Raw genomic sequence first — 219,290 nt, 5'->3', positions numbered from 1 at the left:
GGGAGGGGGTTTCCTTCAACCTGCCTAAGCCTCAGTTCCCTGTTTCTGTAAAATATCCTGGCTGGTACACTGTGTGAACTGGATGAAAAACCTTCCAGTAGCACCTGGGACATAGTACTTGCTCAATAAGTATTTGTTGAAAGGACATTATTGTAGTAACAGGCTCTCTACATGACTCCCAAGCCTTCCTGAGGACAGTTAGTCATCTTAGTCACCTCATCTTCCACCCGAACATTGAACATACACAATAAATCCTTGTGCAGGCTGACTAATGTCTATGGGGGAAAATCTGGTATGCCTGGAAAGTGCCCAGATGTGAATTTTATAATGCAGCCCTGTGCATGGGTGTAGTTAGCGGGTGGTATCTTACTCAAACACAGCCCGCAAACAGCAGCACTTAATGATCCCACCACAGTCTCATTTGGCTTGGCCAGCCCAGGTAGGTTTGCCTATAAGGCCAAAAGTGTGCAAGATGCAGTTTTATTTTTAATTGCCAAAACTTTGAAGTAACCAAATTGTCCTTCAGTAGGTGAATGAACAAACTGTGCAGCCAGACAATGAAATATTATTCAGCACTAAGAGGAAATGAGCTATCAAGCCATGAGTAGACATGAAGGAAGAAAATGTATATTACTTAGTAAAGGAAGCTGAACTGGAAAGGCTACATAGTGCATGACTCCAATTATAGTGATATTCTGGAAAAGACAAAACTATAGATACAGTAAAAAGATCAGTGGCCACCAGGGTATAGCTGGGAGAGAGAAATGTATAGGCAGAAGACAGGATTTTTCAGGCAGGGAGTCTATCCTGTATGACACTCCAATGGTGAATACACGTCATTACACTTTTCTCCAATCCACACAATGTACAATACCAAGAATGAACCCTAATGTAAATGGTGGCTTGCATTGTATCAGTGTAGGTTCATCTACTGTAACAAATGTACCACTTGATGGCTGTCAGTAGTGAGGGAGATTATGCAAGTATGGAGACAGGTTGTACATGGGAACTTTCTACACATTCTGTTCAATTTTTCTGTGAACCTAAAATTGAGCTAAGAAAAGAGGGGGGAAAAGTTGGTTGGATGAATGAGTGGTGGATTTATGTGATGGGAATGCTTTGAGGGCAGTGCATCTAGGGAGTTAAGGAAAGTGGAAGACTCTGTGATGGGCCTGTCTCCTCCAGTCTGCAAAGGATCAACTCAGAAAAAATAAGAAATGATTACAGCCACATATTTTTCTAATCATTCAAAATGAAAATAGTTCCTTTTGACTCTGATAAATAAAAAGCCTATGTTTACAACCAAGGTGATCTATTTTATTGAAAAGAAAAATGTCATTGGTACTAACTCTACTTTGTAAGTTTAGTTATCTGATCGTGGGCTTCCCAGGTGGTGCAGTGGTAAAGAATCTGCCTATGCAGGAGACACAGGTTTAATCCCTGGGTCAGAAAGATCCTCTGAGGAGGAAGTGGCAACCCACTCCAATATTCTTGCCTGGGAAAACCCATGGACAGAGGAGCCTGGTGGGCTACAGTCTATAGGGTTGCAAAGAGTCAGACACAATGAAGTGAGTGACTGAACATGCACGCACATCTGATCATGTTTAGAAAGTAACAACATGAAGCCAGGTATCTAATTCTTCATTCTGAAGTCAGGGGATTGACTCTTGAAGCTCAGTAGATCACTGTCAGCTCAGCTGGCCTGTCCTTGTGCTAGCTGTCCTTGCATTTTCACCCAACCTGGGGAGGCCAAATCCCAGGTACTAGGCAGTCATGTGGTTAAAGTGGTATTTTATGAAGATTACTATGTCAGCTGTGACAAGAATAGATTCCACCAGGGAAGAAGGAGAGCCAGAGAAACCTATTGCCTGATATTACCACAACAGATGGGAGGTGTCAACTGAAAAGAAAACATGCATAACCTAAAAGTTAAGAATTTTTTTTTTTTTATTTTGGTTGTGCTGGATCTTCACTGCAGTGTGTGGGCTTAGTTGCCCCAAGGTATATGGGATCTTAGTTTCCCAGCTAGGGACTGAACCTGCGTCCCCGGCATTGGAAGGCAGATTCTTTTTATTTTTTTTTAATTTACTTATTTTAATTGGAGGCTAATCACTTTACAATATTGTGGTGTTTTTTGCCATACATCGACATGAATCAGTCACGGGTGTACATGTGTCCCCCCATTCTGAACTCCCCCACCCCACCCCTCTGGGTTGCCCCAGAGCACCAGCTTTGAGTGCCCTGCTTCATGCATCAAATTGCATTGATTATCTGTTTTACATATGGTAATATACAAATTTAAATGCTATTCTCTCAAATCATCCCACCCTCGGGAAGGCAGATTCTTAAGCACTGGACCACCAGGGAAGTCCCCAAAGTTAAAAGTATGTTTTACTTGGCAGATAAAACTGAGGACTTAAGCCCAGGAGGCTGCCTCTCAGATCACTCTGAGAGACTGCTCCAAGAGGCAAGGGAAGAACTAGGTTATATAGGAGTTTTTGCAATGAAGACCAGGTAGTCAGAACATTGAAAGGTTACTGTTAATTAAAGAAAACCAGACATCTCAAGTTAATAAGTTTAGCACTTTTCTGTGTATGTAAGATACAAATGACTGGGCTCATGGAAATCGTTTGTTTGATAAGTGCCTCAGCTATCTGAAGCCAGTATCTTGTGCTTTCTCATCCTGAATCTCCTCAGGGGTAACTTGTAATGTGATGGCTTGACGCAACACCCTTTGTTTGCTGATACGGCAGACAAAAATTTTTCACTGTGAAAGTTGCTCAGTCATGTCCGGCTGTTTGTGACCCCATGGACTGTACAATCCATGGAATTCTCCAGGCCAGAATACTGGGGCGGGTAGCCACAGAGGTGATAAGGCCCCAAACTCTGGTGAGAGCCATGGGGTTATAGAAAGGAGTGTGAGGTGGCAGGAGTGCATGAAAAGTCAAGGCAATCAAGGAGGAGCAGAAGTTGGGCACTGGCGTGTTGCCACAGGGCCTTGTCTCTTGGGAGATACACTGGGTAAGGCCTAAAATGAAGGCCTGAAATTGTGTGCTACCTTGACAACTGGTTTTGGGCTTCCCTGGTGGCTCAGCTGGTGAAGAATCTGCCTGCAAGGCAGGAGACCTGGTTTAAATCCCTGCGTTGGGAAGACACCCTGGAGAACAGTTGCCCACTCCAGTATTCTGGCCTTGAGAATTCCATGGACTATTCCATGGGATCACAAAGAGTCGGACATGACTGTAATCTTGCTCATTACATTATAGGTAATATTGTCAACTGGTAAAATCCGAAGAGCCTCAAATTGTCTAACAGCAAGTCCCTATCCCCACTTGGCTCCCACAGATGAGATCCTCTAGCCAAACAGCCCTCCTCATCAAAGGGACCAGGCACTGTTCCTGCTTATCTCTAGAGGTGGATTCCAGTTTCCCAACCAGCCCACAGAATCTTTCAAACAAGCCAATCTTATCTTTCCATGGGAAGCAGGGATCACTCCCACCCTCCTTTTTTTTTAAAAAATTATTTTTAATTGGAAGATAATTGCTTTACAATGTTGTGTTGGTTTCTGCCACACAACATTGCTAATCAGCTCTAAGTATACCAATACCGCCTCCCTCTTGAGCTTCCCTCACAGTGCCCCCCCATTCCACCCCTCTACGTCATCACAGAGCACCAGGCTGAGCTCCTTGCACTCCCACCCTCTTGATACTAAAAACCTGCCTCCCACAGCCCCTGGTTGTTCACTCTGTTCCCAAGTGCAACCCTCCTGTGACTTCACACACAGGAGTGTCTTCCTTCCCTGGGCTGTGAGCATTTTGAGCATACGTGGCTGTGAGTACATGTGAATGTACATGACCAGTGCTGGGGTGTCCTTTGTTTAGCCATTCCCTAGCCCCAGGGCAGGAATCTCTCCCTCACCAGTGAGGTGAATCACCTCTTGGAGACTCAAAGAGGATGCAGCGCAGTGACGGTGAGGCAGAGTTCAGTTCCACACGTAGAGACCGAAAATTTCAAAGCCGGATAAACCTGTCTTACCCTCCAAATACGGAAACAGATTTAGAGGCCAGGGTTCTCGACTGTCTGTGCCTTTTCCACATCTCAGTAAGGATCTGACAGGCAAGGGAAGGGGAGCCATATAAAGGTAAACATCATTGAATAACTGCATGAAAAAGTATAGAGGTTCTGAAGGGTGTTCTCTTCCTCCAGAGTGGATTTACTTTTGCTTCTGGAAAACAGTTAGAATAGGGCTATTTGCCTTAATCTAGACTGGGATTGCCCTGATCTGAGCTGGAATTCAATCTTGCTGTTGACAGAGCCGTTTCTGGTTCTTTGTTACATCTTGGTGCAGCCCTTCTGGGATCACAATTGTTAGCCTGAGGCCCCTTCTCCTTGGAGAACCCCCAGTTCCAGTTTTCATTTTCTCAACCATGTGAGACTTTGCTCAGCTTCTCTGTCTCTTAGTCATCCCTTTCCTTTTTCCTCAGAGCCCTAGAAGCATTTGTTTGGGGTTCCCACCGCACCTCCCGCCCCCTGCCCCCAGCTTTACTGAGATACAATCGATTAGCAGTCACTTTCTGATTGTATCCTCAGCCTCTCAGCTCCACTTCTCCTGTGAATCAGCAACTTCCTGGAGAGGAGAAATAGCCCCAACCTTCGTCTCACCCAGATGCCTTTCCTTTCTCTCTAGGACCCTGACCCTAATTTCTGCTGCTGTGTATCTCTCTCTCCCTCTTTTAAAATAGACTTCATTTTTAATTTTTATTTTTTGGCTGTGCCTCAGGACATGTGGAGTCTTAGTTCCCCAATCAGGGATCTAACCCTGGTCCCCTGCATTGGAAGTGAAATAGGAGGAAAGAGGGCAGAGCACAACCTTTGATAGAATGACCTAGCCCTAGGACACAACATAAACTGATTAGAATCAAATGGGTCCAAAATGGCAGACAAGTCAACTTCAACTAGACCTTGATCTTCAGTATCTGCTCACTATAATACATCAGGAAGCTGAATGACACACCCAGAGGCACTGTGACAGTTCCAAGGCTAACCATCAAAGACCAAAAAGTGAGCGGTGGCCCATTCCTGGAAATCCCTGCCCTCTTCCTCAAAATGGTTGGAATAATCCTCCCACTCATTAGCCTATGAAATTACACAGCCCATAAAAAAAGCTAACCACACCACATTTTGAGGCCATACTCACCCTCTGCAACAACCCACACGCTCTCTGTGGATAAATCTGAATAAATCTCTCTGAATAAATCTACTTCTTACCTATCACGTAGTCTCTCACTGAATTCTTTCTGTGATGAAACATCAAGAACCTGAGTTTTATTAGGTCCTAAAACCAGGTCTTTGATCTTAGTTGGAAGACCATAGGTTTTGGCTGGGTTCGAGTCTCAGCACATGAGTTCATATCCCAATCTGAGGAAAATGGTCTCAGACACATGGTGCCTTAACCACTGGACCACCAGGGCAGTCCCACTATGGTAATTCTCTGATGACTTCAAACAGATCGCTTTCTAAAAATCCAGCTCTTCTAGTTGTGTTCAGTGGAAAGCTGTGTGTTAGTTGCTCAGTCGTGCCTGACTGTTTGCGACCCCGTGGACTGTAACCTGCCAGTCTTCTCTCTCCATGGGATTCTCCAGCCAAGAATACTGGAGTGGGTTGCCATTCCCTTCTCTAGGAGATTTCCCCGACCCAGGGATCAAACCCAGGTCTCCTGCATTGCAGGCAGATTCTTTGCCATCTGAACCACCAGGGAATCCACTCAATGAAAAGTTGGTCCATCATAAATTGACTGTTATAGCTAGAGTGAAAATCCAGTGAACAAAGCATTCGCTGAACGTCTAGTATTTGCTTAGCATTGTGGAGCTTCAGTGCATAAAAGAGAAATAACAGACTTGTTTTCTGCCCTTCATTCATGTGGAGAGGCACATATGTAGTGACTGTGTGGTACAATAAGCGTACACTATTAGGAGAGAAGGGAGGCACTAGAGTGAGCTGTAGTAATTCAAGGAACTCCCCTTGGTTCCTCAACTCCTACACCAGAACAGCACCAAAGTCTCTCTGTTGATCAGTAAACGAGTGTGCAAAAACCTGCTTTTAGAAAGAGACTGAGTCTGGATTGGGGAGCATGTGGCCAGAGCGTGCCTGGTCTCAACTTTGCTTTGGCCAATCCATTGCCTCATAGTATGTGGTGCCCTGCAGGCAAGTTCCATGCAGAGAGATGCTTCAGCATTATGTAGCTGCTTTTCTTTTCTCTTTGAGTGTTTATCATTTTTCTTTCCTACCTTTGAATCAAAACTAAATTGAAATCCTTCTATTGAAATGGGCAGGAGAATTTGCCTACAAATGACCTGTCATTGTCATTCTGCATCATCTCACTGAATATTCACCCTTGAGGCAGGAATTATTTTCCCATCTGCCAAGTTTAAAAGATAAACATTGAGGTTCAAAAAGGTTAAGTCACAGCATTGGTAAGAGGTAAATGTTTACCTTCTCCACCACACCCAGGTTATGCCCTTTGCTAAAAGTCTGCTCAAACAAAAGGTGCTTTTCTTTTCCTCTTTTCTTAGTCTCTCAATTCCCCTTAGTAATCACCTTTCTAGAAAGTCTAATGCCCAGATATATTGGGAGATGATTTTCAATAACCTTTCCTGGTCTCTGTGTGAACTCAGTTAGCTTACAAGTTTCCCTGAGGCAAAAGTACCTTTTATTTTGGTTTATGTCAGAGAATCAGAAGAACACAAATGTTGTAAAAGGTTTAGTTGAGAACAAACTGCTGGCTTTTCCATTGGAGGGGGGCGGGGGGAGGGAAACAGAACCACCTACACCACCAATCAAGTTTGCAGCTTTATTCCCTTAGGCCTGAGAGACAGTTAAGGGGTATATTCTGTCCTGTAACAAGGAGGTATAGAAACATCATGGGCAGGTTGGGAAAATGAACCAAAACTTCAAGCAGGATTCTCTAGATGGTTACATGAACTCTTCCATTGACTATCCATTTCATTCAACTCCTTTCACCCCCTCACCTCCATGTGGGGTTTTTGGCTCATCCCACTGACCTCTTCACTCACAGATAAGCCTGTTGCTGATCTCCAGGCTGAGAGGGACAAAGGGTTCACTGCGGGAAGGCTCAGCACATCTGCTATTTGAGAAAGACACCTTGATAAGCTGCTTCCTTGGTTTTCTGTAAAGCAGCAGGTAGTGACCAGCCACAGTAACTTCTGAGGAGGGTCAGAGGAAAATGTAAGATGTGGTTACAGCTTGGGAGAAGGGGTGGAGTGTGGGGAGGGAAGAGGAGAGATAAGAACAAGGACTTGCAGAGCGGGGAGAGTTTTGTTCTCCCATAGGAAGAGTGGGCAGGCCCTTTGAAACCTAGCCACTATTTTCACTCTTCAGTAATGACTGTCTCCTTTGAAATGATACCAAGTGAATCCACTGTCGTGTGGGCAAAAGGCTGAATGAAACCTAGAGTTTCTGCCCACTGTCTAGTCAAGTCTGCTGCTGAGGAAGCCAGACAGAGCCCAGTTAAGCCACACACAGCTCAGAAAAAGTAATCCCCAGTTAATTCAACCCTGTTAAGGCTTGAATTGTGTCCCCACAAAATTTGAAGTCCTAACCACTCCCAATACCTTACAAAGTAAACTTATTTAGTGACAGGTTTTTACAGAGGTAATCAAGTTTAAAGGAGCTCATTAAAGTGGGCTCTAATCCGATATGACTGATGTCCTTATGAAAAGGGGGAATTTGGAGACAGACACACAAGGAGGATGCCATGTGAGGATGAAGGCAGAGATTGGGGTGATGCTTCTACAAGCCGAGGAACACCAAAGATTGCCAGTGAAAGGCCAGAAACTGGGAAAAGGCATGAGACAGACTCTTCTTCACAGCCATTACAAGGAACTGACCTTGCTGACACCTCGATCTCCAGCTTCTAGCCTCCAGATTTGTGGAACAATAAATTTCTGTTGTTTAAGCCACCGAATGTGTGGTATTTTGTTACAGCAACTCCAGCAAACTATCCCATCTGGTGTCCTTCTCAAATACATTTTCCTAGATGATTGCAATCATTAGCTATTAATAAAGAAGCTGAGAAACTGAAGAAATGTGAAAGGATAAAAAGATCAAATTATGGACAATGTAGTCAATTTTTTGTAAAAAAACATCCCAGGAATGATTTGAGTCAGGAAAATAAAGACAGAATGACTGACACTTCATCTAATTTTATTCATCAGTGTGGCGGGGGGTGGAGGGGGAGGGAAAGAATTGGTTTGATAAAAGGATGTTTGAAAGTTTTGAAGATACTACAACGATAAGAGGCTATTGCAAAATTACAAGAGGAAAGTGTAAAGAAATATGGCAGAAGTTGATAAATAGGCAGTTTGCAAGTGAAGTGGGATGAACCATAATATCAGTGAAAGAATAAGATCTTTGGGTCTGTGTATTTTTATCTGTTGTATAATACACATGTGGATTTATATCTTATCTCCTTATTCTAGAAATGAGGTGTTTTTAAAAATGTAATCAAGAACACAAAGTGAAGGTTTGAATAAGAGCATTAGTGAGAGATAGACCCAGAGAGAAGGCAAGAGCCGGAAAAAGTTGCTTAATTTGTCCATAGATCTTCTCCTACAATTATGCCATCACGCAGAAGTAAACCCTCCTGGCAATGTCCTTGTTTCCAAATGGTATTGTGGAATAGATCTGTGTGTAGTCAGAGCTCCTAGAATTAAGAGACTTCCTGCTGCCTTTGTGTGTATTCTAGTGGTTGTTCCTTGTGCATCTGTCAGAAAAACAGTGGATGCTTCTATTAGAGTTAACGTCTTCCAAAGTGAGACACGTGGGAACTCTTAACTGCATTGTAATGGGTGCAGCATGTGACCTCCTCCTAGAATATCCTACATAAGAGCCACTGGATACATAGATTAATATCCAGTAGTGGAGAGTTTTCTATTATACTGGTATTTGGGGAAGAGACTAACACCAAGAATACTGAAGTGGTTTGCCATTCCCTTCTCCAGTGGACCAAAATGATAGGATACTGAAAGAGGAACTCCCCAGGTCAGTAGGTGCCCAATATGCTACTGGAGATCAGGGGAGAAATAACTCTGGAAAGAATGAAGGGATGGAGCCAAAGCAAAGACAATACCCAGCTGTGGATGTGACTGGTGATAGAAGCAAGGTCCGATGCTATAAAGAGCAATATTGCATAGGAACCTGGAATGTCAGGTCCATGAATCAAGGCAAATTGGAAGTGGTCAAACAAGAGATGGCAAGAGTGAACGTCAACATTCTAGGAATCAGTGAACTAAAATGGACTGGAATGGGTGAATTTAACTCAGATGACCATTATATCTACTACTGCAGGCAAGAATCCCTCAGAAGAAATGGAGTAGCCATCATGGTCAACAAAGAATCCGAAATGCAGTACTTGGATGCAATCTCAAAAATGACAGAATGATCTCTGTTCGTTTCCAAGGCAAACCATTCAATATCACAGTAATCCAAGTCTATGCCCCAACTAGTAACGCTGAAGAAGCTGAAGTTGAATGGTTCTATGAAGACCTACAAGACCTTTTAGAACTAACACCCAAAAAAGATGTCCTTTTCATTATAGGGGACTGGAATGCAAAAGTAGGAAGTCAAGAAACACCTGGAGTAACAGGCAAATTTGGCCTTGGAGTACAGCATGAAGCAGGGCAAAGGCTAGTAGAATTTTGCCAAGAGAATGCACTGGTCATAGCAAACACCCTCTTCCAACAAAACAAGAGAAGACTCTACACATGGACATCACCAGATGGTCAACACCAAAATCAGATTGATTATACTCTTTGCAGCCAAAGATGGAGAAGCTCTATACAGTCAAAAAAACAAGACAGGAGCTGACTGTGGCTCAGATCATGAACTCCTTGTTGCCAAATTCAGACTGAAATTGAAGAAAGTAGGGAAAACCACTAGACCATTCAGGTATGACCTAAATCAAATCCCTTATGATTATACAGTGGAAGTGAGAAATAGATTTATGGGCCTAGATCTGATAGATAGAGTGCCTGATGAACTATGGAATGAGGCTCGTGACATTGTACAGGAGACAGGGATCAAGACCATCCCCATGGAAAAGAAATGCAAAAAAGCAAAATGGCTGTCTGGGGAGGCCTTACAAATAGCTGTGAAAAGAAGAGAAGCGAAAAGCAAAGGAGAAAAGAAAAGATATAAGCATCTGAATGCAGAGTTCCAAAGAATAGCAAGAAGAGATAAAGCCTTCTTCAGTGATCAATGCAAAGAAATAGAAGAAAACAACAGAATGGGAAAGACTAGAGATCTCTTCAAGAAAATTAAAGATACCAAGGGAACATTTTATGCAAAAATGGGCTCAATAAAGGACATAAATACTATGGACCTAACAGAAGCAGAAGATATTAAGAAGAGGTGGCAAGAATACACAAAAAAACTGTACATAAAAGATCTTCATGACCCGGATAATCATGATGGTGTGATCACTCACCTAGAGCCAGACATCCTGGAATGTGAAGTCAAGTGGGCCTTAGAAAGCATCACTACGAACAAAGCTAGTGGAGGTGATGGAATTGCTATTGAGCTGTTTCAAATCCTGAAAGATGATGCTGTGAAAGTGCTGCACTCAATATGCCAGCAAATTTGGAAAACTGAGCAGTGGCCACAGAACTGGAAAAGGTCAGTTTTCATTCCAATCCCAAAGAAAGGCAATGCCAAAGAATGCTCAAACCAACACACAATTGCGCTCATCTCACATGCTAGTAAAGTAATGCTAAAAATTCTCCAAGCCAGGCTTCAGCAATACATGAACCGTGAACTCTCTGATGTTCAAGCTGGTTTTAGAAAAGGCAGAGGAACGAGAGATCAAATTGCCAACATCCACTGGATCATGGGAAAAACAAGAGAGTTCCAGAAAAACATCTATTTCTGTTTTATTGACTATGCCAAAGCCTTTGACTGTGTGGATCACAATAAACTGTGGAAAATTCTGAAAGAGATGGGAATACCAGACCACCTGACCTGCCTCTTGAGAAATCTGTATGCAGGTCAGGAGCAACAGTTAGAACTGGACATGGAACAACAGACTGGTGCCAAATAGGGAAAGGAATACGTCAAGGCTGTATATTGTCACCCTGCTTATTTAACTTATATGCAGAGTACATCATGAGAAACGCTGGACTGGAAGAAACATAAGCTGGAATCAAGACTGCTGGGAGAAATATCAATAACCTCAGATATGCAGATGACACCACCTTTATGGCAGAAAGTGAAGAGGAACTAAAAAGCCTCTTGATGAAAGTGAAAGTGGAGAGTGAAAAAGTTGGCCTAAAGCTCAACATTCAGAAAACGAAGATCATGGCATCCAGTCCCATCACTTCATGGGAAATAGAGGGGGAAACAGTGTCAGACTTTATTATTTTGGGCTCCCAAATCACTGCAGATGGTGACTGCAGCCATGAAATTAAAAGACGCTTACTCCTTGGAAGAAAAGTTATGACCAACCTAGACAGCATATTGAAAAGCAGAGACATTACTTTCCCCACTAAGGTCTGTCTAGTCAAGGCTATGGTTTTTCCTGTGGTCATGTATGGATGTGAGAGGTGGACTTTGAAGAAGGCTGAGTGCCGAAGAATGGATGCTTTTGAACTGTGGTGTTGGAGAAGACTCTTGAGAGTCCCTTGGACTGCAAGGAGATCCAACCAGTCCATTCTGAAGGAGATCAGCCCTGGGATTTCTTTGGAGGGAATGATGCTAAAGCTGAAACTCCAGTACTCTGGCCACCGCATGAGAAGAGTTGACTCATTGGAAAAGACTGATGCTGGGAGGAATTGGGGGCAGGAGGAGAAGGGGACGACAGAGGATGAGATGGCTGGATGGCACCACTGCCTCGATGGACGTGAGTCTGAGTGAACTCCGGGAGTTGGTGATGGACAGGGAGGCCTGGTGTGCTGCGATTCATGAGGTCGCAAAGAGTCGGACACGACTGAGCGACTGAACTGAACTGAACTGAACTGACTAGACAGACATGCAAAAATAAAACATTTTTTCTCTTATACCCAAAGATTGGAGTGTAGCTCACGTCAAAAGACAGAATATCCATGGTTATGTGCAGCCACTGGCTGTTTGTTTGTTTTCTAGTTGGCTTATTTCATTTGGTCTTTTTAATAACCAATTTCTACTTAGACACTGGAAATTTTAAAAAATGCTTTGATTTTATTCTGTTGATAGTATGATAGAAAACATTATATCAAACAGATTTTGGAAAGAATCCAGAGTTTCAAGAGGGGCTGAGAAGAGAAGGAAGCTTTCTAGGATATTGCCCACAAGGGGAAATGATTTCCTTCCTTCATTCATTAAATACGTATTGAATATTGACGGACTGAATGCATAAGGGAGGGAACAAGGGCACCTGGATCAGTAAAGGAGACCTCTGGGTTAATGTTTTCCAGGAAAAAATGTTTTCTTATAGAATTGCCCATGCCGTCTCCACATAAAAGATGACACTTTCTTTTTCATGTGAGTAAATTTACCAATAAATATTTTCATTTATATGAATCTTTATCACAGCATGTTCAAGTGAAGGCTTGCAATTTTACAATGGAGGACAAATGTGTTTCTAGGCCAGCGGGTGCAGAGGACGTGAGATGGTCAGAAAAAGAAAGAAAATGGGTGTTATTTTAATCTGATTCTTGGATTCAGTCAGCTGTTGGACCACAAATTATGGTTTGGGGTATTGATTTCAGTTTAAATTGATTATTTTTCCCCCTAAATAAAATACATCTTTGCTTCCTAAGTCTTCTGTTTAATGTGGCAACCCTCAAAGACAGTGAAGGGGAAACAGATGAATCTAATGTATTTAATTGATCAGGGACCTCTGATCTCCTTGCTACCTGGCCTGGGATGTGTCCTTCAAGAACCATTTTTATTTAGTTATGTATAATTAAGTACAGTTCCTTTCTAGTCCTAAAATAAAATGGCACACCATACCTACATGTATCCTTTTTTTTTTTTAACTTTTTGATTTTTGTCTTGGGAATAGCCGATTAACAATGTTCTGATAGTTTCAGGTGAACAGTGAAGGGACTCAGCCGTACATATACATGTATCCATTATTCGCTAAACTCCCTTCCCATCCAGGCTGCCTTATAATATTGAGCAGAATTCCCTGTGCTATACAGTAGGGAAGGACCATTTTTAGATAAGCAATGACTAAGGTAGGCTCCAGTGGTTAAAACAGTACTTTCTCACACTTCACATGTGTTTGAATCATCTGGAACCAGGAAAAATGTATGCTCAGTTCAGCAGGGCTTCAGTGAGGACCTGAGAACCTGCGTTTCTAACAAGCTCCCCAGTCTTGTCGATGTCCACCAAATATAGTAATACTTTGAATTGCAAGGCTTAGGGGACCTCTGGCTGGTCATAATAAAAGGGAAGAGTTTGAGTAATTTCTAAAACCTTTTCTCTACTAAGAAGCTTTCTCAAACTGATCAAAGCAAGTCTGTCCACTTATTTCCCAAATAAAATCTACAGTATTGGGGACAAAGGTTATATCTGAAATCACTCGTGTGTGTTTCCAAGTATCAAGAGATCTGGTGCTTTTTATCAACATAAAACTAATCTTTAAGATCAGGTGACTCCAACACAATTATATGTACATAAAAGCTATATAAATAGTTAATTGGATCTATTTTTGTGTTTAAAAATATTTATGATTACATAGTTTTCTTCTATTCATGTCTGTCTTGACTCTCAGATTGAAAACTTTGGGGGCAGACTGTGCCTCTCTTAGAACCATAGAGAACGCCAAACATAGGATCCAGCAAGACACCTGGGATCAGCTAGTTCAGAGTTGTCCAAGGATTGCACGGCTGCCACTGGCAAACAAGGGGGATGATTTTTTGTGGAATATGAGCAACATTTTACCATTTTTAAAATAGTTGTATATATATTTTAATATGTTTTAGGGAAAGCTATAACTAGCATGTCTTGCCCAGGATTTCATGGATATTATTACTAGAAGAAAGCAAATCCCAGTTTAATTTCTGGGTCAGGAAGATCCCCTGGAGAAGGGAACGGCTACCCACTCCAGTATTCTGGCCTGGAGAATTCCATGGACTGTATGGTCCGTGAAATTCAGTCCATGACTGAACCACTCTCACTACATCTGCTTAAATCTTATTTTTTCACCTATTTATTATTTTTTGCCGCGCAGGATCTTTGTTGCTGTGCGCAGGCTTTCTCTCGCTGTGTTGAGCAGAGGCTACTCCCCGTTGCAGTGCTCAGGCTTCTTGTTACAGTGGCTTTCCTTGCTGTGGAATGCAGGCTCTAGGGTGTCAGGCTTCAGTAGTCGCAGCTCTCGGGCCCTAGAGCCCAGGCTCAGTGGTGGTGACTCCTGGGCTCTCGAGCCCAGGCTCAATATTTGTGATGCATGGGTCAGTTGCCACGCGGCATGTGGGATCTTCTAGGACCAGGGCTCAAACCTGCGCCACTTGTATTGGCAGGCAGACTCTTTGCCACTGAGCCACCAGGGAAGTCCTAGGTTTACTTAAATCTTACAAGTGAGGTACTGTAAAGACAAATATACTATGAATATCATTTCTGTAGCATATTGTTAGTTGTCTAGTCACTAAGTCATGTCTGACTCTTTGGAACCCCACGGACTGTAGCCTGCCAGGCTCCTCTGTCTCTGGGATTTCCCAAGCAAGAATATTGGAGTGGGTTGTCATTTTCTTCTCCAAGGGATCTTCCCAACCTAGGGATCGAACCCTCATCTCCTGCATTGACAGGCAGATTCTTTACCGTTGAGCCACCCAGGAAGCCCTCGCTGTAGCATATGCATATAACAAAAATTGTGAGAGTTGTTTGCACATGATTGAGTTTGGGGAAATAGTATTAACTCATCACAATTGATGAAACGAGCTCAGACATATCACCATATTTCAAAGGATTTAAGATGCTTTGGCTCATAGGCCATGTCCTAATGTCAAGGGGCTAAAATGTAAGAAAATTTAATGAATAAATGGAATATGAAAGTGGCTTACTCAAACATCTATGATTGAGAGTGTTTTAAAGGTCATTTTCTTCTCTGAGAGCATTTCTGCCTAAATAATCACTAAGTGATGACCCGAAGGAATAACATTCTCATGGTGGAATGCCAGGTCTTACCTATGGCAGATGGATCTGTGAAATGGATTCGGGCAAGAGCCACTGTGTGGTCCCCTGAAGTAACCCTTATAGAAGATGACCTGCTTCCCCCATCAGTGTTTCTCAGCCAAAGACCAACAGAAGAAACAAATCTGTAGACGAACAAGTTGGATGCATTACTCGTTTCAATGAGGGAAAATGAACATCTCAGCAAGAGATGAGAGAAAGATGATGTGATTTGGGTTTGTGTCAAGTGATTCTGAAGGACTTCCCTGTAACTCAAATGGTGAAGAATCTGCCTGCAATGCAGGAGACCCAGATTTGATCCCTGATCTGGGAAGATCCTCTGGAGAAGGGATTGGCAATGAACTCCAGTATTCTTGCCTGGAGAATCCCATGGACAGAGGATCCTGGCAAGCTACAGTCTCTGGGATCACAAAGAGTTGGACACAACTGAGCAACTAACTACTACTACTATGTGATTCTGAGGAGGGTCAAGAAAGCAGGCCTTGCTCTGGATTGGGTTCTGTCCGAAATCAAAGGTGATTCTATGATTTGACGTTCAGAAAACGAAGATCATGGCATTCAGTCCCATCGCTTCATGGGAAATAGATGGGGAAACAGTGGAAACAGTGTCAGACTTTATTTTTTTGGGCTCCAAAATCACTGCAGATGGTGATTGCAGCCATGAAATTAAAAGACGCTTACTCCTTGGAAGAAAAGCTATGACCAACCTAGATAGCATATTGAAAAGCAGAGACATTACTTTGCCAGCAAAGGTCCATCTAGTCAAGGCTATGGTTTTTCCAGTGGTCACGTATAGATGTGAAAGTTAGACTAGGAAGAAGGCTGAGCGCCCAAGAATTGATGCTTTTGAACTGTAGTGTTGGAGAAGACTCTTGAGTGTCCCTTGGACTGCAAGGAGATCCAACCAGTCCATTCTGAAGGAGATCAGCCCTGGGATTTCTTTGGAGGGAATGATGCTAAAGCTGAAACTCCAGTACTTTGGCCACCTCACGCGAAGAGTTGACTCAGGAAAAGACTCTGATGCTGGGAGGAATTGGGGGCAGGAGGAGAAGGGGACAACCGAGGATGAAATGGCTGGATGGCATCACTGACTCGATGGATGTGAGTCTGTGTGAACTCCGGGAGATGGTGATGGACAGGGAGGCCTGGCGCGCTTCGATTCATGGGGTTGCAAAGAGTCGGACATGACTGAGCGACTGAACTGAACTGAACTGAATACCTCTTATCTAGAAGATGAGGAAGGGAAGAAAACCCAATGCTGGGGTTGATAAGGAAGTAGCCCTCACTCCTATTAGCCAGGGCAGGAGGATATTTGGTCATTTTTATGGTTTGTAAACATTCTTATTAGTGCCTGTTCAGACATAAGAACAGAGTGGTCTGGTCTTTGTTTTGATCCATCGTGGTCATAGAATGACCTTGCCCTATGTTCCTGTTCTTTATAAAACTGTTTATGCTCAACAGGAGAACAAGGCTTAGCTGAGAGTGCCAGACCAACTCCTGGCTGCTGTGCTGTCTTTCTTACATCTTCCTCTGTAGCTCCTTCCTGGACCACCTTGCTCCATTTTCAGGCAAATGCCAGATACAAATTGTCAGCAAGAGTTTTGTATTATGTTAATGAATTTAAGACCCAGTCTTGACTCTGTGGTGGCAGATGCCTTGGTTTAATTCTGAAAGATGTTGCCCCACTACTTTGTGTCTTCAGGAGAATGTGATCTTCAGCCATCCCTGACAATCAATACTGCACTTCAGCAAAGGCAGGCATCTGTGTACTCATCGGTAAACCTTTCCCCAGACACCTACCACCTTCAACACACACACATTTTTGTTGTTGCTGTATGACAAAGAGGAATTGCCCTACAGAGAATTCTCTGTGATTTCTCTGCTTGGTCAATAGTATTTACTGATGGTGGCAGAAAAAGAAAAGCATCTTGGGAAACAGAACTCTCTCAAGATCTGTGATACTAATGGATACCACCTCCCCAAGCCTAGAGGCACTATTAACTATAGGTACACCCTGCTTATTTAACTTATATGCAGAGTACATCATGAGAAACGCTAGGCTGGAGGAAGCACAAGCTGGAAACAAGATTGCCGGGAGGAAGTATCAATAACCCTAGATATGCAGATGACACCACCCTTATGGCAGAAAGTGAAGAGGAACTGAAAAGCCTCTTGATGAAAGTGAAAGTGGAGAGTGAAAAAGTTGGCCTAAAGCTCAACATTCAGAAAACGAAGATCATGGCATCTGGTCCTATCACTTCATGGGAAGTAGATGGGGAAACAGTGGAAACAGTGGCAGAATTTATTTTGGGGGGCTCCAAAATCACTGCAGATGGTGACTGCAGCCATGAAATTAAAAGACGCTTACTCCTTGGAAGAAAAGTTATGACCAACCTAGACAGCATATTGAAAAGCAGAGACATTACTTTGCCCACTAAGGTCCGTCTAGTCAAGGCTATGGTTTTTCCAGTGGTCACGTATGGATGTGAGAGTTGGACTTTGAAGAAGGCTGAGTGCCGAAGAATGGATGCTTTTGAACTGTGGTATTGGAGAAGACTCTTGAGAGTCACTTGGACTGCAAGGAGATCCAACCAATCCATTCTGAAGGAGATTTCTTTGGAAGGAATGATGCTAAAGCTGAAGCTCCAGTACTTTGGCCACCTCACGCGAAGACCTGACTCACTGGAAAAGACTGATGCTGGGAGGAATTGGGGGCAGGAGGAGAAGGGGATGACAGAGGATGAGATGGCTGGATGGCATCACTGACTTGATGGACGTGAGTCTGACTGAACTCTGGGAGTTGGTGATGGACAGGGAGGCCTGGTGTGCTGTGATTCATGGGGTCGCAAAGAGTTGGACAAGACTGAGCAACTGAACTGAAGTGAAGTAAAAGGAAATAAGGTAGATTAGTGAGTGTCAGGATCCTGAAGTGGGAGCAGGGGGAGGATAGGGGACTCCTTTTGGGAATGATGAGAAAGTTTTGAAATTAGATGGTGCTGGAGGGTGAATATACTAAAAACTATTGAACTTTACACTCAGAGTAAATTTTGTGGTATGTGAATTATATCTCAGTTTTTAAAATTTTTTGAAGGAAGTGAAAAGCAAGAGAGGGCAGAGGCTTCTCTTACTGGTTATTGTTAGATTTGCTTTTTATTTTATTTTTAAATATTCATTTGACTGTGTGTTGCCGCACTCAGGATCTTCAGTCTTCAGTGAGGTGTTTGAACTCCTAGTTGGGGCATGTGGGATACAGTACCCCAACCAAGACTCGAACCCATGTCCCCTGGATTGCAAGGCTGCTTCTTAACCACTGGACCAGCAGGGAAGTCCCATATGTTATGGAGTTTTATAGGTCATCAGAAATGTGGTGTTTGGTACTTACTTAGTAACAGATTTACTATTTGTAATCAAACCTTTCTCCCCTGGATGAAAGTAACAAGTAGAACTGGTAACTGTGGTTGACCCAGTATTCACCACACTAACAGGGTTGTAAACTTTCTCTTTGGAAAAGTTTCAACTGAACTAGGGCTATACTGCCCTCTCAACAGTAATTTCTAAAAAGATTTCTCTAAAGGCTGAAATCCAGTTAAGAGTGAGAAGGGAAAAAGCATTAGAAAGCATGTCTCTGCTTTCTGTGCAGGTTTGTGGAGTGAACATGAGGGCTCATAGTGTTCATTCATGCATTAGTGTGGCCGGGGTTCTGTCAGGCCCTGGGGGATGCAGAAACAGAGGGGTCACATAATCTTCCTTCAAGGAAATTCAGATGCAGTTGTACCACTGAATATGCCTTTTATGTTGCCTCTGCATGGCTGAGCTTTTTTTCCTTTTTTTTAATGTCTACTTATACTGATTCCACAGCAGTGGAAATTAAGACTCTGGAATTTAGAAACAGAAAAGATAAAGGGTATTCTTATTCCTTAGTTAAGTAAATACTCCTCTCAGTGAGGAACCCCATCTTTCCTAGGGACCTCTTTGAATCCAGAGGCCACTAGGGTAGTATTTATGTCCGTACAAAGGGAATGGGTAGCTGGCAGGGCTGCCCTATCCCAACCTGTTCTTCCATTGTCCTACATTATATTGGGTAGTTTTCTCATGTAGACAAGAGAACAAAAATAGTTACAGGCTTCCAGGTATTCTACCATGTGCACTCTTTTTTAAAAGAAAATCATAAAACTTCTGTATGATAGTGATTTAAGTAGCTGTTGGTTGAGAAAATGCATTAACAATAGATATGCAGTAGAAATTCAATAAAATTTTGAAATGACTTTATATTTTAATAAGCACAGCAGCATCTGTACACATCTGAAACATATAATACTATCAACTCAGTTCATATAAAATTCTTAATTTCTTAACTGTCCAGTTTCCAAAGATTTAAAAGTGAGAATGTGGCAAATTTTTTATACTCTGTGAGTGGGGTAGAAAATTGATACCACATTTTTGGAAAGTAATTGGGCAATATCTATCAAAAATTTAAATGTGCATTCTCCTTGACTCAGCAATTCCACATCTATAAAATTACCCTACACATGTTTACAAAATGAAGAATGATACTTATTGCAATGTTCCTCGAAAGAGGGTGAAATCTGGAAACAGCAAAAATATTTTAATGAGGAACTGGCTAACCAATCATGTAATAAAATACTTCATAGTCATTGAAAAGAATAACTTCTGTGGCATATTATTAAGTAAAAATTCAAGTTACAAAATAGCATGTATGGGATAATCTCATTGATTTATATATATATATATATATATACACACACATACACACATGTGTACACATATACATACAGTCTCTAACAGGAATAAGCAACATTTTTTAGCCTTACACTGGAATTTCTCAAATTCAAGTAATGTATGGATCCTCTAAAGGAAAACAGTTCTTTGGATATTCTCTATTAAGTTAAAATTTTTAATCCTATATTTTCCTTAGGTAGATACAAGTATTAGAGATCAGTGTACTCTTTGTACACTTAGCAAAAACTAGGGGATCCCAGAGAGTTAGAGCATTAGTAAAAATATAAATCTATATTGTAATGTGTTTATCGTCTAATTAAAAATATGTACATAAATCCAAAGATAACTTATAAATTCTGTGCTAAAAATTTATATAATAGATGATCATGCTTTGCTGAAATGAGAGCTCTGATGAAACTGCGATTAGAGAGAGGTGCAGTCTCAACTGCAAGCCTGTGCCAAGTCGCTTTGCACCTGACTATGGTGACACTCTTCTGTCTGCCGTCACGGCTGTGCTGAGTGTTTGTTGCTGTGCACAGGCTTCTCTAGTTGCTGCACGCGGACTCTCACTGCAGTGGCCTCTCTTGTGGCTGAGCACAGTTTTAGGCACGCGGGCTTCAGTGGTTGTGGCCTGCAGGCCCAAGAATGCAGGCTTAGTAGTTGTGGCAAGGACTTAGTTGCCCTGAGGCATGTGGAATCTTCCCCAAGCAGGAATCTAACCTCTGTCCCCTGCATTGGTAGGCAGGTTTTTAACTCCTGGACCACCAGGAAAGTCCAGTAATACTCTTTATGTTGCTATTATGCTATGAAATATGAAAAACTTCATGTGTGTGTGTTTGAAATTCAAGATTGTCAGACCACATTTAACTAAATCTATGGATCGATTTTTAATACTATGACATGATAACTCTAACTGGTTTTATGCCCTTAAAAGTAAATTAGCCTCTAATTAAATAAATTAATTTTTAAAAAATTTTAAAAGTAAGGTTACTATTGCAATGTTTTTAAAGCATCAAGTGTTATGGGGAACAGGAAAATATCTGAACCTGCTCTATTTTTTGCAGATATTGAAAAGAAAAACAGTTTCAACACAGCGTTCATAGTCAAAGCTTAGAAAGAAAATGTTAATGAGTCATTCATATCATTTACAAAATCACCATAATTCAAGTTTTCTTATCATTGTTTCTATTTTGTCTGCAAATGAAATGTTCAAACAACCACCAGTACAATGTCCTGTGGCTTTCAGATAGCCCCAATTCACCATCCACATATTAAGTCTGCTTCTGGCCTTTTCTCATTATTCCTCATTAATTCAAGTAGTATATTACTTATTTTAATTGTTAATTTTCAGGATGTCAACTTGAATTCTCAATTTATTAAATGCCTTTTTAAACTTGTCTTTATATACAAAAATGCCACTCTAGTGCAAATTAAAAAATAATTCAACTTAAGGTTGACAGATATCATTTTGACGTTGGGACCTGACAACCTTATGGCAGTTAGACCTGCTTTCCAACTTACGAACTGTTAAAAACCAGAAAAAGTCAGTCATGTTTATGGCACGAGAAGTAGGATTTTTAGTGAGTTTTACTTTTCCTTGTCCTTTCATGTGTAATTGGAATGTTTTTCAATGATCATGATTATTGACACAATCTTAAATGTAAACAGTAAAACTGGTTTCATTGTGGGGAAAAAAGAAAATATGCTGTCACTTTGTCACTTGACTCCTGAAGTTATAAACACAATTGAAAACCAAAGTGATAAAACTGAAGTGAAGTGAAAGTCGCTCAGTCATGTCTGACGCTTTGCAACCCCATGGACTGAATACTGGAGTGGGTAGCCTTTCCCTTCTCCATGGGATCTTCCCAATCCAGGGATCAAACCCAGGTCTCCCGCACAGCAGGCAGATTCTTTACCAGCTGAGCCACAAGGGAAGCCCAAGAACACTGGAGTGGGTAGCCTATCCCTTCTCCAGGGCATCTTCCTGACCCAGGAATTGAACCAGGGTCTCCTGCTTTGCAGGCGGATTCTTTACCAACTGAGCTACCAGGGAAGCCCTGATAAAACGGAGGTCTAGCTTTAAATTGAAGAGAAGGCAATGGCACTTCACTCCAGTACTCTTGCCTGGAAAATCCCATGGGTGGAAGAGCCTGGAAGGCTGCAGTCCATGGGGTCGCTGAGTTGGACACGACTGAGCGACTTCACTTTCACCTTTCACTTTCATGCATTGGAGAAGGAAATGGCAACCCACTCCAGTGTTCTTGCCTGGAGAATCCCAGGGACGGCGGAGCCTGGTGCGCTGCCATCTCTGGGGTCACACAGAGTCGGACATGACTGAAGTGACTTAGCAGCAGCAGCAGCAGCTTTAAATTGAATGCAGTCATCTTTTAGAACCTGGATGACGGTATTTTTCATATTAAAGTATCAAGAAAGCTATGCAAATGAACAGATACAATTACAAATTGTTGTGGTTGTTGTTTAGTAGCTAAGTCTCGTCTAATTCTTTTGTGACCGCATGGACTGTAGCCCGACAGGCTCCTCTGTCCGTGGGATTCTCCAGGCAAGAGCACTGGAGAGTTGCCATTTCCTTCTCCAAGGGATCTTCCCAACTCAGGGATCGAACTCATGTCTTCTGCACTGGCAGGCAGATTATTCACCACTGAGGCACCAAGGAAGACCTACAGTTACAAATAATTTCGTATAAAGAACCCACAGGCTTCAGACAACAGGTCTGTAACCTCTAGGGGTCCTTAAACCTGGCTGAAGAAACACTTTATATCCTTCTGTGTTGTTCGAAATTTTTATAATGAGTGAGATAAAAGTAAAAGTGGTGCCATCTTTTAGTTACTTTCCTTCTCACCAGCCCACCCTACGCTCCCCATCTCATTTTTCGGGTTTTCCCCTCCCACTGTGTGTCTACTGGACATGTTCTTTCTCACTGGCAGCCAGTGATGGAGAGTGATCACAACAGAAAAGAAGAGCAGACCAGGAATTTGGTGCCAATTCAGAAGCCCAGTACAGCAGAGTGCAGGCTGTGATTGAGGGGTTTTAAAAGTTTAAAGCCTAAAGCCACAGGTAGTGGCTCCACATTAGTAAAGCAAATTCTCAGAGTGCCCCTGACTGGCTGTCAAGGTCTGGATTTGCATAGGGGCATCTCAGAGTCCCCCGGAAGGACTCTGCTGCACGCTGGGCGGCCACCTCAGATGACAGGTCTAACGCTTCTGCTGTGTGGGTAGAGTCTGGACTTTGGAGCCTAGCCAAGTTTGGTGGGCTTGGTGACCCAACCAGGACTGGTCAGCCTCTTGAAGATGATTTCAACCACCCGCTTCACAAGGAGACTCAGAAGGTTCAAGGAAACCTTAAAAACTCACTGGTGTAATTCTTTATTAAATGGAGGAAAAGGAGTCTTATTGAGATTTCCTGCTTGCCCAGTGGATCATCTGGAGTCAGAATCCAATTCTCTTGACAGCCCAGAACTCTTTAAAATTATAACACGTTGCAAATTCATCCTCGCTGAGAAAAACCGCCTTTCCCCTTTCTGAAAACCACCAACAGCAGCATGCAGAGTCTGCATTCAGTGGGACAGGTTGGTGGCACCCACTAAGGCCAGAGTTCTGCTCCAAAAGTTGTCTTTTAAGAACTTCTCTGCCCCCCTCCCCACTTGCTCCCTCTCTCAGAGACTGAGTCCCCTAGAGGAACTGTGCTAAGACTGAGATTTGTGTGTCCCCAAGAGTTAAGAAAGTGCTCTCAGAGGGAATGGGGCAGGTGGGTGGAGTGGGGAGAGAAGTCAAGCAAGTGTGTGATTCGGGCAAGCCAGGAGGAGGGGAATGTAGCCTGATCCCACAGAGCACCTCTGAAGTGGAGGGTACCATTTCATCCTCTTGACCTGAGGTAAGGAGGTTAGTGTTTCATACCCTTGCCTCCTGGCCAAGGGCCTGCCTGCAGGAGCTGAAATTCCGGGGCACTGCTAAGTCCCCCAAGGCAGGCAAAGCTGCTCCAGCAACCCAGGGGCAGGCCTCTGCAGAAAGCTGCAGATGCGGGCATTTGGGAAGCACAGATGCCAGAGGAGGGTCACCCAGAGCAAGATGGGACCCGGGTGATGTGGGGAGCAGCAGCAGCCTCCACAACACTCCCCCAATATCATACTCCAGTTCTATCAGATTGCTGTCCTATTTCTTTGACAAACCAGATTGAACAGATTACAGACTTAAAAAACATATATCAAGAAAGTATCTTCTAGATCATGGGTTGGTAACCTTTACCTGTAATGATAGTAAATATTTTAGGCTTATTGGGCCACAAGGTGTCTGTTGCAACTGCTACTCAACACTTGGAAAAGCAGCCACAGACAGCATATCAGCAAATGCACGTGGCTTCATTCCAGTAATACTTGATGAACAATAGGAAATGTGGAAATTTGAATTTCATATGCTTTTCACATGTCATGATATATGCTTCTTTTAAAGCCATTCTTGGGCTTCCCAGGTGGCTCTAGTGGTAAAGAACCCGCCTGCCAGTGCAGGAGATGTAAGAGACATAGGTTCGATTCATGGGTCGGGAAGATCCCTTGGAGGAGGGCATGGCAGTGCATTCCAGTGTTCTTGCCTGGAGAATCCCACGGACAGAGGAGCCTGGTGGGCTGCCGTCTATGGGGTCGCACAGAGTCAGAAACGACTGAAGTGACTTAGCAGCAGCAGCAGCAGCAGTGTATACGTGTCAACCCCAGTCTCCCAATTCATCCCACTCCCCTCTGTCCCTGCTTGGTGTCCATACATTTGTGTTCTTTACATCTGTGTGCTCTATTTCAGCTTTACACATAGGATTATCTGTACGATTTTTCTAGATTCCACATTTATGGGTTCAGTTCAGTTCAGTTGCTCAGTCGTGTCCGACTCTTTGTGACCCCATGAATCGCAGCACACCAGGCCTCCCTGTCCATCACCAATTCCCGGAGTTCACTCAGACTCACGTCCTTCGAATATACAGTATTTGTTTTACTTTTTCTGTGAACCTATAAACTCTGATTTTTTTTTTCAATCCTAGTTGGTTTTATTTTTAAACACTGTCACAATCCACTGACTTGTTTTTCTAACCCATCAATGGGTCACACCACCTCCAGTTTGCAAAACTCTGTTCTAGATCAATCGAAGTCTGTGCTCTGGGGGGTGGTGACAGCGCTGTCACAGTAGCTGTTTTGCATTCATCAGCCCTGACATTACTTGGAATTTGTCAGTAAATAACATAAAGACCTAAAAAAAAAAAGATGCTATCACAAACCTGTCAAGGACAGCATGACAGGTTTACCTGCCTCAACCTGCCTGGTACCAGGTGTTTCAGGAAATTTCAGATGGCTCCCGGTCTTTCTTGATGTAGGAAGCATGAATTTTATTTGAACTGAGCAGAATTCAGAGCAAAAAAGAGAATTTAAAGCAACTGCAAGCCTCAACCTGAAACCTCAAGTTTGGCAGTTTCAAAGGAGACACTGGACCTTTTGCATTATAGCCATGCTCACCACCAGCTGAAGTATTTGAAAAGTGTGACAGTTTCAAATAGTAACCTCCAGGAATAAATCAGCTAAATATTGAAGAGAAACCAGACCACGGTTAGCTTTTTAAAAAACCAGAAAACAAAGCAACAACAATAACAAAAACCAACGAACCTATTCACTATGATTGGAGGCAAACAGTGAAGTGTCTGGTGCTTTCATCTGATGGAGGCTTGCTTCATAGTCTTCACCCTAGTTCAGTGGGCATAACTGGCTTCTGGAAAATGGGACCCAGGAGAAATTTGCCTTTGTTGTTAACAACTGTCTGCTTCCCTCTTGTCACTTTCCTCTGGATTTCCTGTCTTGCCTTTTTAAAAATGGGATGGAGAATGGGGAATATATTTGAAATCCTACTAAATGATTTCAGGGTGAGTCCTATTTTAACGTTCTCCTCTTCGCCCCCTATATTCCCCCTAATATATGTGGATCACTGGGATCCTTCTGCCTCTTTCTCTCCCCAACTTCAGTTCAGTTTAGAAAACACCTATTGTGCACACTGCCTGAGGCAGCTCTCAGGGACACAGTGGTTAATGAGACAGGAACCTGCTCTTAAGAAACCTAGAATAGCATTAGGCCCCTCAGTTCAGTGAGGTGAGATGAGCTGAGTTCTTTGTTAGCTGGGAAGTTACTGATGATCAGAGTGATGCTAAGTAATTAATCATTGCTCACAGGCACAGAGATCCTGTGTAGCAGGATTATGGTCCAAAACCAGAAGCCTCTTACTTCCAAAGTCCCAGCTGTTTTATGTTTCATGCAGAAAAAGATAAAGACTCTTAGTAACTGTGTGAGAGAGGGAGAAAGAAAACATTAACTGATGAATACATGTAAAGAAATACTTCAAAAAAAGGATCCCAGGATATTCTTCAGTTCAGTTCAGTCGCTCAGTCATGTCTGACTCTTTGTGACCCCATGAATCACAGGACGCCAGGCCTCCCTGTCCATCGCCAACTCCCGGAGTTCACTCAGACTCACGTCCATCGAGTTGGTGATGCCATCCAGCCATCTCATCCTCTGTCATCCCCTTCTCCTCCTGCCCCCAATTCCTCCCAGCATCAGTCTTTTCCAATAAGTCAACTCTTCGCATGAGGTGGCCAAAGTACTGGAGTTTCAGCTTCAGCATCAGTCCTTCCAATGAACACCCAGGGCTGATCTCCTTTAGGATGGACTGGTTGGATATCCTAGATTCTAACAAATTTTATTTTCTTATCTAAAATGGTCTCTTTAAAATATGCCATAATGTATCCATATTATGTTTTGAGTTTTAAGATAGTTATTTTTATAAATAGTAATTCACTTTTCTGATTATAGAAGATTTAAACATGCTTATTTTTAAAACTTTAAACAATAATGATAGCTAGAAAGTAAGACTTCCCCCAAACCTCATCTTCCATTCTTCAGTGTTTGCTCCTCTGGTCTTTATACTGCAAATTAACATGCATTCATACATATATTCATATATATATATATGTTTATATATAACGTGGAAGTGAACTCTCTCAGTCGTGTCCGACTCTTTGTGACCTAGTGAACTGTAGCCCACCAGGCTCCTCTGTCCCCAGGGATTCTCTAGGCAAGAATGCTGGAGTGGGTTGCCATTTCCTTCTCCAGGGGATCTTCCCGACCCAGGGACTGAACCTGGGTCTCCCACATTGCAGACAGACTCTTTACCCTCTGAGCCATCAGGGAAGCCCTATATATAAGGTATATAAGTGTATACATAATGTAACATTTTTAAAAGTTATAGTTGATATATATATATATATATATATATATATATATATATATATATATATAAAGACACACACACACACCTATATGTACATACCATATAGATATATATATGATAATTGTTTAAAAAATTATATTTGGGGCACTCTTTCCATGTAAGCCCACCTTATTTTTTTAGCAGTAGCTTAACATTCCATGCATTGTATGCTTATACAATTAAATGGTTTTCAGTTTTTAACTCTTAATAACAGTCCTACAGCTAACAGCTTTAAACATTACTTGTATGTACAAATGTAAGCATAGAGTACATTCTTGGGATTGAGGTTATTTACTCATAAGAGATAAACACAATATGCCAGATTATTCTCCATTCAACAGGATACAAGGATTTCTCTACAACCATGAAATGTTGTGTGTGTTATAGATTGTAAATTTTCACAATCTAGTGATGGGGAAAATGAATCCTAATTGTTGTTTTGATTTGAATATTTAAGATTGCTAGTGAGTTTGATCATCTGTTTCCATGCTTATTAGGCACTTGCTGTTTTTCCATGTTTGGGGCGGATGTAATTCACATAACATAAATTCACCATTTTCAAGTACATATGTCAGTGGTGTTTATTATATTCACAAGCTTGTGCAACCACCACTTCTGTCTAGTTCCAAGACAGTCTGGATATTTCCTATAAATGAAATTGCATACAGTAGTATATGGACTTCTGCGGAGTTAGCATAATGTTTTCAAGGTTTATCCATGTTGTAGCAGGTATCAGTACTTTATTTTTTATGGCTGAATAATATTCCATAGTATGGATATATCACATTTGGGGTTTTTTTTAAAAGATTTATCTATTTTAATTGAAGGGCAATTGCTTTACAGTATTGTATTGATTTCTGGCATACTTCAACAAGACTCAGTCATAGGTATGCATTCCCCGCCCCACCACACCCCTCCAGCTTGTCTCAGAGCACCAATTTGAGCTCCCTGAGTCAAGCAGCAAATTCCCACTGTCTATCTCACGTATGGTAATGTATGTGTTTCCATGCTACTTTCTGTTTGTCTCACTCTCTCCTTCCCCACAACCATGTCCACAAGTCTGTTCTCAATGTCTGTGTCTCCACTGCTGCTCTAGTAATAGGTTCATCAGCACCATCTTTCTAGATTCCATATATATGCGTTAATACGTGACACTTGTTTGTCTCTTTCTCACTTACGTCACTCTGTATCAACATTTTGTTTATATACTCATAAATTGAAAACCATCGGGTTATTCCCACTTTTTGCCTATTATGAATAATGTTGCTATATACATTTGTGTACACGTGTTTGTAAGAACATATATTTTTAATTTTCTTGAGCATATACCTATGATAGAATCGCTGGGTCATATAGCAAGTCCATGTTTAAATTTTTGAGGCACTGTCAAATTGTTTTCCGTGTGACTATACCACTTGTGTTCCAATCAGCAGTGCATGAGGGTTCCAGTTCTATACATCTTTACCAATATTTGTTATTGTCCTATAATTCCCCAAATTATAGCCGTCCTAGTACATGGAAAGAGGTATCTCATCATGGTTTTGATTTGCATTTCCCTGGTGACTACTGAGGTTGACCAATTTCTGATGTGCTTATTGGCCATTTGAATATCTTCTTTAAAGAAATATCATTCAAATACTTTGCTCACTTGAAAATTGGTTTATTTATTTATTTGTTCATTTAAAAATTGTTTAATTGTTGACTTGTAAGTATTCTTCACATACTGTCAGCACTACCAATTCCTCATTACATGACTTGCAAATATTTTTTCCCCATTCTGTGACTTACCTCTTCGCTTTCTTGATAGTGTCCTTTGATATATAAAAATTTTTTATATTTTTTAAAAGTCCTATTTTTTTTCTTTGGTTGCTCTCCTTTTGCCTTCATATCTAAGAAAATTTTGCCAAATCCAAGGTCACAAAGATTTACCTTTGTGTTTTTTTCTATGAGTTTTCTAGTTTTAGCTCTTAAACTGGGAACTTTGATCTATTTTGAGTTAGCATTTGTATATGTTATGAAGTAGGTGTCCAAATTTATTCTTTTGAATGTCAATATCCAGTTGTCCCAGCAACCACTTGCCTTTTTTAACCCTATAAGCTTTCTAGTCTTACCTTTTCCCATTTTTTCCTTATTGGGTTGCTCAGGGGCATTTTTATAAATTTGTAATGGTCATCAGTATAAGAAAATCAGTCACTTTCCATATGGATTATAAATATTTTTCTCAACTTACGATTCATCTGTTAACTTTACTTCTGGTAGGTTTTGTTTGTTGGTTATTTTTATATTCCTTTGTTGGATTTTTAGCTATGCAGGTGTTTTAAATTTTTAGTCATCAAATTTACCAGTGTCTGTGTTTATGGCTTCTGGTTTCCCTGTCAAGATTTCGTCTGTAGAATATCTTCTGAAGTGGTAACAAAGCTCTGAAGTGTTAGAGATCAACATCACGAGAAATCTGCAAGTGGCAAGTGAAGCTGTGAGGATAAGTGAGTTCTCTGGAAGAAACTACACAGAGACAACAGAGAGGTGGGCCGAGTGCTGTGCATCCAGCCGTGTCCAGACCAGGGGTGAAGGGAGAAGACAAGAAAGAAATCCAGAAGAAATAGGCGAGTGAGGAGGGTGAGAAAGTAGAAAATGTAGACCACTAACCAACAGAAGCAAGCAGGGAGTTATTGAGAGGCAGCTTCAGCAGGAGTCCCAGGAGAGCAGTGGGATATCAGATGGCCAGTTCATGCCCAGACGTATATAGAGGAAAAAGGAGACAGCTCATCTAGGACGTGTGGCAGTGAGAAGACAGATCATTACAGAGTGCTAAACGGTCTAACAAAGGTTTATGTTCTTTACAGGATAAGAAAAATGAGGTAATTTTGCCATGGTTTAAGGTTAAGAACAGGAGAGTTTAACTGATTAAAAATAAGGATTTAGAAAGCTTAGTTAATTCCCATGATGCTGGGGATTTAGATCCTAAGAAATGTTGAAAGGTCCATGAGTAGAAGCTAGAAGTCGGGGTGGGGGGAGGCGGGGTGGGGAGCCAAGCATTTAAGTGAGTTAATATAGGTAAAGTGCTTCTACAGTACATGTGTAAGTTTGGGTCTCTGGGAAGCAGACACAAAGATGGAACTGGAGTGCAAAAGATTATTGGGTGTAATGCCATTAAGAGATAAAAGGAAAAGGAGGCAAGATTGGGCAGGGAAAGCCTTGAGACCAATTTGCAGATCTGATAGCAACTCTGCCACCCCACAGGGGAACTCTGGGGTAACGCTGCTCATTAGAGGAGTCCTGGGTTAGGCAGCATCATCTTTTAGGATTTGAAACACCTCAACTGAATTTCCATCACCTTCACTAGCTCTGTTCGTAGTGATGCTTCCTAAGAACCACTGACTTTGTGTTCCAGGATGTCTGGCTCTAGGTGAGTGATCACACCATCATGGTTATTTGGGTCATGAAGATCTTTTTTGTATAGTTGTTCTGTGTATTCTTGCCACCTCTTCTTAATATCTTCTGATTCTGTTAGGTCCCTACCATTTCTGTCCTTTATTGTGTTCATCTTGGCAGGAAATGTTACCATGGTAGCTCTAATTTTCTTGAAGAGATCTCTAGACTTTCCCATTCTAATGTTTTCCTCTATTTCTTTGCATTGATCACTGAGGAAGTCTTTCTTATCTCTCCTTGCTATTCTTTGAAACTCTGCATTCAGATGCTTATATCTTTCCTTTTCTCCTTTGCCTTTTGCTTCTCTTCTTTTCTCAGTTATTTGTAAGGCCTTCTCAGACAACCATTGTGCCTTTTTGCATTTCTTTTTCTTGGGGATGGTCTTGATCACTGCCTCCTGTACAATGTCATGAACCTCCATCCATAGTTCTTCAGTCACTCTGTCTATCAGATCTAATCCCTTGAATCTATTTCTCACTTCCACTGTATAATTGTAGGGGATTTGATTTAGATCATGCCTGAATGGTCTAGTGGTTTTCCCTACTTTCTTCAATTTAAGTCTGAATTTGGCAATAAGGAGTTCATGATCTGAGCCACAGTCAGCTCCCAGTATTGTTTGTACTGACTGTATAGAACTTCTCCATCTCCCATTGCAAAGAATATAATCAATCTGATTTAGGTGTTGGCTATCTAGTGATGTCCATGTGTAGAGTCTTCTCTTGTGTTGTTGGGAGAGGGTGTTTGCTATGTTTGCCAGTGCGTTCCCTTGGCAAAACTCTGTTAGCCTTTGACCTTTTTCGTTTTGTACCCCAAGGCCAAATTTGCCTGTTACTCCAGGCAGCTCTTTACTTTCTACTTTTGCATACCAGTCCCCTATAATGAAAAGGACATCTTTTTTGGGTGTTAGTTCTAAAAGGTCTTGTAGGTCTTCATAGAACCATTCAACTTCAGCTTCTTCAGCATTGCTGGTTGGGGCATAGACTAGGATTACTGTGATATTGAATGGTTTGCCTTGGAAACGAGCAGAGATCATTCTGTCGTTTTTGAGAGCGTGCCCAAGTATCGCATTTCGGACTCTTTTGTTGACTATGATGGCTACTCCATGTCTTCTAAGGGATTCCTGCCCGCAGTAGTAGATATAATGATCATCTGAGTTAAATTCACCCATTCCAGTCCATTTTAGTTCACTGATTGCTTTAATGTTGACGTTCACTCTTGCCGTCTCCTGTTTGGCCACTTCCAATTTGCCTTGATTCATGGACCTAACATTCCAGGTTCCTATGCAATATTGCTCTTTACAGCATCAGATTATACTTCCATCACCCATCACATCCACAACTGGATGTTGTTTTTGCTTTGGCTGTGTCTCTTCATTCTTTCTGGAGTTATTTCTCCATTCTTCTCCAAAAGCATATTAGGCACCTACCAATCTGGGGAGTTCATCTTTCAGTGTCATACTATTATGCCTTTTTGTACCTTTCATGGGGATCTCAAGGCAAGAATACTGAAGTGGTTTGCCATTCCCTTCTCCAGTGGACCATGTTTTGTCAGAACTGTCTACCATGACCCTTCTGTCTTGGGTGGCCTTACATGGCATGGCTCATAGTTTCATTGAGCTAGACAAGGCTGTGGTCCTTGTGATCATTTTGGTTAGTTTACTGTGACTGTAGTTTTCATTCTGTCTGCTTTCTGATGGATAAGGATAAGAGGCTACCGGAAGCTTCCTGATGGGAGAGACTGACTGGGGGGGGAACTGGGTCTTGTTCTGATGGGCAGGGCCATGTTCATTGAATCTTTAATCCAATTTTCTGTTGATGGGAAGGGCTGTGTTCCCTCCTTGTTGCTTGACCTGAGGCCAGACTATGGTAGAGGTTATGAAGATAATGGTGACTTCCTTCAAAAAGATCAGTTTTCATTCCAGTCCCAAAGAAAGGCAATGCCAAAGAATGCTCACAGTACCGCACAACTACACTCATCTCACATACTAGCAAAGTAATGCTCAAAATTCTCCAAGCCAGGCTTCAACCAGTATGTGAACTGTGAAATTCCAGATGTTCAAGCTGGAGTTAGAAAAGGCAGAGGAACCAGAGATCAAATTGACAGCATCTGCTGGATCATCAAAAAAGCAAGGGAGTGCCAGAAAAATATCTACTGCTGCTTTATTGACTATGCCAAAGCTTTTGACTGTGTGGATCACAACAAACTGTGGAAAATTCTTAGAGATGGGAACACCTGACCACCTGACCTGCCTCCTGAGAAATCTGTATGCAGGTCAAGAAACAACAATTAGTACTGGACATGGAACAACAGACTGGTTCCAAATCGGGAAAGGAGTACATCTAGATTGTATATTGTCAGCCTGCTTATTTAATTTATACGCAGAGCACATCATGCGAAATGCCGGGCTGGATGAAGCACAAGCTGGAATCAAGATTACCAGGAGAACTATCAATAACCTCAGATATGCAGATGACATCACCCTTATGGCAGAAAGAGAAGAAGAACTAAAGAGCCTCTTGATGAAAATGAAAGAGAAGAGTGAAAAAATTGGCTTATAACTCAACATTCAGAACACTAAGATCATGGCATCTGGTCCCATCACTTCTTGGCAAATAGATGGGGAAACAGTAGAAACAGTGACAGACTTTATTTGGGGAGGCTATAAAATCACTGCAGATGGTGACTACAGCCATAAAATTAAAAGACACTTTTTGGAAGAAAAGCCATGACCATCCTAGACAGCATATTAAAAAGCAGAGTCATTACTTTACCAGCAAAGGTCCGTCTAGTCCAAGCTATGGTTTTTCCATAGTAGCTATAGTTTTTCCATAGTAGCTATAGCTTTTCCATACATGACTATGTGAGAGTTGGACTATAAAGAAAGCTGAGCACCAAAGAATTGATGCTTTTGAACTATGTGTGGAGAAGACTCTTGAGAGTCCCTTGGACTGCAAGAAGATCCAACCATTCAATCCTAAAGGAAATCAGTCCTGAATGTTCATTGGAAGGACTGATGCTAAAGCTGAAACTCCAGTACTTTGGCCGCCTGATGGGAAGAACTGACTCATTGGAAAAGACCCTGATGCTGGGAAAGATTGAAGGTGGGAAGAGAAGGGGACAACAGAGGATGAGATCGTTGGATGGCATCACCAACACAATGGACTGAGTTTGAGTAGGTTCCAGGAGTTGGTGATGGACAGGGAGGCCTGGTTTGCTGCAGTCCGTGGGGTCCCAAAGAGTAGGACAACTGATCCACTGAACTGAACCTGGCTAGGCAGCAAGGAGCCTGGCCCCAAACAATAGTCAGGGGATGATAAGTGTCAAGGATGTAGGGAGGGGTGTGGAGGGTTGATGGGCTTGCAAATTTAAATAGAGACCAAGAGGTGAGTTGATGAGAGTGGAGTATTAGAAAAGATCGGGAAGGGGAGATGAGGGGGTGTAGATTAATAGTTGATGAGATCTGAGAGGATGGGGGAGGGCAGGGAACATCATATAGAGTCCTTGTAAGACTTTGGCTTTTGTATAAGTGAAATGGGTTTCCTAGGTGGTGCTAGTGGTAAAGAACCCACCTGCCAATGCAGGAGACCTATGAGACGAGGTTTGATCCCTGGGTTGGGATGATCCCCTGTAGGAGGGCATGGCAACCCACCCTAACGCTCTTGCCTGGAGAATCCCATGGACAGAGGAGCCTGGTGGGCACAGTCCATAGGGTTGCAAAGAGTCAGGCACGACTGAAGTGACTTAGCGCGCTTGCATAAATGGAATGAGAAAAAGACTGCAGGGTATTGAGCAGCAGAGTGACATGACCTACCTAACATCTTACAAAGATGGTGGGTACTCCTTTAAGAACAGGGTGCGTTTAAGAATAGGGCATGGAAGCAGGGGGCCGATGGGCCAGGGTGGGGGCAGTGAAGATGGTTGAGACAGTCAGATAGATTCTGGGTGACTAGAGCCAATAAGATTTTCTGATGGATTAGACATGGAATGTGAGCAAAAAAGAGGAATTAGGGATCAAGCTTTGTGTATTCATTCTCCACTGCTCTGTAACACATAACCCCCAAACTTATAGAACTGTGAGGTAACAAACGAGCAGTGTTTTAAACTGCCACATTTCTTGTGGCAGCCATGGAAAATGAATACTTTCCCAAGAAGCTTACCTTTGAATATTTATTGCACTAAAATCTGTCACTCCGTTCTGTCCACCATTAGACCTAATTTTACTTCTTGGAGCTGTGTAGACAGCACATCCTTTCTTAGAATACAGCCCATTTCACCCTTCCTTCCCTTCTTTGGTCCAGATTCCCTGAGCTTTCTCCACCCTAGTTACTTTTCTCTAACGTATGGTTTTGTTTAGTTTCCTGGATTTGCATTCTAGATAAATGTGAATTTACTATAACAGCAATATGTTTGAAAAGCCTTTGCCAATTTGGAGTATCTTACTCTTCTATTATAAAGGAGATGTTCTGTCTGTGTTACTGAAGATAAACATTATTTTTCTGGATCATTAACCATTTTATTGTCCATAATAGAAAAACATCATTTAGAATGACCTGGAATCAAGGACAATGAAATAGAAAATAGTCAGAAAGCTTTCAAAAGTAGGAATCTGCATGAATATTATAGATTATGATATTTAATTAGGATTAAAATCCAATGCTCAGGATTTCTCCAGGTGACATAAACTCAGTGAAGAACAGCAGCATCTGGGGTTAAGATGTTGTATTTCATCTTAAATACATCTTGCAAGCCAGGCCTCTGCTTGCAATAAGTATCCTTCCTTGGTTCTTACAACAGGAGGCAATACCAGGAGCTTTGTGAAGACATCAGGGAAGGCAAATGGGGCTCCTTATTGTCATTATCCTCAGGTGAGAGCTCCTGAAATCTCCTAGCAGCATGATTCATGGCCAGCCAGAAAAAAAAACAATGGATAAAATGAGAGGGGGGATAAAAAAAAACCTTAAGATTGAACAAATAGAGGAAACCTAGGAAGGGGAACATCTGAAAGATCATTAAAATGATTAACTATCTCATAAAAAGGTGACTTTAAAGACAGAATGCCATGGGAGAAGTGGGGCCACTGGGAACACTTTGGAAAGTGACCAAGTAACTAGGTTTGATAACTGAAGAGAGTGGGTGATTGTCTTGTTTTCTTTGTATTGGATTTGAAGTCACCAGTTTTATGCATATATGGACATTTTCCCTCAATCAAAAGTTTAGCTTCTTTGGAAGAATGGCTGTCTTGTGATTTCTTTGAATAAGATAAATAACAAGTACTTGGAAAATAATTAATTGAACTGAAGTTGCCTGTTGACTGGCTAAATAACAGATGAGACATTGTTGTTCTAATTAGAATACAAATCTCTTGGGAGAAAGCTAGATTGAGTCAGAAGAAAGCATATGTTTCTGATTCCTCCATCCTTCCTCCTTAGATAATCCACTGCTTGGTGGTGTTTTTTAAAATGTGGTCTCTACATTAGAATTGTCTGGTGATGTTCATTAGTTGAGAATGCTACATCCTACTGCTCAGGTTAGACCCACTGAGTCAGAATCTGGAAGGTACTTGTGTTTTTCTAAAATTTAAGTGTAATTTCACATAGAATTAAATATATATATTTCAAGTATATCATTCAATGGGATTTCAAAAATATGTATACCCTATGTAACCACCATGCCATCCAGGACTTCTATCATTCCAGAAAGTTTCCTTAGGCCCCTTACAGTCAATTAACTCCACTCTCGAGAAGCAGCCACTATTCTCATTTCTATCACACCACATATACCATTTTGAGTCAGACTTCTTTTGTTCAACATGTTTTGATATTCCTCCATGTTGTTACATGTATTGGTAGTTCCTTTTTACTGCTAAGTAATATTCCGTTTCAAGAATAATCTGCAATTTGTGTATACATTCACCTGTTGATAGACATTTGAGTTGTGTATTCCTTTTCTAGGCAGTGTGATTACCGTTGTTCAGTCTCTAAGTCATATCCAGCTCTTTTGGGACTCCATGGGTTGTAACTTGCCACGCTCCTCCTACCACGGGATTTCCCAGACAAGAATGCTGGAGTGGGTTGTCATTTCCTTCTCCAAGGGATCTTCCTGACCCAGAGGGCAAATCCACATCTCTTGCTCTGGCAGGCGGCTTATTTACCACAGAGCCACCAGGGAAGCCCTAGGCAATGTAACAAATTACCACAAGTGTAGCAGTTTAAAAAACACACAACTATTATCTCACAATTTCCATGCATCAGGAGTCTAGACATGGCTTAGCTGGATCCTGTGCTCAGAGTCTCACAGAACTGGATCCACAGTGTTAGCCAGTCTGCATTCCTGTCTAGAGCTCAGGGACCTCTTCCAAGTTCAGAAATCAGATCCTTGCAGTTGTGGAACTCAGAATCTTGGCTTCTTACTGGCCATCGGTTGGAGGCTGCCCTCTGCAGTTCCCTGCCACGTGGCCCTTCCATAGACAGTTTACAGTAGGGCTATATGCTCCACTAAGGCCAGCAGCAGAGCTCCCCTTTCAGTGTACTTAAACAGACTCTTTTAAAATACAATTGTAGGAATGACACTCTAGCATCTTTGCTCTATAGGACAGAACAAGTCACAGATTTCACCCAGGCTCTAGGAGAGGGAAGGATACAAGGCTGTTGATTATCCAGAGTCATGTTAGAGCGTATCTACCAGAATTGTTTCTATTTTTTAGTTATTATGAATACTAGTACACAAGTCTTTTTTAAAAAAAATTTTTTTTACTGAAATATAGTTGCTTTATAATGTTGTGTTACTTTCTGCTATACAGCAAAGTGGATCAGTTATATATATCCATATATCCACTCTTTTTAGATTCTTTTCCCATGTAGGTCATTATAGAGTTTTGAATAGAGTTCCCTGTGTTTATAGTGGGTCCATGTTGATTATCTATTTTATATATAGAGGTGTGTATACGTCAATCTCAGTCTTCCAATTTATCCCCTTTTTTTCCCCTGTAACCATAATCTTTTTTTCTATATGTAACTCTGTTTTGTAAACTAGTTCATTTTTACCAGTTTTTAGATTCTACATATAAGTGATATCATACATTATTTGTTCTTCTCTGTCTGACTTACTTCACTCAGTATGACACTCTCTAGTAAATTCATATCACTGCAAATGGCCTGATTTCATTCTTTTTTAATGGCTGAGTGATACTCCATTGTACCTATGTATCACATCTCCTCTTCCATTCCTCTGTTGATGGATATTTGAATTGCTTCCATGTCCTGGCTATTGTAAATAATGCCGCAATGAACACTGGGGTGTGTGTATTTTTTGAATTATAGTTTTCTCTGAGTATGTGGCCAGGAGTGGGATTGCTGGATCATATGGTAGATCTATTTTTAGTTTTTTTAAGGAAACTCCATATTGTTCCCCATAATGGGTGTACCAATTTACAATCCGACCAACAACGTAGAAGGTTCCCTTTGCGCCACACCCTCTCCAGCATTAATTGTTTGTAGACTTTTTGATGATGGGCATACTGACCAGTGTGAGGTGGTACCTCACTTGATTTGCGTTTCTCTAATAATCAGTGATGTTGAGCATCTTTTCATCTATATGAAAAGATATATGCCCTTTTGGCCATCTCTATGTCTTCTTTGGACAAATATCTGTTCGATCTTCCACTCATTGTTTGATTGAGTTGTTTGGTTTTTCTTATTGAGCTACATGAGCTGTTTGTATTGATATATTTTGGAGAGTAATTCCTTGTGGGTTGCTTTGTCACAAATATTTTCTCTCATTCTGTGGGTTGTCTTTTCATTTTGTTTATGGGTTATTGCTTTTTTTTTTTTTTGCAAAAGCTTTTAAGTTTAATTAGATCCCATTTGTTTATTTTTGTTTTTATTTTCATTACTCTAGGCAATGGGTCAAAAAGATCTTGCTGCAGTTTATGTCAGAGAGTGTTCTGCCTGTTTTCCTCAAAAAGTTTTATAATATCTGACCTTATATTTAGGTCTTTAATCCATTTTAAGTTCATTTTTGTGTGTGGTGTTAGGGAATGCTCTAATTTCATTCTTTTACATATAGCTGTCCACTTTCCCAGTACCACTTACTGACGAGACTGTGTTTTCTCCAACTAGTACACAAGTCTTTATGTGAACATATGCTTTCACTTCTCTTGAGTAAATTCCTAGGAGTGGAATTGCTTGATCACAGAGTAGGTATGTATTTAACCTTATAGGAAATTGGCAAACAGCTTTTCAAAAAGACTGTGCAGTTTTACACTCCCATCAGCAATGTTACAAGAGTTCCAGCTGCTCCCGTGCTATACCTGTATTTGCTGTTGTCTCTCTGTCATTTTAGCCACTTTCTACTGGATGTGAAATTTGCACTTTTAATGAGCTCTGTGGGCGATTCTTACACATACTCATCCCTGGCTTTAGAGACATGAGTCATGGAGAATGGTTTTAAGACTAGTCAGTTACAGGTTCCTCAGAAGTCAGTCCCCAAACCTAAATGATCAACTGAATCAGAGGCAACATTTGTTAAATACAGATTCCAGGCCCTACTTCAGACTTCCGGAATCAGCATCTCCAGGACTATATTTTAGGAAACTACATTTTCCAAGAACTGTCTAGAAGGTCCTTTGCCCTGCGATGGCTGGGAACCAATCCCCTCACATTTCCAGACCCAATGTTGTCTCTGGTATGCTCCTCACAGAGGCTTCCCTGGTGGTTCAGATGGTAAAGAATCTGCCTGCAATGTGGGAGACCTGGGTTCGATTCCTGGGTCGAGAAGATCCCCTGGAGAAGGGAATGGCAACCCACTCCAGTATCCTTGCCTGGAGAATCCCCATGGACAGAGGAGCCTGGTGGGCTACAGTCAGTGGGATCACAAAGGGTAGGAATGAGCGACTAACACTTACAGAGGAAATGTCTGTGAAGTGGATCTAGGGCTTTGAGAGGGCACCTGGCTACTCCCTTCATGAGTAAAAATCTGTTAGCACGCTGACGAGCTTGTTTGCTTCCTGTGTGTCTTCTTACCTTAATGTCATGGCTTCACAAGAGAAAACAAGTTGGGAAGTTGTAGCTCTGATGTTTGGCTTTACTAAGGAGACATTTCTTATTTGAGTAACTTTTTCTCCAAGTGTAACTCAGGATTCTCAAATAGTAACATTTTCAGGAAGCTTTTAGTTTCTTTAAGAAATAATACTTTGAAAGATACTTTCTGTGCTGGTGAGAACTGGACGTGAGCCAGGGAGGAAGATAGAGCATTCAGCAAGCAGTTGCAATCCAGGTGCAAAGAGCTGAGAGAAGGAAAGGGGAGGGGCCTCGAGGGGTACTCAGCAGGAGCACCCACCTGAAGAAGGGGTGACAAAGACCCCTCCAGGCTTCTTCTTTAATCATCATTTTCCCTATTACTTTAAAAAATGTATTTCTAATCAGAGGATAACTGCTATACAATATTGTGTTAGTTTCTGTCATACAAGAACATGAGTTAGCCCTAAGTATATACATGTCCCCGCCTTCTTGACCCTGCCTCCAACCACTGCCCCACGCCCACACCATCCCACCCATGTAGAGCGTCACAGAAGGCCAGGTTGAGCTTCCTGTGTGATACAGCAACTTCCTGCGAGTTATCTGCTCTGCATGCGGTAACGTGTATGTTGCAGTGCTCTCTCAGCTCATCCCGTCTTCTCTCTCGCACTGTGTTCACAAGTCTGTTCTCTGTCTCCACTGCTGCCTGAAAATAGGTTTACTGGCACCATTTTTCTAGATTCTGCTCACGTATGCGCGCTCAGTCCCTTCAGTCGTGTCAAACTCTTTGCACCCCATGAACTATAGCCCAGCGGGCTCCTCTGTCCATGGGATTCTCCAGGCAAGCATACTGGAGTGGGTTGCATGCCCTCCTCCAGGGGATCTTCCTGACCCAGGGATCAAACTGTTGTCTCCTGCACTGCAGGAAGATTCCTTACCCACTGAGCCATGGGGAAGCTCCTAGATTCCATGTGTGTGTGTTAACATGCAGTGTTTGTTTTTCTCTTTCTGACTTACTTCACTCTGTATAACAGGTTCTAGGCTCATTCACTTTACTCAAACTGACTTAAATTTGTTCCTATCTATGGCTGAGTAATATTCCGTTGTATATGCGTACCACAGCTTTATCCATTCATCTGTCAATGGGTATCGAGGTTGCTCCCACATCCTGGTTATTGTAAATAGTGCTGCACTGAGCATTAGGGTACATGTTTCCTTTTTGTTTTTGGTGGTTGTTGTTTTTGTATTATGGTTTTCTCAGAGTACATGCCCAGGAGTGGGACTGCTGGATCATATGGTAGTTTTTCTCCTAGTTTTTTAAAGGAATCTCCATACCATCTCCATCATGGCTATATCAATTTACATTCCCATCATAACCATCATTTGTTTTAGAAAACCATGATCATGTGAATAGATGCAACTGAAGTCTTCTCTGATCAGCAGTCTTTTCCCCTCAGGACAGACCCAGGGTGGTAGTCTGTCAAGGGTGAGAGCATGGAGGAGGGCTGCCAGACACCCCCATGCTCTTGGACTTGAGAGTGACAGGGAGGGGCAGCAGACAGGGCATGTGACCAGCCACACACACCAGTGTGGGATGAACAGTTGATAGACCGTAGCCCCAGAACGAGGGGACCTCTCACTGTGCTGCTGATTGGTGTCTTTGGGGTTCACAAACCTCTGCTTCAACCACAGGGGAAAATAAATAAAATGGTGTCTCAACAACCAGAATATAGAGGGTGTCTGAAAAAGTCTGGGCACATAGAATAAACTTATTTTTAAACAGCGTACTACTGCATTTTTGAATAATATTCTCCTTGCTATTTCTTTCTTTAACCCCCAGATACCTTTTCAGGTAAATTTTTTTCTAAATTTCAGTATACCATAGAACATTCACAAAAGTCTGAGTACTTCTTGTGCTTTTCCAGATGAACAATTGGACTCATTGCTTTAAAGTTAGAATTCCTTCACCTGAAAATGTCTAGAGATGGAAGAATATACTAAGCCTAGCACTGGATAATATAGCCAACATACTGTTTAAAAATAACCTGTGCCATGTCGCCCAGCTTTTCAAGCACACGGGACTCTGGGCCACTTAGATCTCTCAGCAAGTGAGGACCTGGGTTCAAGAAGGTCACACAACTTGCCCAGGGTCCCCCAGTGGCTCAGGGGCAGAGCCTGGATTTAAAGCTCACCTGTCTGAGGCCCAAGCCCACTTCTCTCTCCTTCAGCGCATCACCTCTGAGCTCTGACCCCCCGCGAAGTCTTGTTTTGAGGCCATGTGCTTTCCTAATACCTTGAGTTCAGCCTTATTCTATGACATTATCAGCCCAGCTCTTAACACTGCTGAGGGCTTCAGGAAGGAACCATTCTGACACACCAGTGAAAGTGATGGACACTTCCCCCAAACAGTTGAAACTTTTCTCATGAAGGCCATCCATGGACTCCCTTGGGGATCATGGTCCCAGGTAAAGAACCACTTATTTTGTCTGTAAAGTTCTCTGTTTTTCTACCTCCACCTAACTTCAGGGCTGATATGTATGTGGTGGATTTCTGGAAATGTTTTCTCTTATGTGAAAATGTTTTAGAAACTGTTGAAAGAAATAGGAGGAGTCAGTGAAGCAGAGAATAAAGGGGAAAAATCTCTTCCAATAACAATGATATTTGTAAGAAACGCCGCAGGAAGAAGGAGCCACCCCTATGGACCGTTGAACAGGGCCTTTTATTGGGCGGTCGCTCTCGGGCAGAACTCCCCGGGGCGGGTAAGCAAGGGAAGTGAGGGGGGAGGTCTGCGAAGCAAAGGGAGTCAGCGGGGGAATCTGCGGAGTCTGCGGGGGTGGGGGGAAAAGGAGTCTGCACAGTGTGAGGGCCGGGGCTCCCATATAAGGAAGAAAACGCGGGCTCAGCGGTGATTGGTGGCCAAGGGTTCCGTGTCAGCTCCTGATTGGTCGGCTTGGTTGCCAGCCCATCTCCGGGGTGTGTCTGCAGCGCCCTCTGCTGGGACATGTCCCGACAAGCCCGGGCATGCCCAGGCATGCCTGACCTTGCCCTGACCTTCATCCTGACCTCGCCCCGACCTTTCAATATTATGGATATTACAAGGCTGAAGGCATGATGATTCCCTTCCCTTTCAATAGAGTCCAGGGGATGATAAAGGCACACTCAAAAGGCAGCAGCTGTTGGTGGTCTGCAGCCAGTGTGCCCATGGATGTGTGCCCATTTACAAATCCAACCCTAACTGTCCCTTGGGGTGGAGGTGCAGGGAGGTCAGGGACGTGGGCATTTGAGTCTCTTCCACGGGGTACCCAGGAAGTTTACCTGCTTCATTTCCTATCTCCTGTACAAAGAGACACTGACTCTTCTTTAAGGTGCTGGTCTTTTTTTTTTTTTTTTTTTTTGCTAAGAGTCAGAAGGATCTATATCTCTGATTTTCCAGAAAAAGGGTGCAATATTAAATCAACCTTCAAAGTCCCTTGAATACAGAATGTTCATTCCCTCCAAGCTCAGAAAACATGTTGAGAATGAATGAATCAATACCCTTCAAATTTTCTTCCTGACTGCTCCTTGTCCCCATATCCCTCCCACCATCACCCCAGAATCCTCTGCTGTGCCACACACACCCTAGCCTGATGGCTTTATTGTCCCTCTGACAAGCATTTCTCACCAAAACAAGTGAAGTCCTCAGCTTGCACACAGACATCTTCCATCCTTGCGAGAGGTGCTCATTCACTAATGAATGCCTCCCTGGGGCTTCAGGGACAGGAAGGCAAATGCAGGACTAGGAACCAAAAAATGCAATTACTGATCTCTTGGGCACAAGCATCTTAATGAAGTGAGAATGAGCCAGTGACCAACCCAACTCTTGGAAAGTCTTTTCCAAGCTGCACTGTTTACATCTTCAGTAAATATATTCTGTGTGCCCTCATAGCAGGTCAGCTTGACAGCTGCCCCCATGAAGAGATTTCATTAGACAGAGTATCTTCATGCATGCCTGCATTCAGTATTTTGGAGTACTCACTATGTGCTGGCTACTGTGCACAGTCTGGTGGATGCCTTGAGCTCAGGGTCTAATGGAGACACTCATGAGCATCTGTATTAGAGGGAAACACTGGGGACTTAGAAGCAGGTAGGAGGAGCATTGCCCCCAGGCAAGGTGGCTGTGGCTTGCCACTAGCTGAAGCTTTGTAGCAATTAGCCTGGAAGTGTATGGGGAGAAGTGGAAGAACTTGGGGAGGGTGGTTCTGAGCAGAACAGACTGTGTGAAGAGCCAGTGGAAGTGGTGGGCTGGAGCCTGTTCACACCTACTGGAAGAGCCTCTCCTCCCAACCCTACATTTAGTGACTTGATGCCAGGAGCCTGAACTCAGCTGTGGAGCACAGGCTCTAGGGCATGCAGGCTTCAGTAATTCCAGTTGCCGGGCTCCGGAGCACGGGCTCAGTAGTTGTGGCGCACAGGCCTAGTTGCTCTGCGGCAGTGGGATCTTTCCAGATCAGGGATTAAACTCGTGTCTCTTTACCACTGAGTCACCAGGGAACCTAGGACTGCCACATTTTGAACCACACGATTCCATTCATAGTTTACAACTGGGTGTATCTAAAAGCAATCAGTTCTCAGGGTTGCCAGCCATATAGGAAGAGATGAGCTGAGCCATTAAATCCTCTCTTAGAGTCTGGAATGAGGAAACACTTGGTGAGTGAGGCAGGGAGAAGCTAGCTCAGGGGCTGAGTGCGTGTCTTGAGAGAAACTGGGAGATACGGTTAGACTCACATATGGCCAATGAGGCTCAGGGGAACAGAAGCAAGAAGATGAGGAAGCAAAAACTATGAGAAAGCAGAAATAGTGAAATGCAGGCAGAGGTGGGCAGAGGAACTGAGGAGGCACAAATGGCAGGCCACCTGTGTGAAGCTGGACAAATTCCTCCTCCACTCTCACCCAAGGTTACTCCAATTCCTGATCTGCCCATGGCAGGGCATTTGGCTTCGAGGGGATGGTTCTCATTTTTCAAATTGATGGCAATAATGGCAGAAGTAGAAACACAGCTCCCAACACTTATTTTTAAAGGTAACCTGAGTGTGTCTCTGTCACTGAAACTATTTATAGTTTTTACTTTGAGTGATGTCATTGTAGCACGATTATAGCTCACACACACACACAGCTTTTTTTGCCTGCTTCCTAGATGTGAGAGAAGTGAGGTGGTCGGAATTTCCACTCACACCCCCCAAATAAAGGCCATGACCCTTGAGTGCCCCGGCACATCCTTGCTTACTTTTCTACAAGGGGACAGACTTCTTCTGTGGGTCTGCAACAGTTTTAGGGGATTTGGAGTTCATTGATCTCAAATAACAAGAGCGCTTTGCAGGAACACCCCTACTTCCTGAAGTTGATTTTATTCTGATGAACTCTTATCAGTGAGCAGTTGTGCCCTAAAAATAGTTTCTGAAAAGGCTTAAGCATTGGCTATCTCCTAAAGAGAGAGAAACAGAATGTATAAATGGAAAATGCATCTGATGTCCGGCCGCATCCCCAGTTGCTTTGACTCATATGAAAAAGAAATGTTTTGCAACAATTGAGATATTTAGCTCTGAAAATTAGCCAGTAAAGAGCTACTTGGATAATGTTGAATATTTTTTTTTTTTACAAATCCCCCTTTGAAATAAATGAGACAGAGGTTCCTTTCACTGCCATGGGAGTTTTCAGCAAAAGGAGAAAGGAGGACTTGATAAGCTCTAAACAGCCTCAGAGGCCATTCATAGACTTCCTAGCATGCTCTGTCATTTCCCAGCGCTGAAGGCCCTCAATGTGGCTTCTCTCTATTGGCATTGTCCCCCTCCTGCAGTCGCCTGCCAGCTGAGCTCCATGAAGCTTATAGCCTGTGACGTGTAGGAAGAAGCTGCCATCAGACATGGTCATAGACTCTGCAGAGAGAGAAATGAGTTGGGAACTGTGGGCTGTAGGAGATGAAGCATATAGGGCTGTTTTTGTACCCTCCTGAATCACACATCCGGTCTCCTGAGCCCAGAGCTCCTACAGCAATCTGAAAAAACCCCTGCTGTGGAGCATGGAGGGAAACCATCCCTCTCTGGCAGAGAGTTCTCTGATTTTGCCTCCAAGCTGCCTCCAGAAACAATATCTATGTTGCCTACTTCTTCACTGAAGTGCCCTCCTCCCTGCTGCATTGATGGTGGGAGTCCACTGACTTGGCTGCAAGATTTCCGTCATTTGGAGGATTCCAAGCAGATTCCAACACCTGACCAGGGCATCATGTGCAAGCTCACTATTTCCTCTGCTGGAAAAGCCTCCTCCCCTTCAGCTTCTTGTTTTCTCAGATTTATGATGACACATTCATATCAAACTGTGTTTGAAAGGGTAATAGGTACAGCCTCTAGAACACCCTACTGCCTTCTCCAGCATTCCTTGAAAGTCTCTTTCATTTACTGTATCTGTCAGTGTCCTTCTTTGTTATAGACACTGGTTTGTGTTAGTTTTCATTCGACAATAGTTACCACTGGGGAGAGGGATGAGGGGAGGGGCAATAGAGGGGTAGAGGAGTCAGAGGGACAAACTATCAGGTATAAAATAACCTACAAGGATATATTGTACAACATGGGAGAAGGTAGCCAGTATTTTATAAAACTATAGTAGAGTATAACCACAGTTTTGAAACATTATATTGTACAAATGGAGCCAAAGCAAAAACAATACCCAGTTGTGGATGTGACTGGTGATAGAAGCAAGGTCCAATGCTATAAAGAGCAATATTGCATAGTAACATGGAATGTTAGGTCCATGAACCAAGGCAAATTGGAAGTGGTCAAACAGGAGATGGCAAGAGTGAATGTCGACATTCTAGGAATCAGCGAACTAAAATGGACTGGAATGGGTGAATTTAACTCAGATGACCATTATATCTAATACTGTGGGCAGGAATCCCTTAGAAGAAATGGAGTAGCCATCACAGTAAACAAAAGAGTCCAAAATGCAGTACTTGGATGCAATCTCAGAAATGAAAGAATGATCTCTGTCCATTTCCAAGGCAAACTATTCAATATCATGGTGATCCACACCTATGCCCCAACCAGTAACACTGAAGCTGAAGTTGAATTGTTCTATGAAGACCTACAAGACCTTTTAGAGCTAACACCCAAGAAAGATGTCCTTTTCATTATAGGGGACCGGAATGCAAAAGTAGGAAGTCAAGAAACACCTGGAGTAACAGGCAAATTTGGCCTTGGAGTACAGCATGAAGCAGGGCAAAGGCTAGTAGAATTTTGCCAAGAGAACGCACTGGTCATAGCAAACACTCCCTTCCAACAACACAAGAGAAGACTCTACACATGGACATCACCAGACGGTCAACACCGAAATCAGATTGATTATACTCTTTGCAGCCAAAGATGGAGAAGCTCTATACAATCAGCGAAAACAAGACCAGGAGCTGACTGTGGCTCAGATCATGAACTCCTTGTTGCCAAATTCAGACTGAAATTGAAGAAAGGAGGGAAAACCACTAGACCATTCAGGTATGACCTAAATTAAATCCCTTATGATTATACAGTGGAAGTGAGAAATAGATTTAAGGGACTAGATGTGATAGAAAGAGTGCCTGATGAACTATGGAATGAGGTTCGTGACATTGTACAGGAGACAGGGATCAAGACCATCCCCATGGAAAAGAAATGCAAAAAAGCAAAATGGCTGTCTGGGGAGGACTTACAAATAGCTGTGAAAAGAAGAGAGGTGAAAAACAAGGGAGAAGACGGAAGATATAAGCATCTGAATGCAGAGTTCCAAAGAATAGCAAGAAGAGATAAGAAAGCCTTCCTCAGTGATCAATGCAAAGAAATAGAAGAAAACAACAGAATGGGAAAGACTAGAGATCTCTTCAAGAAAATTAGAGATACCAAGGGAATATTTCATGCAAAGATGGGCTCGATAAAGGACAGAAATGGTATGGACATAACAGAAGCAGAAGATATTAAGAAGAGGTGGCAAGAATACACAGAAGAACTGTACAAAAAAGATCTTCATGACCCAGATAATCACGATGGTATAATCACTCACCTAGAACCAGACATCCTGGAATGTGAAGTCAACTGTGCCTTAGAAAGCATCACTATGATCAAAGCTAGTGAAGGTGATGGAATTCCAGTTGAGCTATTTCAAATCCTGAAAGACGATGCTATGAAAGTGCTGCACTCAGTATGCCAGCAAATTTGGAAAACTCAGCAGTGAGCAGAAAACTCACAGGACTGGAAAAGGTCAGTTTTCATTCCAATCCCAAAGAAAGGCAATGCCAAAGAATGCTCTCACTACCACACAATTGCACTAATCTCACACGCTAGTAAAGTAATGCTCAGAATTCTCCAAGCCAGGCTTCAGCAATACGTGAACCATGAACTTCCAGATGTCCAAGGTGGTTTTAGAAAAGGCAGAGGAACCAGAGATCAAATTGCCAACATCCACTGGATCATGGAAAAAGCAAGACAGTTCCAGAAAAAACATCTATTTCTGCTTTATTGACTGTGCCAAAGCCTTTGACTGTGTGGATCACAATAAACTGTAGAAAATTCTGAAAGAGATGGGACTACCTGACCACCTGACCTGCCTCTTGAGAAACCTGTATGCAAGTCAGGAAGCAACAGTTAGAACTGGACATGGAACAACAGACTGGTTCCAAATAGGAAAAGGAGTATGTCAAGGCTGTATATTGTCACCCTGCTTATTTAACTTCTATGCAGAGTACATCATGAGAAACGCTGGGCTGGAAGAAGCACGAGCTGGAATCAAGATTGGCAGGAGAAATATCAATAACTTCAGATATGCAGATGACACCACCCTTATGGCAGAAAGTGAAGAGGAACTAAAAAGCCTCTTGATGAAAGTGAAAGAGTGAAAAAGTTGGCTCTAAGCTCAACATTCAGAAACTAAGCTCATGGCAAATAGATGGGGAAACTGGAAACAGTGTCAGACTTCATTTTTTGGGGCTCCAAAATCACTGCAGATGGTGACTACAGCCATGAAATTAAAAGACGCTTACTCCTTGGAAGGAAAGTTATGACCAACCTGCTGCTGCTGCTGCTAAGTCGCTTCAGTCGTGTCCGACTCTGTGTGACCCCATAGACGGCAGCCCACCAGGCTCCCCTGTCCCTGGGATTCTCCAGGCAAGAACACTGGAGTGGGTTGCCATTTCCTTCTCCAATGCGTGAAAGTGAAGTCGCTCAGTTGTGTCCAACTCATAGCGACCCCATGGACTGCAGCCTATCAGGCTCCTCCATCCATGGGATTTTCCAGGCAAGAGTACTGGAGTGGGTTGCCATTGCCTTCTCCAATGACCAACCTAGACAGCATATTAAAAAGCAGAGATATTACTTTGCCAACAAAGGTCCATCTAGTCAAGGCTATGGTTTTTCCAGTGAGTTTTGGACTATAAAGAAAGCTGAGTGCCAAAGAATTGATGCTTTTGAACTGTGGTGTTGGAGAAGACTCTCGAGAGTCCTTTGCACTGCAGGATCAGTTTTGGGTGTTCATTGGAAGGACTGATGCTAAAGCTGAAACTCTAATACTTTGGCCACCTCATATGAAGAGTTGACTCATTGGAAAAGACTCTGATGCTGGGAAGGATTAGGGGCAAGAGGAGAAGGGGACAACAGAGGATGAGATGGCTGGATGGCATCACTGACTCGATGCACATGAATTTGGGTAAACTCCGGGAGTTGGTGATGGACAGGGAGGCCTGGCGTGCTGTGATTCATGGGGTCACAAAGAGTCGGACACAACTGAGCAACTGAACTGAACTGAACTGAACTTACATAATATTGTACAGCAATTATACTTAAGAAAACAGCTCTTCCATTTATTTGCCAGCTGTGAGTGAATTTCTCAGATATCGTTTCTTGTATGCATTGAAGATAAGTCTGGAGAAAATAATCTGAGATGATCCTAATGACATTGTACGCTAGAAGGATACCCTGTAAGTCCCTTTAAGAACTTCAAAGTGACGTCTGTCTTTGATTGATTCAATTATAATAGCTGAATAAACCCACATAGGTCCAGGGGGAAGTCCGCAGACCCACTGACATCTCCCCTCCCATTGCATACCAGCTTCTCCTCACCATAATATGGTCTCCTCTCAATCTGAGCCTGGAGCCCTTTGACTTTAGGGCCAGGATGGGCTTTATAAGGAGGTGTTGACTACAAAATGTAATCTAGAACACTGAAAAGACAGCCGCACTCGCAATATATTGCCCTCCCGTATTAGGTAGGGGGTCTTTGGGCTATAAGTGATAGAAAAATGTAAGTAATAAAAAGTGTAAATTGGGTTTAAACCATTTTTATTGGTGAGAGCCATTTTCAGTGGCTCAGTCGTGTTGTCACAAAAATAGACACGCTTCACTCCTCCACTCAGATCTCCTCGGAGAGCTGGCTTTCCTGCCTCCTGCCTGTCGTCTTACAGTCACATGGCATCTCATCTCCATACACAAGTGAATGGGCAGAAGAAGACTCAAGAGCTTTCTTCTGAAAGAGTCTGCTTTATTTATTTGTTTTTGAAGTATTGTTGATTTAAAATTTGTATTAGTTTGTGGTGTACAGCAGAGTACCAGTGTGTGTGTTCTTTTTCACCTTCTTTCAATCATGGTTCATTATAGAATATTGACTATAGTTCCCTGTGCTATACAGTAAGACCTTGCTTATATATTTCATATATGCTCATTTGTATCTGCTAATCCCCAAATCCTAGTTACCCCTCCCCAAAGCCTTCCGCTTGGGTAGCCATAAGATTGTTTCCTATGTCTGAATCTGTTTCTGTTTTGTAAATACTAATAAGCTCTTCTGTATCGTATTTTAGATTCCACATACAAGTGAAGTCGCCTGATATTTACCTTTCTCTTCCTGACTCCGCTCGGTATGATGATCTGCAGGGCCGTCTGTGTTGCTGTGAGTGGCGTTATTTCATTCTTTTATTATGCCTGAGTGGTATTCCATTGTATGTGTACACCACATGATCTTTATCCATTCATCTATCAACGAACATTTAGATTGCTTCCATGTCTTGACCATTATAAATAGTGCTGCTATGAATATTGGGGTGCATGTATCTTTTCAGATCAGAGCTTTTTCCAGATACATGCCCAGGAGTATGGATCATATAGTAACTCTATTTTTAGATTTTTTCAGGAAGCTCCAAACTGTTTTCCAAAGTGGCTGCACCAGTGTTACATTTCCAACAACAGTATAGAAGGGTTCCGTTTTCTCTACACCCTATCCAGCATTTGTTATTTGTAGACTTTTTAATGATGCCCATTCTGATCTATATGGGGTGATAGATACCTCATTGTAGTTTTGATTTGCATTTCTTTAATAATTAGTTAAGTTGAACGTCTTTTCATGTGCCTGTTGGCCATCTGTACGTCTTCTCTGGAGAAATGTCTATAAAGGTGTTCTGCCCATTTTTTTGATTGAGTTGTCTGGGGTTTTTTGTTTGTTTGTTTGTTATTGAGTTGTCTGAGCTATTTGTATATTTTAGAGATTAAGCCTTTGTCGGTCACATTGTCTGCAAATATTTTCATCTTGTCAATAGTTTCCTTTGCTGTGCAAAAGCTTATAAGTTTGGTTTGGCCCCATTTGTTTATTATTGCTTATATTTCTATTGCCTTGGGAGACTGACTATGGAAACATTAATACAATTTATGTCAAAGGATGTTGTGCCTATGTCTCTTCTAGGAGTTTTATGGTGTCATGTCTTACATTTGAGTCTTTAAGCTGTTTTGAATTTATTTTTTGTGCATGATATTAGGGAGTGTTCTCACGTCGTTGGTTTATCTGCTGGCTGTCCAGCTTTCCTAATACCTCTGGCTGAAGAGACTGTCTCTCCTCCTTTGCATATTGTTGCCTCCTTTGTTGAAGATTAATTGACTATGGATTTATGGGTTTATTTCAGGGCTCTCTATTCTGTTCCAGTGATTCATTTGTCTGTTTTTATGCCAATACCATGCTGCTTTGATTACTGTTACTTTGTAGTATCATCTGAAGTCTGGAAGGATTGTACCTCCAGGTTTCCTCCTTTTCCTCAGAATTGCTTTGGCAATTCCAGGTCTTTTATGGCTCCATATAAATTTTAGGATTATTTGTTCTAGCTCTGTGAAAAATTTCATGAGTAATTTGCTAGAGATCACACTAATTCCGTAGATTGCTCTGGGTGGTATGGAACAAGGATCTGCATCTTTCATCTGAGAAGGGAAGCCAGAACTCAGTTATAAGAGTGGTACTAGACCAATCACCGGTGAGGGAAAATCACACTGCCCTCACTGACTAGAGCAATTGTTATCCATCTCTGGGGCTATAAATTAGCATCAGAGCCCACCTTCCCTGAAATCAAGGAATCTAGTTCTGTGATGAGAGAAGAAAGGGAAGGCGGGAAGATGGTTGTTGGGAAGGCAGAAACAATGTCTGCTCTAAGCACTAAGCTTGCTGATGCCTGGAATCCCAAAATTTCTTCATTGGTGCTTTAAACCAACAGAGGCTCTGACCCCAGTGAAAGAAAATTCATCACATTTTCAAGACAATTATATTCAGCAAATATTTAGTTCATCCTATTCTTTAGAACAATACTGAATAGGAGAAAAAAAATATTAACAGCAGTAGTAGTGTGTTTGTAAATCTTTAGCAACCAGGTGGGAAGGAACCCTGATTCACAGTTTGCTGGTTTCCATTGTGTGAATACTGCTGCCATGGTTGGCTTCAGGCTACCAATGGTTTAGCTGCTGGCTCGTCAAGTTCTAGAAAATATAACAATGAGCTCTTATGAGCTCATATGAATCAACTATAGCCCACCACTGAATGAATGTACTTGGCACTATTGTGCCAGGCAGTTGTGCTTTACACATTTATCTGTGCTGTGTCTCCTTTACTCTAGCACTTGTAAAGCAGATATCATTGTTACATTTCACAGAAGGGAAGCCTGGGCTCAAAGCAGTTGAGTCTTTTCCCAATTCTTCTAAAGCTAGGTACTAACAGGATGCCTATGGGAGCTTTAAGCTGAGAAAGCTCCGAATACTGGCAATTTTAGCCAGGCACCAAACAAACCTTTATTACTAGAATTGTGTGCACTGTCAACTCTTAATGTCCTTGGAGTAATAAAGACTAAGGCATACTGAAAGTCATTGGATGCCTTTATTCTTGTTTTGAAGAAGAGAAAAAAGAGAAATGTAATGATCTCATCAGAAACATCCAAAACAGAATACCTTCTGTTCTCGTTGTGAATGCTCTACATCTGAGAGAAAGATTAGGTCCTTCTTGTTTTTTGTGACATCAAAAAGAAATGTTTCTAAAACTACTCACATTGGCATTCATTCTTACTTTTAGCTTTACATGGAGGAGCAGGCCTGTGGTCGAATGTATGTCTTACAACATGTGTATTTCTTTATTATAGAAATACTCCCCAGCACTCTGTGAGTTGTGACGCTCACTTTTCCCCTTTGCCCGCCTCATTTGGTTAGAGCAGTGGTGACATGGTGTGTGGAAATGACACATGACGGTGTTGTACTTCTGAAAATGGACGGTACCCTTGTTTTTGTGATAGCTCAGTTGGTAAAGAATCCGCTTGCAATGCAGGAGACCCCTGTTTTATTCCTGGGTCAGGAAGATCCCCTGGAGAAGGGATAGGCTACCCACTCGAATATTCTTGGGCTTCCCTGGTGGCTCAGACAGTAAAAAATCCACCTGCAATATGGGAGACCTGGGTTCAACCCCTGGGTTGGGAGGACCCCCTGGAGAAGGGAATGGCTACCCACTCCAGTATTCTGGCCTGGAGAATTCCAAGGGGGTCGCAAAGAGTTGGACACAACTGAACGACTTTCATTTTCAGTTTCTTGTTTTTGTCGCCACGGGCTGCCTTAGCTCAGGCTGAGTTTTCTCCTGTCAATGATCCTCTCCTCACAAGAAGAAAAACATTCTGGCTCCCTTTCCCCTTCTCCTGGTTCATATTTCATAATCTTGCCCTCCTGTCTATTGACACAGCAGGTTAGGAAAAATTCTCTTGGTTGCACTTCAGCAGTCAGGGGCTCCAGCAGAGTCCGTGTCATCCACTCTCTGTGCAGAGATGGGAAGGAGCTGCTGATCTACTTCTGGGAGATTCCATGGCTGAGTCTACCTGGTGCCCCACCTCCACAGTCTCGGGGTGAGGTTGCTGGCCAGCAACCTCTCTCACTGTTTCTGGTTCACTGGCCTGGTGCTAGAGTGAGGTTTTGGTGCAAGTCTCCATCACAGGAGTGGCATGAACTCTCCCCAGGAGAACTCCTGCACTGTTCAGAGCCAGGGAAGATGCTAAGAAGATGGAAAGATTTTTTCCCCCTGATGCCAGACTGCACTGATGGGACAGATGTAGCCTCCTCTCTTTCCCACCTTATCCAGATCTACCTGGATTGCTCCCTCTCAGAGATCTCCTCCCTGAGGGCCAGCCGGGCAAATACAGCAACCCAAGTTGTTCAACATTACACAGAGGGCCTTAAGAGCTGGGTTCCCCTGCTTACTACTCCTTGACTGTGAACAAAGTGCATTTACTCCACTCAGAGCTCATCTCTATGGCTGCCACATGCTTTAAAGAAACCACTGCAGTATTTATATAATTTCGGAAAGCAATTATACTCCAATTTAAAAAAAGGAAAAAAATGTGAGAAAAATAAAACCTGCTTCCCCCAAATAAATAATTATCTTACAAAGTTGCCCTTTCTAATGTCATCACGCATTTACTAATTAGCTACTAAATACTACCAGGAAATCATCCTGGAAAGAGACAGAAGATGAAGTGAAATTAGCCAGAAATAAGAACTCAAGTCCGACTGGTAGGAAGCAACCAAACTTGTGCTAAAAGGCAAATTCCACTTACAGGTGAAGGTGTCTCTTCCCTGAATTCGTGTTGCCTTTCCCTGCAAAAGTGAACCCATATTTTTGGAGTTTGTACTCTGAGAAATAGGAATTAGAAGAATCCAGCGAGAGACAGTGACCACTGCTGATAGTTTTTGAAGCATGTTGTGGACAAAGTAAAGCAGGTTTTAGAATCAGTGCTGCTATAATGTGTTTGTGTCCAAACATATTGTAACAAAAATTGTTTACCCTGGCTGTAACCAAGTCTCTCTCGTCACACATTCTGTTTACTCATGGTTTTTGAGCCATCTTCCAGTTTCAGGTTGACATCATTTTAGCAGTGTACTGTCTGGTCATTATATGCTGGAAGGTAATGCCACACCATTGCTGAGGGCTCTTAGAAAGTTTCATAGCAGATAGATGGACAAGCTTTGCTCAAAGAGTGGTCTGTAGACTCCTGGAAGTCCACAAGGGCTTTTCAGGGGATTAGAAAGGTCAAAACTATTTTCATTGTAATACTAAGATGTTATTTGCCTTTGCTGCCGTGTTGACATTTGTACTGATAGTGTGAAAGCAATGGTGGTCAAACTGCTGATGCTTTTGCACAAATCAAGATACCAGGCAGTAGTCATTGTGTTCTCAACCACCACAACGTCACAGTGAAAAAAGAAAAAGACAAGCCAGTTTCCATTAAGAATTTCCTTGGTGAAGCAGTAAAAAATATCAATTTCATTTAATCTTGAGTCTTTTTAACATTCTGTCTGACATAATGGGACTTCCCATGTGACGCTAATGGCAAAGAACCCACCTGCCAGTGCAGGAGACAGAAGAGCCACGGGTTCGATCCCTGGGTCGGGAAGCTCCCTGGAGAAGGACATGGCAACCCAGTCCAGTATTCTTGCCTAGAGAATCCCCATGGACAGAGGAGCCTGGTGGGCTACAGTCCATAGGGTCCCAAAGAGACATGACTGAAGTGACTTAGTACGACATAATGGAAAGAATAAAGCACCTCTGTACACAATATAGCTCAAAGAAAAGCAGCTATGTGTTTCAACTTTGAGCTCAACTACACTTTTTTTCCCCATGTTTATTTTGTAGACATTTTCTTGAAAATGAATAAAGTGGGCCTATCACTATTAAGAAGACTAACTGAGGATATTTGTTGCCAATGATAAAATTCAAGCTTTAAAAATTTACTAAGATTACCAGTTTTGGAAAACTCATATCCACCACCATGAAGTTGACAACTTCCCAATACTTCAAGTTTTTTCTAACATTGCTAGTGATGATATTAACGAGTGTTATTTTTTTATATTGGATGATAAAATGCACATACTTGGAAGGACCAGTATCAGTGAACCAATATTTTCTAAGTGACCAAATATGGTGATATTACAAAATCATGCATGGGTCAATCCAAATCAGGCAGGACAGAGGAATGGATTTTAATGTTCAGTTCAGTTCAGTCGCTCAGTTGTGTCTGACCCTTTGTGACCCCATGAATCGCAGCACACCAGACCTCCCTGTCCATCACCGACTCCCGGAGTTCACTCAGACTCATGTCCATCGAGTCAGTGATGCCATCCAGCCATCTCATCCTCTGTCATCCCCTTCTCCTCCTGCCCCCAATCCCTCCCACCATCAGAGTCTTTTCCAATGAGTCAACTCTTCGCATGAGGTGGCCAAAGTACTGGAATTTCAGCTTTAGCATCATTCCCTCCAAAGAAATCCCAGGGCTGATCTCCTTCAGAATGGACTGGTTGGATCTCCTTGCAGTCCAAGGGACTCTCAAGAGTCTTCTCCAACACCACAGTTCAAAAGCATCAATTCTTCGGCGCTCAGCCTTCTTCACAGTCCAACTCTCACATCCATACATGACCACAGGAAAAAACATAGCCTTGACTAGACAGACCTTAGTCGGCAAAGTAATGTCTCTGCTTTTGAATATGCTATCTTGGTTGGTCATAACTTTTCTTCCAAGGAGTAAGCGTCTTTTAATTTCATGGCTGCAATCACCATCTGCAGTGATTTTGGAGCCCCCCAAAATAAAGTCTGACACTGTTCCCACTGTTTCCCCATCTATTTCCCATGAAGTGATGGGACCGGATGCCATGATCTTCGTTTTCTGAATGTTGAGCTTAAGCCAACTTTTTCACTCTCCTCTTTCACTTTCATCAAGAGGCTTTTTAGTTCTTCACTTTCTGCCATAAGGGTGGTGTCATCTGCATATCTGAGGTTATTGATACTTCTCCTGGCAATCTTGATTCCAGCTTGTGTTTCTTCCAGTCCAGCGTTTCTCATGATGTACTCTGCATAGAAGTTAAATAAGCAGGGTGACAGTATACAGCCTTGACGTACTCCTTTTCCTATTTGGAACCAGTCTGTTGTTCCATGTCCAGTTCTAACTGTTGCTTCCTGGCCTGCATACAGATTTCTCAAGAGGCAGGTCAGGTGGTCTGGATTTTAATGTAACAAAGTACAGAAATGTCACTGATATAGTTTCTTAGTTCACACTGAACTAATCTTTAAGAAACTGCCAGTTGTGAAGTTTGGGTATAGTATCAAAGAATATCCATGATTATATGAAAAGGCTGTTAAACTACTTTTCCTTTTCCAGCCACATATGTGAGTGACACTGGATTTTTTCCAAAAAAAATTATCAAAAAATATAATTTTTAAGTGATCTAATACATAGATGCTTTTAAGTTTTTAGTATGGTGAGTATTGATAGACATAATCTTTATTACAGACGCTCCTTGAGGCTCTTCAGTACTTTTTAAGAATAAGTACAAAATGTTTGAGGCCACTGGACTAAACTAGGCACATTGGAAATCTAATTAGAAAGCAATAAAGCTAATCTTGAACAGATGCGCTAGGATGTATGTGACCATCGAGCTGTTCCCTGTAGACTGTATGCTGGTGAGAACCACTGTGGCTCGACAACCATTAGGATTTTTCTGCAGTATCCACAGGACATACACACACAGTCTTACTGTTCTATAATCACAAGGCACTTTGGAACTCAAGTTAGGTTACCTAGTTGTGACAAACTCGCTCATTGCAAATTCGATCTCAAAAAGCTTTTATCTACCTCTAAATATAAAATCTAACTTCAAAGGATGAATGTTTGCTTTCTTAGCAGTAAGCAAACAGCAAAAAGCATTTACCACAGACTCAACAATTTAGGTATGGGATGGAATTTTGAAAGGTTCTGCAGTGAGGAGAATGCCAGAAAGAAGTCTATTGATTTGTCCCTTTATTCAAAAAAGTATTGACCACTATGGGTCAGTTGCTGAGCTGAATGTGGGGGACATGGTGCCGAGCAGAACAGTCCCTGTCGCTTGCAGAGCAAGAGAAGACATTAGACAAGGAAGCACATGAAGAATGTTTGTTGGCATAAATGTAGGAGTGGAAAAGCACGGGATGCATGAGAGAACACAAGCAGGGGAGATTATCTTTAAACAGGTGAGCAGGGGGGCCTCTCTGAGGAGGAAACACTGAGGCTGAGGAAGGTGCTTACTGTGTACAGAATGAGGGAGGGTGCTCCAGACAGGAAGGAAGGCAAGGTCTTGGGTCATCCCTTTTTGGAGGGTTAAAACCTTCTGAAGTGTGTGGGTGAAAACATAACCTTAGATGTCTGATTGCCTGGATTCCATGCCAATGGAATAATAATCAAGCCTTACCACCAGCAGGATGTCTGACCGTAGACAAGTTACTCAACCTTACTATATTACAGTATTTTCATCCATACAATGGGAAAGGCAGATTTCTCTTGCTTAAAGATATTTTCTGTGGCTGACAAGAGAGAATTCATGCAAAGTTCTAGGCTTATAGGAAAAAAATCAATAAATATTAGTGAAATAATATTGTGTTTAGTCACCCAGTTGTGTCCTACTCTTTGCACATCCATGGACTGTAGCCCTCCAGGCTCCTCTGTCCAAGAGATTCTCCAGGCAAGAATACTGGATTGGTTTGCCATGCCCTCCTCCAGGGGATCTTCCCAACCCAAGGATTAAACCCTGGTCTCCTGTATTACAGGCAGATTCCTTACCATCTGAGCCACCAGGGAAGCCCAAGAATACTGGAGTGGGTAGCCTATCCTTTCTCCAGGGGAACTTCCCGACCCAGGAATCAAACCAAGGACTCCTGCACTGCAGGTGGATTCTTTGCCAGCTGAGCTACCTGGGAAGCCCTAGTAATATATTGGCTTGCAGGAATTGAGTAATTGTCCAGGCTGGAGTATCATGAGGATACATTGCTGGGAAAACCAGCTAACAAAACCTGGAATTCGGGGACTTCGCTAGTGGTCCGGTGATTACGACTGCACTCCCAGTGCAGGGGGCCTGGGTCCAACCCCTAGTCGGAGAAGCAGATCCTGCATGCCGCAATTAAAGGCCTGCATGCTGCAACTGCAAGCCTCCGTGCTACAGCTGAGAGCCTGCATGTTGAAACTGAGGCCTGGAACAGCCAGATAAATATTTTTTAAAAACTTGAAATTCAAATGCATGCTAGGGCTAGAGTTTGCAGAAGGGGTTTATCAAAGGCACAAACAGGTGGAGGCTGAGGCTGTGAACAGGAAAGAGTGCCAAGTAATGAGCAGGACAGATGGGAGCATGGGCAACAAGCCCAGGTCAGGACTCAAGGGATGGGACAGGCAGAAGCCCAGGCTTGGTCTCAGCAGCTAGAATCAACCCCAGTAGGCTTCATTATCCCAAGACGGGGCTTGTCCAGTTAGGGCGGCCACCAACTTGTCCCTGTTTGCACCTATTAGTGTGCTGAGCTCAGTTGTACTTTCTCTATATTGCCCTTGGTGCTCTCTCTTCCTGGAAAGTGTGGGTGGCAGTAGGAGAGAGTTGACCCAGGCATCATGTGGAGGCTGGGATCTCTGAGTTCCCTTGCTCTTCAGATTCTCCTTCTGGCTCTAAGGCCCTTGTCCAGATGGCCATTTGTTCTTTGCTTCTGTAGCCTAAAGAAGGCTGGAATGACCTGGGCTCTCTATCTGAGCAGCTTCATATTTAAATAAAAACATTGGGGAGTACTTGAAATCTTTCTGTAAGTCTCAGAAAATTCCAAGGGGAGAGATGTAATGTTGCATGACACACAAGCAAGCATCCTAACATTCCTTTTTAACTACATATTGCCCCAAGGTCTGGATGGAGAAGGGAATGGCACCCTACTCCAATGTTCTTGCCTGGAAAATTCATAGACAGAGAAGCCTGGTGGGCTACAGTCCATGAGGTTGCAAAGAGCTGGACACGACTTAGCGACGAAGCACACCCCAAGGTCCCTCTCACCCCAACAGCTGCTTTTCTCTCTTTCTCTGTCTTTGCCTCCCTCTAAACTTTCTCAAAGGGCCATGATGACTATTCTAACATCTGCTGCTCTTACTTCCTTAATGGGGAAAGTGAAGAAGGCTCTACTGTGTGATCATATCACACCCCTAAAGGAGAGAAGCAAAAGCAGGTTAAGTTGTGAGTCTCTGTCACGCAGCCATGTCATGTTCAAGAGTGAAGCAGGGGACTTGGACGCTGGTGTGAGCATAGTTCTTAGTCTGAGTCACTACGATGACTATGGAAATGATCAAGCCTCTGAGATAGCCATGAAGAATTTCTCCATGTTGTGTCTAGTCCCAGAGTTTATTTTGCGACGCCATGAACTGTAGCCTGCCAGGCTCCTCTGTCCATGGGATTTCCCAGCAAGAATACTGGAGTGCGTGTCATTTCCTTCTCCAGGAGCTCTTCCCAATCCAGAGATTGAACCCAGGTCTCCAGGATTGTAGGTGGATTCTTTACTGTCTGAGCCATGAAGGAAGCCCAGAGTATATACACACTTGAAAATATACCCTATTTTCCAGTTAAAGAAAGTGATATTGCAAAATCAACTGTGGTTCAGTCACAAGTTGTGTCTGACTGCAAACCCATGGACTGCGGTATGCCATGCCATTTTACAAAATGTTGATATGAAGTCTGAAAGAACATTATCATCCACCCTCTGGCAATGGTGTGTAATGAAACGCTGAACTGAATATTTTCTGCTGCCCCTCCATGTCCTCTTTGTACCCTTCTGCTTCCTGTCCTGGGCCCCGGAGGCACAACTTTCTGAACTGAGTCAGCTGGTGACCTTGCTGCTTCGTTGCTACCACTGAGGAGAAACAGCAGCTGAGAGGGAGATGAGGGCAGGAAGGAGAGCATAGCTGGGCCTTGCCTCACTTTCTGGGCTCCTCAGTGCCTGGTCACCACGGGCTGGCACCCTCTTTAGGGCCGCAGCTCGTGGCAGGTGGCCCTCTCTCTATGGAGCTCCCTCTCTCAGCTCCCGTTACTTCTCTCCTTTGCCCCTTCAGGCCTAGAGGTGACAAGAGTGCCTCACTCTTAGACCCTAGATGTAGTACCACCCTTGTGGCTTCTCGACACATCCTGTAAACAATCCCTTTGTTGTGTCCCTCTTTTTCCTGCCAAGACCCTGACTCTCATACCCCTCTAATAAATGAACATCACACAAATCAAATTGAAAACTTCTGAGTAAGAAAAGATGAGAACATTTAAGAGCACTTGGGACTTCCCTGCTCGTCCAGTGGTTAAGACTCTGCACTTCGACTTCAGAGAGTGAGGATTTGATCCCTGGTCTGGGAACTGAGATCCCACATGCTGTGCAGTGCAGCTAAAAAAAAAAATTTTTTTTTAACTTAGGAGCCCTTATTTGGAAAAGACATTGATGGCAGATGGATTAGAGAAAATAGTTTGGTTTCTATTTTGCTTACATCTTCATAAAGGAAAATGATCTGTTATTCATTTAGTAAAGGACATTTTTAAATGTTTACTTGTTTTGAAGTTAGCCATAGATACATAATGTGTCAGAAACTGGGAGTGGAAGATTCCATGCCCTTCTCACTTCTTCCTGTCCTGAGTTCCCTTAAGGGCTACAGACCTGCTGCTTTTCATGTGGTAGAGTTCTGCCATCTAAACATGGCATTGTAAAGTTTTCCCTGTCGTCCATTACATGGGCCTCGGTTCTTTATGAATAAACCCTAGCCTTCATGGCACACTTCTTGTAGATGACTCTACATTTGTATGTACCCATCCCTTCATATCCCATCATCAGAGACTTTCCTGCAACATTAATTTCTTAGCTGCCCTCCACTATCTTTCAAGTATATGGAAAAAATATTTTACAAGTTCCATCGCCCTTGAATTACATTGCTTCTTAGATGTTTCTAGCCAGTGGTTCATGCTTCCTCTGAATTTTTTTGAATATTGCTATCGAAGGCAGAGATTACATCTTTGATCTTCGCATTACTATCCTCCCTTTTACACAGCATTTGTTTAGGGGGGGAACTTAATATGAACTAGATACTATGCTAAGGCATGCAATAGTGAGAAAAAAGAGACCCAGTTTCTACTTCCATGGATATTATAGACTAAGAGAAAAATAATAAGCAAATGGGCATGCTAATAAATATATAGTTACCATCCTCAAAATGTATTCTGAAGTAACCGTGTACAGTGTTTTAAGAACATGTAATAGGGCATTTGCTCCATGCTGAGGGGTCAAGGAAGGCTTCTAAGAGGTGGTGACACATTAGCTAAAATACAAAGGGTGAGCAGGAATCAATTACATCAGTGACTTTCAAGCAGAGGTGATTCTGCCTCCCAGCGACATTTGGCAATATCTTCAGACATTTTTTGTTGTCTCAGTTGGGGTGGGGATGTTGCTGGCACTGAATGAGAGAGGCAAGGAATGCTGCTTAACATCCTAAGATGCACTGGAAAGCCCCACAATGAGGAGTTATCTGGCCCAAAATATCCGTTGCACGAATGTTGAGAAACCTGAACTCAACAAATTATTCCAGCCAGAGGGAAGAACGTGTCAAGACCTAGCTCACACCCAGCCTGGCACAGAGAAGGCATGCAATGTTGAACTCAATTTCCAGTTTAATTTGATTGGTGCATCACCTTTATTTTTCTTTTCTGTCATTACTCTGATGGGTAAAATTCTGTTTTACAAGGCTTGGGTGGAAATGAATATGACAAAACCATTTCTCTCCAAAGTGTAACTGAAAGCTTGATTCAGGCAAGAGAGTGAAATAGAGGTAATGAATGTGAGAATTTTTCTTTTACTCTAGGCTGCTTGAAAACAGAAAATGGCCTCTCTGTCATGACTGACGAGATGATTCCTTCAAAGTGGACCTTTGTGGTTTGGGGTCCCCATATGATGATCTCGGTTGAGCTGAAATGAAAATTAAGGTTATCAGAGACTAAACAGAATAGGGTATAGGAAAAAGGGTGAAAGGGATCTAAGACTTGTAGAGTACTTTCTAAAGTCAAGGCTTGTAGGCATATTATTCATTCACTTAGCAACTATTTATCAGAGCTCAACTGTCGTAGATACTCAAGCTTGGAAAAATAAAAATCTCAGGAACTAGTGCAGCAACATGTACACAGAGTGATAATGAAATATGAATAGTGCCCCAATATTGTTAATTTTGCCTTACGTCTGAGAGGAAGCCTGAATCCATGATGCCTGGCGTGGGGGTGGGAAGGCACTTCCATCAGGGTGTCTTTATCGAGGAGGCACTGACGGTTATGAGACTTTAAGGAGGACTATGACGATACAGGGTGGAAACTCTAAGGGACAGCACGTAAAAAGCCAACTGTGAGAAAGCAAGTCAGGCTTGGAGTGCAGTAGGTGTGGGGTGTGGCTGAAAGGGCATGTCACTAGGGGGTGGGTAGAGAGGGGTGAGGAGAATTGGCAGAGGGGAAGTCGTGGAGGGCTGTGTACTGTGCTGGGCAAGCAAGAAAAAGGCACAAACGGATGTGCAGGTTCAGAATGACCGCTCTGGCATTATTGTGGAGACCAGACAGGAAAAAAGCAAGACTGGGCAAGAGACTGGAGTTAGGAGACCAGTAGGAGTCCAGGCAAAAATATCTGATCACAGAGAAATGGTGCTGTATACGGGCGCGATTAACGGGTGGTCAGCAGGAAAGAGGATTCACTTTACCTTTATTTTGAATGGTTTTAATTTGCAAATACTCCATTGTTAATGATAATCGAAAAGTTAAGTATAATATAAAAACCAGCAGGAATTTCAAAACAATGACAATTTAACTTCCATTACAGATTCTCTGAGACATCGTCACCTATGAGTATACATGGCCTTAATTACATTGTTGTCATGAAGCAGGAACCACCTTCAGTGTGAGGTGAGCCACCTGTTCTGGACCTCAGACCAGGACTGAGTCTGGTTCTTCAGGAATCAGTGAAACTGGGAGGAATGGCCTAATGTGGGCTTGAGAAGGGGAGTTGTGAGAATGAGAGATTTGAAATGATGGCCCCAGTGTCCAGGCCAGAGAACAAAACTGTCAGTCTATAGAAGAGGAAAACAGGGAAACCTGGAAGATTGTGCTTAAAATATTGAAACTGTAGAAAGTTAATTAACACAGTGAGTTACAGGTATGTAATCTATTCCAGTCCAATAATATTTATGACTGGTGCACCAGATTATTTCACATCGTGTAGAAGAGGTAACTGGGCTTTCCTTGGGTAACAATGGGAAGTCTCAGTGAAGGACCTCTGAGTGTGATACAAATGACTTGTGCAAACCCCTTAGCCAGATATTCAAGGCCTTCCATCATTGGGCCCCGACTTACCAATAAAAATTCCTTATGCTTGTATAGGTTTTTGTGGTTTATATAACATTTACACACAGAATGATATTTTATATTCCCAATAACTCTTGTGGGTTGGCAGGTAGATATTTTGCCATCTGTAACAATAAAAGCTGAGAATGAGAGAACCTGAGTACTTTGAACAAATAGTCATTACTAGGCAGGACCAGTACTGGAAGCTTTGTGGACTGTTTCTTAGATCTTTCCATTCACCATACTTCATCCTTCAGGTTCCTGATCCTGGAATTCGTCCTCTCCTTTCCTTCTTCCTGTCTTTGCTCACACATTTCTTTCTGCCAAGAATGGACTTCTTGCCCCATTTCTACATGTTTTTCAAGGATCAGATAGTATTTTCCCCTAAAGCTTTCTCTGACATATTCTCAAGCCCATCAGCCAGAAGTAATCTCTGCATAGCTTCTCTCCCTGCTGCATTTTTGTGTGGGCTTAAGATACTGTCACCTTCTATGTTGCACCATAATTAAGAGTGTATATGTCTTGTCTCCTCTCCTAGGCAATAGGCACCAAAGGTGTGTACTTTCTCATCTTTGAATCATTATAGCACTTAATAGAAAGTGTTACTAACTTGGTAGAAAGAAGACATAGCAGGCATTACTGACCCTTTGAATGAATGAGTGAAATGGATGTGAGTCCCAAGGACTTGGTCTTTGGAAAAGAAATTGTTTCTAACACTTTCCTCACCCCCCACCCTCATCCCCTCTTATTCCATGACTGCAAGCAGAAACACACTCTAGAATATTTCAAAGATTACCAGGCAGTGTTCCTTCTGTTTAATTTTAATGGAAATAAAATTTCTTACACAAATCAATCAGGGAAGAGCATCAAACTTGAGTCAAGATACATGGGAAACCATATCATGTTTGGGAGTCTTGGACCTTTAACTTAAATCACTTCTGATTGAGAACAAGGATCCTAGGACCATGGTGGGGAATGTCTTTTACTAAGTATCCCAGGGTTCCTTTTCACTGCTTCCTAGTCTCACCCTTCTCAGCATGCAAGAGGAAGGCCACTGAGTGGGTTTAGCTCATAGTTTGGAAAAGAAAGATTCCCACTGACAATGGCTTCCTGGATCTGATACCTGGAAAATGTATATAATGCAGTGGAGCATGGAAAATGGGATTATGTCCACAAGATACAGGAAATATATCTCAAATTCACAGCTAGGTTTTCTTGTCTATGATTCTTCTGCACCCCGCCCCACCTTCACTGGGCAGCTTGCTGCATCTCAGTTCCCCAACCAGGGAGCGAGCCCAGGCCCATGGCAGTGAAAGCATAGAATCCTAACTGGACCACCAGGGAATTCCCATCTTGTCTGTGATTCTTAATGGATGGTCCTGAAATTCATTCTGTGCTCTTTCCATTGGTTATATATACCACATAATTTTTAATGTTCAAACAAAAACAATATAGACCCCAACTCTCCAACTCTTGATCCTGTCTATTAATGGCTATTTGGTCAAAGTTCTGTTCCTCTCATTCTCAGTTTTTGTTATTGCAGATGGCAAAATACCTACCTGCCATTCCTACAAGGTTACTGTGAATATAAAATACAGTAAAGTATATGAAAACACTATATAAACTACAAAATGCCATACAATCAAGTTACTTATTTTTAATCAAATAACCTGATTAAAAAATGGACAAAGAACTTGAATAGACATTTCTCCAAAGAAGATACACAAATGGCTAAGAAGCATATCAAAGATGCTCAATATCACTAATCATTAAGAAAATGTAAATCAAAACCACAATGAGGTATCATCTCACACCAATCAGGATGGCAACCTCTAAGGAAAAAAAAAAAAACAAAAGAAAAAGTGTTAGCAAGGATAGAGAGAAATTGAAACCCTTGTGCACTGTTGGTAGGAATGTAAAATGGTGCAGCCCCTATGGAAAACAGAGATTCCTCAGAAAATTTAAAAATAGAATTATCATATGATTTAGCAATTCCACTTCTGAGTATGTACTCAAAAGAATCGAAAGTAGGGTCTCAAAGAGATATTTGTATGCCCTTGTTCACAGCAGAATTGTTCACAATACCCAAGTGTTTATTGATGGGTGAATGGATAAACATAATGTGGTATAAATATACATATATATAAATGGAATATTAGTCAGCCTTACATTTAAAAAAGGAGATTCTGACACATGCTACAACGTAGATGAACCTTGAGTGCATTATGCCAGGTGAAATAAGTCAGTGCTAAAGAGACAAATACTGTATGCCTCCACTAATGTGAGGTACCTAGAGTAGTCAAATTCATAGAAACAAAGGGCAGAATGTTGGCTGCCAGAGGCTGAGGGGAGGGGAAATGGGAGTTGTTATTTAATGGGAGTTGTTTCAGTTTTGTAAGATGAAAAGTTCTGGAGACTGGTTGCACAACAATATGAGTATACTTAGCAATACTGAACTGTACAGTTTCATTTAATTGTAAACTGTACAACTAAAGTAAGTTTAATTTTTAAAAATTAAAACTCAAAACAAAAATGTGGAACTGTATGAAATCCAAGGAAATTTCAGGGTTTTGTTAATTTTCTTTTTTTCTTTTTTCTTTTTTAATTGGAGGATAATTCCTTTACAATACCATTAATTTTCTTGACTGACTTCTCTGGGAAGATGGCAAAAGTTGGATGCTATTATTTCTTATTAATTTTGTTAACTGAGTAAAAGGAGGCATTGCTTGCTTTATAGATCCTATATAGTTCTCTACTCAATAGCACTCAATTCATGACCAACACTAGGAATAGGACAGAAAAGGAAAGGTATGTTTCTGTCCTGGGGCTGGTGGGGGTATGTGGGAGGAATCATTGTAAACTTTATGAATTGCAATAAAATGCAAGGTGAGAAGTGCAAAGAATATGGGTCAATAATATGGACTTTTAAAGATGGTTATAGAATTAAATGTAGGAAAATTCTGAAAGAAATGGGAATACCAGACCACCTGACCTGCCTCTTGAGAAACCTTTATGCAGGTCAGGAAGCAACAGTTAGAACTGGACATGGAACAACAGACTGGTTCCAAATAGGAAAAGGAGTCTGTCAAGGCTGTATATTGTCACCCTGCTTATTTAACTTCTATGCAGAATACATCATGAGAAACGCTGGGCTGGAAGAAGCACAAGCTGGAATCAAGATTGCTGTGAGAAATATCAACAACCTCAGATATACAGATGATACCACCCTTATGGCAGAAAGTGAAGAGGAACTAAAAAGCCTCTTGATGAAAGTGAAAGAGGAGAGTGAAAAAGTTGGCTTAAAGCTCAACATTCAGAAAACTAAGATCATGGCATTCAGTCCCATCACGTCATGACAGATAGATGGGGAAACAGTGAGAACAGTGTCAGACTTTATTTTGGGGGGCTCCAAAATCAGTGCAGATGGTGATTGCAGCCATGAAATTAAAAGACGCTTATTCCTTGGAAGGAAAGTTATGACCAACCTAGATGGCATATTGAAAAGCAGAGATATTACTTTGCCAACAAAGGTCCGTCTAGTCAAGGCTATGGTTTTTCCAGTAGTCATATATGGATGTGAGAGCTGGACTGTGAAGAAGGCTGAGCGCCGAAGAATTGATGCTTTTGAACTGTGGTGTTGGAGAAGAGTCTTGAGAGTCCCTTGGACTGCAAGGAGATCCAACCAGTCCATCCTAAAGGAGATCAGTCCTGGGTGTTCATTGGACGGACTGAAGCTGAAGCTGAAACTTCAGTACTTTGGCCACCTCATGCGAAGAGTTGACTCATTGGAAAAGACCCTGATCCTGGGAGGGATTGGGGGCAGGAGGAGAAGGGGATGACAGAGGATGAGATGGCTGGATGGCATCACTGACTCGATGGACATGAGTTTGAGTGGACTCCAGGAGTTGGTGATGGACAGGGAGGCCTGGTGTGCTGTGATTCATGGGGTAGCAAAGAGTTCGACACGACTGAGCAACTGAACTGAACTAAAGTAAAGGCCATGTATTTCTTCCTTGCCACGCCATGCTCAGCTCTCAGATTAGGCACACAAGACAGTCAATGGTCAGGTACTAAATGACTGAAAAGTGCCTCCTTCAGTGCCTGGTACATGACACAGTGCCTGGCACATGACCTTGCTCCGTAAGTATTAGTTCTGCCCTTTCCCTTCTACCTTCCCTGCAGTTCCCCCCACTTCTTCCCTCCTTTTGTGGAACATCACCATAAAGGCTGATACTCTGTCTGCAAGGAGAAAGATTTCTGTCCTAAGAACTCATGTGCCTTAATTCTATATCCTATTCTCACCTTGTTTATAAGTGTTCAGAAAAAAATTTTTAATGCTTTTTCCCAAGTGTTACTCAGGGGGCTCCTCAATATGGGTTGTGATAATAAAGCCAATGTTTTAGTCCACTCAAACTGTTTAATTTTTAAAAAGCTTTCTTGTAGTTTCTTTAAATGATAGCTATAAATATATCCTTAATGATCAGAAGTCTAAGAAACCAGTAGTATAACTTAAAACGTTAATCTCTTTTTAAGTTTAAATGTTTACCTTTAATTATGAGCTAACAATGGTGACTCAGTGGATAAAGAAGCTGCCTGCAATGCAGGAGCATGCCAGAGATACGGGTTTGATTCCTGGGTTGGGAAGATCCTCTGGAGGAGGGCATGGCAACCCATTCCAGTAGTCTTGCCTGGAGGATCTCATGGACAGAGGAGCTTGGAGGTCTACAGTCCATAGGTTGCAAAGAGTTGGACTGAAGCGACTGAGCATAGCACATAAGCTACCAAATACAGTAGGAAATGTGGCAGCTATTTAATTCTGACTCTAGACAAGATACTGCTAGTTTTAATTTTTTTAAGGACCAAAAGAAAATCACTTATTCTGGATGCTAAAAGCTCTGTTATAATCTGTACCTACCCTTATTTACCTTGAAGCATTATAGAAGAGGAATATGACTATTTTTTATTCTATATAATTCTAGAACTAAAATGAGCCCTGCAGATAACCTCCTCGCTTTACAGTAAGGACAATACGTCTGGAGACATTGCATGACTTCTCCAAATTCACAGGGTAGTTAATGCCAGGGTCAGATGAGGATACATACCTCCTGATTCCTAAATGAGAGTTTTTCAAACTATATTACTTCACTGTATTTAATGAAACAGTCCAGGGAAGAAGCAAACAAAACCAGACAAACAGTAAATGGGTGGAGAATCAGTATAGCAAGCAAAGGAAAAGGACAACCACAAACACTGGATCCTCATTATTTACAAAGACCTTTAGTTGGAAAATTAAGACAATAGTTGTTCCAATCCTGGGTTTGCTGTAAGCATTTTAAATGCAGCATCTTTAAGTGACTGGAAACAACCTTGGACAATTGCAGGCTCAGTCCGAGATCTCTGCCTGTCTTCTCTTCACTCCTTGTGACCTCCCTCTAGAAACCATGACTGTGGAAAATTAGGTGGCATGGTCTTTGTGCTACAATTAAAGGGGCACAGGGAATATGGTAAGACCTCACATTGTTTTGGAACATGGTTTGGGGCTTATGAAATTGACAGGATTTTCTTTCTTCTCTTTTCCTTACGACCCTCTATGCAATCTCCCCATTCCTGCCCATGAAAGTGTTAGTCACCCAGCCGTGTCTGACTCTTTGCCATCCCATGGACTATAACCTGCCAGGCTCCTCTGTCCATGGAATTCTCCAGGCAAGAATACTTACTTGCCTGGTTTGGGTTGCCATTTCCTTCTCCAGGGGATCTTCCCAACCCAGGGGTTGAATCCGGGTCTCCTGTGTTGCACGCAGACTCTCTACCATTTGCGCCATCTAGATAAGAAAATGAAAACATTACAGGAGGGAGCTAGAGCCAAGGGAAAAAAAGATGAAAGAATGGGAGAGGAGACAGGGGGAGAGCAAGAGGAAGATGAAAATTAGAGAAAAGAAAAGAGAACCAATGGGATGAAGCTGTATAAAATACTCTGATGCAGAATCACCTGGTGTATTTCTTAACTGTAATTTCTGGGCCACATTCCAGATCAGCCAAATTGGGATCTATGGGAGTAACATCATTTAAAAGTAAATGAAAAGCTTTTTGATAAGATAATTATTCTTCTTTTTGTTAATTTGATTTCAAATTTGCAAATCCATTTGCTTCTTTAAAGCTGGCAAAAAGTATTCCACTTATTTGCTTAGAAAGCTTTTCTTTTTTTTATTCTACACAATTGCTGATAACCTTACTTTACACAAAGAAGTTGGTGTATTTTCACATACATCAAAGCAGCTCAGAGACACAGAATCTTCCATCAAAAGGATGTGCTCTAAAGAGAGTAGCAGGGTAGTGTCAGAGACATCCTCTTCCGCCAGCGGCAGTGGAGGTGTGGGTGCAGGAAAACCCACACTCCACCTAAAGCAGTGTGCTCCTTGTCTTTTCCTTCAGGGCCGTTTGTTGCAATGTTTTCTAAATCATAAGTCTTCTGTTCATCATGAGGCTTTTGTTTATTTGTACTTGGCTAAAGTCAGAATACTGCCTGCCATGTTCGCAGTCCCATTGGAAAGTTCCATCACAGGGTAAAATCTGTTTCCACTGTGTCAGTGATCAAATTGCTGTATGGTAGAACCTGCTGTGCTAAACGACCCTGGACAGGGTGTCTGCACCTGAGTGCACTTGTGGAGCTGGGTATTTTATGACATGTCCCCATCAAGCTGTTCCTGCAGGCATGGGGGTTGCAGTTCAGAAGCATGCAAGTTGCCTGGTCTATTAGTCATGGCCATGTTAGGAATCCACAGTGAAAGGACCTGCTGTGTCATGATCATGTTGTCTAATCATATTGAACGGTGCCTACTGGGTAAGTGATCATGTTGTGTATCCGTGTCTAGCTGGGCCTGCTGTGATAGTGATCACGTTGTGTGTAATTGCGCAGCCACCCTGGGAATTTATTGCTATAGATCAGGCAATGGGGCAGAGGAGAAGTCAATATTTGTGCCTGCTGTGGGCTGTTAGCTGTACTGTTGAGAGCAAGCATCAACTTCCCGGGTGGGAAACAAACCTTCCATTTGCAGATGGAAACAAAGTTGACATTCTCAATCCTAAATATTTTGGGGGCTATTCCCCCTCTTACTGTTTCATATAATGGTACATTATTTCTAATTAGGATAAGGAGACTGTAAAAGTGATGAATTCTGTACAGTCTGCAGGCTATATTAAAATTAACAAACAAAATCCAGCATGAATATTCTCCATCTTATTCAAACAGAATGCCTTCAGAGCTATTAATAAATTTGTAAAAATAATGAAGAAGAAATATCTTGTCAGAGAACGCAGTGCTGAGAAGGATGTTTATTGTTCTTTTTGGCTAAACTCTTGTCTGAAGAATTTTCTCATCTCTCAGAAGTCAGGAAAGGTTAGTATGTTCCAAAGGAAAGGTGTCTTATGTTCCAATATTAAGTTACACCAATGGATCATCAAGAGAAAAAAGGTCAGTAAGTGATGGCACTGGCTTCACAAGCACAGTTAGTAAACAGTATATATATACCACCCACCCCCTCACTCCCTGCCCCACACCCCCAGCTTCCAAGGTGGCTCAATGGTATAGAATCTGCCTGCGGATGTTGGAGATGCAGCTTTGATCCCTGGATTAGGAAGATCCTCTGGAGTAGGAAATGGCAAGCCACTCCAGTATTCTTGCCTGGAAAATTCCACGGGCACAGGAGCCTAGCAGGCTACAGTCCATGGGGTCACAAAGAGTTGGACATGACTGAGCTTATGGAACTCTTCTTTCGGAAAAAGGCCTTCAGCGATAGTTTATAAATCTTACAAGCAAACCAGTATCATTACCTCCTTCCTCTGTGACCAGAACAAAAACAAAAACATAGTATTCCAATGGCTTGCTCATTTTAGTCACGAGGTTTGACTGTGAAGAATGTCTGGATCTTTACAAACCCAGCCAGGGTATACATCAGGGTGGATATGTTCTAACAGATTTGTTGAAAATTAGCAGATAAGCTTTATATTCAAACATCATTTGTGAATTATTTTGGAAGGCCTCCCGATGTGTTAGAACTTCTGCTGATATCCTTTATAATCTCACTTGTGAAGGTGGGAGCATTATATTACAGGTGAACATAAACCCAGACACAAATGAGTGCACAGATTATGATATGAGATTTTGCATGCATAAGGAGCCCATTTATGCCTGAGTTTGAACAGGAAGTAACCTTGTTGCTATTTAGACAGATACCTGAACTTTTAAAATTAACTTTAGAATTTCCTAAAATAAAACAAGAGATGGAGGGAAGGAGGGAAAAAGGAAAGAAGGAAGGAAAGGCAGGCTCTTCCTCTCAAATCTGGGTCTTAAGTTCACATGATACATAGTTATTGATGAGAACTTTCAGAAAATGAAAAATAAATCAAACTTTTCAGAGGGTTTGCTTAAGTATTGAGACATAAATATATCTATCCTTAAGAAAGACATTATCTTTTCACATCAAAATTCTCTTTGGCAGGACCCTGTGGCCATGATGATTTTAATAATAGTTCCACATGCCTGGGACTCCAGGCAGGGCCAGGGAATGAGATGAGATGGGGGGTGGGGGTGGGAGGAAGGTTCTGTTGTTTAGTTTTAGTATATGTGCTGCCAAAGCGAGCACTAGTTTAGTTTTAAAGAGTAAACCATAAGCCAGAGTAGAAATGTAGGGTCTCATCGTATAAGCACTACAGTTCTAATTGTATCTAATTTAAATCACCTCAAGCCATGGGCTTCCTGGGTGACTCAGTGGTAAAGAACCTGCCATCCAGGAGACTCAAATCCAATCCCTGGGTCAGGAAGATCCCCAGGAGAAGGAATGGCAACCCACTCCAGTAGTCTTGCCTGGAGAATCCCATGGACAGAGAAGCCTGACTGGCTATAGTCCATGGTGTCTCAAAGAGTCAGATGCAACTGAGCATGCACGCAAGCCATGGAAATAAAAAGGCAGAGGGCAGAGAAAAGAAACAGTAGTCTTGCCTGGAGAATCCCAGGGACCGGGGAGCCTGGTTGGCTGCCCTCTATGGGGTTGCACAGAGTCGGACACGACTGAAGCGACTTAGCAGCAGTCTGCTTAAAAAAAATTATTTATTTGGCTGCACCGGGTATTAGTTTCAGCATGTGGGATCTTTAGTTGCAGCCTCTGGGATCTAACTCCCTGATCAGGGATTGAACCCAGGCCCTCTGCGTTGGGCATGTGGAGTCTTAGCCACTGGACCATCAGGGAAGCCCCTAGAAATAGTCGTTTTAGTGTTGAATGGGCCTCTACTATTTGCCACTGTATTAGCAAATTGGCACTGTGTTAGCCAGTTTGTATGGTATTATCTCATTTAGTTCTCATGAGGAGCCTATGAGATGGGCACAGCAGATCCATTTCACAAAGAAACTCCCAGAGCTTAAGCAATATAACAAGAACTGTACAATACATGGAACCAAGCTTGCTCTCTCTCCCACACCCAAGTGCTCCCTCATCTGATTTTAATTTTTTTATAAGTTTTCTTTTCTTTTTGCTTTTTAAAAAAAATTTATTTAATTGGAGGCTAATTACTTTGGCCACCTGATGCAAAGAACTGACTCATTAGAAAAGACCCTGATGCTGGGAGGGATTGGGGGCAGGAGGAGAAGGGGATGACAGAGGATGAGATGGCTGGATGGCATCATTGACTCAGTGGACATGAATCTGAGTAAACTCTGAGAGTTGGTGATAGACAGGGAGGCCTGGCGTGCTGCAGTCCATGGGGTCGCAGAAAGTCAGACACGACTGAGTGACTGAACTGAACTGAACTGAACTGAATTACTTTACAATATTGTGGTGGTTTTTGCCATACATTGACATGAATCAGCCATGGGTGTACATGTGTCCCCCATCCTGAATCCCCTCCCATCTCCTTCCCCATCCCATCCCTCAGAGTCATCCCAGTGCACCAGCCCTGATTGCCCTGTCTCATGCATCGAACCTGGACTGGCGATCTATTTCACATATGGTAATATACATGTTTCAATGCTATTCTCTCTAATCATCCCACCCTCGCCTTCTCCCACAGAGTCTAAAAGTCTGTACTTTATATCTGTGTCTCTCTTGCTGTCTTGCTTATAGGGTCATCATTACCATCTTTCTAAATTCCATATATATGCGTTCAGACACGACTGAGCAACTGAATTGAACTGACTACAGTATTGGTGTTTTTCTTTCTGACTTACTTCACTCTGCATAATAGGCTCCAGTTTCATCCACATCATTAGAACTGATTCAAATGCATTGTTTTTAATAACTGAGTAATATTCCATTGTGTATATGTACCACAGCTTTCTTATCCATTCATCTGCTGATAGGCCTCTAGATCACTTCCATGTCCTGGCTATTATAAACAGTGCTGTGATGAACATTGAGGGTACACGTGTCTCTTTCAATTTTGCTTTCCTCGGTGTGTATGCCCAGCAGTGGGATTGCTGGGTCGTGTGGCAGTTCTATTTCCAGTTTTTTAAGCAATCTCCACACTGTTCTCCATAGTGGCTATACTAGTTTGCATTACCACCAACAGTATAAGAGGGTTCCCTTTTCTCCGCACCCTCACCAGCGTTTATTGTTTGTAGACTTTTTGATAGCAGCCATTCTGACTGACGTGAAATGGTACCTCATTGTGGTTTTGATTTGCATTTCTCTGATAATGGGTGATGTTGAGCATCTTTTCATGTGTTTGTCAGCCATCTATATATCTTTGAAGAAATGTCTGTTTAGTTATCTGGCCCATTTTTTGATTGGGTCATTTATTTTTCTGGTATTGAGCTGTATGAGCTGCTTGTATATTTTTGAGATTAATTCTTTGTCAGTTGCTTCGTTTGCTATTATTTTCTCCCATTCCAAAGGCTGTCTTTTCACCTTGCTTATAGTTTCCTTCATTGTGCAAAAGCTTTTAACTTCAATTAGGTCGCATTTGTTGTTTTTTAATTAATCTATCTAGAATTATTATTATGATTTAACCAATACAGAGTGGCTGATGAAGTAGGAAGTAAGGATTTCTGTCTACTACCACCCCTTTCCCTGAAACCTCATTTCCTCACTAGAGGGAATATTTCCAGAGACTAGTCCAGGATTATCTATGCCTAAAATAGATTTCAAGTGTTGTTTTCTTTGGTTAACCACTCAGCATGTTTTAAACAGATGGTAATAGTGCGTATATGTGATGAAACCAGGCCATTTCAGCCCCAAGAGATAGAGAAGTAGTAAGAGAAAGGATCAAGAAGGTCATTAGAGTCTTCAAGCAGCAAGCTCTAGGACCAAGCTATGTTGTTGTTGTTGTTCAGTCACTCAGTCGTGTCCAACTCTTTGTGACCCGATGGACTGTAGCACGCCAGGCATCCCTGTCCTTCACCATCTCCTGGAGCTTGGTCAAACTCACGTCCATTGAGTCACTGAAGCCATCCAACCATCTGTCCTCTGTCGTTCCCTTCTCCTCCTGCCTTCAATCTTTCCCAGGGTCTTTTCTAATGAGTTGGCTTTCATTAGAAAGCTCCAATACTTTGGCCACCTGATGGCTTTAGCGTCAGTCCTTCCAATGAATATTCAGGGTTGATGTCCTTTAGGATTTATCTTCTTTCAGTCCAAGAGACTCTCAAGAGTCTTCTCCAACAATAAATACAATTTGAAAGCATCAATTCTTCAGCACTCAGCCTTCTGTATGGTCCAGCTCTCACATCCATGCATGACTACTGGAAAAAAAACATAGTTTTGACTATACGGACCTTTGTTGGGAAAGTAAACCAAGCTATCACTGCCCCCAAATTAGTGGAGGGCATCCACCAGGTGGGGGAAATTGGCCTTCAAACTGCTGTCCAGGGGAGGGGCGGGAGGATTAAGAGGGAAGGGGATATATATTATATATATATAATATATATATATTATGATTGATTCAAGTTGTTCTATGGCAGAAACCAACACAACCCTGTAAAGCAATTTTCCTCCAATTTAAAAAATAATGATGTCCATTTCCACAGTCCCTTTATCTTTGGAGTCCTGTTAAGTTATCCTAAAATGCCCGGGTCATCTGTAGGCATGGCCTGTGTGCCAGCCCTAAGGGGAATGCCCACTGCTGTGAAAGACTGCAGAGTAGGTGAGTGTGGAAGATGCGGAACTTGGTACAAAAGCATCTACACACAAAGCTAGAGAACAAAGCTGCCAGACAGCTGTTGCCACCAACTAGAGGACAACATTTATGCGGATGCAGCATGCAGAAGCACCCTTCTTCCACCCTACCTCCCCACACCGTCTAACCTGAGAGAGCATGCATGTCTTGTTATGCAAAGGCAGAATTACCTCTAGGCCCATCCAGTGAATGCATTGCCCAGGTAGCACAGTGGTAAAAGAATCCACCTGTGAGGAAAGCTTGGCAACCCACTCCAGTATTCTTGCCTGGGAAATCCTGTGGATAGAGGAGCCTGGTGGGCTACAGTCCATGGGGTGGCAAAGAGTCAGACACAACTTAGCCACTGAACAACAACCCTTAGCTCACTGCAAGAGCAGTGGGGAGAGATGTCGATTTGTGCACTGGTCCTTGTTAAACTCTTTTCTTTCCAAAAAAGAATATTAACTCTATCCTCCACAACAGTCATTTAAGGGAGTCCTTATCAGGCACTTAGAAGAGTCAAGCTTCAAGCAATTGCAATAGAGCCGCAGTTTTGAGCTCTCAGTCACAGAGTTTATCAGGACACAGTTGAGAGAAAAACACTATTCAGGGAGAATTGCTTGGATGCCAAGGAGTTCCTTCATCCTCTGAGATCTGCATGGGGTATGGCTCATGGCCTCAGACATGCAGATACACTTTAACCCTTGCAGGATTGGTTATGCTGAATTGCAAATGAAGCCATTGGCTTATATGGAAAGTTACTAAAAGAAACACCCTGGTGGATACCCCCTTTTGTGTCAGTTGTAAAGATGCTGTTGAGGTGTCTTTCATACCACCTAGATGCACTATTTGTGACCTCTTGGATATTTTAACTCAGGCCAGGGAGAATTATAAATCTTCTGAGCAATCATTTTATCTAATGGACATTATGACCTGGAAGTTGCCAAGGTTCTCTATTTTCACATGACTAGGAAACTTGCAGCCCAAATGTTATCTTAGCATATTTTTAGCTACTCTCAAAACTCATTTGAAATCCTGTCTAAAACAAGGTAAGGGGGTGTAGGTGAGTCAGTAACTATCTAGGTAATTATTTTATTTTAATATTTTTCTGTTTTCTTTCTGCCAAAGTCACCATTAATAACTGATGAAAGGCAAGCAGAGCTGTTTTCTAATGTTTCCCTTTCTGCCTCCTAAGAAGTCACTCTGGAGTTTAGAGGATTCTCAATATGTTGATACCAGGAACTTTTTTCTTAGGAAATAAGTCATTTTGTTCTTAGGAGCAAAAATATAAGGTCAATAACGTGTGCATACGTGCTAAGTCACTTCTGTTGTGTCCAGTTCTGTGCAACCCTATAGACTGAAGCCCGCCAGGCTCCTCTGTCCATGGGATTCTCCAGGCAAGAGTACTGGAGTGGGTTGCCATGCCCTCCTCCAGGGGATCTTCCTGACTCAGGGATGGAACCCACACCTTTCATGTCTCCTGCACTGGCAGGTGGGCTCTTTACCACTAGAACCACCTGGGAAGTGTGTGGCTGTTACTAAATCAATTCATTCAGTTTCTTTAATTCAGGATTCTAACTGCATATTCCATTCACAAATCTGTGTTTATAAACATCAGTCTTTTGGTGGTGGCAGAGAGAAAAAATAGGTAAAGGAAACTGCATTTAGAATAGCAACCCAAGGTTCGTAACAATGGACTCCTCTCGTTTAACACTTTGGACCCCAGAGAGCTCAGTGCCTCACTTGTTGACATATGCCCGCACATCAGTGAAACTGGACTGCCCTCACAAGGAGAGAGAAGCCACCTTCCAAATTCCTTTCAGAGATGCTTGAGGAGAAAAGGATGCGCCAGTGGAGGATGCCAGGGAAGACAACTGAGAAGAAGAGATGTTACAGGAGACCTAAACCGACAGGAGACATGAACCTGCAGCTCCAGGGCCCCAGATTCCCCACCTCCCAACACGAAAGGTCCAGCCAGTTCCCCGGATCTAACAGAGGCTTTGGCTGAATGGCCGCTGTGCTGAGCTTAAAGTGTGGAATTTCCCACAGGCAAGGTGGCTGGGTTGGAAAGGATCCTATCTTACCTCCTGTGGCGTTGCTCCAACAACTGTTTCTCTGTTTCAAACTTGGCACTTTATTAAAATAAGTAGGAACATAATCATCACCTCTGTGGAACCTGTGGTTCTCAGAAACCCAGAGTCCTGAAGTTAAATCTATACCGCCTACTTGCTGTTTGGACACAAGTAATTGTCCTCGTCAGATTCATTAGCTTTGTCACAGGAGATTTACTTATTTCTGGTATCTATCCAGAAGTTTGAGTGAGCAGCGTCAATCTATTCCATGTGTGGGGCATTGGGTGTGTTTTCTGGTCAGGGTGGGGCAACAAATGAGACAGGCTGTTGGCGTGATTCAAAACTGAGTGTCGTGGACTCTCTGGAGCTATGTGTTTCCAAATCTGTTTCATCACATCTGTCTCATTTTTTCTTTGGTTACTAAAATACAGAGCTATGGGCTGATTATTTTTCAGTCTATCTGGATCCTTTGTGGAAATTGGGAAGTAAATCGTCAGCTTATACACAAGGTGGCACCCTGTGATTCCAACCAGGTCTGAGAGGAACGTTGCTGCTAAGAGACAGAACCACAGCTGCAGATTTTTATTTAGCGTCTGGATTTCCCACTGTGGGAATATAAAGGTGGAAGTAGATGTTTGGGGGTATCACCTCCGAGTGCAAACTCTTATCTCTACATCTCAAAGATTCAGAGTTGCGGCAGTCAAGGGCTCTGGAACCAGGGGGCTGATTCCAGTTGATTGTGATGAATGCAGACCCCACATTCAGATTACATATGGAAAACAAGGAAGCTTTATGGGTACTGGGCCCATTCCTGGCAATACAAGGGGGAGGGGAGGGGATGCAGTTCACATACCAACCCAATTAACTTTCAATTGGGTTTGCTGAAATAAGGGGCCAATTAGAAAGAACATGACATTTACAAAACTCCGCAGTCGTTGAATAGCAACTGTGTTTACTAGTTTTAAGATTTCTTTCAAAAAGTAATTTGTTCATTACTTCCAAGCTGCCTGCCCTGATCATAGTATGGGGAAGTGGAAACTGGAATATAATCCCGATTCTTACAGTTACTTGACCTTTATTGAGTTTAGACTACATTTAAAAGTAGTTTTATTTTGATAATGGCTTTAAAACTATAGCTAATTCTTGGGTGTCTATATATTACATTTGCTTGACGAAATGCATGTCTTTTGAAATTGGCCCAGTGCATATTTGAAATGGACTGATTTTAGAATGACTATATTCAGTTCATTGTGCATGGAAATTAAAATAGACTATTAGGCTGCACAATCATTTGAAACAGGTTTTGAGAAAGACATTTTATAACAGGCTCTTCTTCAAGAGTTGAAAAATATTTTCTGTTTAACACTAATAAGTGTATGGGTATTCAACAAATAGATTAGAAATAAACTTTATGAAAAATAATATTTGTATACAAATAAAAGCTACTTTCCAAATGTGAAACAGAGCCGTTCTGGTTTGGGAACTGAATTCGAAGCCAAGAAAACACAGGCTGCATCTCACTTGAAAAGTCTATTGTGTTATTCGCCTCAAACTGTTTTATTCCCAGCTCTGTAATCATTACCTACGGTGGGGCAAGAAGAAAATGGAGATTAGGAGGGGAAATCTGCTACATGGTAAAAGAAAAAGAACAAAACAGTTACCACAGCAAAAACCCATTCCTGCAATAGAATTTCAGATTTCAAGAGAGTTTCTTTGAATTTCTTTAATTGGTTCTAAAATTCCTAGGCCCAGAGGGTGGAAGCTGAAGAGCCAGTTAGGCCATAAGAGCAGATACTGGTGTGCGTGCATGCCAAGTCACTTCATTCGTGTCTGACTCTGTGTGACCCTAGGGACTGTAGCCCACCAAGCTTCTCAGTCCAAGGGATTCTTCAGGCAAGAGTATTGGAGTGGGTTGCCATACCTTCTTTCAGACGATCTTCTCAACCCAGGGATCAAATCCGGTCTTTTAAGTCTCCTGCACTGGCAGGTGGGTTCTTTACCACTAGCGCCAGCTGGGGCTAAATCAGGTGATAAGCTAATAAGATATGTGAACTCCAAGCTAGAGTGGAATGCCTCAGTGTCACTGAATTTCTTCAGGAAATTCAGTTTAGTTCAGTCGCTCATTCGTGTCTGACTCTTTGCGACCCCATGAACCGCAGCATGCCAGGCCTCCCTGTCCATCACCAACTCCTGGAGTCCATCCAAACCCATGTCCATCGAGTTGGTGATGCCATCCAACCATCTCATCCTCTGTCATCCCCTACTCCTCCTGCCCTCAATCTTTCCCAGCATCAGAGTCTTTTCAAATGAGTCAGCTCTTTGCATCAAGTGGCCAAAGTATTAGAGTTTCAGCTTCAGCATCAGTCCTTTCAATGAACACCCAGGACTGATCTCCTTTAGGATGGACTGGTTGGATCTCCTTGCAGTCCAAGGGACTCTCAAGAGTCTTCTCCAATACCACAGTTCAAAAGCATCAATTCTTCGGCACTCTTTTCTCTTTATAGTCCAACTCTGACATCCATACATGACCACTGGAAAAACCATAGCCTTGACTAGACGGACCTTTGTTGGCAAAGTAATGTCTCTGCTTTTGAATATACTGTCTAGGTTGGTCATAACTTTCCTTCCAAGGAGTAAGCGTCTTTTAATTTCATGGTTGCAATCATCATCTGCAGTGATTTTGGAGCCCAGAAAAATAAAGTCAGCTACCGTTTCCCCATATATTGGCCATGAAGTGATGGGACCAGATGCCATGATCTTCGTTTTCTGAATGTTGAGCTTTAAGCCAACTTTTTCACTCTCCTCTTTCACTTTCATCAAGAGGCTCTTTAGTTTTTCTTCACTTTCTCCCATAAGGGTGGTGTCATCTGCATATCTGAGGTTATTGATATTTCTCCCGGCAATCTTGATTCCAGCTTGTGCTTCCTCCAGCCCAGCATTTCTCATGATGTATTCCGCATATAAGTATCAGTCAACAAATATATATGGTAGGTGCCGGCTATGTCTGAGGCACAGAACTGAGGATGTGTGAGTAACAGAGCAGATATTGTTCCTACCCTCCTTGAGGTTATGGCATCCTTAGGCTCCGGGATATGCACTCTATTAGCCACTGGTTGGAAGGTCTCAGTAATTTGGATCAGCGACTTTAGAATGTTTGAACAGTCAGTATCAAAGAGCTGGGATTAACAGGGTGGTACGGCTGAGAAAACAGGAGTTTTGAAGTCAGACTAGACTTGGATTTGAACCCACTTCTGCAAGTTACTAGTGTTGAAATTTGCCAAACTGTTTGAGCCTCAGTTTCCATATTAGTAAAACTGTAATGGTTCTTCAGAGAGCTATATTGAGAATTAAGTGGGATTCAATTAAAGTGCAATTATTTGAGGTAATAAAGTACCCCTAGAGTGGCTGGTCTAGTGGTTTTCCCTACTTTCTTCAATTTAAGTCTGAATTTGGCAATAAGGAGTTCATGATCTGAGGGATTGGGGGCAAGAGGAGAAGGGGACACCAGAGGATGAGATGGCTGGATGGCATCACTGACTCGATGGACATGAGTTTGAGTGAACTCCGGGAGTCGGTGATGGACAGGGAGGCCTGGCATGCTGCAATTCATGGGGTCACAAAGAGTCGGACACGACTGAGGAACTGAACTGAACTGGAGTGGCTGGTATATAATAGCTACTCAGTATTTCCTTTTTTGAGAGTAGCAGTAAATGTAGGGTATAGAAGAAAGTTAGATGTGCCAGATAAAAGACTGGTTGACTAATATCTTCAACCATTGCTTCCCCTCACCCCTCTCAGGCTTGACTCCAGGGCTGACCTCCTCCCAATAACATCTTGTTCTTCCTTGCAGAGAACCGACCTGTTCCAGAGGGTAACACTTGGATCAGGACATGCCCATAAGATTGAGGAAGGTATCGCTTTCAAGAAGTGAGCCACTAAACCTCCACTGCTTTCAGCAACAAAGTGGATGGAAAACACTCAAGCCCCACTAAGCATGCCTGAATTCTTGCTGGGTGAAGGGGTTAGGCTATGCCAGGCAGTCTGTATCCACCATTTTGCCTTCACAGGGGGAGGTGGAGAGAAAAGGGAGGCGTTCAGGCAGGAAAAAGAGAGGAGAGTAAGTAAATGATCTGAGAGAAAGTGGAGGAAGAGATGGAGCTTTGATGTCACATACAAATGACTAGGAGTTAAGTTTTTTTTCCTCTTCTAGATGTCAGCAAACTATCTACTTTCTCTAAGTTAGGAAAGATATTTACCAATTATTACAAAATGGCGAACTGTTACACTCTTCCTAGGAATTTTGCAGGAAAACTGTAGTGCTTAAAGTCTAACCAAGGAACTCAGTTAAATGAGACTGATGTCAACAATAGCTGGTGCTTATTTGAGTCAGCTGGATCTTCTCTCCTCTTTAGAACTTTCTCTAACTGGTTCAGGCTTAAGAAGTCTCCTTTCTCGGAAATCTCCTGGCAATCAGGGTTTGTGGGACTCACTTGGTAATTAATCATGTCTACTGCCTTGTGTCATCACCTATACAGTTTTCTTCAAGTGATCAATTTTTCTTTTTTTTTTTTACTGTCATTCTTCATTTTGCTTTCTGGTTGCCCTGCTCTTCAATTATTTACATCTCTTATTGTTATTCATCTTTCCAACCTTTCTGCCATCCCATCAATGTCAAAGTTGCACGAAGAACTTTGTATCTCAAACTTCTTTGCACCTTCCACAGCACCAATATTTTACACAGACCTGTCACTTTGGAAATGTGTGCTGCCTTGGTTACATTTTATAAGCTTAATTTTTAAGAACTCTAGTTTTGAAATTAGAAATATCTATCATCCACTACGTAATTCTATGAAGTTTGGGAGACAGGTTCAAGTGCACTTGTTGCATCTGGCAGTCTCAAACGTTAAGCCTCACTGCAGGCGTTAGCATCCTCCCGGCGAAAGCGAGGATGCCTTACCTTGGAGAGCTCTTTCGGTCACGTACCGAAGAGAGGATGCGGGGAAGAGGGCTGGGGCCATGTGAGTTTTCCGGGTGGGCGAGACCCGGCAGGTCTGCGCCCCTCGGAGTCGGGAGAAGAAATGAACCTTTCACCCTTCTCAGGGCTGTACGAATCGGAGGATGCGAATGAGCCGGCGCTCGAGGCGCCTTAGAAATAAGCTCTTCATAAGTACAGGCGCGGTGGGGCAGCTGTGGCGCCTGTTGACATCTTCCCTTCCCGCTTCAGCACAATCGCGCCGCTCAGCGCGGCTGTTCTGCGCGGCGCCTTCCTCGGGGTACCCAGCGAGCGGGGTGTCGGGGCCGCGGAGGCCGAGGCGCACGCTCAGGGGGCGCGGGTTAACTTGCGCACCTGGCACCTGCCACACGGCGAGAGCGCGGGCTGCCGAGCAGAGAGCGGCCGTCGCCGCCACCCCCTTTCTCCGGAGCGGCCGGAGGCTGAGCACGCACCCGCGGGCCGGCCGCGCAGCGGAGAGAGTGGGTGGGCAGGCGAGGGAGGGGAAGGGAGAGGAAGGAGGGAGGGAGGGAGAGGGCGAGGCGCGTCCCCGCGGCGGGGGCGCGCTCTCGCGCGGGCTGCCGGGATCGCTCGCCGCCGCTGTGGTAATGTCCGCCATGTTGGCCATGGCGCAGGGAGCGGATCGGGCGGGCGAGCGGCGGATCTAGTGTGTGGAAGCGGCCGCGGGCGGCGGGGGGCTGTTTTCGGGCGGGGTGGGCGCCCATGCTGTGGCCGGGGGCAGTGAGGAGGAGGAGGAGGAGCGGGCCGGCCGCGCTGCACTGAGGAAGGAGGTGGAGGAGGCGGCGGGAGTCCTCCCCCCCTCCCCGCCCGCCCCGCCGCCGCCGCCCGGGCTGTTCCTGTGAGGCGGGGAGACAATGAGTAAACTCTCCTTCCGAGCGCGGGCGCTGGACGCCGCCAAACCGCTGCCTATCTACCGCGGCAAGGACATGCCTGATCTCAACGACTGCGTCTCCATCAACCGGGCCGTGCCCCAGATGCCCACCGGGATGGAGAAGGAGGAGGAATCGGTAGGGACTCGAGTGTTTATTACCCCCCCTTCTCTCCTCCCCCCTCCCCTTTGTCAGTCGGGCCTCGCCATTCACAGAGCGCTTTACGCTCGCTGGAGGGCGCCGCTGCCGCTCCATCGCATGGGACCCTACGCCGGCGGAGTAGCGTAAACCCTCTCGGCCGGCGCAGCGCCCGCCCGCGGCCGCCATGTTGTTGCGTCCCAGTGTTGTGATTAGCTCGCAGCGCCGCTTACGCTGCCGTAAGGGGGCCTTGCCGTAAGCGGCGGCCGGGAATGGCGCAGGGGATGTTCTGGCCGCACTTGGCGTACGGCCTCTGTTTACCTCCCCCCCAACACCTCGCACCTCGGGTGTGGTATTAATTAATCGGCAAGGGACCCTTTGGCTAGGGAAGATTGCCCCCCGCTCCAACACACACACACTTTTAGCTTTAGTTTCGCATTAGGTTCTCTTTGATATGAGTTACGGAAAGTAAAGCGCTTTCAAAACAAACATTATCTTCCCCCTAGCAAGGTAATCTCGTTCCTCGGCCCTCGGTGCAGAGGGATGGAGGTGATGGTGCAGCACTGCGGCGGGAGAGGGCGGGGGCCGCGACTAGTAGCAGGATGTAGCGTTAGAAAGCCGCTGACCGGCTAGCTCCGTGGCCCGGAGCTAGTCGTTTCTGCCTGCCTAGGGGGGACAGCGCCCGCTCCATGCGTTGTGTTAGAAAGGGACCGGGGATGTGCTGTCCTCCGGTCGCGTCCCCGACAATTGTCATGGCTTGGCGGACGGGGCGGGGGCATCTTTTAGAAGTTGAGGACCTACTGCATCCAAGTTGACAGCTGCATTTTAAAAAAATTAATAATAGCAGTTTAGGGCAAAAATGCTTTCCCCCCGATGGCCTACATTTTGGATACGGTTGAATTTCACTTGGCTTGACAGTGTTGATGACTCTTGGAGTGGTGGTACTTGCGTGCGAAGTTCATAGTAACTGCACCCTCAAGAATTTCTTCAATGAACCTGTGGTCCCGCCTTATTGTCAACCCCGAGTGTGTGTGGATTGGTTCTCTTGCTTCTGTGACTGTCAAAAGAAGGCCCAAGGTTCCTGTGATTGGTTTTCTCTTTTGACTATTAATACTGCAGGAAATGCTTTTATGCTTTTGATTGGCTGCTCGAGTTGTGACCTCATTATATTACCTTGCTGTTACTACTTTCTGCTGTGATTTAATCACATTTCTCGGTGTTCGATTATTTGAAAGCCTGGGCTTTCTGTAGAAAATGAGTATGTCCTCAATATTAGATGAACATTCAACTTAAAAAAAAATAAGATGAAAACCCAAGATTTATATTGAAGGTTTAGAGCTAAGTCTTATGTGAAAATTCTTTGTTTTTAGGTAAAATGTATTTCTAGCTTAGCTCCGTTTTCCATAGGAAAGAAAATTAAGGGAGTTATAATATGTATGAGAATTAATTTAATTGAACTTTAAAAAACACAGCTTGGGATTCCACAAAGTTACATTTCTATTAATGTCATCTCCTGAAAAGAACTGGTGGCTAATGAGTCTTAAAGTATCCGTATTGTATGTTTTTACTTGGACCTTATTATTTTGGTTTGGGAAGAACTTGAGTTAAGAAACTTGTTCTATATTGGTTAGCCCCTGGATGATATATTACTTTTGCAGATAGTGATCAACAACATACTTAATTATTGCTTTAGGCCCTTAGTCGCATAGGTCTTGGTATTATCTTGATTTAATAAGAAAACTTGCAGTTTAGTTCCTGCCTTAAAATAAATGCTAAACCTCCTTAAGATCCTGTACTATTAAACTTTTCTATAAAGCTTGTGATTTTCAGTCTAGAGCATGGGTGCTAATATTTATTATTTTCAGTAGTCTGCTTCAACTGCCCGATTTTAGGGGAGAAGAAATCCAAGTTCTGATAGAACTAGAGTTGAAACTCAGGACTTCTGACTCTGTCCTGTCCTTTTTGCCTTTCTAATGTTACAAGTGAAAGTTCTTAAAATCAAAACTGAGCAAATCCTAACAGTTAAGATTTTAAGTCTAGGGTCTTTTGCTTCCCAGAATGTCCAGTTGGGATGTTTTTTCTTTTTCTTTTTTAGCAATCCTTTGCCATAACCACTTGGCAACCTTGTCTCATTCTTTTTCTTTTTTAAATTAAAATATAGGTCAGAAGACTTGTGCTTTCATGAATAATAGCCAGTTCAGTTCTTCTGGTCTTATTTAAGACTTGTGCTTTCATGAATAATAGCCAGTTCAGTTCTTCTGGTCTTATTTATAGAACTTATCTTATTAAGCATAATTATTTGTTCACTAAATGTATGTCTCTGTGTGTGTGTGTGTGTGTACACATATGTATCATGGTCAGTATGTGTGCTTGTATCTGACTCTTTGTGACCCCCGTGGACTGTAGCCCCCCAGGCTCCTCTGTCCATAAAATTCTCCAGGCAGAAATATGGGAGTGGGTTGACATTTCCTTCTCAAGGGGATCTTCTCAACCCAGTGATGGAAGCTTCATCTCCTGAGTCTCCTGCATTAGCAGGTGGATTCTTTGCTACTGCGCCACCTGGGAAGCCCATACAAGCAACAATAAAATAAAAATTTTGTGAATGTTTCACTTGTGTTTCAACTTCTATTATCAAAATATTCTAACTAGTTCCTTTAAGAAGTATGTTCTTTTTAATCACATAACTTCTTCTAAAAAACCCAAGGAAAACCTTGGCTTTCGGATTTATAATTGTTTCTTGGGATTTCTACATCAACTGTAGTATGACCTCTTCCTGCTTGGTTGGTAGTATCTTTTGACTTCACTTTATAAACTTAATGGATCTGCTACCCCCACACCCCAACACCCCCCAGCCATAAAGTTAAGGACTGTCTCTGCTTAGCTGTTGGACTGTCATTAAACTTTGTGTAGTTATTAACTCAGTTTTGAGGTACATTTTGATAATACCTAGGTGAGGTGGTCTAGGTGTTCTTTGGCACTGGAGCATTCTGTCATAGCTGGCCGTATTCATTCTCTTAGCTCAGCTCCTTTGGACATAGAGGCATGTTTGTTTTTTTCCCTTCCCTTACTTTCATGGTCTTTGCCTAAGGTCTCCCAGTTGGCATCCTTTTATAATTCAATTTCTGTAGTGTTTCTCATGGCCCTGGCCTAGGTCAGATACTGTAAATTTAGGTTTACCTAAAATCTAAACAACTGGAAAGATGAGGTGATTCATTTTCTGCTATCTCTCCAGGAGTGTTATATAGTGATAGTTGATTTTAACAATAGCTGCCCTTTTTTGAATACTTAAGCCAGAACTTTATATATATTGCTTCATTTAATCCTCTTTAAAATCACCTTTTTGAGATATAATCTGTATAAAGTAAAACATACTCATTTAAGGCATAGGGTTCAGTTGAGTTTCAACCAGTATGTGCACCCATGGAAACATCATCACAATCAAGATATAGGAACATATCAGTTATCCTAAAAGTACTCTTTTGCTCCTTTGGAAGTAGTTCTGAGCTTTCACTGCTGGTTAGTTTTGCCTTTTTGAGAATTTCATATAAACGCAGTCATATGTTTTCTTGTGTTTGGCTTCTTTTGCTCAGGGTGATGCATTAAAGCTGCATTCCTGTTGTGTGTATTAGCTCACTTACTGAATGCTAAGTCACTTCAGTCGTGTCCGTCTCTGTGCGACCCCATAGAAGGCAGCCCACCAGGCTCCCCCCTCCCTGGGATTCTCCAAGCAAGAACACTGGAGTGGGTTGCCATTTCCTTCTCTAATGCATGAAAGTGAAAAGTGAAAGTGAATTTGCTCAATCGTATCCGACTCTTCAAGACCCCATGGACTGCAGCCTATCAGGCTCCTCTGTCCATGGGATTTTCCAGGCAAGAGTACTGGAGTGGGGTGCCATTGCCTTCTCTGCACTTACTGAATATGGAATAGTATTTCACTGAATAGATATGGTATAATATATTCATTCATCTGTCTATTGCTGGATATTTTGAGTTATTTCTAGTTTTTGGTTTTCATTTAATCCTTTTAACAGCCCTAAAGGTCTCACTGCTGATAACTGGCAAGACTAGAATTCAAACTCTTTAATGTTACAAAAGCCCATTCTCATAACCACGGTGCTTCATATTGACTTCTTATAGAACCCTGAATTATCTTCTGAACTGTTATTAAGTTTATTACAGTTTCTGTGAATAATTTTTGCTTTTTGTAATTACAGGGAACTTTAAAAGGTGATACTGATTTTATTGGAATATTATTAAGAAACACAGTTTTTCATCACTTAACTTTTGCTGTAGGCCTTTCACATTTCTTCCCGCCCCCGCCTCCCCGCCCCCGCTGCTTTTTTATTTTCTTAGAAATCTGTTAACTGTCTTCTCCCTGTATTGGCACCATTATATTTGTGTGTTTGTGGTATCTTAAGCATGTAAGAAAGTTGTCACGAACTGTTCTATTATTTAGATTTCACCCTAAGTGATTGCAACCTTTGTAAGGCCAAGGGTCTTTACATATTTTGTTCATTAATATACTCCAGTTGCCCAAAACTGTGCCTTAGTTTGTAATATATACTTGATAAATGTATGCTTATTGAGTGTTGGATGAGCTTCTATTTCTATAGCAAGAGCTGAACACTAGCTGTGTGTGTGTATAATTCATTAGCAGAATTTGTTAAATTATTCTTCCAAATACTCCTTTTGGTTTCTTACTTTGAAACTGTATATTATTCAAGGGATAGATCTGATAAAGTGCCTGAAGAACTATGGATGGAGGTTCGTGACATTGTACAGGAGACAGGGATCAAGACCATTCCCAAGAAAAAGAAATGCAAAAAGGCAAAATGGCTGTCTGAGGAGGCCTTACAAATAGCTGTGAAAAGAAGAGAAGCGAAAAGCAAAGGAGAAAAAGAAAGATATACCCATTTGAATTCAGAGTTCCAGAGAACAACAAGGAGAGATAAGAAAGCCTTCCTCCATAATCAGTGCAGAGAAATAGAGGAAAACAATAGAATGGAAAAGACTAGAGATCTCTTCAAGAAAATTAGAGATACCAATGGAACATTTCATGCAAAGTGGGCTCGATAAAGGACAGAGATGGTATGGACCTAACAGAAGCAGAAGATATAAGAAGAGGTGGCAAGAATACACAGAAGAACTGTACAAAAAAGATCTTCACGACCCAGATAATCATGATGGCGTAATCACTCACCTAGAGCCAGACATCCTGGAATGCGAAGTCAAGTGGGCCTCAGGAAGCATCAGTACGAACAAGCTAGTGGAGGTGATGGAATTCCAGTTGAGCTATTTCAAATCCTAAAAGACGATGCTGTGAGAGTGCTGCACTCAGTATGCCAGCAAATTTGGAAAACTCAGCAATGGCCACAGGACTGGAAAAGGTCAGTTTTTATTCCAATCCCAAACAAAGGCAGTGCCAAAAAATGCTCAAACTATGGCACAATTGCACTCATCTCACATGTTAGCAAAGTAATGGTCAGAATTCTCCAAGCCAAGCTTTAACAGTATGTGAACTGTGAACTTCCAGATGTTCAAGCTGGAGTTAGAAAAGGCAGAGGAACCAGAGATCAAATTGCCAACATCCAGTGGATTATCAAAAAAGCAAGATAGTTCCCCAAAAAACATCTATTTCTGCTTTATTGACTATGCCAAAGCCTTTGACTGTGTGGATCACAACAAACTGGAAAATTCTGAAAGAGATGGGAATACCAGACCACCTGACCTGCCCCTTGAGAAATCTGTATGTAGGTCAAGAAGCAACAGTTAGAACTGGACATGGAACAACAGACTGGTTCACACGGGAAAGGAGTATATCAAGCCTGCCTGTTGTCACCCTGCTTATTTAACTTCTTTGCAGAGTACGTCATGAGAAATCCCAGGCTGGAAGAAGCACAAGCTGGAATCAATATCTGGGAGAAATATCAATAATGTCAGATATACAGATGACACCACACTTATGGCAGAAAGCAAAGAACTAGAGAGCCTCTTGATGAAAGTGAAAGAGGAGAGTGAAAAAGTTGGCTTAAAACTCAACATTCAGAAAACGAAGATCATGGCATCTGGTCCCATCACTTCATGGCAAATAGATGGGGAAACAATGGAAACAGTGACAGATTTTATTTTTTGGGCTCCAAAATCACTGCAGATGGTGACTGCAGCCATGAAATTAAAAGATGTTTGCTCCTTGAAAGAAAACTTATGACCAACCTAGACAGCGTATTAAAAAGCAGAGACATTACGTTGCCAACAAAGGTCCGTCTAGTCAAGGCTATGGTTTTTCCAGTAGTCATGTGTGGATGTGAGAGTTGGACTGTAAAAAAAGCTGAGTGCCGAAGCATTGATGCTTTTGAACTGTGGTGTTGGAGAAGACTCTTGAGAGTCCCTTGCACAGCTAGGAGATCCAACCAGTTCATCCTGAAGGAAATTAGTCCTGAATACTCATTGGAAGGACTGATGCTGAAGCTAAAACTGCAATACTCTGACCACTTGATGCGAAGAGCTGACTCATTGGAAAAGACCCTGATTATGGAGGAGAAGGGATCGACAGAGGATGAGATGGTTGGATGGCATCACTGACTCAATGGACATGAGTTTGAATGAACTCTGGGAGTTGGTGATGGACAGGGAGGCCTGGCGTGCTGCAGCCCAAGGGGTCGCAAAGAGTCAGACATGACTGAGCGACTGAAGTGAACTGAAATCTTTTTATTTCCTCTTAAGTCAGAGGCCTCTTTAAATACAGAATTTTTTGCACATAGTGTAGCTGCAGTATTGGTGTTTATCTTGTATTACTTACGCCTCTCATCGGTGTATGTAGCTTTGTGTAAAATACCTCCTCCCATCAGAGTGAGCCAAAATCTACATGAAGCACGTGACCTGCTTATATTTTTTTTAACAAGACCATGACTGGTTTGAATTGCCATTTCTACCCTCATGTTAGTTGCCTAATTTTTGTCATCTTAATATTTTAAGTGATATTTTGAATGATAGGATCAGAGTATATTCAGTCTTTCTACCATTTTTGGTACTAATGTATTTCATGTTTCATAATGGGGGGTTCATGAATATAAAATACAATTTTGTAGATAATATTGTAAAAATATTACACGTTTATTCTTTCAGCAAAAGCAAATACTGGACAGATATCGTGTAAGTGCCAGGTTTTATCTAAATAAGATATTGGATAACTAAACAGGTCTGAATATCGGCAGTGTATGGACTGCTGTGTGCTAAAGTGTTAAGATTTAAAGAAACATACGATACAGATCTTGCCTTAGGGAACTTGAATGAGTCATAAAGTCACCCTGACAGACATTTAAAACAGCTTTAAAAAAAGTGAAATGTCAGTATAGTTAATAGGAATTAAAGAGTAAACCAACGGTGGAATATAGAGAAAATGCTGCTTGGAGAGAAATTTAGCAATTTAGGCTGTCAGGTTTGGTTGTATAGTGTAAGCTGAAGCAAATACTTGAGTCCAGGAATATTTAAAGCAAGTTCTGTGGTTAAGTAGACTAAAGGAAGGTTCTTCCATGTTACTTTTTTTTTTAAATCTGTGCTTGCTTATACTTTTTCCCTTGCTGATAGAAACTTCAGGAGAGTAGCAGTCTGTTTTTTTCTGAGCATTTTATTCTCTTAGCTCTTTTTCCTTTATTTGGACATGTAGATGGCTTTCACTTCTTTTCTTTCCCTTCCTTTGTTCCCTCCTGTATCTAGAAACTGTTTAGAACATGGACAATGCTATGTATATATTTGGTGAATGAATGAGAAATAGTTGGGATGGAGATTAGATTTTTGAAAGGGTAGAATTATAGGAGATTTTAGATAGTTTTAAATGCTAAGCCCAAGAGTTTGTAGGAAGATGTAGAACAAAGTATTATTGTGAGTATGAAGTCTTTTTCTAGTTTTGGTTCTGTTCTTAAGTGGCCATATCATTTGGGAAAATGTGCCCACCTTCTCTGAGCCTTACATCAATCATCAGTATCATCACAGCTGCCGTTTATTGAGTGTACGTTAGCGAGTGTGTTGAGTATGTGCCAGGCATTTTATTAAACAGTTGGTTATTTAGAGCTCATTATAATGGTAGGATGCGTAGGTGCCATTATCTCTTTTCCAGAAGAGACTGAAGCTTCATAAATTAAGCAGCTTCCCCCACCTATACCAGAACACGGTAGAGCCAGTATTAAAACCTGTGCCCTTTGGGTGATTGACTCCAGGGTTTTTATCTTTACCATTGCTCCATCTGTAAAATGAGTGGGTTGAAAACTAGATGATATCTAAGGTTCATTACATCTGTTCTTTTCTATCGTTTATTAGCCCACGGGCATGGAGGAGTCATTTTGTCTCAGGGAATGCATGTTATGAAAGAAACTTGCTGGAGAATGCCTTTTGTAAACACATTGCTTTTTTTGAAAAGAGGCCTAAAAATATTTGACAGGTGGGACCATTAGGTTGATTTCAAGTAATGGAAGCCAAATTTGTTTTCTTTAAGGTTCCTGGGGGTTGTTTCATAGACAGCAAGGAAGAGTTGAACAGTCAACGCTTGGCCTACCAGGAACCAGGGCAGCTGTGTGCCATTGAAAGTGAAAGAAAGTGAAAATGAATGTCGCTTAGTCGTGTCCAACTCTTTGCAACCCCCATGGACTATATAGTCCATGGTATTCTCCAGGCCAGAATATTGGAGTGGGTAGCCTTTCCCTTCTCCAGGGGAATCTTCCCAACCTAGGGATTGAACCCAGGTCTCCCGCATTGCAGGCGGATTCTTTACCAACTGAGCCACAAGGGAAGCCCAGGAATACTGGAGTGGGTAGCCTATCCCTTCTCCAGTGGGTCTTCCCAACCTAGGAATCGAACCGGGTCTCCTGCATTGCAGGCGTATTCTTTATCAACTGAGCTGTCAGGGAATCCTGGGCGACATTAACATCACTCAATTCTAGTAATTATCAAACTTTTGAGAAGTAGTGTGTTCTTCCCTGGGGGTTCAGTCAGTAAAGAATCTGTGTCCCTTACAGGAGATTGCCTACAGTGCAGATCTGGACTTGATCCCTGAGTCAGGAACATCCTCTGGAGATGGAAATGTCAACCCACGCCAGTATTCTTGCCTGGGAAATCCCGTGGATGGGGAGCCTGGTGGACTATAGCCGTGGGTTCACAAGATTCGAACATGACTTAGCAACTACACAACCTCCACTGAAGGATAGTGGTTAAGTGCGTGTATTTTGGAGCCAGACTATGGGTTTGAGTCCTCAGGCAGATTAATTTCACCTGTAAAATTTCATGGAGTTGTTGGGAAGATGAATTGTAGTGTGCTTGGGATAGTTTGAGACATGCAGCAAATATTCAATAAATATCTATTATTACCATGACTATTATATTTCTTTTAGCTTTTGAACTCCAGGTTCCTTGCACAGCTGTAATCCAGAGGGTAGACTTTGGGGGAAATACCAGGAATAAGGGATGAAGACTGAACAGTTCTCTGATTAGGGGTTCTGAGGATAGGCATTAGGATAATCTCCTAAATCTCTCTCTGTTGAGATGTGGTTATCTTATGTCACAGTTTTTAACAAGTATCAAGATCAGTGTTACTTTTGAAGGCAAAAATTTTATAAAGTTACCCTAAAGAAATTGTTGAAATAAATGCTCAGTTCATCTGTTAGAAGATGACTTGAATGTGCTTGAGTATTGTGTTTAACCACATTGTAGGAGAGTTTCACAGTATTACGCAAAAGGAACAAACAAAAACTAAATGCTCCAGATTCCTGAGATAGAGGATTATTATTGATTTAGCTTGGATCAGTTCAGTTCAGTTGCTCAATCGTGTCCGACTCTTTGCAACCCTATGGACTGCAGACGCCAGGCCTCCCTGTCCATCACCAACTCCCGGAGTTCACTCAGACTCATGTCCGTTGAGTCAGTGATGCCATCCAACCATCTCATCCTCTGTAGTCCCCTTCTCCTTCGCCTTCAATCTTTCCCAGCATCAGGGTCTTTTCAAATGAGTCGGGTGTCCTCTAAGTCAAGGAACAGGGGAAGTTAGTATACAAGTGCTGTCAAGGGCTCCCCTCCTGAGGATGAAGCTTAGCTAGGAAGCTGCCCTGAGAGATCTGCTACTGATGGATATATAGCGTCATGATTAGAAGCTATGAAGTTACATTGTTTTAATCCATAGTTTGACCCAAGATGAATGTGTATACTTGGTTGTGTTTTTTGCAAACTTCAAACTTGTAAGGTGTTTTAATGAGATGGAGATGTTTTGCGTTACATTTTTTTAAATGAAAGTTGAATGAAGGACTATAAAAGAAGTCTCCAAAATCCTTTTAAAGAAAGCAAATCCTTTACAATTACTAATTTTCAGTGTAGTAAGGGATGAAATTTTGTGTGACTTTGAATAAATTATTTAACCTTCCTAAGCCCTTAGATTCCTCATTTGTGAAATAGAATTAAACTGAGTGATCTTTAAAGTTCCTGTGGCTCTAAAAATGTCTTGCATCTGTGAATTCACACATTCACCTACTGGGCATATCATACAGAAGGTAAATCGTATGAAAATAACTAACAGATGAGAGACTGAATATTAAGAAGATATTAATGGGTAAGATTTAATTGTTTAACGTTATTGCTGTGCTCTCGATTTGGTTTAGATTTCTTTCTTTCTTTTTTTTTTAAGAGGATCAGTTACATACCCACTGTCTTATACTGTTTTTTCCCCTAGGGATCAAGAGAGCAATCTACTCTGTTTGTTTTGGGTATGATGTGTTTCCTTGCTTTCATGAGATTTTCTGTCACTCTCTTTACTACTCTTACTCATTGCTATAAATGTTCTGAATTTGGGTATACTTTTTGTTTCATAACACAAGTTTAACTTTTCAGTACCATGTTTTTCACTTGGTGTGTATGTATGGATGTGGATGTATGTATAAACAGAGTGAGATCACATGAGAGAATGGACCTTTATTTTCTCAAGTATACCAGATCCCCTAAGGATGTTATTGTTTCTTTGTTTTATTCAGCACAGGCTGAATGCCTTCTCAGGCACTTAAGTGATAGAAAGTTTGTAATACAGACCTTGACTGTGATCTTGACCTCTGGGATTGAGTTTGATTGTATTACTGAATAAACAGCTGGCATCTTATTTCACTTTAAGTAGAGCTGAAGTAGAGAAATGGTAATGGAAGCATAGGAGACAGCCTGAGGAGCAGAGGATGGTTAGGTAGAAATGAGCCATGGAGCAGACCAGTGCAGAGGGTTCAGACTGGATAGCAGGAAGGTCCATTATAATTATTTGATTATCTTAAAACTGACTCTTGATTATTTTTTGCCTGTCTACAGGCGAAACTGGAACAGAAGGTCAGCCTACTTTATTATGCAGTACTGTTCTTTGTGGGATTAATATTGGGGAAAGAGGTCAGTCGCTTCCAAATTCTCCCTAGTACCATTTCCTTATATTTGCTTTGTTGTTGTTCAGTCGCTCAGTCATGTCTGACTCTTTGCAACCCCATCTGCAACACACCAGGCTTCCCTGTCCTTCACCATCTCCAGGAGTCTGCTCAGACTCAAGTCTGTTGAGTCAGTGATGCCATCCAACCATCTCATCCTCTGTCGTCCCTCTTCTCCTGCCCTCCGTCATTCCTTAGCATCAGGGTCTTTTCCAGTGAGTTGGCTCTTCCAGTCAGGTGGCCAAAGTATTGGAGCTTCAGCATCAGTCCTTCCAATGAATATTCAGGGTTGATTTCCTTTAGGATTACTTTAAATTTCTCTTTTCTTGTCAGTTTTACTGTGCAGTCTGAGGAACGCAGAGTCCAAGTCAGCCAAGCTCGCTCTCTTAACTCGCATCCATATCTTTGCTTCTGGCTTTTACCTCCTTTTTTGTTGTTGTTGGCAGGAGGATATAAGGTTGTTAGTTGGGGAGTCAGCAAGCAGCCAGCCCTAAATTGTACAGCTAATTTGATAGTTATTGCAACTTTGAAATTGTGACATAGGTTTTAGTTTTGGCTTCTGTCACTTCCCTCTAGGCAAGATAAATTTACTCTTTAAGCCATAGTTCTTCATATGTTTAATGAGAAGTATCTCAAACAGTAATTTTAAAGATGAACTTTTTGGAGAAACTTAAAGTCAGTGCCTCATTACAGCTGACTATATTTTTAATTATTAATAACAATTTCCAGTTATACAAGATAATAAGTGTGAAGGAATACAGAAGTGTAAAATACACAGAGTATCTCCATGAATTACTATGTGGCATAGTTTCACTTTTCTTCTTCTGCCATTTAAATAAATTTTTACAGCTTTCAAACATTAGCAAGTTGATACATATATTTTGCTCCTTCTATCTTTGTTTCCTGGCAGAGCAGATAGTAATCCAATTAAAAAATGAAAGACTAAAGATTAGCAGCCAAGAAAACTAAATCTTCAATTAATTCTCAGTAATAATTGAATCATAAATAGTTAATAGTAAAATACTGTATTTGTTTTTAGAAGTGATTTTTATTTTAGACATATTAGTCATAGAGGAAAATAGAGTTTAGTGATGAAAATTGTTCAGTGGGTGGTGTACACTGGAGAAGTGAATGAAGAAAGATGTTCCAATAGACCAGTGAACCCTGGTAAGAACACCTGTTTGGAAACTTTGGAAAGCAGGGTACTGCAGAGGGTCAGCAAAAACAAGACCGGGAGCCGACTGGCTCAGATGATGAGCTCGTTATTGCCAAATTCAGACTGAAATTGAAGAAAGTAGGGAAAACCACTAGACCATTCAGGTATGACCTAAATCAAATCCCTTATGATTATACAGTGGAAGTGAGAAATAGATTTAAGGGACTAGATCTGATAGATAGAGTGCCTGATGAACTATGGATGGAGGTTCGTGACATTGTACAGGAGAGAGGGATCAAGACCATCCCCATGGAAAAGAAATGCAAAAAAGCAAAATGGGTGTCTGGGGAGGCCTTAGAAATAGCCGTGAAAAGAAGAGAAGCGAAAAAGAAAGATACAAGCATCTGAATGCAGAGTTCCAAAGAATAGCAAGAAGAGATAAGAAAGCCTTCCTCAGCGATCAATGCAAAGAAATAGAGGAAAACAAAAGAATGGGAAAGACTAGAGATCTCTTCAAGAAAATTAGAGATGCCAAGGGAACATTTTATGCAAAAGTGGGCTCGATAAAGGACAGAAATGGTATGGACCTAACAGAAGCAGAAGATAGAAGAAGAGGTGGCAAGAATACACAGAAGAACTGTACAAAAAAGATCTTCACGACCCAGATAATCACGTTGGTGTGATCACTCACCTAGACCCAGACATCCTAGAATGTGAAGTCAAGTGGGCCTTAGAAAGCATCACTACGAACAAAGCTAGTGGAGGTGGTGAAATTCCAGTTGAGCTATTTCACATCCTGAAAGATGATGCTGTGAAAGTGCTGCACTCAATATGCCAGCAAATTTGGAAAACTCAGCAGTGGCCACAGGACTGGAAAAGGTCAGTTTTCATTCCAATCCCAAAGAAAGGCAATGCCAAAGAATGCTCAAACTACCGCACAATTGCACTCATCTCACATGCTAGTAAAGTAATGCTCAGAATTCTCCAAGCCAGGCTTCAGCAATATGTGAACCATGAACTTCCAGATGTCCAAGATGGTTTTAGAAAAGGCAGAGGAACCAGAGATCAAATTGCCAACGTCCGCTGGATCATGGAAAAAGCAAGAGAGTTCCAGAAAAACATGTATTCCTGCTTTATTGACTGTGCCAAACCCTTTGACTGTGTGGATCACAATAAACTGTGGAAAATTCTGAAAGAGGTGGGAATACCAGACCACCTGATCTGCCTCTTGAGAAATCTGTATGCAGGTCAGGAAGCAACAGTTAGAACTGGACATGGAACAACAGACTGGTTCCAAATAGGAAACGGAGTACGTCAAGGCTGTATATTGTCACCCTGCTTATTTAACTTCTATGCAGAGTACATCATGAGAAACGCTGGACTGGAAGAAGCACAAGCTGGGATCAAGATTGCCGGGAGAAATATCAATAACTTCAGATATGCAGATGAGACCATCCTTATGGCAGAAAGTGAAGAGGAACTCAAAAGCCTCTTGATGAAAGTGAAAGAGGAGAGTGAAAAAGTTGGCTTAAAGCTCAACATTCAGAAAACGAAGATCATGGCATCTGGTCCCATCACTTCATGGGAAATAGATGGGGAAACAGTGGGAACAGTGTCAGACTTTATTTTGGGGGGCTCCAAAATCAGTGCAGATGGTGATTGCAGCCATGAAATTAAAAGACCCTTACTCCTTGGAAGGGAAATTATGACCAGCCTAGATTGCATATTGAAAAGCACAGACATTGCCAACAAAGGTCCATCTAGTCAAGGCTATGGTTTTTCCAGTGATCACTTATGGATGTGAGAGTTGGACTGTGAAGAAAGCTGAGCACCGAAGAATTGATGCTTTTGAACTGTGGTGTTGGAGAAGACTCTTGAGAGTCCCTTGGACTGCAAGGAGATCCAACCAGTCCATTCTAAAGCAGATCAGTCCTGGGTGTTCTTTGGAAGGAATGATGCTAAAGCTGAAACGCCAATACTTTGGCCACCTCGTGCTAAGAGTTGACTCATTGGAAAAGACTCTGATGCTGGGAGGGATTGGGGGCAGGAGGAGAAGGGGACAACAGAGGATGAGATGGCTGGATGGCATCACTGACTCAATGGACGTGAGTTTGAGTGATCTCCGGGAGTTGGTGATGGACAGGAGGCATGCTGCGATTCACGGGTTCACAAAGAGCCAGACATGGCTGAGCGACTGAACTGAAGAGGGTAATCTTGTCACTTATTTCATCTTTTAGATGTTGCTGTAAACTGCGACGTTTTTGAAGTTCAATTCGTAGTTGGTTGTATGAACCAACACTATCCATGCACGCCAGGATAGTTGTCTCATCAGTCTCCTCCCCGCTGATTTCTGGTAGCATTCCAAACTGGGATAACCTGCACATATTCCTTCCCTCAAATTTTTTTAGTGAGCAGTTAAATTGAGAACCATTATATCCAAGGCTGCTCCTTTTTTTCTTTGGTGACTTGAACTCCTTTGGCAATCTGTTGAAACTCTTCAGAACGATGTTCTAAATGCATAAACTAATTATATTGAAATAAGTTATCAAAATATTAAAACAATTTTTAATTTGCATTGTTTATTAACATAATAGGGATCTAGAGTTGAGTCTGATTATCTTAGGATTATCTTAAGTAATCCTAAGTATTTTAGTAAATGCAACCTCTGTAACATTACAGTGAAAATATTTATCATGTCTGTTGGGTTTTGCTAGGTCACAGGTATTACCAGTACTACTGTGATCTGTTACCTATTGTTAATAATTGAAGCAAATGTTAAATTTGTTAGAAGTTGATGAATTAGAAAAATGATTTATTTTCTCACCCAAGTTCATGGACCCCCCTCAATTCTTTCTTTAGATGTTTTGGGGATCTATGACCTGAGGTTCAGAACCCCTGAGGAGTTTCTGTAGCCTGAATGGCAGTTGCATTCCTGTATCATACTTGTCCCAAATACATAGTCAGGCTACAGATTTTATCCCCATTATTATAAAGGAAATGCTACTATAAACGGAGTTTTTTTTTGTTTTGTTTAAGACATTGTCTAGCTGTTTTAAGTTGAAAAATATTTGGCCCACATGATTTAAAGATAAAAACTTAATAGCCAAATATAATATACATAAAAAAATTAAATGTCCTTTCCTGCAACTCCAGACACTGTATAGAGGCAGCTTATTTGTAGCATCATGTGTGTATGCTTAGAAATAAACAAATGCTTTTTACTTGGTAAAGTGGACAAGTTTTTCTCTTGTATTCATTTTGTAAGTGAGTAACACGTGACTTTAGTGTTAATTTCTTAATCGATTGAGTCATAAAGTCAGGTAATTTTGATTTTAAGTTTCTTCCCTTTAAAATTTTGGAGGAATTGAGAATTGGCATATTGTAGTTTTCTGTTGAAGTTTGGTTATCAAACCTTAACTTCATATTCCCATGTGGGAATTTGCTTTGTTAGTAAGCATTGCATTGTTCATAGTAGGACTTTTATTTTCCTATATGTAAAATATATTAAAGTCAGATAGACTGTCGATTAAGTGACTTGTCTGTGTGTATTTTCTCTAACAATTATTTTTAGTTTTAAATAGCATCCTGGGTTAGAAGAGCATCAGTAGGGTATCCCTTTGAACAAAGCTGTCTTATTTCAGATAGCGCTTTGGTAAGATGGGCCTTCCATACACTTTGTCTTCTGTCAGACTTCCACTGTAGATGTCTGTGATGTTTATTCATTCAGTAAAATAGCAGAGACATTACTTTGCCAACAAAGGTCCATCTAGTCAAGGCTGTGGTTTTTCCTGTGGTCATGTATGGATGTGAGAGTTGGACTGTGAAGAAGGCTGAGCACCGAAGAATTGATGCTTTTGAACTGTGGTGTTGGAGAAGACTCTTGAGAGTCCCTTGGACTGCAAGGAGATCCAAGCAGTCCATTCTGAAGGAGATCAGCCCTGGGATTTCTTTGGAAGGAATGATGCTAAAGCTGAAACTCTAGTACTTTGGCCACCTCATGCGAAGAGTTGACTCATTGGAAAAGACTCTGATGCTGGGAGGGATTGGGGGCAGGAGGAGAAGGGGACGACAGAGGATGAGATGGCTGGATGGCATCACTGACTCGATGGACATGAGTCTGAGTGAACTCCGGGAGTTGGTGATGGACAGGGAGGCCTGGCGTGCTGCGATTCATGGGGTCACAAAGAGTCGGACACAACTGAGCTACTGAACTGAACTGAACTGAAAATAGCTCTATGAACACAAGAACAGTGTCTGTGCAAGCTTTGTGTCGATCTAGTACAGTGAATGGCATATGGTTGTTGCTCCCTAAATATTTGCTGAGAGAATAAACGTTTGCATTGTGCTTGACATATGGAAAGGGATGAGATGTGTTTGTTACCTGTCTTCAGTTTGTTGTCCCACAGAAAACTTCATATGAGGGTTAGTGTGCTATGTGGAAGATAATAATGATACTGTGGGAATTTGTGTCACAAGGGGACATCTTTTGAATTGGAGTAGTATATGTGATGGAGAAGGCGATGGCACCCCACTCCTGCACTCTTGCCTGGAAAATCCCATGGGCGGAGGAGCCTGCCGGGCTGCAGTCCATGGGGTCGTTAGGAGTCAGACACAACTGAGCGATTTCGCTTTGAGTTTTCACTTTCACGCATTGGAGAAGGAAATGGCAACCGACTCCAGTGTTCTTGCCTGGAGAATCCCAGGGACGGGGGAGCCTGGTGGGCTGCCGCCTAAGGGGTCTCACAGACACAACTGAAGCGACTTAGCAGCAGCAGCAGTATATATCAATTTGATAGCTAGTTGATTAATGTATTGTTTAAATAGTTGTTACAAATTAGTTTTTAAATTATTTCCATATGCTAGCATGCCATGAGTTTTTTAAAGATTCACGTTATTACTTTTCGTATTGGGAAGTGTGTGATGCCCACGAAAGTTGTTAGAGGGTTGAAAGAATTTTTGTGGTCTCATGTAAGTTCACTTCTTAGGACAGGCAAACTAGTGTTAAGAATAGTGCCTGTTAAAAGAGTTCTGGAGGAAAGACACTTCAGTGTTTTGGAGGATGGTCTAAAGAAACAGAGCTGCTTGATTATTACACAGTGTGCAGATTTACTTATTTTGGTTTAAAGCACATGGGGTGCTTTCCATAAAGAAAGTACTGTACTAGGAAGAAGATGGTTATACATTAGAGGTGCTTTGGTAAGTAGCAATTATCCTTTAGCATCATCAGGGCTTTCAGAATACCTCAAGAAAAAAAAAAAAAAAGATTTAGGTCAGTGATTCTCAGACTTTGGCATGCTTCAGAATCACCTGGGCCACTAATCAGCTGGGCTCCATTCCCAGAGTAATAGGATTCAGTCACTGTGCAATGGGGCTCAGGGAATTTACATTATTAACAATTCCTAGGTGATCCTAATGCTGCTTGTCCGGTGAGAACCGTCAGTTCAATTTAGAAGGGAGAATAGTGGCTCTCATCTTGGCCACACGTCTCATTATCTGGGATGCTTTTGTAAAATACATGTCTAGGCTTTCCGCTAAGTTTACCAATCAAATCACAATTCATGGCTGATTCTGATTCTAGATAGGAAAAAGGGTTAGTACTTGTGCCCATGATCTCTGCCTATCTGCCTTGCTATTTTACCATTCCTTTCAGGGTTTCTTCTCCTGTGTTCTTGTTCATTGGCTTTCAGACTTTTTCTGCTGTAAACTCAGTGTGTTTATACTCAAAATAAAGTGCAGCTTGACACATACATACATACGAATATGCAATTAGGTTCCATTTTTTTGCAGTAGTTCTATAAAGTTGCCATGAACAATTAGTAGTGAATACCGAACCATTGCTCTTAGAGGAAACACAGGATTAGGCCCACTTGGCCCCTGGTCACAGTATTTCAGTTTAGTTCAGTCGCTCAGCCATGTCCGACTCTGTGCAACCCCATGGACTGAAGCCTGCCAGGGTTCCCTGTCCATCACGAACTCAGAGAGTTTACTCAAACTCATGTCCATTGAGTTGATGATACCATCCAACGATCTTATCCTCTGTCGTCCCTTTCTCCTCCTGCCTTCAATCTTTTCCAGCATCAGGGTCTTTTCCAGTGAGTCAGCTCTTTGCATCAGGTGATCAAAGTATTGCAGTTTTAGCTTCAGCATCAGTTCTTCCAATGAGTATTCAGGACTGATTTCCTTTAGGATGAAATGGTTGGATCTCTTAGCTGTTCAAGGGAGTCTCAAGAGTCTTCTCCAACACCACAGTTCAGAAGCATCAATTCTTGGGCACTCAGCTTTCTTTATAGTCCAACTCTTACATCCATACATGACTACTGGAAAAACCATAGCTTTGACTAGACGGACCTTTGTTGGCAAAGTAATGTCTCTGCTTGTTATTATGCTGTCTGGGTTGGTCATAAGTTTTTTTCCAAGGAGCAAGCATCTTAATTTCATGGCTGCAGTCATGGAGCCCCCCAAAATAAAGTCTGTCACTGTTTCAATTGTTTCCCCATCTGTTTGCCATGAAGTGATGGGACTGGATGCCATGATCTTAGTTTTCTGAATGTTGAGTTTTAAGCCAACTTTTTCACTCTTTCACTTTGATCAGGAGGTTCTTTAGTTCTTCCTTGCTCTCTGCCATAAAGCAATTAATCCATAACCTTGTTACATATCTTTCTGTTAAAGATACTTTCACCTGTTGTTGATTCATTGAATTCAGCCAGCAGTACTATAGCTCATGCCTGAATGAAACTTGTCTAACATGCATACGTTCTCTGTAAGGCACATCATAGCTGCCTTCTGCTCAGAAACATTAGACAGCATTTCACTATACTTTGAGGGAGGGGGGTAAACAATGATATCATAAAAAAAAACCCCGACAAAAATGTGAAAAGTATGACACTAAATAGAACGTTAAAAGGACACTTGTTTACAGTATGATGTCTGAAACAGGAAATCAGAACATTGCCTTGTTTGACCTCAGCTGGAAACTTACGGATCAGTGGGAAGTACTTGAAGTATTGGTTTTAGGGTCACAGATAAATTTTAACAAGTAGGTGAATTTGCAGACATGGAATTTGTGAGTAATGAGAATTGGCTATGCATATATATTTCTTCCCCTTTTCATTTGTGTTTGTATGTTGATTTCATGATTTGCTGGGGGTCAACCCAGTTTGAAAAACACTACTGTAATTTAGCAACAGGGGTTATATATTATTTACTCCTTATGTAGTGATAAGTCATAAGTTATATTAAACTCTCTCCATGTACACACATGCTGTCTCTCTCTCGCTCTCTCATTTTAGAGGATATAGTGTTTAATCTTGGTGATGGGCATTCGGCTTTTGGAGATGCATCATCAGGCTTCTGTTTGTGAAAGATCATTGTTGTCAGGTGGATTGTGGCGGGCAGCATGTGGGGGGTGGCAGCAGCGACAGTTGACTAGAGACAAGGATAGTGATGAGGCCAGTGTGCTGGAAAAGCGGTTTCTAATGGTGCTTTCAGCAGATTTGTGACAGTAGAAACAATTTCGATGCATTGTGAATTGAGAGATTTCAGTCAAGTCTCAATTTTATATCAGGGTTTCTTAACTAATGTTTCTGGGACCTAGATAGACTTAATGGGGTCTGTGAACTTACTGATTTTTTTTTTTAACTGCAGTTTTATATATATGTCTCCTCTTTCTGTCCAATCAGTATATTATTAATGGGCTGAATGACTTAGAAAAGGTTAAGAATCTGTTTTTAGTAGATAGTACAGTTTTTTTTCCATTGGTAATCTTAATTTTATATGAATCACAGAGTTCTAAATATTCTGAGATGTCTAAGGAGGTATTTTAAAAGCCCAATACTGAGTTTGTACTGTTGTGAAATGCAGCATTTTATCCATTGATTCTTAAAGTTTTTAGATGGAAACATGTTATTGAAGAATATAAATGTGTTGAATTTAAGGAAGAGTCTGTGTTTTAAGCACTAAAGTACAATGTATTGTTGGCCTCTGTTGCAGTGGAATTGTGTTTAGAAACAATGGCATAGTTAAGAGTTGCCTAACTTGTTCTTGTTTTACAGTTAGGACATTAATATAGTACAGTGTGGTACTCATTCTGTAGATCCATTTTTTTTTTTCATCAAAAAAGGAATATCTAATTGTCCAAATACCGTTTGTTTTTTTCTTAAGAAATCATGTTTTCTCCTTAGATTGAGTTGTGACTTTCCTCATATTTGAATTTTCTTAGGCATTTTATCTTTATATTCTTATCATTTAAAAAATAATCTGATAGGGCTGGTCACTTCTCATTTTAAAAAGAAATCATTTTTTTAAATTGAAGGATAATTACTTTACAGTATTGTCATGGTTTTTGCTATACATCAGTATGAATCGGCCGTGAGTATACAGTGTCCCCTCTCACCTCGACCCCCCGCATCCCTCTTGATTGGCACAGAGCACTGGCCGTGGGCGCCCGCTTCATGCACTGGACTTGCACTCGTTATCTGTTTTCATGTGATGATGTGTATGTTTCAGTGCTTTTCTCTCAAATCACCCCATCCTCTCCTTCTCCCGCTGAGTCCAAAAGTCTGCTCTTTATGTCTGTGTCTCCTTTGCTGCCCTGTGCATGGGATTGTTGGTACCATCTTTCTATATACATGCATTAGTATACAGTATTTGTCTTTCTCTTTCTGACTTACTTCACTCTGTATAATAGGCCCTAGGTTCATTCACCTCATTAGAACGGACTCAATTGCATTCCTTTTTATAGCTGAGTAATACTCCATTGTGTCTGTGTACCACAACTTACTTATCCATTCATTTGCTGAAGGACATCTAGGCTGCTTCCTAGTCCTAGCTATTGTAAATATTGGGGTACAGTGAACATTGGGGTGCATGTGTCTTTTTCAGTTTTGGTTTACTTCTCCCATTCTTACTGCTCTTTTTTTTCAGAGTTTTTCTTACCATTGTTGCTTATTTATTTTTCCATGTGAATTTATAATTATTTTCTCTAGCTCCAGGAAAAAAAAGGTTTTTTTTGGAATTTCACCATACATTTTAGAATTAGCTTGTAGAGAATTGACATCTTTGTGATATTGACTTCTTATCCCTGAACATGGTTTGTTTCTTCATTTGTTGAAGTCTATTTGACTGTATCATTCAGGAACATTTTTCTTATATTGGTTTTATGCATTTTGGTTAAGCTTATTTCTAGGAATCTTATCTCTTTGATTGCTTTTGTAAATGTCATCTCCTTTTGTATTAAACCTTGTAATTTGTTATTTTTATTTTGAAGAGTTATGGCTTCTATATGTTAATATTCTATCCTGTGACTTTATTAAGTTATTTAATTGTTGATACTTGTTGCAAAAGAGTGAGACACAACTTAGGAACTAAACAACAGCAGCTTGTTTTTGAATAGATTCTGTTGGGTTATTGAGATACAGATACCATATCACTTGCTCATAGAGATTGTTTTACCTCTGCTTTTCCAAATAGTATACCTCTAATTGTATACCAGAATAACCTTCAATTCCATGTTAAGTAGTTGTGGAAATGATGGGCGTCTTTATTTTGTTTCTGACAAAACAAATGTGAATGTCTCTGGTGTTTTTTCATTAAATAAGATGTACATTATTCAGGATTGACTTATAGATGTAGAAAACAAAATAGGTATTTATAACAGAATATAAATTATACCTAATACATAAAAATATATAAAAATCTCCAGCGTTTCTGTCATGAGGATTGAATATTTTCAAATGGTTTTTCATGGATTTTCCAATAAGAAAAAAATGTGATTTTCCCTTTAGATCTAAAAATTATCGATTATTTAGTAATGGGATATTATTCTTTTAAAATGTTTTTGTTTTATTTATTTTTTTCTTTAAAGGGAGTTAGAGAGATTTGGCCTCCTTCTGGTCAAAGGTGGCCATCCCGTAGCTTCTAAATTTATTTCTACTTAAGCAGGCATCTCTAGCCAAGAGTAGTGATTCATTCTCATTTCTGACTTTCAAGGAGATAAAATATTGGCCTAGTTCCCGGAGAGATCTAGCCTGATCCAGTTGACTGTGGTTGGAGTAAGGCGGGGCCATTTACCAACTTGGTGGGTGGCAGCGCACATCCTAGGAGACGATGGCCGTTGAGTGACATTGGTGGGAGTGAGACACACAAATGGTATCTACTCTAATTTTGTATTCTGCAAGACCAGATTTATTAATGCAGTTAGCAAAATTGCAGGTGTATTGTACAGACAAGATTTCTTTTTGTAGGTTGTATTCTCTCACTGGATCACCACTGAATTTCTTAGCTACTCTCTAGTACATATTTTCAGCGGTTACTTGGAACTGAGAAGATCCTAAAGGGCCCTCTGAGTCACCTTCCACCTCCCACTTCCCAAAGGGCGAGGTTTCTTATTCTTAATATAGGCATACGGTTGTGTATATGTGATATTAACATTTATTGAGAAGTGTGGGTGCTCCCCCCTATAACAAGTAATTGTCTGACACCAGTGGAGTGTGTTACAATTCAACTCAATTCTGACACTAGAAACCAGATAGGAGATGCACAGGGCAGGGTATGAGGAAAGGGGCATGGCGTCCCTGTGTTCCCCGAGAGTGCCGCTCTCCCAGCACCTCCACATGTGCGCCAGCCTGGAAACTCTCTGAACACAGGCCTTTTGGATTTTTTTTTAATGGAGTCGTCAGTTTCATAGATACAGTTGATTAGATCATTGGCCATTGATGATCAACATTCTGCAACTGCTCTCCCCTTCCCAGAGGTGGTGGGAATGGACTGAAAGTTCCAGTCCTCTAATCATGTGATCCTGGACCTCCTGGCAACCAGCTCCCATCCTTAGGTGGTTTCCACTTGTCAGTTAACATTAACCAGACATGGTTGAGAGGGATTCATTAAGAATATTGAGACACTTTTATCAATCTCATCACTAAGGAAGTTCCAAGGGTTTTAGGAACTCTGTGCCAGGACTGAGGACAAAGAGCAGATATAAATTTTTTGTTTTAAGTTGCAATATTACAGTATTACATGTAATTTTCAAAAAATTAAAATAAATCTATGTTATATGTAGTGATATTATTTTAGCCATAATTTCGTATTTGACAGATGTCTTTTAAAAATAGATCTGTTGAGGTATAATTGACACATAACTGCACATACTTAACATGTACAGTTTTACCCTGTGAAACTATTACTACTGTCAAGATAACGAACATATTTATCACCTCCAGTAGTTGTTTCCTCATACCCTTTTATAAGCCTCTCTCCCCAAATACTGATAGTTTTCTATCAGTATAGATTAGTGGTTGTGTTTTGTAGACTTTCACATAAATGAGATCATACAGTGTATTTTCTCGTTTGGTCTGGCTTCTTTTACTCAGCATAGTTGTATTGAGGTTCATATTTTAGCATGTATTATTATTCATTCCTTTTTATTGTGGAATAACGTTTCAGTTTATGTACACACCATGGGTTTATCCATTCACCTGTTGATTGAATTTTGGCCCTGACAAATAAGGCTGCTGTGAGCATTTGTGTGTATACATCTGCTTTCGTTTTGGGTCATTAATATCTAGGGGTAGAATGGCTTTATAGTCAGTAAATTTAAAAAGTATAACTTAAAAAAAACTTTGCCAGAGTGGTTATATACCACACAGGTACCTTTTATGAGCGGTCTACTTAGTGTGGGACCTTGTTACTCAAAGTTTGGTCTGTGGATTTGGTGTTATGATTATCTCGAACTTAGTGTTTCATGTTTCATCCTACAGCCTGTTGAATCGAAATATGCATTTTTGCGTAGATCCTTAGGTAATTCAGATGCACATTTAGAACTTGAGAACGGGGAGCGGGGAACGGTTGGAGCGGGGAAATGGAGTGCTTGAGAACTGTGGTTGAGAGCAGTAGTTCTCAAGCACTCCATTTTCCTGCTCCAACCGCCCCCACCCCCCTTTTTTTCTTGCTATAACCTCTTGAGGGCTTTGACACCTATATGAAATTCTCAAATGTGGCTGGGAGGTAGAAGGTTTTTAAAAGTCTTGACAGATACTATTGATAAATGTGACATGTTCTGCTACCTTCACATGATTGCTTCCTGGTGATTTATTAATACTTAAGGCAATGAAGTGTTGTGCCTGTTGGCAATTTCAGATTTGGTAGTTTCAGGAGGAATTACTTCCCAAGCATTTTTCTAGTATAGAGCTCTTCAGTTTGGCACAATTTCTTGTGGATGAGAGATACTCATTTTCTTTTTGTGTAATTTTTCTGGTAATGGATCCATTTGTTAGCATTTCCCCCCCTAATCTTGTTTTCATAACCAGTGATATAATTTTGGGGTATTTTCATATATAGTTATCTTTAAATTTTCTGTATTGGTTACTCTTAGTGTTCAAGGAATGCAAAATATTATCAGCCGTTGACTGTTAATACATAAGTTAACTGAATATCAAGTAATGCTTTTTAAAGCTAAATATCCATCATTTATTTTGCTTGCTGTTTCAAATTTTTTGTATTACTACTCATTCTCTCATTATTGTGTGAATATTTAAGACCAAGCCACATTGATGTATCACCTTCCTAAGTTAGTGTTGATGTTGAAGGTCATGGTCTTAATGACATTAGAAAATTCTCAAATTGGAAACAAGATTTCTGGACTTGCCTGGTGGTTCATTGGTTAAGACTCCATGCTTCCAGCGCAGGGGGCATGGGTTCTATCCCTGGTCAGGGAACTAAGATCCTATGTGCTATGCAGTGCAGCCAAAAAAGAAATAAGGTTTCAAAACCCAACAATTAGATAACAAGAGAGTAAACATTTACTTTGTCAAGTGGAACAAGTTAGTGATAGTTAGAGTTTTCCAAAAGTTGATTTGTCAGATATTCTAGAATTATAATGCTTGTAATGTTTCTACACTGTAAGATGCTATCACTTTCCTTTCTGTTTAAGATATCAGTTATTCAGGCCATCAAAGCTCCCTTATCCCCATTTCTTGACATCCCCACAAACAGTTATGGGAGAAAGAGAAGCAATGGGTGATTTGATTCTTATTCATTTAAAATTTAACACAACTGTTTTTCTGAAGAGAAAAATCTTTTCCCTGTTACTAAATTCTAAAAGGGATTTGTTGCAAATAGGCTGTTATCTGTTTAGCTGATAAATGCCTTTAAATACTGTTTTACAGGGGTGGGGGGGGGGGACCCAGAAACCTTAATAATGTGACTGTTTATTTTATTGATTTTTAGCAAAAGCTGATGTATTTCTTTGGGAGGCAAAGTTAATGAAATGAAGTATCTGCAAGTTTACTTACAAAGGCAGTATTTAGAATACTAGAGGAGTGTATGGATAGCATGTTTTAGGCCTATGTTTTTCAAGTTTTCAGTGATGAAAGGCCAGTTATGTGGGTTTTTAAAATTTTTTTTAATTCATTGTTTGCTAATACTTTTCTCAAGTATAAGAAAAATGAGTTATGAGAAAAGTTAAAAGAAAAATGTGGAAAAAAACAAGGACTCTTTTTTTAAATTATTTAATAAAATTACTGTCAAATTTCTTCGGAACTTTGTAAATAAATGCTTATTCTAAATTTCCTTTCTCCTAGAGAACCACAATCTGAGTAGCACTGCTGTAGACTGGTGGTTCCCATGGATTTAGTATCACATTAGAACTTGTTAGAAATGTAAGTTGTTTGGTTCTATCCCAGACCTACTGAGTCAGGAAATTTTGGTAGTTTTGCTCAGCAGTCTGTTTCAACACAAGACCAGCAGGTGATTCTGCAGCACACTGAGGTTTGAGAGCCGCAGCTGTGGCCTTCTTCCTAAAATGCTGATTATCTGGGCTTTCTTAGGAGAAACTGGATAGAGTGCCAGCTATAAGTAAAAGAATGAAATACAGGGTTGGTTACAAAATTAAATAGGTCGTGGATTCTTAAAAAATAACACATGTAATTAAAGATAGAAAGGTTTGATGTGCTAAGTGAATAAAGAGAAGATTCTGGTGTTTTGGTACCAGGATTATGGACCACGTAATTAAAACTATTTTGATAGAGTTGTAAAGTTTGACATTGGTCTCACCTAGATAAAGATTTCATCAGTCAAAACTTCCTAATTGTAAGACCTCAGGGTTGCATAGCAACTGATTCAAACAGCTCTGAGTTTGATGTTTGGCAGGACTTTTTAGTATATATTCATAGGAATTAGCACGTTATATTTCAGTGTTCAAAATGGGGTCTTTGTCTTAATCTGTGTTTTATTTTCATTGTCCCATTGTAACTAGTAGATAGAAATACAGTTGATTTTTGTAGCTTGCAATATTGTAAAACTCACTAGTTTTAGAAGGTTTGTTCATAAATTCCCTTGGATTTCCTACTTAGAAGATCAGATGCATCTGGGAATAAAGGCAGTTTTACTTCTTTTCCTAGTCTGTGTACTTGCTAACTCCATCTTTCTGCCTGCCTGCCTGCCTCTGTCCTTCCCTCCTGTCTGGTGGTTACACTGAGTCAGACCTCCAGTATGATACTGAATAGAGGTGTTGAGAGCAGATATCCCTGTCTTCATACTTTTAGGGAAGAAGTATTCATATTTCAGTTAAATAATAATGGAGTTTTCCAGTAGATGCCTTTGATCCGTTAGAAGAAATTCCATTTTATTTTCAATTTTCTGAGAATTTTTGAAGTGGATGTTGAATTTTGTAATGGTTTTTCTGTGTACAAAGATGATCATATAGCTTTTCTTACTTTTTTTTTTTTTATGGTGATTACATTGATTTTCAGTGTAAACCAGTGCTACATTCCTGGGATCAACCCCATTTGGTCATATATTGTCCTTTTAATAAACTATTGGATTCAGTTTGCCAATTTTTGCTTAGAATGACTACATATATATTCACAAGGGATACTTGTAGTTTTCTTATAATGTCTTTTTCTGATTATGGTATCAGAGAGACACTGGCTTCTTAAAATTAATACTCCTTTTACTTGAGTATCTTAGAAATCTTTTTGTAGGATTGGTATTATTTCCTCTTCACATATTTGGTAGAATTTACCAGTGAAGCCACCTGTCCCTGGGTCTTTCTATGTTTGAAGGTATCTGACTACAATGCAATTTCTTTAATAGCTATAAGATTATTCAGGTTATGTATTTCTTCCTGAATGAGTTTTGGTAGTTTGTTTCTTCTAAGCAATTTGTCCTTTTCACCTGATTGACTAGTTTATTGGCATGAATTTGTTAATAATATTCTCTAGAGTGATGTCTCCCCTCTAGTTTGTGACTTTGGTAATTTGTGTCTTCTCAGTTTTTCCTTCATTGATGTGGCCAGAAGTATATCAATTTTATTGATTTTGTTGAAGAATCAGCTTTTAAAATTTTTCTCTTATTTTTTTCATTGATTTCCACTTTATTTCCTTTCTTCAGTTTACTTTGGGCTTAATTTGTTCTTTTTCTAGATTCTTAAGGTGGAACCTTAAGGTCAGTGGACATGAGTCTGAGTGAACTCCCAGAGTTGGTGATGGACAGGGAGGCCTGGCGTGCTGCGATTCATGGGGTCGCAGAGTAGGACACGACTGAGCGACTGAACTGAACTGAAGGTGGAAGCTAGTATTATTGATAGGAGACACTTCTTAATGTTTAGAAGCTATAAATTTCTTTCAGAGTGCTACTTGAGCAGCATCTCACAACCTGTTTTATTTTTTATTTATTTAAGGTGCTTCCTAATTTCCCATTTGATTTCTTCTTTGTTCCCTGAGTTAGTTAGAACAGTGTTGCTTAGTTTCCAAATACTGAGTGGTTTCACAGAGATCATTCTGTTACCAGTTTCTAACTTAATTTCATTGTTAGAGCATAGTTTGTGTGATTTGAATTTTTGTAAATTTTTTGTAAGATAGTTTAGAATATATCCTGTCTTGGTAAATGTTCCCTGTAATTATGAAAAGATAAAACTGCCTTTGGATGAAGTATTCTGTAAAATGTCAGGGAAGTCTATATCTTTGGTGACTTTCTACTATTATTTATTATTGAATGTATGGTATTAAAATCTCTAATTGTGGATTAATCTTTTCTTGAAGTTGTTTTAGTTTTAGTTTCATGCATCTTGAAGCTCTGTTATTAGGTATATAGAGGAGTAGGGTTGTAATGTTGTTATTCAGTTGCTCAACTGTGTCCGATTCTTTGCGACCCCATGGACTGCTCATGTCTTTTGAGTTGATGATGTCATCCAACCATCTCTTCTGTCATCCCCTTCTCCTCTTGCTCTCAGTCTTTCCCAGCATCAGGGTCTTATCCAGTGAGTCAGCTCTTCACATCAGGTGGCCAAAGTATTGGAGCTTCAGTTTCAGCATCAGTCCTTCCAGTGAATATTCAGGGTTGATTTCCTTTAGGATTGACTGGTTGATCTCTTTGCAGTCCAAGGGACTCTCAAGAGTCTTCTCCAGCACCATACTTTGAAAGTATCAATTCATTGGCATTCAGCCTTCTTTATGGTCCAGCTCTCATATCCATACATGACTACTGGGAAGACCACAACTGTGATTTTATGGACCTTTGTTGGCAAGGTGACATTTCTGCTTTTATATGGTGTCTAGGTTTGTCACAGCTTTTCTTCCAAGGAGCAAGTGTCTTTTAATTTCAGTCACTGTCTGCAGTGATTTTGGAGCCCAAGAAATTAAAATCTGCCACTCTTTCCATTTTTTCCTCCATCTGTTTGCCATGAAGTGATGGGACGAGATGCCATGATCTTAGTTTTTTGAATGTTGACTTTTAAGCCAGCTTTTTCACTTCCTGACCTGCATACTGGTTTCTCAGGAGGCAGGTGAGGTGGTCTGGTATTCCCATATCTTGAAGAATTTTCCACAGTTTGTTGTGATCGACACAAAGGCTTTAGGGTAGTCAGTGAAGCAGAAGTAGATGTTTTTCTGGAATTCTCTTGCTGTTTCTATGATCCAGCGGATGTTGGCAGTTTGATTCCTCTGCAGTTTCTAAATCCAACTTGTACATCTGGAAGTTCTTGGTTCCTGTATTTTGAAGCCTAGCTTGAAGGATTTTGAACATCACGTTGCTAGCATGTGAAATGAGTACAGATGTACAATAGTCTGAACGTTCGTTTACATGTGTCCATCATTATGGTATCCTAAGAGTGTTTTCACTGTGCACTCCACCTGTCTATTGCTCTCCTCCATCCCCCTTCAACCACTGATCCTTTTACAGTCTCCATTGTTTTGCATGTTCCAGAATGTCATACTGTTGAAATCATTTTCAGAAGGGTGTCTGTGGGGCTTCAAAATCTGTGGATATTGATATATGCAAGGGCTCCTGGAAGCAATCCCTGTTGTATACTGAGGGAAGATGACTGTTTCCTTCATGGGTGTCTTTGGTATTTAAAACAGAATTGCCATACTCAAGGTAATCTAGGTTTTCTCCTGTGTTATCTTAATAGGGGTTTTAGAGTTTGGAATTTTACATTTAGATCTGTTAACCATTTTGTGTTAAGTTTTCTGAAGGATGTGTCTATATTGTTTTGCATGTAGATGTCCAGTTGTTCAAGTACCATTTAGTGAAAACTGTCTTGACTCCACTGTATTGCCTTTCATCTTCTGTCAAAGATCCATTGACTATAGTTATGTGGGTCTATTTTTGGGCTGTCTTCTTCCATTGATCTATTTATCTGTTCTTTCTCCAGTACCACTCTTGTCTTGATTATAGTCTTGAAGTCACGTAGTGTCAGCCCTCTAATTTTTGTTCATCCCCTTCATTATTATGTCGGCTAATTTTTTAACTCTCCATATAAAATTAAGAATCAGTTTGTCAATACCCACAAAATTAACTTGCTGGCTTTGATTAGAATTACGTTGAACCTATTATAGATCAAGTTGGGAAGAATTGACATCTTGACAATATTGTCTCCTGATGAATGAACATGGACTATCCATTTATTTAGTTCTTTGATAATGTACATCCTTGCCTGGAGAATCCCACGAACAGAGGAGTCTGGTGGACTACAGTCCATGGGGTCGCCAGAGTTGGACGCACAACTTAGCGACTTTGATTTCATTTGATACTGTACCTTGGAATTTTGTGGTTTTCCCTCAGAGATAGAATATGCATTTTGTTAGATTTACACCTAACTGTTTCATTTAGGTTGTTATTCATATAAGTGATTTTGTGGTTTTCATTTCAAAGTTCACTTGTTCATTGGGTAGTATATAGGAAAGCAACTTGTTTTGTGAACAAAGACAGTTTTATGCTGTTTTGGCCAGTGTGTATATCTTTTATTTCCTTTTTTAGGAGGAGTCTTGTTGCATTCACTAGAACTTCCAGTGTGATGGTGAAACAAAGTAGTGAGAGGGGACATCCTTGCCTTATAGCTGACCTTAGTGGGAAAGCTTCAAGTTTCTTACCATTAACTATGATATTAGATGTAGATTTTTTAATAGATACTCTGTCAAGTTCAGGAAGTTCTCTCTTCCTAGTTTACTGAGATTTAATGTAATTTTTGATACAGTTAGGTTTTGCTCTCTCATCTTAATGTTTTCTGTGTGTTTTGTCTGTTATTTGTTCCCTTAACTTACTTTGCCTTCTTTCAGATTACTTTTTATAATTCCATTTTATTTCTGTTCTTGGCTTATTATGTATAGGTCTTTGTTACTTTAGGAACTTGATTCTCAGTGAGGTCTGACTTATTTCCCAGAGGACACTAGATAATTCCTAGAAACGTTTAAAATTTTTCACAACCAGAGGGTGCTACTGACATCTTCTGGGTCAGGAATGCTGGTAAATACCCTACAAAGCACAAGGGAGAATTCCCACAACAAAGAAATACCTTTCCCAGAATGTCAGTAGTGCCAAAGTTGAGAAACTCTGATTTGGGGTATACAGCTTTATTCCAGTCTAGCTTCACAGTGCTATACCACTTAATGTACATACAGTGTAAGAACTCCATACTTTGGCCACCTGATACAAAGAGCTGACTCACTGGAAAAGACTCTGATGCTGGGAAGGATTGAGGGCAGGAGAAGAGGGCTCCAGAGAATGAGATGGTGGGATGGCATCATTGATTCAATTCACATGAGCAAACTCAAGGAGATAATGAATGACAGGGAAGCCTGGCATGCTGTGGTCCATGGGGTCACAAAAAGTAGGGCACAACCAAGCCACTGAACAATAGCAGCCCCCTTCAGCTCGATATGCTACTTAATGTACAGTGTAAGAACCTGACAATAATGTACTTCTTGTCCAGCCCATGTGCTATTATTTTTATTTAAAGAACCAATTATTTTCAAATACTTTTAAGTAATAAGAAAAAGATGTATATTTTCCCTTGTGGCTATCATTATTCCTGCTTTTTATTGATATCTCTTATATTTAGACTTTCATCTGGTTCATTTTTCTTTTTCCTGAAAGACTTCTGTTAACATATCTTGTAGGGAAGGTCTGTTGGTGATGAATACTTCCAAATTTTGTACATCTAAAAATGTCTTTTTTTCACCTTTTTTGCAAGTGGTAAAGCAAAATATCTTCTTAAAAATTTGTAAATGTACGTAACCAGTTAACTATGTATCTGGTTCCAAATCGGGAAAGGAGTACGTCAAGGCTGTATATTGTCACCCTGCTTATTTAACTTATATGTAGAGTACATCATGCAAAATGTCAGGCTGGATGAAGCACAAGGTGGAATCAAGACTGCCGGGAGAAATATCAATAACCTCATATATGCAGATGACACCACGCTTATGGCAGGAAGTGAAGAGGAACTAAAGAGCCTCTTGATGAATGTGAACGAGGAGAGTGAAAAAGTTGGCTTAAAGCTCAACATTCAGAAAACTAAGATCATGGCATCCAGTCCATCACTTCATGGCAAATAGATGGAGAAACAATGGAAACAGTGACAGACTTTATTTTCTTGAGCTCCAGAACCACTGTAGATGGTGACTGCAGCCATGAAATTAAAAGATGCTTGCTCCTTGGAAGAAAAGCTTGACCAACCTAGATGGCATGATAAAAAGCAGAGACATTACTTTGCCAAAAAAGGTCTGTCTAGTCAAAGCTATGGTTTTTCCAGTAGTCATGTATGGATGTGAGAGTTGGACTATAAAAAATGCTGAGCACCGAGGAATTGATGCTTTTGAACTGTGGTGTTGGAGAAGACTCTTGAGAGTCCCTTGGACTGCAAGGAGATCCAACCATTCAATCCTAAAGGAAATCAGTCCTGAATGTTCATTGGAAGGACTGATGCTGAAGCTGAAACTCCAGAGGACTGACTCATTGGCAAAGACCTGCTGCTGGGCAAGATTGAAGGTGGGAGGAGAAGGGGACAAGAGAGGATGAGATGATTGAATGGCATCACCAACTCAATGGCATGAGTTTGAACAAGCTCTGGGAGTTTGTGATGGACAGGGAAGCCTGGCATGCTACAGTCCATAGGGTCACAGAGTTGGACATGACCGAGCAACTGAAGTGAACTGATACTTTCTTTATGGATTTGCCTGTTTCTGAACATTTCCTATAAATGAAATCATACATGGCCTTTTGTATCTGACTTCTTTTACATAGTATACTGTTTTAAAGGTTCATCCATGTTATGGCATACATCAGTACTTTATTCCTTCTTATAGCTGAATAATATCCACTGTACATGTTTCATATTTGTTGGAGTAGAAGTTAGCAGCTGAAACCTTTTAACTGGTTTCTGCTGTCGCTTTTATCTCCCATAGAGTTCATATTTTACCTCAGCAGGTGATTTTAATATGTTGCCAGGATGGAGAATCAGATTTAGAAAGTACTAGAAGAGAAGCAGGTTTAATTATAATAGGGTAAGGATGTATATAGGCTTTTTTTCTCTGTCTTCTTCCTTCTCATCCTTTCTTTATCATGGAAGCAATCAGTTGAAGTGGTTTTAAGGATCAGCACTGATTGCTTTTTTGTAGTATATATTCTTTGAGTAAATTGTAGAAAATGTAGAGAAGAAAATAGAGGCCAGTTGTGGCTCAGATGGTAAAGCATCTGTCTACAGTGTGGGAGACCCTGGTTTGAGCCCTGGGTTGGGAGGATCCCCTGGAGAAGGAATTTCAATCCACTCCAGCACTCTTGCCTGGAAAATCCCATGGACGGAGGAGTCTGGTAGGCTACAGCCTGTGGGGTCGCAAAGAGTCAGACACGACTGGGCGACTTCACTTTCATAGTCTCACTACCAATACTTTGGCACATTTCTCTCCAGTTTTGATTTTTACTCTTTATGCATGCTTTTTACCGTTTATGCATGCTTTTATCTGTCATTCTATTTACCTCACTATACTTGGGATTATCTTCAATATCTGATTTTGTTGTGTGCCATTTCTACATAATTTGTAAGTATTTTCACATGTCATTAAACTGTTTTTCAGTTGGCAGTATGTAAGATTATCATGGATATATTGTAATTATAGCAGTACTGGAGATAATACAGTTGTTTCCAGTTTTACTTACTATAATTATTGTGTAAATAATAGATTAATTGTTAAAAAGTTTTTGAAGGCTTAGAAACATATTACCAAACTGTTCTCCAGAACATACCAAATTACGCTTCAACACAGTCACTAGCACTCATTCTTGAAAGTCTGTTTTATTCATCACAGTTTTAGCATCATTGTGAATAATTGCTTTACCGGCAGGTTGTGTATACATTCATTCTTTGTTTACATCAGAAGTTATTTTTTCTAGATTTTTAAAATCAACTTTATTGAAGTATAACTTGCATACAGTGTGAAGCATTCATTTATTTATTTGGCTTCAGTGCATGCCAAGTGAAAGTCCAAGTATTAGTCACCCAGTCTTGTCCAATTCTTCGGGACCCCATGGGTTGTAGCCCACCAGGCTCCTCTGTCCTTGTGATTCTCCAGGCAAGAATACGGGAGTGGGTAGCCATTCCCTTCTTCAGGGGATCTGCCTGGCTCAGAGATCGAACCTGGGTCTCTAGCATTGCAGGCGAATTTTTTGCTGTCTGAGCCACCATGGAAACCCACGGCACAGGCCATGCGGGATTTTGGTTCCCCCATGAGGGATCAATATCCCACCCCCATTGGAAGTGCAGAATCCCCTAACCATCAGGGAATTCCCGTAAAGCGTTTATTTAAGATTCTTGTATAACCACCACTCCAAACAGGAATAGAACATTTTTATTCCCCATGAAAGTTCCATTTATCTTACTTGCAGTTCATAACTTCCATCATATTTTCAGGCAGCTGCTGATCTGATTTCAACCGCTATAGATTCGTTTCTTGTGTTTTCAAACTTCATATAAAAGAAACCATACAGTGTGTTTCATACAGTTGAAGCTGGATTGAGAAAAAGGCAGAGAAACCAGAGATCAAATTGCCAACATCCATTGGATCATAGATAAAGTAAAGTTAGTCCCATAAAAGCTTCTATATACCTTTTGGATCCTCTAAATAGTCTCGACCACAATTGGGACTGTTTGAAATTCTACCGAGACTGAGGTAACAACCCTTCCTGGACGGTGCCCTGATCCTCACCCTGTTCAGTTGGGAGCCCTACATACAAGGGCAAAGTAAGAGGACAGGAGGGAGCTGAAGGTTTCACACCCAGATCTGTGCCCTTAGGACATAAGTCTGGCATGTCTTGCAGAGAGATAAAGAGCAATATATATGGTACTTCTACCCATTTCTCTTGTTTTCTGCAGAACTGGTCTAATTGTAAAACAGTATTATAATGGACACCCTTCAACCAGTGTTCCCGTGTTCCAAAGGATACTGTGGCCATTCAGTATCACAGAAGATCAGGCATGTCTTTTTAAATTCTGGGAATCAAACTTGTCCCAGATTTTTTAAAATACATTTTAATGGAGTGGTTCTGAAATGGTTAGCTCCCATCTGTAAGAGAGGAAAAAGTGGGATCCACAGCTGTGGCTTCTTTCTACCAGAGGCATTCCTCTCTGCTCTAGATGGGGGTGTAGACAGACTTAGTCTGTCCCTTACCGACACAGGCGCCGAACTTGTCCCTCCCAGTTCTACCACCAAGGTGGGGTGGAGATACACCGGGGGTAGACCTGATGGCGTCTCAGATTGACTTAGTTCCATACCACCAAGACCTGTCTTTGATTTGCCCTTTTCCTCTGATGCCACCCGGGGTGGAGCAGAGCAGTTTTTCAGAATGTTTCCCAAGCCAGGACTACTAGGGGAAGCACCCATCTTACGTGTGCCTGTGCATATTCCTGAGTACAGTCCTGACCGCAATAGAAATGGTGAATCATAACGGGATAAACAGCAACCAAGATGTCCCTTCTGAGTGTCACCATGCCAATATATGTGATAGTAAAAGGGTTGGCCAGCGAGGAAAAAGTGATTTTTGTCCCCAAACTTCTAGGACCAATCTTCCAGTTCATTTCCACAGATTCCACAGAAAGAATATCTAAGGAGTCGAGACATAAGCTACCAGAGAACCTCCTCTGATCTGTTAACAGCACTACCAAGTGAAGAAGCCCATTGCACTTCCAGTCTGACCAGATCCTGCCATTCCCCATCTGTGTCCTCAAAGACCTCATGGTCACCAGCAGTGCCTCTGTCCACATAGATCGGAGGCACAGCCATGACAAAGACTCACTTTCAGGTTGGTGGCCCCTGAGGCAGGCAGCCAAGAGAGTGACCTCTAGCCTGAGAGATGTTCCTGGAGCTAGAACTCTGCCTCTCTCCCAAACGTGCTCTTGTAACTTCCGGCGCCTAGCAAGGCTAGGCACTTCCAAACTTGGGGTCTAAGTAAAAGTAAATAGTAACAGCGTGGATCACAGTTCCCTTTAATGTCTATGATCTGACAGATTAGGTTAGTAGTTCTAATTCCCCATGCAATTACAAAATGGTCAAAGGGACCAGGAAAAGGGGACTGAGAAAGGAAAGTTCGGTCCACATGCTTTGCCCGTCTCTGGTTGCTCTGCTAGCAGAGACCTTGGTTCTCTTGGCATTGGCAGGTCAGTATAAACCCCCAACAAGGCTCCTCTTTTGGGGGCTGCCTTCAGTCATTACAAGGCACCGCAAAACCATAGAGCAGGGCTCATCACTTGCTTCTTGCAAGGCGTGTCATTCATTCACACAAGCACACCATAGAGTTAGTAAAGTAAAGCGGAAAATGTGTGTACTGAGAAAACAGAGAGACTAGAGCTCTGAGTGTTCTTACCTTGTTCTGAAGATCCCGGACGAGCCCCCAAGGTGATTGCTTATGGCGAACGATGTTGGATTCATGATCTCTGAAGAAGATGATTTAGCCTCGGGACCAGGGACCTGGCTTGATCACTCAAGAGCTTTTGTGTAGCAGAGTTTTATTAAAGTAAGAAAAGGGACAGAGAAAGCTTCTGACACAGACATCAGAAGGGGGACGGAGAGTGCCCCCCTCACTTGTCTAAGCAAGGGAGCTATATACTTTTTTAGTTAGTTATTACAATAAATTGAAAGACTGTCTCAAGATTGTAAAGATATTTCTAGAACCACTCCCGTAATTTATATTTTAAGATAACAGGATTAGCCAGAAGGTTTTCAGGAAGGAGAAACTGTCCTCAAGCAGGATCAGTTCAGTTCAGTCTCTCAGTCATGTCCAACTCTGCAACCTGGTGGACTCCAGCATGCCAGGCTTCCCTGTCCGTCACCAACCTCCGGAGCTTGCTCGAACTCTTGTCCATCGAGTCAGTCAGTGATGCCATCCAACCATCTCATCCTCTGTCGTCCCCTTTTCCTCCTGCCTTCCAATCTTTCCCAGCATCCGGTTCATTTGAAATGAGTCAGTTCTTTGCATCAGGTGGCCAAAGCACTGGAGTTTCAGCTTCAGTATCAGTCCTCTCAGTGAATATTCAGAACTGATTTCCTTTAGGATGGACTGGTTGGATCTCCTTGCAGTCCAAGAGACTCTCAAGAGTCTTCTCCAACACCACAGTTCAAAAGCATCAATTCCTTGATGCTCAGCATTTTTTATAGTTCAACTCTCACATCCATACATGACTGCTGGAAAAACCATAGCCTTGACTAGATGGACCTTTGTTGGCAAAGTAATATCTCTGCTTTTTATTATGCCATCTAGGTTGGTCATAAGTTTTCTTCCAAAGAGCAAGCGTCTTTTAATTTTGTGGCTGCGGTCACCATCTGCAGTCAAGCAGGATACATTATTGTTATATAATCCTTGGTGGTGGTTTAGTCTCTTAAGTTGTGTCCAGCTCTTGCGACCCCATGGACTGTAGCCTGCCAGGCTCCTCTGTCCATGGGGTTCTCCAGGCAAGAATTCTGGAGTGTGTTGCCATTTCTTTCTCCAGGGGATCTTCCCGACCCATTGCAGGCAGATTCTTTACCAACTGAACTACAAGGGAAGCCACATACATAATCCTTAATACTGAGTTTAAACTGAGTTGTTTGTTGTGTAATCATTAGTTCCAGGCTTAAAGAAAAAAGCATTTTTGTGATTAAGACTAAGGAATGTAGAGGAAAAAAAAAAGATGTTTGTCCTTTGCTCCTCCTTGGGAATTCCAGACCCGTATCTCCTCTTCCAGAGCCCCAGACCCTTTTTTCCTTTTTGGGGACCCCAGACTTCTTATCAACCTGCCTAGGAATTGACTCTCGTCAGGGGCATGCATCTCACTTTTCAGGTGTACACTTAGAAGTAAGATTGCTGGATCTCGTGCTAAGTGTATTTTTATAAGAAACTCCCCAACAGTTTACAAAGTGGTGATATCATTTGATGCTCCCACCAGCAGTTGATATTACCAGTTTCTTAATTTTAGTCATTTTGTGAGTATGTAGTCAAAACTGTGATTTTATTTTGCATTTTCCTGGTACATGGATGTTGAACATCTTTTCAAGTGCTTATTGGTCATTCCTGCATCTTATTTTTTGAAATATCTCTTTAAATTATTGGCTCATTTTCTTTAAAAGTAGGATTGTTTTCAGGACTTCCTTGGCGATCAAGTGGTTAAGACTCCGTGCTCCTAATGCAGGGGCCATGGGTTCTCCTGGTTGGGAAACTAAGATCACATATACATCACAAAAAACTCCCACAAAACAATAGAGTTTTTTCTTATTATTGAGTTATAAGAGTTTTTTATATATTCTGCATACAAGGCCTCTCACATACTTACTGTGAATAATTTTTCCTCCAGTCTGGCTTGTCTTTTCATTTTCTTAAGAATGTATTTTGAATAGCACAATTTTTTAATTTTGAGGAAGTCCAGTTTATCAGTTCTTTCATATATAATTTCTTCTGTTTTATGTCCTAAGAAATCTTTGCCAAACCCAGGGCTACTAAGGTTTTCTTACATACTAAGGTTTTCTTGTAGGTATTTTACAAGTCAGACTTTGTGTTTTGGTCTGTGACCTATCTTTGAACAAATTTTTGTGTATAAGTTGAGGTAGCAGTATGGGTTATTTTTTCCCAAACTGACATCCAGACAGTTTCTTGACAAGACTTTCCTTATTCCCATTCAGTTTCCCCATTAATTGGTCATCTTTGTCTAAAAATTGATCACGTGTATGTGTGTGGGGGGTGGTCTGTGTTTAGACTTCCTTCTTTTCCATTGCTTTATATGTTCATTCTTAGGCTGATAACATGCGATTTTGAATAATTTAGCTGTATATTTTGCAATGTAACCTGTAATCAGATCTTCAGATTTTTTTCAAGATTATGTTTTGCAATTCTTTTGCCTTTCCATGTGAATTTTAGAATCAGCTTGTCCATTTCTGTTAAAAAAGCCTGTTGGGATTTTGATTGGGATTTTTGTTGACTACTATTATATCTATGTGAATCAGTTTTGAGGGAAATTTACACTAGTAAATTTTTTGAACAGTATTGAACCTTCCAGTTCATGAACACACTGCAACTTTCTCTTTATGTTGACAAGCAAGTTTTGCATGGGCATATTTACTGTCCCTAAATATTTAGTGGTTTAATGCTCTTTTAAATGGTAATAGCTTTTTATTTTCATTTTCAGTTGCTAGGATAATAGAAATACAGTTGAGTTACAAATATTGACTTGAAGTCCATGATTCATTTTTTAGTTAAAACATAGCACTGTTGAGATACTGTCAGATTCTCTCTCTCCATGACCATGTCATGTACAAAGTTTTACTTTTTTTTTTTTCTCCCAATATGCATGCCATTTCTTTTTCTTTCCTCACTGCACTGACTAGAGACTCAGGGAAAATAGACTTTTGGGGACTTGTTTTTGATCTTAGAGGAAAAGGATTCAGTCTTTGACCATTAAGTATGATGCTGTCTGTAGGTTTTCCACTGTACTGCCTGCTCTTTATCAGATTGAGGACATCTTTTTCTTGGATGTTGAGAAAAGATTTTGAATTGTCAAAATTTTGATTTTTTAAATTTTGTTCTTAGAATTTCACTATTTTGAGTATTGCACCCTAGTGATATATTGTAATAAAAATCAGAAACTTTTAGCCTTGACAGTGTGCCGTGGACTATTCTGAACACCTTACTAACTTATATAATCATTACAACAATCCTTTGAATTATATATAGTCTAAATTTTACCAGTGAGCTTTAAATCATTATTTTTGAAAGGAACTTAAATTCCATTCTTTCCCAGTCCCTTTTATTGTAGACATGAATATTCATTTCTAATAAATGAGGTTTATTTGTTGTTTCTTTTTGAGTTCTAATTTGGGTTCTCTTTGCATCATCATTAATTTTGATTAGTTTTAGAGTATGTGAAACATTAACAGGATTCTAAAATTCAGAACTGTTAAAGATTATATCCTCAGAGAAATGTCTCTCCTTATCCCTTTTACTCCATCCATAATAATCTATTCTTTGTAATTCTTAGCTAATATATGATCAATTTTGTGAAATTTCCATGAAGACTTCAGATTAAGAGGCATTGGGTGTAAAGTTTGACAAATAAGATTTACCTTATTTGGTTGCTTAGGTCCTCGCTTGCTTTTTGACCACTTGATTTGCCTTGTGCTGAGTGTTCTTTTAAAGTTATTATTAGTGTATCTCTATCAGTCCTTCCCTGTTTGTAGCTTTTGCTTCATAAAATGATTATTTGAGCATAAATTATTATTGATACATCGATATTCATACATGTGTAAAGGAATCAAAATCTTTGTTATGAATTGTGGATTTTGGGTCATGCTTAATACCCTTTGGCTTGAATTCTACTTGTCTGATACTGGGATGGGTTTGTCTTTCTTACTGTCTTCTATCACCTATAAACTTTATATACATTCTTTTTATTCTTTCTGACCACCTTTTGGGGTGATGATGGGTAGGATATTTCTTGTATAAGCATATAATTGAGTTTAGAGTTATGAGTCAAATTGAAAATCTTTTTGTTTTCATAGATGTTATAAGTCCATTCATATTTATTGATATGGCTGAATATGTTTGATTACAGTTCTTCATAACATTTAATTTTTTGTATTATGTTATATTGGCTAGTTGTTAAAATTTTGCTCCAATCTTTTTTTCCTTCTCCCATTTTTAGTTGCATTATTTCCACTTTAGTTGTGCAAATGTTTGTACATTAATCTTCTACCCTTTTTCCCATCTTTGAGATACATGAATATAAGTGTGTGTGTGTGTGTGTGTGTGTGTGTGTGTATGTATATAATTTTGCTGAAGTTTTCCATTGATATCTTGGTTAGATGGAAGCCAAGATGAAGGTGGCCTATACTAGTCATTTGTGGCTGTCGAGCATTTGAAATATGGCTGAACTGAGATGTTCTATACATATAAAACAGATGTGTTACATACAGGTTTTATAGGCTTGGTAGGAAAGAAAAAAATGTACCCGTACATTTTTATGTACAGGTACAAATATCTCTGTAGCTTTTTATATTAATTCCGTGTTGAAATGATAATTTTTGGATATTTATATTGACTTAAATAAGATTAAAATTAATTTCATCCTGTTTCTACTCTTTTTTACTGTAACTACTGGAAGATTTAAATGTGTGGCTCACATATGTAGTTCCCATTATATTCTGAACAGTGCTATTCTAGTAGATTTCTCAAAAGTCCTCTGTTAAAGTCCCTGAGTACTTTGTATAGCTTTGATACTTGAAAGATAACTTAGCTGGATGTAAAATCTGTGATTCATACTTTATGTTCATTGAGGTTTCTGGAAATGCTGCCTTATTGATTCTTTGCTTTATAATTGTTAAAGTCTGATATTCATCTGATTCTTTTGGCCGTTTAAGTTATATGTTATTGTTAATTATTATTGTTTGCTTTGAGGCTTTTTCATTGTTTTTGAATAGTTTTATTCAAATATATGCCAGAGTCTGTTGTTCTGTATTACTTTTGCCAGGTATTGGTGAGTGTTTTAAAGTGTAATATCTTAATCATATTTAGATGTAGAGTAGTGTTAGCTGCATGCATAGTGTTATGTAACATATCCAGCACTTTTCTTGGAAAACTGAAACTCTATACGCATTGAACAGTAGCTTCCTTTTTCTCCTCCCCCAGCCCCTGACAACAACCACTCTTTCTAAGAATTGGACTACTTTATTTAGACCTCATGTAAGCAGTGTAGTATTTGTGCTTTTGTAACTAGCTTATTTCACTTATAATATCCTCAAGATTCACACATGTTGTAGCATGTGTCAGAATTGTCCTCCTTTTTAAGACTGACTAATATTCCATCGTATGTATGTACCACATTTTGTTTATGCATTCATCTGTCAGTAAACACTTGGGTTGCTTCTACCACGTGGTTGTTGTAAATAACGCTGCAAGGAGATCAAACCAGTTAATACTAAACGAAATCAGCCCTGAAGGTTCATTGGATGGATGGATGTTGAAGCTGAAGCTCCAGTTCTCTGGCGGCCTGATGTGAAGAGCCAACTAATTGGAAAAGACCGTTATGCTGGGAAAGACTGAGGGCAGAAGGAGAAGAGGGCAACAGAGGTTGAGATGGTTAGATGGCAGCGCTGACTCAGTGGACATGAGTTTGAGCAAACTCAGGGAGATGGTGAAGGACAGGGAAGCCTGGCATGCTGCGGTCCATGGGGATCACAAAGAGTCGAACGCGACTGAGTGACTGAACAACACATAGAAGATCATATCATCTGTGAGCAAAGATATTTTTACTTCTTCCTTTCCAATTTGGTATTTCTTTTTCTTGATAATTGTTCTTCCTAAGACTTTCAGTACTGTGTTGAAAAAGAACTGGCAAAAGCAGGCCTGCTTGTTTTGTTCCTGATTTAAAGGAACAGCTTTCAGTTTTTCACCATTGAGAATATTGTTAGCTGTGGGCTTGAGATGATTTCTTTCTGTTTCTAGTTTCTTGAGTGTTAGTATCATGAAAGAGTTTGGATTTTTTTCAATGTGTCAATTGAAATAATCATGTGATTTTTGTCCTTCATTCTCTTATGTGTATTACATTGACCAGTTATCATACATTGAGCATTCTTGCATTCCAGAAATAAATCCCACTTGGTCATGATGTATAATCATCTTCATGTGTCGTTGAATTTGGTTTACTAGTATTTTGTTGAGGACTTCTGCGTTGTTATTCATCAGCAATATTGGTCTGTAGGGTTTTTTGGTTTTTGTGTTTTACTTGTAGTGTCCCTCTGCCTTCCCCTTTCCGGTTTCATTGAGATAAAATTGACACATAACATTGTATTAAAGTGTACAGCGTAATGATTTGATCTATGTGCATGTAGTAAAATGATTACCGCAATAGGTTTAGTTACCGTCTGTCACCTCACATCGCTACCGGTTTTTTTTCCCTTGTGAGGAGGACTCTCCCAGCAGCGTTCATATGTGTAGTACTGCGTTATGTGTATAGCGCTGCGCTATTAACTGCAGCCGCTGTGCTGTACACTGCACTCTCAGGACCTACTGAACTTGGAACTGGAATTTGTACCTATTGACGACCTTTACCCATTTGCATATCCCCGGCCAAGCAGTATCTGTCTGATTTTGGTTTCAGGGTAATACTGGACTGGTGAGTTTGAAAGTTTTCTCCTCTCTTAAGTTGTTTTTAGATTTTGAGAAGGATTGAAGTCTTTAAATTGTAGAATTCTCTAGTAGTGAAGCCATCTGGTGATGAGCTTTTCATTGGTGAGAGTTGTTTGTTTAATGATTCAGTAGATTCAGTATCATTTCTGTAGTTCATGTTTTTAATTTTTTCATGATTTCGCCTTTGTAGATTGTATATTTTTAGAAATTTATGTTCCTTCTAGATTAGTTAATTTCTTATATAATTGTTAATAGTAGTCTCATATCACCCTCTCCCCTCCCCCGGGGGCATCAGTTTTAATGTGTCTTCTCTGAGTTTCTGATTTTTGGTATTTGAGTTTTTCTTAGTTCATGTAGCTAAAGTGAAAATGAAGTCGCTCAGTCCTGTCTGACTCTTTGCGACCCCATGAACTGTAGCCTACCAGGCTTTTCCATCCATGGGATTTTCCAGGCAAGAGTACTGGAGTGGGTTGTCATTTCCTTCTCCATCATGTAGCTAAGTAAAGGTTTGTCAATTTTGTTGATCTCTTCAAAGAACTTTTAGTTTTGTTGGTGTTTTTAAAAACATTTCTCTGTTCTCATTTTCATTTATTTCTACTCCAGTCTAATTTATTATTTCCTTCCTTCAGCTAATTTGGGTTTTGTTTGTTCTAGTCCTAGTTCCTTGAGATGTAAAGTTAGGTTGTTGACTCCAGATCTATTCTTTTTTAATGTAGGTAGGAATTTATTGCTAAAACCTTCTTAATATTGCTTTTGCTGCATCCCTAAGTTTTTGTTATATTGTGTTTTCATTTGTCTATTTTCTAAATTCCTTTGTTATTTTTTACTTTTGACCCATTGATTGTTAAAAAATATGTTGTTCGGTTTCTACATATTAAAATTTTCTAAGTTTTCTTTTGCTGTTGATTTCTAGTTTAATTGGAAAAGATAGTGGTTGTAAAAAGTACTTGATATGGTGTGTCCATTGAGATAGTTTTATATCTAATTGTTTTTATGTTTTTTATCTTTTAAATTCTATACCAGAATTAAAAGTGACTTAATGCATCACCATTACAGTATTAGAAGATCCTATATTTGTTTATATATTTACTTTTACTGGAGAATTTTCTAGTTTTCAGTGGTTCTGTGTACTGTCTAATTAGTGTTTTTGCTTCAACTTGAAGGACTCTCTCTAGCAGTTCCTATAAAAGACAGATTCACTGGTGATTCACTCTTTCAGCCTTTGTTTATCTTGTTAGGTCTTTATTTCTTTCAGTTTTGAAGGGCAGTTTTTCCAGATATAGTATTGTGGCCGGCAGGTTTTTTGTTTGTTTCAGTGCTTTGAATGTATCATTCCACTACTTTCTGGCTTGTAATGTTTCTCCTAAATTTTAAAAAATCGGTTAGTTTTGGGTGCACTGAGTCTTTGTTGCTGTGCTCAGGCTTTCTCTGGTGGTGGTGAGTGGGGGCTACAACCTAGTTGCAGTGTGCAGACTACTGTTTAGCTGGCTTCTCTTGCTCTAGAGCACCAGGCTTCAGGAGTTGTGGTGGGTAGTCTCAGTAGTTTCTTCACACAGGCTCAAGCGTGTGCGGGCTTCAGCAGTTGTGATGTGTGTGGATGCACTAGTTGTGGCCAGGGACTTAGTCGCCCCACAGCATGGGGAGTCTTCCCAGACCAGGGATGGAACCTGTGTTCCCTGCATTGGCAGGCAGATTCTTAACCGCTCTACCACTAGGGAAGTCCAAGGCCTGTAATGTTTTTGATGAGTAACTGCGGATCATCTTGTGGATGCTCTCTTTGTACCTGATGATTTACTTTTTCTCTTGCTGCTTTCTGGACTCTCTCTGTCTTTAACTTTTGACCCTTCGGTTATATGTCTTAGTGTACGCTTTTTTTAGTTCATCGTAGTTGTCTTCTTTTGAGCATTTTGAATTTGGATGTCCTTCTTTTTGGATTTGGTAAGTTTGGGACCATTGGTTTCTTCCTATAAACTTTCTGCCATAAGGGTGGTGTCATCTGCATATCTGAGGTTATTGATATTTCTCCCGGCAATCTTGATTCCAGCTTCTGCTTCTTCCAGCCCAGTGTTTCTCATGATGTACTCTGCATAGAAGTTAAATAAGCAGGGGGACAATATACAGCCTTGACGTACTCCTTTTCCTAGTTGGAACCAGTCTGTTGTTCCATGTCCAGTTCTAACTGTTGCTTCCTGACCTGCATACAGATTTCTCAAGAGGCAGATCAGGTGGTCTGGTATTCCCATCTCTTTCAGAACTTTCCAGTTTATTGTGATCCACACAGTCAAAGGGTTTGGCATAGTCAATAAAGCAGAAATAGATGTTTTTCTGGAACTCTCTTGCTTTTTCCATGATCCAGCGGATGTTGGCAATTTGATCTCTGGTTCCTCTGCCTTTTCTAACTCCAGCTTGAACATCTGGAAGTGCATGGTTCATGTATAGCTGAAGCCTGGCTTGGAGAATTTTGAGCATTACTTTACTAGCATGTGAGATGAGTGCAATTGTGTGTTGGTTTGAGCATTCTTTGGCATTGCCTTTCTTTGGGATTGGAATGAAAACTGACCTTTTCCAGTCCTGTGGTCACTGCTGAGTTTTCCAAATTTGCTGGCATATTGAGTGCAGCACTTTCACAGCATCATCTTTCAGGATTTGAAACAGCTCAACTGGAATTCCATCACCTCCACTAGCTTTGTTTTTAGTGATGCTTTCTAAGGCCCACTTGACTTCACATTCCAGGATGTCTGGTTCTAGGTGAGTGATCACACCTATCATGATTATTTTGGTCATGAAGATATGCAGATGACACCACCCTTATGGCAGAAAGCGAAGAGGAACTAAAAAGCTGCTTGATGAAAGTTAAAGAGGAGAGTGAAAAAGTTGGCTTAAAGCTGAACATTCAGAAAACGAAGATCATGGCATCTGGTCCCATCACTTCATGGGAAATAGATGGGGAAACAGTGGAAACAGTGTCAGACTTTATTTTGGGGGGCTCCCAAATCACTGCAGATGGTGATTGCAGCCATGAAATTAAAAGACACATACTCCTTGGAAGAAAAGTTATGATCAACCTAGATAACATATTGAAAAACAGAGACATTACTTTGCCAACAAAGGTCCGTCTAGTCAAGGCTATGGTTTTTCCAGTGGTCATGTATGGATGTGAGAGTTGGACTGTGAAGAAAGCTGAGCACCGAAGAATTGATGCTTTTGAACTGTGGTGTTGGAGAAGACTCTTGAGAGTCCCTTGGACTGCAAGGAGATCCAACCAGTCCATTCTGAAGGAGATCAGCCCCGGGATTTCTTTGGAGGGAATGATGCTGAAGCTGAAGCTCCAGTCCTCTGGCCACCTCATGCGAAGCGTTGACTCATTGGAAAAGACTCTGATGGTGGGAGGGATTGGGGGCAGGAGGAGAAGGGGACGACAGAGGATGAGATGGCTGGATGGCATCACGGACTCGATGGACGTGAGTCTGAGTGAACTCCGGGAGTTGGTGATGGACAGGGAGGCCTGGTGTGCTGCGATTCATGGGGTGGCAAAGAGTCGGACACGACTGAGCGACTGAACTGAACTGATAAACTTTCTGCTCCTTTTTCCTCCTTTTAGGGCTTCCATTTGTGTTTCTTGATTTGTTGGTGGTGTCATCAGTTTCTTAGGTTTTATTCATTTCTTTCTTTTTCTTTGACTCCACTAACTCTTCTGCTTAATCAAGTCTGCTGTTACTAGGTTTTTTTTTTCCCCCCAGCTCATTTATTGTAATCTTCAGGTCCAGATTTTCCATTTGGGTTTTGTTTTTTTTTTAATGTTTTCTGTAGGATTTTTTTTTAATGTTTTCCATCTCTTTCTTGATATTTGCATTTTGTTCATTTGTTGTTTTTCCTGATTTTGCTCGTCTGTGTTCTTTTAGTGCATTGAACTTTATTAATATGATTATTTTAAACTTTTACTGTCAGATAATTCACCAGTCTCTTATCTCTTTAGGATCAGTTTCTGGAGATTTTTTTTTATTGTCCAGTTACCCCCTGCGTCATGTTTTCATGCACCTTGTTTTTTTCTGTTGTTATAATTTGTGTGTTTGAAGAAGTAACCGTAACTCCTAGTCTTTATGAACTGGCTTCATACAGGGTAAGAGCTTTAGCAGTCAAGCCCGGTAGGGAGTCTGGAAGCCCGCAAACCTTTTCTGGAGATGCATCTTCCCTGTGCACGTTCACATAATTTCCCAGTTAGAGGGGTTCCCTGGATTATCTATTAGGAGCTTGTTGTAATGTTTTGCTCCCTCTGGTGTTTGTCAGTGTTGCTGTGAGTTTTCTGATGTTGCCAACAAGCCTAAGTTCTTTTTCGTTCTCTACAGCACCTAGTCATCCAAAGAATGCTGGCTCAGTTAGCCTTCTGAGTTACGTGAGACAGAAGATAGTCCCTGGGGCAACTCCCCCCAAAACTGAAATTTAGACGCACGTTCCACTCTTCTGTTCCCTCCCAAGGAAGAGCTGTGAGCTGACTGTTTTCTCCTGATTGCCCGAAGCAGTATCAGATCGTCTGGTGATGCCAGTTCGTGTGTTCCGTCTTGCTCCCTCTTGGGCTTTTTTTGATAAGTAGGTTCATATATTTTATCTTAAATACTAGTTCTGTTGCATTTTCTCTTTTTTGTTTTGCTTTTTCTTCAAGGACTCCACTTATATGAGTGTCGTTTCTTCTTTGCCTGTTTTTATATTCTGTCATCTTTCTTGCTCATTTTACTTCTTTCTTCACTGTATTCCTATTCACTTGGTTATTTGACATCCTATATAAAGCCCACTTAAGTCTTTGAGTATATTTTACACTAGGCTTCTCATAATTTTAGTTTTCATCTCTGAGGTAATTGTCTTTTTCTTTCTTTTTGCATTCAGTCAACTCTTTCCTTTTTTTTTCCTGAGTCTTTTGCGTCCTCCTCCGATCTTAGTTTTTGTATATTTGGGGTGGGTCACAACATTCTTAGTTTAGTAGGGCCCTCTTCTGTCAGTGTAAGCTGTGTGGAATGATCTGCTTTTGAGGAGTAGTCAAAGAATAGTTTGTCTCATTCTGGCTCTTTCTAGCTAGTGTTTCACAATCCCATAATTTTGTTTTCTGCAGGACAAGTGAGATGGGCTCAGTTTTTTTTTTTTTTCTCTTCTCTGTAAGTATTTGAAACTTGCTCTTTTGATTTTGATCTCCAAGAATCTTGTTACACCCTGTTTTGTGCTGATGGTTCATCTGTAATTCAGTTTGTCATTGTGGCTTTAGTTTTTTAATCCTTTACTAGTAAGTTTATAATTACAGTGAGGTTGAGTAGATAATTGTAGTTATTCAATCAGCTATCTTTAGTTGGAAATTTTGGATGCAAATTTTTAAAATATCAATGAATGTTTAACTTTGCATGCAGCCTGATTTGATGGATTCTGAAACCTAGCCTGCATATTAGGATATGAGCTTGGCAAGATGGAAAAGAGACATACAAACAATGATTCAAATTTCAGTTCTGCGAATTTCTGTCATAGAAATCACAGAGTCTTAGTTTACTCATCTCCAGAAGAAAAAATATTTCTACCTTGTACCTTGTGGAATTGTGCTTGGTACTTATACATGACTCGAAATCATTAATTATATAGCATCTTTTAGTTTGTGTTCAGTGGCTTACCATATAATCTCATGTGTTACTAGGAAGAGTATAAAGTGTAGAGAAATTATATACTTTATATTTTTCTTAATAATTGATGCTTTCATGTTGTGCTGGAGAAGATTCTTAAGAGTTCCTTGAACTGCAAGAAGATCCAACCAGTCGATCCTAAAAGAAATCAGCCTTGAATATTCATTGGAAGGACTGATGCTGAAGGTTCAATACTTTGGCCACCTGATATGAAGAGCTGACTTATTGGAAAAAGACCCTGATGCTGGGAAAGACTGAAGGCAAAAGGAGAAGGGGGCAGCAGTGGATAAGATGTTAGATAAGATCATTGACTCAGTGGACCTGAATTTGGGCAAACCCTGGGAGACAGTGTAGGAGACAGAGGAGTCTGGTGTGTTGCAATTCATGGGATCTCAAAGAGTAGGACACGACTTAGTGACTCAACAATAAAATATTTCTAGGAAAACACAAAAAATGTTTAGGTATGTAATATGATAGGCATCAAAGGATATTTCAGAATGTCAAAGTACCATGAGAAGTGATTTTGTGTTTTTGGTGGAGAGTTCCTTCATTTAAGATGTTAAACCTTTTTATATCTTTTTTCCCCCTTAGTTTATGAAAGTGAAAATAGATTTGTAGAAAATTAATGTATAGAAAATTCTGAAACTGCAAAAGGGCACCCAGAAGGAATAGCATTTTGTGGAATGTTCTAATCTGTATTCTTCCAGGCCTTTTTTCAGGTCACTAGAGGTCTGTGTTATTTTGTTTTCTACTGTTATCTAAGAGTTCTAGTTTATGGATATAATATAACAGTTTATATACTAATTATGTATTTGTTGCTATTTAGACTTTTGGTGTTAGTGCCATGGTGAGCATTTTCATTTAGCCAGTGTTGCCCATTCGTTGGTTGCCTTTTGATGAATTCCATTTGTGGAGTTGGTAGGTCAAAGGCATGCTTTCATAAAGGAAATTAAGTAGTATTTGGTTTTTAGTTGTTGTTAAAAATTCGGTAACATCACCAATGTATAATGCAGCATGTAACAAGAACAGCATTACTCCTGTCAACCTCTTCCCCGCCAACACAATGACAAATCCAAACTCTGATACCTACTTTCAGGCTTTGGTGTGTGTTTGCCACTGATTATAACTATTACATGAAACCCAGTCCTCAAGAAGCCTTGTCATTGCTTTTTCTGACTTTTTTTTTTTACAGATAGACTGATAATATGGGGAAGGAAATGGTAGCTGAAAATTTATTCGTAGAGCTAAATTTAGTCTGTAAATGGGGGAGTATGTCATGGTCTAGCTCCTTAAATTTCTGGCTGCATCTGTCATCTGTCTGCTGCATTAAGAAGGGAGTCATCCATGATCTGTTTTTAATTTTTCCATTTGTAAAATTAATGTTAAATCTTAGTCTATTGAAGATGTATTTCAAAAATTAGATAATACCTAAAAGTGGATTTAGGACAAAGTCAAATATACATCAAAAGAATCTCTTCAAATAAAAAATGTGCGCATTTTTTTTGTTACCTGTGTCTGTAGATTTATTAGCATTATAAGAACCTGTTTTATAATCTTTATCAGACTTTTCTAGTAAGGATGGAATAGTCAAGAAACATTGGAATCAGAGTCCTGAAATTTATCTCTCTTATGTATCATTACTATTTGCTAAGAGTAAGTCACTTGTTTCTTGAGTGCCATTTATAAAAATGGAAAATAATATCTACCCTTGTGTCCCAAGATTGTAAGGAGCTAATAGGTATGTGATTGTGGGTGTACTTTGAGAACTATAAAATATTATATCAGTGCAGGGTGATATTGCATACTGTATCACTTTCTTTAACCAGAAGAGGTGAAATATCATCAAGGTAATAGGAAAATAGAGCTTCCCAGGTGGCTCAGACAGTGAAGAATCTGCCTGCAATCTGAGAGACCCAGGTTTGATCCCTGCGTTGGAAAGATCCTCTGGAGAAGGGAATGGCTACCCATTCCAGTCTTCTTGCCTGGAGAATCCCAGCCAAGAGGAGCCTGGTGGGCTATAGTTCATGGGGTCACAAAGAGTTGGACACAACTGAGCAACTTTCACTTTCAATAGGAAAATATAGGCTTAATTAATGCTACAAATTGCTGGCCTCATTCAAGGCCTGGCTTCCTAGTTTCTTGATGCTGTTTGTCTGTTTGATCCCCTCAAAAGTTCTTAGTCAACTCAAAAGTTTTTACTCCAAATAACTAGATTGATAGTAATATTTGTATGAAAAGTATGCTTAGTGCTTCAGCTTGGGATTCTGTCCTATGAAGAAAAACATTTTCTGAAGGTGAAGAAACTCTCAAATCTAAGCCAGCACCCACTGTCAACTCTCAAATCTAAGCCAGCACCCACTGTCCTGTCCCTTTGTTCAACTGGTTGTCTTTTTTTGAACGTCTCTGGGATCTAGTCCATTTTGGATATTCTGTTCGCTGTGCCTGGATTGTTTCTTCTTTTCCTCTTTTGCCTTGCTAAATTGCTATTGATCCTAAAACCCTTAGTTTATATTTTACTTCCTTTGGACATCTTCAGCAGTACGTGAACCGTGAACTTCCAGATGTTCAAGCTGGTTTTAGAAAAGGCAGAGGAACCAGAGATCAAATTCCCAACATCCGCTGGATCATGGAAAAAGCAAGAGAGTTCCAGAAAAACATCTATTTTTGCTTTATTGACTATGCCAAACCCTTTGACTGTGTGGATCACAGTAAACTGGAAAGTTCTGAAAGAGATGGGAATACCAGAGCACCTGACCTGCCTCTTGAGAAACCTATGTGCAGGTCAGGAAGCAACAGTTAGAACTGGACATGGAACAACAGACTGGTTCCAACTAGGAAAAGGAGTACGTCAAGGCTGTATATTGTCACCCTGCTTATTTAACTTACATGCAGAGTACTTCATGAGAAACGCTGGGCTGGAAGAAGCATGAGCTGGAATCAAGATTGACTGGAGAAATGTCAGTAACCTCAGATATGCAGATGACACCACCCTTATGGCAGAAAGTGAAGAAGAACTAAAAAGCCTCTTGATGAAGGTGAAAGAAGAGAGCGAAAAAGTTAGCCTAAAGCTCAACATTCAGAAAACTAAGATCATGGCATCTGGTCCCATCACTTCATGGGAAATAGATGTGGAAACAGTGTCAGACTTTATTTTTTTTGGGTCCGAAATCAGTGCAGATGGTGCTTGCAACCATGAAATTAAAAGACACCTCCTCCTTGGAAGGAAAGTTATGACCAACCTAGATAGCATATTCAAAAGCAGAGACATTACTTTGTCGACTAAGGACCGTCTAGTCAAGGCTATGGTTTTTCCAGTGGTCATATATGGATGTGAGAGTTGGACTGTGAAGAAAGCTGAGCACCGAAGAATTGATGCTTTTGAACTGTGGTGTTGGAGAAGACTCTTGAGAGTCCCTTGGACTGCAAGGAGATCCAACCAGTCCATTCTGAAGGAGATCAGTCCTGGGTATTCTTTGGAAGGACTGATGTTGAAGCCGAAACTCCACTACTTTGCTCATCTGATGCGAAGAACTGACTCATTGGAAAAGACTCTGATGCTGGGAGGGATTGGGGGCAGGAGGAGAAGGGGACGACAGAGGATGAGATGGTTGGATGGCATCACGGACTCGATGGACGTGAGTCTGAGTGAACTCTGAGAGTTGGTGATGGACAGGGAGGCCTGGCGTGCTGCGATTCATGGGGTGGCAAAGAGTTGGACACGACTAAGCAACTGAACTGAACTGGACATCTTTATCTGTTCTCCCAGAATGAGTGGTTTGACTAATTGTGAAGAGACATGCTTATCAAGCTCAGACGTGATTACATACTTAGATAATCAATCTTCCACCAGCTAAGTTCTTTAATGGCGAAGTCTGTCTCTGTCTCATTCATTCATAATTCTCAGTGATAGGAATAGTATCTGGTATCTACCAGGTGCTCTGAAAAATGTTGAAAGGATGGCTCCTGATGCAACGGTAGCCAGATGAGACTTGAAGGGATTTCAGAAGGAATCCATTTAGATATTTAGGAACCTTAAAGAGAGGAGGCAGTGTGGCTAGAATAAAGCTTAGGAGGAGAGAAGTATGAGAGAAGGTCAGACAGATAGAAAGTCTTGTAAGTCATTGAGTGATTGTAACATTTAAATATGAAGGGGATCCTGTGGGGAATGACATTGCCTAGTTTACCTTCCAAACAGTAAAGGTGCTTTGTTGGAAATTGTTCATAGTGGGTTAGAGAGAATGTATCTGTTAAGTGGTGAGGTAATGAGAAGTTACTAGAATCTGGATATATATTAAAGAACTATTTTTTCATCTTTGTTAAAAAATGCTTCTTGCCATGATACTAATATAAGTCTGTTGATTATAATTTTCTCTTGTCTCTGAGTTATTGAGAATTTTGTACTTTTGAAGTTTGAGGTGTATAAATTGCAGAAGATACTTAGAATCTGATATAAATTTTTTCCTGTTATTTGCTTTTATTTGTGTTATATGGTATTGGTGATACGCACCTCAATTGATTTAGCAAACAAGGGATCAGTTTTCTTGTAATTGAGATGTTAAATTCTACTTTATGAATACTTAATCTTTTTTAAATTCTGTTTATTAAAATCCTAGTCATTTAAAGTGATACCAGTATGTATACAAATATTAAGGGAGAATAATGGCAATGTTTTCTGAAGGTCTGTAGCAAAGGAACTGCTATTTTTTAATTGATTCTTAAAGTACTTTGCAATTGTTAAACAAAGTAAATTTTAAATAGAATTTTGTATTGAATTGACATTATTAAAACAACTCACATTGCCTGCTTTACATTTTCTAGGAACACCACTTACAGCGAGCTATTTCAGCACAGCAAGTGTTTAGAGAAAAAAAAGAGAGCATGGTCATTCCAGTTCCTGAGGCAGAGAGCAACGTCAACTATTACAATCGCCTGTACAAAGGAGAGTTTAAACAGCCAAAACAGTTCATTCATATTCAGCGTAAGTTTGTTAATTCATTGTTTTCTGTTTGTAATTTAAATTTATCAAACTGAAAAATCCTTTTTCTCTTTTTACACAAAGAAATTTTTAATTTTTAAATTCATACCCACTGATTTATAGAAATGTGAAACATGAAAGAATAAAATTCCTCTGTGCTTACATCTGAACTTCAAGATCATTTTGATTGTGAGTTGCATTTGAACAGTTGATGGTTATGTTGTATAGGATTTTCTGCAGAACTTACACTTATACAGCTAGAAGGTATAATATATTACCTTTTTATATACTTTTTTGCATATTATACTGTTGTTTTACATTTACTAGACAGGTATAAAGTATAATGGATTACCATGCCCAAATAAGGCCTTTTTCAAGGCCTAGTGGCTATAATGCTGATTAGGGGCAAATCTGAAATTTTTTTAGAATTAGATCCTACACCTCTACCTTCTTGTAATTTTTATGGAATTCTAATTCTTCCTCCTTGATTCTCTTATTTTCCTCCCCATTGTTATTTTTTAAATGATCACCATCTCTGATCTTAAAACTGTTTCACTAATCTCCTAACTGTTCTGTTATCCATACCCTCTTCTAATCTATCTTCTCCACAAAGTCCACTGGCACCAGAATGGTCTTCCTGAAGTATCTGTCTGATCAGATTATGACCTGGGCTTAAAATTGTACTGTGTTCTTTATTTTATAGTAGCAGTTTTCAGTTAATTTTGCAGACAGATGCTAGTGTCTTAGTATCTTGTCTGGTTGTATTTGGAAAAACAAACTTTGAGTCATTTGTTAAAATAGTGTTGAGGGCTCTGCTTCAAGCCTACCTGTATGAGAATCTCTCATTTGCAGCCTGGTAATAGGTATTTTTAAAAAGTTGTCAGGGTAATTAAAAGCATCTCCAGATTTAATACTGACTGTAAAATCTATTATTTTTCATCAGTTCTCAAGATGTACATTTGTCATATTTGAAATGAGATTGCATCTTAAATTGCTTTTCTTCTCGATTAAAGTATGGTTTGTCTAAAGAGAATTTCTGCCAGGCATCTGGGGACCAACCTGAGACCACCTTCAAGTCTTTGCTTGTTTTGTTTTATTTGTTTGCTTTTGGACCACACTGGTAGCTTTAGTTTTACTTGTTTGTTTTTAGACCACACAAGTAGGCTGTGGACCTGCTTGGAATTCAGTTCTCAGGGAGAAATTTTCTTCCCCCCTCCTTCCACCTAAGGGCAATTTGAGAAATATAGTCTCATGTTGTTCCTTTCTGCATGGCTGTTTTATTTATCTTATGCTGAAGTTCTTGCCCTTTGATATAAAGCTTTATGTAGGAATATTACATAAATTTAAATATAAAGCTTTTTCTTTTTCTTTTTGCAGTTCATAAAGTAATGGTGCATCTTGTAATTGAGAATGCAATAATAGCCAAAGTCTCTGATTTGAATGCAAGGCCCTTTGTAATCTGTTACCTGCTTCCCTCTTTAACCTCATTTCCAGGTGCTCTTTCCCTCCCACTTCATACTGTAGGGAATAAAATTATCCACGTTTGCCTTGTTTCACATTTCACATTTCCTTGCATGTGCTGTAAGTCTTCTTTCCTTTTCTATAGCTTAAGATCTTCGAACGCCTTTTTGCCACTTAAGCCTGATTTCTCATTCTACCTCTCCTTTGCTTCATCTCAGTAGCTTGTATGTACCTCTGTCAGAGGACTCACCAGACTTTATTGTGATTATTTGTAACCATTCTTTTTTTCCTTTTAGATTGTGAGCCCCTTGATGGCAGGGACTATGTTTTATTTTCCCTTTGTATCTTTAGAGTCAAGTGCATGGCTTATAAATGCTCAATAAAATGGCATGTTTGTTGACTGGTTCAGTTGTTTTTAAATGGCTTAAAAGCCTTTAGGTGTCAGAACCATTTTTCAGAGACTCTTCCCCTAAGCATTCAAGAGAAACACATTTGCAAAAATTATTTGTGTGATTTGTTTTCTCTGTGTCTTTGACTTTGAATCCCTTAGCTTGTTGAATTTTCCTTGTCTTTGTATCAGGAATGAGATAGCTGTTCATAATAGAAATTTTAAGCATTTTTTAAGCCAACATGTCCCCACTCCTCCTTTTTTTGTATTTTAATAACAGTATAGCTGGACAGTAGGACCATTTGTAAAACCCATTCTTGGCAACCAAGAACCAGAAATTGGATGTAACCCATCTGGGTCAGACCCAATAGATACAATAAATATTAATCTTGTGTTGTTTTTTCTCCATTTCATTTTATTCTATTGCTGTAATAAATGGAATAAAAATAATAGAAAATTATTTTAGCTATTTCCTTTTTTCTTGTTGAGTCTATTAGCATATATATTTTATATATACTATTCTATACTAAATTGTGCTACACAGTTTTTTCCTGCCTTTTCTATTTATATTTTAGTTTCCTCAGGTTTTTATGTAGTCTTCTATTGTCATTTTCAGTGTATATATAATTTTCATCAAATGTATACTGCATTATTTGCATGCCTTTTTGCCTACTATTGGGCTTCCTTGGTGGCTCTGCTTTAGTCTTTGTACCTTCCAGTCCGTCCGTCATCCACATTGCCACTTTTGTGATTGGTACCCATTTAGAATGTTTCCAAGACTTACTGTTGCCTATAGGATAAAATTCTAACTTAGCTGTGTGATGTTTAAGGCCCTCCTTTGTGCCTGTCTAGTCACAGTTTGCTGTGTGTTCTTCCACCGTGACATCAGCCTGTCCCTGAAATGAACTGTTGACAGTCTGTTCCTCCTCTAAACTGTAAGTTCTTTGGGAACAGATGCCGCATCTCATTCACCATACAGTCCCACACCACAATCTCAATACACAGCACACGCAACCTCCCCCCACACCAATTCCTCTAACTCTTCACACTTTCAGCCACAATGATAAGTCCTTTTAGTTCTATGATTCATCCCTTATTTTCTCATTCAGGTCTTTACATAGCCCTTTACTTCTCTTGTCCCGTTGTTAAAGTACAGTTTATTCTCCAAGGCTCATCTCCAGGACCACCTTTAAGAGCCTTTTCCTAACCCCTTTAAGCAGAGTTCCTGACAGTGTTTACCTCAAGCCCTCTTGTCATGTGTACACCCTCATTGTGGCATCAACCACCTTAGTTGTAATTGTTTGCCCTCTGTTGCTTCACAAGTTATAAGGCTCATTGAGAGAAGGGACTTTTTTTTTCCCTCTTAATTTTACTGCCTCCTGTAGTACCTAGCATATGACTAGGTATGAAGTTTAATATTTTGCCAAGTAAATCATGAATGAATGGTGAAAATAAAAGCATACACATCTTGACATTTTTGAGACATGGATCTTATAGGACTCAAAATTGTATACAGAATTAATAATATAAGAATAAAATTATTGACATGTACAGTAAAATTGAGAGACCTGCTGTGTGAATCCAAGTCAAGAATTGACCTCAGTTATTCACCAACAATGTCATTATGTCATTTTAAGACAAAAAGTGTTTGCTTAGGAGTTAGGAGTGGAATGACTGCAGTGTGGTGTGGATGTGAGATAAACCTGATGATATTCTTTCCTGTCCCCTTTGATAATAGTTCTCCTTAGTAACCTGTGTTAGTATTCTGGAGAACTTAATCACAACACATTGTGGTATTTTGACCAGGTTGAAAGCATTTTGGTGGCATATAGTCTTTGATGACCCAAGATACTCAAACTGTTCCTCATTTCGGCTAATTCTACGTATTGGTCAGTTGTGTGACATATGTAGAAAATACTACTTCCATTTTACTTACTGTTATAACGGATTTACTTTGGGTACCTTAACCCAGTGTTAAAATTCTTCATTCACTATGGAGTTTAAAAACTTATTAAATTCAAGATCCAAATTTTTCCTCTTAAGGAAATGACTTTGTTTACATTGCAGTAAATTCTTTATTTTGAATTCCCATTATTCCTTTCATTTAATGTAATATTTTACAGTATCTTGGAATTTTAGAATATGAAGGAACTTGAGATACTGTTTCCTAAGTATTCTGAAGTTATATCCTGTTTTGAACTCAATTAAATGCCTCTTTGAATCAGGACTCCTTTGCATGTTTTGAAATGAAGGTTTACTTAGCCTTCTCAGTGCATTGATCCCACAAACACAGGTAAGTAGAATGTCACCTGTTTCTTGGCTGAAAGAGTCCAGGAGAAAGGATTGGTGGGATAGCACCCTTTGTTAGCTGTCAGGCAGGGAGATGAACCCACTCAAAGGAAATTGAATTCTACTGTTTGTGTCTGCAGCCCACATCTGAAGTCCTGGGAAGGTACCAGTCTGTGTGTGTACACTGCTGTACACATTAGTACACTTGAAACTGACTCCTCAGTTCAGTGAAGCTGATCATTGTCAAGTCTTTACTTAGAAAAGAAGAAAAATTACACGTGTTTAGTATATGTGGATTGTTTATTCTACTACGTTTTCAGCAAGAGTGAGACAGATGCTGATCTAACATCCAGTGAATTGTTTTTTGCTGTTCTCCTCATTAAACAAAAATAATGATAACTGACTGTTTGCCTTCATAGGGCAAATATGTTTTGATTGGAAAGAGTTGAAAAATATCCCAAATGAACATTGTTTGGTTTGTACAATAAAACTTTTCAGTGAAAAAGATACATTCTAGGAACATCATTTCTTATTTTAAAAATCCATTTTTTTAGACTGGATATCTGTTAAGAAATCAGATTGAACAGAAGTGATATCACACAATTAAATACCAGAAAAGCCATGCCAGAAGTACAGAAGTGGTTATATCAGATTTGTGGAGAACATGTTCCGGGTGAAGCTAGATTCCAGGTGGAGGTGGTTAGAAAGATACTGAGGGCAATGAGCAAGGTCAGGCCACGAGGGCAACCTACATTCAGACTAGCTGTCTTTAAAGATCTTCATGTCTTCTCTGAGGAAGCCTGTACTTGTGCTGAGCCTCTTACTTTGGATAAAGCTGTGAGTATGGGCACTAGTTCTGAAACGGTAGAATAGTATCTGGGTAAGTACTAATCCAGGAAGGGGTGAAGAGCCCTAAAACTTAGAAAATATTAAATAATGAGTAATGACAGGTATTTGGGAAAGCAGCATAATCATTTGACAGTCTAGAGGTGAAAGAGAAGTCTTGAGTATAAGGAGCATGCCCCTTGGGCTTGTGTGCCTTTTCTTAGGTCCACTTATGAAAAATACCACAGGTGTTTTTCACAGAACTAGAACAAATACTTTTAAAATTTGTGTGGAAATACAAAAAACCCCAAATAGCCAAATCAATCTTCAGAAGATTATAGGAATCATGCTCCCTGGCTTCAGACTATACTACAAAGCTAGAGTAATCAAACACTGTGATACTGGCACAAAACAGCCATAGATCAGTGGGGAGCAAGATAGCCCAGAAATAAACCCACTTGCTTATGGTCAGTTAATTGGCAACAAAGGAAAGAATGGAGAAAAAACAGTCTCTTCAGTAAGTGGTGCTTGGAAAATTGGACAGCTGCCTGTAAAAGAAATTGTAACATTCTTTAACACCATAAACAAAACTAAGAATGGATTAAATGTAAGACTGGATAGTATAAAACTCCTAGAGGAAAACATAGAACACTGTTTGACATGAATTGCAACATATTTTCTTGGATGTATCTCCTAAAAGAAACAAAAACAAATGGGACCTAATTGAATGTAAAAGCTTTTACACAGCAAAGGAAACCATTGTCAAAATGAAAAGACAACTTACTGAATGGGAGAAAATGTTTGCAAACGATAAGACTGATAAGGAATTAATATCCAACATATATAAACAGCTCATGTAACTCAACGTAAAAAAAAAACCTGATTTAAAAATGGGCAGGACTGAATAGACATTTTTCCAAGGAGGATGTGCAGATGACCAACAGGCATGTGAAAAGATGCTCAACATAACTAATCATAAGGGAAATGTGAATCAAAACCACAATGGGATATCACCTTGCACAGGTCAGAATGGCTGTCATTTAAAATTAAAAAAAAAAAAAAACATTGCTGAGGATATTGAGGAAAAGGAACCTTTGTACATTGTGAGTGGGGATGTACCTTGGTGCAGCCATTGTGGAGAACAGTATGGAGGTTTCTCACAAAACTAAAAATAGAACTACTATTTCAACAGTTCCACTTCCGGGTGTATATCTGAGAAAAGCAACACTAATTCGAAAAGATACATGTACCCTATCGTTTGTAGCGGTATTACAGCTGCCAAGATACGAAAGCAACCTAAGTGTCCATAAATAGGTGAATGGATAAAAAAGATGTGGTAGACACATACACAATGAAATGCTACTTAGCCATAAAAAATGTTTTAAGAGCATGCTTCAAAGACCTTGTAAGTAGGGGATCCAAAATTTGAACCAGGCAGACAGATTCCAGAATACATGCTTTTTTTTCTTCCCCAGCTTTGTTGAGATATAACTGACATACAGCACTGTATAAGTTAAAGGTGTACAGCATAATGATTTTCCCTACACATCTTTTGAAATGATTTGTTGTTGTTCAGTTGCTAAGTCATGTTTGACACTTTGAGACCCCATGGACTGCAGCATGCCAGGTTTCCCTGTCCTTCACCATCTCCTGGCATTTGCCCAAGCTCATGTCCATAGAGTCGGTGATGCCATACAACCATCTCATCCTCTGTTGTCCCCTTCTTCCGTCAGTCTTTCCTAGCATCAGATTTGAAATGACTACTAGAATGAATTTGAAGAAGTGAAGTCACTCAGTCGTGTCCGACTCTTTGCGACCCCTTGGACTGTAGCCTATCAGGCTCCTCCGTCCATGGGATTTTCCAGGCAAGAGTGCTGGAGTGGATTGCCATTTCCTTCTCCAGAGGATGTTCCCGACCCAGGAATCGAACCTGGGTCTCCTGCACTGCAGGCAGACGCTTTACCGTCTGAGCCACCAGGGAAGCACATTTATCACTTCATATACAGAAAAAGGAAAGGAATAAAAATATTTTTTCCTGTGATGTGAACTCAGGATTTACTCTCTTAACAACTTTCATATGTAACATATTAGCTATGTTAACTATGGTCATCATGTTGTACCTTACATCCCCAGTGCTTAAAACTGGGAGTTTGTACCTTTTGACTACGTTCATCCACTTCTCCCTCTCCCAACCTCCCATCTCTAGTAACCACAATATAATCTCTCGTTCTATGAGTTTGGGATGGTAGGGGGTATAAATTTTTTTTATATCCCCTTGTGAGATCATAAAGTATTTGCCTTTGTCTGTCTGACTCAGTTCAGTTAGCATAATGCCCTCAGAGTCCATCTGTAATGCCCGTAAATGGGCTGGACTTCTTGTTTTTTTAGTGGCTGAATGTTATTCCATTATATACATGTACCATAACTCCTTCATTCACTTACTGTTAGGCACGTAGGTTGTTGCTGTGTCTTGGCTACTGTAAGTAATGCTGCTATGAACGTGGTGGGGGTAGGTGGGGGGTGTCGCATCATATATCTCTTAACGTAGTTTTCTCATTTCCTTTGGCCATATTTCAAGAAGTGGGGTTGCTAAATCAGATTGTAGTTCTATTTTTAATTTTTTGAGAAAACTCCATACTGTTTCACAAAGTGGTTGAATTAATTTGCATTCCCACCTACAGTGCACAAGGGCTCCACGTACTCACCAACATTTGTTGTCTCTTGTCTTTCTGATGCTAATCATTCTGACAGGCATGAGATGATATCTTGTGGTTTTGATTTGCATTTCCCTAATAATTAGTGAGGCTGAGTATCTGTTAGCTATTCATGTATCTTTGTTGGACAAATGTCTATTCAGGTCCTTTACACATTTTGTATTGGATTGATAATCTTTTAAAATTTGTAGATTTACAGAAAATTGAGCAGATAATATAGCAAATTCCCACATACTACCTCCTACACACATACACACACAATTTCCCCTATTACTATCTTGGATTAGTATGGTACATTTGTTACAGTAACGTAGTCAGTACCTTATTAACTAAAGTCCATAGTTCTTGTAACTGTTTGCTGTTTGTTTTGTACAGTTGTGATGAATTTTTAAAAATCCATATCATAGATCCATCATTACATTATCCTACAGAATAGTTGAATTACCATAAAAAACCTTCTGTATTTTCACCTATTCATTCCTCCAGATCCCTGGCAACCACTCATCTTTCTGCTCTTTCTATAGTTTTGCTTTCCAAATTGTAATTTAAGTGAAATTACACATGACATGGGCTTTTCAGACTGGTTTCTTTCACTTACCATGATGTATTTCAGGTTCTTCTCTGTTTTTTTGACTTGATAGTTCTCTTTTTAATTATTGAATAATGTTCCATTATATGGATAATTCAGTGTTTGTTTATTCATTTACCTATTGAAGGACTTGTTAGTTGCTTCCAATTTTAAAAAATTATGAAAAGTCTCTGTCTTCATTTTTCATGTAGACGTTAAGTTTTCAACTCTTTTGGGCAAACACCTTGGAGCACAGTTTTTGGATCATACAGTAAGGCAGTGTTAGCTTTGTAAGAAGCTGCCACACTGACTACTTCCGAAGTGGCTATTTCATTTCTCATTTTTCATTTTTACTAGCAGTGAAGGAGAGTTCCTGTTGCTCTGTATCCTCGTCAGCTTTTGGTGTTGTCAGTTTTAGAATTTTAGCCATTCTAATAGGATGTAATGGTATCTCATTCTCTAATAACCTAGGGTGTTGAGTACCTTTTCATATGATTAATTGTGTTTGTATATCTTCCTGGGTGAAGTGTCTGTATCTTTACCCATTTTAAAGTTGGATTCTTTGTTTTCTTATTGTTGAATTTTAAGTGTTGTGTATATATTTTTGAGTATTTTATCAGATCTGAGTTTTGAAAAGATTTTCTCCCCGTCTGTGACTTGTCTTTTCATTCCTTTAATAGTATCTTTCCTAGAGCAGGAGGTCCAGCTTAATTATTTTTCTTTCATGGATTTTGCTTTTGGTAATATTTCTAAAATCTCATCACCAAATGTGATATCATGTAGGTTTTCTCCTATGTTACTTTCTAGTAGTTTTATAGGTCAGTGGATTTACATTTAGGTCTGTGGTTCATTTTGAGTTAACTTTTGTGAAAGGTGTAAGATCTGTGCCTAGATTGATCATTTTAAATATGGATGTCCAATTGCCTCAGCGCTGTTTGTTGAAAAGATTATTCTTTTTCCTTTCAATCGTCTTTGCTTCTTTTGTCAAAGGTTAATTGACTGGATTCATATGGATCTATTTCTGGGCCCTCTAGTCTCTTTCACTGATCTTTTTGTCTATTTTTTGGTCAGTAGCACACTGTCTGAATTAGTGTGGCTTCACAGTAAATCTTGAAATCAGTCCTCTGACTTTATTCTTCAATATTATGTTGACTATTTTGAATTTTTTTTGCTTCATATAAACTTAAGAATCACTTTGTCAGTACTGATTAATACACAGAATGGCATTCTGTAATTTTGATTGAGATTTCATTGAACCTTTAGATCAAGTTGGGAGAAACTGTTAGGTTAACCAAATTAAGTCTTCCTTCCAATAACCATGACTCTCCTTCTGTTTATTTAATTCTTTGATAATGTTTCACCAGAGTTTTGTTGTTCTCCACATGTAGAACTTTACGTATTTTGTTAGATTTGTATCTTAATGTATCATTTTTTGGGGGTGCTAATATAAATGGTTTTGTGTTTTTAGTTTCAAATTTCACTTTCTCATTGCAGTATATAGGAAAGTGATTGATTTTGTGTATTAATTGTGTGTTCTGCAACCATGCTATAATCACTTAGTTCCAGGAGGTTTTGGTCAGTTCTTTCATAGACTGTATTAACACCTGTAGACAATCTTGTCATCTGGGGGCAAAGTTATTTTTTTTGTCTTAAGTATTAGCTGGCGTTTCCAGTACGTGTTGAAAAGCAGTGGTGAGAGGGAACATCATCCTTGCATTGTTTCTGATCTTGTAGGAAAGCTCTTAGTTTCATACTGCCAAGTAAGAAGCTTGCTGTAAGGTTTTTGTAGATGTTCTTTATCAAGTTGAGGAAATTTTCCTATATTCCTAGTTTGCTGTCAGTTTTTATCATGAATGGGTGTTGGATTTTGTTAAATGGTTTTTCTGCATCTGTTGAAACAGTTTTTATTTTTTCTTTGTGGATGTGATAGATTACATTCATTGATCTTTTCCAACTTTTCATACCTATGATAAATCCCACTTGGTCTTGGATCATGGCATCTGGTCCCATCACTTCATGGGAAATAGATGGGGAAACAGTGGAAACAGTGGCTGACTTTATTTTGGGGGGCTCCAAAATCACTGCAAATGGTGACTGCAGCCATGAAATTAAGACACTTACTCCTTGGAAGAAAAGTTATGACCAACCTAGACAGCATATTAAAAAGCAGAGACATTACTTTGTCAATAAAGGTCTTTCTAGTCAAGGCTATGGTTTTTCCAATAGTCATGTATAGATGTGAGAGTTGGACTATAAAGAAAGCTGAGCACCAAAGAATTGATGCTTTTGAACTGTGGTGTTGGAGAAGACTCTTGAGAGTCCCTTGGACTGCAAGGAGATTCAACTAATCCATCCTAAAGGAGATCAGTCCTAGGTGTTCATTGGAAGGACTGATGTTGAAGCTGAAACTCCAATACTTTGGCCACCTCATGTGAAGAGCTGACTCATTTTAAAAACCCTGATCCTGGGAGGGACTGGGGGCAGGAGGAGAAGGGGACGACAGAGGGTGAGATGGCTGGATGGCATCACCGATGCGATGGACATGAGTTTGAGTGAACTCTGAGAGTTGGTGATGGATGGGGAGGCCTGGTGTCCTGTGGTTCATGGGGTCACAAAGAGTTGGACATGACTGAGCGACTAAACTGAACTGAACTGATGGTTGCTGGATCACATGGTAGTTCTACTTGTAACTTTTGAGGAACATTTTGTTTTACACAGTGGGAACACCTGTTTTATCATCATATCAACAGTGCACAAGGGTTCCAATTTCTCCACTCTCACACCAAGTGTAATTCTTTTATGTTTTGTTATATTTTAATAGTAGCCATCCTAGTGAGGGTAAGATGACTTCTCCTTATAGTCTTAAGTTATATTTCTCTAATGTTTAGTTAATATTGAGCATCTTTTAGTATGCTTGTTGGCTGTTTGTATATCTTTTTTGGTGAATTGTCTGTTCAGATCCTTTGCCCATTTTTAAAGTCTGTTTTTAGTGTTTTGTTTAAGTTACTGGAGTTGTTTATATATTCTGGTTGTTAACCCCTTATCAGAGATATGGTTAGCAGATATTTTCTCTGTGTTTTCACTCTTCCTTTGCTTGTTTTCTTTGCTGTGCAGAACTTTTTTAAGTTTGATGCAGTCCCATTTGTCTCTTTTTGCTTTTGGAGCCTATGCTATTGGTATCATATTCAAGAAATCATAGACAAATCCAGGGTCACAAAGTTTTCATCCTCTGTTTCTTCTAGGAGTTTCAAGGTGATATTTGTATATGATGTTAGATAAGGATCCATCTTCATCTTTTGCATGTGGATTTCTAGTTTTCCCAACACTGTTTATTGAAGGACTATCCTTTCTCCATTGCGTCTTGGCACCCATTTTGATCATTTGGTCACATATTACATGACAGTTTATTTCCTGGTTCCTTGTTCCACTGGTCTTTATGTCAGTACCATATTGTTTTGATTATTGTGTTATTACGGTATGTTTTAAAATCTAAAATCTATAGTTTAAAATATGGTCCTCTTTGATTTCTTTCACCAGTGTTTTATAGTTTTCTATATATAGGTCTTTAGTTTCTTTAGGTAGATATATTCCTAAGTATTTTATTCTTTTTGTTGCAATGGTGAATGAAATTGTTTCCTTAATTTCTCTATTTTCTCATTATTAGTGTATAGGAATGCAAGGGATTTCTATGTGTTGATTTTATATCCTTCAACTTTACTATATTCATTGATTAGTTCTAGTAGTTTTCTGGTGGAGTCTGTAGGGTTTTCTATGTAGAGGATCATGTCATCTGCAAACAGTGAGAGTTTTACTTCTTCTTTTCCAATTTGGATTCCTTTTCTTTCTTTTCCTGCTCTGATTGCTGTGGCCAAAACTTCCAAAACTATGTTGAATAGTAGTGGTGAGAGTGGGCACCCTTGTCTTGTTCCTGACTTCAGGGGAAATGCTTTTAATTTTTCACCATTGAGGATAACGTTTGCTGTGGGTTTGTCATATATAACTTTTATTATATTGAGGTAAGAGGACACTAATAGATGGAGAAATATACCATGTTCATGGATCAGAAGAATCAATATAGTGAAAATGAGTATACTACCCAAAGCAATCTATAGATTCAATGCAATCCCTGTCAAGCTACCAATGGTATTTTTCACAGAGCTAGAACAAATAATTTCACAATTTGTATGGAAATACAAAAAACCTCAAATAGGCAAAGCAATCTTCAGAAAGAAGAATGAAACTGGAAGAATCAACCTGCCTGACTTCAGGCTCTACTACAAAGCCACAGTCATCAAGACAGTATGGTGCTGGCACAAAGACAGAACTATAGATCAGTGGAACAAAATAGAAAGCCCAGAGATAAATTGCACACCTATGGACACCTTATCTTTGCCAAAGGAGGCAAGAATATACAATGGAGAAAAGACAATCTCTTTAACAAGTGGTGCTGGGAAAACTGGTCAACCACTTGTAAAAGAATGAAACTAGAACACTTTCTAATACCATACACAAAAATAAACTCTGAATGGATTAAAGATCTAAACGTAAGACCAGAAACTATAAAACTCCTAGAGGAGAACAGAGGCAAAGCACTCTCTGACATAATTCACAGCAGGATCCTCTATGACCCACCTCCCAGAATACTGGAAATAAAAGCAAAAATAAACAAATAGGACCTAATTAAAATTAAAAGCTTCTGTACAACAAAGGAAACTATAAGCAAGGTGAAAAGACAACCTTCAGAATGGGAGATAATAATAGCAAATGAAGCAACTGACAAAGAACTAATCTCAAAAATATACAAGCAACTCCTGCAGCTCAATTCCAGAAAAATAAACAACCCAATCAAAAAATGGGCCAAACAACTAAACAGACATTTCTCCAAAGAAGACATACAGATGGCTAACAAACACATGGAAAGATGCTCAACATCACTCATTATCAGAGAAATGCAAATCAAAACCACAATGAGGTACCATTTCACGCCAGTCAGGATGGCTGCAATCCAAAAGTCTACAACCAATAAATGCTGGAGAGGGTGTAGAGAAAAGGGAACCCTTTTACACTGTTGGTGGGAATGCAAACTAGTATAGCCACTATGGAGAACAGTGTGGAGATTCCTTAAAAAACTGGGAATAGAACTGCCTTATGACCCAGCAATCCCACTGCTGGGCATACACACTGAGGAAACCAGAATTGAAAGAGACACATGTACCCCAATGTTCATCGCAACACTGTTTATAATACCCAGGACATGGAAGCAACCTAGATGTCCATCAGCAGACGAATGGATAAGAAAGCTGTGGTACATATACACAATGGAGTATTACTCAGCCATTAAAAAGAATACATTTGAATCAGTTCTAATGATGTGGATGAAACTGGAGCCGAAGTAAGCCAGAAAGAAAAACACCAATACAGTATGCTAACGCATGTATATGGAATGGAGAGGGAGAGGGTGGGATTTGGGAGAATGGCATTGAAACATGTATAATACCATATATGAAACGAATCACCAGTCCAGGTTCGATGCAGGATACAGGATGCTTTGGGCTGGTGCACTGGGATGACCGAGAGGGATGGTTCATGGAGGGAGGTGGGAGCGGGGTTCAGGATGGGGAACACATGTATACCTGTGGTGGATTCATGTTGATGTATGGCAAAACCAATACAATATTGTAAAGTAATTATCCTCCAATTAAATAAATTTATATTTTTAAAGAGTAAAATATGGTATTTTGTATCTACCATAGGGATGATTTTTGAAAAGAATATTTGGTGACATCTTCTTTAAAGAATCTCTTTTTGTAAAGGAAATTATTCCTTTGTCTCTGACTCGTGTTTATATATTTGGATTTTTTTCAGGTCTATTAAGATTTCTGTTTTAAATCTTTATGATATCTTCTGTATATTGAGTTTATTTTCTAGTCCAGTTAATATTTTGCTAACATTAAAACAAGTCTGTTTATAAGAATACTGCTGTTTAATTTCTCAAGTTCCTATCCATTTAGTGGGCTAGAGACATACGTTTTTTTTCTGTGACTTATTTATTATTTTACACTATTAGATATTAATAGAATGTGTGTTCTTACTCATTTATTACATATAATTTTAGAATTAGTTTGTACTGATTAAGCCAAGATACTGTATGAACCCAGAGGTCTTGAGTGATGTTTTTTGCTGATGTACTGTACTGGTTGAAAGATTGACTGAAAATGAATGAGAAAGATAAGAGGTTTGAATTGAAGAATCTGAGGGAGAATATCAGTACATAGGGTTCACTGACCCAGAATATTTTATTAGAACACAACATTATTTTTAGAGTCATGGAGTAACATGATTTTTATTTTTAAATGGATAATGCATTTAGAAGTTTCCAAAATAAAAGATATACAAAAACAACCTCATCCTTATCTACTCTCTACTCTGAGTCACCTTCCCTTTATAAGTAACCACTTTTATTAGCCTGTCTATTTTTTAGGAGTTTGTAATATAGATTCACATACATAGGAAATTATATTTTTATACCCCTTCTTCCACAAAATTTAGCATGCTGTATGTACTCTCTAGCATATGTTGTGTGTTTGTGTGTGAGAGTGTAGTCTGGGAATTATCCTTTATTAGCATGTAGAGTGTGTTCCCACTCCTTTTTGCTGCTGCATAAATAGTTCTTTGTGTTTGAGATGTGCCAGTTAATTATCCAGTTTCTTATGGAAGGAAACTTGAATTGTTTCTAGTCTTCTGTTATTACGGTTAGTGACTTAGTGAATGATGATGAATATAAAGAATTTCATAAAGGTATGATTATACCTTTTCTTTACAGAATTTGTCAAATTGCTCTCTGTAAGGGTTAATACTATTTTGGATGTCTTCTCGCAAGGTATGAAAGAGCTTATTTCCCCATATCCTTGTCAAAAGACTGCTTTTGAGTTTTCTGATTTTAGCAGTTCAGTAGGTACTATATAATACACCTCAATGTAGTTTTTTTTTTTTTTAATAAACTTTTGATTTTGGAAAAAGTTTTTACAGGACGGTTGTGACAGTAGTTCAAAGTGTTCCTATATGCTTCTCATCCCGTATTATCTAACACACAGACTTTATTCTGATTTCTCAGTGTAGTTTTAATTTAGATTTCTTATAAATAAGGTTGAGGTTCTTTTCATATGTTTAGGATTCATTAGCATTCTCATGTCCTGAACTGTTACTTGTCCAGTTGTCTCTTGAGTTATTAGAAAACAAGGGAGGAAGAATCTGAAGGAAGAGATAAGAGAAGACTAAGAAAAAGCATAATTTGAGAGAGAATAAAAGGATCATTATCTTGATACACCTGACTTTTTAAAAAAAATCAACTATCGCATCCGCTGCACTGCTGCTGCTAAGTTGCTTCAGTCGTGTCCGACTCTGTGTGACCCCACAGACAGCAGCCCACCAGGCTCCCCTGCCCCTGGGATTCTTCAGGCAAGAACACTGGAGTGGGTTGCCATTTCCTTCTCCAGTGCATGAAAGTGAAAAGTGAAAGTGAAGTCGCTAAGTCGTGTCCGACTCTTTGTGACCCCATGGACTGCAGCCCACCAGGATCCTCCGTCCATGGGATTTTCCAGGCAAGAGTACTGGAATGGGGTGCCATTGCCTTCTCCGATCACATCCCCTAGGTCCTCTCTAATATCATTAGACTCTTTTCCCTCTCAAATGATGAAAATCTCTACCTGAAAGTTTCAAAATACCCCCTTACTCATTTTCATGGTCTGTAGTTCCATGAAAGTAGCTCATTGCTACCAATTTTCACCAGTAATACTTGTTGTTTATATGAAATTTAATTCTTCAAAGTGGGAGAGGAATGTAATTTGTTGGCTGTCAGCAGAAAGACTACAGGAATGAATACCCTTGAGTATAATACAAACCTAGAACACTTTTTAGAATAAATCAGCTGGTGGATGGATTTGGATCACTATGTTATCTTGTAGAAAGTAGCCTTTTGCACTTCATTTTCTTTTTTTGTACATTGGGAAGAAAGTGTAAATGAGGTCTCTGGTCAAGTCTTATAACAGTAGAAAATCTCAGAGAAGCAAAGTCAAGAATTCTGACTTAATTAACATTTGTTTGATCTATTGGTACAACATTTAGAACTGCTAGGTTTAGAAGCTATCAGAACCTTGGAGAGCTCCAAGCAAAGGAGGGAGGATGGTGCTTGGGTTGCCTCTGAACTTTGAGATGTACTAGTTTGTCATTAACTACTTTGAAAATAATTTGAAACCTGAGGATTTTAACAATACATGAATTTCATAAAAGTTATGATGAAATAAAAGTTCATCTTATTTCACATTAGGTGTAAGTCAAGTTTTATAATCTTTAAAGAGTGAAGACTTGCATTTAGATCAGAGTTTTTCAGAATGTTGTTCAGCATCACTTCGGAATGTGTTCACAGACCCCACTTCAGATCTGCTGTGTAAGAAATTGTTTGATTCAGTCGAGCGAGCTCAGCAATCTGTTTGATTCAATCAAATGATTCTGGTGAGTGCTTAAGTTTGAGAAGCACTGTTTTAAGGCTTTGATAATATTAAAGGAGAGACTTGTGAGCCTTTGTCAGATTCCTGGACTTGTTAGAGTTAGGTATGTGCGATCTTAGGAAGATGATTTATTCCAGCTACTTAGTTCATAGATCTTCCTGGTCAGAGCCTACATTAGTATACACTGGTTTCCATTGGTATTTAGGTATGCAGTAGCACTGCTGATGCTAGGTTTGTGAAACTGATCAATTCTACTTTAAAAATATTTATATACTTTCTAATATTTTTGTTTTATATTGGAGTATAGCCAGTTAACAATTTGTGATAGTTTCAGGTGGATAGCAAAGGAACTCAGCCATACATATACATGAATCCATTCTCCAAACTCCCCTCCCACCCAGGCTGCAACATAACATTGAGCAGAGTTCCACATGCTATGTAACATGTCTTTGTTATTATCCATTTTAAATATAGCAGTGTGTACATATCCATCCCAAACTCCCTAACTATCCCTTCCCTGCATCCCCTCCCCGCCCCCCCCCCGCCCCGGCAACCATAAGTTTCTTCTCTTAAGTCTGTGAGTCTGTTTCAGCTTTGTAAATAAGTGCATTTGTATCATTGCTTTTTAGATTCCACATATAAGGGATGTCATACAATATTTCTCATTCTGTGTCTGCTTTATTTCACTCACTATGACAATCTCTAGGTCCATCCATGTTCCTGCAGATTGCATTGTTTCATTCTTTTTAATGCCTGAGTAATAGTCAGTCATCGATATGCACTACATCTTCTTTACCCATTCCTCTGTTGATGGACATTTTGGTTGCTTCCATGTCTTTGCTATTATAAACAGTTCTGCAGTGAACTTTGAGGTGCATGTATTCTTTCAGATCATGGTTTTTTTTTTTGAGTATATGCCCAGGAGTGGGGATTGCAGGGTCGTATGGTAGCTCTATTTTTGTTTTTTGAAGGACATCCATAAAATATTTTCTCCCAATCTGTAGGTCAGCTTCTCATTTTGTTTGTTTCCTTTGCCGTGTAAAAGCTTTTGAGTTTAAGTAGATCCCGTTTGTTTATTTTTGTTATTTTCATTATTCTGGGAGATGGATCAAAAAAGATATTCCTGCAATTTATGTTGGAGAGTGTTGTGACTATGTTTTCCCTTCATATGTTCATTTTATATATATGCTTACAACTTCAGTGGATGTATGGTTTTGAATTTTTGTCCTACTCTTTGAAAGTGCTTTGTAATCATCTAGCCTACTAGCCAAACTCATCATTGATAATTGATGTTAGTTAAGCATATTCCCTTTTTTCCTGCTACTCTCTGTCTGGAATTACCTTTCATCACTTACTCTGTTTTATGGTATTGTTATCTATCTTAATTTAGAAGGGAGCCTGTTATACATGTTGTACATTCAGTGTTTGTTTTTACTGGATTCAGTGGATTAAAAAACATAATTTTGGAAATTGTATAGGAGAGGAAATGCAGAGCTGGAAGAAGAGATAGATCAGAGTTTTTAAGTGAATGACACTCTTATAAGTGTTACTGTTAAAAGACGAACCTTTACAAAATAAGGTGTACTGGTCCTTGTGTCTTATTTTATTGCTTGTATCAGAGGGATTGGATATTGACAAAGAGTCCAGGAATAAGCATTCAGAAAATCTGAAACATGAATGAAAATAGGAGCTTTGTATAATATTGCTTCTTTTTACATTAAAAAATTATCAATAATTCATAAGTAATTGTTGAAATTTTTCTTAATGTAAAGTAACTTTAAATGGGGAAGTCTTATAAGAGTTTGTTTTTATTTTAATTTTTAACATTTGTTTTTAACAAATCCTTGAGTGCCTGGTGCACTGGGCCCACAATAACTTGTTTCACATGCATGGTAGTCAACTTGCATTTACTTGTAAATAAATATTTTTATTGTTTGCTATTAAATGCTTGTAATGTATTATCTTAAGTATTTAAGTCCATGACTGAACAGAAAACAATCTTTTAATTTATCTCCTTTTGACCATGAAGGAGCTTTTTATTATAGTTATAGTGGAAGAATCACTGAGCTCTATGACTTGAGATCCTGAAACCTGTGCTCAACTCACCAGCGTTTTTAACCTCATTTTTCTAATGTATAAGATGATTCCAGCTCTATATATCATGTAACTTTTGTTATTTGTAAATTTTTTTGGTCTTGCTTTTAAATATAACCCTGGTGGTCAAAATGTACTAAAAAAAAAAAAAACCTGTAAAAATGAAAATTATCCAGATTTTATGATGCTAAGATATTTACTTTATTAAATATTGCTTGGGTAACCATTTAGTTATGTAATTATGTGGTTAAACATCTCGGTTCTGGTCTACAACTCCCTATAGGAACTATTACTTTTTAAGATTTTTACCAGAAAAGAGTAACTACTGTATGATTTGAGTAAAGCTAATTGGCATCTAGATCTCCCAGCATATCTTTGTTTATTCTAGTTTTCCTCTTGACAAGTTGCCATCGATTTTAAAAATCGGGGGAGGAGGACTCAGGAAACAATCTGAGTATCCCTATTCCTTTCTTAAATTTTTTGACTGCTTTTGTTTAAATTTTCTTCTTAGGAGTCAGCTTTTGCCTCTTGGGGCTCAGGGACTGTGTGGAGTGGGACTTGGGACTCTACTAAATGTTGCGTGCTTATTGATGAGCACAGTGTAGTTTCTCATTACGATTTTGGTGCAGACGAGCTTATTATTAGATGTACTGTAGACCAGACAGATGACCCTAGTTTACCCATTGTTTTACAAAATCCCCATTACTCTGTGCTCTGTGGAAAGAAGAAATGCAAAGCCTTCTAGTCTTCATATTTGTAGGGTGTTCTGCAAGCTCTGCAAGTTGTTGAAAGTGAGGATATGTACCTAGGTGACCAGTGTATAGTGTTCTTCAGGAAATCTTCATATTAATGATGTTTTCTGAATAAGCATGCCCAAATATGGTAGGGTACAGTCCTAATCTTTTAGTCCAGACTGCGTCATTGAGCCTGTTAGCAGATAATACATGAGATGTTTCCATCTCCTTCATGGTGTGTTTTCAGATTTCTCAGTATATGATGCGTTTGTGACTATTGGTAGTGTATTCTCTGGTCACTGTTTTTTTAATGGCAGCATGGCCTTTTTTCTCTTTATTTCCTAGAGCCATATTACGTGGTAATTATTATTTCTGGTAGGAAAGGAAGAACATGAGGGATACGGCCAAACTTGTTTTAAAAGAGTTTACTCATTTGAAATGGAAACAAGCACATGCTATCCATCAGTAGTGCAAGTCCCTTCCAAAGAACTAAAATTCAGAAATATGTACACAAGTTAGCCTCTTTACTATAAGTATCCAAAAGAAGCATGACATACAGCCATACCCTTCTTCTGAATCAGAGGACAGAAAAGACATACACTGGGCAATGCCCATGTAATTCAAAGATGCAGCATAATACTTTGTTAAGGCAAAGAATGTTCTGAGTCCTGTCTGAGCAAGGTGCTTGGCAAACATGGAGCTGAGTGGTACTGGGAGGGACTGCCTTCCACATTTCCATCTCTGGACATAGCCCATGCCCTACAACACCTCGGCAGGTCTCTGACAGTTCCCAGGCTCATCTGTAGGCAGCTGTGTTGCTGGACCAGTTTTGTTTGGGAGGAAAACCTTGAGAGACAAGAAGTTCTTCTTGTATACAAGAGTGTTTACAAGTGTAATATTTTCATACTCAAAATGAGGAACTATGGACAGAGATTCCTCTGTTTATCTCTGGGTATTATACCTAGCTGTCCACCTGACCCATTAAATAAGCACTTAATAAGTTGAATTCATGCTAAACCAGGACTTTGTGTGTTTTACAAACATCTATTGATTCACTCTGTAAACTATTTCTCTGGTATGTGTAGAAAATAGGTATTATTTCTACACAGTGCTTGTTGTTTGGTTGCTCAGTCATGTTGGACTCTTTGCTACCCTGTGGGCTGCAGCACACCACACTTCCCTGTCCTTCACTATCTCCCAGAGTTTACTCAAACTCCTATCCATTGAGTTGGTGATGCCATCCAACTGTTTCATCCTCTGTCCCCTGCTTCTCCTCCTGCCCTCAATCTTTCCCAGCATCAGGGTCTTTTCCAGTGAGTTAACTCTTCACATCAGGTGACCAAAGTATTGGAGTTTCAACTGCAGCATCAGTCCTTCCAAAGAATATTCAGGACTGATTTCCTTTAGGATTGACCGATTTGATCTCCTTGCTGTCCAAGGGACGCTCAAGAGTCTTCTCCAGCACCACAATTCGAAAGCATCAGTTCTTCGGCTCTCAGCCTTCTTTGCAGTCCAGCTCTAACACCCATACATGATTACTGGAAAAACCATAGCTTTGACTCTACGGACCTTTGTCAGCAAAGTGATCTCTGCTTTTTCATATTTTGTCTAGGTTTGTGATAGCTTTCTTTCCAAGGAAGAAGCTCTTTTAATTTCATGACTGTAGTCACCATCCACAGTAATTTTGGAGCCCCCCCAAAATCAAGTCTTGTCACTTTTTCCGTTTCTTACCCCTCTGTTTGCTATAAAGTAATGGGACTGGATGCCATGATCTTAGTTTCTTGAATTTTGGGTTTTAAGCCGGCTCTTTCACTCTCCTCTTTGACTTTCAAGAGGCTCTTGAGTTTCTCTTCGCTTTCTGCCTTTCTAAGTCACTTCATGTTTTTGGCAGCGTGAGCAAGAAATAGTAGCAGGAAATTATGAAACCTTTCTGGTGCTTCTAGAGATGGATGATGGTGATGGTTGCATAGCATTGTGAGTGTACTTAATATCACTAAGCTGTATGCTTAAAACTGGTTAAGAAAATAAAAAATTTTCCCTTACATGTCTTCTACCACATTAAAAAATGAAATAAAACACTTTCTCTTGCCATGCCCATCCAAAAGCCCTTTAAGTGAAAATTCTATAATTTTACAAAAAAGATTGTACAAAAAAGATCTTAATAACCCAGATGACCACAATGGTGTGATCACACTCATCTAAAGCCAGACATCCTCCAATTTGAAGTCAAGTGGGCCTTAAGAAGCATCACTGCAAACAAAGCTAGTGGAAGTGATGGAATTCCAGCTGAGCTATTTCAAATCCTAAAGGATGATGCTGTTAAAGTGCAGCACTCAATATGCCAGAAAATTTGGAAAACTCAGCAGTTGGCACAGCACTCGAAAAGGTCAGTTTTCATTCCAGTCCCAAAGAAGAGCAATGCCAAAGAATATTCAAACTACCACACAGTTGCACTCATCTCACACACTAGCAAATTCTCAAAATTCTACAAGCTAGACTTCAACATTACGTGAACCAAGAACTTCCAGATGTTCATGCTGGATTTAGAAAAGGCAGAGGAACAAGAGAAAAATTTGCCAACATCCATTAGATCATAGAAAAAGCAAGAGAATTCCAGAAAAACATCTGCTTTATTGACTATGCCAAAGCCTTTGACTGTGTGGATCACAACAAACTGGAAAATTCTTCAAGAGATGGGAACACCAGACCACCTTACCTGCCTCCTGAGAAATCTCAATGCAGGTAAAGAAATAACAGTTAGAACCAGATATGGAACAGTGGACTGGTTCCAAATTGGGAAAGGAGTACGTAAAGGCAGTATATTGTCACCCTGCTTATTTAACTCCTATTCAGAATACATCATGTGAAATACCAGGCTGGATGAAGCACAAGCTGGAATCAAGATTGTTGGGAGAAATATCAACAACCTCAGATATACAGTGGAGAAGGCAGTGGCACCCCACTCCAGCACTCTTGCCTGGAAAATGTCATGGATGGAAGAGCCTGGTGGGCCGCAGTCCATGGGGTCGCTAAGAGTCGGACACGACTGAGCGACTCCACTTTCACTTTTCACTTTCTTGCATTGGAGAAGGAAATGGCAACCCACTCCAGTGTTCTTGCCTGGAGAATCCCAGGGACGGGGGAGCCTCATGGGCTGCCGTCTATGGGGTCGCACAGAGTTGGACATGATTAAAGCGACTTAGCAGCAGCAGCAGCAGATATACAGATGACACCACTCTTATGGCAGAAAGTGAAGAGGAACTAAAGAGCCTCTGGATGAAAATAAAAGAGTAAAGTGAAAAAGTTGGCCTAAAACTCAGGATTTAAAAAATGAAGGTCATGCATCTGATCCCATCACTTCATGTCCAGTAGATGCGGAAACAATGGAAACAGTGACAGACTTTATTTTCTTGAGCTCCAAAATCATGGCAGATGATGATTGCAACCATGAAATTAAAAGACGCTTGCTCCTTGGAAGAAAAGCTATGACCAGCCTAGACAGCATATTAAAAAGCAGAGACATTACTTTGCCAACCAAGGTCCATCTAGTCGAAGTTACGGTTTTTCTAGTAGTCATGTGTGGATGTTGAGAGTTGGACTATAAAGAAACCTGAGTGCTGAAGAATTGATGCTTTTGAACTGTGATGTTGGAGAAGACTCTTGAGAGTCCCTTGGACTGCAAGGAGATCAAACCAGTCAATCCTAAAGCAAATCAGTCCTGAATATTCTTTGGAAGGACTGAAGCTGCCAACTGATGCAAAGAACTGATTCATTTGAAAATACCCTGATGCTGGGAAAGATTGGAAGGTGGGAGGAGAAGGGGACAACAGAAGATAAGATGGTTGGATGGCATCACCAACTTGATGGACATGAATTTAAGCAAGCTCCAGGAGTTGGTGATGGACAGGAAAGCCTGCATGCTGCAGTCCATGGAGTTGCAAAGAGTTGGATATGACTGACCAACTGAACTGAACTGATATAATTATGTAGATAATTGCCTGTGAAATATGTTTTATATGCATTTCTCTTGTTAACTGATAGATTTATAAACAATATCTCATTCATTACAAAAAGCGCTATGGCATGGGGCTATACAAATGATAAATTTATATCATTTAGGATATCACAAGAAAAACAGCATCAGGACAGGTAATCTACATAAAATTATTTCTTTTGTCCTTATTAATACAGATTTGCTGTACAGACTATTCTGCCCAAGTGTTTATGATACTAATTAGCTTAACGACAGTGAGTAAAGGAAGAGAATGAGTTCAGTACTACATGGAAGTTGTCTTGTTTCTTTTATGATTTTCCTTGCCAAAAGTGGCTGGAATAGTAACAGAAGGATTAAAATCTTCATTAGGGAAGAGCAAATGCTTTACCTTGACTGCTCAACATTTAATGAGCCCCTCCAACTCTATATTAAGAAATTAAATATAAGTACCTGCACCTAGAATTCCTTTCCCAAAAAGATAATATCCCCAGCCTTGCACAGCTCTCACACAGCATTTCTTCCTGAAGCCCTAATGTACCAACATCCCTTACGGTCTGTGTTGTCTGAGTATCCACAAGGCAGCAGTTACATTCTGGGGTTTTTTGTGTGCTTTTTTAGTGTTCCTAGAAGGCAAAACAGTGGAAACAGTGTCAGACTTTATTTTGGGGGGCTCCAAAATCATTGCACATGGTGATTGCAGCCATGAAATAAAAAGACACTTACTCCTTGGAAGGGAAGTTATGACCAACCTAGATAGCATATTAAAAAGCAGAGACATTACTTTGCCAACAAAGGTCCGTCTAGTCAAGGCTATGGTTTTTCCAGTAGTCATGTATAGATGTGAGAGTTGGACTTTGAAGAAAGCTGAGCGCCAAAGAATTGATGCTTTTGAACTGTGGTTTTGGAGAAGATTCTTGAGAGTCCCTTGGACTGCAAGGAGATCCAGCCAGTCCATTCTAAAGGAGATCAGTCCTGGGTGTTCTTTGGAAGGACTGATGTTGAAGCTGAAACTCCAATACTTTGGCCACCTCATGCGAAGAGTTGAGTCATCAGAAAAAACTCTGATGCTGAGAGTGATTGGGGGCAGGAGGAGAAGGGGACGACAGAGGATGAGACGGTTGGATGGCATCACCAACTCTATGGACATGAGTTTGGGTGTACTCTGGGAGTTGGTGATGGACAGGGAGGCCTGGCGTACTGCAATTCATGGGGTCACAGAGTTGGACATGACTGAGCAACTGAACTGAACCGAGGTAGTAGCCAGCTATTCTAAGTCACTTACATGACCATCTATTATAACATCTATGGTTTGTTTGGGTTCTGATAAGTTGTATGGACTTTACCTAAGTCTGTTATTGTTGATGTACAGTTGTATATAGAGAGGATTTTTTTTTTAAGAAACTCATATCATGTTATAGCAGAAATGTGTATACTTTTCATAGTGTTAATGAAAGTGAAACTGTGGTTGTTGTTCAGTCACTCAGTTGTGTCCAACTCTTTGTTACCCCCACGGACTGCAGCACTCCGGGTTCCTCTGTCCTCCACTATCTTTCAGACATCTTTCAGAGTTAGCTCAAACTCATGTCTGTCGAGTCGATGATGCCATCCAACCATCTCATCCTCTGCTGACCCATCTCCTGTCCTTAGTCTTTCCCAGCATAAGAGTCTTTTCCAGTGAGTCAGCTCTTCACATCAAGTGACGCAAGTATTGGTGCTTCAGCTTCAGCATCAGTCCTTCCAGTGAATATTCAGTGTTGATTTCCTGTAGAATTGACAGGTATAAAGATCTTGCTGTCCAGGGGATTCTTGAGTCTTCTCCAGCACCATAGTTTGAAAGCATCAAGTTTTTGGCACTCAGCTGTCTTTCTGGCCCAACTCTCCATGACTGCTGGAAAAACCAATAACCAGCTTTGACTATGGGCTTCCCTAGTAGCTCAGACGGTAAAGCATCCACTTGCACTGCAGGAGACCAGGGTTCAATCTGTGGGTGGGGAAGATCCCCTGGAGAAGGATGTGGCAACCCACTCCAGTGTTCTTGCCTGGAGAATTCCACGGACAGAGGAGCCTGGTGGGCTACACTCCATGGGGTTGCAAAGAGTCGGACACAACTGAACAACTAACACAAACAGCTTTGACCATACGGGCCTTTGTCGGCAAAGTGCTGTCTCTGCTATTTCATACCCTGTCTAGTTTTGTCCTAGCTTTTCTTCCAAGGAGCAAGCATCTTAAAATTTTGTGGCTGGCAGTCACTGTCCACAGTGATTTAGGAGCCCAAGAAAATAAAATCTGCCAGTCTTTGTACATTTTCCCCATCTATTTGCCATTAAATGATGGGACCAGATTTCATAATCTTAGTTTTTTTGAATGTTGAGTTTTAAGCCAGCTTTTTCACCCTCATGAAGAGGCTCTCTAGTTCCACTTTGCTTTCTGCTTTTAGAGTGATATCATATGCATATCTGAGGTTGTTGATGTTTCTCCTGGCAATTTTGATTCCAGCTTGTGCTTCATCCAGCCTGGGCATTTCACATGATGTACTCTGCATAGCCATTAAATAAGCAGAGTGACAGTATCCAGCCTTGATATATTCCTTTCTCCATTTTGAATCAGTTAGTTGTTCCATGTCCAGTTCTCACTTTTGCTTCTTGATCTACATACAGATTTCTCAGGAGGCAAGTAAGGTGGTCTGGTATTCCCATCTCGTTAGGAATTTTCCAGTTTGTTGTGATCCACACAGTCAAAGGCTTTAGCCTAGTCAATGAAGCAGAAGTAGATATTTTTCTGGAATTCCCTTGCTTTTTTGATGATCCAACAGATGTTGGCAATTTGATCTCTGGTTTCTCTGCCTTTTCTAAATCCAGCTTGAGCATCTGGAAGTTCACGGTTCACGTATTGCTGAAGCCTGGCTTGGAGAATTTTGAGCATTACTTTACTAGCGTGTGGGATGAGTGCAATTGTGTGGTAGTGAGAGCATTCTTTGGCATTGCCTTTCTTTGGGATTGGAATGAAAACTGACCTTTTCCAGTCCTATGGCAACTGCTGAGTTTTCCAAATTTTCTGGCGTATTGAGTGCCACACTTTCACAGCATCATTTTTTACGATTTGAAATAGCTCAGCTGGAATTCCATCACTTCCACTAGCTTTGCTTGTAGTGATGCTTCCTAAGGCCCACTTGACCTCACATTCCAGGATGTCTGGCTCTAGATGAGTTACCATACTCTCATGGTTATCCTGGTCATGAAGACCTTTTTTGTATAGTTCTTCCGTGTATTCTTGCCACCTCTTCTTAATCTCTTCTGCTTTTGTTTGGTCCTTGCCCTTTCTTTCCTTTATTGTGCTTGTCTTTGCATGAAATGTTCCCTTGGTATCTCTAATTTTCTTTGAGAGTCTAGTCTTTCCCATTCTGTTGTTTTCCTCTGTTTATTTGCATTGTTCACTTAAGAAGGCTTTCTAATCTCTAGTTGCTGTTCTCTGGAATTTTGCATTCAGTTGGATATCTTTCCTTTTCTCCTTTGCCTTTCACGTCTCTTCTCTCAGCTATTTGTAAGCCTCCTCTGACAACCATTTTACCTTCTTGCATTTCTGTTTCTTTGGGATGGTTTTGGTCACTGGTTTTTGGTCACTGCAGTGTTACAAACCTCCATCCATAGTTCTTCATTCACTCTGTCTACCAAATCTAATCCCTTGAATCTGTTCACCACCTGTACTGTGTGTCATAGAGGATTTGATTCAGGTCACATCTGAATGGTCTATTGGTTTTTTTCTGCTTTCTTCAACTTAAGTCTCAATTTTATAGTAAGGAGCTGATCTCTGAGCCACAGTCAGCTCCAGGTCTTGTTTTTGCTGACTGTATAGAGCTGCTCCATCTTGGCTGCAGATAGTATAATGAATCTGATGTCTATTTAGGTGTTAAGTTATTTCTGACTCTTTATGACCCCCATGGACTATAGCTCACCAGGTTCCTCTCTGTCGATGGGATTTTCCAAGCAAGAATACTGGAGTGGATTGCCAGTTCCTCCTCCAGGGAATATTCCCTACCCAGGGATCGAACTCGGGTCTCCTGCATTACAGCTGGGATTCTTTACCTGCTGAGTCTCATTCTGTATACTGCTTATGTTTCATTTTATCGTGTTCTTCATTTTGACTTGCATTAGAGTTAAATAAATAAATTAAAGGAATAGAAAGTTCAACTGGAAGTGGATGCCAGTTCAATTCAAGGAGGAGATTCCCAACAATTCAGACCTTTTGAAAAAGCTTTCATTTAAAAAAGAAGTTCTTTTTATTTTGGCTGTGCTGTGTCTTTGCTGCAGTGCACAGAGTCTTCATTGTAGTGTGAGCACTTTCTCTAGTTGCAGTGTGCAGGCTTCTCGTTGTGGAGCACAGGCTGCAGAGCTCTTGGGCTTCAGTAGTTCTGGTGCTGGGTTAGCCGCTCTGGGGCACGTGGGATCTTAGTTTCCTGACCAGGGATTGAACCCACATCCCCTGCATTGGAAGGTGGATTCTTAACTACTGGGCCAACCACCAGGGAAGTCCCTAAAAAGCTCACTTTCTAATATGACTCCCTCACCATACAGAGCATTCATGTTTTGGGATTCCTGAGGTCAGGATTGAATGTAGGTTCAAGAAGTTGAGGATGGCTTCTGCCACTAAGAGATGTGACCTGAGAACTTCTCCGGGAATAAATTTTCATCTCTGAAATGAGGGAGATTTAATGAGGTATTTCGTCTGATTCTCACATTGCATGACTTTGAAAATTTGAGAGAAAAGATGGCATGGAGCCAGAAAGCACTTTAGTTTCTCAGTTCTGGATAAGGAGTGGGTCTGACCCTGTGTCGTGAATAATCAGGAAACTTTTTTAGTCAGTCGGTCAGTGCCAACATGTGTACAGTTTACCCCAGGTGTTGGTAAACTTTCTGTACAGGGACAGATAATACACATTTCTGGCTTTTCAGGCCATCTGATTTGTCACACATTCCAAATTCTGCTGTTGTTTCTTTCTGGATGCACCATGTGGCAGGATCATGGTTTGCCAACTAGGGATTGAACCTGTGCCCCTTGTATTGGAAGCACAGAGGCAAAATTTAGTGGACCACCAGGGAAGTCTTTAAATTCTAATCTTGTAGTGGGAAAGCAATCACAGATGATTCAGATTTGGCTTCCAGTTACTTTGATAACTCGTGGTTTAATTCTGCTGCTACTGCTGCTAAGTCACTTCAGTCGTGTCCAACTCTGTGCGACCCCAGACATGGCAGCCCACCAGGCTCCCCCGTCCCTGGGATTCTCCAGGCAAGAGGTTTAATTCTAAATACCTATTTTTCTAACCATCTCAAGTTAGGTAGAGATATCAGGGGAAAAACACACTATTAAGGCAATTTTATTAATTCCATGTACATAATATAACTAGTCCTTCATATCTAAAGATAACAGTCCAACCAGTTGTCAAATTTTCATGTTCTACATACCCTAAGTTAACGGAGTAGATTTATAAGATACAAAAATATTTCACTGACTTGGAAAAATGTGGTTCTGAGACTTCATTATAAGGAGGGATATAGGATGTGCTAGAGATTTTTCAAACCTACCAAAGCTGTCTCAAAATTTATACTGTTAATAAAGTTCTTGCCTAGTCAACACTTTATCTTCATTAAGAGCCTGAATTAGAGCAGATTTCTGTATTGACAGACCATCACTAGAGTAGAGTCATCTCTTTTGTGGTTTGAAGAGGGTGTTTGATATGACCAGTGAATTCTCTTTTGCAGAATTCTGTTAGCCTGTTACTGCAGGTATCTCTTGACTTCCTACTTCTGCATTCCAATCCTTTGTGATGAAAAGGATGTCTTTGGTGTTAGTTCTAGAAATGTTCTGTTTTAGTTTCTTTGGCATTAGAGCATAGACTTGGATTCCTGTGATGTTGAATGGTTCGCCGGAATTGAATGAGATCATTCTGTCATTTCTGAGATTGCACCATTTCTGACTCTCTTGTTGACTGTGAGGGCTACTCCGTTTCTTCTAAGGGATTCTTGCCCACAGTAGTAGATATAATAGTCATCTGAATTAAACTCACTTTAGTTCACTGATTGCTAAAACGTCGGTGTTTACTCTTTTCCTCTCCTGCTTGACCACATCCAGTTTCCCTTGATTCATTGACCTAACATTCCAGGTTCCTATGCAGTATTGTTGCTTACAGCATCAGACTTTAATTTTACCACTAGACACATCCACAGCTGGGCGTTGTTTTCGCTTTAGCCCAGCTTCTTCATTCTTTATGGAGCTGTTTTTTCCCTCTTCCCTGGTAGCATATTGGACACCTACAGATCTGAGCTCTCGTCTTCCAGTGTCATATGTTTTTGCCTTATCATACTGTTCATGGGGTCCATTCAAAATTATGGGGGTCCATTCTAAATATTACTGAGTACCTCATCCTGATTTTTGTCAGTTCATAAAAAGAAGCAGTTGACTTCAGGGGCCCAGAAATGAATTTCTGGCCAAATTTAGAACTCAGCTTCTCAGAGCTAGACAATCCTTAAAGATGATTTCATTTGAAATAGCAAATTTCTTACACACATCACTAAGAATATTTCAAGCAATAACTCTTAATAACCTGCCATTATTGGTTGTTCTCTTTGTTAATGATGATAAAGCCTAACAGCCAAGAGAAGAAACTGTACCCCCAAAAGTGAAATTTTGAAACTTTTAATTTCCTAGCATTTTTCCTTATCTTTCATGCTCCTCTACCTTCTTCTGTTTCCCCCTCATCCCACCCTCTGCCTCTGGTAACCACAAATCTGATCTCTTTCTATGAATTTGAGGTTTTTTTAGGTTCCACATAAAAGTGAAATTATACATTATTTGTCTTTCTTTGACTTATTTCATTTAGCATAGTGCCTCAGATCCATCTATAATGTTGCACGTGTTAAAAAAAATTTTTTTAAGAAAATTAGTCTGTCAGGCGAGGGCCTCTTTTTTTTTTTTTAAGTCTGTTTTATTTCCAATGGTTTGAAATGCCATTCTCATCATATATTTTGTACTTGAGTTTATTTCTGGATTGTGAATTTTGTTCCATAACTTCTGATTATGCTGCCAAACTACCATGAGAATAAGTATTATCGTTTTTTATATATTTGTTAGTTTGTGTTTTAATATATATTTGTGACCCTTTGTTTTTAAAATAAAAAATTCTAGTTGCTATTTTAGTGTTCTGTTAAACTTCAAAATATATATGAATTAAAATTTATTTTCAGCTAAATCTCTAAAACCAGTTTTTTGATGTCTGCCCATGAACTCTGGTCAGTGCTTTATATGCTTTGGGAGTATTCTGTGATCAAATATAAACACTATATAACTCCATGATTTCTCCTGAGCTTGAATATGCTTTTTTTTTTTTCCTAGCCTTTAATCTAGACAATGAACAACCAGATTATGATATGGACTCAGAAGATGAGACCTTATTAAATAGACTTAACAGAAAGATGGAAATTAAGCCTTTGCAATTTGAAATTATGATTGACAGACTTGAAAAAGCCAGTTCGAATCAGGTACTGTACCTTGTAAAAATGTCTCTTGTCTTAACATTTCATCTAACTAGCAGTTTTATTTTGCATTTTATTTAGACCTAAGTATATTACATTTTACTGTCTCTTGAATTTCTTTTCCTAAGAGCCTTGAATTTCTATTTACAATATTCCTTTACAGTTCAAGAAATACTTAAGCATACTGTCTTTGAATAAGAGTATGAAAAGTGCATTTCTGACTTATTTCTTGTTTGGATATAAAAATAATACTAGTTACATTGTTACAATATCTTCTTGATCCTTTTCATAGAACTGTCTTTTTGACACTTCAGTAACTAAATTTGCTTGGTTGAGTTGCATTGGTAGTCATCTCACATCAATAAAGTTGCTCAGATTTGTATTAAGAACCTTGTACCATTTAAGATTATTTTAGTTTTGCTTATTTATATAACATATAAAATTTTAAGTGAAGGAAGAATTATTTACAAAGAAGGAATTTTCTTTAGTGGAACATTCTATTCATGATACAGGGACTGTAAAAACAGAACAGAGAATTGCTAAAGTGGAAAACTCTAAGGTTTGTTTAAAGCATTTCTACATGTGCATAGAAAATAAGAATGTGCAACAAAATGCCAGCAGTGGTTATATTTAGGTGCTGGAATTATTGGTGATTTTCATGTTCTTTTTTTGTGTTTTCCAAATTTATTATAATGAGCGTGTATTGATATTTCAGTTAAATTTAAAGATAAAAGTAATAGTTGGTGTGCCTGTGTGGTATATTAATATGCTAACTTTTATTAATGTAGTAAGAAGTTACTGATATAAATAAGCTTTTTACACTAGACTGTTAAAACTTTTCACTTGTTTAACTATACAAATTCATTATTTTCTCCCAACTTCCAAGTTAGTCCTTTACATCCCTGAGATATTACCAGCTCTTCAGAACATTTCCCACACTTATCCATTGTAGAATGACTTCGCTGCATATTTAGCCTATCAGTCTCCCCACAACTCATTTTGATGGAAAGTAATGTGAAGTATACTAACAAAAAAAATGCATTAAAACTGAATTGTGTAAAATTCAACTTGATTGTATAAAAATTAAAAAACAAAAAAGATGGATTATTTTGACTAGATTATCTTATTAATAGGTTTTATACAATAAACTGTGGAAAATTCTGAAAGAGATGGGAATACCAGACCACTTGGTCTGCCTGTATGCAGGTCAGGAAGCAACAGTTGGAACTGGACATGGAACAACAGACTGGTTCCAAATAGGAAAAGGAGTACGTCAAGGCTGTATATTGTCACCCTGCTTATTTAACTTCTATGCAGAGTACATCATGAGAAACGCTGGGCTGAAAGAAGCACAAGCTGGAATCAAGATTGCCAGGAGAAATATCAATAACCTCAGATATGCAGATGACACCACCCTTATGGCAGAAAGTGAAGAGGAACTAAAAAGCCTCTTGAGGAAAGTGAAAGAGGAGAGTGAAAAAGTTGGCTTACAGCTCAACATTCAGAAAACAAAGATCATGGAATCTGGTCCCATCACTTCATGGGAAATAGATGGGGAAACAGTGGAAACAGTGTCAGACTTTATTTTTGGGGGGCTCCAAAATCACTGTGGATGGTGACTGCAGCCATGAAATTAAAAGACACTTACGCCTTGGAAGGAAAGTTATGACCAACCTAGATAGCATATTGAGAAGCAGAGGCATTACTTTGCCAACAAAGGTCCGTCTAGTCAAGGTTATGGTTTTTCCATTAGTCGTGTATGGATGTGGGAGTTGGGCTGTGAAGAAGGCTGATGCCGAAGAATTGATGGCTTTTGAACTGTGGTGTTGGAGAAGACTCTTAAGAGTCCCTTGGACTGCAAGGAGATCCAACCAGTCCATTCTGAAGGAGATCAACCCTGGGATTTCTTTGGAGGGAATGATGCTGAAGCTGAAACTCCAGTACTTTGGCCACCACATGTGAAGAGTTGACTCATTGGAAAAGACTCTGATGCTGGGAGGGATTGGGGGCAGGAGGAGAAGGGGACGACAGAGGATGAGATGGCTGGATGGCATCACTGACTCGATGGACGTGAGTCTGAGTGAACTCCAGGAGATGGTGATGGACAGGGAGGCCTGGCGTGCTGCGATTCATGGGGTCGCAAAGAGTCGGACACGACTGACCGAATGAACTGAACTGATAGTAAGAGATCTCCTCTATGAAAAATAATTCTACTTGTATTTTTGAAATGTTGTCTTTTCTTATTGGAAATTTGTTTTAATCATCAAGGTGAATCTCATTATAATTAGTGCTCACAGTTTTCCTAGGATTTTGATCACTGGCATCAGATATAGTTTCAGTTTTTCTTCTTTATATGCACATTTTCCTAGCAATCCTAGGCTTGATCAGACTTGTGTTATTTCTGCTGTTTTCCATGACTGCTCAGAAATTCTCATGGTGGCTGAAATTATGTCATCAGAAGCTTGCAGCTGTTTTTTCTGTAGTTTGCTTTCTTTCATTGAGTTAGTAATATTTATTTAATGTTCAAGTGAATAAGACAACGGACAGAAACTTTTCCTTTATGAACTTACCATCTACGTGAGTACAGGATAAATGAAAAACATGTCAACAATGCAATTAACTATCCACTATAATCAGCATCACCAACTCAATGGACATGAGTTTGAACAAACTCCAGAAGATGGTAAAGAACAAGGAAGCCTGGCGTGCTGCAGTTCATGGGGTTGCAGAGTCGGACATGCCTGAGCGACTGACCAACAACTATAATCAGCATCATCCTATTTCATTTCTCTTTGCTCACATGCAAACTTCCAGGCCATAAAACAATTGGCTAGGTTCTCAGAGCATGATAACATCTACTTTCTGCAGAGGAGATGATGGTGAAGGTTTTGGCACAGGAATAAAAAGGTGGTCTTATTAATAGAACCAGAGATTAAATAGAACCAAGCAAAGGCAGACCTTATTCCAAGTGTCTGATCTGGGAATTCATGGGTTTCTTTATTTTCTAATTTTGTGAGCCAGTATAATACCAAATTCCAGGGCAAGGAATCAAGTTTATGGTTAAACTGGTATTTATGAGATTGGTAGAGAAAGACATAAAAGATGGATTGAGGCAAAAGCTTCTGCTGCCACTATTCTGTGGGTACTGTTGCAATGAAGTTATTATTGAAAACTCCCGTTGCCAGCGTCCATGGTTATTTTCAGCCCCCATCCTTTGTCTTATTTGAGCGCTCATTTCTTAAAACTGTCATCACCTTTAGTCTTTCAAATATAATTCATTCCCTTTTGGTTTCCATAATGATTTTTTATGACCATTTCTGCTAACTTTCTTTTACTGGCTCCCTTTTCATTCCACTGCTGTGAACATTAAGGTTTCTTAAAATTTTGTTCTTGGTATTCATATCCTGATTATTTGGGGGTTCAGTTCAGTTCAGTCGCTCAGTCGTGTCCAACTCTTTGCGACCCCATGAATTGTAGCACGCCAGGCCTCCTTGTCCATCACCATCTCCCAGAGTTCACCAAAACTCATGTCCATCAAGTCAGTGATGCCATCCAGCCATCTCATCCTCTGTCGTCCCCTTCTCCTCCTGCCCCCAATTCCTCCCAGCATCAGTCTTTTCCAATGAGTCAACTCTTTGCATGAGGTGGCCAAAGTACTGGAGTTTCAGCTTCAGCATCATTTGGGGGTTAATCACCTCATTGAGGATTTTTGTGTGTATTATAAAATACGTATGCCTTTAGCCTTGACCTCTTTCTTAAGCCCCAAGATATTTTTTTTTCTCTTCTTGTGCTGCCTTTTGGATTCTCCGTCTAGACCCACAGACTCTCAAGTTTAATCTTTCTAAAACTTAATCTCTTAACTTCAGATGATCTTATACTGTATTCATTCTCTCTTCAGTGACTCCCAAAACTTAGAATCTTGTGGGTTTTTAAAATCCCTTATCTTTAGTCCCTAAATTTCTAACTCTTCCTTGTGCACCTGTATGTTCCTTGAATACTCAGTCTTCAATGATCTCTTCTCTCATTTCTTCAGTCTTTTTCTTTTTGCCCAAAAATGTGCCAAGGGGCCCCATTTCCAAAAGAGCCCTTTCACTTGAGCCTGTCTTTCTCAGTAAACTACCACCTTCTGTTTTTTGGCTTTTTTTTTTTAAGTCACAGTTACATTTTCAAATTACACTCATTCCACATGCTATCAAGGTAATGCTCATAATCCTTCAAACTAGGCTTCAGCAGTATGTGAACTGAGAATTTCTAGATGTACAGATTTAGAAAAGGCAGAGGAACCAGAGGTAAGTCACCAACATCCGTTGGATCATAGAAAAAGCAAGGGAATTCCAGAAAAATATATACTTCTCCTTCATTGACTAGACTAAAGCCTTTGACTGTTTGGATCACAACAAAATATGGAAAATTCTTAAAGAGATGGAAATACCAGATCACCTTACCTGTGGTCTTGAGAAACCTGTATGCAGGTCAAGAAGCAACAGTGAGAACTGGACATGGAACAACAGACTGGTTCAAAATTTGGAAGGGAGTGCATCAAGGCTATATATCGTCATCTTGCTTATTTAACTTCTATGCAGAGTACATCATGTGGAATGCCAGGCTGGATGAAGCACAATCTAGAGTCAAGACTGCTGGGAGAAGTACCAACCTCAGCTATGCAAATGATACCACTCTAATGGCAGAAAGCGAAGAGAGACTAAAGAGCCTATTTGATAAGGGTGAAAGAAGAGAGTGAAAAAGCTGGCTTAAAACTCAACATTCAAGAAACTAAGATCATGGCATCCCATCCCATCATTTCATGGCAAATAGATGGAAAAGCAGTGAAACAGTGACAGACTTTGTTTTCTTGGGCTCCAAAATTACTGCAGATGGTGACTGCAGCCATGAAATTAAAAGACGCTTGCTCCTTGGAAGAAAAGCTATGAACAACCTAGACAGCATATTAAAAAGCAGAGACATCACTTTGCTGACAAAGGTCCATATAGTCAAAGGTATGATTTTTCCAGTAGTCATGTACAGATGTGAGAGTTGGACCACAAAGAAGGCTGAGTGCTAAAGAACTGATGCTTTCAAACTATGTTGTTGAAAATGATTCTTGAGAGTCCCTTGGACAGCAAGGAGATTAAACCAGTCAGTCCTAAAGGAAATCAACCCTGAATATTCATTGGAAGGACTGATGCTGAAGCTGACATTCCAATACTTTGCCCACCTGATGTGAAGAGCTGACTCACTGGAAAAGACCCTGATTCCTGGGAAAGATTTAAGGCAGGAGGAGAAGCGAATGACCGAGGATGAAATGGTTGGATGGCATCACCGACTCAATGGACATGAATTTGAGCAAACTCAGGGTTGAGAGTGAAAGCGAAGGAAGCCTGGCATGCACTAGTACTCAGTTCCAAAGTTCTTACATTGTTCTCTCATTAATTTATGTCTCTTACCTTAATTCCCATATTGTCAGTTTCTTTAGGTACTGGATTTATCTTAAAGTTTATTTTGTTATCTTATCCACAACCTATAGCACAAATGATGGACTGAGAGTTGTTATTGGACTGTTGGGTAGTTGTTATAGTAATCTTGGACTTACTGCTTAACTGGCTATTTTATATGTAAAAGCATTAATTTTTATGTTTTATTCATTTGTATATTAAATATTAAATTTATGCATTTATTGAAATTTCTAAACCATGAGTTTTGTATATGTTTGCATGCACAGTCATGTCTGACTGTTTGCGACCCCATGGACTATAGCCTGCCAGGTTCCTCTGTCCTGGAATTTTCCAGGCAAGAATAATGGATTGGGTTGCCATTTCCTCCTCCAGGGGATCTTCCCTACCCAGGGATCAAACCCGTGTCCCCTGAGTCTCCTTTATTGTAGGCGCACTCTTTACCATTGAGCTACCAGGGAAGCCTGAGTTTTGTATATAAGCAAAGTAAATGATCTTCGTTCTCATGGAGCTAGCTGCAGTCTGTTGTTTTTCAGTCACTCAGTTATGTTCGGCTCTTTGCCACCTCATGGACTGCAGCACGCCAGGCTTCCCTGTCCTTCACTCTCTCCCTGACTTTGCTCACTTATGTCCATTGAGTTGACGATGCCATCCAACCATCTCATCCTCTGTCCCCCCCTTCTCCTCCTGCCCTCAATCTTTCCCAGCATCAGGGTCTTTTCCAATGAATCGGCTCGTCGCATCAGGTGGCCAAAGTATTGGAGCTTCAGCTTCAGCATCAGTCCTTCCTTGAGTATTCAGTCTAGAAGAAGAATAATTTTTATCTCCCATCCCTTACCCTCAAAATAAGTAAGTCAAGTAAGTCAGAGCTGTCTTAGAAATCATAAATTTATCACAGATCCATCTGCCAATTAAATAGTAGTTTCCACTGCTTTCTAGTGGATGAAGTGCTAAATGGCAGAACTTTTTTTCTTAGGATATCAAAGTAGTGGGATTCTGTTTTTGTGGATTCTCAATCATGTGGTTCAATTTGTGGCTATTTTATCTGTAAATAGATCTTGCCATTCAAATTTAATGTTGTCACCATGATAGTAGAGAGGCACTGATACTAGTTGCCCTAGAATAACTAAAGCTAATTTTTACAGAATGAGTAAAACCAAAATTATCCAATAAAATAAAAGTTGGTGATCAGTTCAGTTCAGTTCATTCGCTCAGTCGATATAACAATATAAAAACAGCAGTTGACTGAGAAAATACAGTTAACCCAGAAAGGTAATGTCAGGATGTTTAAACTGTATATTGGGTTCTTATTACCTCAGCTGTAAAGAGGGTACTTAACCACCAGGCAGGACATTTCCAGCAGGAGCAAGAAGCACTAAGAGAAGAAAATCTGAGGCATTGTTTTAATCTCCTGACATCTCTTGCAGAAAGATAGGAAGCAGTGTTATTTTGATAACACTGTATAGGAAATTCACAATGATTCTGCGAGTTGATGGAAAGAGATTATCTTCCTCCCCACTCCAGGATTAGATTAAGTTCTTGATTTAATCAGTGAAGGTTATAAAGTTTTATCAGAAGCAGGATGACCACACAGTGGAAGCACATGCAACGTGTCACAGCACTGTTTCCCTTGGTCCCCAGAGCTACCAGTTACACTGCGAAGCTCTAGGTGTGTGGTGGGATTTTGTTAGATCCAGAAAGCTCTGTTCTTATTCTTCCACCATCCTTATAGACTTTGAAAGTATGCATCATCATTCCACAGAACTTAACAGTGGGAGAGTGTCCACTTCAGGCTGATGTTGGGAAAATAGTAGTTCTTTTGGTTCGGTCTCGTGTTTCTGGCTCTGGCTGTCCTCTTTAGAGACCATGTTACTCAGTCTCTCAGATGCACTTGAGCTGACTCCACTGAGACTTTGAATAAACCAAACAGTGGCCATTTATAATTGGATTGCACTAAAAGTAACTGTCACATGGACTGGAATACTTGAGTTGATACTGTGAATGTAGTCTCTTCCTGTAGTCACACCATCTTGGCAGCCAAATTGTAAGAAGCAGCCAACTAATAAGCTCTAGTAGTCACCATCATAGGACTAAAAGTCCAAATGATCATTACATTTATTCCATCAAGTAATAAATATGAGAAATCAGATCATATTAAAAATATGTTTTGTCAGTCATACTTTCTTCAAATGAATTAGTACAACCACCAAATTGATTAGTATGCTGATCATAAAATTTCAGTGATACTTCCCCCACATTTAGAAGTTTTAGGAGATATTTCGGTTTGTTTTGAAAATGAATCTTCATCTCTAAAGTAATAAAAGTAAAAAGATTGGGATAGTACCACTCCAGTAAGCATTCACAGCCCTAAAACTCCATAATCTTTTTCTAAGCTTCACTATAAATGGATCTTTGTAACCCCTAATCCATCTTGTTAGCCTCTCTGATCTTGGCAAAGAGCAGGGAAACAGATGTGACCAAGCAAAATTTTTACAAACTTTACTTTTGAGATAATGTCAACATATGTTGGCTGCATTGATAAAGGAGAGAGAGATCCCTGAGATGTCACTGTCCCAGACTTGACATTGTCATCAGCAAGATGAGTGCTGAGAATAAGGATTTTCTAGTATTTCATCAGCTTTGTAGAGAAATTGTTTTGTTTGTGACTGGTACAAAAAATTCAAGATTGTATAGTGTTGAAAATTCTGGAAACATGCTAAGTTTGTCCTTTTCAATTTCAGAGGAGTCATGTGTGTTAGCAACATATTAGAAAGTATTCATCATTTATTTTGGATGGAGGTAAAAAGAAACCACCTGTAAATTCTATTTTCTGTTGAAAAACAAACGCTTAATGATGCTAGTAGACGAAGACTAGTAGATCCTCCAGTGTGTGGAATCACAGAGTATCAGAATTTTGAAGGACTCTGGATATCTCTAGTTCAAGACTTACCTAAGTCATAAAACTATTGTAGACTTCTCATTAATTCAGGCTACTTATATATTTTAAGTGGTGGAACTCACTACCTCTTAGGGTAAATTTCTAATTTTGGTAAATCTTACTAATAAATTCTTTGTTAGATTGAATTGAATTGTGCTTTTTGCCATCATGATACCTGATCATAACTGTTAGACTGATCACATTTTTTTTCCTGTAGACAAAGTTTAATCTTTAAATCTTTTCCCCAAGGATTGTAGTTGATGACAGTTTTTATTTTTTATTTAGCTTGTAACACTTCAAGAAGCAAAACTGCTGCTAAACGAAGATGATTACCTTATTAAAGCTGTATATGACTACTGGGTGAGAAAACGTAAAAACTGCAGGGGACCATCCCTCATTCCTCAGATAAAACAAGAGAAAAGAGATGGCTCTACCAACAATGACCCTTATGTTGCCTTTCGGAGGAGAACAGAAAAAATGCAAACTCGAAAGGTAATATGCAAATTAGGTTTAGCTGAATGTACCTAGATAGTATTTAAGACAAATATTTTTTTTTCTGCCAATAGCTTGAGTAATTTGGACATAAAGTGAAGCTAATGACATTGTTGAACTTTATATTAGAAAGCCTGCTCTTCAGTAGCCTCTATCCCCCAGTTGTTTGCAATGTTTGTTTAATGTTTATTTAATACCTATGAGCTTTATAAATCTATTGATTATATCATTTTAGGCTTGCAGTTGAAGTGATATGAGGAAATTCGTGTTATGAGGAAACAGGAGTTTTGAGTTCTTCAGTAAGCTGTACATTCTATACATATCTTCTATTTGGAAGCTTAAGAGTTCCTTTGAAACCATATTCTAAATCATGAATGTAAAAAAGGACTTTACTCCCTCTAACTACTGTGGGGTCATAGGAAGTTGGTAAAGGTTCATTTTCAAGCCTGTTCTGCTAACAGTCATAAGTAAGACAGTAAGACAATGAAATCTTTTTCCCCTTTTCTGAACTGTCAGTTGTGTCAGATTTCAAATTGACAAACTTGTCCTCACCTGGCTTTCAGAAGCAAGATTAGCCAGAATTCTAAGAGAAACTGGGTCTCATGCTGTGAAATGATACGGTAAAGAAGAAAACATTATTTTAGAGGGAGTAGTCACTGTCTTCCACTTCTCATAATTAATAATAAACACCAGACACAGTAACACATTCTTTAACGTTGTAGAATATTAGGAACATACAAATGTAAAGAACGGAAGGAATTGTAATTGGAGGTCCAGCGTTTTCTCTGCATTCCTATTTCTCCTAACATGGAGTGCTTGTGCTTATCAGCTGTTGTTATAACAGCTGTGAAGCATAACAGCTGCCAGGGATAGTACATTTTAGGGGGAACTCTTTCGGTTAACAACTAGTTTTTATAACTATTTCTTGGATTTCCCAAATGTAGATGACATTCCCTAACCCAGACTGAGTTTTCAATTTGGTGTTTGATTTCTGGCTATGGAGATATTAGATATTTCATGAAGATTAATGCCTTGTTTAGAAAAGACTATATGAGATAAGTTTGTAAATACAGTAAAGTTTTATAAATTTGGATATGAATTATTATCCAAATTATTATCTGAACTATTGAAAAATCTGAATTTCCAATTTTTAAGAGAAATATAATTGGTTCAGATGTGTTGCAAAACAGAGCAATATATTTTGAAGGGAAAGTACTGTTGGGTTTCTTTTAATGGATAAGCATGAAATACTTAAAATAGCAGTATTATTGGCATAAAAAACAATTTTCCTAATATTTAATGTGTTTTACTCTTAAATAAGTTAAATCACTATTTTCTAACCAGCATGTTTTGCGAATTGCTAGAAACACGTTCCTGTGTTTAGGCATTTCTCCATTGTATAACTAGGCCAGCATTTTCCTGACACTGTGATTCCTACCCTTCCTCTTATCTGTTATTTTCTTATTCATCTCTAGCATGGTACATTTTCTTTTTCAATGGTCTTTTTATTTCTCCATCTTTAGTTGTGGGACCAAAGACTATTCCCCTTCACATATACTATTGTTTCTTGGAAATGTGAGTTTTAAAATGAGAAAATTGGGAAAGCAATCAAGAATGAGTACCCTAGGTGTTCAAGAGGTGGTCGGGCACTGGGATGTGCAAAAAACGAATACTAGTTCACAGAGGTTCTCTGCTTCCTTTCCTATCCCCACAAACTTAAAAACATTCCAGAGGGGTAGTTACATAAGTAGCTGATGCAAAGGCTAGAGTAAAGAACTTCTGAAATATTTGCTTAGAAGTCTAGAACTTAATTTTAATCATTAAACTAATGTTTAGTTTGTGAGTGCTTAAGTGCTTTAGGACATTCTTAAGTGAGATGGTGTTAAGGTGCCAGCGTGTCTGAATGCACTGACTGGGAAGGCTTGAATCAACATATACATTTATGTGTTTAACCCACAGGTAAAACTGTTAACATGTGTGCCTTCGTTCTCTCCTCCTGTGTGGCCCAGGTGAAGCAAGATAGGCAGGAGAGCAAACTTCCAGGGTGGTGGTTCTCAGTCTGGCTGCACATAACAATCACTTGTGAATTAGCCTTGGTTTACAAAGATCTGTAGTTAACTATAAATTATAGCAGTTTGAGAACCGCTTCCCTAGAGATTTGGCAGTTGATCAAAACTGTAATGTTTAACTGGAATAGGAATACAGGAATTTGCTCTAAGCAGAGTTGGTTGTGGATAAGGGTAAAGGGAATGAGTAAATTTGAATATAGGGAGTAGACAATCTTAAAAGCACAGGAAAGATGTCACTATGAACTTACAGATTTTAATATTGCTGCAGCTAGAAATAGATATAAATCTGTACTTGTTTATGTACATAAATGTATTATAGGCTTATTTCCTAGCTCTGTTCACTTAGAGCGTATAAAAGCAATTAGTGTTAGTCGCTCAGTTGTACACGACTGAGCAACCCCATGGACTGTAGCCCACGAGGCTCCTCTGTCCATGGGATTTTCCAGACAAGGATACTGGAGTGGTTTGCCATTTCCTTCTCCATCAGCCTAGTACCTTACATAAAGCTAAAATCATGACTGCCTGAGTTGGTCAGGTTATAAACCACAGTTCCTCCTCCCCCGCTGCTGCCCCACCACCATTTAGCCTTCTTGTGAAGACACTATAAGAAATGGTCTTCAAGCCAAGAGACAGAAATGTAAGTGTTCTAAAACAGTGAGGAAACCTCAAGATCTGGTTTTGACAGAGAAGAAAAGTGAACGAGGCCCAGATTACACAAGACTCCAAAAATTCACAAAGTTATCTGAAAGGGAAGAAGCTACGTAGCTGGAATTTTGTTGTTGTTTAGTCGCTAAGTTGTGTCTGACTGTTTGTGATCCATGGACTGGAGCCCACCAGACTCCTCCATTTTGGGGATTTCCCATATAGAAGCAACTAGAGTAGCATGTAAAAATACTGTTTTCCTTTAAGGAAACCAGGGCTCCTAAAAAAAAAAAAAGGTTGATTTCAGGTCTGGTACTAGGAAAGCATACAGGTAAACTTGGAACATTCTGCTTTGCCAGAATATAAAAATGTGATGAAAGAATGTTGGAGCCATGTCAGAAAGCCTCAGGAGCCAGCTTAAATTAGAGTGACTCTGCTGATCAAATCTGGGAAATTTTGTGTGTCACAGTAAGGAGAGTAATGGATTATAACTCATTAAGTAACCCATACATCCATACTGATATAAATGTATGGATGGATGGATGATAGATAAAAGAGAATGCTTTTCCTTACCATAGATTTCCAATTTACAAATGTCAGTGGAATGATGGTGTTCAAAAATCATCATTTGGCAATTACCATTGTCTCTGGCAAAAGTTGGAATTAACGGATGAAACTGATGGGGGAAATTTGATTATATAAAGTCCCATAGTGTACTTTTTAATTAAAAAAAGAAAAATAGTAATTTGACTAGAGAAAGCTGGCAAACACCATCTTAATCAAGTGATCAAAGTTAACATCAGCAGTAGTCATGTATGGATGTGAGAGTTGGACTGTGAAGAAGGCTGAGCGCCGAAGAATTGATGCCTTTGAATTGTGGTGTTAGAGAAGACTCAAGAGTCCCTTGGACTACAAAGAGATCCAACCAGTCCATTCTGAAGGAGATCAGCCCTGGGATTTCTTTGGAAGGAATGACGCTAAAGCTGAAACTCCAGTACTTGTACATGGCCACCTCATGGGAAGAGTTGACTCATTGGAAAAGACTCTGATGTTGGGAGGGATTGGGGGCAGGAGAAGAAGGGGATGACAGAGGATGAGATGGCTGGATGGCATCACTGACTCAATGGACGCGAGTCTGAGTGAAGTCCGGGAGTTGGTGATGGACAGGGAGGCCTGGCATGCTGCGATTCATGGGGTCGCAAAGAGTCGGACACGACTGAGCGACTGAACTGAACTGAACTGATGATGAGCAAAGGACACAGTTTCACTTGTGTAATGGTCATACCAAAAGTTCACAACCTCAATTTAAATGTGGAATAACATCAAAGAAACCAAAATTAACGAACATTCTACAAAAATAAATGGCTTCTACACTTCAAAACTGTCAAGGTCATGATCACGATAGAAAGACAGAGGAAGTATTCCAACTTACAGAAGATTAAAGAGAGACATGGACCATAAAGAAAGCTGAGCACCAAAGAATTCATGCTTTTTAACTGTGGTGTTGGAGAAGACTCTTGAGAGTCCCTTGGCTAGCAAGGAGATCAAACCAGTCAATCCTAAAGGAATTCAACCCTGAATATTCATTGAAAGGACTGATGAAAGATCCAGTACTTTGGCCATCTGATTCGAAGGGCCAACTCATTAGAAAAAACCCTAATGCTAGGAGAGATTGAAGGCAGGATGGAAGGAGGTGACAGAGATGAGATGGTTACATGGCATCACTGACTCAGTGGACATGAGTTTGGGCAAACTCTACGAGATAGTGAAGGACAGGGGAGCCTGGTGTGCTACAGTCCATGGAGTCACAGTCGGACACAACTGAGCAACTGAACAACAGCAAAAGAGACATGACAGCTAACTTCAGTTTTAATCCTGAATCAGATCCTAGACTGGGAAAGAATTTTTTATTAATAATAAAAATTATTATTTCCCACCAATGTCCTTTATAGCAACATTATATAAATATAGGAAATCTGTATATCCTAACTGTTGTATTTCTAGTTGTGAAGGACATTAGTGGGCAATTGGTGAAATATGAGGAGAGTCTATAAATTAGATAATAGTTTTTATATCAGTGTTAATTTCCTGATTTTGATAATGTTACTGAGATTGTATAAGAGACTATCATTATTCTTAGAAAATATTATGTAAGAATTAAAGATTTTAAAGTTAAAAAAATAAAATGAAAAATAAATAAAAAGCCAAGAAGGCACAAAGTAAATAAAAAAAATTAATAAATAAAAATTTAAAAAAAAGTGTTTAGGGGATGAAGGCATTATATCTTCAACTTGAAAAATATTTAAAAATACTGTCTCTAATAAGTTATATATATATGTATGTGTTTATATACATACATGGATGTGTGTCATAGTCCATTTGTGCTGTTGTAACAGAAATATGTAGACTGGGTGGCTTAAACAATGAATATTTATTTCTCAGTTCTGGAAGTTGGGAAGTCCAAGATCCAGGTATTATCAGACTTGATGTCTATTGAGGGCCCGCTTCTTGTTTCACGGATGGTCCTCTTGCTGTGTCCTCACGTGGCAGAAGGGGCAAGAGGGTTCTCTGGGGTCTCTTTTATAAGGGCACTGATCCATTCATGAGCACTCCCAAAGCCCTCACCTCCAAATAAAAATCACATTGGATAGTTAGGATTTCAACATACGAATTTTCAGGAGATTCAAATATTCAGTCTGTAACAATGTATATATACATCATAGAGATAATAAAGCAAATATAACATATTAACTTTTGGGGAGTCTGGATGAAGATAATATGGGAATTTTTTATACCACTTTTGCAGCTTTTTTGTAAATCTGAAATTATTTCACAATAAAAGGTAAAAATAGAAAAAAGGGCAGGAGTGGAGTAAAGAAAAAAGAGAGCAGGAAATGAGTGAGTAAGAAGGGGCAGAAGTGCATAGTCCAAGAGAAACATTTAGTGAAGAGGAGGACAACTTTAAAAGGTTCTGGTGCACTTTTTCTTCAGCTGCTGTTATTTGTCTTTAGAACTTGTATTTCTTTCATTCTTATTAGACTTTAAGCCTTTTGAGGATAGGGGACATGTGTAATACTTTTTACAGAGAGCAATACTGAAATATTCAAGTATTTTGTACTTTAATATTTGCTCTTGGTTATGTTCACTTTTCTTCAATCATAAGGTGCAGCTGCTCCCTGGTTACAGAATATTTTGCTTAAAACTGTGCTTTAGATTTTTGTCTTTTGTAACATACTTTACTGAAGGGGGAAAGTGATATATTTCCTTTGGATAAGATTAAAGTGTGATTTATTATTAATAGTATTTTTTAATATTTGGTATGCACTACCTTAATGAGATTTAGTTTAAGTAATGTTTTATAGGTAATGAGTAATTTTCAAATACAAGAAACTACGCAAAAGAAAAAAGTAAAACTTTGTATCTTCCTCAAGTTTTATTTTCTCTTTTATAATCCTCCGATATGAAACCTGGCTTTCTTTGGGTTCAGATTTCTAATGTCACACTGCTTTATTAAGTCAAGTATGGAAAGCTTGCTTAAATGCAGTCTGTCTGAACATATAGAATGAGGAGTGGCAGTGGTCTGTTTTTAAACAGATAGTTCCACACTTAATAGAGAGTAAGATTTCTGCGGCTGTTTGATTGAACAAAATATTTTATTAACAGTAACTTTTATATGCAGATGATGCTGGTAATTATAACTGAACCTTCTCTAGTTATTAGTTAGAACTTTTACCTGTGAGTTAGTTCAAGTTACTTTTGACACTTCAAAGTAAGAATTTAAAATGAAACTCAGACCTTTTACTAGTAGATCTCTTTTCTACTCTGCAGTGAGGTTTTACTACGTTCAGCATGGTAATTCATTCCTTGAGATCCTTTATATTCTGTCATCTATTTTATATCTGAGTTTTTAAAGTGAAGCTTTGCTTGTCATTGTGAATCTTTACATTGTAGTGTATTGAACTGTCCAGCCCACTATTAAAAGGCTGAATGGATGAATAGCAGCTCAGTTTGGCTGTTTTTAGATAACCTTGATTTAACAGAACTGTTTCTCTCTGTCATTGAGAAAGACCTTGTAACAATAAGAAAAAATTACATTTTTTGATAATAGTAGTTTTTGTTTCAGGCAGACTTTAAAAATTTTATTTACGTTGGAATTATCCCTTCTATGTCATTCCATCTTTTCAACAGCTGGCAACTTTTTTTTCTGCATATTTATTGAGATATTTGCTTTTTTGTTTTTAGTTAAATGGCTTGTCTTAATGTAATTGCTGTTTAGATCTGTGTGTGTGTGTGTGTGTGTAACATTTTGCTTTTATAGAATGAATTTGGGTCTGATAAGATTTTGATGAATGAAGCTGGAAATTTGGACAGTTGGATTTATTCTTTTAAACTTACTTTGAATAGAATCGAAAGAATGATGAAGCCTCTTATGAAAAGATGTTGAAACTGAGACGAGAATTTAGTAGAGCCATAACAATTTTGGAAATGATTAAGAGAAGAGAGAAAACAAAACGAGAATTATTGCACTTAACCTTAGAAGTTGTGGAAAAAAGGTAACATTGCTATTCTTACATACCAGTAACGCTTCAGTCAAATGAAAGGCAAAATGTAACCAAATTTCAGCTTTATAACTACTGAAATTGATTATCTAACAATGTCTACATTTTTTGAAAATTGTGATTGCTCGTTTTTGCTTTTTGTTTTTAAACCATTAAGTTGCCAGTTTGGGTTGCAAATTTGGGAGATATTTTTGTGAATAGTATAGATCCTCTGTTACACTTAATTTCTTGTTGTTGCAGAATCATTTAATTGTATTTAGAAAAGAACTTGGAGATCGTATTGTCCCATTCTCTGTATTAAAGTTTCTATTAAAATTTGAGAGAAATAAATGTTTAATTGATTTTATTTTTTGATTAGTTAGGAAATACTTGTTTTGGTGCATTTTGAAAATGTATTCACCAATGTAATAATCCTTTTCCTGGAAATACGAAATATATGAAGAGTCCATCTTCTGTGTATCTTAGCGATTAGGAGAGGGAGTTGTTTTGTTTTTACTAAATCCCAAATATGAGCTTCTTTATTCCCATGCGTTTTCTCTCTTAAGAATAATCCGATTAATTGTTGGCTCTGTTTGATTAGTTGTGTTCCAAGTAAATGATATATCATTGGTTTTCTATTTCTTTTTTGAACGGTAAGATTTTCTTATATATTATTTCCTTTTCAAGATATCATTTAGGAGACTATGGTGGTGAAATCCTTAATGAAGTGAAGATCAGTAGATCAGAAAAAGAATTATATACCACTCCAGGAACTCTTCATAATGGAAATCATCACAAAGTCCAAGAATGTAAAACTAAGGTGAGTATCTTCTGGGGAGAAGCATGTATGATAATATTGACTGGACAATTGGTTTCTGAAATTTTCTTATAATAGTTTGGTTAAGAAGGAAGATTACTAACATGTTTGAGTTCCTACTTTTTGCACTTTGCTAGGATTTTTTATATGCATATTGATTAATCTTACAACATCCCTTTGAGGTAGATTTTTACCTCTGTGTGACTTTTAGATCATATAGTTATTAAGTGGCAGATTTAAGATTTTGAGTCTAGGTCTTACAACAAAAACCATGTGTTTTCAACTATGCTATCTTGTATCCCTACAGAATAATGGTAATTACAGCTTAGTTATTATCACTGCCTTAGCAAATCCTGCATTGTGATGGCAGGCGTCAAAATTAAACCTTTCTTCATTAAGACTATTCAAAGTTACTGTCCTCACTATTGCCATAACCAGCATTTATCAGTTGCTGCTTATCTTGACTTGAAAAAGTCCTATAACTTCTAGAACTCAATTTTTTTCCTAATAAAGAGACTAGTGATTAGTTTCTTAGACTGAAGAGTTACATTTATTCATTATTCACTTGGTGTATAAAAGCATTCAGTTGAGAAATGCAAAAAGTAATAAAACCTTTGAAGAGCTTAGATTTTTAAAAAGAAACAGGTTATTGGCTGAGTTTTTAGACAGTAGAGCTCTACTGTGTAGCGGGATTTTAAAAATGGCTTAGGGTGTTTGTGGAAAATTCATCTTTTAAAAATGTGCACAGTCCTCATTTTTCATGGGTTCTTTCTTAAAGGTCAAGGAAGAATGTGGAGTAGGGAGACTCCTCCATTACTCAACTGTGTCAATTCAAACACCAAAGTTCTTTCTTATTAATCACAGGCATCTAGCCCACCTACCCTTTAAATCACACTTACTTTGCCATAAACCAGACAATAAATGTCATTTTGTACTTTTTAAAATCCAGTTCTAAATCATTGCTTTTCCTAGGTATATTATTGATAGGCAGAGAATATGAAAATCTCAACCCCAAATTAGTGCAGAATCAGCCTTTGTTATATGTTGATTCTTAATCTTAGATCACTCTAAAATTAAACACCCACGCTATTTAAATACTAATTTTAGAAATATGATTGCATTTCACATAGTTAACTATATTTCATTTGTCACACATCCTTCTTGAAAATATAAGTAATTTCTGAGAAGTTGGGGGTTTCTTTTTGATGTCATAGCCATGCCCATTGTATGAAAGCATTTATATCTCAATAACTCAGTGTTTCAGCAATGTTTTCATTATGTATAACATTTTTGACCCTAAAGTAGTTTTAATGAAAATCTGAGCTACTTGAAAAAATGTAAAACTTCCTAAATACTTTTATACTTTGTTAGCGCTTGTAATTTGATGCTTAGAACAGTAATTTTCAAACTTTTTAAAGTAGATTCTTATTTATTAAAAGGAATGCCAGTATATTAAAACAGAAACAGCTGCTCTCTTGAGGATAGCTGGGTTCTAAACTCCACCCATCTCTGCCAGAGATGTCTCTGCCAGACAGCCTCTTGTATGCCACCAATGAACTCTAGGGTACTTGAAGACAGTTTGATTATTGTTCAGCTGAGGTGGTAATTAATTCTAAAAAGTGAACTTTCCTGTCTCAGAAAAGTTATTCCACTTGTAGATATTTTTAAAAATTGGAAATAAGCATAGAAATGAATTAATGTATTTATAATCTAATTCAAGTCATTTTAGAAGTAAAAATAGTTAATTTTCATCATTAATCAGTAGACTTAAATAAAATTAAAATAGAATTTAAATACATTTTAAATACTGGATTGCATAATAATAGAGGAATTTTTAAAAATCACTAATATCTTAGTTTAAAGTATTGCTAACAATATAAAAATAAATTTAAATGTCATAATATTTTTCACTGTAATTTGTGAAAGCAAAGCACTTTTTGGCTTATCATCAAATAGTAGTTTCTGCATATTAAAACCAGAAAATAAAGTCACCTCCTGGGTAAAAATGTATGTTTTTTCAAAGAGCAGTATAGTTTTTTATGATTTCTAAAATTATTTTCATTTCTTCCTTTTGGGGGAAAAATCATCATGTAAACAGCACCCGCATCATTTGTCTTTGAAAGAAGAGGCTTCTGATGTGGTTCGTCAAAAGAAGAAGTACCCAAAGAAGCCTAAAGCAGAGGCTGTGCTAACATCTCAGCAGCCCACTCCTGAGACCTTGCCTGTGATCAATAAGAGTGACCTTAAGCAATATGACTTTCACAGCTCAGAGGAAGATGAATTTCCACAGGTGCTTGTTTTAAAACTATTTTACAGACATTTTCTTCTAGTCTTTTATATTGCTCTATTTTAAAACATAATATCTTAGAGTTTTGATTCTTGCTTTCTTCACCTAACATAAACGTTTTCCACATTATTTATGTAGTTACTGAAATGGTTTTTGCTTTGTTATGTTCTATCAGTTGAATATATTTTATTTATTTTGTATAGCATTTAGGTGGTTTTAAGCTCTCCCTTTTATAAAAATAAGCATCTCTACCTCGTCCCTCCATATTTGAAATAGATGATTAGAAACGGAATTCCTGAGCTAAAGATTATAAATATTTTAAGTCATTTAACACATAATTGTAAACATTCACCAATAATAATTCCCATATTCCATCAGCATTGTATTTTACAACTTTTAATGAAAATTTTGCTAATTTATTTAACAATAACTGTTTGACTCCAAAGAAGATTTAGAATTGGCTCAGATTTTAACTTGTGAAAATAATTCTTTGGTTATATTAAAGCAGTTTTATAGCAAATTTTAACAGTTTAAAAATCTAAATTTTTGTTTCATATGTGCTGTCTTTTAAAACAAAGACTTTTATTTTATATACTAAAGGGTTGATTTTAAAAAATACATTGTTTAGCACCTGGTGTAGCAGTGGCCTCCTTTTTTCTTTTTCATACGGTATAGGAAACCTAAAGAGAGTACTGTAACATGCGTTACCGTATTTCAACATTTCAACTGACTTGCTTAAAAAAATTTTTTTTAAACCAACATGACAGATAAATTTGGAAGCAAGACAGTTTATAAAACTTGTTGTAGTAACTATTTAAAATCTAGAGTTTATATAAAATTTGTCTTCTTTGCCTAAGATTATATTAGTTTTACTTTTTTGTAAATGATTTAGTTTTTCTAGCCCAGATAATATTTCAGCATTCATATACATTGTAACAATGCACAAAATGTGTTTAGTTTAGTATGCTCTTTAAAAGCACTTAAATGAACTCATTTATTAAAAGTTGTCAGATGGTCTTGTTCAAGGTTATGTGGCAGTCTGGATGGGAGGGCAGTTAAAAAATATTTTAAAAATAAATAAAATTGACAGAGGATTATGTTGTTAGACTCAGGCAGGGCTTTGAATAGTCATGGGACATGAATTAGATGACATTTTGAAGGAATGAGGGCACAAATAGTAGGTCTTTTCCAGATAGAAAATGTAGGGAAGGGTCCAAGACAGAGAAAACAGCATATGAGAAGGAATTGCTAGCAGTAAGTTTAAGTGAGGAGTGAAATGGTTAGATAAATACATATATAAAAGCCAATAAAGTTCTCCTATACATTCCCAGCCTTTTAAGAATGATACTGAGGGATACTGTGTCTAGTAGAAACTTTTCCTATATTGCTAGAATCAGTCTATCCAGTTTGATAGACGTACTCAGCATACTAGACCTATATTCCTCATCTATTAAGGAATCTTCATCTCTGTTCTAAATTCTTATATTTATTCATATAGTCCCCATTCCCACATGAAATTACATTTTGAAACTATTAGGTTCCTCTGAATCCTTGTACTGGGTCCTTGACAACATTAATTTTTATAATGGTATCCCTGGTTGGTAAACAGTAAGTAAGCATGTACCTATAGTTGAACATTATTCAGTGAGGCAGCTATTTAGAATGTGGCTCTTACAAAATCAGGATTTTATTGCTTAAAAGATAATTAAAATAATCATATGCTTCTTCTTTGTCCAATAAACAAGAATAAAGGAATAGAGAGCCTTAAAGAACATTTTAACCAGACTTCTCCAACTGATTTGCAACAGAGCAGAATAGAAACCCAGTCTCTTCTCAATCATGCTTCTGATTCTCCGAACATCAGCGCAGTCTTCTTATATCTCAGACTAAATCCTGGAAACCCCTCATTGGGTAATCCGGAGGAAGGGATGCAAAAAATTTCTGAGACTTTGTTTGTGACACTTCCTGTATACATTCTAGAAGAGGTAGTTGCTTTATAAAGGAACCAAAGTGTAAAATTCACATTTGGGATTTCCTTTCAAATTTCAGATTTTAGTTTGGTTCCCTAGGAAGAAGAATCAGCACCAGCTTACTGTTTCTGTGTCTCCCCCATAGGGTTGGTGGAGGTATATTGGAACCTCAAACAAATGCCTTTCTCCCCTGGATGATCCTGCTCAGTGGTAATTACCACAGTTTTGAAATAATGTGGAGAAAGCATTTTTCCTCTCAAAATAGGAAGAGAGGGATTTGTGAGGTTCAAAAGTTTGCAAGTAAATGTGGTTGAGCCAGCGTTGTCAGAAAAAGAGATGTACTCCAAAGTGAAATTGCGAGACAACTGAAACTTAAGTACCAAAACTTTTTTTTATTTTAACCATTATGGGTAGAAATTTATCTAAACCATATTATTTCCTGCCATATCAGAGTATATTTGTATTTCACTTAATCTGTTTTTGATAACATAACATTTGCTATAATATACCAGTGCTGCCTTAGAGGTCCGCTCAGATTATGTAGGGGGATTTGTCCTAGTCTCACTTGGTCCTATGCTTTTTAATATGTGACAACTTTTTGAAAGTCTTTATTCTTTTTGCTGTCAGATGGTGAGATTAGTACTTCTAAACCAGTCTGCTTACCTTTTAGCAAGTCCTCTTTCCTCTTTTGATTTTCAGCTTCTGATCTGTTAAAATTTTAAAAATGATTTTAAAAACAAGTGGGGAAATAAGGGACTCCCCTTTCAGTGCAATGTATGAACTTTTCAGCTTTGGGGGAAGGGAGGTTATTCATAAGCTTCTTTTATCTTCCTAGTTTTAGGCTTTATTATAGAGAAATGAAGTTATTGTATAAAAGCATACCTACTTATAGATGAAGCATAATTATTATTACAAAGTATTTATGGCCACATACAGTATTTATAAAATGTATGAATGGGATATGTAAAAACCATACTAATGATGTTCAAGCTTAAAGCGTTTACATATTCAGAAACAGTTAAGCAATACCATGCAAACTTACCTGCAAGAACTTACCCATTAAAAATAATTAGTAACCATACAAAACTTCTGCTAATCTTTAAATATTTGAGGGAATTCACTACCTACTGTATGTAATGTGGAGTGACTCACTGTTTGTGATCAGATTCTGATTTTAGATCATTACAAAGATTGTTGACTTTTGGTAACTCCTAAATGGAATGCTTCATGCCTCTTTCTTAGGTACCGTCCCCAGCATCAGAACCCGAAGAAGAAAATGATCCTGATGGTCCCTGTGCTTTCAGGAGGCGGGCAGGATGCCAGTATTATGCTGTAAGAACTATGTTTTTTGTGGTGTTTTGGGAACTGGAATTAACAGATAACTCATGTCAAAATGACTTCAGTTCAATTCAGTTGCTCAGTCACGTCCAATTCCTTGCGACCCCCATGGACTGCAGCACGCAGTCCGTCACCTGTTCCTGGAGATTACTCAAACTCCTGTCCATAGAGTCACTGATGTCATCGAACCATCTCATTCTCTGTCGTCCCCCTTCTCCTCCCGCCTTCAGTCTTTCCCAGCATCAGGGTCTTTTCAGATGAGTCAGTTCTTCACATCAGGTGGCCAAGTATTGGAGTTTCAGCTTCATCATCAGCCCTTCCAGTGAATATTCAGGACTGATTTCCGTTGGCATGGACTGATTGGATCTCCCTGCAGTCCAAAGGATTCTTGAGAATCTTCTCCACACCACAGTTCAAAACTATCAATGCTTCGGTGCTCAGCTTTCTTTATAGTCCAACTCTCAACATCCATACCTGACTACTGGAAAACCCATAGCTTTGACTAGATGGACCTTTGTTGGCAAAGTAATGTCTCTGCTTTGTAATATGCTATCTAAGTTGGTCATAACTTTTGTTCCAAGGAGCAAGCGTCTTTTAATTTCATGGCTGCAGTCACCATCTGCAGTGATTTTGGAGCCCGCCAAAATAAAGCCTCTCACTTTTTCCATTGTTGCCCCTTCTATTTGCCATGAAGTGATAGGACCGGATGCCATGATCTTAGTTTTCTGAAAGTTGAGTTTTAAGCCAACTTATTCACTCTCCTCTTTCACTTTCATCAAGAGACTCCTTAGTTCTTCGCTTTCTTCCATAAGGGTGGTGTCATCTGCATATCTGAGGTTATTGATATTTCTCCTGGCAATCTTAATTCCAGCTTGTTCTTCATCCAGCCCAGAGTTCCTCACGATGTACTCTGCATATAGGTTAAATAAGCTGGGTGACAATATATAGCCTTGATGTACTGCTTTCCAAATGTGGAACCAGTCTGTTGTTCCATGTCCTGTTTTAACTGTTGTTTCTTGACCTGCATACAGATATCTCAGGAGGAAGGTCAGGTGGCCTGGTATTCACATCTCTTTTAAGAATTTTCCACAGCTTGTTGTGTTCCACACAGTCAGAGGCTTTGGCTTAGTCAATAAAACAAAAGTAGATGTTTTTCTGGAACTTACTTGCTGTTTTTGATGACTCAATAGATGTTGGCAATTTTTTCTCTGGTTCCTCTGCCTTTTCTAAATCCAGCTTGAACATCTGGATGTTCACAATTCATGTACTGTTGAAGCCTGGCTTGGAGAATTTTGAGCATTACTTTACTAGTTTGTGAAATAAGTGCAATTGTGCTGTAGTTTCAACGTTCTTTGGCAATGCCTTTTTTTAAGGATTGGAATGAAAACTCACCTTTTCTAGTCCTGTGGTTACTGCTGAGTTTTCCAAATTTGCTTGCATATTGAGTGCAGCACTTTCACAGCATCATCTTTTCGGATTTGAAATAGCTCAACTGGAATTCCATCACCTCCACTAGCTTTGTTTGTAGTGATGCTTCTTAAGGCCCACTTGACTTTGCATTCCAGGATGTCTGGCTCTAGGTGAGGGATCACACCATGGTGATTATCTGGGTCATGAAGATCTTTTTTGTACAGTTCTTCTGTGTATTCTTGCCACCTCTTCTTAATATCGTCTGCTTCTGTCAGGTCCATACCATTTCTGTCCTTTATTGTGCCCATCTTTGCATGAAATGTTCCCTTGGTATCTCTAACTTTCTTGAAGAGATCTCTAGTCTTTCCCATTCTGTTGTTTTCCTCTATTTCTTTTAATTGATCAATGAAGAAGTCTTTCTTATCTCTCCTTACTGTTCTTGGAGCTCTGCATTCAGATGGGTAATCTTTCCTTTTCTCCTTTGCCTTTAGTTTTCTTTTTTTCTCAGCTATTTGTAAGGCCTCCTCAGACAACCATTTTGCCTTTCTGCATTTCTTTTTCTTAGGGATGGTCTTGATCACTGCCTCTTGTACAGTGTCACGAACCTCCATCCATAGTTCTTCAGGCACTCTGTCTATCAGATGTAATCCCTTGAATCTGTTTTCACTTCCACTGTATAATTGTAAGGGATTTGATTTATGTCATACATGAATGGCCTAGTGATTTTCCCTACTTTGTTCAATTTAAGTCTGAATTTTGCAATAAAGAATTCATGATCTGAGCCACGGTCAGCTCCTTGTTATTACTTTGCCAACAAAGGTCCATCTAGTCAAATGTATGGGTTTTCCAGTAGTCACGTATGGATGTGAGAGTTGGACTATAAAGAAAGCTGAGTGCCGAAGAAGTTTGAACTGTGGTGTTGGAGAAAACTCTTGAGAGTCCCTCGCACTGCAAGGAGATCCAACCAGTCCATGCTAAAGGAAATCAATCTTGAATATTCATTGGAAGGACTGATGCTGAGGCTGAAATTCCAATACTTCAGCCACCTGATGTGAAGAATTGACTCATCTGAAAAGACCCTGATGCTGGGAAAGATTGAAGGTGGGAGGAGAAGGGAACGTCAGAGGACAAGCTGGTTGGATGGCATCACTGACTTGATGGACATGAGTTTGAGCAGGCTCTGGGAGTTGTTGATGGACAGGGAAGCCTTGCCTGCTGTAGTCCATGGGGTCGCAAAGAGTCAGAGACAACTGAGCAACTGAACTGAACTGAGGAAATGGGAAGGCTAAGAAACGCACTGTATGTCATTAAAAATAGAGGAAGTATGAATTTCATCTGTGCGTGCTTTCTTTTTTGTTTCTTTTATTTTTTAAATTATGAAAGTATGATAACACATTTACAGAAGACGTGGAAAATACAGAACAAAGTTGCATATAGTTCCACTATATAGTACAATTATTTTTTTAAGTAGATAAAATAAGATTTTTAGTTGAATCTCTATATCAAACTCTCAAAAATTAATAGAATGAATTTACAGAAAAGTAGAAGCATATAGCAGACCTGAAAAGCACCATGTACCAATTCAACATAACTGAGATTTATATAGTTTTCATACAACAGTAGGATACAAATTCTATTCAGGTTTTCATTGACTACAAACTGGGTGACACTAGAACATACTCAGGTACCTAAAATAAGGTCATGCTTGCTTTCTTGAAGTGCAGTTTTTGAAAATCATATCGAAGTCTCTGTAATATGTCTCAGTAGCAAGTTTATAAATTACTAAATTCATTATCTCTAGAGTTGCCGAGAGTTGGACACTACTGAGCAACTGAATAGCAACTCTTCTACATAAATGTTAGAAGCCACATTGTTCTTTAAATATATTTCTTTTAAAATATATCTTAAATGTATTGATAGTCATAAAAATTTAGTTTATTTTGATGAGTGAACTTCTTTATCAGTTTTATAGAATTTAACCTGGTTAACATTTAAATCCCGATTTTAAATTTTTATATCTAAATTTTAATTGTTCTGCTAATACTGTAGTGTATTTTTATCATGATTTAACTTTTCTTCATTTCAGAATTATTCTATGAGTTTCAATTTTTCTTTCCCTTTTGTGCAGCCTCGTTTGGACCAAACTAACCGTTCATTTGGAAATTCAGAATTGGCAGATTTGGATAAGTTAAGATACAGGCATTGTCTTACAACACTCACAGTCCCAAGACGATGTATAGGTTTTGCAAGAAGGCGAATTGGCAGGGGTGGAAGGTAAACTGTTCGTTTTGACATGGTATTTGTTTACAAGATGGAAGGGACAGTATTAAGAAAATGTTATTAAGTTCTTCTAGGTAATATTTGGCTTTATATTGCTTTTCAGGGTCATAATGGACCGGATAGCCACAGAACATGACCCAGTCCTGAAACAGATAGACCCTGAAATGCTGAATGGCTTTTCAAGCGCTTCCCAAAATATAGACTTTTCTTCTAATTCCTCTCGGACCAATGCTTCCAATAAACATTGTGAAAATAGACTGTCCCTTTCTGAAATATTAAGCAATATCAGATCATGTCGACTACAGTGTTTCCAGCCAAGGCTACTAAATTTACAGGACAGTGATAGTGAAGAATGTACCTCAAGAAAACCAGGGCAGACTGTGAACAATAGAAGAGTTTCTGCAGCATCTGTAGCTTTATTGAACACCAGCAAGAATGGCATATCAGGTAAGTTGCTACTTGTTAAAAGTATATCCTCTTCTCTTTTTAATTTTTCACTATCCACTAAATAGTCTTTCAGGATGAATTTTGAAGGTTTATTTTCATGATCCTACTGAGGAAAGGAATTGTAGCTTAACAATTCCCCCCAATGTAGGAAACTAAACTCTATTATTGTGGTTTGCATTTTAACCAAAAGTTCCAAACCAATATCTGTAAAACCACTCACTTTGAATGTGTGTGCCTGGTATGGTGAGTGTGTAGGGAGAATGTGTTGAGAATTCTCTCTGGGCAGAGTGATTATTAGCTACTATTAGATCATCATAGCACAAAAGTGTTTTTGTTATAGAAAGCTTAACACACTAACCTGACAGGCTCCTCTGTCCATGGAATTCTCCAGGCAAGAATACTGGAGTGGGTTACCATCTCCTTCTCCAGGGGATCTTCCAGACCCAGGAATCAAACCCAGGTCTCACGCATTTTAAGCAGATTCTTTACCATCTGAGCCAACAGGGAAGCCTCTTTTCCTTTCACTTTCATTTATTGTATCAACTTTGCTTAAATGTAAGCATTGCCCCTCAGAAATGCCATTAAAGCTTTCTTTCTGAAAAACGTAATTTTGGTCTGATAATATACCTCTCTAATTGAGATCAAGAAGTATTTTACGTTTTAAGAGACATTGTACTAAAATTAATATACCTTGGCATTGTGAATAATGTGTACCATCTAGAGACTCTTAAGATGTAATTTTGATTTGTTTTCTTCTGTGGATAGTCTTCTCTTTATCACATATATATAAGTGTATAATTTGTGAATGTCTTTATAATGTATAAATTGCAAAAAATGCATGGTATACAAAGGCAAAGCTAGACGTGGCTTGACTTAAACTGTTGATATCCTTTCTTTCTGTAAAATGTATTTATTTCTAAATTATTTCCTGGACAGTGTATTTTACTATATAAAATTGATGTGTTACACTTCTTCAAAGTGATTTTAAATCATTTTAGGTTGAAATTTTGTCTCAATAGTGTTCAGTCCTTTTTAATTACTGAGCTGTTTATTTTCAAACTTTACTACATGTTTGTCTATTTAGAGGTTGTTATGGAAAATTGGATTTGTTTGCATGATTGGAAGCTGGCATATCATTTCTCCAACTTAGTTGGTTAATTTTCTCCCAAACGAACTTAGGTAAGGAAAATGGTATCCCATTATATAAAGTTCGTGAGTCTGTGAAGCATAATGACCTTTTGAAGCTGAAATGGATTAATACCTAATATGACTTTAGACAGCAGGATTCTTAGAAGTGTAAAAATAGTAAGAGCCAGACATCCTGGAATGTGAAGTCAAGTGGGCCTTTAGGAAACATCACTAAGAACAAAGCTATTGGAGGTGATGGAATTCCAGTTGAGCTATTTCAAATCCTAAAAGATGATGCTGTGAAAGTGCTGCACTCAATGTACCAGCAAATTTGGAAAACTCGGCAGTGACCACAGGACTGGAAAAGGTCAGTTTTCATTCTAATCCCAAAGAAAGGCAATGCCAAAGAATGCTCAAACTACCTCACAATTGTACTCATTTCACACGCTAGTAAATTAATGCTCAAAATTCTCCAAGCCAGGCTTCAGCAATACATGAACCGTGAACATCCAGATGTCCAAGATGGTTTTAGAAAAGGCAGAGGAACCAGAGATCAAATTGTCAACATCCACTGGATCATCGAGAAGGCAAGAGAGTTCCAGACAAACATCTATTTCTGCTTTATTGACTAAGCCAAACCCTTTGACTGTGTGGATCACAATAAACTGGAAAATTCTGAAAGAGATGGGAATACCAGAGCACCTGACCTGCCTCTTGAGAAATCTGTATGCAGGTCAGGAAGCAACAGTTAGAACTGGACATGGAACAACAGACTGGTTCCTTATAGGAAAAGGAGTACATCAAGGCTGTATATTGTTATCCTGCTTATTTAACTTATATGCAGAGTACATCATGAGAAACCCTGGCTGGAGGAAGCACAAGCTGGAATGAAGATTGCCGGGAGAAATATCAATAACCTCAGATATGCAGATGACACTACCCTTATGGCAGAAAGTGAAGAGGAACTAAAGAGTCTCTTGATGAAAGTGAAAGAGGAGAGTGAAAAAGTTGGCTTACAGTTCAACATTCAGAAAACTAAGATCATGGCATCTGGTCCCATCACATCATGACAAATAGAAGGGCAAAGAATGGAAACTGTGGCAGACTTTATTTTGGGGGGCTCCAAAGTCACTGCAGATGGTGACTGCAGCCATGAAATTAAAAGACGCTTACTCCTTGGAAGCAAAATTAGGACCAACCTAGACAACATATTAAAAAGCAGAGACATTACTTTGCCAATGAAGGTCTGTCTAGTCAAGGCTATGGTTTTTCCAGTAGTCATGTATGCATGTGAGAGTTGGACTATAAAGAAAGCTGAGTGCCGGAGAATGGATGCTTTTGAATTGTATTGGAGAAGACTCTTGAGAGCTCCTTAGACTGCAAGGAGATCCAACCAGTCCATCCTAAAGGAGATCAGTCCTGGGTGTTCATTGGAAGGACTGATGTTGAAGCTGAAACTCCAGTACTTTGGCCACCTGATGCAAAGAATTGACTCATCTGAAAAGACCCTGATGCTGGGAAAGATTGAAGGTGGGAGGAGAAGGAGATGACAGAGGATGAGATGGCTGGATGGCATCACCGACTTCATGGACATGAGTTTGGGTAAACTCCAGATTTTGGTGATGGACATGGAGGCCTGGCATGCTGCAGTCATGGGGTCGGCAAAGAGTCAGACATGCCTGAGCAACTGAACTGAACTGACGAATATTAGGTCACATCCTTTTTCAGCCAACTCTAAGACATTGTTCAAATTATTTAACTGGAAATTCCTGTACCAAAAATTATAATAATTTTGCCAAAAAGAGAGTTTAAAAACATATCAACCATAAGCATTTATAAGTAGATTTGACTGTAGATTGAATTTTTTCTCTACAAACGAATACCATAACAAAGGATTGATTTTAAATGTTCCTTCTAAACTTGAATATGGCCAAATATTTGCAGCTTTCTACTGTACTTTCCTGAAACACTTCAGAACTATTTGACTTGACTCTTCCAGAAAATATATATGTTTCTCGTTATTGTATCATCAGTACTCTGCATGTATGGATTCAGAATATAACAAGTCCATACAGTCAGCTCTAGAATTTTATGACACTACCATGTATCAGCATAAAATAAGCATTTGTATTTTAGGCTTGCATACACTTCTCAGGGAATTTAAATCGCATTATATGTGATGCTAGCATCATAGATAATAAGATTTTTTCTATTTTTACCTTTCCCCTGTCATCAGAAGGAAATAGTGGTTTTGGTCTATGCCATTTTTCCTGTCTTATGTTTATGTTTGTTATGTAATGGTACTGTGTCTCAACTTAGTACCATTCCATTATTTGTTATTAAAGGATTTTGTTCATGTTTTCTCTGATAACTATAACCCTCTGTAGTCATTGAAGTCACAAGGTGGTTTGTTTTTAACAAATTTCTTTTGTTTCAAAATATTAGGCATGGTATGTAAATTCATAATGAGACGTGTTTTTAACAGCAGTTTTGTAAACAACTGAAAAGCTGTAGCAGTTATTTGTTTGTTTGGGCCACCCCACGGGGCCTGCGGGATCTTTGTTTCTCAGCCAGGAATCTAACCTGGGCCCACAGCAGTGAAAGTGTAGAATCCTAGCTATTGGACCACCAGGGAATTTGCCCATGGCAGTTTTAAGTACGCCCCGTACCAGTTATGTTCATTACATAGTTTCTCAGTTCTGGATAGATCATTTAAAGTGGATTCAGTTGCAATTCAGTTAATATGGATAGAAACTCCTTTTCTACCTAAAGAGAATTTAAGGAATTTCTTAAAAGTTACATTTTTATCTTTGATGTGCTTAGTGACCCCATGAACAGTAGCCCACCAGGCTCCTCTGTCCATGGGATTCTTCAGGCAAGAATACTGGAGTGGGTTGCCATTTCTTTCTCCTTTATATTTGATGGACATATGCAAAAGACTTGAATCCTCATACATTCGGTTTCTTTAAATCTATGTGTCTGTAACACTTGTGCTTTCTGCTTAATTGTTAGCGGACTTGGTCAGGAGAATATGCCTGTCTTTAAGAATAACAGGACTGATACAGAACCATGTTTTTACTTCGCAGAGAGTATCACGTACTGAATTTTCTGTTTCACTGCTGGGAAATTCACAGCAAATAAAGGATTTGATCAAAAATAGAAATCTGATACACCTGACACTTATAGTATTTATCTGTATCACAAATTCCTTAGTTCTTAAACAACAACCTTGAACTTGAGATCCATTGACAGAAAATTTTCTTACTTTTATGTTGTTACTAACTCAGTGTTTTTCAAGTCATAGTTGCTGTGTCCTGAATGTAATCTAATTATTATTTTCCCTACCATATTAAATGGACTTAAAGTGAAACAAATAGAATTGTGTGTCCTAGGTACTAGTAAGAACTAAATCTGAAGACTTCATTTAGTTAGTTATTAAACAAAAGTATGTTGTCTTAATTGAAAACCTATTCTGAAAGAATAGAAGTAGGACAGAGAAAGGGAAGATAGATGTGCTAAATAAAGGAAGTGCATAACCAAGGAAAATTATTTTTAATACATAATTTTTTAGGATCTAAATGGCAGCCCACTCCAGTGTTCTTGCCTGGAGAATCCCAGGGACAGAGGAGCCTGGTGGGCTGCCGTCTGTGGGGTCGCACAGAGTTGGACATGACTGAAGCAACTTAGCAGCAGCAGCAGCATATGCAAAGCAGTATGTTAAGTGTTCGGAAGTTGCAGAATTTTAGAAGACAATAATCCTTCCCTTCAGGGAGCTTATAACAAGCAAATATAATATTATTTAAATAAATAGATGATTATGTTTTCAGTCATTTGAAACTGCAGTATTTATTCTTTTGAGATACTATTATTAAATCTCAACCTTAAAATATATTTCACATCTAAAAGTAGCATTGCTTGTTCAGACTCGAAGGGCAATTTATGTTTAATCTTGGGTTAGACTAATGCATGGTTGCAGTGTCTTTTCCCATTCTTTCTGAAAATGGTATAAAGTGTTTGCAAGCATGAAAGTCTTTTAAAAGGGAAAACTATGTTTTAACACTAGCTGAGGTACTCACAAGGACTTATTTTTTAAGTTAGAGTCACTTCCAAAGGTGAGAAATAGATTTAGACTTCAGGAGTTTAAAAGATTTTAGTTTGACTACTAAAGGAAATCATATTGAAATTTCAATTATAACTGTTTAGCTTGGATTTCAGAAGTTTAAATGAATATTTAGTCTGTTTTATCGTCACATTTCATTTTTCCCTCATTCCCCACCTCTTTCACCCTCTCATTTCCTGTCTCACCTCTCATCTTCACCCTGGTTAGTATCACCACAGTTTTGCAGTTTACTCATTAGTTACATTAGAGGATGTGAATAGTCCTGGATTATATTGTTGGCTTTTGTGGGTGGGAAGATTTGTCCTCAGAGTAGGCCCAGTGGTTTTTTGTGAACTTTACCTGGTTGCTTGTTGTTACCTAGAAGGATTAAAATAGGATCTCCTCCTTCTCCTCCTCCATGTAACCTCAGATCCAGCTAATTTTAAAACAAACAGACATTGCATATAATCAGCATTGCTTCAACAAGGTATATATTAAAACTTTTATAACAGACCTACCTGGTAGATGATGAAGTGCCAAATAATCATTTTGACTTTTAGATGATTTTAACTATTACATTAGATGTTCTTCATTAAGCTGCAAAAACTTGGTCTAGGCTAGTATTTTAAAATATTCATGGCCTCCCAAGAATCACTTTAGCCTACTTTTAGAAAAACACTGCATTAAAAGTTAGAAGATTATTTTTTCAAAGGTAGCAGATAGCACAAAAATCATGTGTTTATACTTGGTTATGGAGTCCTTTGGACTGCAAGGAGATCCAACCAGTCCATTCTGAAGGAGATCAGCCCCGGGATTTCTTTGGAGGGAATGATGCTGAAGCTGAAACTCCAGTACTTTCGCCACCTCATGTGAAGAGTTGACTCATTGGAAAAGACTCTGATGCTGGGAGGGATTGGGGGCAGGAGGAGAAGGGGACGACAGAGGATGAGATGGCTGGATGGCATCACAGACTCGATGGACATCAGTCTGAGTGAACTCCGGGAGTTGGTGATGGACAGGGAGGTCTGGCGTGCTGCGATTCATGGGGTTGCAAAGAGTCGGACACGACTGAGCAACTGAACTGAACTGAACTGTGGGGTGGTCATCTAGAAAATCCAGAATGTGTTTCTATTTGGTGTTTCTTTTTATTAGTTTATCAATGAAACGACAGTAAAAAGTTGACTTCTGCTGCTGCTAAGTTCAGTCGTGGCCGACTCTGTGCGACCCCATAGACGGCAGCCTACCAGACTCCTCCATCCTTGGGATTCTCCAGGCAAGAACGCTGGAGTGGGTTGCCATTTCCTCCTCCAATGCATGAAAGTGAAAGTGAAGTTGCTCAGTCGTGTCTGACTCTCCACAATTCCATGGACTGCAGCCTACCAGGCTCCTCCGTCCATGGGAGTTTCCAGGCAAGAGTACTGGAGTGGGGTGCCATTGCCTTCTCTGAAAAAGTTGGCAGATACTTTTAAAGATTTCACACATACTCAAGAATGTTTTCTCTGGGTCCAAGTTTAAGAAATAGTGATGTAAAGCTTTATTGATATACCAGTGTAAAATCTAATGGAGATACCTAGAGTGTATTTGTTTTGGATCGCTGTCAGATTATGAGAGGGGAAGGTGATAAGAGATCAGGCTAGCAGAGCACCTTGTAGGAACCACATGATTGAAAGGTAAAGAACAAAATGAGGAATGCCTGCAATGTTTGAAAACAGAATCAACATTCTAAAGGTGGTGACAAATATTCTATGAAAAGCTACATGGATTCATCTGAGGCATAGAAGCACATTGATAAACCCAAAGCAGGTAGAAAGACAGCCAGAAAGGTTAGAGGCTTTAGTGAAAAACAGACTGTCAGTTATATGCTCAAAATATGTAGAAATGCAAATGGGTTACTAATGTACAGAATGACAACTTGCATATGTAAAAGGATAAATTCTATAATATGTGTACCTATTAGAATGTGTTACCCAGGGAGATTTGCAAAACCTCTTACTTAGAGAAAGGAACATTTCCTGCTTTTTGCCTTCATAAAACAATCAGATTGTAGTTACTTTTTTTTAAATTTACTTTTAATTGAAGGCTAATTGCTTTACAGTATTGCATTGGTTTCTGCCAAACATCAACATGAATCAGTCATAGGTTTACCCATGTTCCTTCCCACTTGAACATCTCTCCCACCTGCCTCCCCATCTCACCCTTCTGGGTTGTTACTGAGCCCTGGTTTGAGTTCCCTGAGTCATACAACAAATTCCCATTGGCTGCCTGTTTTACATATGGTAATATATGTTTCCGTGTTACTCTGCATACCTCCCATGCTCTCCTTCCTATGCCAGCTGTGTCCATGAGTCTATTCTCAGTGTCTGTGTCTCTCTGAAAATAGGTTCATCAGTACCGTCTTTGTAGATTCCATATATGTGTGTTAGTACACGATAATTTTTTCTCTCTTTCTTACTTACTTCACTCTGTATAATAGGCTCTAGGTTCATCCACCTCATTAGGACTGACTCAGATGTGTTCCTTTTTATGGCTGAATAATATTCCATTGTGTATATGTACCACAGCTTTTTTATGCATTCATCTGTTGATGGACATCTAAGTTGCTTCCACGTCCTAGCTATTATAAATAGAGCTGCAATGAACATTGGGTTACACGTGTCTTTTCTCAGGGTATATGCCTTGTAATGAGATTGCTGGGTCATACGGTGGTTTTACTCCTAGTTTTTTAAGATATCTCTGTACTGTTCTACATAGTAACTGTATCAATTTGCAGATTGTCAGTTACTTTTAAACTGACAGGACTTGGCCGTGTTGGATAGGGTAGATTTATGACCAGCATGAAATTTACTTTTAAGCTAGCAACTTTTGAGAGCAACTAGTAGAAAGAACTTGACCCTATGCAAGAGAAGCATATGGTTTCTTTTTTCATACATTCCCACTTCTTTATGTCACGACCACCCTTCCAAAGCTGGGCCTCCATCCTATGTCTTGTTCCTAAAGAGGTATCTTCACACTATAAGTGTGACATTTTCCTGGTGTATTTTAATGCTTATCTCTTGATAACTCAAAGTCAGTGTAAGAAATAAATTTCTTATGGAAGTATTTCTATAACTTATGAAAGGAAAAATAATTAGTGGAGAAGATGCTTTCCTTTTGATCAGTACTATGACTGTGCCATTAAAACCATCCTACATTTCTTACCACTTTCACTCATCTTAACAAAATGAAAGAGGTCAGTTAGGGAGGGTGTTCTGTATGTGTTCCAATTCTGTGTCATGATTGCTATTTTTGTCTGAAGAGTGTTTAATGCTCTAAAAAATTCTGAATGAGAAACATAAGCAATTTTCAAGCACAAAACACCTTGTAGTGTTTAAAAACAACAACAAACTAGATGTTAAAAATGAATCTAACATGCTGAGTTTGAGGTAAAGGAGAAGAAGAAAAAAATGAATTTAATATTTTAAGCATATCCATATTTTTGAATTAAGTTTTACCACCAGTGGTTTTCAACCAGTAGCAGAATCAGGAATGAGAATTTTGACATCAAAGCCAGCATGAGTTTTTAAGAAGTTGGGCAACACTTGACCATTAATTTGAGTCATTTCAATGAAGTCTTGGTTGGGATTTTATACATTTTCTATGGTGAAAAGGATGGAGTTCTTGAACAAATTAATGGTTTCAACAAGTCAGGGCAGTAAGCAGACATGTCCCTCCCCAGACCAGGAAATTTTATTAGCATCCCTTTTTGATATCTACATAAATGATCATCTTTTCACAAGAACAACTAGAATACCTCTAATTGGCAACATTTTGTTAGTTAATAACTATTAACCAAAACTAATTTTGTTGCTAAAAGAATACAGTTTGTTCTTTCAAGTAATTTATATATATATACTTTCTGATTAGTAAGATTTTATGATTATCTAACTTAAAGGATTTTGAAAAATGAAAAAATTCTCATTATCCTCATTTCTCTCTGAATTTTTAAATAGCTGCTAAAAGTGTATCCTGTTTGGTTTTATTCCTCACTTAAAATTCAGCACTATGGATTTCTCACCTTTTTATCACAGCATAAACCTAAGCTCTGGACAAACATCATGCTGCATTTGAGAGCAGAGAATACTAACACCAGATTACAAGTCCACTTCTTCTGAATTGGTACACTGGTTTATATACAGAAGACTTAAATAGATTTATTTGGGCTTAAGGTTTTCCTTTCTGCCTTTGTATCTAATAAACTATTTTTAATCTCTTTCCCAAGGTTCTCATACAGCTAGAAATTAATGAACACTTCACATTTTCATTTGATTCTGAAGATTTTAAATTTAGAATTTAAAGTTATTATTTTTTATTTAAAAATAGAATACTTGCAATGAATTCAACATGTGCAAAGAAAGACATTTGATTTTGTTGATAATTCAGTAAAATAACTAATGTGTACTTCAAAAATACAGGTAATAGTGAAATTTTAGAATGAGTGCTATCATAGGCCCATCTTCTAAAAATAAAATTGCGATCTATCTAAGAACTGTTTCTCCATGACAGTCCAATACTAATTTTAATGATAACGTTGTGTAACAGAAATGAAGGCCTATCTAAAGTTTTGTCCATCTCTGGGGCTTAATTCCTTCATAGAAAATAAGCTGTGCACAACTTGTTATATCTAATTTACCATCATATATATATATAATATATATATTATATATATATAATTTCTTATTTGTGATTCTGCTAAATGGAAAACTTTGGTGGGGATTTCTAGTTAAGTAACATTAGTTGAAGGTATAGTCTCCTATCTAAACTCCTTCAGGTCATATTGATTACGTTAGCTAAGTTACATTTAAAGGTTGACTTCTATTAGTTGGAAATTCTTTATATGTATCTTTTCTTTCCAACGACATGGTAGGACTTTATAGCAGGGACCTTCTTATAAATTTATTTTTTTTTCTCTATTCATTCTTAACTCTTAATTCAGCACTTTTCATTGTAGATAGTAAATACTTGCTGATTGGGTGAAATAGCTGGGAGAAAGGAAAGAAAACAATGAAGTAAAATAGAGTAAAATGGCTCTGGTAGTACATGTATTCTGATGTGATTTAATGTTTTGTGGCTCTAATAGTATACTGACTTCTATGGAGATAGCTTTGTGTCCCCTGAATAAGTTTATCAGTGGTGTACTTAAATATCAGTGAGTGAAAGTTTGTTCACATTTCTCTGGGAAAAGTGTTTATTATTATAACTTGATAACTTTTTTTAAAGTAATTTTTTAAATAAAAGTTTTAAATGTCTTATTTGACATTTAGTAACTTAACAGTTGGTAATAGCATAATTGATTACATCTGAGGATGCATTGTATCTTTAATTTTCTAACATATCTCATTTCTAGCCCATGTTTTTATAGATAGTACTTACTTTAGGCATCTGTTGGCTTACCGTGTGGTTTAAGTCTGAATAAATGGAAGAATCCTCAAATTAGAGCTGTGTTATACAGTAAAAACTACAAATAGTAACTTTTTAAGCATGTAATATTAGAAGGTCATAGATATTAGTATAAGCTACTTTGACTGAAGGGTGTATCATTTTTACCCTGTTCTTTGCTGCTGAAGTATAATAAATACTGTGATTTGAAATAGCTTTTCATCTTAATTGTGGAGTAACTTCAGATTGTATTCTACTTGTTAAAAGTACTTTAAAACATGCATATTTCTAAAATTAATGTCCTTTGCCAGTGTCAGGGGGCATCACGGAAGAGCAGTTTCAGACTCATCAACAGCAGTTAGTTCAAATGCAAAGGCAGCAGCTTGCTCAGCTTCAGCAGAAACAGCAATCTCAGCATTCCTCGCAACAGACACATCCAAAAGCACAGGTAAAGCTGTCTTTGAATCATGGTTATGTCTGTTCTTTCACAATTATGTCATTTAAAAAAAATTTTTAGTCAAGTCACAGCAAATAACCTTGTTATTGCTACTCTTGATTTTGAAGATCAAACCTGTGTCTTTTTCAGTTAATTTAACTAATTTTAAGTGACTAGTTTTTGTTTCATGAGAGGAGCACTAGAGCCAAATATGGTATTTTTAATTTAGGAAAGAAATTGCTACATATTTTTGGAAAGTTCACTAAGAAGTCATAGAAGTAATTATATACTCTTAGACCATCAGGCTCACCCCTGCTGCTGCTGCTGCTAAGTCGCTTCATTTGTGTCCAACTCTGTGTGACCCCACAGATGGCAGCCCACCAGGCTCCCCCATCCCTGGGATTCTCCAGGCAAGAACACTGGAGTGGGTTGCTATTTCCTTCTCCAAGGCTCACCCCTACTCCCCCGAAAAACGTTCTTTCCAAGGATATGACTATCCCAACCCCTTCCTAAACTGTGTGTTGTGCCATTTGAATATGCCCCATAAGCTGGGAGGTAATTGACTTGTGCAGTAAATCCAGACAACATAGTCCTTTGTCCATTTGAAACTCGTTTCCCTGAAAAAAAAAAAAAAAACAAAAAAGCCCCTAGATGAAGTTTTCCTTCAGTTCAGTTCAGTCGTTCAGTCGCGTCTGACTCTTTGCGACCCCATGAATCACAGCACGCCAGGCCTCCCTGTCCATAACCAACTCCCAGAGTTCACTCAGACTCATGTCCATCGAGTCGGTGATGCCATCCAGCCATCTCATTCTCTGTCGTCCCCTTCTCCTCCTGCCCCCAATCCCTCCCAGCATCAGAGTCTTCTCCAGTGAGTCAGCTCTTGGCATGAGGCGGCCAGAGTACTGGAGTTTCAGATTTAGCATCAGTCCTTCCAAAGAACACCCAGGGCTGATCTCCTTTAGGATGGACTGGTTGGATCTCCTTGCAGTCCAAGGGATTCTCAGGAGTCTTTTCCAACACCACAACTCAAAAGCCTCAATTCTTCAGCACTCAGCTTTCTTCACAGTCCAACTCTAACATCCATACATGACCACTGGAAAAACCATACGCTTGACAAGACGGACCTTTGTTGGCAAAGTAGTGTTTCTGCTTTAATGTCTAGGTTGGTCCTAACTTTCCTTCCAAGGAGTAAGCGTCTTTTAATTTCATGGCTGCAGTCACCATCTGCAGAGATTTTGGAGCCCAAAATAATAAAGTCTGATGCTGTTTCCACTGTTTCCCCATCTATTTCCCATGAAGTGATGGGACCAGATGCCATGATCTTCGTTTTCTGAATGTTGAGCTTTAAGCCACCTTTTTCACTCTCCACTTTCACTTTCATCAAGAGGCTTTTTAGTTCCTCTTCACTTTCTGCCATAAGGGTGGTGTCATCTGCATATCTGAGGTTATTGATATTTCTCCTGGCAATCTTGATTCCAGCTTGTGCTTCATCCAGCCCAGTGTTTCTCATGATGTACTCTGCATAGAAGTTAAATAGCAGGGTAGCAATATACAGCCTTGACATACTCCTTTTCCTATTTGGAACCAGTCTGTTCCATGTCCAGTTCTAACTGTTGCTTCCTGACCTGCATATAGGTTTCTCAAGGGGCAGGTCAGGTGGTCTGGTATTCCCATCTCTTTCTAACCCTGAACTAGTTTTATACAGAATCAAAAGGAACATGACCATTAAACTTGCCTTTGTTTGCCTTTTATGAATCTCAGGTAATTTCAGCCTACTGAGAAGTTAGGCTAAGATACATTTTTACACTGGGACAAAAATGGCCGTCAGCCGTCTCTGTCATTTCATTTTGCCCACAGTATCTAGATTGTCAAGTATTTTTAAAAATTTATTTATTTTAAATGAAACAAAGATGAATATTTTTAATGAAGAAAGGTATAATTCATAAAGAAGATAGATATCATAAACCATTAGACACTTTAGCAACAAAGAAACAAAGATATATAAAGCAAATATCGGAAGAGATATAAGGGAAAAAATACATAATCATAATGAGACATAGTAACGATTGTCAAGTATTTTTAAAGGCATTAACACTTGGAAAAATGAATAGGGCATAAAGATTTGGATTGTTTATTGCCCTAGCTCTTTCTCATAAATAGTTGCTTCCCAGTTTAGTAACTTTCTCATTTCACAGATGAAAATAGTCTGTGAAGTCCTAGATCTCTTAACATAAAAACTTTTAACTATTCAGAATGAAAAAGGCAACAGCCTCTTGGGTTTTCTCACTTTTTTAAGTGTTTGTGAACTCACATCTGAAAAGTTGAGAGTTTAACTTTGTTTATTTTATAGGGCTCAAGCACCTCTGACTGTATGTCTAAAACACTTGACTCAGCCAGCGCCCATTTTGCTGCATCTGCAGTGGTCAGTGCACCTGTTCCAAGTCGCAGTGAGGTAGCCAAGGAACAGAACACTGGCCACAGCAACATAAACGGTGTTGTCCAGCCTTCAGGTAAGCCTGTCATTTCAAGTGATACTTACTAGCTCAAAGTTGCAACTCAGTGATTTGAGATTTGGTTTTTGATTTTTTTTTTTTTTTTTTGGTTTTTGATTTTTAAATCCAGAGGGGAAACATTGTACAAGAAGTCAGTTAGGACTCCATAATTTCTATGGCTCTGTGTGGTGGAATAGCTCGATGTTTCTAAAAGTCACATCGAGCCTGCTCCCTGGGTCCTCCCATGCCCAGTTGATACCTACCTGTGTAACAGTCCACCCTGCCTAGTTTTATCTACATGCTGTCATTTGCCTCACATCTTAGCAGTCACATCAAGCCAATTGCTAACCATCATTGTTGAATCATTTGTACATTTATAAAGAGGAGAATTATATTAATAGTCCAGATGATCTGTCAGAAGTTGGAAACTGGATTTACCTTCCCAGTCTTACACACTCACAGCCCTGCTTTCTGTGACTCCTTGTGAAGTACAGTATTGCTGTGAAACTATTTCTGCGTCAAACTACCCTGAGAGTACTTTGTTCTTCCTGTCAGCCTTTAACTTCTGCTCAGACCCTAGGATTTTCCACTTGCTATTCTATATACTTATGATTGTGATTGCCCTTCCTTACTGATGTTCTTCCTTGTGCAAATTCTAATGGAAGTCCAGTTTTCATCTCCAGCTGCCCTCAGTCTCCAAGAAGACCTCTCTGTCCTGTTACACAGTTTCCATATATGAAGGCAGCAGAATACTTGGCAAAACTGTTTTATGCAGGCTAGCAGAAAGAGGGTATCTTTGGGGTTGTAAAGGTGAATATGTTGTAGTTACTGATTAGAAACTCTCTTCAGAGATTTAATTAGATTACAAATGTTTGCATTTCTTTTTATTTTTAAACTCCTAATTTTTTAAAGAGTTTAATTAATGTCTCATGAGTTGAACAGTTTTTTTTTTCTTCTCCTTCAGGAACCTCTAAAACATTATACTCCACCAATATGGCTTTATCATCCAGCCCAGGGATTTCAGCTGTACAACTTGTAAGGACAGTTGGCCACACCACTACAAACCACTTAATCCCAGCATTGTGCACAAGCAGTCCTCAAACACTTCCCATGAACAATTCCTGCCTGACAAATGCAGTGCACCTCAATAACGTCAGTGTTGTTTCTCCAGTCAATGTGCATATCAATACACGGACTTCAGCACCATCGCCAACAGCCTTAAAACTCGCCACAGTTGCTGCCAGTATGGACAGAGTGCCAAAGGTTACTCCTAGCAGTGCCATCAGCAGCATAGCCAGGTGTGTGTGTGTGTGTATATTTCAAGTATCATTCTGTCTCTTTCTGCTGCCTCAGATCCTGTGGGAGGAGAAGACTTTTCCTTTTTTTCTTTTACTGCTCAAGCCATAGATATCTTGTCAGCTGATTGACTTGCTTTTCAACAGATATTGAATATCTGCTTAGTCTAAAGCTGTGTGACTTAGATCTTTAAGGTCTCTAGTAGAATGTTTAAATGCCAGTCAGAACTGTTATTTTAAAAAAGGGGGGAGGATAGTCCACATCAACTTGGGAACCATCAAACTGAAAAAATACATCAGCTTTAGTTATTCTTATATTTCATCTTTGTAGTTTAGGCAGTCTGGCAGGCTAGAGTTATTGTTAGCCTTCAGAGCTTTAGTTTTCGAATCAAATTTGTATTTTTTTAACGTTATACCCAAAGGGAAAGTAAATTATTCTGTGTATGTTTTACAACTGAGAATATCCTGGAATTAACTAAATCTATGATAATATATTTCAAATTGCTTTTTTCTTTCTATGACACTAATGCATGCGAACAGTGAATCAAAAAAATTGATCTGCATAGATTAATAACTACATGACCATAAACTGTAAAATTAAACTGTAGTGGAAAATAATTTTAGTAATATTGTGCTTCCAGTTATTATTATTTATGAGCATCATCTGCTCTGTCTATTGTAAAAAGCTTGAATTGTCCTATGTTATATGTTTGATAAGTAATTTATCATTGACTGCTACTGAAATACTGTTAAGTTGCTATTTTTCCTAAGTAAATAATTATAATCAAGTTCATAGGATTTCTTAACTGAAGAAAACTTTTCCTTATTCCTGTATGGAAATTGTAAAAATGGGAGATGTTCTTGTGCAATATGTTTAATTGTAATTATATAAAACACATCTGTAACTACTAAATGATAAACATCATATTCTAGAGAGTATTAATGTTTATTTTACTCTTTGCCTTATTATAGAGAGAACCATGAACCAGAAAGATTGGGTTTAAATGGAATAGCAGAGACAACAGTAGCTATGGAAGTGACATAACCTAAAACATGTGGCTTTGACCTGTGCTGATGGTGTGCAGTCATTCATATTCCAGCTGAATGCAAAAGGCGAAACTCTGTGGATCACAGAGCATAACAATGGACCTAAATGGACTATAGTATATCGGATGTTGAATCGATATATGATGTATATTTTGTAAAATTGGGAAAATCACTACCTTGTAAAATAGTTTATTTGTATCATCAATATTATTTCTGTTACTTGAATAGTAGATATTCATCATCATGCTTTTGCACTTGAATTTGCAACTGAATGGATTTTAAAAAATAATTCTTTAATGGGATCATGAGCATGAAATGGGATCCTGCATCACTTGTTTTAACTATTTATTTTGCCATGTTTACATTTTGTATCTTGTAAAAATAAATCCAACTTTGTGTCTAAAAAGTTAAAGATTCATAGCTAGGAAATGAAATTCTTGTAATTTTTTTCTAAAGGAACTGTAAAGTTTTCACTTGGTTCATTTTGTTTCACAATTTGACTAGATGGACTTTTTGGTAAATACTTTAGTGGCATTTCACTGTCAAATATGAAGTTCAAGGCAAAATAGTATTTTCTATTACTGTGCAGGGGAAAGGGATGGATCGATACATGCAAATTTAATGTAGTGACTCACTTTTCCATATATTTTGAATGTATATTTCTATTTATAATACCAGTTTATAAAAAATGATTACACAGAAAAAAAGGACTAGGAAAAATTATGCATCTAGTACATTTAAACTGTGCAGGTATGAAAAATTTTCAAGGATTACATTTTATCTGAAGACTGCATATTTTAACTGGCTTTAAAACTGTAACACACCACATAAAGGATATTTTACCAGGTATGTATTGCATTATATCATTGCAATAATTATTGGAAGTCTAGATATCGAGCCATCCCAGGTGTTGGGAGGGGGGGAGGGTTGTGGCAAGATTGTCTTTTCAATTTTGGAGAGATTTCCTGTGGCTACAAGGCAAGTAACGGGTTGGAAAAAGTCTGACTGTAAGCGTTGGACACCTTCATAGTGTAGTGTTTTAGTGACTTTTTTTATACGGTTCTTGTATATTAGATACGTGTAGTGGTGTTTCAGAATGTTTGTTTATGCACTAGTTCAGACAACTTTCCCTGTTACTTGTTCTTGATAAGTGAAAACTGCAGGGAAATAAAAATACATATCAAACATGGACATGCTGCATATGTGTTTATTTCACAATGTGCACACAGTATAAGTGAAAATTTAAGGGAGATGATAGCACTTAACAGCACTTTTCATTTTCACAGTGCTTTCCAAGCATTAATGAAAAGAACTATAAGAAGCTCATCTGTGGGCACTCTTGGGTTTCAGATAATCCAATATAAACTACCTTTGATAGGAAAAAGTTCTTAAAATATTTTACAGAATGTAAGTAATTTGCAGTGTAACATTCATTGAAATCTCATAAGTGAGCCTCATTTTATAAATAAAAGTTTAGAATTATATTGCAAGGGGGTTTTGTCAAGTAAGTACTGGAAAATATTTTTAATGAATATGATTAAAACCATTTCAAACTACATAATTTTATACTTTACATTTTTTATATCTGCAGTCCTGAAAGTTGTAAATTGATATGTCAGTTGAATTAATGGGCCAAGATTTCTGCTGAGAGTGGTTTTTATTCAGGTCCTAAATATGTAAAGCAATTTATAGTCAAAACCATAGGAAAAAATAAATTTAATTTCTTCGTTGGTTGTGACCTGATAGGATCCATGCTCATTTCTGCCATACTACCTCTGGAGTTACTCATTGCTGGTGATATAAAGAAAATAATTTTGATTTGATATATAGTTTGACTGTATTCATTCTGCTTTTAGTTGGATGTATCTCCTTGCTATTAAGAACTAAAACAACTTTAGTGCTGATTTCAGAAGAAGTTTTATTTCCATTTCACCAAAGTAAAGCATGAAAGGAAGTTGCCTTGTGATATACATGTTATAAATAATGTAAAACAAAAAACTGTCTACAGTTTCTGGAGATGTGGCGAATTCAGAATTCATCAAAAGCTGATGTTTTGTTTTTTAAGTAAAATAGAAAAATAGGCCTTATTTTGATGGGGTTGTCGCTGTTTCACAGGTGGTATTTCCATTACTTGCACATAACATTTTTCCAATGCTTTTCAAAACTTAAATGACAGATACTTGTTTTTACATTATCAAGTTGAAGCTTAGTTTATTTATTTTTATTTTTTTGACTGCACTAGGTCTTCATTGCAGCATGCAGACTTAGCCCCGTGGTATGCGGGATCTTAGTTCCTCAACAAGGGATCAGACCTATGAGCCCTGCATTGGAAGGCAGATTCTCAATCGCTGGACCACCAGGGAAGTCCCAAGAATAGTGTATTTTTACACAGGCCCTCCACTGGGCAGCACCACCATTTCTTGGTTTTTGTGATTAAACTAATACTTTCAGTTCAGTAAGCTTCTAAAGTCCTTGGAATATGTTTTCTGATGGGATGGGTAATAGGTTGGTTGGTTGTTGGGTGGTTTTTTAAACAAAATGGGTAACTCATGTGCTGGGATATCTTGTAATTAATTATAGGTAAAAATAGTTACAAACTGCCTTTTTCTGCTCTGCTCGAGTACCCTTCCTTCCCTGGTAATTCAAAATCATCATTATGATTAATTAGATAAATTACTATGATATAGCTCTAAGTATATTTGAAGATATGTTGCATATCTTTCTTTTGCTAAAGCCCAGGGGAAAAAGTAAGATATCTGGAAGGCACGTCTTTAAAATATATATAGTACACACACCATTCTATTTTTTTTTTTTAATGTTGACTAGAATAATTGTAACTGTGCTTAGTTTTTGTTTTTGTTTTTTTAATTGCAGGATTGTTTTCTTGGGGGGCAGGGGCAAGAGTAGTAAGGAGAAATAGTATTTCAGAAATGTCTCCCTTGTATGTACTCCTGTATTTGAGTTGAATGATGCTATATTTAGAACAAATTTTATTGACTGGTAATGCACCTTTGACTGAGTTGCACCTTAATCAACTTGGCAAACTAATACATTTCAAAAGGTTAAGGGTAGTAATTCTGAATATTTTGTTCTGTTAAACAAGAGATGTTTTTCGTCATTAACCACAACATAATAACAGCAAACATTATGGAGCATGACAGTTCTCTCTCAGTGACTTTCATTTAGTCCTCACAGTTGTGTGAAGTACTATTATTATACCCATTTTACAGATCAGGAAAATGACATTTAGAGAAGTTAACTTGCCTTATGTCACACAGCTGATAAGTTACTAAGCCAGGAATTAGACTTGGGTATAGTCACCACACTTTTAACACTGGCCTGCCATCTTTAAGAAGAATGTACCCTTCAGAGGACTACTTACTGGACTTATTAGTCCACTTATTGGCAGTATCTGTATAGCAGAGTTTTAAATTTCATCTAGAAAACAACCTCCTCCATTCTTACACCACCTGGCAATTAATGTTTGTGTTTTGCTTCCCAGACTGAGTCCATTAGATCCACCTGTGGCTTCTAGCTATCCATCAAGCAAACCCAGCCTATCAGTTTATACTCCTCTGTCTGTCAGACTTAGCCGTTACGTGCGAAAGCTCTCAACCAGCACAAGGCTTTGGAAGCTGGGTCTGGGCCAGGACTTGGCTGAGTAGCCTTTTCTGAACCTTGCTTTCCCCATCTGTAAGATGAGCAGTTTCCTAAAAATCTATAGCGGAGACCACACTGACAAGCTTGGTGCAAGTGTGCATGTGGCCAGCATGTCACTGGCTTCTCACCAAGGATGTGGGCGCTAAGGCCCAGCATGCAGTTAGTCTAGAGTTTAAGTCCTTATTGTCATCAGTGACTGTGAAGCATTGACAGTTGGATTACATCATATGGTGCAACTTAGCTTGTGCAGAACTAAGAATTCTAACCAACTTCGTTGACTACAAGTCTCAGAAGGCCACAAGAATTTTATCTTTGGAGGAGGCAAACTAGGGAAAACAGGACAGACTAACACAGTGCAGTGGAATATCAGAATTTGTTGAGCTGGGCTTTAATCGTTTCTCTACCATTTAATTGGCTTGTGACTTTATCATCTTTGTCTTCGTGTCTCTGAACATGTTATCATAGGACACATGGGTGGAATTAGATGACCTCTGAAATCTCTGCCAGCTCTGATGCCATAGGAATCAAATTTCCCCCACCCCTCTTCCCTCCCTGGATGGCTCCCTTGCTTTCCATGCCATTGTCAGTGTCCTTAGGCTTACCAGCACCATTCAGAAGGGTCAGTACCAGATCAGACCCTCTGTGCCTTCCTACCGTGTCTCTCCTGTTAATCTGAAAGGGGAATTGTTTCTTATTTCTGCTGTGGTGGTGGTTTAGTTGCTAAGTTGTGTCCAGCTTTTTGTGACCCTATAAACTCTTGACCACCAAGCTCCTCTGTCCATCAGATTTCCCAGAAGAGAACATTGGAGTTGGGTTGCAGTTTCCTTCTACAGGGGATCTTTCCAACCTGGAGATCAAACCTGTGTCTCCTGCATTGCAGGCAGTTTCCTGCATTACAGGTGGATTCTTTACCAACTGAGCCACTAGGGAAGCTAATACTTAAAAGCTTGACATTTTAATGGGGAAGAGGAAGGTAACACTGAGCCACATATATCTTTAGCAATAATTTACTTGACACAGGATTTTAGGCATGGGCTGCCTCGAAATGGTGTCTTGTATCAAGATTAAGAGTTCTGTGTGTAATTAAAGATGTGTTTTTATTCTCATGAAACTTCTCTGGTAATAGCGTATATTTGAGCAAAACCGCTTCTTCCCTGGCTGACTGAGGAGAGTAACGTTGCAGGTTGAGATGATAAAATATCTCTGAACATTGACTGTACTGTGGAGTGGACACCTGTTATCCTCAGGAAAGCCTAGAATTTTGAAGTTACCTTCCACTGCTAGAACAAGAGAACTTGACTCCAATCAGAAAAAAATTATTTCACCTGCAGTATATCTGCAAATCTGTTGGTCTGATGAACAACACGTTCTAAAGCAATGACATTTGCCATTGTTGAAGACTTTTAACCCTTAGCATATAGAAGAACACGGTGTTCTTCCTCTGCTCAGTGCCAGGGCCACTGGTGGTCATGGGCACACACGGCTCCTGTGTCTGTAAGTAAATTTTAGTCAGTGGCCAAGTAAGCCCGTGTTAGGAATAGCCAAGATACAAGGTTTCTACTTTTAACATGAGATGTCTATATTGTCTACTGCTGAGTGATAAGTAATATGAACATCACGTGTGTTACAGTGTGGGGTGGAAGTCCACAAAGCTGAAATCAGGTGGCAGCTGCTCTTGTGTTCTCTGGAGGCTTAAATAGGGGAGGATCTGCTTGTCAGCTCCCTTAGATTGTAGACAGAATTCACTTGCCTGTGGCTATAGCATTCTAATGATTTGCTTCTTCAAAGCTAGCTATGGAAGAGAGTTGCTGCTGCATGACGAGTCTTACTTCAGGGAAGACCTAGGCTTTCGTGAAAGACTGGTCCATAATCCGATTCTTGCTGTCTGGTCTGCTTTGATTAGCTTAGTCAGCTGATTAAAGACCTTAGTCCCATCTGTAAAATCCCATCCCTTAGAAGCAAGTCGCATGCCTTGCCCATACTCGGTGGATGCAGATCGCACAAAGGCTTAGGTCAGTACTAGGGGATAGGAATTACAGGGCCACCCGAGTGCGTATGTGCACATCTATGTCACTGCATGAATTCCATCCCACTGCCACTCATCCCAGTCTCCCCGTCTCAGTATTCATGGATTAACATCGAGAGAACTACATATCTTTATAGGTAAACAATTTAACACTAATGCAAACAGTTTGTTATTTGGTAAGTAAGTCACAAATCCCACAGGCCTGGCTGTTGGGCAGGGGATCAGATCCAGGCTGGAGATAAACTGGCCAGCATCAGTACGAAGGCCTTGTGGAAACTGGGTGGATGAAACCAGCTAGAGAAAGAGTAGTATGGAATGAAGTGTGAATAGCAAACCTCTATGAGGCCAGTGGGAAAGTTGAGGGAGGAGGAGGCGGAGAAAGAGATTAGTAGCTATCTAGGAGGGAGATCTGGATCTAGGGGCTCTAGTTTCCTTCAGAAGAACTATGCAGAGGTGGTTTTGGTTGGTAAAGAGGAGGTAAAGGTAATGAGTTATGGATCAGAAAGCCTAGGCTCAAGCCCTGTATAGTCCTAGCCATCAGAAGCTCCCAGGAGAGCTATTAAAAGCACAGATGTGTGGGTCTTACCCTGGACTGACAGAATTTCCAAGTGGTTTGGGATACCATATCTTATTTGCTTGCTTATATGATTGGTTGTTCAATGATTTTTTAAAAGTTCACCAAATTGTGTTTGCTGATTGCAGCTAAGGTTGGGAATGACTAGTCTAATCTTTCTGTTCATTAGTTGTGACCATGGACAACTTTATAGAAAAGCTCAAATTTTATTTCCTTAGCTGTTATAAGGGAGGGTTAAATTATTTGCTCAGTCCCATTAGCTCCAAGAGCGTGCAGAGAATGCCTCTCACAAAGTGAGCTCCATGGCTACTAGAAATACAGAAGCTTAAAACATGCTTCCTTTAAAATTTTGAGATCATATGCTTTAAAAAAATAATTCTGCATTGCAGGTTATCACAGATGAAAATTGTGGCTGTTTAAATTCTCTGTAGCAATTCAGAAGTGTACCTCACATCATACTATCTCAAGCACTCTTAAGTTCTCAGATTACCCTCAGAACATCAGCGTGCCCAGAGAGAGAATGGTATCCCCACATAACCACATCCACAGACATACACACACACACACACTCCCCACCCCCCAGCCCCCATGATGGTCTAATCATCAGTTTTCACACGCAGTCCGCACCCCCCACCCCCCATGATGATCTAATCATCAGTTTTCACACACACACACACTCCCCACCCCCCAGCCCCCATGATGGTCTAATCATCAGTTTTCACACACACACTCTGCACCCCCCACCCCCCATGATGATCTAATCATCAGTTTTCACACACACACACACTCCCCACCCCCCAG

General features: G+C 39.7%; 1 protein-coding gene and 1 non-coding gene across 3 annotated transcripts; one reads left to right on the top strand and one right to left on the bottom strand.

The window, feature by feature from the left end:
* The first annotated feature begins 84,192 nt into the window (after positions 1-84,192).
* On the top strand, positions 84,193-213,444 carry EPC2 (enhancer of polycomb homolog 2). 2 transcript variants are annotated; one of them, XM_052661713.1, is made up of 14 exons: positions 84,193-84,404; positions 138,383-138,542; positions 169,500-169,645; positions 178,313-178,519; positions 185,635-185,783; positions 186,456-186,588; positions 188,684-188,875; positions 192,085-192,174; positions 195,719-195,864; positions 195,974-196,317; positions 207,271-207,407; positions 209,746-209,905; positions 210,852-211,185; positions 212,155-213,444. In XM_052661713.1, exons 1-14 carry the CDS (start codon positions 84,252-84,254, stop codon positions 212,225-212,227), a joined length of 2,424 nt encoding a protein of 807 aa, XP_052517673.1. In that variant the 5' UTR covers positions 84,193-84,251; the 3' UTR covers positions 212,228-213,444. The 2 variants fall into 2 exon arrangements, with proteins under 2 accessions (XP_052517673.1, XP_052517679.1); XM_052661719.1 differs by lacking the exon at positions 84,193-84,404 and adding an exon at positions 132,447-132,494.
* TRNAC-GCA (transfer RNA cysteine (anticodon GCA)) lies at positions 145,412-145,483 on the bottom strand. Its single transcript has one exon. It is a non-coding gene; the product is annotated as a tRNA-Cys (tRNA).
* Positions 213,445-219,290: the final 5,846 nt, after the last annotated feature.

Source organism: Budorcas taxicolor, chromosome 2, assembly GCF_023091745.1.
Source record: "Budorcas taxicolor isolate Tak-1 chromosome 2, Takin1.1, whole genome shotgun sequence".
In the NCBI taxonomy this organism is placed as follows: Eukaryota; Metazoa; Chordata; class Mammalia; order Artiodactyla; family Bovidae; genus Budorcas; species Budorcas taxicolor.
The sequence above is the reverse complement of the archived record's forward strand: the minus strand, read 5'-3'. Positions and strand labels throughout refer to the sequence as shown.

What these genes read in the sequence shown, in the direction of transcription:
- EPC2 (XM_052661713.1), top strand. Translation starts at nt 84,252, where the DNA reads ATGAGTAAACTCTCCTTCCGAGCGCGGGCGCTGGACGCCGCCAAACCG. An exon ending in ACAGTTCATTCATATTCAGC is followed by an intron (nt 138,543 to 169,499) that starts GTAAGTTTGTTA and finishes TTTTTTTCCTAG; the next exon opens with CCTTTAATCTAGACAATGAA. An exon ending in TCCAAGAATGTAAAACTAAG is followed by an intron (nt 186,589 to 188,683) that starts GTGAGTATCTTC and finishes TCATGTAAACAG; the next exon opens with CACCCGCATCATTTGTCTTT.